This window comes from Capra hircus, chromosome 19 (assembly GCF_001704415.2).
Source record: "Capra hircus breed San Clemente chromosome 19, ASM170441v1, whole genome shotgun sequence".
In the NCBI taxonomy this organism is placed as follows: domain Eukaryota; kingdom Metazoa; phylum Chordata; class Mammalia; order Artiodactyla; family Bovidae; genus Capra; species Capra hircus.
The window spans coordinates 22,102,003-22,362,084 of NC_030826.1; the positions used below are offsets into that span (position 1 = coordinate 22,102,003).

Below are 260,082 nucleotides of genomic sequence, written 5' to 3' on the forward strand. Positions count from 1 at the left end.
GGAGCGTTCATTCATTCAACAGATACACGATGAGCCACAGCAGGTGTCGGGTGCTGTTTCAGGCCCCAGAGGTCATACCTGCCTTCCTTTTGCCTCGTGGTTAGAATGGATCTTTGCGGGGGTTTGGGGACTTGGAGCTGCTTAGGAAACAGACAATGATGTTTGTTACTCAGAAACAGCAAAGGGCCGTCGAGATGGGTTCCACGGCGAGCACAGCCATCCGGAGGGGCCCTGGCCTAAGCGGTGATCTCAGGCGGGTCCTCCCGCCCGCGGCCTCGGGTCCCGGCCCGGCCGGGGCGGGGTGGGGCGGGCCGGGGGCCGGGTTCCCGCGGCCGCCGCCAGAGGGCAGCCGGGGAGCGCGCCGGAGGCCGGCCGGACCCCGGTAAGTCTGGCTCCCGGGGGGCCGCCCCTCTTTCGGGGCCCGGTCTGGGAGCGCCGGGGCGTCTGTGTGTCTCGGTGGCGGGGACCGCGGGGGACCACGGGGGCGCGCGGGGCGGCCCCGGAGCGGCAGGCGGGCGCCGGGAGCTGTGGCGCGCGGGCCAGGGGCGCGTGCAGGGCCCGAGCCGCGCTCCTTCCCACCCTCCCTCCCGCCTGCCTGGCCGGGAGCCCAGGGCTGGTCTCGAGCGGCCCGGGTCAGTGCCTGGGCCCGGCCCGGTCCCCGGAGCGCCTGGTGCTCGGCGACCTGGCCACAGCCTGCCTGGGGCCCTCGGGGGTCCCGTCGGCGCCCGCGCTAGTGGGTGGGTGGGGGCGCCGGGCGGGGCGGGGCGGCCGAGCTCCGGGGAGCGAGCGAGAGGGCGGTCGAAGGCGGCGGCCGACGGCAGGCGGCGCTGGGGCTAGCGCTCCGGGCGAGTCAACAAGTGCCGTGTTTACCGAGCGCCTGCGGGACGCGCACGTGGGCGGGAGGGGCCCCGGGGTCGCCGGCACCTCCCGACCTAGCGGGGACGACGCGCACCACCCGTCTGCGCTCGGCCTCGCCTTTGGTGAGGGTCCCACGCTCCCGATGATGGGCGTGGGCACCTGGGTGGGCCTGGGCCCTGACCATTGGCACTTTCACCCTCGGTTAGGTGGTCAGGAGTGAGAATCTGATGGCATTTGGTGCCCAGGAGGGCGGGATGGAGGTAGCTGTCACTGGCCAGACAAGATTTCTCACCCTGCGCACCTTTCACCCTGAAAATCCTGTCCAGGGTTTTTTTCCGGTCTCCCCAAAACCCTGCTCCCAGCAGTCGGGCCCACCTCTGATTTTCTCAGGGTTAAGGTTTGAAGGAAGTGTAGAAATCCATCCGGGGGGCCTCCCTGCCTTCAGGATGAAGGCTCTGTACTCACAGGGATGCCCTGTGACACCTGTGCTGTGAGGTAGAAGCCCCCTTTCGTGGGCTGCAGCCAGGGCTCTGCTGGGAAGTCTGGAATTTTGTCCCCTGCCTACTGCTCAGAAGGCTGAGAACCTGATTATCCCGCGTGTGCCTGTCTGTGACACCCACACCCCTGGAGGTGGCCCTGGGGAGAGGTGTGAGGTGGAAATGCCTCCTTTGTGAGTTCAGGGGCCCAGGGGGTGAGCGGGTCTGGGGGAACCCTCGATCCCCGGCGTTTGGAGGTCTGGGACTTCAGAGTGTCCCTGGACGCCCTGGTAGGAGCTTTGGGGGGGCCAGGGCTGCAGTCCAGTCTCTGCCTCTCAACGTGCCCGCCCCTCAACACACCTGGAGAGACTGTGGCTGTCTGCACGTGCCCCTCCATCCTCCTGCTTCTGACACCCACTTGGCCTCCCATCTCTTGTGGGGGGAGGGAGGGAACAGAAGCACCAGAGCCATAAGCTTGGTTTCTCTTTCTCTCACTGCCGCATTTTCCCGACAAGCGCTCTGTACCTGCTGCCTGCCTCTTGGCGCTACGCCTCCCCTCTTAATCCTGCTGCCCAGCTGCTGGCCCCACCACGTTGCTAAAGCTGCTTCCTTGGAAGCCAGCTTGTTTCCAAACACTGATTTCTTCTTCCCTCTTGGCCTGATCCCGCTGCCATTGCTTCTGCCCGGGAGGTGGGTTGCTGTGCGCACGTGCCCTGTCTGCAGCCTTCTCTGCTGTCATTTCTCTCCTGGTTTTGTTCTTCTTTCTCCATCATTCCTTCTCCTCTTCTGAGGCCCCTTCCCTCTTTGCTGGGATGTTTTGAGAGGCCCATGTTTATCTTCTCAGAGAACTCGCTTTGGAAGCTGTCAGGGAATTCCCCTCACCCCCAGATTCTAGTCCTTGGCCTAGCTCCTGGAATGCCCAATGACACCTGAAGATCACCGTGTCCTCCTGACTCCCCAGCAGTGGGTTTCCTGACCCTCTGTCATACCCTCTTTTCCCTGAAGTGCCTTGCCTCTCCTGCCCTTTTGTACCCAGGCTTCTGCTCCAGGCCTCGAAAGTCTCAGGCCAGAGTTCAGAGGCCCCTTTGGCTGATCTGATGCCAGAATCCTTTCCACCTCCCACAGTCCATCTGGCATGTCACCTGTAGCCTGATTCCTCCTGGATGACTGCTGCCTTACCCTGCCTTCATTCTCCCCTGGGAAATCTTCAGAGGTTTCCGGCCTCCTCTTGCACAGAGATCAGCTCTTTCACCTCCTGTGGTTCCCAGTCATGTGGCTTCACCGCCGCAAACCAATTTCCAGTCCCCAGACTGCTTCCCTCCCTACCATGGTCAGCCCTCTCCGCCTTAGTCTGGAGGACGCAGCTCAGAAGCTGTTTTCCTGGGAAAGCTTTGCCTCTCTCAACCCCACCGGGGTCTCCTCTCCTGGCCTTCCCACTCCACCATGCCCACGAGACCCCAGCTGTCTGTCTGCTGATCACAGGTCCCTTTGTGTCCCTGAAGCCTGTTGCCTTCCTCCAGGATCCCCAGGACCGTGTACCCAGTTGACTCAATAAACGAATTCCTCCCCTTAATCTCCAAGGACATCTCCGGCCATCCTTCAGTTGTTGTTTACTCGCTATATTGTGTCCAACTTCTTTGCGACCCCAAGGACTGTAGCCGCCAGGCTCCTTTGTCCATGGGATTTTCCAGGTAAGAATACTGGAGTAGGTTGTCATTTCTTTCTCCAGGGATGGAACCCGAGTCTCCTGCATTGCAGGTGGATTCTTTACCACTGAGCCACTGATTCATATCCCACCTCTCTCCTGGACTGTTCGAGTCTCCTGGATTCCCACTGGCCTGCATTCTCGCTGGTCTTGCAGATGGATTCATTACAGTTTGTGCCACCCCATTTAACACTTTGTTTTCTGCTATTAGCCTCCAGTTGTATCATGGGTGTAGGAGATGCTTTTCCAGTGCTTATTCATAGCAGCTGTTTGTTGAGTGGTCAGTATATACCAGACGTGTGCTGATCTTTCCAAGAGATTCCTCGAGTGTGTAATCTGTGCAACCCCCAGAGGTATAGGCGCTAGGATTCTGGTTTTCATTCTGCCCATGAGGACGCAAACCCAGTGAGGTCCAGGGACTGGCCCAAGCCACACACTTGAGGGTAGGCAGAACAGAGGTTAGAACTCAAGTCTGACTTGCAAGACTGTTTGATACTGGGGTTTGCTATTTATCTAGGAAAGCATACGCTTCAGGCCAGGGAGCACCTGGCCCAGGACATCCTGATGGTGTGGTTAGCTGGTTGCTTGGGACTTTGCTGGACCCCAGGAAAGGACTTTGTAATAGAACAGATGCCTAATGGTGGGACCAGTGCCTAAAGGAGGCTGTGACAACTGCCCCCAGAGGCCTTTGAAACAGACTGTGTATATGTTTGTGAATGTGTGTCTTGTCTGTGTGTCTCAGGTAAGAGTTGTGGAACACAGAACCCCAAGGAGCCCTCAGGTCATTTCTGTTCCTTTGGACGCCTTTAAGTGCTTTTTTTATTCGGTAAACAGAAATCAACCCCACCCCCAACAGAACCACCTTCAACAAAGTTTCCTTAGGAGCTGTCCTTCCCTTTCCTCCACAGGTCACTGTCATATGAAAATGAGTTCCTGATGTGAATACAGTTGCCATGGCAACCAGTAATGGGAGACCCCGAGTCTCTTGCTCCTAGGTCTCTGTGCCGTATGCTTCTAGGGGCTTTTTCCATCGTTGTCATCTAAAATTATGAAATATTCCACTTGACTCTCCTTTTGCGTGGACATTTAGAACATTTTTTTTTTTTTTCAAACAGTGATTTCTGGGCACCTTTAATGGCCCAGCACCTTGTCACCAGGCTGCTTGACACACCATTAAGAGTGACCCCCGGATGGTGCCTCTGGTTTAGGTCACAGTTTGAATGAAATTTAGTGCCTTGTGGGTAAAAGGACAGTGACTGTGGCCTGCACGCATCCTTGATGGCTGGAGAGGCAGAGGGAAACAGCATGGTCTGGTGTCGGGAGGGCTTATTAGAGCAGTTTTTGGTTTTTTTTTTTTAATTGTGCCTCACGCAGCATGCAGGATCTTAGTTCCCTGACCAGGGATAGAACTCATGCCCCCTGCATGGGGAATTTAGAGTCCTAACCCCTCTACCGCCAGGGGATTAGTGAGGGCTTTTGGTACAACTCCATTCCAGTTGGAAGTGGTGAGACTGTTTGTCTTCAGTTAGTGTCTCCTCTTATGTAAGAGCTCCTCAGCTATCCTGGCAGGGGGTCACCCAGATTAGGGTACCTTGGGGTGCCAAGAAAGACAGGGTACCTTTGACTGTAATCATAGCTATTACCTTTGATGGGCACTTATTTTGTGCAGACCTTGTTTCTTTATTTGATCTTCAACCAAATAAAGGTAGAAGTACTATTGTTTCCCCCATTGTACAGGTAAGAAAAATGCACAGGGAGGTTAAGTGCTTGCCCAAGGAAGCACAGCAAGTAGGTGACAGAGCTGGGCTTTAGTACTAGGAAGTCTGACACCTGTGGCCAAACCTCTTCACTTGGTGCCACATTGATGGCAGACAGACTGCGTTTAAAGAAGGAAAGGGTGAATTGGAGAGGCAGAGCACGTTGGCTTTCTCAAGATTTGATTTAAAGCAGTCGTTTTCAACTTCTTAGGTCTCGTGAGAGGCAGAAGGCTGCAGTGAAAAGTCATGTTCTAGAACGTTCACAGCAGCTCTATTTGTAATTGCCACAAAACTGGCAATCACCCGGTGTCCATAGGCAGTAGCGTGGACAAATAGAACACTGAATAGACGATAGAACGCTGTACCACAGAACAGTCTGCAGCCACACAAAACAACACGGAAGAGTCACGCAGACACTGTTGAGCAAAGACCCCAAACAGAAAAAGAGCACAGCCCGTAGGTAGGATCCCATTTACCCCATGTGCAAAGAAGGCAGGGTGGCTATAAGGTTTGGAAGTCAGGCTGGTAGTTCCCAGGGGCACAGGAAGGGTTAGAGGCTGGTGATGTGCTGCTTCTGTGTCTGGGTGTTGGTCACATACTGTTCATCTTTTCGAGATTCACCAATTTGTTGTGTGTACTTGTGTGTTTGCGTGTGTCTATGATACTTTAATAAAATTTACCAAAACAGAAAAAGGCAGCAGTGACCCTCAACCCAAGACAGGAATACTGACCCTCCAGTCCCTCCTAGGGGCCACACCCTTGACACTGGACCTGGAATCTTGGGTTTCTTTTGAGAGGTGGGAGGTGATACGAGGATGGGCACCCAGGTTCTGGGGATGTGGGAGCAGGACCAGGGGCCCCTCTGGCTTTCTCCTGTCCCCCTCTCTTTCACTGGGTTTGGGGAGAGCTTGCTAAGCTAGGAGGTGGCTCGCTGAGTTCTTGCCAAGTTCATGAAGTGGCCTGGCAGTAAGGGAAGTGAAGTGAATCCCCTGCTGGCCAGGGTCTGTTGTTTGGCCTGGAGAAAGAGAAGAATCTGGCTGGTGCTGCAGTCCTCTGCACGGACATCCTCACTGCTCCAACAGCCATGCGCTGCTTGCAGAACATCAGCATTTCAAGGACTGCGCCAGCCTGGAAAGTGAGCGGCATTCACTGGGCAATGAGCTCCTCCTTCCGCATGGCAGTTATATGCTGCTAAAAATACTGGAGCACCTTATGTAAGACCGCAGTCACGGAGGTAGGACCTTATGTAAAAGCACTTCGTCTATCGTGGACAATGAATCAGTCAGGTGTTGTGGTGACCGTGGTGGGGGTCATCACGGAGTTGGTGGTTGGCTTGCCTGGTGAGGAGGGTGAACAACTGTCAATACCCATGCCTGCCTGACTCACTCCTGCCTGACTCACTCAGCTGCACTCACACCTAATTTATGTGTTGATACTTTTTTTTTTAAACATCTTGACGCATTTTCATCTTTGGGCTTGGCCCATCCAAGAAGAAGGGGAAGAGAGCAACAGAGGATGAGATGGTTGGATAACATCACTGACTGAATGGACATAAGTTTGAGCAAACTCTGGGAGAATAGTGAAGAACAAGGAAGGCTGGTGTACTGCAGTCCATGAAATCGCAAAGAGTCAGACACGACTTAGTGACCAAACAACAACATCCAAGTGGCTGAGTTGATACCAGGGTTTGTACAGTTTCTTCTTGCTCAGCCCTCATCCACTTTCATTTACTGGTAGAGCATCCTTTGATTCACAGAAGCTTGGAAGGGCCTCTTCCCCGTTTGAGAGTCCTCTCCACGAGAAGCCAGGAAGGTGGCCTTTGGCTTCTGTGCTGTCAATGACCGTGGCAGCCCATCTCATGGCTGGATGGTGATTTGAATAGTTAAAGATCAGTGGAGCAAAATCAAGTGCAGAATGTGCCAGGTAGGCTGAAACACTGAGCTGAAACTGACAGGACATTTCACGGGGATCCGGTTTTTAAAACCTTGGGATCTAAGGCTTGGGCAGCAATTAGGCAGGCCCTGCTAGAGTGAAACAGCATCTGCCCTACATCACAGGGATTTTCCTTCTCAGGATCTGCCCTAAAGGAAGCCTGGTGTGTGTGCACAGGTGGAAAGTTCTAGGATGGCCTTGGTGGCGGTTTGCAGTCTGAGGTGAAAAACTGTATGCGTTTGAACGTTTGCTGGTGGTGGAATAGCTTCAGCTACATCCGCTCACATTTTCACATCTGGGAGTCTTATGCAGCTTTGAGAAAGAATTAGTGGGGTCTTCCTATAACAATAATGATGAATCTCTAAGATTATAAGGTGAAGAAAGTGAATTTCAAAGTGATAAGCACATTGTGATGCCTCTTATAGAAATGTTTTCACATAGTCGGCTGTACTTTCTATGAATACAAATCGTGATGGCACAGCAGGTAAACAATCTGGAGACACAGAGACATGAGTTCCATCCCTGGGTCGGGAAGATCCCGCTGGAGGAGGAAATGGCAACCCACTCCGGTATTCTTGCCTGGAAAATTCCATGGACCGAGAAGCCTGGTGGGCTCTATAGTCCATGGGGTCACAAAGGGTCAAACTTGACTGAGCACACACAAGTATCACAAGTAAATATATATAACATATACCTACATGTAAAAGCATATTAAAAGGTCTAGAAAAAGGCACTCCAAACTTACAATAGCTATTATCCACAGGGAAGGGCACCAGCATTTGGGGTGTGTATGTGTGTGTGTGTGTGTGTATATGTGTATGTGTTGGGGGGGGGTGATCAAAGAGAAATATCACCTTCTCTGTGAAATTTAAACTTTTAAAAATAATTTCATTGATGTATAATTTATATATCTGAAGTCATTCATTTTAAGTATACAATCTATTTTAAAATTTTTAAAGGAAAAGTAACTATATGATTAAAAATTAATGTCTAATTTACCCCCTCCTCCTGATCTAAGAAGTCTTCATTCATCCCTGAGTCCTGGGTGGACCGTGACACAAAGTTCACTGTTCAGTGTTTTGCATTTTGTGGCAGCTCAAAGAGAGAGAAATTCTTCCCTCTTTTGAGTTGAGATCTGCCTCTTTGTCATTCTGGGTCTGGGTCTGTCTCTTTGGAGCCATCTCAAATAAATCTTCCCTTTTCCATTGCTGTTCAGTTGCTAAGTTGTGTCTGACTCTTTGGAACCCCATGGACTGCAGCGCACGAGGCTTCCCTGTCCTTCACCATCTCCCAGAGCTTAGTCAAACTCACGTTCATTGAGTCAGTGATGCCATCCAACCATCTCGTCTTCTGTCGCCCCCTTCCCCTTTTGCCCTCAATCTTTCCCTGCATCAGGGTCTTTTCCAATGAGTCGGCTCTTCGCATCAGGTAACCAAAGTATTGGAGCTTCAACCACTTTCCACGGGGCAGAATTTTCACTGGTGCAAGATTCTCATCATGCCTGCCTCCTCTGGGGAGAAGGACTTGCCTCTGTTTGGGGTTCCTGGTGATCACACTCTAGGATGTGCAGGACACCTGGCTCACCAACCATCCTCCTAACATTTTGCAGAACTAGACCCTCTGTCTCAGATACTGCTTGACCACGTTGTGACACTTTAAAAACAACAGGCATTTTGTTGAGTCTTAGAAGGAATTCATATTCATTATAGAAAATCTAGAAAACATACAAAAGTACAAAGAAGAATATGAACATCTGTGATTCCCAGCCTTGAGAGATAAACATGTTAAATGTTTAAAAATTGAGATCATTCTGTATCAATGATTTTCTAACCTATATTTTATTTAACACTTACCCATATGAATAGTGACTGTCATCTATGTAACACATTTTCTTCTCAATCCAGTGTTTGTTTTTCTATTGTTACTATTAAACATAGATAAGTTTCTGATGTTTATGTGGTATTGTGGACTGAATGTGTTCTTCTGAAATGCATATGTTGAGGCCCTAATTCCAATGTGATAGTATAGGGGATGGGGTGTTTGCGAGGTATTTAGGGTTAGATAAGGCCATGAGGGTGGGGCCCTCATGATGGAATTAGTGCCCTCATAAGAAGAGATGGCCGAGAGCTCTCTCTTTCTCTCTCTGTCCTGACACATGTCCTGAGGAAAGGCCACGTGGACACATAGCAGGAAGGCAGCTGTCTCTAGGCCAGGAAGAGAACCCTCACCAGAAACTGAATTGCCTGGCACCTTGACCTTGAACTGTGAGAAATAAAGGTCTGTTCTGTAAGCTGCCCCGTTTATGATATTTTGTTTTCATAGCCCCAGCAGATTGATGCACGTGGTTAGTCCTTTTATGATTTCTTCCCTTGCGTTTGGATTTGAAATGTCTCCCCCACCCCAAGCTCAGATAAATATTCACCTATATTTTCTTCTAGTTCTTTATATAATGTCAGCTTTTCCATTTAGCTCTCTCTTTTACGTTCAACTCTAATTCTACCAAAATTTATTTTGGTTTAGGTATAAAAGCCTGATTTTATTTCTTCTCAAATTGTGCACCAGTTCTTTTGGTTCAGTTGCTTTTCCTACCACTTGCATTTGAAATTTAAACTTAAGGGACTTCCTTGGTGGTCCAGTGGTTAAGACTCCATGCTTTCAATGCAGAGGGCATGGGTTCAATCTCTAGTCAGGGAACTAAGATCCCACATGCTGTGTGACACTGCTAAAAAAATTTTTTTTTATTTCTTTGGACTATTCAGTTGACCCTTGAACATGTGTTTGAACTCCGTGGGTCTACTTATTCATGGATTTTTTTTCACTAAAGAAGTACTATCATACTACATAACCCATGGTTGGTTCAATCTGTGGATGCAGAACCATGGATATCAAGAGCTGACTGTAAAGTTATATGGCAATTTTCAAAAGCATAGGGGTTGATGCCCCTGACACCACCCTCCACTATATTCAAGGTCAGCTGCACATTATAACCATGTTATTCAAAATTCAAAAAGGCAAACATGAGAGTCTCCCTCCCCTCTTTCCCCTTAGCCTCCCAGGTCCAATAACCTGTGTTACTAGGTTAATAGACTTTGGTCTTGGTTGCTAGATTTCCTTCCTCTTTCCCCCAACTGACTCTAAATGTTAGCTTTATTATTGTGCACAAAATATGAACTAGGTTTTCTCTTTTTTCATTAACTGACCTCTTTTTCTTCCACTATCATGGGTTTTTTTTTTGAGGGGGGGTGTGGGATGTGCCTCATGGCATGTAGGATCTTAGTTGCCAGACCAAGAATTGAACTTGCACCCCTTGCATTGGAAACTCAGAGTGCTAACCACTGCACCACCAGGGAAGTCCCACTATCACATTTTTCAAATTATGACTTTACATAGTTAGCCCCTGGTAGTGCAGATTCTTTCTCAATGTTTCCTTGATTATATTTGCACATTTATTCATTCTTTTCTATGAAATTTATAATCATTTTATTGCTCTTCTGCACATACCATTAGAATCTAATTTAGAATGATATTAAATTTATGAAATAATAATGATAGTTTTCCTCTCTAGAAATACAGTCTGTCCCATATTGATTGATGTCTTCCTGTCCTTCTCTCTTTTTTTATAGCACTCACTAAAGTTTTATAGATTTTTTTATGAGGGTTGTGAACATTTCTTGTTAAGTTTGTTCCTAGGAGTTGTATGTTTCTTGTTGCTAGGGAAATATGATCATTCCCCCCCACCCCAGTCTTTAACTGGAAATTATTGGACTATAAGAAAATATTTGATTGAAAAACCGTTGTGAAATAGATCTATATGCATATAAAACATATATGTACAGTTTAAAGAATAATAAAGCAGGCGGCTTTCCAGGTGGCTCAGTGGTAAAGAGTCTGCCTGCCAATTCGTGAGCCGTGAGTTTGATCCCTGGGTCAGGAAGATCTCCTGGAGAAGGAAATGGCAACTCACTCCAGTATTCTAGCCTGGCAAATCCCATGGACAGAGGAGCCTGGTGGACTGCAGTCCATGGGGTCACAAGGAGTCAACAACAACAATAAAGCAGGCATGTGCCCAGCTAATGGAAGAAACAGTATCAACAGCCCTTTGGAAATTGCTTTTATGACTTTCTTCACATGTGACCTCCGCTCTCCTCATCCCCAGGGGATACACTAACCTGAATTCTCTCTTATCATTATTAGCTTGCTATTCTCTATTGCTTTCCCATGTAGGTTTATGTCTTTAAACAGTATGTTTCCAAAGTTTGTATGCTTTTCACCTTTTATAAATGGAATCATGCTGCATTCCATTTTTTAATTGATCCGTGTGTGTGTTCTTGAGGTTCATGCTGTTATGAGCAGTTACGGTTCATTCCTTTTTCTTTTCTTTTAACTGCTGCTGTAAAGTGATCCAGTTTTTATCCCCCTCCACTTATTGATGGACATTTGCGTTGTCTCCACTTTTCCTTGCTGTTAGCACGATTCTTTTCAGTGTGTTTCTCTAGGATGTATAGAGCAGAATCACAAGGTCGTAGGCTGTATGTTATCTTCTCCTTTCTTGCTTCTCTCTCCAGCCCTGGACCAGAGGGCATGTTGCTCTACATCCTCATCGTATTTAGTATCATCCACACTCTTAGCTCTTGCCACTCTGTTAAGAGGGAGCCAGTATCTCACTGCAGTTTAAATTGTTATTTTGATGATTACTGCTCAGATGGAATGTGTTTATGGGCTACGTGTTGCCTCATTTACACACCCATACTTTTCTTTACCCATTTTTTTCCTATTAGGCTATTGTCAATTCTGATACTAATCCTTTGTTTATTATGTGGTGCAAATACTTGTCTTGGTGTGTGGGTGGCTTAGTCACCATCTTAATAGCATCTTTTGATGGATAAAACTGTCAAATACTTCAGCAAGCTTATCATTAACTGGATTTCAGTATTTGTTTATGTTTCTTTTCTTTGGTGGTAAAATGTGCATAACAATGAAATACACAAATCTTATGTGTTTTATCAGAAGAGCTCAGATAAAAGCATATCCCCATGCAACCCAGACCCCTTTCGAGACAGAGAACATGACCATCACCCTAGAAAGTTCCCTCGTGCCTCTTCCCAGGCAATCCTTTCCCAGCTTCCTTATAATCAACCATTCTAATTTTTTTGCCAGATCAGTTTTGCCCATGCTAGCACTTCATATCTGTTGCCTGGAAAATCCCACGGATGGAGGAGCCTGGTAGGCTGCAGTCCATGAGGTTGCTAAGAGTCGGACACGACTGAGCGACTTCACTTTCACGCATTGGAGAAGGAAATGGCAACCTGCTCCAGTGTTCTTGCCTGGAGAATCCCAGGGACAGGGGAGCCTGGTGGGCTGCCGTCTCTGGGGTCACACAGAGTCAGATGCGACTGAAGCGACTTAGCAGCAGCAGCAGCAGAACTTCATATAAATGGAATCACATGTATGTACTCTTGTCAAAGGCTTCCTTCACTCTGACTTGACATAATGTTTTAGGATTCTTCCCTGTTGTTGTGTGTGTATCGATTGTTGTTCAGTTGCTAAGTCATGTCTGACTCTGATCCCATGGACCGCAGCCCACCAGGCTCCTCTACCTTCCACTATCTCCCAGATTTTGCTCATATTCATGTTCATTGAGTCAGTGATGCTATCTAACCATCTCATCCTCTGTTTCCCCCTTCTCTTTTTGCCTTCCATCTTTCCCAGCATCAGGGGCTTTTCCAATGAGTTGGCTCTTGTGTGTATCAGTAGTTGCTTCTCTTTTTTTTTTTTCAGTTGCTTCCTTTTTATCACTAAGCAGTACTCCACTATCTGAATATGCACTATTTGCTTATCCATTTACCTGTTCATAAAGCCTTGGACTGTTTTTAGTTTTAGGCTATTATAAATGGACTGGCCATAAGTATTCTTGCTGATTTATGTTTTCAATTTTATGTATTATTTCTCTTCCATGTTTTACTTGTATTGGGGTGGAATTGCTGGTTAGGTGTAACTTTGTGCCTTATTGAGGTGTAAGATCCATACAGGGGCTTTCCCTGGTGGTCCAGTAGTTAAGACTTCGCTTTCCAGTGCAGAGGGTGCTAGTTCGATCCCTGGTTGGGGAGCTGAAATCCAACATGCCTCTCAGACAAAAAACCGAAACATGAAACAGAAACAATATTGTAACAAGTTCACTAAAGACTTTAAAAATGGTCCACATTAAAAAAAAATCTTAAGCTCTGTTCAGAAAACAGCATAAACTCTAAATATATTGCTTGTCTAGTTTCTTACAAAGCAAACACAGCTAGGTAGCCATCACCCAGGTCAAGGGGTGGGATGTTGACCCAAGCTGGGCTATTCTGCTGGATCATTCTTTCTGGGATCTGAAATCTAAGCAGAGTGAAGCAGGAAGGGAAAGGATATTGGAGCCTCTTATTCTCACGGAAGCAGCTGATTAGACCTTGAGGCTCAGACCCTATAGCAGCCAAGGTTCTTGTCCTCTTCCATGTCAGGATCTTTAGCCTTCCCATTATTACCCAGCTATGAGGTATCCCGTCAGTAAATCCCTTTCTCCTTAAGTCAGCCACACCTGGTTTCTGTTGCTTGCAATCCAAGAATCCTGTTTTGTGCCGTGTGCCCCACAGAGAGCACCAAAAATGTGGTGGAACGTGTCTGTCCTATTGCTAAAACTCAGAGGAGAAGCTGTCTTTAACCAACCCTTAAATTTTCTAAAGAATTTTATGTATTTATTTATTGGCTGTCTGGGTCTGCGTAGCTGTGAGGGCTTCTCTCTAGTTGCAGGGAGCAAGGGCTACTCCAGTTTCAGTGCATGGCTTCTCATTCTGGTGGCTTCTCTGGTTGCAGAGAAGGCTCTAGGGTGTGTGGGCTTCAGCAGTTACTATGCACTCAGTAGTTGTGGCTCCGAGGCTCTGTGGTGCCCAGGCTTAGCTGCTCCAAGGCACATGGAATCTTCCCAGGCCAGGGATCAAACCTGTGTCTCTTGCACTGGCAGGTGGATTCTTTATATTGAGCCACCCAGGAAGCCCAATCCTTGAATTTTTCCATGACCCCATTTGAACCCATAATTCCTGGGCTAACGTGACAAGGTGCCCTCTCAAACAAGTAGTCACTTGACCTCTAACTTTTAAAAGTGTGAGGCAAATCTGCTTCAAACCTTTGGGCTGGGTGAAGGTGGTTTTTTTTTTTTCCCCCCACAACCTTAAATTTAGTTCCCAGTTTTGAAACAATTTTCTCTTGGTCCCCAGTGGAAAGTTAATAGAGAATGCTGGCTTAATGTAGGTGAAATGTAGGAGTGTCTATTATTTTGCGAACTTCATTTTTGGAAACCAGTGTATTTCTCTTCGATGTAGAGGGCGGGTTGAGGGGGGTTAGATGAGGGAGTGTTTGGTACTGTAATCAGAAAACAAGGTCTAGACCCCGAGTTCTTTTGCACCATCCCGCAGGGACCCTTCGCCTAAGAAAGCTCGACTTCGAAATTATTCTGCTTTAAGTGGAGCCTCATTTACAAGTAAGAGAGAAATGAATTGTCTTCTGGTTTCTTTTTTTAATGTCATCGAATCACATGGATTAGTGACAGAGAACGACCCAATTTCAACTGGTCTAAGCATTGTCGGCGCTTGTCCTCGTTAAGGTCAGGGTCTGGGCAGGTGTTTGATCAGGGGACGGTGCCATGAGTTAGATTCGCCAAGAAAAGGTCAGAGATGAATGCAAAATTCTAACTCCAAATGGTGGGAGATCAGCCCAGGCCACATCTTAGAGCAGCCACTGAGCTGCTGTCCGGGTTTCCCAGGGTTCATTCCTTTGCTTCTCTTGAGAGTATGTTCCTGCGGTGACCTCTGTCTGCCGGTTCTAATCCTGCTGGTTGTTTTCCTCGTTTGCAGAAGTCACTGCTTAGGGGCTGATGACCCCAACCTGGACTCGAAGACCTTTCTCCTACTTCCTGGGCTTGGTAGGACCTTCCACTTTCTACTTGAGCATGGCAGAAAGTGGACGCAGTTCTTGACCACGTGATCTCTGCATTGGCAGAGTTCTGCGGAGCAGGTTACTAGCTGCTTTGAGCATCTTGCTTGGCCAGAGCTGCAGGTGACTGTGGATGTCGTGGTGGCTCTGCTAAAGTCATTTTTGCAGGTTGAGAGCCTTATGAGGGCACCACACGGAGCAGGGTTTCCATTTGTGGCGACTTTCTCACACATGGCCGGATAGCATCTGGTTTTAGTGTTATCAGTTCATGACAGCCATTTTCCAGCAGGTGGAAGAGATGCTCCCCCACCAAGGGGAACCTCTTCTTGCTTCCTGTAAAAGGACCCTGAGGGCTGGGAGGCAGGTTTGGGTGTCATGTGGTAAACTGGGTCACCCCTGACAGGGTGATGGGGGGTAATTTAGTGGAGGGGGAATCTGGGGAGTGAGAGGTCCCTGTATGGAGTCTAAAATGCCTATACAGGGACTTCCCTGGTAGTCCAGTGGCTAAGGCTCTGCGCTCCCAAAGCAGAGGGCCTGGGTTCCATCCCTGGTCAGGGATCTAGATCCCGCATGCCATAACCAAGACCCAGCACAGCCAAATAAATATATAAATATATATTTAAAGATGAAGACTTAAAACCAATAGCCTTCTTCCACTTTAAGAAACTATGGGGAAAAAAGAGCAAACTAAATCTAAAGCAAGCTGAAGGAAAGAAGTAATAAAGATTAGAGCACAAAATAAGGAAATAGAGAAAAGACCACATATTATGTGATTCCGTTTATATGAAATGTCCAGAATACGCAAGCCTATAGAGACAGTAGATTGGTGGCGCCCCGGGGCTGAGGAGGGGGAGGGATGGGGAAAGACTGCTGATGGCACAGCAGTAATGAAAACGTTCTAGAATGAGATGGTGGTAATGGTTGTATAACTGTGAATATTCTAAAACTGCTGAATTGTGCATTTTAATAGGGTGAAGTTTATAGTAAATAAGTAATATTGCAATAATGATGTTAATAAAAAAAATCAAAACAGAGGTAATTGGGTAAAAGGGGGTTGGGGAGAGGCAGAATTAGGGGAAGCATTCTCCAGGGAGGAGTATCAGGGTGTCTGCAACCCCAAGGGGAAAGAGTGTAATGTGTTACAGAGGCCTCGGGTGGGCTGGGCTGGCGTGGGCAGTCTTCAGTTTTATCATCAGAATAGTAGAAAGTCACTGAGGGGTTTCCATGGATGGTTTCTCTTCCCTGGGCATTTCCACCTGGGGAAAATGGCCCCTCCGTGCACTCCTAAATTTGCATCTTATTATTCCAGAGAGCAGTTGAATTGAGACTTCACTCTCTTAGCCAATTTCCTAGCTTCTCAAAGAAGGGACCTCAATATGCCAGTTTGGGCTGAGGGCACCTTTAGAAAACTCAGCTGGTGGTTTCCCTAATGGTTCCAAATGGCTGGCATTTCGAAGAGCTCTTTGTGACTATGTGATGCAGACAGATTGGAGAGGGCCAGAAGTGGATTTAGGAGGCATCTGCGGCAGCCCGAGTGAGAAGAACCTGCCCATCAGGGAGGTTATAGTTCAAGGTCACCCCACTAGATGGAGCCAGACCTGAGTCCCTCTGGTACTGCAACCTCTTCTCTCATCGGCCACTAATTTGCATCCCTCCCCCCAGGTAGTCTTATGGAGAAGGCAATGGCACCCCACTCCAGTACTCTTGCCTGGAGAATCCCAGGGACGGGGGAGCCTGGTGGGGTGCCGTCTATGGGGTCTCACAGAGCCTGACACGACTGAAGCGACTTAGCAGCAACAGCAGGTAGTCTTAAGGGCTTCCCTGCTGGCTCAGATGGTAAAGAATCTGCCCGCAATGCAGGAGACCCGGGTTTGATTTCTGGTCTGGAAGTTTCCCTGGAGGAGGGCATGGCAACCTACTCCCGTATCCTTGCCTGGAGAATTCCATGACAGAGAATTCCTGGCACGCAACAGCCCATGGGGGGCAGAGTCAGACATAACCAAGTGACCACACTTTCGTATGTTCTTAATCAGCCCAGAGAGTGGCTGAGATCTCCATGCTTAACGAGCTGGGGGAAGGGAAATGGGCATTGTATTAATCAGGCTAAATAGGACTTGTGGCTCACTAGGGCTGGCCTCGCTGCAAACAGTGGAAATGGGCATTTGTTGCCAGGACACTGGAATGTCTCACAGAAGCCCAGGCCCCGGGCAGGGCTGGATCGAGCACACGGATCAGAGGAAGGCCCAGAAGCCCTCTCTCTGCTTTGTGTTTGCTCAGCTGCTATTTCAGCTCTCCTCTCTGGCTCTCACTGCAGACCAGCTTTCTCTTTCCCGGGCATTTCCACCTGGGGAGCATGACCCCTCCATCAGCTCCATTCATTTGCCTCTTATTGTTCCAGAGAGCAGTTGAGTTGAGACTTCAGTCTCTCAGCCACTTTCCTTGATTCTCAAGGAAGGGACCTCTAATATACCAGCTTGGACTGAGTGTACCCCTGGAAAAGTCACCAATCCCTGTGTAAACTCGGGGATTCTGGAGTCCACAGTGAAGCCAGGGGAAGAAGGGGCATCTGATGGGATGCAAGTGGCCTATGGCAAGGGTCCCTCCACCCCAACTTTGGAGAACACCCTGCCGAGGATGGAGCTGCTCCTAAACTGCCCGAGACCTTATTTTGTCATTCAAATTTATTTGTCAACAGCCCTCTAACTGTCCACCTCCCCTCCCCCTGGGCCTTTACTTTCAATTCTTCACCAGGCAGGGAACATTCCAGAATTTAGAATTAGTCTTCCTGCCTTTGTCAATTCTGTCCACTTCCCCAGAAAAGCAAGGTCTAGCTCACGCCCTGCTGAAAAGCTTGTTGAAAAGGAACCCAGTTATTATCATTGTCTCATTTTCACCTGCTGTTTGAAACTCAGCGGTGCTGATTCAGGTGCCTGGAAACCCTGGTGATTGTGAAATAAATGGGCCTCTGATTGGGGACAGGAGGGGACAGGAAACGGTGAGGTCCAGCAGGAGGCAGGTGTGAGGGTCAGCTGCCAATCACGCCCCCAACCCCACGGCTTCCAGCCTCAGCTCACTGCTTTCAGGAGGCCTGCAGGTGATGTGTGCTATGCCGTCTGCCCTTTGTGCCAGGGATGCTGTGGTCGCAAGAGGGAGGGGGGCACTGGGAGCCCTTCATGCCTCGGCCCATTTCCAGGGCTAAGAAGGGGGTTGATCCTGGATGGGGCTTTTTTCTCTTGCTGTGAGGAGCAGGGAATTGAAGTCCTTTACTCCGGAGCTCTCTCAGACATCAGAGTGGGAGGCAGGGAAGGATCCTGCCTGCAGATGTGGGTTCCAACGGCTCATTTCTCTTTGAATTCCTTGCAGCACTTCTAGGAGCTGTGCGGCTGGCCCTCTTCTGACTTACGGCCGTGCGCTGACTGCCTGGCGTGTTGTTTCCGATGCTGATAATGATGCTGGCGGCATGCACACGGCTGGTGCCTTACCTCTCATTAGCAGTCATGAACCTCCATATTTAATTTCTGTTATAATCTAGTGAGGGAAGTAGGGCAGATTGTTTTATATGCATTTAATAGCTGATAAACCTTCAGGCTGGCCGGGCATGGGATGAAGTGGACGTGTGAGGAACTTGTCCCCCTCACAGCCACACAGCTGGTCAGAGCTGGGATTGAAAGCCTGTCTTCCAATCTTAGATCCTGGACTCTGTTCACCACAGAGTGGAACGATCTTCTCACTTCTCTCAGGCACAGACAGTGGCTTATTCTTCCTGGTTTTCCTGTCTGTCATCCATCCATCTGTCCATTTACGCCTCCATCTTTTTCTGTAAAGGAATTGAGATTCTAACAAAAACATATATTTCTCTATATACCTTGAATATATAAGAAACTAGAGAAATGTATATTTATAATAAAAAGCTAAAGTAGATACTTAATGCCAGAGCTATGTGTGGATATTTTTTTATATTTGTTTGTATATGTGTTTTTGTTGTTGTTTAGTTGCTAAGTTGTGTCTGACTCTTTTGTGAGCCCCTGGATTCTAACTAACCCCACCAGGCTCCTCTGTCCATGGGATTCTCCAGGCAAGAATACTGGAGTGGTTGCCATGCCCTCCTCCAGGGGATCTTCCCGACCCAGGGATCATACCCATGTCTCTTACATCTCCTGCATTGGCAGGAGGATTCTTTACCACTGTGTCACCTGGGAAGCCCATGTAATTAATTAATAGGAACCCATAAAAATAAGGTCAGGAGAAACCTAAATTTACTGGAAGGTCACAACCGGGGCAAGAGTTAGGCTATATATTCAGGCCATTGAGCTGTGCATGGTTTACTATGGTTGAACCACAGATTTAACTCTGAGCTAATGAGCGATCAAAGAAAGGGGGAAAATTGTATTATTTACACGGTTCATGGGGTCCATAAGGAGCAGGAGACCAGATGCTGAGGGCTTTGCCAGGCAGTTGGATTTGGAGGAAATTTCTTGCCTGGGTGGTCATCTGCCAGCTCCTGAGGGGCAAGGGAAATGCGTGGCATAAGAACTGATACTCTCTGTTCCTCCTGTCATGCCAGACACCACTATTCAATCACCACCCTTTCCCACTGAGGCCAGAGAGAGCCTTGCAGTCCTTCATGCATGGTGTTCCAGGCGGCCGTTACCGGCGATGTGCAGCTGGCATATAGGATGAAACCGTGTGCTATTCCAGCTCTGGGGGCGGTGGTGGTATTGGGAGTCACTGAGCAGTTCTGAATGGAGAGCCACAGGAAGTTGTGGCAAGCATCTGTGCAGGAGTGGACACCGTGTCTTATTGTCCATTGGAGGTGTGTTTGCCATAAACTGCGTCCAGATGTCAGTTAGTGGGATCCATCAAGGTGATGATGGGTGCTGAGTGTGTTTGCTTAGTACATGCAGTACATTCTCGCTCCTTCCTGCTCCTGGGTAAGTGACTTACTCAGGATTCCTGATTGCAAATGGCAAAGACCCAACTCAGACTAGTTTCACTGAAAAGGGGACTTGGTGGACCTGGCAAGTTGGGGATCAAAGGACTGATTCAGGCATGGCTGGATCCAGCAGTTGCTAACACCATCAGGATTATCTACCTCCATCTCTCGGCTGTGCTTGGCTTTATTCTCAGGATGTTTCCAAGTGGCTGCAAGATAGCATTGGCTATCCCAGGCCAGCATCATTCTCACAGCTTGCTCTCACAGGGAAAGAGTATTTCTCAGTAACTCTGGTGAGAGCTCAGGGAAGACTCTGTATGGCTGGGCCTAGGTCACCTGCCAGCCCTGACCCTGTGACTGTGCCCTGGGGGTAGGAATGTTCTAGTCATCAAGCCCACTTTCACCCTGAGGAAGAGGAGGGAGGGACCATTTCTCCCTCCCAGAAGGACTGGGCACGATTTCCTTGGCACTGAGGAGGAGTCCTTCGCAGAGAGGACTGCTGGGAGGACAGAATGTGTAACACGTCCCGTGGAAGACCAGTAGAGGCCTTGGCACGTGGGCACACAGCCACCTGAAGGCAGCTTTTAGGGTGCCATCTGCGCTTTTTACTCCTAAGTGGAGATGTACGCTCAGGCTGTTCCCTTCCTGGGGTCTGTTCCATCCTGGACTTGCAAACTCAGCCGGCCTTTCTGTGCAGCGGGCTTCTGAGAGCACGTGGGAACCAACCTCTCTCCACGTGTCTGTCCCAGAGGTCGCCTCCAGCCCCTGACACCACGTTTCAGCTCTCTTTGACCTCTGGTCCCTGTGGGCACACACCTGGCTCTGGGGTCTGCACTTGGCTCCCATCGCTATGGAGGTCTGAGTCTCTTATCCGGACCCGTGACTCAGCCTGACTGTGGCGTCACCTGCAGTCTCCAGCCTGTGGTCCTGCCAGGAGGAGGGCAGAGCGGCCAGGCTGGCCCTGGTGGAGGAGGTCCACTCCCCTGTCGCTTCTCCTCAAGTCAGAGCTTCCACTCGGGATGAAGGGCCAGCTGGTCTCCGGCACACCTGGGTGTTTAGTGCTGCTTTCCACAGACTCAGACTCGCATCGCACTCTCCTGCGTGATACGACCGGGCTCACACATTAGCACTTCTCAACGTTTTTAGCTACAGAATCTTTTCTTCAAAGGCTATCTTCCCTGAAAATCCGTTATAGGAACGTGACAAGAGCGGAGTTGCTCTGGCCTAGGTTGGAGTGTGCCCCCTTCATCCACCTCCCCATCGTTCCACGGATAGGCACAGAGCCCCGGAGAGACACAGGGCATCCACTAGGACTCCTTGGAACGCATTTGGAGAATCTTCATGGTGATGTCCATCCCTCCCGCCTAGCAGCGCCTGCTTTTGTTCCCCATGGGGGATTAGCTGCTAGATGTGGTGTTTTCCTTCTTTCTCACCACCTTTCTTCCTGTCATTAGCTTGTTTGCACTCTGAAAAGTCAACAAGGGGATCCTTGTCACCTTCCTTGGCCCTACAGGCAGGTGTCAGCTCCTCCCTGCATGACCTTTGCCCTCCTCGAGCTGCACGTGGGAGGCCGTGGCTTTGCAGTCATTGGTCACGTTATCTGGCCCTCTGCTACACCTGGATGGATATCCCACCCCCAGCAGCTGAAGTTTCAGGAAGTCATGAGATGCTGACGCCCATCTATGACCACTGCCTGGAATGAATAGTTTGAATACCTTTCCGTAAAATGTGCCCTTTTGAAAACAATAATGTCCTTAAAACTTGTAAAAGTGGCGAGACTTTAAAAAATAAAAGGAATGCAAACGTTCCCAAGAGAGGCCTCCCTCTAAGAGAAAGTGTCCTTCATCTGTTCAGCTTTCTTGTTTAGTTGCTAAGTCGTGCCCAACTCTTTTGCCACCCCATGCACTGTAGCCCCCCCAGCTTCCTCTGTTCAGCTTTAGAAAATGTCATTAGGAGGAACTTGGTCACCCATGGATTGGCTTCAGCTGGGCGTCGGTCCACCCAGAGAATCCAGGCCTCGGTTTGGCTCCAGCTGGGCCTTCCCCGGCTGCCACTTATTGACTTAAGTCCCAGTGATTCAGATCTTCATCAGGGTCGCCCCTGACAACGCATGGAGGGGCGGAGAGGGGAGCTGCCTCCTTCTAGACGCCAGCAGGGCCAGGCCCAGGCCAAGACCCCTCGGTTCCTGGTAGGTGTTTTGGGATCTTTGGCAATGAGGGGATGGGAAGATTTCATTTTTTCTGGAGGAAAGGCTTTTCCTAGAACTTTGCTAACTCCCGGGAAGGGTGTGTCTGTGCTGGGAGAGCAGTGTTAATGGTTGACTTGCTTTTCTCTGGGTTACTCTAAGGCCTGTGGCTTCCCAGGGAGAGGGGGCAGGGATCAGGGAAGGGAGGAGCACCCCTGCACCCCCTTGACAGTTGCTACGCTTTCCGGACCATCTTGTAGGCCGGCAGAGGTTAGGGGTGGATGGAGGAGGAGCAGCAGATGGGCCCAGAGCCAGGGGGAGAAAAGGGCCCCATTACTACAACTGAACAAACTGGAACTTTCTGTTTGTTAAATGTTTTTTATTGCACGTGAAGGCACTGGAAGAGGGGCTAGACATCTAGTCTCCAGATGACTGAGAGACAGGACCAGGAAAACCAAGAGCTATGCAGGAGATGTAAGAGGTGTGGGTTTGATCCCTGGGTCTGGAAGATCTCCTGGAGAAGGAAATGGCAATCCACTCCAGTGTTCTTGCCTGGGGAAATCCTATGGACAGAGGAGCCTGCGGGCTACAGTCCATGGGGTCGCAAAAGAGTCGGGTCATGACTGAGCACGCACGCATACAGTAATATTAAGTATTTTATGCAGATGAGCACTTTAAACATTTTAATGATTAGGTATTTATCTTCGTGTGCATTAGACCATGACTTTTTGTTTTAAAGTTCCCTTCTATTTATAGCAAATGATATGGTGTTCTCTTTGTGGTGGAGTTTGCTTTAAAAATAAACTTAAGTAAAAGAGTGAGTTGACTTAAAGGGAAATATAAGTAAAGAGTAGTATGGATGGCAGGTGGCATGGGGATGCCTGAGGTTTGGGAACAGTGTGCTGGAGGCATTCAGAGGCTCAGAAAGGAAAGGGCTCCTGGAAGAGTCAGCTGGTGTCTGGGAGGGGCAGGATCTAGCAAGGTGGAGGTGGGAGAGGGTGTATCTTACGAGCAGGTGTGCAAATGTGTGTGTGCAAATCTTTTTTTTAATTTAATTTTTTAATTGGAGGGCAGTTGCTTTATAGTGTTGTTAGTTTCTGCTGTACAGCAACGTGAATCCACTCAAAGTATACCTATATCCCCTCCCTCCTGAGCCTCCCTCCCACCCCCAGTGTGTGCACATCTTGGTACCCATTTTAGTTGCGACATATGGAGAAGGAAATGGCAACCCACTCCAGTATTCTTGCCTGAAAAATCCCGTGGATAGAGGAGCCTGGCAGGCTACAGTCCAAAGGGCGGCGGAGCATCAGACACGACTGAGCTACTGAGCCCAGCACAGGGCACATGAGTCCTGTAGGGACTGGAGTTTGGGCTTGGACTCTATTGTGGAGGATCTTGAATCCCAGGATATGGACTCCAGACTTGAGCAGTGCGAGCCATTGAAGGTGCTGGAGTGGGGGCAGCGACTCATGACTGTCCTTAAAGGGACTCATTTATTTGTCATGGGTGCCAGGACTGAGGCAGGATGACCAGTCAGGGGCCTAAGGGGAAACTGTGTAAGACGCCGACCTAGAGCCATGGCTGAGGACCAGAAGCTCAGCCACCAGCCCATCTCCTGCTGGCGCTGGCTGGCTGCCTAGAGACATTGGAGAGAGGCAGGTCTGGGTTGATGAGCCAACTCTGGGTCTCTTGAGAGTTCCTTGGACATCAAGGAGATCCAGCCAGTCCATCCTAAAGGAAATCAGTCCTGACTATTCACTGGAAGGACTGATGCTGAGGCTAAAAGTCCAATACTTCGGCCACCTGATGCAAAGAAATGACTCATTTAAAAAGACCCTGAAGCTGGGAATGATTGAAGGTGGGAGGAGAAGGGGATGACAGAGGATGAGATGGATGGCATCACCGACTCAACTGGACATGAGTTTGAGTAAGCTCTGGGAGTTGGTGATGGACAGGGAGGCGTGCTGCGGTCCATGGGGTCGCAACGAGTCAGACATGACTGAGAGACTGAACTGAACTGAGGGGAGGTGGTGGGAGCCGGGCAGGGGCGTGGATCAGAAGTTGTGTGTGGAGGCCCGAAAGGGAGGTGCCTGTCTCCCCAAGCTGGGCCCAGTGGCCCATTCCTGGGATCTCCTGGCTGAGTGTGGAATGTTCTGGGGGAAGCGGGTGGGTCTGCTGCAGGAAGCTCCGCTCTGAGTCAGAGCACCGGTTCCTGCAGAAAGAGGAAGCACTCGGTTCCCTGCCCTGCAGTTTGGTCAGGACAGCCTGGCTAACAGACACGGGCTAAGGTTTCATTCATCAGCTGAGCCTGTGGTCATCAGGGTCACAGATTTTCGTTGGTGGTGTTGTTTAATTGTTCCATTTGTTTCTTCTAGTTCAGAGAATATCCCCAGGAGTTCAGAAGCAGGCTTGATTTAAAAACGAGGTTTTGTTTTTTTCCCTTTGAGGGCCATCTCTGGGCCAGGCACTCTGTCTAGAACTGTTACTCTGTTCACCCTGGACAAGACCTGCTAGGGAAAGAAAGTGTCATGACCTGCATTGTACAGAGGATGAAACAAGGGGTAGGGAAACGTGGCTACTCCCAAATTATACAACAGGTTCAGCGCAGAGCCTGGTTCCAAACTCACACGCTGGGACTGTCAGTGGGAGTAAGACTGTCACCAGCTATATCACCTGGGAGAAGGAGCTCACCGTCTGTGCTTCCATCTGGTGTGGGGCCGCTCCCTGTAGTGTGCTGGGGTGCATCTGTAAAATGGGGGTGCTGGGTACCCCCAGCGTGGCTTCAGGGAATGCGTGAGTTATGATACAGCCAAGGTGCGTGTGAGTGTTCCCCGCTCTTAATGCTGTTGTGATATGAAACTAGAGTTGCAATTCTGAACATCAGTTTTATCGGGAGACATTTTGGGGGAGGGTATTACTTAGGGTTGGGGAGAAGCATTGTTTGTTCAATTAATTTTGACTGTGCCGAGTCTTTGTTGTGCTCGGGCTTCTCGTCACAGAAGCTTCTCTGGTTGCGGAGCCTGGGCTCTAGAGTGAGGCTAGTTGCAGCTCTAGTTGCCGCTCTCGGGCTTAGTTGAGCCTCGGCTCGTGGGATCTTCCCGGACCAGGGGTCGAATCTGTGTCCCCTGCCTCAACAGGTGGATTCTGAACCACAGGAATACTAGGGAAGTCCAGAAGGGTTGTTTTAATTTTAAAAGAATTAATTCACATGGTGTAAAATGGGAAATCTTGAACTTGGAGACCCTGCCTTTGGCCTGGCTATTTCTGGCCGCACTCCCCTTTCCTAGATGCCGGGGGAGGTGCAGGTAAGGAGGAGTGAAATCTGTGTTTGCTTTCCGCTGTTATTAGCCTCACTTAAAGGAAATGGCAACCCACTCCAGTGTTCTTGCCTAGAGAATCCCAAGGACGGGGGAATCTGGTGGGCTGCCCTCTATGGGGTCACACAGAGTCGGACACGACTGAAGCGACTTAGCAGCAGCAGCAGCAGGTGAAAGCCTGAGAACAAAGTTGGGCTTCCTTGGTGGCTCAGGCTGTAAAGGGTCCGCCTACAAAGCAGGAAACACCAGTTTGATCCCTGGGTTGGGAAGATCCCCTGGAGCAGGGAATGGCAACTCACCCCAGTATTCTTGCCTGGAAAATCCCATGGACAGAGGAACCTGGTGGCCTACAGTCCATGAGGTCACAAAGAGTCAGACACAACTGGGCATCTAAGCATGCACCTGGCTGTTTTCACAGCTTCCCAGGAAGCCCCAGGTCTCTGATCTCAACCTGCCCTAAATTATTACCCAGGAGCTGTGTCCTAATTGCCTATGAAGCCCCAAACACAGGGTGCAATGCATTGGCTGGGAATCAAACCTGGGCCTCCCGAGTGGCAGGGGAGAATTCTACCACTGAACCACCAATACACGCATGATAAAAGGCAATGGCACCCTACTCCAGTACTCTTGCCTGGAAAATCCCCTGGACAGAGGAGCCTGGTAGGCTGCAGTCCATCAGGTCGCTAAGAGTCGGACACGACTGAGTGACTTCACTTTGACTTTTCACTTTCATGCATTGGAGAAGGAAATGGCAACCCACTCCAGTGTTCTTGCCTGGAGAATCCCAGGGACGGAGGAGCCTGGTGGGCTGCCGTCTATGGGTTCTCACAGAGTTGGACACGACTGAAGTGACTTAGCAGCAGTGATACATTATTGTAAACTAAAGCCCATAGTTGTCTTTAGGGGGTCACTCTTGGTATACATTCTATGAGTTATGACGAATGTATAATGACGTGTCCACCGTGACCACATCATTACAGAATTACAGTTTCACAGTCCTAAAAATCCCGTGTCCCCCCATTCATCCTTCCCTTGCTCCCCTGAACTTCTGATCTCTTTACTGCTACTGTAGTTTATCTTTTTCAGAACATCATACCTTTCAGATTGGCTTCTTTCCCTTAGCAATATGCACTTAAGCTTCCTCCATGTCTTTTCGTTGCTTGGTAGCTTTTTTATTTTTCTATCTATTAAATTTTTTTCACTTTTGTTGCTGAGTTTTATTTTATTTTTATTTTTTTGCTGAGTTTTATTCCACTGTCTGGATATAGCACAGTTTATTTACCCATTCACCTACTGAAGGACATCTTGGTTGCTTTCATGTTTTGACAATAATGAATAAATCTGGTATAAACCTCAGTATGCCATATTTGTATGTATGTAGATGTAGGTCTCTAATTCTTTGGGTAAACCCCAAGGAGTGTAACTGTTGGATCATATAATAAGAGTACGTTTAGTTTTGTAAGATACTGCTTTTCAGTGGCTGGACCATTTTGCATGAATGAGAGTGCCTATTGCCCAGCATCCTTGTCAGCATCTGGTGTTGTCAGTGTGCTGAATTTTGGCCATTTAATAGGTGTGCAGTGGTATCGCGTTATCTTAATTTGCAATTGCTCAATGACATATCACATAGATATGGCTTATTTGCCATCTTGCCTATCTTCCTCGGTGAGGTATCTGTTTAGGTTTCTTGCCTATTTTTAACTGGGTTGTTTGCCTTCTTATTTCTTTTCAATATTGTTTTCCCTATTTAGAATATTATTCATTGTCTCTACTTACTTGAAAGGATAATGAAAGATTGTGTGGGTGAGGGTGACTGGCATAGGAAGGTGAAAGTGTTAGTCACTCAGTCATATCCGATTCTTTGCAACCCCATGGGTTGTTGCCTGCCAGGCTCTTCTGTCCCTGGGATTTCTCAGGCAAGAATACAGAAGTGGCACTTCTTTCTCCAGGGGAACTTCCTAATCCAGGGATTGAACCCAGGTCTCCTGAATTGCCAGCAGATACTTCATTGTCTTAAGGCCCCAAAACGCACATACTTCTGTTAAGTGCTGAGAACTTGGGATATCCTTGAGATCAAGAAATTGAGCTTGGAGTTCAAATCCTGGGCCCTGTCACTTACACGCTGTGTGACTTTGGGTACATCATGTACCTCCCTGAGCCTCAGTTTGCTCACCTGTAAAATGGAGATGTTAAAACCTGCTGTGAAAAATAGAGAAGATGATTCTATAAAGTACTTGGCACCCAGCTGGAGAAATAGTAAACGCTCAATTAGTGGTGGGTCTTCTCATAGATGATGAGCAGAAATACCTTTTGCTTCTCCTGTGTGACATTTTGGCTTTCCCTTGTGTCCTCATTTTTGAGACCTCAGAACCCACTAGAATTCCCCTTGCGCTTACAGGGAACAGTTGGGATGGGGGGAGCCAGCCATGTCCCGCAGGTACCCGTTTCTCACCCCAGCCCTTCCCATCCTCCTCTCCCTTCCCGGGTGGGAGCCCCAGACTCATCCTGCTCACCTTTCTCGGTCACTCCTTCCACCCGCCATGCCCCCTGGGCTCCTGTTTCTCCAGCCTGGCTATATATGTCGGCACCCCCGCTACTCCCTGTTCTGACTTCTCTGAGGATGGATTCTAGGCCTGTTTTGTTTTGTTTGTTTGTTTTTTTTTAAAGGGAGATCCTGCTGGTGCTAGTGAGGAAAAGGCAGAGAGGCAGGAAAGTGACCAGGTTGGTGGGGTCCTCCCAACAGTGACTCTAGACTGGCCCATTCCTGGCTCCTTTAGAGATGGGCCCTGGGATCGGTTTCTGAGGCCGCCTCACCAACATGGGCCCTACCCTTTTCAGGAAAGCCACATGCCCTTTCCCCTCTTGCTGGCTTCTCTTCCCTGTTGATATATACTTTGCTCACCAGGCATCTGCCCTGCCCAGAAAGGATCTCCTCTGGGTGTTTCCTGCAGTACTGAATGAAAGGCCCAGAAACCATCCACATACACGCAGGCTACTGGGAGACAGGGCCATGCCTTCTAAGGTTCTTTGTAGAGCAGTCAGGTAGGCACCAGGACTGACCACAAGCAGAGGGCGAGTTCTGCAAAACTGCTCCCTCCCACTGGGGAAGCCGCAGTTCAGCGTGTATGCTCATAGAGGGGAGTAGTGATAGAATATTATTACAATACATTATTCTATTAGTAACTGACCTCCTGGGCCATTGAGAGAGTAAAATGAATTAATACGTGTCAAATGCTCAGAGCAGAACTCTCACATTCAGGGTTAAACAAGGGTGTCGGCTGATACTGCCATCGTCTGCTCAGACCCTTTCTCCAAGGCGCCCCCCTCTCACTCCCCTTACCCATCTCATAGCTACAACCTGCTTCAGTTCCCTCAGGGGAGCTTAGGGGATTGAAGGGACATTTTGGAATGTCCTTAACCCTAAGGCATGTCCTGTTTATTCAGTTCAGTACAACAGCATTCATTGATGCTTCCTACCTGTGCTCTTCTGGGTATTGGGAATTTCAGGCAAATAGTACTGATGGTGGTAGCTGGTGATGGTGATAGTGATGGTGGTGATGGTGATGGTGCTGATGGTGGTGATGGTGGTGATGGTGGTGATGGTGGTGATGGTGGTGATGGTGGTGATGGTAACCGTGATGATAGTGATGGTGGTGATGGTGCTGGTGATGGTGGTGATGATAACTGTGATGATAGTGATGGTGGTGATGGTGCTGGTGATGGTGGTGATGGTGCTGGTGATGGTGGTGATGGTGCTGATGGTGGTGATGGTGGTGATGGCAGTGGTGATGGTGATGGTGGTGATGGTAACCGTGATGATAGTGATGGTGGTGGTGATGATGACGGTGGTGGCAGCCGCCCTTCACTGAGACTGCACAGTATTTTGGGTTCTATCTATGTGTGTTACCTGTACCATTTAAATCAGAGTTTTTCAAATTGGTGCTTTGACATTTTTGGCTGGCAAATTTTATGTTATTGCGGGGTAGGGTGCTCTGCTGTGCCTTGTAAGGTGTTTAGCAGCATCCTGACCTCTCCCCACTATCCATCTGGCCCCCGGGTACCTCCTGGGGGAACAAAATCACCCTGATTCAGAACCACTGATCTAATTTACTCTTCCCCACAGGCCAGGAGGCAGCTACTCATTTTACCAATGAGGCAACTAAGGCCTAGAGAGATGAAGGAAGCTGCCAAGGTCACTGAGCTAATAATTCACACAGAGCCAGAAGGCAGATCCCAGATATCTGCCCCAAAGAACAGACTCGGAAGGAGTCTGCCCTTTATGTTTTGGCAGAAGAAGAGAATTCATCAGCCATTGGCCGGGCCACCTGGGGTACGTGACCAGGTTGGGGCCTGCTCGGTCAGCCCGGGTACCCATTGCCAGATTCATTTGAAGCTAATAAAACCTGTGGCTGCTGCCCACTTTCTGACTTGGTTTGAAACCAAAGACTGAATGTATTTATGTGGAGACTATCTGCAGGCCCCTGGCCTTGGTCACGACACTGCTTCTCCTTCCTCCAGACAGAGCCCTGTCGCCTGCAGACACCCGTGGGGAGAAGGAACAGGCGTGGGTGTGTTTTTCTGCAGAGGGGCCTCCTAGGTGCATTCTCCCACTGAGGGTGTGAATCTGGTTTGTGGTTTGCATGCCCCAAATATTCTTTTGTAATTTTACTTTTATTTAATCACAGTTTATCATGAAAAATTAAAAATATATAGCAAAGTTGAAAGAAGTTTGTGGTGTCCACCTGTATGCCCACAGCTTTAGATTCTACTATTAATATTTAACTGCACTTGTTTCCCTTGTGCAGACCCCAGGTCAGCGTCATCTTTGGCTGGCGGGTATATGAACACACTGTAAATTCTCCCTGAGGAGAATACACTGATAATATAAATAGTGGTGATAAGACAAAATGCTCCCTAGGTTAACGGGGGAGGTCAAGTGTCATGGATGACTCAACTCACTGTTAAAGCAAAACTACAACTATACTCCAATAAAAATTAATTTTTAAAAAGATAAAATGTTTAAAAATGAATAAAGCAAAAGTAATGAGAACAAGGCACTAAGTAGATTGGAAAGTTATTTAGTTAAAAATGTCGTCTAGTATTTAGTCCATGCCATCTTAAGGTATAGAAATAATACAGGTTCAACAGTTTCATTCCTTTTTTTATTTTTTATTTGTGGCTGTGATCTGGAGCATGCAGGCTCTTAGTTCCCTGACCAGGGATTGAACCCAGGCCCTCGGCAGTAAAAGCGCTGAGTCCTAACCCCTGGGCCACCGGGAAGTCCCCAAGTGCCATAGTTTCAAGCAATAGAAGCCATACAAACTGCCTGACACAGAGAAGGCCACAGGTGTGAAATTCTAGATTATGTCTTCTCTTCCTTTTGCGGAGTCATCCTTTGTCTCAGAAATAAGAAAGACCTTGGCAGACATCTAACCCCTTCCTCCATAACTCCTGCTCCCTCCAGCCCACACCTCATATGGGGAAGTGGGGGCCCCCACAGTCACCCCTTGAGTCCCTTCTCACCTGCCCCGGTGGGCTTTGGGCTGGGAGGGGGTGTGGGCAGCATCCCCTGAGGCCGCAGCGTGTCACATGTCCCTTGGCATGTATGATTCTGAATAACAGATACCTTTAAACAAGCTCATTTTTATTTTATTTATCTGGCCGCACAGGATGTGGGATCCTAGTTCCCTGACCAGGAATTGAACCCATGTCCCCTACATTGGAAGCACATATTTTTTAATCACTGGACCACCAGGGAAGTCCTGAACTTGTTGTTTTATAATTGTGAAACAAATTAAAGCTTTTTATTTTGAGATTATTTAGGTTTCCATAAATGTCGAAAGAATGGTTCACAGAGTTCCTGCCTACCCCTCACCCTGCTTGCCTTGTTAATATCTCATATAACAATGTAACTGCTCCTAAGTTTGTTTTTTTAAATATTTTTTTATATATTTGCTGTACTGGGTCTTAGCTGTAACATGTGGAATCTAGTTCCCTGACCAGGGATCAAACCCAGGCCCCCTGCATTGGGAGCATGGAGTCTTAGCCACTGGACCACCTGGGAAGTCCTCTGTTTTTCCTTATCATTTATGACCTTCACATTTCAGAAGAGTTCTGGTCAGTTGTTATGTAGAGCATCTCTCCATGAGTGACTGAACTGAACTGATATTTTCTCATGTTTACATTGCAGTTATGTGTTTTGGGCAGGAATACCACCAAAATGATGATGTATCTTTCTCAGTACATGGTATCAGGAGGGCCTTGATGTCCCTATGTCTTATCACATATTAGTCTTGATGACTTGGATAAGGTAGTATCTGCAAGGTGTCTCTCCTGTAAAGTTGCTATTTTTTTAACTTTGTAATTTTAGTATCCGTCCATGAATCTGGCCTGCAACAGTTATTACTGGGGTGCTTTAATGCTGATTCTTCTGTTTCTTTCATTCCCTCTGTACCAGGCAGACCACACATATATTTCAGGTTCAGTTCCAGACCACCGGGATAGAGCAAATGTCAAAGGGAGTCACACATTTTTTGGTTTCCCAGTGCTTATAAAAGTTATGTTCACATAATACTATAGCTATAAAGTGTGCAATAGCATTGTGTCTAAGAAACAATGTAACAACCTGAGTAAAGTCAAGCCACTCAGTTGTGTCCGACTCTTTGTGACCCCATGGACTGTAGCCCACCAGGCTCCTGTGTCCGTGGAATTCTCCAGGCAAGAATACTGGAGTGTGTTGCCATTCTATTCCCCAGGGGATCTTCCTAACCCAGGGAATGAACCCAGGTCTCCTGCATTGCAGGCAGATTCTTTACTGTCTGAGCTACTAGGGAAGCCCATGACAACATACATGTCTTAAATACTCTATTGCTGAAAGATGCAAACTGTCATCTGAGCCTTCAGTAAGTTGTAATCTTTTTGCAAAAATAACATCAAAGATCACTGATTGTAGACCAGGTAGCAATGATAAAAGTAATGAACATTTTGAAATACTGCAAGAATCACCAAAATGTAACACAGTCTCAAAAAGTGAGCAGATGCTGTTAGAAAAATGACCCCAGTAGAAAATGACCTCAGTGCAAGTTTGCCACAAACCTTCAGTTTGCTAAAAAACACTATTATCTGCAAAGCACAATTAAATGTGGTATGCCTGTATTTATTAACCGGTACCAGAAGGCAGTGGCACCCCACTCCAGTACTCTTGCCTGGAAAATCCCATGGATGGAGGAGCCTGGTGGGCTGCAGTCCATGGGGTCGCGAAGAGTTGGACATGAATGAGCGACTTCACTTTCACTTTTCACTCTCATGCATTGGAGAAGGAAATGGCAACCCACTCCAGTGTTCTTGCCTGGAGAATCCCAGGGATGGGGGAGCCTGGTGGGCTGCCGTCTCTGGGGTTGCACAGAGTCGGACACGACTGAAGCGACTCAGCAGCAGCAGCAGCAGTAGTAGCAGCCCTTCTGTAAGAGAGAATTGTCCACCTCCCCTATTAATTTGTTTCTTCAATTTTTATATCATATTTATTTTATGGGTTATAATCCAGTACTGTTGTTATTTTCGTTGTTGGAAAAAGTGTTCCAGCTTTTGGGACTTCCCTGGCAGTCCAGTGGTTAAGACTTGGCCTTCTGATTCAGAGGGTGTGGGTTCAGTCCCTGGTTGGGAGCTAAGATCCCACATGCCTCTGGCCAAAAAACAAATCATGAAACAGAAGCAATATTGTAACAAATTTAATAAAGACTTTAAAAACGGTCCACAGTAAAAAAAAAAAAACCTTTAAAAAAACAAAAACAGTTCCAACTCTAGCTGTTGAGAGTTCATTATGGAAGTTTTACTGTGAAAGTTTTCAACCCTTACAGAAAAGCTGGACAAACAGGACAAAGAAACCTCTCCACTTAGATTCAGTCATTCTTAGCATTTGACCGTGTTTGCTTCCTCTCTCTTTCTCTTCCCTGCCCCTCTCCCACAGTGTTTTCACAAATGCACCATCTGTTGTTTTCATATTGAGGTTAATTTGTAGTTAATCTGTCCCCAGGCCATCAGGGGGTGACGGTAAAATGTAAGTGGCCAGTTCGTTGTCCCCTGGAGACTGTGTACCTGGTTGCCCTGTCCAGACCCCCCAGTTTGTGCTTCGCTGTGCTCCATGCTTTGTTTTATAGCAGCTCTATTGAGATGTAATTCATATACCATAGAGGTCACCCATAAAAAGTATACAACTCTGTGGGGTTTGGTATATTCACGGATATAAGCAGCCGTCACCACAGCCAGTTTTAGAACATTTCCATCTCCCCAAAGAGAGAGATGGGAATCTCATATCCTTTAGCTATTACCTGTCTTCCTCCCCCATAAGCTCTAGGCAGCTATTATTATTATTTTGGCTGTGCCACACAGCACGTGAGATCTTAGTTCCCCAACCAGGGATCGAACCCACGCCCCCTGCAGTGGAAGTGCAGAGTCTTAACCGCTGGACCACTGAGGAAACACCAGCCCTAGACAACCACTAAATCTATTTAGAGACTCTATAGATGGGTCTATTCTGGACATTTCACATAAAAGCAGTCCTATGCTATGCTGTCTTTTGTGGCCTGGCTTCTTTTAACACGATGTTTTCAAGGCTTATCCATGTTGTTGCATGAATCAGCACTTTGTTCTTTTTTATGGCCAGAAAGTTATGACCAACCTAGACAGCATTTTAAAAAGCAGAGATATTACTTTGCCAACAAAGGTCCGTCTAGTCAAGGCTATGGTTTTTCCAGTGGTCATGTATGGATGTGAGAGTTGGACTGTGAAGAAAGCTGAGCCCCAAAGAATTGATGCTTTTGAACTGTGGTGTTGGAGAAGACTCTTGAGAGTACCTTGGACTGCAAGGAGATCCAACCAGTCCATTCTGAAGGAGATCAGCCCTGGGATTTCTTTGGAGGGAATGACGCTGAGGCTGAAACTCCAATACTTTGGCCACCTCATGCGAAGAGTTGACTCATTGGAAAAGACCCTGATGCTGGGAGGGATTGGGGGCAGGAGAAGGGGACGACAGAGGATGAGATGGCTGGATGGCATCATCACCGACTCGATGCACATGAGTTTGGGTGAACTCTGGGAGTTGGTGATGGACAGGGAGGCCTGGCGTGCTGCGATTCATGGGGTTGCAAAGAGTCGGACACGACTGAGTGACTGAACTGAATAGTCCACTGTTGGTTACACCACCTATCATTTACCAGTTGATGGACATTTGGGTGGTTTCTACCTGTTAGCTGATGTGGATAGATCTTCTCTGAAGAAGATCTACTGTTTTTGCTTCGAAATGTATTTTCAGTTCTTTTGGATTAGGATTGTAATTCTATATTTATTTTTTTTGAGGAACTACTGAACTGTTTTCCACTATTGTGGCACCATTTTACATTTGTGCCAGCAGTGAATGAGGGTTCCCATTTCTCTGCATCCTTGCTAACACACATTAATTTCTGTCCTTAAAATGATAGCCATCCTAATGGGCGTGAAGAGGCACCTCACTGTGGTTTGGGCTTGCCTGTCTCTGATGGCTGGTAACGTGGAGTGTCTTTCCATGGGCTTTTAGGCGTGTGCACTTCTCCTTTCGAGAAATGTCTGTTCAAATCCTTTGTCGCTGCTGTTCAGTCACTAAGTCGTGTTCGACACTTTGCAACCCCGTGGACAGAGCCAGCCAGGCTCCTTCATCCATGGTGTTTCCCAGGCAAGAGTACTGGAGAGGGTTGCCATGTCCTTCTCCAGGGGATCTCCCTGGACCAGGGAGCAAATCCATATCTCCAGCATTGGCAGGCAGATTCCTTACTGTTGAGCCACCAGGGAGGCCCCATTTAAGTCTTTTACCCATTTATTAGTTGAGTTGTCTTTTTGTTGTTGAGTCGGAGGTGGTCTTATCTGTTCTGGATACTAGACCCTTATCAGATATGTGATATGCAAATATCTTTTTCCATTCTGTGACTTACCTTTTCACCTTCTTTTTTAACATTTTATGAATCATTTATGTATATATTTCACTGTAAATGGACATTTGCAACCATTTCGTGTTTGCGTGCAGTAAGACAATTTAACAATAAATGTACCTATCTTTTGTTGTACAAGTGAACCCATTTTTGAGGGAGAAGATAGTTCCAAGACCAGGGTGGGAGCTTTTTTAGCATCCTTGCCTTCCAAAATTACATTGTCACATGTTCAGCTTTAAAGATTTGCACCTATAAGAATAAGATGGCTTGTGCTTGTGGGCCTGGGTCGCAAGGTACAGGCATTGAAGCCACCCATTTTATTCAAAATCTTGAAAGGCAGTGTTTATTAATAGACATTTTTTCTTTTTCTCTCAAACATCCAAGGTAGACCTGAGCCATAAAAATCAGGGAGGTTATACATGGAAAGCAATAGTAATTCTGCTGTTTATGAAATTTAATAAAAGGTTTATATGGTAAGCATTTGTTCTTTTAATATTTTTTCTATAAATATACCATGAAAATATTGCATTTGGGATTAGGGTTAGTTCTTTGGTGCACAGAGTGTTTTAATGTCAGTAACATCCCCTTTATTTATTTATTTTCTTTTGTTGGTTATGCTTTTGGTATGAAGTGATATCTCATTGTGGTTTGGGTTTGCATTCTTTTATATTTATTTATCTGTCCTGGGTCTTAGCTGTAGCACACAGGATCTTCAGTCTTTGTTGTGATATGTGGGATACCTAGTGTGGATGTCGGATCTAGTTCCCTGGTCAGGGATCAAACCCAGGCCCTCTGTATTGTGAGTGTGGAGTCTTAGCCCTTGAACCACCACAGAGGTCCCTGGATTTACATTCTAATATCTAAGAAACCACTGCCAAATCTAAGGTCGCGAAGTTTTGCCCGTCTGTTATCTTCTCAGTGCTTTAAAACTTTTAGCTCTTACATTTAGGTCTTTGATGCATTTAGAGTAACATTTTTAAATGGTATGAGGTAATGGTCCACCTTCATTCTTTTGCATGTGACTGTTCCGTTGTCATCGCAGTTTACTGAAAAGACTCTTCTGCCCCCACTGAGTGGTCTTGTACACTCCTGTCAAACAATCAGCTGATCACAGATGTATGGGTTTATTTGTGGACTCTCGGTTCTATTCTGGCACACGTGCTTCGAGTGTCATCTGGGCACAAGGTCTGTCCTGCTCTCGGGGAGTGTTTTGTACAGTAGGAGAGGTCAGAAGCTTTCACAAGCCACCAGAAACTGGGAAGTGCTGGGAAGAGGTAAAAAATGTGGAGATGCCAAGGAGGGAATCAGTGCTTCAGGCTAGGGCAATAGATGTGGATTGGGGAGCAGCAGGGGGCTGTTTAGAGGAGGTCTGGGCTTAAGCGTCTAACAGGGTATGATGCCAAGTGTTTCTGTTTGTCTGGAGACAGACTTGGCAAGGTGGCATAGAGCCTATAGATGGCCTGGCACTCCCAAGTGGGGATAATAGGCTTGATTTGCAAATGTCTGAGGAGAGCCTGGCTTTTGCAGGGCCCCTCTGGTGGCAGGGTAGGCTGAGTCAGGTGGGTGAGCCAGGAGTCAGGGTAACCACTTAGGATCCTAGGATGACTGAGGTCTGGGTGAGCTCCTGGGTCAGGCAATGGAATTGGTAGAGAACAAGGGGTCCTGTCTGAGACCTGTGGCTTCATGTCACTCTGCCCTGTGGGTATAGGCGGGGCATACCAGCCCTGGAGACCCTGCTGCCCATTTCCTGGGCCTCACACCTCTAGTCCCAGCTGCTGGCTGCCTGCTCCAGGAAATTCACACCAGCCTGCCTCCTCTGCAGTACCTGCAGCTCTGCTCCAGGTAACCCCGAGCTTTCTCCTGTTTGGCCAATTCCTACAGGTCTCAATTTCCATGAACTCCTAGCACACTCCTAAGGGCTGAGAGCACAGAAGAGGCTTGGAGAGTGTGCCCTGCCTTAGGTGCCACATGCTGCAGCTGGGACTCCTTGGGGACAGAGAGGGTGACAAAGTGCCAGGGGCCAGCTGCATGGCCTTGAGCGAGTGGCTGCACCTTTCAATCATCAGTCAAACCTCTTCTCTGAAAGTGGATGATGATATGCCATCCCTTTGGGACTGTGATGAGTTTCACTTGGCCAGCCTGTGGCCAGCACCTGGCAAGTGGGTAGCGCCCTGTGCAGTCCTATGCTTTCCCTCCCAGTTTGGTAGCTCAGGGCCAGACTGAACACGAGCAGGGACATTTTGACTTGTGGGCTCCTCATTAAAACCTCCAAAACTACTGGCAAAATGTCGGCGCTTCTGTTTGGTCTTTTCCCTGCTCATCTTCTCTGAGCCTAGCCACCTGCTGGGGGTGGTCCCCTTTCTCACTCTCAGATGCCTACCCTCCGCCTTGCTTGAGTCTTCAGCAGTCATTGCCAGGGTCTTTCGTGATGGACACCCCCACTTCTTTGCAGTCTTAGCCTCCACCAGGGGAACTAAGGAGTGTGCAGAGAAATTAATAGCTGGCACCTGGGCAGTGCGTACTTTACCTTGGAGCTGGAACAGGGAACCAACTATTTGTGTTTCCATGAACAAGAGGGGACAGCTGGCTACAGATAGCAGCTGGGTCAGCAGGGGTTGCCTTGGCTGCTGGCTTTAAGCAAACAGCCAGGGCCAGGGTCCCTTCCCCACCTCTGGGAAAGAGGGCGGAAGAAGACTGAAGGACCTGGTGGAGCCCTGAGGAGAGTCGCCTGAGAGCCGGGGTCCTGGCAGGGCTGTCAGAGGCCGCTGCTCCTGGGACCTGAGTGCGCAGAGGACCACCCTGTCGGCACACCTGAGGCTGGGGTGAGAAGGGGTGGGCCTCTTCCTTCCAGAGGCATCTCTGCCTCATGGAGAGGTTTCTCTTGGGCTCTTCCAACAAGCACCTTTGGGTGTGAGCTGAAATCAGATTTCCTTTGCAGAAATTCTGTTTGCCTGAGATTTTCCACACAAATTGAATAGATGCAAGCAGGCTTGTTTTTCTGCATTACGAAACGAATAGCATTTACACTCCTCCCCATGCATCCCAAGCCAGGTGCCTGGTAACACCTGAGACAGACAACTTGGGCATTTTCTGAGCAGAATCCCCCGAGCCACAGACAGCTGCTTACCCTGAAGGCTTGATTTTATCCTGGTAACCTTTGAGCTAAGTTTCCATTTCATCTGCTGTTCTTTGCTTTTTGTGCCATTGATTTATTTTTTGACCATCTGGTGAATCCTATGGAATGTTTCTCAAAATAACGGCTCTCAGTGCACGAACAGTGTTACAGAAGAAGCCAATTGTATTGACATTATTATCAGAATATATATTTTTTTAACAAAACAAGGTTCTCATATAGTAACTTATGTGCTTCTTTTTTTGAATCATTAAGTAAACAGCCTTGTTGTTTAGTTACTAAGTCATGTCTGACTCTTTGCAACCCCATGGACTGTAGCCTGCCAGGCTCCTCTGTCCGTGGCATTTCCCAGGCAAGAATACTGGAGTGGGTTGCCACTCTTTTCTGCAAGTAAACAGCCTTGCCATAGGTCTAGTAACTATTGTAATTTTTAAAATCACCACGACATATGATATTTTTATTTGCTTTTATTAATTGCTAAATCTGTCAGGAGATGGCATGATTATCAGAAGAACTGGTAACAATATTTTTTTATTTGAAATAGCTTTCTTTTATTGAGAAAATTTCAACCAATAAGAAGCCAGTTTTCTTACCTCAAGTTAATTATTTTCTAATTCCAGTTATTAAATGTTAAAAAAATATTCATGTCAATTTCAGGATCATAAAAATTTAGCTTTTACATATTAGTCTATTGTCTCTAGTATAATGTACATCTGAATGTAATAACTATCCTAATTTTAAAGTAGTGATGAGCATGAGTAACACTGAGGTATCTGCAGGTCTGTACTGGGATATGAAAATATCTGTGATTTTGCTGATGACCAAGACCCTGGAACTTTCCATATGACTGTGGTGTGTTGCCTGTATTCATGATGAATAGGTCATTTCAGTTACAGGTTAATGAAAATACAGTTTATTCCCGTCCAAGTTCACTGGTCCCCTGTTAAGAACTCCCAAGACAAGCAGTGACCCAAGGAGATTGTTTTCCCAAATCCACTTTTCGCAGCAACCATGACAACCCCCGGGGCTTCCCAGGTGGCGCTAGTGGTAGAGAACCCACGTGCCAGTGCAGGAGACGTAAGAGACATGGTTCTACCCCTGGGTCGGGAAGATCCCCTGGAGGAGGACATAGCAACCCACTCCAGTATTCTTGCCTGGAGAATCCTATGGACAGAGGAGCCTGGCGGGCTATAGTCCATCGGTTCACAAACAGTCGGACGTGATGGAGGGAACTTAGCATGCACTCAGGCACACACATGATAACCCCCTGTCTTAGATGTATTAATAGATCCCTCTCCCAGTCCTGAGCACCCCAGGACCTCCAGGGTGGGGGGTAAAGGCTATTTTGAATATCTGTATATTCACAGGGTCCACTATCTCTGCTATCCCCACTCTCAAAGTAGGACTCTGGCCTTTCTCTTCCCTAAGTATCATGGGTTGAATAGTGTCCCCAGGGGTACATATTGAGGAACTTCCCTGGAGGTCCAGTGATTGAGAACTTGAGCTCCAATGCAGGGGGTACAGATCTGATCCCAAGTCAGGGAATTAGGATTCCACATGCTGCAGGGCAGCCAAGCCCTTGTGCTGCACCTACTGAGCCTGTGAACCCTGGACCCCATTTGCCGCAACTAGAGAGAGGCCTGTGTGCCGCAACCAAAACCCGATGCAGCCAAATGAATAAATAATTTTTTAAAAGGGGGTATGAAGAAGTCCTAATGCTCAGAACCTCAGAATGTGAATTAATTTGAAAATGGGGCATTGCTGATGTAATTAATTAAGGTCATATTGGAATCTCCTGTGGTCTTTTTCGGAGAAGGCGATCACACCCCACTCCAGTACTCTTGCCTGGAAAATCCCATGGACGGAGGAGCCAGGTAGGCTGCAGTCCATGGGGTTGCAGAGTCAGACATGACTGAGTGACTTCACTTTGACTTTTCACTTTCATGCCTTGGAGAAGGAAATGGCCCCACTCCAGTGTTCTTGCCTGGAGAGTCCCAGGGACGGGGGAGCCTGGTGGGCTGCCCACTATGGGGTCGCACAGGGTTGGACACGACTGAAGCGACTTAGCAGCAGCATGGTCTTTTTATTTTTTGGCCTTGCTACACGGCTTATGAGGTTTTAGTTCCCTGACCTAGGATTGAACCTGGGCACTTGGCAGTGAGAGTCCCAACCACAGGACTGTCAGGAAATTCCTGGTCTTAATTCAACATGAAATGCAGGGAGATGGGCACATGGAGACACAGAGAGAAGAATGCCACGTGAAGATGAAGACCGCGGTTGGAGTGATATAGCGACCAACCAAGGAGCACCCAGCGTCGCCAGCAAACGGCAGAGGCTACAGCAGATGCTTCATAGACAGAGTCTCCTCTGGGTCCTTCGGGGGGAGCTTGGCCCTGCTGACATCTTGGTTTTGGACTCCAGGCTCTAGGACTGTTGTAAGGCTCCCAACTCGTGGTACTTGGTTATAGCAGCCCTCAGAAGTAATTCCGCCTGGTCCCCTGGGGACCAGAGCACTGCTTTGGGCCCTGTGAGGCTTCCCTCCTTCCTGTGTATTCCAGGATGAGTCCTGCCCCAGGAGTCTGGTTGCCCTCGAGTCTCCTGCCATCAGCTCTGTGATCGTCTTCAGCTTGGACCTCCACCTGCTCTGTTTCAGGCGTCTTAGAAACAACAGAAGTGAGCTATGCCTCTGGGGACAGGTAGGCAGAGCCTGTGGCTGTTAAAATTGGAGGGCTGGTGGCTGAAGTGAGAGGAGCAAGGAGCAGGGCGTTTTGCATCTCATTTTGGTTGGAGGCTGCAAGTATCGTCTTAGCCTGGAAATGAGAAATCAGGGAGACAAAGAGACGGGCAGGGATTTGGGTCCACTGCAGTGGACGTTTGGGGTGAGGATTTACTTCCCTGGGGAGAAGACCCCTGCAGCAGTAAGTGGGGCCTTCTTGGGGGTATGGGGAGCTGCCCCCTGCTCACCCTGCAGTCGGCTGAGATGTGTCACGTGCCTGCTGCAGAGTCGGCACTCAGAGCTTGTTTGCTGAATGAATGAATGAGGGCAGTGAAGGCAGAAGCAGCGCTGCTTGTCTGTCTGAGGCCGACAGCGCGCTCAGTCTTGTGGCTCAAGGGGGATGTGGGGATGTGCCCTGGGGCATCTAGGCCCAGAGCACAGACAGGAAAGGTTGCAGGAATCTAAAGACCCCACCAGAAGTAAAGGACCCCCTCCACCCCATCCAGGACACAGAGTGGACTGAAATGCTGAGGGGAGGCAAATGGGGTCGATTCCAAATTCCCAGAGGATTGATATGGGGCTTCTGCAGGTTGCCAGTGTGCATAGGGAAGGTGGGTCACGGGACAAGTTCCAGAAACAAAGCTGAGCAGCCAGGACACATCCCAGTTCCCAGTGACAAGAGTGTGGGCCTCGTGGGAGAGATGAGGTGGCAGGTGATACTGGAAGGGTCATTTGGGCCAGTTCGTGGGTGGCCTTGGCGAAGCCTGGGTTTTTCTCTTGGGCAAAAGGGAGCCATTGAAGGTTTTAAGAGCAAGGGACTTGCATGGTCTGACCTATGCTTTAAGGATGACCTCTCTGACTGCAAGTGAAGGGGGCATAGTGAGCCCCTGGAGGTCCAAAGGCCAACTGAGAAGCTCCTGCCAGAGCCTGGGCAAAGACAGGGGAGAATCAATGAATGGGTGGGGTGGGAGCAAAGTCACCCAAGGAAGCAGAGCTGGTGGGGTGCCCGATGACAGGGTGAATCCTGGGGACCTTTGTCAGGCAGTAGCTTCCCCGGGGCTCCTCATCTCCTGCGTCCTCTCCACCCTTGCCTCGTGCATAATCAGCCCACAGAGAGCTTCCCTCCGGTTTCAGACAGGGCTTTGAGGCTCCCTGTCTGCGTCTTTCATCCTCCGAGTGCGGTGTGACAGGTGGAGGAAATGTTGATGTCTCAGCTCACCTTATCTTGCTTCTATTATCATGTTTCCCGTATCATAGTAACAGAGCAGATGTCAGGGCCTGTTGCTAAGGGTTCCCTGGAATATTAATACCTGGGTGTAGAACTGCAGGCTCTTAGGCAGTGTCTTTGGTGCCTCGGGAAGCAGCGGCTGGGTGGCAAGTATTCTTTTATATTCATCCCTGCTTTTCTTTCCCCTTCTCAAGCCCTCATCTCCTCCCCCGACCCCCTGATCCAGGCCCAGCTAGTTGTCTACATGGCAGACTCAGCAGCAGCCATGAATAGGCAGCCACCCTCCCCTCCCGCACCCAGGGCAGGCATGACTGAAGGATCACGACAGGAGGCTGAACACGGGCTCGGACCCTTCCTCTGGCAGCTGTCCAGGCATCAGCTCAGATTTGGCCTTGGGGTGACCCCCTCCCCCTCTTCCAGCCCTGCACAGGCTACCTGAGAAGGTTCCGGGCCCTCCCCCAGCCCCACTCTGGCACATGGGAGAGGGCAGAATGGGTTTTATTTGCTTCTTATGCCCCCTGTCTTGCCTCTCTCATCTGGCCCTTTGACCTTTCCGCTGCTCACAGTTTGCAAGTCCAACTCCAAACAGCTCTGGGAGGTTGGGCTCCTCGGGATATTGAGATCAGGGTTGGGATTTTGTTTACCAAATGCCATTTGTGTCAGTTATCAATTGCCATGGTAATGCTACATAACATCCATCCCCTAACTGAATAGTTTACTACTTTAAAAATATTTATGTATTTGGCTGCACGAAGTCTTAGCTGCAGCACTTGGGAGCTTCGATCTGCATTGTGGCATTCAAGATCCTTAACTGCGGCATGTAGGATCAAGGCTTCCCTGACCAGAGATCGAACTCGGGCCACCTGCATCGGGAGCACAGTGTCTTAGCCACTGGACCATCAGGGAAATTCCTACATTTCTTTATTGCTTCCGAGTCTATGGGTTGTCTGCTGCTCTTGGCTGGGCCTCATGTCTCCTTTCTCGTGGTTCAGCTACCCCCAGAAGTCCCCTGCATCTGTGTGGAAAGATGCACTTCTGTTCTCTCTCAGTGGCTGTTTGGACCCGGCATCCTGCCCTTGCTGGTGACTTGTGTTTGCCTTTATACGTGGTGCCCCTGCCTAGACCCTGCGGCTCGTTTCCTGACCCTTCCTCTCTCTTTCCCATTCTTTTCCCCATATCATGTCTGTTTCTTCCACGAGATCAGACCCTACAGCTCCATGAAAGCTTATCCAGCCTGGGGCAGCAGACAGGGCTCAGTTGTATTAGCGAAAGTTTCCCTGAAATAAACCAAGGAGGCAGAAACGGCAGGGTCTGAAGGCGGGAGAGAGCGCCATGCCAGGAGAAGCCGTGAGGAGCCATTCTGTAATTTCTTGTTTCTGTGGCCCCTGGGTGGGGTGGAGCCCCAGTGGGCGTGTGTGATGCTTCCCGAGGGGCAGGTGGTTTTGCCCTCTGGTGTCTTTTTCAGAATCTCAGAGACAGCTGCAGGCTAGAAAGGTTTTCAGCGCTGTGTTAAAGAGGTTGTAAGATTTGGAAGGCTGGGTCAACGGGCAGCGTTTTCCTGGGTTAGTAATGATGTGGGCTGCTCTCTGGAGTTACAGGCATGCGTTTTCATTTCATCCTCTCTGTGTGCCTGTGTGGAGGCGGAGACCCTGGCTCTTTGTAGAAGGAACCCGGCTAGCGAGTTGTGACTGGACCACAGGTCACCCAGGCTCCCAGGCTGGTGCTGCTTCACCAGATTCTAAGCCCGCAAAGTCCATTAAGAGGGAGAAGCCGCCTTTTAAGTGACCCTGAATGCTTGCAGAGAAGAGGTTTTTGTTTTTAGTGATTGTACTATACACATTATTCTTTTTTCAGTTTTTTTTTTGATGTGGACCATTTTCAAAGTCTATATTGAACTTGCTACAATATTGCTTTCTCTCCATGATTTTTGGTCCTTTGGCCATGAGACCTGCAGGATCCCATCTCCTCAACCAGGGATCGAACCCCCAAATCGGAAGTTGAAATCTCAACCACTGGAGCCCCAGGGAAGTCCCTGTACACGTAATTAAAAGCAGTTTATTAGAGATTTACAGATTCTTCCATCTCTGAGTTCTGAGCTTGAAAAGACCACCGGGACACGACTGCTTGCAGCAGAATTTTTGTGTGTGAATGACTCTGGTGATGTGCTTTGGTGATACATTAAAAAAAAAGTACACATCTTTTCCCCTTGGGGAATTTATCCTAAGAAAATAATCAGAAACGGGCTCAAAGATTTATCTCCCAGGATATCCATTTAGGGCTGAATACAATAGGACAGGGCTGGGAACAATCCATGTGCCTCCCCCAACAGGAAAATGGGAAAAATAAATCCAGAATACTAAGTTGCCATGAAGAATCATGTTTCTGAGGACTTTTAATAATGTGAGAAAGCACAGTGTGATAAGAAAGCAAACAGCATAGGTAGAAGAACCCAATTTTATTTAAAAATCTGTGCACAACTGTCCAGGAAGACATGGGATGATCTTACATGAAGACGGGAAGTCTTCATCTAAGGGTGGGTGATGAGTGTGTTTAGGGTGCATATCCTACAGTGCCCAGGAGAGGCCACGGGAGCTTGCAGTTTTTAAAAATTAATTTATTTTTGGCTATGCTGGGTTTTCATTGCAATGCATGTCCTCCCACCTTCCTCCTCCACCTCCTCCTCCTTGGGGCCCCTGCTGGAAGGGCAGCGAGCCCAGGAGTGTATTGGATGATGGCAAACACACAGCTTGGCAGAAGAGCCCCGGGTCAAGGGGGTGCAGAAAGCCGGGGGACATGGGCCGGCTGGTGGGCAGGGAGCTGGCAGCAGGCTCAGGATGCTTAGATTCGGAGAACCGAAGCTGACTCTGTTGGCAGTTTCCTAAGCTGTGTTTCCACGCACTGCCTTCCTCTCCCACCACCTGTGCTGAGATTGTTCCACGTGGGCCAGGGACAGCTGTGCCTTCCAAGGTGCCAGCCACAGCCCAGGGCGGACCCTGCAGTCCCTGAACAGGGCCTCAGCTCCCAGTCGGAGCCACTGCTGTGGTCATGCTCAGCCACAAATTTACCACCGGCCGGTGCCCACGGCCCCAGGCTCTGGGAGGGACATCCCGCATCTCCCTGGATCTCTCTGTGGTGTTTGGCTCAGTGGGCTCCTCTTCCTCAAAGCTCCAGGAGCAGGAAGGGTGGGGGACCCAGAACGCCTCTTCCTTCCTGCCCTAGGAACCAGGCTGGGGTGGGGGCCCAGATCCTCCCACCAGATTGAAGCAGTGACCAATCTCCCTCCCAGGACCCTTCTTCAGTCCCTACCTGCTCCTTGGCAGGTGAGAATGCACTGGACCACCCAGAGTGGTCCCTCCAGCCTGTCGGTCTCTGCTCCCCCTGGGGAAAAGATGGGGAAACTGAGACCTGGGGAGAAATAACTGATTGTTCCTAGTCTTGCAGTAAGTTTGCATAAAAGTCAGACTTTCTCAGGTCTTTTCTCTCCAAGTTGGATCATCCTCACTGCCACCAAACCCTTCCCTTTATACTTACTGCACAAGGTGACTTGAGGCAGAGAAGGTATATTAATTAAGGGTTAGCAGACCCACATGGGTGTGACCTTTTCTCAGTCTCTCAGCCTGGTTCTTTTCTCTTCTGCCAAACAGAAAAAATAATGATTAGATCGAGAAAGAATAAAACAGTAGCCTGTGGGTGGTTGCAGAGTTATTTGGACTCAAGTTAAAAAAAAAAGAAAAGAAAAGGAATTAGATGTCAGATGGGTCAGTTGTTGTTCAGTCGCTCAGTCGTGTCCAACTCTCTGCAGCCCCATTGACTGCAGCAGGCCAGACCTCCCTGTCCTTCTCCATCTCTCGGAGCTGCTCAAACTCACATCCATCAAGTCAGTGATGCCATCCAACCATCTCATCCTCTGTCATACCCTTCTCCTCCTGCCTTCAATCTTTCCCAGCATCACGGTCTTTTCTAAAGAGTCAGCTCTTCCCATCAGGTGGCAAAGTATTGGAGTTTTCGCTTCAGCATCAGTCCTTTCAATGAATATTCAGGACTGATTGCCTTTAGGATTGACTGGTTTGAATTCCTTGTAGTCCAAGGGACTCTCAAGAGTCTTCTCCAACACCACAGTTCAAAAGCATCAATTCTTCGGCACTTAGCCTTCTTTATGGTCCAGCTCTCACATCTGTACGTGACTACTGGAAAAGCCATAGCTTTGACTAGACGGACATTTGTCGGCAGAGTAACGTCTCTGCTTTTTAGTATGCTGTCTAGGTTGGTCATAGCTTTTCTTTGGACAGAGAGATGTTAGTTTGGGGGTTCTCTTGCCAGTGATCCTCAAACTCTAGAGCCCTAGGAAATGACCCAAAAGGGACAAAAGAGATTTATTCCCTAGAGGCTTATTTGGAGGTGATGTGTTTGGGGCTGTGAGGAGCTGCTGTCTCTTGGAAGTCCTCACCTGTCCCGCCATAAAGAAGGTGGCATTTCAAGCATGAGAACACAGGATCCCTTTTTTCTTCCCGCCTCCTCCCCGCTCCTCAGCTCCACTCCCTTTTGATTCAGAAGCATCTGCAGAAGATGGAATAATTCCCACCTTGACGTTCTCTGACTTGTTCCTCCCTCTGGGATCACCACTGGTGCGTCCCTGCTTTCGTGGGGTTGCCTGGCAGAGCAGAGGGGCCACCTCCACACTGTGTACCTAGCAGCAGCAGTGGGCAGGAAGTCTCGGAGCCGGAGGTCTAGTCCTGAAAGCAGTGGCCTGGGACGTGTGGTGCCCCCTGCAGGCCTTGGCAAGAATGGCAGTGCCTGTGAGGTGATAGTAATGTAGTCGTTCAGTCCGGTCTGAACTGCAGCCCACCAGGCTCCCCTGTCCATGGGATTCTCCAGGCACGAATACTGGAGTGGGTAGCCATTCCCTTCTCCAGGGGATCTTCCTGACCCAGGGATCAAACCCGGGTAGCCTGCATTGTAGGCAGAATCTGTGAGGAAATGGACTGCCAGTTAGCCCCAGGCTCAGCCTGTCCCGATCAGGGAGATCCCATCACTTCCATTTCTCGATGCTCCCAGAATATTTTTAAAGAACAATAATAAGGAAACAGGGCTACTGAGTTACAGTATGTTTTCTAATGTTTGCTTGGAACAGAATAAGGCGTTTCACACCCATGCAGCCGTGTGACTGCACTTTTCACAAGATAACAGAACTTTAAAACAACAGCAACAAAACAAACCATAGCTAGAAGTGGGGCTGGTTTAAAGTTGCTTGATGAGCATGTCGTTTCTGACCCCACGGGTGTTTTCCTGGACTGGATGTGAGCCTCATTTGGGAGAAGGTCAAGACTTTAAATGGGAGGTGGTACCAACAACCCTCCCAGCATTGGATCCGGCCTGAGGTCTCCCCAGGGAGCTCCCTGAACAGCTCTTCGGGGTCTCTCTCTCAAGGCGGCTGGCAATGGGGAGTGGGTGCCTGGGTCACCTGGGATAGAGAGACCGCTGGGGTCAAGGTCGTGGGCTTGGTCCCTGTGGGGGTCAGTTAACAGCAATCTACATGCCGCCCCCTGCTGGTCATCACAGAAATGGGTGACATTGGTCTAGAACAACAGCTCTCAAACCACAGTCCAGTGATTTCTGCGGGGGTCCCAGTGCCTTTCAGGGGGTCCCCAAGGTCAAAAATATTTCCTTCTTCATCATCATCACAGTATACTTGGTCAAATTCTCTCAGATATACAGATGAAAAGTTCATTGACCTGTGATCCAAATGCCACATTGGAACTAATCTTTAAAGATAACTGTCATCTGTTGAGTTTGGGTGCAGAATGAAAGAAGAATGTCCGCAATTATCTAGGAAGGCTAGTAAAACACTCCACCCTGTTCCAACTATAGGACATATCCGTGAGAGTCTGGATGTCCTTCATGTGCTTTAACAAAACTACGTACCACGAAACATTGATTGAAATCTCAGACATCAAACTGTGTGTTGTTAAGCCAAACATTACATAGATTTGTTAAAATGCAAAACAATCCCGTTATGCTCACTAAATGCTTTTGTTTTGAAAATACAGCTTTTATATATGTGAGCATCTCGTGGGTTTATGATTTTTAGATGACTTAACAATTTAAATTTTTTCAGTGTTCATTTCTAATCTGGTAAATAGCAGTAGATATAGCCCATACCATTTGGAGTTCTCAAGAATTTTTTTTATCAGTTTAGTGAGATGTAGTTCACATACCATAAATTTCTGACATTCAAAGTGTACAAGATAGTGGTTTTAGTGAATTCACATATCTGTGCAAGCATCCTGCATGCATGCTAAGTCACTTCAGTTGTGTCCGACTCTTTGTGACCCCATGGACTGTAGCCCACCAGGCTCCTCTGTCCATGGGATTCTCCAGGCGAGTATACTGGAGTGGGTTGCCATGCCCTCCCTCCAGGGTATCTTCCTGACCCAGGGATGGAACCTGCATCTGTTAACCTCTCCTGCATTGGCAGGCAAGTTCTTAACCCCTTAGGCCAGCTGGGGAGCCCATACCACCATCACCGCTGTCTAATTCCAAAACACTTCCATCATCCGAAAAAGGACCCTGAGCCCATTAGCAGCCACTCCCATTCTTCCCTCCCCGCCACCCCCAGCCCCTGGCAACCACTAATCTGCCTTCTGTCTCTATGGGTTGGCCTGTTCTGGACATTTCACATAAACAGAACCATACAATATGTGGTCTTTTGTAACCGGCTTCTTTCACTTAGCATGTTTTCAAGGCTCATCCGTGTTCTCCTCCAGTCCATTTATGGCCAAACAATATCCCATTATGCAGATATACCACAGTTTATCCATTCATCAACTGATGGACATTCGAGTTGTTTCTACCTTTGGCATTTATGAATAGGGCTGCTGTGAATATTCGTGTAAAAGTTTGTGTATGGACATACGTTTTCAGTCCTCTTGGGTTTATACCTCAAAGCCCTTTCTGGGTCATATGGTAATAACTGTATGTTACACGTAAAGAACTGCCGGACTGATTTTCAAGAGTGTAAAGGAGTCCTGTGTTTGAGAACCACTGGTCTGGAGGGAATGAGACCAGGGGAGTGTGGCTAACTCTGTACCGCCCCTCATCTTTGCCCTAGAATTAGGATTCCCTCAAACTCAGCTTTCTCTCTCTTTCCCTCTTTACTATCTCCCCAACACATATCCTTTCTAAAAAATTATTTATTTATTTGGCTGAGCTGGGTCTTAGGTGGGACACGTGGGATCTTCAGTCTTCCTTTTGGCGTGTGAGATCTTTAGTGGAGGCATGTAGGGCCAGGGATCGAACCCAGGCCCCCTGCATTGGGAGCACAGAGTTTTAGCCCCTGAACCACCAGGGAAGTCCCGTCACAACACATATCCTTGGTGATAAGGAGAAAGCCAGCTCAGTTCAACTGCACAAGTGAAACTACCAGCAAGCTCTGGAGCAGGGCCCCCTTCCTTCAGGATTTCCGAGGGGCCCATGTTCATTGTGGTCCCAGGGCAGTAAAGTGGGGTTGGTACCTGGAGGGTGCAGACGCCCTTGGGGCTTCCCTGCTGAGTTGAAAACTTCGCTTTGATGTCCTGTCGGTCAAGTCCAACCTTGTTGCTTAGCTGCATGAGCCGCCTAGCTACCCCTCCCAGAATCAGGAGTCTCTGAAAGAGGAACCTTGAGGAAATAGCACTTAGCTGGAGGGGTGATTCTGCTGATGAGAGTCCAAACGTCACTGGGGACGGCATGGGGCGGCAGCAGAGGGGGAAAGGTTGGCAGGACCGGTGTTTGGTGTCTGAGGGACCTCGTCTGCCACGCGCACCCCAGCCAATGACGTGCTCTTTCTTTTTCCCTCTTTCTTCTCTCAGATGTGACTCCCCAGCCTGGCTGGCCACTCCAAACCATGGCTGACACCATCTTCGGTAGTGGCTGTGATCAGTGGGTTTGCCCCAATGACCGGCAGCTCGCCCTGCGAGCCAAGTAAGTACTTCTCAGGCTTGGCCGGGCCCCTCCCCTCCCTCCTCTTCCAACTCCCCTCCTTTCTTTGACAAAATTCAATGCCAGGGCTTCACAAGGAGCAATTTGAAGACAGGTGCCCATCTTAGCGCAACAGTAAAGAATCTGCCTGCAGTGCAGGAGACCCAGGTTCGATCCCTGGGTCAGGAAGGTCCCCTGGAGAAGGAAATGGCAACCCACTCCAGTACTCTTGTCTGGGAAACCCTATGGACAGAGGAGCCTGGCGGGCTGCAGTCCAGGGAGTGCAAAGAGTCGGACACAACTGAACGACTAAACAACAAGCAAAAAATGCCTGTCTAATGCACACCACGCTCCTGGCCTTGAGCTGGGCACCTAACAGCCATTCACTCATTCCGTCATATGGAATGGATTCCCATGTCTCAGATGAGACGTGAGACTGAGGTCCTCACTGGTGTCACCCAGCTTGTGAGTGGCCGGTCTCCCCTAGGTCCATCTGACTCTCATGCCTGTGTTCTTTGGAACACAGTAGACTTCAGGGAGCCAGACCATTTCCTTTGCCCTCTCTGTGAAGAGTAGAAATCCCCTGTCACTGAGCTTCAGACCCTGCGTCCCAAGCAGTGGGGAGCCTTTGATCTCTGGATGCCCACTTCATAGTTGAGCGCCTGGCCCCAGCAGACAGGAAAGACCAAAGAAAGGCTTGTCAAATTTATGAAGAGCTGCCCTCTGGACTGGAGCACACAGCCAGCCTCGAAGCGTCCCAGCTCTCAGCCGTGCCTAGGTCAGTGTTTCCCTGCCTGCGGTTTGCCCCGTTTTCCTGTTACCTCTCAACCTGGTGATCCCCTCAGCTGCACGTAAATCAGCCCGTCTCCACCCACTGTCCTCACTGCTCCATAGCTGGACACCAGGGGCCCCCAGATGCCTTTTCGGCATCTGGGTCTCCTCCTGTCCCTCCAGGGGAGTCGGGGGTCCCAGGGATCAGATAAACCCAAGAGTGCCGCTCCATCTGTCAAATCTGTGCCGAATACAGGAGCCTGCATTTCCCCAACTGGGACCAAGTTCAAGACATTTGCAATTAGATATTGTAAGCCTGCAGGGGACAGAGCTGAAACATCAAAGGATAGAAAAATTAATCCGGAATGCCCAAGATGAGTGGAGTCCTGCGTGATTTGCAGGACTCTTTGCACCACAGTTAATTTGTCCCACTCACCAGGGTGGCTCAGCTCTTTTAGCCCCCAAGCGGCCCCTGCAGTGGAGAGACCAGGGATGAAACCATCCTCTCTTCGCCTCTCCTCTGACACCTGGCGAGACGATGCGTCCTCCACGGCTGGATGTGAGGCGCTGGGGAGAGCTGCACTGTTGTAGGAGGGGCCGGCGTGACCCCTGGTGATCCCGCCAGCCTCCCCTTCAGTTCTCCCGGACCTTGTCTTCCGCTTAGCAGCAGCCGGAAGCTGTCGTAGCACCTCTTAGAAGAGCAGATGCTTTTATCTCTCTCCGGGGTGTGCTGCCTTGTAATGCCAGGCTCCTTGTAATGCTGGGCTCCTTAAAGGACAGTGTTACAAACCCCCGCAGCCAGGTACTGTGCCTCTGGGAGGCTGGGGCAAGTTATCTTCTTTGGCTCCAGCTTAGAATCTGTTCTCCCATCTTCCAGCTGCCATCACACATTTTCTAAATCCCTGCTATGTGCCAGGACTATTGGACTGCAGTGAACAAGACCAGTATGGTGCCTTGTCTTCAGGCACTGATGGGGAGCAGGGAGCGTGATACACACTATTGCTTGTGTGCAGCTGCTTTGTCGGTAGAAACAGGCAGTCAGGCAGAGTGTGGTGCTAATCTAGGATCTGGGGGAGGTCTCCCTGAGAGTGTGATGCTTATGTTGAAGCCTGGAGGAAGGGTAAATACTAGCTGAAAATATGGGGGAAGCACATCTAGGCAGAAGGAACAGCAAGTGCAAAGGTCCTGGGGTAGAAGGGACATGGCCTGCAGAGGCCTGGCAGGAGGTCAGGGTGGCTTGAATGCAGAGTGAGGGGCTGAATGGCATGCAAGGAAGATGGAGAGGTGGGCAGAGGCCAGATGGGGCAGGGCACAGCCCTCAGGACTCCCATTCTAAGGGGGAGACACAAGGACCTACCTTTCCTCGTAATAACGTTTAAGCCTCATGGTGGAGCTATGCCCAGGCCGTAGGGAACTCCAAGAATGGGCTCTCCTTAACCCATTTTGGAGGGATCAAGGAAAAGCCTCCTATAAAGACCATATCTAGAAGATGTCCTATAAAAGAAAGGGAGTGAGCCAGTGGAAGTGAGGCTTAGGGAGAGGGCGGGCACCCCAGGAGGAGGGCACAGCTTGAGCAAAGGCCTGGAGACAGTACACAGCCTGGAACACAAGCGAGGCAGGAGCAGCTGTTGGTGCTGTCCCCTGTGCGAGGCCCCATAGTCGGGGGGCGTGCTGCTAGGCACTGGGCGCCGCCAAGGGTTCTTGCTCGGGGTTTGCAGTTCCGTGTACATCTGGCAGCCCTGAGTCAGCCTCCTTTGTCTATGGGGAGGGGTCCCCTGGGGCAGCCTGGCATGGCTCTCAGCAGCTACCAGATGTGAGCGACCCAGGCCAGGAAGCCTTCTGACCTCGGACTTGCCTTTGCAAAGGCATCTAACTGCCTCCTGCCGCTTCCCTCCTCTGAGAGATGGGGAGGCCTGCCTGGCAGGATGCCAGGGGTCCGGTGGGGAGGCGGCCTGCAGAGCCCTGGGCCGGGCCTCACCACTGCTCCTCCTGTGTTGCTGTGACCCTCCTGCCCCGAATCCCTCTGGTTTTCAAAATGCTCCATGAATCCCCTTCTATCCTCAGCATCTTGTTTTTTTTTTTTAATCTATATGTAATTTTATTTATCTATTTTTATTCTTGGCTGTGTGTGGTCTTGGTTGCCGTGTGGGCTTTTCTCCAGTTTTGGCAAGGAGGGGCCACTCTCTGGTTGTGGTGTACAGGCTTTTTCGTTGCAGCGGCTTTTCTTGTTGCAGAGGACAGGCTCTCAAGCATGGGGCTTCAGGAACTGTGGCTCCCAGGCTCTAGAGCACAGGCTCAGTAGTTGTGGCGCACGGGCTTGGTTGCTCCACAGCATGTGGCATCTTCCCAGAGCCAGGATGGAACCCATGTCTCCTGCACTGCCAGGCAGATTCTTTACCACTGAGCCACCAGGGAAGCCGTCAGTGTTTGTAACCCAGTCGATGGTCTTTCCTGTCCATCTTGCTTTCTTCCAAGACTCAGATCCAGGTGCTCAGTCTCCTCTTGATTGTCTTCCCTCGAAACCTCTTGTGCTATGGCCTTTTGTACCTTCCATGCCCCGCCCCCGGCCAGATGCTAAGGGCGTGCTGCCGTCTTCGTGGGGCCCAGGAGCTGGTGGGTGGCCGAGACAGCGTTTGGGGACTGGCATGCGCCCGACACACAGACCGTGCCCACAGGGCCTTGGTGGGGGTGGTGGGGGTGCCGGCTTGTACTGGGGCTGGACTTGTGTGCTGTGCTCTCTCCAGGCTGCACACCGGCTGGTCTGTGCACACCTTCCAGACAGAGAAGCAGAGGAAGAGCCAGTGCCTCAGCCCGGCCGAGGTGGAGGCCATCCTGCAGGTCATCCAGAGGGCCGAGCGCCTCGACACCCTGGAGCAGCAGAGGGTCGGGTAAGGGCTGCTCCTGAGAGCGGGCAGAAGTGGGGCCTGGAGAGGGAGGCAGGGCAGTCAGTGCCAGATCAGCGGGCTGGGAGTCTGGCACCCTGGGTCCTCGTGCCAGCTTGTCTCTGGGAGAGGGTCAAATCGGCCTGAACACCCTGGAACTGGAGTAGGTTCATAACCCAGCCTGTCTGAGCCTCAGTATACCCCTCTGTAAAATGGGGATAGCAGCCTGGGCCCTAGACTATGGGGAGGATGAATGAGTGCAGCAAGACACACTAGGGTCTGTTCAACTCTGCGCACAGGAGGGTCACTGTGGTTCGGCCAGGGCAAGGATTTAGCAGAGGCTGAACCCTGGGTTCTCCCATCAGCGACCATTAGGAGCCGCTCTCCAGCTTATCTAAGCTCTCTTGGCCTCCGGCGTCTGGAGCCGACTCCTACACAGTCTTCAGTTTTGTTGTGTCTTTTTATTTGTTTAATTGCAAAAGCAATTCATGTTTCCTAGACAGTCTGAAAAACACAGGCCACGCAAGCAGGAAGACATAAATGCTGGGCACCGACGGGAATTGATTTGATTCTGGTCTCCTTGTTCTTTCTCTGTTTATCTTCTTCTATGAAATATACGGAAAAACCAGACATTGTAGAAATGCAGAGTTCTAGAAAGTGAAAGCGCCGGCGCAGAGACCACTGCTGCCCAGTTCATCGTGTGTGCCTTGCTTCATACAGGCGTATTACTACTGTTTCATTCCAGAGAGCGTTTGCAGCAGATGTCTAGTGCTCTTTCCCCCCTCCACCCCTGGCTGGGGCACCACCGCCTCTCAGACCTAGCCTGAGGGTCCAGCAAGGCTCGGAATGCCTCAGAGGTGCAGGTGCTGATGACTGACAGGCCAGCGCCACACCCTTCGGGCTCCCCCAGGAAGGCGTGCCCGGGGCCGGTGGGCGTGTTCCCTGTGGGCTCCCCTAAGCTGTGAGAAGCGTTTGCACCCCACCCCCTGACCCCCATCATCTGGGCTGTCTTCCCCCTGCTGCTCACGTTGTCTGGCTGTGTCGCAAGCACTGGGTTTGGCTGAGGCGAGAATGACCCAGGAGGCAGGAAATCATCTCAGAAAGAGGAAGTGTGTCCTGCGTGTTTCCACTGATAGGAGGTCCCCCGAGAACAAGCAGGTCAGGCCCGGGTTGAAGCTGAGTTTATTCCCAGGACCCTGGAGGTCCCTGGAGGAGGGACAGCGACCACTGTGGGAGTCCGGAGTGTCTGCTGACTTCTGGGGGCAGAAGCAGCCTCAGTGCCCAGTCTGCCCTCCCTTGGCCCCCAGGCAGGGCCTGATCACCCCAGGGGAGACAGTGGAGTTGCCATGAGATGGGGGCCTGGGTGTGGCCTCAGCTCTACCTCTGAGGAGCTGTGCCATCCTGGCAGGTGACATCACACCTCGCAGCCTCAGTCTTCTCATCTTTAAAATGGGGGGTGGGGGACAGCATCCTCCTTGTGGGAGCATTGTGAGGTTTACAGGAGACAGTGTACCCACACACTGTCCTCCATGTATTTAAGAATTTTCGCTGAGGGAAGGAATTCCCTAGTGGCCCCTGGTTAAGGCTCTGAGCTTCCTCTGCAGGGGGCCTGGGTTCGATCCCTGGTTGGGGAATGAAGATCCTGCATGGAGCAGCCACAAAAATAATAATAATTTTTGCTGAGAATCCACTGGATACTGGAGACACAGCGGCCAATGGAAAAGAAGTGGCTGCCTATTGTGGGCGTGACAGTGTTGTGTGAGAGGTTGTCACAAAACAGGGGTCACAGTGGGCCGAGGGGCTGTGTAATCTGGCCCCTCCCGGCCCCCTCCTGCCTCCTTTGTCCCAGGCAGTACAGTACCCCCCAGCCCCCAGCCCCCTTGCTGCTCCAGTGCTCCAGGGCCTTGCTCTTGTACTTTTTGCCCCTCTGCACGGGTGCTCCACCAGCTCTTCACATGTTTGGTCCTTGTCATCCTTCCCCTCTCAGTTCCGATGTCCTCAGAGAGGCCTTCACTAACCACCACCCACCGTGTCCTGCCCCCTCCCACCCCCGCTTATTTTATTCCATAGCCTCTCCCCTCTCTGAAGTCACTGTGCTTGTTCTCTATATTCTCTTATTTATTTGGCTATGCTGGGTCTTAGTTGCGGCCCTTGGGATCTTCAGTTGCAGCACGTGGGCTCCAGTTTCCTGACCAGGGTTCGAACCCAGGCCCCCTGAATGGGGAGGGAGAAGTCTTAGCCAGTGGACTGCCAGGGAAGTCCGTCACTTTGCTTGTTTATAGACTTTCTGTCATTCTTAAACGTAAATTCCATGAGAACAGAGACTGTGTCCCTCTCTGTCTTCTTTGCTACAATATTCCTAGTGTCTGGCATACTATAGGCACCCAGTTCACGGTGGGTAAGTGAATGAATGATTCGGAATTAGCCAGGGGAAGGAGTGTGCAGGGAAAACGCCGAAGGTGAGGGAATGGTGTGGGGGCCCCGGGGCTGCCGGGCAGGCGGCCGTCAGGTTGGAGAAGAAGCCCGCACCATCTGACCCCGTGTCCTGTGCCACAGGCGGCTGGTGGAGCGGCTGGAGACCATGAGGCGCAATGTGATGGGGAATGGCCTCTCCCAGTGTCTGCTCTGCGGGGAGGTGCTGGGCTTCCTCGGCAGCTCCTCCGTGTTCTGCAAAGACTGCAGGAAGGTAAGGCCCTGCTCTGGCTTCCCAGCCAGGACCAGCCCTGCCAATTCGTGGCTCTGCGTCCTGACTCCCAGGAGAGTGTATGTTTGCGCATACACGTGTGCAGGCCTCCCCGGTGGCTCAGCAGTAAAGAACCCGCCTGCCCATGTGGGAGACGCAGGTTCGATCCCTGGGTTAGGAAGTTCCCCTAGAGAAGGAAATGGCCAGTCACTCCAGTGTTCTTGCCTGGGAAGTTCCATGGACAGGGAAGCCTGGCAGGCTACAGTCCATGGGGTCGCAGAGTCAGATATGACTTAGTGACTAAACGATGCACGTGTGCACACATGGTACCCTATGCTTCATGGCGAGAAGGATTGGGTTCGGAAGGTCGCATGGCTAGGCTTCTAGTGCCAGCTCTGGGGAGTGGACCTCTGGGCCTCACAGGACTGTATGAATTCAGCTCTCCTGGTAGCTGTGTGACTGACTCCAGAAAGCTTATTTACTATGTCGAGCCTCACTTATAAAATAGGGACAATGATAACATATACCTTAGAGAGTCGTGAGGATTAGATAGTATATGCAAAGCTCTTAAAACCTTGTCTGGCACATAAGTACTTAGTAAACGTTATTAGTTGTTTTAAATGAACGCGATTTTCCTCTTGATCCCTGGCAACTCAAATGAGTAGCAAGGCCAAATGGATTTTTCTCCTTTTCTTGTACTCCACTGATCATTCTAAATTATGCCATATATAAAACTGTTTCATATTGAGTCCACGACTTCTTGAAATAACTTTATAAAAATTTCATGTATTTATTTTTAGCTGTGCCGGGCCTTCATGGCTGCGCGGGCTCTCTTCAGTTGCGGCGAGCAGGGGCTGCTCCCCAGCGGTGGCTTCTCTCTGTGGCGGCTTCTCTTGTTGAGGAGCACGGGCTCTAGGGCCCTGGAGCCTCCACGGCTGTGGCACGTGGGCTCAGCAGTTGCGGCTCCCGGGCTCTAGAGCGCAGGCTCAGCAGCTATGGAGCCTGGCTTTGGCTGTTCTGTAACAAGTGGGATCTTCCCAACCAGGGATAGAACAAGTGTGTCCTGCGCTGGCAGGCAGATTCTTTACCACTGAGCCACCAGGGAAGCACCTTAACATAACTCTTTGTTTTTCCTGGCATTTCTAATTGCCTTTCTTTCCTTATTGACCGAAGAATAATGTGCCTCCTAATCCTCAAGGTTTCTTAGCATCTGGATTTTATTCTCTATTGCACGAAGCCTACTTTTTCTTTCCCCTGCCAGAATCTCTTCTGGACTCTTATTCCTGCTCTAGCCTTTAGCCGTCATCGCACAGCTGTCATCATGGGACCTTGCTTTACTGCCCTCCCAGGTTAGAAGCGCTGGTCCCAAGATACCATGCCTTTTTCTTGTTTTCTTTTCCACTCCGGTTTTACTAGAACCCATCCTCAAGTAACTTCCATGTGCTAGACATTATTTTAAGCCTGGAGTTATTTTGGTAAACAAGACAGATAAAGAACCTTCTCTCTTGAGAGTACGTGGGTGAGGGAACCAAAAGCAAGTCATGATCAGATAGATAAGATTTCAGGAAGAAATAAATCCTGGGAAGAAGTAACAGGGGAGAGAAGATTGGGGGTGCAGCAGGGCATTAATAATGGTTGAAAGGACTGTAAAATATGGGAACATCAAAGAAATAAACACGGACTCGGCAACACAGAGGCCATTGGCAATCTTGACAAGGGCATTTTCAGTGATGTTCAAAAGCTGGATGAGAGAACCAAGGTGCAAAGAAGTTAATGCACCAAATGAATGGATGGGAAAGCCGGAATTTCAGCTAAACCGCTTCTCCCCTGTTCTGTCACATGTGGTGAACTGGGCTGAGGAATGTGGATTAACTGGTGAGAGGCACAAGAACAGTGGAGGAGCAGCAGGGGCCTGAGTGTCGGGAGGGGTGGGCACTGCTGAGCTGCTCCTGCATAAGCCTCCATAGATCTGGGCCAGATAAATGCCAACGGGGTGATGGACACAGGGACTCGGGAGTGTCTTGCTCCAGCACCTGGGCAGGTTCTTTTATGTGAGTTCCGCCTGTTTCCTTCTTCTGCCCCTCAACCCCACAATTGCTGTAAATGTCTGGGTTTGTGGGACCATGAAGAGGGGATCAGAGCCTTGTCTCCATCCCCTGGAAAAGTCTGGGGCCTCTGCCCCAGAGGTGAGCCACTGACCCTGATTGCTGATGGGTTAATGCCAGCTGCTCCCTACAGAGCCATTTCCTTGGCAACAGCAGGGATCCCAGGGGAGGACCTCAGTGGATGAGGGGGTAGGGCAATGCTCTTTCACAGATACTGCCACCATCCCAATCCCAGGCTACCCTGGAGCGCTGGGCTGGTCCAGAGGATGTTTCCAGCTGAAATTGTTCTTATTTTGTGGCAGGCTGAGGACTTGGTCCTGGCTTGGGTGGTGAGAGGAAGAGTCTGCTGAGCTTCTAGGGGGGCTTGTTCTTGGATGACTAGGAGGAGAGGGTGGCAGCTGGGGCCACCACTGAATGAGGGGCATTTGGGGGATGGTCTTGAACCATCCATGAGAAGACTGTGCCATTCATTCAGGCATTCATTTTCCCTTTATGCAAGTAGTGGAGGGCCTGCAAGGTGCTAGAAGTGCCATGAGCAAGATAAAGTCATGGAGCTTGTTTGCCAGGGGTGGGAGAAGACAGACAATAAACAAACAAATGTAACGTCAGGTAGATTGGGGACCCTAGTCAATAAAAACAAGGTGATGCTGTAGAGCATGCCTGGGTGCTCAGGGAAGGCCTCCCTGTGAGCTCAGACCTTACCATGAGCAGGAGCCAGCCCCACGAAGACCCAGGTGGAAGGGTGTTGCAGGCAGGGGGATTAGCAAGCATGAAAGTCCTGAGGCAGAAACCAGCCGGGCATGTTCAGTGAACTAATGACGGCATCTGGGGCAGAGGGAGGGAGAGCTGGGCACAGCTGATCACACGGAGCTTTGTAAGTCAAAGTCAGGAGTTGAGGTTTGATGATAACTTTCATGGGATGCCAGTGGAGCATTTTAAGCAAGGATGTAACATGATCTGTTTTTTGTTTTTTTTTTAAGAAAAATACTTATTTTATCTGTTTGGCTACACCAGGTCTTAGTTACCTCATGCAGGATCTTTAGCTGTGGCGTGTGTGATCTAGTTCCCCGACCAGGGATCGAACCCGAACCCCCTCCACTGGGAATGGGAAGTCTTAACCATGGGACCACCAGGAAAGTCCCTGTTTTATGTGTTTAAGAAACTCACCAGCTGCTGTCTGGTGAATGTGTTGCAGGGGGATGTGGAGTGAAAAGAGGAGATGAGTTAGGTGTCAGTGGCTGTCATTGGGAGATGCTGAGGTTGGGGACAAGGTAACATAGGGAGGGGGGCCATATGCTAAGAGAATCAGCCTTTTCAGTTTGTATCGTAAGCAAATAGGAAGGGATTAGAGGGGGTGATTAAGGGTCTTAGGAAGGAAAGAGGGTCCTAGAGTGCAAGTGAGTCAGGGTGAGACGTCACTTGGCCCTGCACAGTGAGAGGTCACAGGTCTCCGGGGCTGGCAGTAAGTGCTGCTCCCCAGCAGATGGACCTGAGTTGTGGTCCCGGCTCGGCCACAGTGCAATGGCCCTGTGCAAGTCACGTAACCTTTGTTCCTTCACCTATAAATGGGGTGATAGAACTACATCACCACTGAGCATGGGTGAGCGTGAGAAGTAGATGAGCTAATGCATTGGAAGTCCTTAATGTCAGGGCCACTGGAAACTCAGTAAAGGGTCCCTGTCGTTGTGATCGTCGCTATGATTATTTTTAAGCATTTATTTGACTGTGCTGGGTCCTGGTTGAGGCATGTGGGGGCTTCTTTGGCTGTGGCATGCGATATCTTTATTTGCGGTTCTTGAACTCCTCGTTGCAGCATGTGCGATCTAGTTCCCCAATCAGGGATCGAACCCAGACCCCCTGCACTGAGATCACCAGGGAAGTCCTGTACCACTGTTATGATTAATTCACCTTGAGGCTAGCTGTTCAGACTGCCCTACTGCTGCTACTGCTAAGTCGCTTCAGTCGTGTCCAACTCTGTGGGACCCCATAGATGGCAGCCTACTGGGCTCCCCCGTCCCTGGGATTCTCCAGGCAAGAATACTGGAGTGGGCTGCCATTTCCTTCTCCAATGCATGAAAGTGAAAGGTGAAAGTGAAGTCGCTCAGTAGTGCCGACCTCTTAGCAACCCTGTGGACTGCAGCCTAGCAGGCTCCTCCGTCCATAGGATTTTCCAGGCAAGAGTGCTGGAGTGGGGTGCCATTGCCTTCTCCAAATTCTGGGTTAGGGGAATCCAAAAGGAGAAGGGTCAAGGATGGCCACTTCCCTCAGGTCCTCGTGGTCAAGGTGGGCAGATGCTGACAATGGCTAGGACCAGGGTTTCCAGGCCTGAGAACAATTAGGAGGGCTGCCTAGAGGAGCTGGCTTCTGAAGGTTGGGCAGGCTTCTGAGAGGCTGAAAGCAGAGCGAAGGGCATTCCAGGGAGGGGAGAATAGCAGAGCAGAGGAACCTGGCTGGAAATGGGCCAGGCAAGTGCCTAACCATGAGGATGCAGGCCTTTAAGGCAGGGAGGGCACCCTGGGCCATGTTGCCAGGTGGTGGTCCCTGAGGAGCTGAGTCCCTGGAGAATCAAGAGGGAGGCCCAGACTTAGCCACATGGTCCTTGTACAGGGGTTCTGTAGTGTCTGGGAGGGGAGGACAATGTCATCTCTTCACTCTTGCAACAAATATTTATTGTCATATAGATATATACTGGTGCAGGCATTGGGTGATACAGTGTAAAGACACACAGATGCTTGCCCTCTGGACTGGAAGTATTAAATAATTATGGGTAATTAATTACAGTTGGGCTTAGGGTTACTGAGGCAGCCCTGGGGGTGCTAAGAGAGCTCTAATAAGGCACTGCCCTAATTAGGGGTGTCAGGAGCCCTCTGGTTAGAGTTTACCAATTTCTGGGGTGCCTCCCTATTTATTTCTCTCTCCCCTCCACACCTTTTGCAATGGCCTGTAGCATGGCTCCCAGGCGGGCAGGCTGCAGAGAAGGGATGCTGGGGAGATCTCTGTCATGGACTGTCCAGATCCATGTCTCAGGTGCTCCTGGCCACACAGAGCCTTCCCCCGCAAGAGCCCTGGCCTCAAGCTAACAAGAGTGTGGATGGAATCCACGGTGCTGGTCCTCAGAGCAGAGTCCCCCTCTAATTGGGCTTGCATGCCCAGGCTGCTTGCTCTCATTATCAGAAGGCTGTGGTGCGAAGGGAGAGGGGCAGCTGGTTAATTAGAGGACTGGCACTCTTAATTGCTTAGGATCTGAGCCCGCCGGCTTTCAGTTTAATTGAGAGTCTGGCTTCACCAGTGGTGGGGAGGCTGGGCAGGGCTGCTGAATAGCCCGCCCGAGCCCAGGATGGCATTGTCACCGTGCAAGGAAAGCAATCAGATTTTTCTCTGGTCTCAGCTAAAATGTGTTCCACAGTGTGGGAACTGAGGAGCCTGCACATGAAATGATTGTCTCAGTAACATGTGCTGAGTTCTGGGGGAAAAGAATGAGGCAGTCCCGTGCTTTGTTCAAAGTCTTTAGGGGACACCCAGTTTGGGGTGGGGAGCAGGCAATCCCTGCCCAGGATGGGGGCGCTGGAGGAAAGGGGCCAGGCCAGAACTTGATCCCTGCCCCCACCCTACTTAAGGCTCTGAGGAGGGATATCCTGCTGAGGTCAGCGCAGACCCCGCCACAGGCAGTAACCCTGGGGCCACTAATCCTATCCCAAGGGCCGCGCCCTCATGAACTCTCATTGAACTCTCTTTGAATGCTCATTGCCTCCCAAAGGCCCACCTCCAAATGCCATCACACTGAGGGGTAGAACTTTAATAACTGGTCTATTTATTTTGGCTCCGCTAGGTCTTTGGTGCTGCCTTCGGGCTTTCTCCAGTTGCCACGAAGGGGGGCTACTCTCCAGCAGCAGTGCACAGGCTTCTCGTCGCAGTGGCTTCTCTTGTTTGGAGCGTGGGCTTTAGGGTTCACAGGCTTCCGTAATTTCAGTGCACAGGCTCAGTAGCTGTGCTGCATGGGCTTAGCTGCCCCTTGGCGTGTGGGATCTTTCTGGACCAGGGATCAAACCCACGTCCCCTGTATTGGCAGGCAGATTCTTAACCACTGGACCACTAGGGAAGCCCCCAATACACGAATTTTGAGGGGACACAAGCACTTGGTCCACAGCACCTAGTGAATAGGAATGCTGCCCGTGGAGGCAGTGTGTTTAACAAGCAGCACTCCTGGGGGTTCTGATCCTCCTTGAGTTGGAAACCCCCTGCTCTGAGGTCACAGCCGCAGGCCTGGCTTAGGGCAGTGGTGAAGGACCTTCAGTGACTGCCTCCTCTCTGCTCGTCTTGCTCCCCACGCCCTCCCCTGCACCACAGCCCTCCAACCTCAGCTTAAGAGTCTCCTGCACCCTCCCTCAGACCATCCTCACTCTGGCAAACAGTGGCCACGGAGACCACTGTCTGACCACGTGATGTCCTTTGGAGTTCATAAAGCTCTTTCACAGAAGTCATCCTTTTTGGTCCTTAAGACACAGCCGTAGGGAAGCAGGGGAGATGAGGCTGTTCCAGTCACAGATGGAGAACAGGGGCTCGGTTCAGTGGTGTGGCCTGCTTGGGCACCCTGGCCAGGTAGTGGGGAGCTGGGTCCCTGGGGTGAGTCATTCTGCCACGCTGCCGCTCCATTCTTTCAGATGGAAGCCTTCACATGTCACATTTTCCCTTCCTAGGAGAAGCAGAACACAGGAGGAGACGAAACATCATACTCGATAGTTAAATATTAAAAACCTTCCTCATAAAGTCAGGAATAAGACAAGTTCTATGTATATTTATCACCACTTCTGTTCAACATTGTGCTGGAAGCCAAAGCAGGGCAATCACGCTCGAAAAAGAAATGTGTGATGTACGGACTGGAGAATAGCTAGGACTGTCGTTATCACGAAAGCATGATCATATAACTAGAAAATCTGAAAGACTCTAAATACAAAAGGTTGCTGTTGGTGAATTTAGCATGTGGTTGTATCGAGTTTAATATATATACAAAAAAGTCTGTACAAGCATACTTCAGAGATGCTGTGGGTTTGGTTCCAGACCACTGCAATAAAGCAAATATTGCCGTAAAGCAACAAATTTGTTGGTATCGTAGTTCATATAAAAGTCATATTTACACTTTACTGGGGTCTATTATTTTTAATATTTATTTACTTGGCTGCACTGGGTCTTAGTCGCGACATGTGGGATCTTCAATCTTTGCTGCAGCATGTAGAATCTTTTTAGTTGTGGTATGTGGGATCTAATTCCCTGACCAGGGCTTGAACCTGAGCCCCTTGCACTGGGAGGACAGTCTTAGCTACTGGACCGCCCTGGAAGTGCCTACTGTAGTGTATTATGTGTCTGTTATTAGTCTATTATGTAGTCTAAATGTATGCAATAGCATTATGTCTTTAAAAAAAAAAAAAGTACATGCCTTAATTTCAGAGCTTCCCAGGTGGCTTAGATGGTGAAGAATCCACCCGCAATGCAGAAGATCCCCTGGAGAAGGGAATGGCTACCCACTCCAGTATTCTTGCCTGGAGAATCCCATGACAGGAGAGCCTGGCAGGCTACAGTCCATGGGGTCGCAAAGAGTCAGGCGTGACTGAGCGACTCACCCTCTCTTTAATTTTAAAACGCTTTATTTCTGAAAAAGGCTGACCATCACCTGAGCCTTTCATCCAATGGTAATCTTTTTGCTGGTGGCTTCTTGCCTCAGTCTTGCTCCCCTTGCCCTCCCCATGCTGACTGTGATCAGGGTGGTGGTTGCTAAACTTTGGGGCAACAGCGACAATTCCCTGACATAAGACAACAGTGAATTTTGCCACAATGATTGATTCTTCCTTTCATGAACACTTGCTCTGTAGCATGGAATGCTGTTTGATAGTATTTTACCCATCATAGAACTTCTAAAATTGGAGTCAATCCTCTCAAACCCTGCCACTGCTTCATCAACTAAGTTTATGTTATAACCTAAATCCTTTGTTGTGATTTCAGTAGTATTTACAGTATCTTCACTGGAGTAGATTCCATCTCAAGAAACCACTTCCTTTGCTCAGCTGTAAGAAACAAGTCCTTACCTGTTCAAGTTTTATCATGAGACTTCAGCAATTCAGGCCCATCTTCAGGCTCCACTTCTGGTTCTCTTGCTCTTTCCACCACATCTGCACTGAAGTCTTGAACCCCTCAGAGTCACCCATGAGGACTGGAATCAACTTATTCCAAACTCCTGTTCATGTTGAAACTCTCACCTCTTCCCATGAATCATGGATGTTCTTAGTGACATCTCGAATGCTGAATCCTTTACAGAAAGTTTTCAATTGGTTTTGCCCAGGTCCACCAGAGGAATCACTGTTGATGGCAGCTATAGCCTGGGGAAATGTATTTGTGGTTGTTTTTTTTAATATTTATTTGACTGCACCAGGTCTTAGTAGCAGCACATGGGATCTTTAGTTGTGGCACATGGGACCTAGCTGTCTGAGCAGGGATCAAATCCAGGCCCCCTGCACTGGGAACGCAGAGTCTTAGCCACTGGACCACCAGGGGAGTCCTTAAAAATTATGTATTTTTTAATTTGTGTTAAGACAAACAAATGTTAAAATTTACCATTTTAATCATTTTTAAATGTACAGTTCAGGAACATCAAGTACATTCACATTGTTGTGTAACCATCACCACCATCATCTCCAGAACTTTCTCATCTTGCAAAACTGAAACTCTATACCCATTAAGTGATAACTCCCCATTCCCACCCACCCCAGCCCCTGGCACCCCAATTCTTTCTGTTCTGTGTGCTTGACAATTCTAGATACCTCATATAAATGAATCGGGCAGTGTTTGTCTTTTTGTGACTGGCTCCTGTCACTTAGCACAATGTCACCAGGGTCTGTCCACTTGGTAGCACATATGAGAACTTCCTTTTTCAGTCCAGTTCAGTTCAGTCGCGTCTGACTCTTTGTGACCCCATGAACCGCAGCACACCAGGCCTCCCTGTCCATCACCAACTCCCAGAGTTCACCCAAACTCATGTCCATTGAGTTGGTGATGCCATCCAACCATCTCATCCTCTGTCGTCCCCTTCTCCTGCCTTCAATCTTTCCCAGCATCAGGGTCTTTTCAAATGAGTCAACTCTTCACATTAGATGGCTGAAGTATTAGAGTTTCAGCTTCAACATCTGTCCTTCCAATGAATATTCAGGACAGATTTCCTTTAGGATGGACTGGTTGGATCTCCTTGCTATACAAGGGACTCTCAAGAGTCTTCTCCAACACCACAGTTCAAAAGCATCAATTCTTCTGCACTCAGCTTTCTTTGTAGTCCAACTCTCACATCCATACATGACTACTGGAAAAAACCATAGCCTTGACTAGACAGACCTTTGTTGACAAAGTAATGTCTCTGCTTTTTAATATGCTGTCTAGGTTGGTCATAACTTTGCTTCCAAGGAGTAAGCGTCTTTTAATTTCATGGCTGCAGTCACCATCTGCAGTGATTTTGGAGCCCCCCGAAATAAAGTTAGCCATTGTTTCCACTGTTTCTCCATCTATTTGCCATGAAGTGATGGGACCGGATGCCATGGTCTTAGTTTTTTAAGGTTAAATAATAATATTGTAACATCCTTTTTTCAGGTTAAATATTGATATTGTATTTGTAGCACATTTGGCTGACCCATTCATCTGTCAGTGGACGCTTGGGTTGCTTCCACATTTTAGCTCTCATGAATGGTTGGTGCTCCTATGAATTTGTTGTTGCTGTTGTTCAGTCGCTTGGTCCTGTCCAGCTCTTTGCGACCCCACAGACTGCCACGCACCAGGCTTCCCTGTCCTTCACTGTCTGCCACTGTTTGCTCCAACTCATATCCATTGAGTCAGTGATGCCGTCCAACCATCTCTTCCCTTCTCCTCCTGCCCTCCTGTGAATATGGGTATGCAAATATCTCTTTGAGACTCTACTTTCAATTCTTATGGGTATATACCCATCAGTGGAATTGCTGGATCGTGGGATAATTTTGTTTAATTTTCTGAGGACCCGTCAGACTGTTTTAAACTGGCAGGGGCATCATTTTACGTTGTACCAACAGGGCATGAGGGTTGGGGGGGGCGTTTTCCCCCAGGGCCTCCCTCCTGTGTGAGGGTGCAGTGGAAGTCATCCAAGCCCCCTGTCCCCTGCTCTGTCTCCTGCCCTCAGCGCCTCTGTCCCTCAGGTGAGGCCCTAAAGGCAGAAGCCTTGAGCCATTTCATCTGAGCTGCCTCCAAATTGGCCCCACCATGCCCTTTCCCCTCCCCGACCTGACTCAGATGTTAGGAGACGTGTGTTTGTGCCTCATTACAATGATGGATTTTTCATTCAGCCACTGATGGTTCCTAAATTCCCGGAAAAAGTCACTTAATTCGTCTGCCCCGAGGGCCCGCTCTGGCTGCTTGGCACGAATTGACTTGGCTGCCGTCGCGGGGATCGGAGGCTTGGACCAGACAGCACATGGCATCATGGAACATCTGCTCACCCAGGAGTCTGATGAACAGAACGTCTCCATCAGGGCACACTTCTTTCCCCCTGCTCTGGAGCCCATGCCCTGGCCTTTCATCCCCAAACGTAGCTTCTTCTTTGCCACTTGGTGCAGCTCAGAGCCCATTCGAATATCAGCCCAAATATCAAAGGTCAGCCAGGTTTGATGCAGACTTTCAGCTCAGGGTCGTCAGGACAAAGGCAGTGGTTCAGTTCAGTTCAGTCGTTCAGTCATGTCTGATTCTGTGTGACCCCATGGACTGCAGCACACCAGGCCTCCTTGTCCATCAACTCCCAGAGCTTACTCAAACTCATGTCCATTGAGTTGGTGATGCCATCCAACCATCTCATCCTCTGTTGTCCCCTTCTCTTTCTGCCTTCAATCTTTCCCAGCATCAGGGTCTTTTCCAGTGAGTCAGTTCTTCGCGTCAGGTGGCCAAAGTATTGGAGTTTCAGTTTCAGAGTCAGTCCTTCCAATGAATATTCAGGACTGATTTCCTTTAGGATGGACTGGTTGGACCTCCTTGCAGTCCAAGGGACACTCAAGAGTCTTCTCCAACACCACAGTTCAAAAGTATCAATTCTTCAGCACTCAGCTTTCTTTAGCTGAGCAGCGGGGGAGTTGCTGAAGGCCAGGCTGAGCTCTTGGTGGCAAGACCCAGAGTGTCCTGGAGAGAGAGCAGCCGGGACCCTGCTCACTTAGCGCACCTTTTAGCCAGGCCCTCAGGAGCTCACCACTGATGGCAGATAACGCAACTCGGCATGACAAGTGCTGTAGACACAGATATTGTGGGGGGGAGGGTCCCAGAGTGGAGGGCTGTGGGGGGTGCTGGCACCTGAGAAGTACAGGGGGTTGCAAAGTGGAGCTCACTTTGAGCTGAGCCTGGAGGGTGGCTACCCAGGTCCTGGGGGCGGGGGACATTTCAGGAGGAAGTACAGGGACTGGTTGGCATTTGGCAGACCTGGTGGTTGTGGGGAAGGGGGGACAAAGGAGGGGGTGATGGCGAGACGCAGCCTGAGGGAGGGAGAGAATGAAGTGACAGTCACCAAGGGGCCCCGTGTGCCAGGCTTTTGGCCGCAGAGCATCAAACGCTGCCGAGCAGGAGGTGACAGCCGCCGGGTAGGTCTCTGGGGAGCTTATGTCCAGAGGTGGATTTGTCGTGGGTTGGAAAGAGCCTGTCAGATGTGGAATTATCCAATTAGCAATAATAAAGCCCTGAATTCAGGCAGGAACAACTAAGATGGGGACTCAGCGGACAGTTAAGAAGGACTTCCCTGGCGGTCCAGTGGTTAAAAATCTGCCTCGCCATGCAGGGGATGCAGGTTCGATCCCTGGTTAGGGAACTAAGATCCCACATGCCGCAGAGCAGCTAAACACGCACACTAGAACTACCGAGCCTACGCACCTCAGCTAGAGAATCTTGTTCTATGCCACAGCGCACGATCCTGCAACTAAGACCCAACACAGCCAAATAAGTAAATAAGGGGGAAAAAAGACAGCCAAGGGTTAGAAATAACAAAAGCTGCCAGTGACTGAGAGTTCACTCTGGGCCAGGCCCTAACAGGTCACGATCCTGCAGTTTCTGGCCTTTTACAAAAAACGTGGCCACCCTGACCTGGTCCCTTAGCCCCCACCCTGGGCACTGGACCACACAGAAGTGAAAGGGGGTGTGGCTTCCTTCCTCACCTCTTCCCCACACCCGTTCGTTACCTGTTGAGTTTGCCAGGTGGGAAGATCCAGGGTCAGTTGCTTGGGTTCCAAAGTATTGAAGGACTTAGTGAGATGGCGTTTCCTTTATTTCCTTATTGGCTTCCTTTTTCTGGAATTTTGAAAAGTAATTTATACTATTGCATAAAGATTAAGAGCCCTGGATTCGGGATGCCTGGGTTCTCCTCCTGGCTTGGGCAAGCCACCTCACTTCTCTGCCTTAGTTTTCTCACCTATGTGATAAGGTGGTATGGATTGAATTGAGTGAAATACATGGTAAGGTCTTAGAAACAGTGGCTGGCACCAAGTAATTGCACAGTAATTATAAAAATTGAATAATACAGAGCATGCTGCTGCTTGCTAAGTCGCTTCAGTCGTGTCCGACTCTGTGCGACCCCATAGATGGCAGCCCACCGGGCTCCCCCATCCCTGGGATTCTCCAGGCAAGAATACTAGAGTGGGTTGCCATTTCCTTCTCCAATGCATGAAAGTGAAAAGTGAAAGTGAAGTCGCTCAGTCGTGTCGGACTCTTAGCGACCCCATGGACTGTAGCCCACCAGGCTCCTCTGTCCATTAATACAGAGCATATAAAATATTAACCCCTGCCTTACCTCTGACCTTAGCAGCTTGCACATTTGTCCTTCTGTATCTCTCCACATGCAGGCAAATGTACACAGGTATGTGTACATACATGTTTGTTAATGGGACCGTAATATACTCCTTACTCTTTAATTCTCTTTTTTCATCTTTTTTAACTTAATAACATATCAAAGACCTCCTCTCCAGGTCTATGTATGGAAATCTAATTCCATTCTTGGCTGGGTAATGTTAGGGAGTTTTTGCCCTTTTCCTGTAGCTGCTGCTTTTTCAGGCTCTTCACACACTTCAGGGGGCAGGACTGGGGTGGGGACCCTGGGCCTGGGCCCACCTTCTCTTGCTGCAGACACGCCCTCATCCTGTTAGACCTGGCTTCTCCCCTCATCTGCATCTCTCCCAGGGCCGCAGCCTCTGCATTTTGGCTTCAGCTGTTTCCCTTTGCTCAGCACTCCCCCCAGACACAATATCCCACCCGTGTCTGAGGTCCACTGAGGGCATGGGTCCCTGTGTACATCAGAGGACAAACATAGCTGGTGGGGTTGGGGGACGCAGTGTCACCTAAACTCATACCTGCCTGCAGCACCCTCGCCCTAGTGAGTGGCCCGGAAGTTAGGAGTGCAGGAGAGCTCAGCTCTGGGCTCCCACTGTGACCTTGGGTCAAAATCCCTTCCTGCTCTGCGCCTCTCGCCTCTCGTGCTCCCTGTGAAAGGAAGTAGTTGGAGGGATTAGAGGCAAGGGTCTCCGGGGCTATCCACCAGTGTCCTCCCAGGAAACTCAGGTCATCCCAGTCCTTGCAGGGCCACTACCCCCAAACCTGCTCCCCTGGGATTTCCGCCCCTCCCCCCCACCAGATCAAGGAGCAGCAGCAGCAGCTGCAACTGTGATTTGGAAGCTCATCTCTCTCCAGAACACAGCTCGATTTGTTGTTATTTTAAAGCCCTGGTGGGTTGGCTTCCCAATTCACTTTGGCTCAGGCTGTGATGGAGCCTGTGTCCTCTCAGGAGGAGGAAGCCGGGGTGGGGGTGGGGATGTGCTCTTGAGAGCTCCCTCTGCCTCTGATGATGCCATAAGCCCCTCACAACCCCCTGAAGGTCCATAGGCAAAAAAAAATGGCAGTGGTTATACCCATTTTCCAGATGGAGAAACTGAGGCTCAGGGGGATACCGTGCTCCTGTTGGCACAGCCAGAGCCTCACAGTTCCTCCTCCCTCTTGCTTTAGAACTTTGCTCACATGCCGTTTAGGAAGTAGAGAGAGCCAGGGACTTCCCTGGCATCCAGTGGTTAAGACTCTGCACTCCCAGTGCCGGGGTATGGGTTCGAGCCTTGGTCAGAGAACTAAGAGAGAGAGAAGGTGCTGTCTGGTGCTTGCCCATGGGCTGTGAAGGCCATTGGCTAAGTGCCCCCAATACTGGGGCAGGGATGGCAACCCCAACACTGGGGCTCACCATTCACGGTCTAGTGTGGTATCCCAGGCCCCCCGCTGGACTCCCTGAGATGGCTGAGCAGCAGCTAGACACATGTGAGATGTTTGAGGTTGTTGAGTCATCAGCTGGCTTGGGTGAGGCCAGCCCCTCACTGAGTGGGCAGAGTCTCTGTAGGCCTGGGTTAGGGTTGGGGACACCAGCCAGGCTTCCCCCCTGAGACCTCTGTCCAGCACCCCCCGACATCCCTTGCCGCCTCCCTCAGTGGCTCTTCTCCCTGGGTCTGGTCAGTATATTGTCCGTCAAGAGTGCACCGGCAGCAGGAAGCCGTGCTGGGAAATCTGTTTAGCGGCTGTTACCAGGAACAGTAATCTGGTGCAGCCTCCCGTCCTCTGTTGCGGTAAATAACAGATAATGACATTTCCAGTCCGAGCTGTGGCCGGTGCCGCCCACGTGGCCCTCACCTCGCCGGCTGTGCCCCACAAGCTGCCACCCTTCACGGGGCCAGCGATTCTTCATCGCTCTTAAATTGCCCCTGTTTCTTCCTGCTGCGTCGCTTCCTGCACAGCTGTTTGCTGTTCACTGACCTTAACTGGAGGTGGATTTAGCCTGTCCTCCTGTTTCCCCATGGGGACATCAGGTCACGGCTCCTGCGGATGGCGGGGCGTTGGGGAGCTGGCTCCTCACCCAGGGTGCCCTTTAGGCTGGGCATCCAAACCTGGAAAGAGCCAGGCCTTTGTCAGAGAGGCTTTTGAGCTCTCTTTCTTCCAAACCCTTTCCTCACCCTTGTCATCCTGCCTTCCACAGGAGGAATGACTCCCCCAGGTTGCAGATGGAGGAACTGAGGCTGAGAGGGGTCGTGACCTGCCAAGCCTTTCAGAGTGTGTAGTTCTGCCCAAGAGCCACATCTGCCTGGCTGAGTTTCCAGGTGCAGACAGGAGTGTAGCCTGGGCGCCCCCGCAGGGCATGAGGCCTGAGCACCAGGGTGCCATTGCGGGGCCTCCCCACCCCGTTTCCTGACCGCCTACAGTGGAGTCTCATCTGTTTTCTAGCTCCTTCTTGGTCTTGCTCAGGTGTGGGTTTTTTTTTCCCCTCCTGCTGAAGTCTTCGGTGGCTCCCTAGTACCTTTAGAATAAAGTCTAACCACCTCCCTGTGGTATCCAGGGCCCTCAGTCCATTCATTCCCTGAGCACAAGCTGCCAACTTCAGCAGCATAAGCAACCCACCCAGGCTGGGAGTTCCAAGACCTGAGGATCAGATGTAACTCTACCTGGCCCAGACCTGTCGCCGCGCTCCCTGGAGCTCTGCTCCTGTGCATCACCAGGGTCCTTAATTGATCATTAGTGCTGTTGCTCCTGGAATGTTAAGAAGCCCTAGGGTATTTGTTGAGGCTGCTCTATTTTTCGAATATGTTTATATACATATATATATATATCTCAGTTCCAATGACAGGCAGTTCCAATGACAGTTCCAAAGACCGGCTTCGAAGATATTTAATGCGTCCCAGGCCCTGGAGGTACACAGAAGGGAGAGGGTATTTTCACATAAAGCCATCTTTTGATAAAGATTTTTTTTTTCAATGTGAACCATTTTTAAAGTCTTCATTGAATTTGTTACAATACTGCTTCTGTTTTACGTTTTGGTTTTTTGGCATGAGGGATCCTAGGTCTCTGACCAGTAATTGAACCCACACCCCCTGATGGTGTTGTCCTAACCACTGGACTGCCAGGGAAGTCTGAAACCTAACTTTTTGAGAGTCATGATGATTCCGGAGAGCCAGAGGAAAGGTGCTGACCCCTGGGACAGGTGGAGTTGCCGAGGGGCTGAACGTCCACGCAGGGCTGGTGCAAAGCCAGGGAACCTCCTGACTTTAGCTTGGGGTATCTGTGCTAACTTGGCTTCTGGTGGTCCCTGGACTGGCCCTCTCCAGCCTCCCTGAGACTTCCCCACTCCCCACCCTGTTCTCTTTGGCCCAGCAACTCAAGTGTGTTGTCTGGCTGGCCGTCTGGATCTGGCCTGGCCCTGTGGTTCTGCCCTGGGGCCCCTCCTGCTCCCCGGGTCCTGGCCCCCCACGAAGACCCTTCCTCCTTCTTATGCTCTCCCCCTCGTCTAGCTCCCTCAGAACTCAAACATTCACGTCTCCTTTAGCCTAAAAAAACATTTATAGAGCACACAGTGTGCCAAGCAGCAATCCGGGTTTCCCAGTGACCTCAGGGGTCAGGCCAAGCCTCAGCTCTCCTGAAACACCTGTCCCAGGGATGGCGAAACCAAGAGTAGACACACTTGGATTAACATTGAAAGATCACTGGTCTGCACGGCCTCTCACTTCCCTCGAGTGCCCCAGCTTCAGCCAGCACCACGTGCTGTCCCGCCCTCATCTCTGTCCCCTGCCTTCCTCCCAAGCTCTGGTCTTGGGTGTCAACTGGGGCCAGACAGCTCTTCCAAGAAGTCCCCTCACACTGCAAGTATCAATGAGTTCAAAGCTAAATATCGTGGCAGCCGCTCGTCCCCACTCTGCTGACATCACCACCATCCATCCTGTTGGCCAACTGGCAGCCTTGGATAAGCCAGCATCCTTCCTTTTCCTCACCTTCCAAACCCAGCTAGGATAGGAAGTCCCATAGGCATCTGGGAATGTTCTGAAAAAGGAGCCTCTGCTGAGAATATGGAGGACAAATTGACCATGAGTGACTGAATCTGTATTTTCAGCCAAGGCCCTTTTTCTGAAACTCAGATCTGATCATGTCCCTCACCTCCTTAAAAGCCAATATCAGCCCCCAGATGTCTGCAGAATCTCAGTCCTACAGCACGTGGTGCTTGTCAGTCAGACCCTCCTTCCCTTCCTAGCCAGCTGCAAGCCAGGTGGCTGCTTAACTTGGGGATTTAAGCATGAACAACAATGTCCTATTTCTAAAGGGGGCACAGTCATGGAAGAGACAATTTTCAGTATGATGCTCCCCTAGAAATGCCAACCCATGTTAGGAGTGCACAGGAGAGAGCAACTTGTACTTCCCCTGGGGAAAAATCAAGGTAGCAGTCGTGGAGGAGGAGACGTTTGGGTTGTTCCTGAAGGATGCATAGGAGTTCACTAGCCATGAGGCAGAGCCTAGGTGAAAGCATAGCGGCAAGGAAGTACCTAGAGTGTCAGGAGCAGGCAGTGAGGCATTGTGGGCTGGTGTGGTGGGCTTGGTGAGGCTGGAGAGTTAGGCAGGGGCCAGGGAGGAAGGCTCTCGCATACGTGTGCATCCATCCTTGTGTCTCTGTGCCTCCAGCCTGTGAGCCTCACCGTGTTCTCCACCTAGTCCAGGAGCAGGACTTCAGGGAGTATTTGCTGAATGCTCTTGACGTCATTGACTCAACCTGCAGCTAAAGTGGCTGCCCACCGAATTCTAGAGGGAGGGATGGTGAAGGTTCACTGGAGGCCCCTGCCTGCCTTCTCGTGGATATAACAAGCATTCCAAAACCAGGGCTGAGACTTCAGTGTCTTTGGAGACGCCTCCCACTGGCTGGTCACAGGTCCTAGGGCTACGGAATTTGGGAGCTAGGATCTACTTGGCACACTTGGCCAGGGGCTCCCTGCCTGGCCCTCCCTCCTAGGTGCATCTTTGTGGCAGCCCCAGAGGCGCTTAGCTGGGGGGCTGCAAGAGGAACGGGGCATTTTCAGGACACTGGGTATGAGGGCGGAAAACCAAAATGATCAGGCCTCTCCCTTGGCTGCGGCCCCCGTAACAGAGCCTGGGCCAGGTGGCTACCAGGCGGCAGACACGCCTCTGGGTGAGCGATTGTCTGTGGGAGGCCCCAGCCCAAAGCTTCAGGAAAACTGTGGTTGATTATGCAACCAGGGTCGGGCTGGGGGAGGCTGGAGCTGGCTGTGTCTGGGGTCTTTAATGCAGTGAGTTTGTGTTCCCAGGATGGCCAGGGTCTGTCTCAGCCATGTGTCTTGAGACCACTACTGTCCATAGGAGAACTCCATCCACTTCTCTGTCAGTGAGCGGGAGTAAGATCCCAGCCCAGCCTTCTACTAACTCCCCTTGTGTGACCCCGGACAGCTTACCTGGGCCGTCACTATTGAGAGACTTGTCCATATGAAGCACTCCCGCTGTGCCCAGCACACAGCCCACATTATATAAGCTCCTGCTTTTATGATTATGGACCTGGGTCCCCATCCCGGCCCTGCCACCTCCTGGTGACATGAACTTAGCCAAGCCACCCAAGAGTTCTGGGCCTCTGATTCATCATCTAAGACATCCAGATCATAAAACCCCCCTCAGAGGGCTGTTGTGAACATAAACAAGATTAAATGTGATAATGGTAATGGGTGTTGAGCGCTGAGCCGGGTGCCAGGCGTAGAGTAAGTGCTCAATAAACGGCGACTATTATCGTTATTATGAGTCGTAACTCTAAGTAACCATGCAGTGGGGAGCAACGGGACATGAGCCCGCTTCCTCCACCACCTGGGCCCTCCTCTGCGCTGAGTCCCTCCCCGCCAGCATGGGTCGGAGAGCTGCAGGCCGCCAGTATGATGCAGTGGTCCTGGGAGACCATGGGTCCAGGGATTCGGATGGAGCCATGCGGTCCTGTGGCTGAGAGGCTGGAGCACTCGAAGAGCTCAGTGGGGGCCTGAGTCAGTTCCAGGAGCAAGGGCTTTCTTTAGGGCTGGAAGGAGCTAACCAGGGGCCAGGAGCCTAGTGCTTGAGCTTAAGGAAAGCTCGGTGTGGGTCAGGGAGCCCTCTGGATACAGTGGGCTTCATCTACCCTAGAGCTTCCTCCTTCAGCAGGTTGGCCCAGGAACGGGGCCCTGGGGTGCACACCAAGCCCGGGAGATTTTATGAGGGTTGTGTCTGAGAACTCCTGATAGAACCGTTCACTGATTCCTTTTCTTTTTTTTTAATTGAAGTATTGTCAATTTGCAATGTTTCAGGTGTACAGCAAAGTAATTCTGTTATACATGCATATATATCGTTATTCTTTTTCAGATTCTTTTCGATTATAGGTTATTATAAGATATTGAATATAGTTCCCTGTGCTACACAGTAGGTCCTTGTCATCTATTTATTTTTATTTTATTTATTTATTTGGCTGTTCCAGGTCTTAGTTGCAGCATATGAGATCTTAGTTCCCCTACCACAGATTGAACCCAGGCCCCCTGCCTTGGGAGCAAGGAGTCTTAGGGACCACCAGGGAGGTCCCTATCTATTTTATATACAGCAGTGTGTATCTGTTAATCCCAGACTCCTAACATATCCCTCCCCGCCCCCTTCCTCTTTGGTAACCTGAAGTTTGTTTTCTATGTCTAACGCACACTGATTTCCATCCTCACACACCCCTGGGGAGAGTCAGTGCTGCCACCTGTCCCCACAGAAGACCCCGTGAGACCCAAGATCCCCTTAGAGGTAGAGAGGGACAAGTGTGGAGTCCCCACCCGGCCGCCTGACCAGGGTCTTTAGAGCACCTTTGTTCAGCCTTTCAAAACCCAGGCTCTCTTTATGTGGAAACCGTCTACCTTTTTAAATGCTGTTTGAAATTTCAAAGCATTTTATGTTTGAAAAAAGTGAGCAGGACGCTCTTGGAAACATGCAGGGAGGCGTGCACCCCAGCCTGGGGGGTCTACATTGACCCCTGCCTGAGACAGGCCAGCTCTGGGAACCATCCCTGGCAGTCCCCTCCAGCCCTTCGTCCTTTCCGCGTGTTGTGTGTAATTCATTTCCACTCTGTGTGCCTGCATCAGCCGGCTTCAGTCCCAGCAGGACTCAGAGCTGCTCTGCTCATGCAGGCCAGCCTTTGTGTGTCTCTTCCCCAGAAGGGGCTGTGTGCCCATGTGTCCTGCAGGATGCCTGCTGAAGGAAGGAGTGAATTCCTCGAGACCCATGTCTCATACGGTCTCCCTTTGATCATATGTTATTAGATCTTCCGGTTTTTAAAACCTCCCTCTCAGTTTCAGAGTGAATAACTGTCTCCACTCCTTTGCCCAAACTCTTTGCAGCCAGGGCTGCCTCTGCTTGCCCTCCTGTCACCCACCCTGCATGCCTGGGGTGCACGCTGGGGCCCATCGAGACAGTTCAAGTCCTTGCTTCTCACGTTTGCCTGGAAAAGAGGCAAGAATCAAGCATGGAGTCTCCGTTTTGAGAGGCGATGCTGAGGACAGCCAGGACCAGGAAGAATTAATGGGGGCAGGTGGGGGTGGAGAGGCAGTGGTCCCCCCATTTCCTGGCAGCTTCATCCCGCCTGAGGCACCCCAGCCCCCATCAGACACACAGTGGGGCGCAAGCATAGAGATGATCTAAAAGCACATCTTAGGTATGATTTCTTAGTCTGTGCTCATGAGTGTTCATCTCGAGCTCCTTCCATCTCCTTTTAAAACCTCTCCGCTCAGGATGTGGTGCTGACTGCAGCAAGTGGCAGGCGGGCAGAAGGCGGTATTTTGGAAGTGAGTCCTGAATTCTGCAGTGCTGCCTTTAGCTGGGAGGGGTGGCTGGCGGCTGGGGCTGCCCAGGGTTGGGATTAGCAGGTGGTCCCCAAGTAGCATCAGTGGCTCATCTGGTGGTGAGCTGGGGAGGGCCCACTCAGAGGAGGCAGCACAGGGAGGAGGCCCGGCCCTGTGTGGGTTAGGGCACCTGCCACCCGCAGCCGGGATGCAGGACGGCTGCTTATCCCTGGCACAGGACTGGGGTGGAAAGCAGAGACTTGTCTTCCTTCTGAAACTCTTCTGATCGCCTCCTGGCTTCTGTCTCAGGCCAAGCAGCAGGTGGCTGGCATTCTTAGGACTGTGCATCTTAGGGCTCTAGTGACTCAGTATTTGTAGCAGTCAGGGTTTGGGTCAGCCTGCCCTCTGCCCCACTGGCCCCCAGGCTGTGTCCCAGTGACCAGAGGGGGGGCCTGGCGCTATACCCTCTCCCAGTTGAGGCTTGACCAAATCTGGAGTTCTGGAGAAGGGGCCAGGGCCCAGGGAACCAGCCTTGCCTCCATTTGAGCTGCCAGGGAGGAAGGAAAGCTTGGATAAGTCTTGTCTGGGCTGAGACCTAGGGCTCAAACAGCATGGGATTCACATCCCAGTTTCCTGTGGTCAAGTTACTTAGCCTTAAGCCTCAGATCCCGAGTTTATAAAACAGGGACAATGACACCCACTTCCTAGGGTGGTTGTGAAAATGAAATGAGATTCTACAGAAAACACCTACCTTGATGCTTGGTGTAGCAACCAGGCTCAATAAAGTATATACGTATTTATCAGATGTATTGGGTTGGCCAAAACGTTCATTCAGACTTGTCTATAACATCTTACAGAAAAACCCAAACAAACTTTTTGGCCAACCCAATACATCAGTATCTAGTTAAATCATTTGGCAACAGGCCCCAGGTTTCAGATACCAAGTCTTTCTGTGGCAAGGAGGCTACATGTAGCCCCTGCACTCCCAGCCCTCCAGGACTGGAGATATACCTTGAAGCCTGACCGATGTCTCGGAGTTGAGTAGGGCTGAGGCTGTGATCAGAGGGGTTGCTGACCCACTGGCACCAGCTGCGAGGTCTGGGTGTTGGAGGCAGTTGTGCACATGATTTCAGCTTCTTTAATCCATCCTGACCCACAAAAATCCAGATCTGGTCAAAAACTGAAGTTGAGGCAAGTGATTTCAGGAAACTTTTAGTATAAGCTTCCTTTAAATAGGAATTCTGCTTCCCCATTCAAAATAGATTTTGATGTAGCACAATTCAATGTACCTTTTGGCCTATTCCTTCCGGGTATTTTTCTGTGCAGGTATTGACTTCTAGATGGCTACAAACACATATACATTTATATGGGCGAGACACACACTAGACTTTCTGTTTATAACTTGCTTTCAAACCTTCATGAATTGTGAATGTTGTTCCGTGTCAGTAAATACACGGTTCCATTGTGACCATTTTCACTTCTTTCATTTATATCATCATTTTTGTTGCAGAGTACCTTTCTCCAAAAGGCAATCGGATTTTTCTTGCTGTTGAAAATTCAGATTCTAGCTTTGGGGACACGGTGGGTAACATGAAGTGCACACGCGTGAGCTGACTTCTTGTCGTTGTTCCTGCCTGTGCTGTGATGGTTGTCTGGATGTAGCCATTTCTTTCCTGGGCTTTCCTCAGGGGGGCGGTGGGGATGGGGGAGCGACCACTCTGGGAACATCACTGCTGCCCGGTTCCTAGGGAGAGACCGTCTCGGTGACAAGCTTCCGTTGGCTGAAACTCTTGGGCAAGTCCTTTCCCAGATGAGTTTGGCTCATTTATTCAGTCCTCTGCTCAACGGGACCCTCCGTGGGGACAAAGGGCCGTGCCTCGTTCATCCTCCTCATTCCTAGAACATCGCCTTCCATCCAGTTGTTGAGTCAATGCTTATTGAATTGAAGCACCAAATAGTTTCAAATTGACCACCTTCATTATTCATTTCTGCACAGTGTGCGTTTTTCCACCCTCCTTGTATGGAACATTTGCGCACAATTTCATCTTTCTCTGGTTGGCTGAGCGTCGGGAACACCGCTCTCTCTGTGATGGATGTTGATGTCGTGGTGAAGCCTTCAGGCTGCTGGGTACCAAGTGCTCTTGGAAGGGTGCAAACCTTTTCATTCCCTCCTACACGCAGGCACCGTGCCCGCTCCCTTCTTTTTTTTTTAAAATTAATTAATTTATTTTTACATATGTCTCCTCCCTCTTGAACCAGTCTCTCACCCCATCCAACCCCTCTAGGTTGTCACAGAGTACTGGGTAGAGCTTCCTGTGTTATACAGCAGCTTCCCATTAGCTGCCTATTTTATATATGGACAGAGGAGCCTGGCAGTCACGAAAGAGGTGGACACAATTTAGGGACTAAATAACAATGCGACAATATATGTGTTTGGACGCTGCTCTTTCAACTCATCCCACCTCTCCTTCCCGCCCTGGGTCCGCAGGTCTGTTCTCTACGTCCACATCTCTGATCCTGCCGTGCAAAATGAGGCACCTGTTCCCTTCTAGTTGGTGGCAGCTTGGGGACCCTGCCTTGGGCTTCCCTGATAGCTCAGTTGGTAAAGAATCCACCTGCAGTTCAGGAGATCCCCGATTCAATTCCTGGGTCAGGAAGATCCCCTGGAGAAGGGATAGGCTACCCACTCCAGTATTCTGGGCTTCCCTTGTGGCTCAGCTGGTAAAGAATCTGCCTGCAACGCATGAGACCTGGGTTCGATCCCTGGGTTGGGAAGATCCCCTGGAGAAGGGAAAGGCTACCCACTCCAGTATTCTGGCCTGGAGAATTCTGTGGACCGTGTAGCTCATGGGGTCACAAAGAGTTGGACACAACTGAGTGACTTTCACTTTCACTTCTCATGTGGGGACCCGCCATGAAGAATGGGGGCTCTGCGTGGAATGAGTCAGGGGCTCCCAGTGAGGACGAGAAGGCCGGCCTGGAAGTGAGGTGCCCGAGCTCTGTGGTCTCCCAGACCTTGTCGCACCTTTGACTCTGGCCGGCAGTGTGGGAAGGTGAAGGTGATGATGTTGGATGAAGGGCAGGGTTCCAGGGAGTCTTGGGGCAACCGAAGTAGCCTGGATTATGGGGATGCTGAGGAGGGCGCTCCATAGACCTTGGACCCAGTCTGCACTCACAGGTGACCTGCAGGATAACCCCTTGGAGGGGGGTGCAGTCAGGAGTGGTCACAAGGAGGGCAGGGCATACATTCCTGCCCCTACTCTTAGTAAAGGACCAATGGTGTCATTTCCTCTGTGGGCAAGCCTGGCTTCATGCTCTACACTTAGAGTGAGGCCAACCAGCAGCAGTCCCAACCCCTCCCCCCACCCCAACACTCCACCCTGAAGGAGGCTGTTCCTGGTCTGGTCTCCCATTCCACCACCAGTCAGCATCACTCAGTATGGACCAGGCATTCCTTGCCCCCAGCTGCCAAGTGAGTATTTCCTGTCTCTGTGTGTCTCTTCCCCCAAGCTGGTCAGCACATTCCAGGAGGGACCCCCTCTTGCCTTCTCAGGTGTAATATTAAAAGTAGCTCTTCTTGGGGGACTTCCCTGGTGGTCCAGTGGCTAAGACTCCGTACTCCCTGTGCAGGGGCCCGGGTTCAATTCCTAGTCAGAGAACAAAATCCCACATGCCAAAACTAAAACCCAGCACAGCCAAATAAATACATTCATTAGATTTTTGTTTTAGTAGCTCTTTTTTGCTCCTTCATTTATTCTACAACAATTCATGATGCTGCTACTGGCACCAGGGAGATGAAGAGAAACAGGCTTGGCCTCTGTCCTCCAGGAGCTCACAGCCTGGTAGGGGAAGTGACTGTAGTTACATAGCCATGAGGATGAGGATAAGATCTCGGTGGAGGAGAAGAGGCAAGAGCCTGGTAGGAAAGCTCCAGCTGGGTAAGAAGTCAGACAAGGCTTCCTAGAAGGAGCTGTGCTTTTGCCGAGGTCTGAAGGATGAGTAGGCTGATAAGGAGAGAGTATGACCAAGTACATCCCAGATGGAGCAAGCAGCGTGTACCAAGGTTCGGTGCAGGAAAAGCAGATAGAGGACCAGGGCCTGAAGTCAGGTCAGCATGGCTGGGGCTTGAGAGTAGAGGGCCAAGTGGTGGAGCAGGGGGAGAGGGGTGTGAGCTGAGGCCACAAGGAGGTAGGTGTGGATGGGGAGGGTGGTGGAGGGGGGCGGGCAGTTTGAGTGAGATTTAGAGTTCTCGGAGATGGATTATTTAGGTGGGTATGAGGGAGAGTGGGGATCAAGGGTGATTCTGGGTTTGGGCCTACATGATTGATGGGTGTGGTATCCTTTACTGAGACAGCCATGTAGGACTCTGGTTACTGCCTGGCTTCCTACCGTGTGCTGTGCTGATGAGCACTTTTGTGAATCAGCTCCCTTGATCCTCCCAGCGGTGGCATGCACCTGCTTGTTACCACCATTTTCAAGACAAGGAAACAAAGCCCAGAGGTGAGTGACAAGTCTAAGGTTGCCTCTAAATGGCAGACTGTGTGCTCTGCTGCCCCAGAGCCTGTATCTTGTGGCCAGACCCTGAGCCACCCCACTTTCCCTGAGCGTGTGCTGGGCTGGCATGCACCTTTGCAAAAGGAACACGTGGAGCATCTGAATTAGGCCCAGAAGGTGGACTTGGTTTGTCTAAGGCTCAGATGCAGTTTCCAGCTGCAGAAAGCATGAGACAATCAACCCCTAGAAGCTGGCACTCACTCACCCAGGGCAATTCCGCTCAGTGGAAGCCCACTCAGCAGAAAGCTAGTGGCTTCCCCCAGGCCTGGCTGTCCTTGACATGACTGTGCAGTGTTCCCTTTGCACTGAGTTGATGTGGCCGGCTCACACTCCCTCATCTACACAGAGTAATGGGAATGAGCAAGAAAAACAGCCAAGTGGCTTCAGCACCTTGTTCCTCTCTTTACCCCAGGGAGGAGGGGCCCATGTGTGTTTCCTGAGGCCCAGCTTATGGGGGGCCCTGTCCTCAAGGTAGAAGGGTTGGGGTGAACTTTGGGAAGGGCAACAAGAGGCGGCTCTAGGCAGGGACGGAGATCTCCAAACCAGGTCAGGGCTGGTGACTTGGAGCTCCAGGCGGACAGTCTGTGGGCTCCCAGAGAGGCTGAGCCCCAGCCTGGCACAGATCCCAGCCCAGGCCTGGCACAGGGGTGGCTGGGCCCCATAGCACCCAGGGGACCCTTCCCAGACACACTGCACTGCCAGGACCCCAAGCCTGAGATCCTTGTGAGAGCCAGGCCCAGTCAGACTGGGGTGGACTGTCCTACCAACCCGGAGGGAGCTGAGCTTGGAGCAAGTTACAGTGTATTTGGAAAAATCAAAGAAAAGTGATGTCTCATACCTGAGCATCGAATGGAGGCCAGTGCAGACATGCCCCCCCCCCACCATGATGTATCATAGCTTCCCTCCTGCCACGAACTGGCTCCCCACCTCCTGAGGCTCAGCTCCCCCATCAGGCGGTGACAACATGCTCAGGAAAGCCAAGCTGGTGACATTTCCCTCTCGGCAGACAGGTGTGCTCCTTGCTCATTTGGCAGCCTGCAGAAAAGGCCAAGCCAGGGATCCAGCCTTCCCTTAGGGGGAGGGGGAGGGGAGAGAGCTCCCCACCCTGCAGGGACCGGGCAGCTTCCAGGCGGCAGAAAGACTGATTGATTAGCTGGTGTGACTGTTTTGTAAGGAGGACACACTGTCCCCTAATCAGACTCTGCCGGGTTAGCCGGGACGAGGTCTCAGCCCCCACCAAGCCCCCCTCTGCCTCCTGGTGCGTTTCATCTGGCTTTTCCCACTGCTGCTTGTGGCTGTGCATTTGGAGGAAGCAAAATACTTATTTAGAAGTGATGAGCTTAAGCAATTCTGTAGAAGGAAAAACGCCGCAGAAACTAGGTTCTGGCTACTTATGTGTCCGGAGGCTGTTATATAACAGCTTGAGAGGCAGACCTGAGTCTGTTACTTGCTGTGTGAACGGGAGGACTTTCTCAAACTACTCCCTGCAAGATGGGCCCACTTCTTATGTATACTGGGGTGGCTGGGATGGTTAAATGAAGGGGCTTGGCATCAGGGAAGTGCCTAAGCGGGCACTGGTATTTCTCACTACATCATCGCCTCACCTTGTCAGGCACACAGGTGAGTTTTCTGCATGGTTATAGCCATGTATATGTTCTCTTTGTTGAATAACATCATTCCCGCCTGCACTTCCAGGGGGCGACGCAGCCTGCCTGTGAAGGCTGTATCCTACTTGGTTGTGTTTGCTCCGCCTCTGGTACTGGGCGTTTGGGTTGTTTCCAGTTCCTTGGTGTTGAACGTGATGCAGCTGTGACTCTCAGCAAGCTTATTTCTTTGCTGTGATCCCAACAGGATGTGCTTGTTGGGGGTGAATTTCTATCGCGGCCATCCAAGGATGGGTATACATCCTTGGTGCCCCACAGCCAGCTGCTGGATTCAGATGATGTGTCCTTTGGGTTATTTCCCCTTGGGGCCTGAAGCCAAAACCGTCCCCTCGGAAGATGACGAGGGCTCCTGGGTTATAGTTTTCCCAGCCCCTCGGCCGGGGAGGAAGGGACTGAGTATTTACCTTCCTGTGTCCTCTCTCTTGTAGAAAGTCTGCACCAAATGCGGGATCGAGGCCTCTCCCGGCCAGAAACGGCCCCTCTGGTTGTGTAAGATCTGCAGTGAACAGAGAGAGGTAGGGCACCCGGGGCAGTGGGGCGGGGGAGGGACCGGCCAGGTCAGGGCGGGGCACCGTGGCACTGGGGGAGGTTCATGGCTGGTTGCTTAGAGGGGCTTCGCAGGAGGTCAAGGAGGGTGGCCGACCCAGGGCAGCCACGGGCGAGAGTGGGGAGGGGCAGTCTGCTGGCTTGGCGCATAGAGGCCACAGTGGGCCCGAGTTCTGCTCTGCCTGGGGTCCTTGGTTTCCTCAGGGAGCCCCTCGCACTGAGTGTAGGTGCAGGTGACGTTTTGTGGGGGGCTGTATTTATTGTAACAGAAATGGCTGCTCCGGTTGAAGGTTTACTCTGGGCCTGGCACCACGCGAAGTTCTTACATGTAGGAATTCATTTCATCCCTATACAACGCCATGTGTGTGCTCAGTTGCCTCAGTCGTGTCTGACTCTTTGCGATTCTGTGGGCTGTAGCCCGCCAGGATCCTCGTCCATGGGATTCTCCAGGCAAGAATACTGGAGTGGGTTGCCACGCCCTCCTCCAAGGGATCTTCCCAACCCAGGGATCGAACCCAAGTCCCTTGCATTTGCAGGCAGGTTCCCAGCACTACCTGGGAAGCCCCCATATAACCCCACAGACGAGTGCTATTATCATCCCCTTTTATTGATGGAGAAATGCGAATGCAGGAGGTTAAGTATCTTGTGGTCACCGAGCTAGTTAGTGGGTCTAACACCGTGGTCTTGTGATGACGCTGCCCCCAGAATCCCTTCTGGTTCTAAGTTTCCATCATTCTAGTTCTGATCCCATTTTAAGGGAAGAAATCAAGGCTCAGTGAGGACTCTGAGGTGAAAACAGATGGGGAGGCTCGAACCTACGTCTCCTAACCCCCACACCCAGGACTTTCCTCCCTACACCAGGATCGAAAGTGGGGCCAGAACAGTGGAGGACATTGTCGGGCTGCTCCTGGGGAAGGTCACAGGTCGGAAATTTCAGGAACAAGAGGAGTCAGGTGGAGGGAGAATGCTCCAGGCTATCCCAATGTGGATTTACATTTTTACTTCTCTGCTCGGTGATTAATATGCGCCTTTCATCCGAGGATCCGTAAAATGTCTTTAGTTACAGAAAGTCCTCAGCCGTGACATCCTTGAATCTTGCTGCCCTGCCATCTGAGTGTCCTGGAAACCCTGCCAGATACTTTTCTGAGCCCCTCCATGCATCCTCTGTAGTTCCCAACTGTGCTTTCTCATTTATCTCTTTATCTTTCTGTTTTTGATTTTTGGTCACACCTTGCAGCATGCCAGATCTTAGTTCCCCGACCAGGGATTGAACTCATGCCCCCTGCAGTGGAAGTGCAGACTCTTAACCACTGAACCACTAGGGAAGTCCTCTATTTATCTTTTCTGAGATAGTTGTTGGTAAATTCTTCAGAACAGGCTTTTAGCTCACTAACTCTTTGCTGTCTGTCTTTCTCATGATAGAGTGTTTTAGAATTGAGGTTTGTCCACTCATCTTGAGAGGGAGTCAGTTTCTCTCTCTTTCTCCCCCTGCTCATCACCTCCACCCAGCTCTCCTTGCCAAGTGATTTCGAGTTGCCTCCACCTAGGTCCTAGGTCCCTCAGTGCAGGGCCAGCTCTCTTGGGTTAGTGATGAGCTGTGTGTCTGCAGTAATAATGAGATTATCCCTGAAGTCCAACATCAAAACCATAAGCAGTCTGGCCAGGCCCTGGCTATGTGTGTACTTCTTCCAGCCTATATCAGTGTTCACATCTGTATGTCAGCTTTACTCTTAGGAGAGGGGCGGAGCAGCACCTCTGCTTCTTGCAGCCTCCAAGTGGAGAATGACCAGCCTCCATTCTCAGGAACTCTAGCTCTGGTCCCCCACCTCCCACAGGACGCTTTCAGTCCCCATACCCTTGGAGAATGAGTCTTCCAGCTGCTTCCATCTGCCTCTGGACCCTGAGCCCAGCAGGCTGTGCCTTTAGCCCCTCAAAATCGTAAATATTGGGAGTTTCTGATCCATCAAAATGTAGATCTTGTTTTTGAGCACAGTTGAGTTGGACATGACTGAGCCACTGAACTGACTGACTGAGCTTCTTTGTTGGAATCTTCATATATCACTGGCTGCATCTTTGAAATAGGGAAGATAGCAGGCAGGGCCTCTAGATGTGAACTAACTTTCTGCACTCTATTGCCTGGAAGTCCTTGATTTCTCCTGTGGAGACGATAATACCTATTTCATTGGAGATACTGTGAGAATTTGGGAACACCATTAACAGTACACCAAGTATCTGGAATGTCCAGCCTAGAATAGGTACTCTGTCAATATTAGAGGCCCTCCTCTCTCACCCAGCTGGAAAATCCCCCTTTGAATTTGAGGTCTTTCTGGTCTTCAAGGGGTCCCTTTTAAGATGCAGGCGTCCCCCCTAAAGAGGGGATATATGTGTATATATGTATAGCTGATTCATTTTGCCGTGCAGTAGAAACTAAAACAACATTGTAAAGCAACTATACTCCAATAAAAATTTTTTTTTAAAGATGAAGGCATTCACAAGATAGGAAAATTTTCGAAAACAGTATCTTGTGGGAGACACCTGAGCAGGATGAAAAGACACAACTGAGGTGTGGGAGGACAGAGATGAAAGAATTGTCAAGGGAAGGGAGGAGGAGTGAAAGATAAGATGAATTCAGCAAATGTAATAATTTAGTGGAGGGCTTGGTGTGGGAGCAGCTGCCCCCGTCCAGCCCCATTGCGAGTGCCCCTCAACTCATTAATAGTCCTGAGCTACCACGGGCAGTGTCCACTACCAGCCTGCCCTAATCTCCAGAGCACTCCAACGCCCAGAAAGGTCTAAAATAGCTTAGGATGAATTTTCTTATCTTTCCTACGGCAAAGAATATGAGGCTATGCACTATGCTATCAGTTTGCCCTTGAATTTCTAGAGGCTGATAAAATGGAGCAAGATCAAGGATGCTGTATTCCCCCCTCCGCGTGACCAGTGGTTTAGGAGGTGTGGATGGGCCCTGAAGGTCTGTGTGTCTGAGTCTGGGTGCCTGTGCGCACCAGATCCAGATGCTGCATTTTCCTGCCTCCTTGTAGGGTGGGACAGTGACAGAGTAATTGGTTTCCTAATGCTTTTTTTCCACAGAAAAATATCTAATCACAACAAAGAGATAGCTAAATAGAAAAAGCATTTGAAATGTCATTTTCAGTGCCACACAGAGCTGGTTCTGAATCTGTGATAAAAATGTGGAGTTCTATCCTACAGGAAAAAAAAAAAAAAAAAAAAAAAAAAACACATCCTAATGGAAGAACTTGCATTTTTTGCTAGAAGCTCTCTTACCACTCGGCCCCAGCACTCTTATCTTCTTTTCCATTTGACTTTTCCCTTCTGTCATCTTTGTCTGCAATTGTAAGTATTTTTTCTGGAGTGAGTTGAATGCTGGTTACATGTCCCTGGGGCGTCCAGTTGGCACCGCTACCTGTTGTGTGCACCTCAGTGATGCAGCAGTATCAGCTTCGGCCCCTTTGCTCTGGAGGAGTTTACAGTCTCATGCGTTTATTCATTTGGGTACTCAGAGCGTATTCACTGAGCATCTTCTGTGTGCCGGGCAAAAGAGATGGAGACCACACGTGCAATAGAGTCAATTCTGCCACGTCACAGATGATGGAAATGTACTCAGGGGAAGGGGGCGATGGGAGTAGCTGCTGTTATATGCAGGAGTTGAGGAAGGGCTTACTGATAAAATGGACTTTTGAGCCGAGGTCTGAAATGCACTCTGTGGCTGTGTGGACAGAAAGCATTCCAAGCAGAGTGTACTACAAGTGCAAAGGCCCTGAGGCAGGTGTGTCCTTGGTAGGTTTGAGGAGCAGCTAGGAGAACTGTGACTGGCGTAGAGTCAGAGTCGGGAGAGGAGCTCAGAGTTGTGGCCGGGGTCCCAGATCGTATTGGTCCTTGTAGACCTTTGGGAAGACTGGCTTTTACTCTGAGTGAAATGGGGAGCCTTCGGAGGTCTGGAGTAGAGGAAAGGCATGACCTGGCTGCTGGGTTGAGAATAAGTTATAGACTGTAATGTTAGAGCTAGTATCATGATATTTCATCTTTCTTATTTAACATTACCCCAGATATTTCAGTTCTTCTCTTGTGACCCTTAGAAGTTTTCACTTTTAAAAATATATACATTTTACTCTGATTTCAAGATTAATATGGATCATTGACAGTCACAATGTGTAGAAAGAATAAGAAATATAGGCACCCCCAAAATTCATAATCTTACCATCCAGAGGCAATTACTGTTAATGTTTTGGCATAATTGCTTTCTTTTTTCTGTGTCTTTTTTTTCTCTGTATAGTTGAACCTCTGTTTTAACATTTTAACGTAAGCACTTCTCAGTGTAATCAATAATTCTTTGTAACTGTTCTGTCATATGGATATTCTGCTAATTTAGGCCATCTGAGTTATTTCCCTTTTTCCTTCTCACTGCTAATTGCTTTATATATCTGTGTACTTAGCTCTTTGCCCACATTTGAGATTCTGTCCTCAGAAAGGATACTTAGAAGGGACAAATAAACACCAGTACTCACAGTCCCCCTTTTAAATTGTATGTATGTATTTTTGGCTGTGTGGCTGTCGCTGTGCATGGGGTTTCTCTAGCTGGGGCGAGTGGGGACTGCTCTCTGGTTGTGCTGCGTGGGCTTCCCATCGTAGTGGCCTCTCTCGTTGTGGAGCACAGGCCTCAGGAGTTGCAGTAGACGGGCTCAGTAGTGGCGCACAGCCTTAGTTGCTCCAAGGCTTGTGGGATCTTCCTGGACCAGGGATCGAACTCATGTCCCCTGCACTGGCAGGCAGATTCTTAACCACTGGACCACCGGGGAAGTCCTCACTCTTTTCCTGAGATATTGCTTTTGATTTATAGTTTGCTGGTCTGTGCAATCTTCAGTAATGACATGTGGACAGTGTATTTTCTGAGTCTTTTGCTAGTCTAATGATAGCTGTTGCTTTCATATGAAAAAAGACAATGGCTTGACTGACAATGCAATTAATGACCGTCTTTCCCACTCAAGATTCTGTGAGTTTGCTGTCTGTTGTCTAACTGATCGCATGAGCAAAGAGCCACCATGAGGGAGGGAGGCAAATGCAGCAACTAGGAGAGCTGGTGCTCAAGGACCTAGAAAGAACAGTGAGACTGTCAGAGAAACGTTTGAATTTTTAATTTACTGTTCATTTTTTTAACTGCACCATGCAGCTTATGGGATCTTCGTCCCCCGATCAGGGATCGAACCTGTGCCCCCTACAGATGAAATGCAGAGTCCTAACCACTGGACCACCAGGGAAGTCCAAATAAGTTTTTAAGTTGGGTAAAAGAGACAAGAGAAGCAATAGAAATCAACTTGAACCAATAAGACATTTGAAAAATGAGCAAGCAAATTTGGGGAAAAAAAAAAAAAAACCAAATGAACCATTTTCCTTTCTAAAAATGAAAAATGTTATTAATGAACTTGAAAACTCAATCAAATGATACTTTGGTAATTTTTTAGACCAGTAAACCTTGTCATTCCCATTAACAGCCACAGATGTTTCCTTATCATTTGCTTCTTATTAATTGTTTTTTTTTTTTTCAAAATTTTTGATCCCTGGTTGGCACTCCCAACAGCTAGGAGTCCCTGGCCCCTGATTTCCACTCTACTAACTGCCATGAAGATGATGTTTTTGTGACCACATTAAACTACAGTCTTTACCTAATTAAATCAGCTGCTTATATAAGCATTCAGCCAGGCAGCTGCCTGTCCCACCTCATTGCCATTCCCTCTGTGAACGGGCATGTTCCTTGGTCACTTTCATGGTTTCCTTGTTGATAAATGAATAAACTCTGATATATGTTCAAGATTTAAAGACACAGGAAAGGGACTGAGACAGCCCTGAATAGACTGTTTCATTTGTTTTCATATTTGGCTGTGCCGGGTCTTAGTTGGGGCACTTGGAGCCGTCAGTCTTCATTGTAGCATTAGGGATCTTGAGTTGTGAAATGTGGGGTTTAGTTCCTTGTGAGTGAAAGTGTTAGTCACTCAGTTGTGTCCGACTCTTTGCAACCCCATGGACTGCAGCCCACTAGGCTCCTCTGCCATGGAATTCTCCAGGCAAGAATCCTAAAGTGGGTAGCCTTTCCCTTCTCCAGGGGATCTTCCCCACCCAGAGATTGAACCTGGGTCTCCTGCATTGCAGGCGTATTCTTTACTGTCTGAGCCACCAGGGAAGTTCCCTGACCAGGGATCAAACCTGGGCTTCTGAATTGGGAGCAGTCCAGTCTTAGCCACTGGGACCACCAGGGACATCCCCAGTGGACCTGTTAACTAACACATCAGACACCCCTGAGGAACCCCAAGAGGGACCTTGAGACCCAGAAAACAGTTTCCAGGATGCAGTAGTGTACGTGACTGGATGCAGGGAAGACAGTTTCCAGGCGCAGGCAGATACATGCCCTGAAGTCAAAGCTCGGACAGGAAGCGGCAGGCAGACAAGATCTGATGCTCAGCATGAAGTAGTTTCAAAGTCAAGAACGGAGACGTGAGGGAGAAGTCTAAAGCCAGGCTTATGCTTTTATTCCCTTTTTAATAACTGGTATATTATTTATGTCTGTATTTGGAAATTAATAATTTTATCTGACTAGGCCTAGGTCATTTTCATTGATTTTTGTCTAGGACGAACGTATTTGGGTCTTCGATTCAGGAAAGCTTTTCAATTATGTTTTGGCTTCCTGCTTTGTTCCGAAACTCTTCTGCTTTCTTTTGGGGAGCACCTTTTAAAAGTTTGTTGTTTTTACTTCTTTGGCCCTGCTGGATGTTCACTGCTGTATGCAGGGTCTTTAGTTGCAGCATGTGGGATCTTGGAAGGTCCCCCTGGGAGCACTGTTAATTTGAAGAGTACATTTCCACTCTCTGTCGTCTGTATTCATTATTTTCAAGTTCTTTTTATTTTTCTCTTCATCCTGAAAAACCATAAAGCTTTTCACATCATTGACTCTTTGTTTTTGGTCTGAGTTTGATGGTTTCCTGTGTTTGGTCTTGGTGGTTGCACCTGTGCCTTCAACCCCCTTCTGATGCTGTGAGCTCTGCAGGCCCAGGGTTTACCTGAGGCAGCGCGAGCACCGTCCACAGCCCCTCTCCTTTGTCTGGGATTCTGCTCCTCCTCTGAGGCACTTTCACTCCTCCTCTGAGGCACTTTCACTCTGCTGGGACCTGGCCCTCTGTCCATCAGAACTAGGGAGGACTTGGAAAACTGCAGGCAGTTGGTTTGGCTCTCCCCTGCTGCTGCTAAGTCACTTCAGTCCTGTCTGACCCTCTGCCACCTCATAGAAGGCAGCCCACCAGGCTCCCCCATCCCTGGGATTCTTCCCACAACTGAGCTTTACTTGAAGAAAATATACCTTCCCAGATGCAACTCACCATTGCCACTCCCACCTAGTTACTTTCTGGGAATCTGTGTCCCATCCATAAAGACAGAATTGGAGGAGGGAGGGCACCGGAAACTCGTAGGCATACTACACCAGGAAGGCCACCTAGGGGCAGACCTGATCCTGCACCCTGACCCCTGCCAAGCAGACAAAGGTGGCCGGTGACACCCGTTTCATCCATCCCACTTGCCTGTCTTCAGAGGGGAGCCTGACTGTAGGCTGACCGTCAGATCGCTTCTGTGCTGGTATCTGTGTGCCCTTGATTCACTTGCTTTCTCGGGTGTGTTAGTGCAAGCTGGAGAGGGACTGCATGGGAGCTTCTAACATGACGCTGCAAGCCAGAAATTTATGTCATTGACTGTTTAGCCTCTAATCCAATTCATTAAAAAAAAAATGACTCATTCAAAATGGTACTGTAATCAGGGGGAAAGTTAATTGGAGTCTAGATTCTCCAGGAATCTAGAAACCATTCCTCTAGCCTCTAAAATGTCTGCCTTTGGAGTCAGAAGACTCCTATGAGGATGCAGGCATGCTCTGAGGGGGATGAGCTAGAAAGGGGAGAAGAGCAATTTATAAGTAATGGGAAGCTGATTAGTACAATTAGAGCATTCCTCTCCACTCAGCGTCCGTCCGCTGTGCTTTCCCTGTTTCATTCCGCATCCTGATTATAACTCATCAGAGGCCGGGCTGCACCAACACTCACTGTGTTTCCCCGCAGTGCTTTGCATATAAAAGGTGCTCAGAGGGTTTGTTGATTGAAAGACATGTGCAAAAGAGCAAAGCTGGCTCCTTGTTTTGGAGCACCTTAGGACCTTTCCCCAGCAGGGTTTTTTGATTTCCCTGAAGTCTTATCACAGAGGACCCTGGCTGGGGTCCCACAGGGCCCCCTGATGCTAAGTATGTATCTCATCCTCTGGCCCCTCTCTCCTACTTGTTGATTGACTAGAAGGAGGAACGTGGCTTCACATGGTGGTTTTTCAATCGTCTCAACCCACCCTGCCTGGAGGGTGACCAGTAGACAGTTAAGGCCCTGGCGGGGAGGGTCCATCTTGGCACAATCCTTCAGGAGGCTGGGAGGATCAGGGGCTTCCAGGCCCTGTGCCAGCGCCCGTGGGAAGCAGCCTTGCCAGCCGAGCCCAGCAGCCTCGTGGCACCTGGCTCCCAGGCGGGCGGCCCGTGCTCACTACAGGCTGCCATCTGCTTCCCCACGCTGCTTGTCTTCTGGCCCTGCTGTTACTTGCAGTTTGGATTTTAGCTGCAAACAACTTTGCCAGAGAACCCCTCCGGAGGCCCGTGAGTGTGCTCAGGGGTGGGTGGCTGGCGCTGGGGTGAGCGGGGGTGGCTGCCTGAGCGCCCCACCATCTGCGTCTGGCTCACCCTGCGCTGCTGGCACTGTGGCCCCAGGGGACCCGGATGGTCACACTTCCTCAGTGTATTGGTCACCTCCCACATGCCTCGGCTCTGCCAAGTGGAACTGCTATCACTGCAGGTCCCTGGCCTCCCACGCAAGCAGAAGCAGCAGGGGGAGGAGGGTCCTGGGACCCCCGATTTCCCCTTCTTCCTCTGGGGAGGCAGAGTGGTCTCCCACCCTCTCCCTGCTCCTTCTCAGGGTGCCTACCTGAGCCTGTGTCCACGCACTGGAGGAAAACCTGAGTGCTCTGAGATGCTGTCTGATCCAAGAGGGAACACGCTTTCTCACTATTGCGCTCTAGTCTGCTGAGCCCAATGTCCTACCTGGGAGTCTAATCTGGTTTTGAGTAGCAACATGAACTCCGCACCCACCTCAGGCCGGTCAGTATCTCACTTCATCTGATCACTGGACAGATGTATTCCTGATGTATTCACTCTTGTCTCATGTGACAGATGGGGAGACTGAGGCTTAGATAAAGTAGCTCACTTCCCCAAAGACACTCGGTAGTAATTAACAGAGCCAGGGGTTGAAGCCAATGTTGTCATTCAGTTGCTCAGTCATGTCCCCTTTCTGCAACCCCGTGAACTGTAGCACACCAGACTTCCCTGTCCTTCACTATATCCCTGAGTTTGCTCAGACTCATGTCCATTGAGTCAGTGATGCTGTCCAACCATCCCATCCTCTGTTGCCCCCTTCTCCTCCTGCCTTCAATCTTTCCCAGCATCCAGTGAGTCAGTTCTCCGCATCAGGTGGCCAAGTATTGGAGCTTCAGCTTCAACATCAGTCCTTCCAATCAATATTCAGGACTGATTTCCTTTGGGATTGACTGGTTTGATATCCTTGCTGTTCAAGGGACTCCCAAGAGTCTTCTCCAGCACCACAGTTCAAAAGCATCAGTTCTTCAGTGCTCAGCCTTCTTTATGGTTTAAAGTCTCACATCCATTCATGACTACTGGAAAAACCATAGCTTTGACTATAGAGATCTTTGTTGGCAAAGTGATGTCTCTGCTTTTTAACATGCTGTCTGGTTTGTCGTAGCTTTTCTTCCGAGGAGAAAGTGTCTTTTAATTTCGTGGCTGCCTCTAAAACTCCTTCTAACAACTCTACTGTCTATCCATTCATTCACTCATTCATTCATACAGTAGTCGTTGACTATTTCCTATGTGCTAGGCACTGTTTTAGGCCCTTGGAAAATAGTGATGAACAAATCAGCCAAACATCTCTGCCTTGGGTTTACATTTTAGCAGGGACTGGGGGAGGAGAGAAGGAACAGAAGATAAACATAGCCACAGTAATAGCTAAGCAAATTACATATATATGTTAGAAGCTACATGGGAAGAAGAGTAGAACAGGGCAAAGAGATCCAGAGTGTGGCATGTAGGAAAGGGAAGAGGTAGCTATGTTGAAAGCAAACCAGCTACCATGACACACCCATAAAGGTGGCTAATACGTGTGTGTGCGATTTAAAATTTTATTTACTTATTTATTTGGCTGTGTCAGGTCTTAGTTGTAACATGCAGGATCTAGTTTGCTGACCAGGGATTGAACTCAGATCCGCTGCATTGAGAATGCAGAGTCTTAGCCACTGGACTGCCAGGGAAGTCCCAGGATAGCTAATGTTTAACAGCAGGAAATAATAAGTGTTGGCAAGGATGTGGAGAAATTTGAAACCTTGTGCATTGATTGTGGGAAATTAAAATAGCACAGCCATGGTGGAAAACTGTATGGTGGCTCCTGAAAAAATTAATGACCTAGCAATTCTGCTTCAAGATGAACACCCTAAAGAGCTGAAAGCAGAGACTCAAGCAGATGCTGTGCATCCCAGTAGCCTAAAGGTGGGAGCAACCCAAGCATCTACCGTGGGGTGGACAGATAAACAAAGTGTGGCCTATGCTAATTATTATTCATATAATTGAGCCTTAGAAAGGAATGGAGTCCTAATACATGCTACAGCATGGAAGAACCTTGACGATATTACGCTAATTGAAATAAGCTGGACACACAAGAACACATATTGTAGTATTTACATTTATTTGGGGTTTGTAGAATAGTCTCATTCATAGAGATAGAAAATAGAAGGGTGGTTGCCAGGCAGGTGGGGAGAAATGAGGGTTATTGCTTAGCAGACACAGAGTTCAGAGAAGGCAATGGCAACCCACTCCAGTGTTCTTGCCTGGAGAATCCCAGGGACGGGGGAGCCTGGTGGGCTGCCGTCTATGGGGTCACACAGAGTCGGACACGACTGAAGTGACTTAGCAGCAGCAGCAGCAGCAATAGACACAGAGTTTCAGTTTGGGAGGGTGACAAAGGTCTGGAGATGGGACGTGGGGACACACGACGGTATAGTTACAGGTGGTGTCCCTGGACTGTACACGGAAAAATGGTCAGAAAGGCAAATTTTATGTTATTGTATATTTCATTGTGGAAAAAACAGCGGTAGGGAGACTAGCTAGGGTGGGCTTCTTTGAAGAGGAGCTGCTGCTGCTGCTAAGTCACTTCAGTCGTGTCCGACTCTGTGCGACCCCATAGATGGCAGCCCACCAGGCTCCCCTGTCCCTGGGATTCTCCAGGCAAGAACACTGGAGTGAGTTGCCATTTCCTTCTCCAATGCATGAAAGTGAAAAGTGAAAGGGAAGTCGCTCAGTCGTGTCCAACTCTTTGAGACCCCGTGAACTGCAGCCTACCAGCCTCCTCTGTCCATGGGATTATCCAGACAAGAGTACTGGAGTGGGGTGCCGTTGCCTTCTCCATTGAGGAGGAGAGATGGGAGCAAAGACGAAGGAGGTGTAGCAGGGAGGCTGGTGACTCTCAGGAGAAGAAACAGCCCAGGATGGGGCCACCGCCAGTGCCCGTGTGTTCCCAGAACAACACGGAGCCAGCTCCCCACCTTCCACATGGAGGCTCCTGGGTTCCCCTGAGGCAAGTGTGGGAGGGGTTGGTCCACAGAGGCTCTTTGGCCTGGGGAAGTGGAAAAGGGAGATGACATGGTGCAACAGGAAGCCTTCAGCCCATCAGGAACAGCGCCAGCAGGTCCTAGCGTTTGTCTGTCCCACCACTGGATGCCCCTCCCACTTAGCAACGCACGTGCTCAGCGGTCCACAAGGGTGCGAACCCTGTGGCCTGTGTGACCAAGCTTGAGAATAAGGAGGCCTGGCTCAGCTTCATTGTCCCTGTCCTCAGTTGATGTGGCACCATCCTGACACCAGAACCTACTTGTCCTCTCCTCCTCTGTTGAGTCCGCATGACCTGGCTTACGCTGCTATGACACCCTCCTCTGCATGGCTCTAGGGAGGGAGGTGAAAAGCTAGGGAGAAATCTGAATGTGGTCATTTTCTTGCATGGATCTGGATAGAAATTTGGATAATCAGATTTTCAAGCCCGTTTTTCAGATGCCAAACAATGTTGGCTGGCGCGATTTCCCCAGCCAGCTGTCTGGTACATGCGGACCGGGAAGTGAGGCTCCATTCTTTAGGAGCTATTTATTAAGCTCCTAGGCAGTGCCCAACCCTGAAATACACACCCATTCCCTCTCCTGAGGAAGTAACTCAAGACACGTGTCTCCTGCAGGGCCAAAAAATTCTTCTGTGAAAAACAAGAGCCAAGAGAACTGGCCTTTGTTGGGGTCCTTGTCTGGGCCAGACGTGGGGCCCTGGGTCTTCACTCTTCCAGCTAAATGGAAGCCCTGGCACCTTATGTGAAGGCCCAAGGTGGCAGAGTAGAGCATGCAGAGCCTGGGCTGACAGGCTTCTGCCACTGGACAGGCTTCCTCCTCCTGATTTTTACTGCCCTCAGGAGTCAGCCTTTCTGTTCCAGGATGGCCCTTGGGCTGGAGGGAGACAGGACAGGTGAATGGAGGTTTCCCCCTCAGTGGCCAACACAGTGATCCCCTCTGTCTGGGGAACCCCTGGGTCCCTGTCCTACTTCTCCTTGCCCTGACTTTGTAAGTTGTTACATCCCAGCCTGAGCTAACACACCCACAGCCGAAGCCCAGCCTGGCCCTGACTCTTATCTAACTACTTACCTCCCTGAACCTGGTTTTGAGCCCCAGTACCTGGTTGTTCTCTTGACCCTTGAACTTTGCCCTCTGCTCTCCGTCCCCCTCACCATCAACCAGAGTGTCGTGTCATGGTCATGGACCCACTCCCAATGTCCCCTGTTTGCAAACTAAATCAGAGAGGTCTGTTTGGTAGGTGACCTGGCTGGTTCATCTCAGTGTTGCCCCTGGCACCTCTTCATGTCATCTACGTGTGATGCTCAGCCTCACCCCCCACCCCTACCTGTACAGCCTGGAGAAACCCTCACACCCCAGGGAAATGTGTCCAAGAATGCATAGCAGCATCTGCTATAATAGCCAAAAACTGGAAACCACCCCAATGTCCTTTCATGGTGGAATAGATATATTCCAAAGGATGAATTAAAAACCCAACAGGCTGGGACTTCCCTGGTGGCCCAGTGGTTAAGACTCCATGCTCCCTATGCAGGGGGCCTGGGTTCGATCCCTGGTCAGTGAACTAGTTCCCACATGCCAAAATGAAGAGTTTGGATGCCACAATTAAAAAAAAAAAAATCCTGCATCCCACAGTTAAAGATCCCACATGCTGCAACTAAGACCTGAAGTGAACTGAAGGTCACTCAGTCGTGTCCGACTCTTTGAAACTCCATGCACTATACAGTCCATGAAATTCTCCAGGCCAAAATACTGGAGTGGGTAGCCTTTCCCTTCTCCAGGGGATCTTCCCAACCCGGGGATCGAACCCAGGTCTCCGGCATTGTGGGCAGATTCTTTCCCAGCTGAGCTACGCACAGCCAAAGAAAAAATAAATATTAAAAAGAAAAACAATGAGCAAAGGAAAAAATATACAAATGATTCAAAAATATGTTGTTCAAAAACAGGTAACAGTAAATGTGTTACTTATAAATGCACACTAAGGACTTCGCTGGCTGTTCGCAAAGGGTCGGACACGACTGAGCGACTGAACTGAACTGTCTGTTCATGGGTTAAGAATCTGCCTGCCAATGCAGGGAACACAGGTTCAATCCCTGGTCCCGGAAGATTCCACATGCAGAAGGGCACCTAAGCCCGTGCACCACAACTACTGAGCCCGCTTGCTGCAACTGCTGAAGCCCACGCACCTAGAGTCTGTGCTGTGCTACAGGAGAGCCCACCACCGTGAGAAGCCTGCACGCCACGTGGAAGAGTAGGCCCTGCTTGCAGCAGCCAGAGAGAGCCTGCTCGTCACAGTGAAGACCCGGTGCGGCCAAAAACAAATAAATAAAAAGAAACTTTACATAAGCAGGTTTTTTAAATAGAAAAGCAAAAGATTGCTTCACACGCGATTCCAGATGGTGGTTACTTCTGGAAGCAAAGCAGGGATGGCCTATAGGGCTTTCTCAGGTCCGGTCATATTTAATTTCTTAATGAGTTCACAGGCGTTTACGTGAATGTGGTCCTTTGAAACATACTGTGTTTTCATACACTTTGGTATGTATGCTAGATTTCACAGGCACACACCCAAAAGTTAATGAGAGATCACCAAAAATCAGACCCAAAACAGCTTGAATCAGTGATATGGAGAAAAGCCTTTAAAATCTCCCGGGGAGTGGGAGGAGGGGATAAAACAAAAAAACAAAGAGCTAAAAACAATAACAGAGACAATGAGGAATCTGGAAGACAGAGAAGATGATGGAACCTCAGAATATAGGTTTTCCCCAAGATGGAACAAGACCGATTGGAAATGAAGCAGTAATCAAATCCATAACCGAGAAAGGTGTCTGTGATTTCAGACCACACACCCATGAAGACCCATGAGCCCTACCGTGTAACGGTCAGCCCAGAAACCGTTTCGTGTTGGCTTCAGAATCTGTTTCTGAGACTGTGTTTACATGCAGGCATGTTTGTTGTTCTGGGAATTGAATCAAAATCCCGGAGCTCCTCTGAAAAGACCTGGTTGAGTATAATTGGCCTGTCCAGTTTTCTGATTCCAGCCCTATTCATTTCCCATGCACAGCCCACTCCATCTGGGAACAGAGGCTGGCTTTGGAGCCAAACACCACCGTGGCTCGCTTGCCCTCTCTCAGATCTGTGCTGGAACAGGGAAGATAGTTAAATATTTGGTATTCAAAGGGATTTCATGCTGCATGCAAATGAAGAGTAAAAGGAAGTGGGTGGACAATGTTGGCAAAGCAAGTAATTAAGAGCAGTTGTGGAAGGGATTGCCCTGGTGGTCCAGTGGCTAAGAACCCACCTTGCTATGCGGGGGCCTCGGGTTTGATCCCTGGTCCTGGAAGACTTCACATGCCGCAGGGCGCCTAAGCCTGTGAACCACAATGAAAGACCCCGCATGACGCAGCTAAGGCGGGTGCAGTCAAATAAATATTAAGATCATGGCCTCTGGTGCCATCACTTCATGGCAAGTAGAAGGGAAAAAAGTGGAAGCAGTGACAGATTTTATTTCCTTGGGCTCCAAAATCACTGTGGACAGTGATTGCAGCCATGAAATTCCAAGACGCTTGTTCCTTGGAAGAAAAGCTATGACAAACCTAGACAGCATATTAAAAAGCAGAGATATCACTTTGCCGACAGAGATCCATCTAGTCAAAGCTATGATTTTTCCAGTAGTCATGTATGAATGTGAGAGTTGGACCATAAAGAACCCTGAGCACCAAAGAATTGATGTTTTCAAATTGTGGCACTGGAGAAGATTCTTGAGAGTCCCTTGAATTGTGGGGAGATCAAACTAGTCAGTCCTAAAGGAAACCAACCCCAAATATTCATTAGAAGGACTGATGCTGAAGCTCCAATACTTTGGCCACCTGATATGAAAACCAGACTCACTGGAAGAGATCCTGATGCTGGGAAAGACTGAGAGCAGGAGGAGAAGGGGGCGACAAAGGGTGAGATGATTGGATGGCATCACTGGCTCCATGGACATGAATCTGAGCAAACTCTGGGAGATAGTGAAGGACAGGGGAGCCTGGCGTACTGCAGTCAAAGGGGTCACGGAGTCGGACACGACTTAGCAGCTGAGCAAAAGCAGCAGAGCAGTAGTGAAAGCGTCATTCTTCTCTGTGGATTTGTTACACTTGCAAGACCATCCTAGACCAAGGAGAACACCGTCTCTCTGGAACCAGAAAGAGAAGGAAGACGGGGGGCTCTGTTCTCGGAGACATCTAGGGACCTTTCCATGCTTTCCATGCTGCTGATGATCTGGGAGATGCAGGGCTGGGCGGGGGAGGGGAGGTGCCCCTGGGGGCCGGGGGAGAGGGTGAGGCCAGAGCTGAAGGTTGGCCTGCCTGTCCCAGACTTTCTGACTCCGGGGCACTTGCTCCACAACCATCACGAGCCCTTATTGGATGCCACCTCCCTCTGGAGCTGCCAAACCTTGCCTCCACGAACCCCTCCCCGGGGGTTAACGGCAGCCACCGCATTTCCTCCAGTTCTGAAATAATCTAACTAAGGTGTTTAAATCATCTGTCAAGAAAACAGATAGCACTCACAGAATATGTCTTCTTGCTGCTTTTTTTTTTTTTCTTTTCCGCTAGGCTAGCAATTCCTTGCCACCCAGGCTGACCTGGTTGCTCAAAACCCACTTGAAATGAAGGGGAAATTTGCTCAGGCCCTGGGGAGGGCTCCTACTCCAGGGCTGAGTGAGGAGCTGCTCATGGGGGTGAGGAGGTAGAAGAAGGGGCAGGTGTGTGCTCTCTGGCTTTGCTGGAGCTTAATTTCTCCGGGTGAGGCTCAGGCCTGGCCCCTGTAGGCAGAGCCTGAAAGGCAACTAACAATACTCAGGAAGGCGGGGTTGTACTTTCCTGGCAGGAGGAGCTTGTTCACTCTAAGTGGGGGCCTAGGGTGGGTTGGGGGATGGTGGGGACTTTCTCACTGGCTCACCAGCACACACATATATGCACGTGCACGCGCACACACACACATACACACACACCCCTGATATGTTTTCAGGCGTTAATCTTTAAATTGCAAATATGCAAATACTCCTGGGAGAGGCCTCCCTTAGCTTTCCCCTACACCTCAGTTGTTAGTTAGCACTTTACTTGGCTGCACCAGGTCTTAGTTGTGGCGTGTGGGATCTAGTTCCCTGACCAGGCATCCAACCCAGGGCCCTTGCATTGGAAGTGCAGAGTCTTAGCCACTGGACCACCAGCAAAGTCCCTGGAGCTTATTTTAATTCATCTGTTGGTCAAATGAATGAGACTTTTGAGCCATTTTTAGGCAGATTGGACGCATCTCTGTTTTTGATTTTTGCCAATAGGATTCACACACCTTTGGGGGATGAGAAGCATAGCCCTTTTCTGATTATAGAGGCGGGAGGAGACATCATCCTTGGCACATAGAATAGCAGTGATGCCGTTTCCATGGGCTGCCTCTGGTTATACACGTGTAACATGGGCTTGCAACCTGATCCTGCCCCTCACTCCTCACCCTAAATAAACCTACACAGTCACATCCATGACATATAAATGCCAAGTCACCATCCCGCTTGAACAGGGTAGCAGTAAAGGTAGTTGTTTGGGCTTCCCAAGTGGCTAAGTGGTAAAGTATCCACTTGCCAGTGCAGGCGTCGATCCCTGGGTCAGGAAGATCCCCTGGAGAAGGAAATGACAACCCACTCCAGTATTTTTGCTTGGAGAATCCCATGGACAGAGGAGCCTGGCAGGCTACAGTCCACAGGGTCGGAAAGAGTCGGATACAACTTAACAACTAAACAACAAAGCTAGCTGTAAAGTCGGGTGGTCTTAACCTGGTTTGACTGGGCAGATAGCGTTTCTGGCATAAAATAATACTGAAAACACATGCGCACATTACCTTAGCACATCTCGTGTGCCTTGCTCGATAACAGTTTGTCGTCCTCAGCAGTGACCATGGCTTTCCAAAATCAGCTTGTCACCACTGAAACCTGGTCAGAGGGCGCTGCCCAGCAGTCTTGAGAGCAGCGTCTCTTCCAACTAATAGCATGGTGCCCCAGGCCCTTCCTGTTTTCCAAGGGATCCAGTTCTCCCTGCCTTTATGCTGGGAAGCCCTGAAGTGAAGTGAAAGTCACTCAGTCGTGTCCTACTCTTTGCGACCCCATGGACTATACAGCCCATGGGATTCTCCAGGCCAGAATACTGGAGTGGGTAGCCTTTCCCTTCTCTAGGGGATCTTCCCAACCCAGGGATCGAACCCAGGTCTCCTGCATTGCAGGCGGATTCTATACCAACTGAGCCACAAGGGAAGCCCAAGAATACTGGAGTGGGTAGCCTATCCCTTCTCCAGCAGATCTTCCTGACCCAGGAATTGAACCAGCATCTCCTGCATTGCAGGCAGATTCTTTACCACCTGAGGCTGTCAGGGAAGCCCTGGTTCCCTTTAAAACGCTGCCCAGTGCTTTCTCATTGTCAGAATTCTGACTCCTGGAGGTGAGGTGGGAGCAGTGACATTGGAGAGGAAGCTTGTCTTTCTGCAGGGGTAGAAAGGTCAGTGTTGAGAACTCATATTGGTGTTTTCAAACTAACCATAACTTGACAAAGCCTTCCCATCTTGCTCCGCTACAAAAATTTTAATTACTGCTTTCCTTTTCTATCAGCTTTTCTCCCTTAAGCACATCCAGATTCAATATATCAGCCATAGAGTGTTCTGACTCCCCATGTGTCCATCTGCCAAGCAGCCCAGGGATTTAATAACATTGACATCCAATTACCAATCTGTTACACTTCAATTTAAATCAAAGTAATACCTGCCTGTGCTTTTTTAAAAATCCAGTTGTGCTGATGGGCTTATGCTGGAGAAAGGCAGGGGCCAGACAGTCACCTCCCTCACCCAGCCCATCACATACAGACCACTTGCGTTAGTTCACGAGCCGGCTCCTGCCATGACTTTTTAAACAAAATAATGTTGTTGTTCTTTTATTTTTTTTTAAACATTCTCCTTTTATTTATTTATTTATTTTTCTTTTGGCCAAGCCGCACAGCTTGTGGGATCTTTCCCAACCAGGGATCGAACCAGTGCCTTCTGTATTGGGATCACGGAGTCTGCACCATCAGGGAAGTCCCCCCTTTTTGATAATTTATGATACCTGGACCATCCAAAGGAAAATGTTCCTAGTATCATGATCAAATGATTTGTTTTTAACGCTTCATGTCTTAACACCATGTCACGTTTTGAGTTACCGCATATTTGGACCATGACTTTCTGGTATGATTTTTCTTTTTTCCTGGAGTTTTTTTTTAACCTTTTTTCTCACTGATAAAAGAATAATGAAACTCTGTGTCTTTTTATGCAGCCTCTTGACTTTCCCTTCCCTTTTCCTGTTAGAAACCCCGCCAGACCCTTTTCTAGCTCCAGCCTGTGCTAGGTACTGAGTGCCGTCTGCATGGCATTTCCCTCTGACTCACTTCCTAAGTTGAAGACACTGTTCCAGGGCTTTATCTTCCTCTTCCTTGTTTTTCCCTTGTGTTTTGCTGGAGCCCATCCCGAAGTACCCCAGTTCGATTCCTGGGTCAGGAAGATCCGCTGGAGAAGGGATAGGCTACCCACTCCAGTATTCGTGGGCTTCCCTTGTGGCTCAGCTGGTAACGAATCCACCTGCTATACGGGAGACCCGGGTTCGATCCCTGGGTTGGGAAGATCCCCTGGAGAAGGGAAAGACTACCCACTCCAGTATTTTGGCCTGGAGAATGCCATGGACTGCATAGTCCATGGGGTCGCAAAGAGTCGGACACAACTGAGCAACTTTCACTTTCAATATAAAATAAAAAGAAAATTCCATCATGAGAGCCCCAACTTTGTGACCTCATCTGAACCCAATTACCTCCCAAAGGTCCTCATCCCTAAATATCATCACTTTGGAGGTTACGGCTTCAACATGTGAATTTGGGAATAGGGCACAGTTCAGCCCATAGCACCCTCTAAGATTCCATGCGTCTCATAAGTAACCTGGGTTACTTAAAGCCTTGAAATTTGGACACGCGTTCAGGAGTCTCAGCTGATGTGTATCTGTTAGGCGTCTTGCGTGTGATAGCAGGTGCTGGCTGACCTGGGGGGCCCCTGCCGGGGGGCATTTTCAATCTGGTGAAAGAAACAGGAGAATAGGCATTCCCGACAGTGTGAGCACTGCGGTGAGAGACCTGCACGGTGCTATGGAAGCTCCTGGATAAAAGCAATTTCCTCAAGGCTGGATTTCATTACCCCAGCCCAGGGAAGGAGGAAGGATCTGCTTGTAAAAAGGTCTGGAAGCATGAGACAGCTTATGTGTGGTCCAGGAGTGGGCATGGCTGTGTCGGCTGACCCCCGGGTGTGAGGGAGAGGGGAGGCTGGAAACTAGGCTGGGGGTGAAGGGGGCCGCTGAGGTCTGGGGTCTTACTGGCCTTGCCGTAGAGTCTAGGTTGCCTTTTAGAGCTCCTGAGAGGTCAGCGGGTGTGTGTGTGTGTGTGTGTGTGTGTGTGTGTGTGTGTGTGTGTGTGTGTGTGTGTGTGTGTGTGTGTGTGTGTGTGTGTGTGTGTGTGTGTGGTGTGTGTGTGTGTGTGTGTGTGTGTGTGTGTGTGTGTGTGTGTGTGTGTGGGTGTGTGTGTGTGTGTGTGTGTGTGTGTGTGTGTGTGTGTGTGTGTGTGTGTGTGTGTGTGTGTGTGTGTGTGTGTGTGTGTGTGTAATGGGGTAGGGAGAATGTGTATGTGTGTGCACACGTGCGTGTGTGCGTGTATGTTTTTGTTCAGGTAATAGGGTAGGGAGGGCTGTGCTGTCTCCCTGCCAGGGTGGGTTGACCCTTTGAGAACCACCCAATACTGGGCCATTTCACGTGGCTTTTCAAGACTGAAGCTTGTTAAGCAAACAACATGGTCTCCCTGAAGGCAGAGTCCCACGCTCTGTCCCCTGGGGACAGTTCCTTTGCTTTGCCTTCTTGGTTTGTTCATTCAGTCCCTCAGTCAGCACAGGTCCCTGCTGGGTCCAGGGAATGGGTGGGGGCGATGTGATGGTTCCAGCACAGCCCGCTCTAGAAGAGCCTGAGCTCCTGAGCTGGATGAGGGGCTATGGCAGCAGAGGCACCCTGATTCTGCACAGAACGTCCCAGAAGGCTCCCATGGCGAAGCGTCCCTGCCTCTTGGAGCCGAGGATGAAGGGCACTCCAAGTGGAAGGAACGTCATGTCAAAGGCCACAGACGATCCGTGGGGTGACGGGCAGAGAGCATGGACACCCCACCTGAGTTCACATAGGCGCACTCTTGAGTTGTGTGGGAGGCGGGGAGAGGCGGTAACACAGGGAAGACAGAGCAGTGGACAGGGTCAGAGGTTTTAGGCCGCCCTGCCCTCTCATCTTCCCCCAGGCCGTTCCACCCCCACCCCCACTCCCACCCCCTCAACCCCCGCCACCCCCGCGCCTGCCCTCCTGTCCAACACGGTCTGTCAATTACCACCTTCTCCAGCCAGAGCCCTTTAGGAAATGCCTGTGATGAGCGATTGTTATCATGGTAATTAAAATTCCCTGGGAACAGCTTGGCTAATATCCACCAGTATCTGCAGTCAGCTTGCCGTGAGCTGAAATCGGAATGAACGCCTCGAAGAAGAGCTCCGAGTGCTGAGCAGCGCGCGGGGAGGAGTTAAGGCTGAGGCCACCCACCCCCACCCCCGCCTCCTGCAGTGCCACGGGGGCCGTGAGGGTCTTTCCCCATTAAATGGCGTTCCCAAGGCTGGGTGTTTTGCTGCCTTTATCACAGTGAACCACACGTGAGGAACAGAGCAGGACTCTGGAGAATCTCACGGCTTCTCTAGAAAGCAAAGGTTTGCCCCATCTGAAGCCTGGTGGTTGGGGGTTACTTTCCATGGAGCTCTCTTCCCAGCACTGTTCTTGGGGAGGGGGTCAAGTTTTGATGCTTGACTGTGGGTGATGGGCTTGGATGCACAGAGCAGAAATCACGTGATGAAAAGCTACTGCGGTGTGTTTTGCGGGGGAGGGCGGTGGGCGGGGCAGTGAGGAAAGAGAAAGTGTGAGGACAGGCATGGGCTGGTGTGGGGGGAGGGGAGGTGGCTGATCAGAACTGGGATCCCCCACCCCTTCCCAGTCCAGCTCTCCCACGCAGAAGGCATTTTCCAAAACTCGGACAGGGTCTTGAATGCCCCTGTGCATCATGTCCCTCGCATGCCAGGTGATGTGCCTGTGTGCTCTCCCCTGACCCCCCACCCTCTACCTCCCCCCACCCCGCCTCCCGCCTGGAGTTAGCAGAAAGTGCTGCCCCTCTAGCTGGTCCCGGATCCTCAGCCAGTGTGTCTCATCTCTGCCCATCTCAGTAGTATCCAGCCTTCCACTGGGACTGCAGCAGAAACAGAAAGACTGAAGCCCAGTGAACTGAGCTCACGTGCCCACTAGACCCCAGGGAGGCACTGCAGGCCTGGCAGACCGGTAGGGCCATGGCCCCTGCTGAACATAAATATTGGGGTGAATTGTATGAAATTGGCAAGGGTTTTTATAGGTCAAAAATAGTTGAATACAAAAAAAATAGGTTGAATAGCAACAGTTTCATGCAATTCAATCTAATATTTTGGAGCCTATGCTCTTTATCCTGTTTTCCAAAAGAATTTGACTGATGAATGTTTTTAAGTGGGTGATAGGGTGGATCATCGCAACAGGAAGTGAGGCTGATGGTGTGGGGCCCGCTGGCTGTGATGTTCCAGGGCAGGCAGGGGCAGCTGGGGCTGTGGGTCTCCCTGGTACTTGAGGAAAGACTGGGAACACATGGCTGCCTTGTGCCCTGGAGGTCACGAGTCAGGAAGGCGCACCGGCACGTCCTGCTAGGCACTCCCTGTTTATTCCTCTTAAATATGAAGTGGCAAAGCCCCTTGATTAATTACAAGAACTTGGATGAAACCCTCAGGCCACATCCCCAGGAAGGCGCCAGACCTTCTGGATTGGGACAAGCTCCAGCGAGCAACCCATGCCTGCTAATTCAGTCGTTCAGCCAGTGTTAATGGAGCACCTAGTGTGTGTCAGATGTGTTCTAGGAGCTTGAAGATCAACAGTGAGCAGAGGTACCCTGGGCCTCCCCACTGAGTGTTAGACTTTTGTGGGAGAGACAGATAAAAATAAAGGTCCAGCCAAGGGACTTACCTGGCTGTCCAAGACTTTGTGCTTCCAGTGCAGAGGACACAGCTTTGATCCCTGATCGGGGATCAAACTAAGATTCCCACATGCCTCATGGTATAGACAAAATGTTAAATAAATAAATAAAGGACTTGCCAAAAGGTGGAAGCAACCCAGTATCCAATGATGGATGAGTGGATAAAGAAAATGTGATATGTACATAAAACAATATTATTCAGCCTCAGAAAGGAAGGAAGTCCCACACTGATGAACCCTAAGGGCATCGCGCTCAGTGAAATAAGCCAAATACTGTATACACTTCAAAAAGACAAATACTGTATGATTCCACTTAATTCCTAGAAAGTAGAACAGTGGTCATCAGGCCCAGAGGAAGAAAGGAATGGGGATTTGTTTCACGGGTAAAGTTTTAGTTTTACAAGGTAGAAAGAGTTTTGGAGATGGGCTACCCAACAGTGTGAATGTCTTTAACTTACTGAACTGTATACTTAGAAATGGTTTAGAGGGTAAATTTAGAGCATAGTGTGGGGTCCTGCTCCTCTGGGGAACTGACTTTTCTTCCTGGAGAGCAGGCTGACAATACGTGTCATCTTAATGAACACACATCCTTTGACCCAGCAGTTCATCTCCTGGGAATACTTCCTCAGGCAGTATCCGAAGCCTGTCTCTTGGTGGGTGTGTCAGGGTGTTGGTTGCAGTGCTGTTCAGAAGCGTGAAAAATAGGAAACAATTTAAACATTCATCCAATGGTGGGGCGGAGGGTGATTTAATTAAGTTTAATAAATCCAAACCATAGTTTGATATAGAGACCATTACAGTATTTATTAACACAGAACAACTGCTATGATATATAGTTAAGTCTCATAGAATAGCATCTATGTGATTTATTCTCCCAAAAAAGGAAGGAAGGAAGGAAGGGGGAGGAGACTGAATTGGGTATATGCCCAGGGAAGGGTGTAAGACAATTCACAGTCCAGTGTTGAGCAGGGCTCTATCTGCTTGGCTGTCTTCATTATGCTCTCTTGTTATTGTCCTAATTTTGCACACGCTGTGCCGTGTTTAGCTGATAAGTCATGTCCGACTCTCTGCAACCCAATGGACTGTAGCCTGCCAGGTTCCTCTGTCCATGGGATTCTCTGGGCAAGAGTACTGGAGTGGGTTGCAGGAAGATCCCCTTTTCCAGGGGATCTTCCCAACCCAGGGATAGAACCCAGGTCTCCCTCACTGAAGGCAGACTCTTTACCAGCTGAGCTACCAGTGAGTGAGTGAGTGAAAGTCGCGTAGTCGTGTCTGACTCTGCAACCCCATGGACTATGCAGTCCATGGAATTCTCCAGGCCAGAATCCTGGAGTGGGTAGCCTTTCCCTTCTCCAGGGGACCTTCCCAATCCAGAGATTGAAGCTGAAGCCAGGTCTCCCACATTGCAGGTGGATTCTTTACCAGCTGAGCCACAAGGGAAGCCCAAGAATACTGGGGTGGGTAGCCTATCCTTTCTGCAGCAGATCTTCCTGTCCCAGGAATCAAACCAGGCTCTCCTGCATTGCAGGAGGATTCTTTACCAATTGAGCTATGAGGGAAGACCCTAATTTTGCTTGCTCTGTATGTATTTCTCAGGAATAATGTAAATAAAAAAGACAAAGCAGCCACCATGGCTGTTTAGGGAGGCAGTGCAATGCAGGTCCTAAGCCTGCCCAGACCCCACCAGTCACAGAGGGTTTGCCTCACTTGGTCTCCCTGAGGCTCACACATGTGGAGGCAGTAGGTTGGGTGCCAGGGGAGGGCAGGTAATGCCAGCACTGTTGGATGCCCAGGCCTCCGCTTAGCAGAGGGAGGCCAGGTAAGCCCCTTGCCAGCTTCCACATGGCCTTTTGGGCTTGGGCACCTGGTCTCAGGAGCCACGCAGCAGCTCTGCAGGAACAGGGTGGCGCTGACAGTGACTGCTTGTGTTTGTCTCCTCTCCCTCTTTGGCACTTCCGCACCCTCTAAGCATCCAGACCCTTGGTGTCCATGACACTGATGAATGACCTACTGAGGATTTATCTCTCACAACCACAATTTAGAGAGCCCCTGCCGCACATCTTTAGACTGTTGAGATGAGACTCTAGGACCTCTGGTGTGAAGTAGAGGCCAACAGAATGGTGAACTGGAGTTGAGCAAGTTGCTTAATTTGTCCAAACCTCAGTTTTCTCATCTGGAAAATGGGGATAATAATAGAATGTCCTCAAGGAGCCGGTATCACTGGATGCCTCTGGGAATGGGGGAGGAGACATTTTGATTTCACGCTTTGTGAACTTTAGATCTTGTGCATACATTACCGATTCAAAGAAATAAATACATATTGTAGGAGGGCTGCGAGAGGATCAGAGTTTTCTGAGGTGGCTCCATGAAGCATTCATCCCACTAGATGGGTTCTGTATTATTCAAGTGTAGTGTTAGTCACTCAGTTATGTCTGACTCTCTGTGACCCCCTGGACTGTAGCCCACCAGGCTCCTCCGTCCATGGGATTTTCTAGACAAAAATACTGGAGTGGGTTGCCATTTCCTCCTCCTGGGGATCTTCCTGACCCAGGGATCGAACCCCAGTCTCCTGCATTGCAGGCGTATTCTTTACCGTCTGAGGCACCAAGGAACAGAACATAACACTATTATGTTATTCAAGAGCCACACCCAGAAACAGGCCCTTCTGCACAGGGAAGCTGGAAGGGAGGGCTGAGTGACTCATGCCTGGGACAGGGTTTGGGCTCCATAGTCCGGTGTCTGTCACTCTGGAGCATCAGGAGGTGACTGCCATCTACTTGGAAAAACAGGCGCACGTCAATCCACGAGTGAACAGGAAGTGCGGTACCATGAAGTTAAGGTTTTGGAGACCCGTCACCAGGACTGAGTGTCTGTAGGAAACTTGCTGGGTAGGCTCCACGTGGGAAGCACTACGTCTCCTTTTGCCCTGTTGGAGATCGTTGTGCACGTTTTGCGTGTTAAGGCTCTGAGGAGTCCTGCAGCAGCAGCTCGGTTTAATTGAGTGCTTCCCGCTGTGCAGTGTGTGGTGCGTGATCAGGGGCTCTTCTCTATTTTGTTTGTCTGTTTGTTTGTTTTTGGCCCAGCCCCTGCTAACGCCCCGCAGAAGCAGGGTGGTGCAGAGGGTCAGGGGGTGGGAAATGCTGTCCTCCAGAGAACGAGGTCTTCTGGTTCTTTAAAAATTATTATTTATTTTTGACTGCGCCAGGTTAACAATGCTGTGAACGGGCTTTCTCTAGTTATGGCGCACGGGGGCTCCTCCCCAGTTCCAGGCCTCGGGCTTCTCTTTCTCTTGTTATGGAGCACAGGCTCTAGTAGTTATGGCGAGTGGGCTTAGTTGTCCCACGGCATGTGGGATCTTACTGGACCAGGGATCGAACCCATGTCCCCTGCATTGGCAGGCGGATTCTCAACCACCGGACCACCAGGGAAGTCCTGGTCTTCTGATGTGAGATTGTCCCCCTTGATCCCCTGTTTGCGCGTGCATCAGATGAGAGGAGGAGGGTGACCATGAGGGTCATGGGCACCATGTCTATCGAGCGGCTGCTCTGTGCCCGGCCCCGGCTTGTGGGGATTTACATTCACACGTGAGCCTGACCCTCTTGGCCGCCCTGGGAGCCAGCGCTGCTCCTGCCTCCCACCTGCCGAAGATGAAACTGGTGGGGGGGCGGTCAATGCATCCAGATCTTCGGGCTATGGGGCGACAAATCCAGGATTCAAACCCAGCATGGCTGCTCTGACCCCCTCCAAGGTTCCTCTTCTCCGAAAAAGTCGGGGCCTTCCTTCACACACTCCTACTCTTCTTACAAATACCCTGAAGGCATTTCCTTCATCACGAAAGAGATTACGGAGCACTTGACGTTTTCTGAAGCAGATGTTAAGGGTTCCGCGACCTCACTGCAGTCTCCGCTCTGAATTCTAATCTGTGGCTCACTCTGAGCTCCGGCCCGTCTGTGCCCTGTACAGGGATGACCGCCTCCCAAGAAGCTCTCCAAAACCACAGCCCACACCAGGCTGTGGCCAGCCCGGCTCTTCCTCACGCCTCTTGTGTCTCTGCCCAGAATCTCAAGGGGAAGGGGCGGGCAGGAGGGAGGCAATGGCTTCTTGCGCACCGTCTGGGAGGGAGGGCTGGCTCGGGGGGGTAGGGGGCGCATAGCACAGGGAAGGGTGCTCTGTATCCTGTGCTCTGAGCCGATGTCTCCCCCCACCAGGTGTGGAAGAGGTCGGGGGCCTGGTTCTACAAAGGGATCCCCAAGTTCATCCTGCCCTTGAAGACCCCCGGCCAGGCTGATCACCCCTCCTTCCGACCGTTGCCTGTGGAGCCAGCAGAGCAAGAGCCCAGAAGCACTGAGATCAGCCGCGTCTATACATGGGCCCGAGGGAGAGGTAAGGCCCCCACCGCCCCTCTCCCCGGACGGCAGCCAACATTCGGCTCATCGACCAGCCGAGCGCGGCCTTGGGCGCCGGCCAGCGCCTGCCACACCCCCACGCAGCTCACACTGGTCTGCGTCCCTCTCTGTGCCCTCAGCTCAATCTGCACCACATGGGCAGCTGGACCTCAGCAGGGTGCTTGCTTCCAGTGGGAGGGGCCTCTGCGGGCCGTGTCACAGCCAAGCGCGAATTTGGGGGCAGGGCTGCTGTGAACAGTGCTTGTGGGTGTGTGAAGAAATGTGATGTCAGTTGAGGTTTCTTACAAAGAATGAAAATGTATCTTTCTAAGGCAGATGTGTACCATCTCTTCTCATCACTTGTCTTATGTGTCAGAGAAAGGGGCACCTGGCTTCCCTGGTCCTGAAACGCAAAGAGATAGTGTGCCAGGGCCCCTTGGTGTTTGTGGTGGCCAGCTGATGCAGGTGTGCCCTAAGTGGCCAGCATCAGAAGGGGAATGGCCGCCATCGCGGGTCTTGGCAGCAGTGCCAGGCGTGGTGGATGGCTCTCCACTGCTTGCATGACGTTGCACTGTTTGCAGATTCATTTTCAAAGCTCTTGGTCTCACAACAGGCTCCAGAAGTGGACAGGGCAGCAATTTTGTAGCCCTATTTTATAGATGAGTAGCCTGAGGCCCAGAGAAGGGGAGGGATTGTCTGAGTTGGGTGTGGGAAAGTTGGGAACAGAAGGTGAGGTCCTGCCCTTGGGGCTCTGGCTCCTTGTGCCTGGAAGTGCCCAAGTTCTAGCCCAAGACTCAGAGTCTAAGGTCCTGCAGGAGACACGGTGGCCAGAGGGATGAGGGCTTATCCTGACCCTGGGGGGCGATGGACCCAAGTTAGTGGGCCTGGCAGCTGCTTTTGAGTGGCTCTCGAACATCTCTGTCTTTGGATTATGACGTGGCATTTGTCTTCATATCGTTTGGACTTTGATTGTCTTGTTACAAAAGTAAGACGTGTTTATTATACAATTTTGAGAGTTGTCAAATGGTATAATTTACAAGGTAAAAATCCCCTGGAGGTCAGCCCTTCCAGACATAATCAGCATTAACAGCTCAGCCTCGGTTCTCCAGACATTTTTTTATCAGCATCACTTGGCTTTTTGCAGTGCGCCCTCCTGGCTAATTCTCCTGGACTGTTTGCATTTTTAATTCCCATGAGTTGGCCTTCCCTGCCATCACTGCCCATTGCCGCCACATATGAGTCTTGATGGGGACCATGGCGAGTGCAGGTGGGGCCTGGGCAGGCAGGGGGCAGTGGGCAGAGAGGAGTTCCTTTTCCACCCCCAGCGCTGGGGCTTTCTCCTGCCCCAGCCCAGGTGGGTGTGTCTGTGTGACCGAGGAAAGAGACAAGGCTGTGGAGAGTGCAGGCCCGGAGTGTTGCTTCCCACAGATTGAGGAGGAGAGGCCTTGAGACCTTACCCCAAACGGCACTCTCTGCCCTGTCTGCTCCAGCCCTGGTGTGGCACATACGTGCACATGTGCACACACAAGCAAACACACACATCCCTGGGGAAGGGCAAGACCTTCTCTTGTCTTCTCCTCAGCCACACAGACACACAGATGGCCTTTTAATTATGTGGGCGAGGAGGCCAGCAGCCCACACACTTGGATCTGGCATCCCTTATTAACTGAGTTTGCAGCAAAGCCAGGCCAGGCAACATGGAGGTCACCTGTCTACTCCAGTATGAACTTGGCCTCCCTCTACAGACCAGGTAAGAAACCCCCCAGGCTCCCTGACCATAAGGGTATAGGAAAGTGGCCACCTGCAGCCCCATTGTCAGTGATGCTGGGTGCCAGGCAGCGGGCTGGGGCCAGAGCTGCAGTCTGTGGTCCAGATTGGAGCCTGCCTGCTAAGTCTGGCCTTCGTAGCACCCTGGCTTCCTTGTCCTTCACCATCTCCCAGAGTATGCTCAGATTCATGTCCATTGAGTCCATGATGCCATCCAACTGTCTCATCCTCTGTCGATCCCTTTTCCTTTTGCCCTCAGACTTTCCCAGCATCAGGGTCTTTGACTCTTTGCATCAGGTGGCCAAAGTATTGGAGCTTCAGCTTCAGTAACAGTCCTTCCAATGAATATTCAGGGTTGCTTTCCTTTAGGATTGACTGGTTTGATCTCCTTGCTCTCTAAGGGACTCTCAAGAATCTTCTCCAGCACCACAGTTTGAAAGCGTCAATTCTTTGGAGACACGTGGAGTCAGTGAAAACCACCTTGCCCTGCTGAGGCAGCCCTCTTCTGGGGCTCTTGTCTCTGGGGTCCCCAAAGACAGCATCCCCTCCAGCCCCATAGTCCCTGATGTGGAGGTGGCACCAGCTCCCTCTCTCTGACCCTCCCTCCCTAACACTCTCTTCTGTCTGTCTCTCTCTCTGCTTTGGGGCTGGTGCACTTATGTCTCCCCCCCACTGGTGCACTTCACTTGGAGGAGAAAGGCGAATCGATAGACAGAAGCCATGGACTTTGCAGTCCACAGAGCAATCAGGTGAAATGTATTGATGTTTCTGAGGCAGCTTCGTTTTCTTCCTCCTTCAAATTTTCTTTGTTAATTTTTAAATACATGAGCAGACCTGATATATTTTTAACAAGTGTAAACAATTCAAAAGTCAATGAAAAATTAAAATCTGTTCTGCCTGCCATCATCTCCAAACCCCTTTCTCCCTGTGCTACCACCATATACTTGCTATAGGGTTATTTTTTGTTTTGTTTTTAACGATAAAAATAGGCTCTTACCCATAACTCTGCAAGCTGGTTTTTTTCTCACTTAAAAGAATATCATGGGCATCCCTCCAGGTCAATAGATATAGATTTTACTGTATCCTTTTTAATGGCTGCATAAAATCCTATCATATTATATATTGTGATTTAATTATTCACCTATTGATGGGCATTCAGATGATTTCTGGCGTTTTGCCTCTGTAAGCAATACTGAAACGTCCTTATGTGTATATGATGCTTCTATTTCCATGGGGCAGGTACTCCAAAACAAATTGTGTGTTTTAATTTTCAACAGACATTACCAGATTATATTCTGAAAATGATAGCCTTTTGTGCCCATTTATACCTGAATCCTTGCCTGCCATAAAATATTATTGGTGTTTATCATTTTGCCCAATATACTAGATGAAAAATGATATTGCATTTTTAAAATTTCTACATTTGACTATCTCTTCGTATCTTTATAATTTATTGATATTTAAGCTTCCCTTTTTTTAATTGGCTGTTTAAACTCACCGCTCATTTTTTATTATGTTGTTTATTTCCTCTTACTGATTTGTATTAATAGATGTTCCTTAGGGATATTAAATGAGTTGCAAATATTTTTCTCCTTGACTTTACATTTTGTTTGACTTTAGCCTTATAGCATTTTGCCATTTTTTTCATTCTTTTTTTTACATTTATTTTTAATTGGAGGATAGTTGCTTTGCAATGTTCCTGCCTTACATTGACATGAATCAGCCATGTCCCCTCCCTCTTCAGCGTCCCTCCCACCTCCCTCCCCATCCCACCCCTCTAGGCTGGCGCAGAGTACTGGGTGGTGCTCCCTTCCTCAGAGGGTGAGTTCCTGCTGGCTGTCTTTGTATATGGTCGTGTAGATGCTGCAATACTACTCTCTCAGTTCACCCCACCCTCTCCTTCCTCTGCTGAGTCCACAAGTTTGCTCTCTGTGTCTGCATTTCTATTGCCCCCCTACAAATAGGTTCATCAGCACCATTTTTCTAGATTCCATATATATTGTATTTTACCATTTAAAACCAATTTCTTTTCATTTTTGTGAAGTTAAGTATGTCTTTTTGTTTTGTGGCTCTAGCTTATTTTTAAATGTCTTTCTCCCTAAGTTTCAAAAAAATTGCTAAATAAACAGTTTAAATAATGTGAGAATAAAAAGATATACTTAAATATGACAAAACTTACCCAAAAAGCAGAAATGTAGCACCAAGTATCACATTAACTGATAAAGCACAGAAGCCATGTTCTATCAAAGAACAAGTCAAAAATACCTCCATCATCACCATCATTCAACAGTATTTTGTAGTATTTAACTAAAGTAATAAGGCAAGAAAATAAAATTACTTGTTACTATTGGAAAAGAAAAAATTCTCAGGAATTCCCTGGTGGTCCAGTGGTTAGGACGCCTCAGTTCCACTGCACAGAGCTTGGGTTCAGTCCTGGTTGGGGAACTAAGATCCTGCAAGCTACAGGGTGCAGCCAAAAGAGAAAAAATTATCTTATTTGTAGATGATGTAATTGTATGCAAGAAAACCAAGGTAATCTACAAAAACAACCCACTGGCATTAATGAGACAACTGGAAAGTGACAGGACAGGAAGTAAATCAGTAGTTTACACCAGACTACTGTGCAGCTGTTGGTGTGAACCATTTGCTGCAAAAAATCAACCGTTTTAAACTATACTTATTAGAAGTAGAAATGGAAAAATCCATTCATAGTTGCAACAAAAAATTGTAAAATGTCAAGAAACGAATTTTTAAAGACTACAACTCAAACACAGAGAAAATTACGGAATCTTATCGAAGGCCATAGGGTGGAATATCACTAAACCCTAGAAAAGAATGAGATAATGACATCTGCAGCAATATGGATGGACTTAGAGATTAGCATTCTAAATGAAGTCAAACAAATATCCTGCAAGTTCCCTTATATGTAGAATCTAAAAATGGTACAAGTAAACTTATTTACAAACCAGAAATGGACTCACAGACATAGAAAACAAACTTAGACTCTCAGACATAAAAAACAAACTTACGGTTACCAAAGGGGAAAAGGTGGGGAGGGATAATGTGGGGATTTGGGTTTAACAAATACACACTGCTAGCTCTTACCGCCTTTTCCGGGCAACTGCCATCTCCCTGGTCCACCTGGCACTTTCCTGTGCCCTGTCCGCCTTACTAAAGCCAGCAGGTGCCTTCCCCACCCCCCCACCCCCAAGGCTCTGGTGGCCAACAGGACCTTTTGCTTGCAGTCCCTCAGGACTTATTTGCATACTTTAAAACCTGCTGCCTGCAGGTGTGCCTTCCAATCAGCCTGATCTAGGTGCTCACTAATCCTCTCCATTGGAGTGGTCTTGGCACACCTCCAAACACTGGGAGCTACTGAAAATAAAATAAGCTCCTTGGACAATCACAAGGCTTGCGAGGGAAGCAAGAGGTAGGACTGGGTTGGCACTGGTGTTCGTCTGCTACCTGGGGCCAGTCCTTCAAGATAAATAGATAAACAAGGACCTACTGTATAGCACAGTTGTAACAACCTATAATGGAAAAGAATCTGAAAAAGTATATATAATCACTTTGCTATACACCTGAAACATTGTAAGTCAGCTATACTTCAATTTTTTAAAGAGTTACTATAACCAAAAGGTAGATTACTATAATCAAGAGAAACGGTATGATATTGTTACCAGAATAAACAGAATATCTATTTTATATAGATAAGTGGATCAGAATAGAAAAATAACAGAGCTAAGGATGTATGGAAGCTGAAGATAGGGAGCTTTTCATTTCAGTGGGAAAATAACTGGTTTATTTAACAAGCAGGGCGAGCATAATTAGATTCCCATCCCATTCTGTGTGTACCCAGAAACACAGTGCAGACAGATTAAAGGTCTAAATGTTAAAAATAACACAAAGGATGTGTCAGAGAAAGATATGAAGGGTTTCTTTCCTCTGCGTTAAACTCAGAGCTGGTAGAGCGCTGGTGCCTCAGGACAGGTGGGCTGACTCCCTGAGTTTGCTACACTCTCCCTCCTCCGGACACGGGGTGTTGATTTTAGTCAAGGACTTGCCTGCAGAACCCCTTGGCGAGCCCCATACAGGCTTACTCGTAGCAGGACGTTCATCCTTTCTCCAGGATGGGATGAGAAACAGTGTGTCCTGAGTTCCCCCTGTGACTGGCCCTGGGTCTGACCTGGCTGCCTCTGGGGACAGAGCTCCACCCTCCCACCCGATCAATCCAGCTGGGGTGTGGGCAACACACTACTTTCCCTTGGTAGGTCATTGCTCCAAGTTTATGGCAGCAATAAAATACAGTCAGTTTTTGTGCATCCCAGGTCCCTTTGTTCCTCTGTGAAATATAATATGTAAATGGTAGAAATGGTACAGTGGGCTCTTGGGTCTTAATCCCTTTAGAGCTGGGCCACATCTTTTGAAGGCTTATTTCCTTTCAACTGGATTCTCACTTTGGAGCAATGTATAGAAAGATATTTTCTGGGAATGGGGATATTAATCTGGCATATTTGGGAAATGAGGGATTACTTTCTTTTTTTTTCTTGTATACTGGAAAGCTTAGAGGAAGCAGCTGAGGCTTTGGTTCAGCAGCTCAGTTATGTCAGGACAGATGTCTTTGTAATTCTTGCTCTTTCCCTTGTGTTCTTTCCCACAAGATGGTTGCTACAGTTCCAGCCATCACTATAAAGAAAAGAAAAAAAGAGGCTAGAAAATTAAGCTTTTTGCTTCTGCAACCTTGCATCATAATAGAAGTAGGCTGGTACCTGTGCTGGAGGAGCCTGATTCCCTGTTGATGGAGAGCTGAACTGATCTGGCTGAAGTCATTAAGTCTGGCAGTTTTTCTCAGACAGGATTTTGTATGTCTCTACCTCCAGTATTCCAGGTGGTAAAGCGTCTGCCTACAATGCAGGAGACCCGGGTTCGATCCCTGGGTTGGGAAGATCCCCTGGAGAAGGCAATAGCAACCCACTCCAGTATTCTTGCCTGGAAAATCCCATGGATGGAGGAGCCTGGTAGGCTACAGTTCATGGGGCCGCAAAGAGTTGGACACGACTGAACGACTTCACTTTCACTTTCATCTCCAGTGCTGAGAATACTTAATGTGATGGGGCTTTTTGTCTTCATCCCCCAGTGTGTGACTAGGAGACAGCACTGCCCTGCGTCTGCTCTGTGGTTGCCCTGCCCACCTTTCCCAGCAGTTACTGAACACCTGAGATGGGGTGGGGCTGGAGCTGAAGCCCCACATAAGTAAGTGTTCGTCACTTAATCGCGTCTGACTCTTTGAGACCTCATGGACTATAGCCCACCAGGCTCCTCTGTCCATGGGATTCTCCAGGCAAGAATACCGAGTGGGTTGCTAGGCCCTCCTCCAGGGGATTTTCCCAACCCAGGAACCCAAGTCTTTTGCTTTGGAGGCAAAATCTTTACCCTCTGAGACACCAGGGAAGCCAAGTCTCCAGTCCATACAGCACTTGCTCTGAGGGTTTTTTGGGATGTGTGTGCTTCTCCAAGATGGGGGTTGGCGAGCTGAGGCCCTAGGGCACCAACCCCTGGATCAGTGAGATTCTGCTGTGTTTGCCTCTCCTGGGGCCAGGGCCCCATCACCTAAAGTTTTCATAACTCCCCTGTGGCCTGGCCAGATCAGGGTGGCCTTTCTACTCTGCCTGCCTCCCTAAACCCCGGAAAGCCCCAGCTGAGCCGACAGGTACCTGAGCTCCCAGTAGCCATGAGGCAAACTCATTTTCCCCTCCCTGCTGAGGCCTGGGTCACAATCCCTCCCAGGACCCTCCGCGAGAGCCCTCCCACCCCCTCCCCATCATTCCCCTGAGCAGAGTACAGCCTTTCTGGATGGAATTGAACAGAATAACACATGGGTTCCCTTCAAGGTCTATTCTGGAAAAGTACATTGAGTTTCAGATTTGTTCCAGTTGGGTAGTTTTAAGAAAAATCAGAGTTTCCTTATCACTTCATTGGTTTGCTAGATTTTAAACAAATTTTTTTAGAATTCTAAACTGTGTTCTGTGTTTGCGGTCCAGTGAAAGCAAGCTTTGGGGTTGTTTGGGTTGAGTGGTCTGATTCAGCTCAACCACAAATGTTTTGCCTGGGGCCACCCTTCCTGAATGACCCCTCAACCAATCTTTCCGCCCTCTCACTGCCATCTCCTGTCCGCCTGGAGAAGCCAAGTCAGGGGTGCTGTGTTGGCCTCAGCCAGGGCTCCTTGCCTCACGGCCATTATCTCCTCTGATGCTCCGAACAGCCAGTGGGGCAGTTATGGACGTGAAACTGACTCTGAGTGGTGGATGAGGAGGGGGACATCTGCCCAAGGCCACTCGGGCTCCAGGCTCCTAAGTCCCGGCCCACGCTCCTGCCACACGCGCTGGCTTTCCGCTCCTGGACTTGGTTCGAGGGTTTTGGGCTGCTGAGAACAGAGACAACAAAGGACAGCTCAAGTCAGGGGTTGCTGCCAGGCTGCTGAGGAAGGCCTTCCGGAAGCAGGGGTGGACAGGAAGGTCTTTCCAGGCCTGTGGTGCTAGAGCTCAGGGTAGCAGCTGCCTCTGCTGCTCAGGGAACACTGAGATCAGCTCCATGCCCCAGCCTCTGCTCGCCCAGCAGTTGGACACGACTGCAAGTCTGCACACCCTGCAGTCTCAGCCTCTGCTCCCACTCTCAGGACCCCGTGTCCACACTCGGGGAGGATGTGATCGGCCCAGCTCCCTTCTGCTCAGGCTGCTCCTTATGCATCTAGCCTGCATCCCGTCAGATGTTATAGATGGTGTGGCCAGTGAGGCCCAATTTGAGGCTGTTTTCCCCACAAGCAGAGCTGGAACAGAGCAGGGGGAAATTACTCTCTGTTGCTCAATAGCCACTGAACCACAGAGTTGGGTGTTTTGTATCTTACAGGATAGTGAGCTCTTTGTCACTGGGAGCATTCAAACAGAGGCTGGATATTTTACTAGGGATACTACAGCTCAGACACTAGGAGAAGCTTACTGTAGGCTTGTTACTACGTATCCAGAGCTAGGCCCCCATGTTGTGACCAGGACTGGGGGAATGGAGACATTCTATGGCCCAAGATCGAGGCAGCCACTCAGCTTTGAACTTGAGACCTCTGTCTCGTTAACTCAGAGCTGTAGCCGGCTGAGCTAATAAACAGTTTCGTGGCAGCCGTTTTTCCATCAAACGCATATGCTGTTTCCTGACTTCTTAACGCAGCATGCTATTTATACCAGTAGATCCATTCATTCTTAATGAGCCACGGTTGTGGATTGTAAACTGTTTTATTTTCAGACAGGATTGCTCACTGCCCAGAGCCAGTTGTTGCTATGCTGCCTTCCTTCTTTCTCTGTTCCTGAGAAATTAGCATTTTGGAAGCTCCTTGGGGGCGCTTAGCTGCCCTCTCCCCACCCCTCAGTCATCGCCAGTGTTTCCTCAGCAGATTCAGGACTTGCTGTTTCTGTCACATCAGCCTGGACGTGGTGCATGGACTCCTTAAAGCCTTCAGGGCAGCTGGGAATGCGTGTTGTGTGCAGGGAGGTGGGGGAGGCAGGCTGGCCGAGGCTCAGAGAAGCAGGCAGAGCAGAGAGGGAGGGCTTCTGTACTTGGAGGCGAGGTGCCGTCTGTCCTGGGAGGCTTGGACATTTGCTGGTATTGTAGGTCGCAAACTGGTGGAACAGTGACTCCCCCTGACTCACTGCTTTAAATTTATCAACAACATTTTTTAAAAGGTGGAGAATTCTCATGAAAAGAATATAGAGTTCTGGCTTCTTTTTTTGAAAAGTAGAAGGTCTGGCCATACTGCCCTTCCCTGGATAAACTGGACAGGCTAAATGGCAGTTCCTCCCTTCACACAGACCCTACAGTCTCTGGTTTGCCACAGTCTCCACCCCTCCCTATTGTCTCTCGTGCTTTTTTTTTTCTTAGATATTTGGTACTGTTATTTTGTGTTTTGATTGCTGCACTGGGTCTTCTTTGCTGCATGTGGGTTTTCTAATTAGAGAGAGCGGCACGTGGGCTTCCCACTGTGGTGGCCCCTCTTGTTGCAGGGCACAGGCCCTAGGCATGCGGGCTCAGGAGTTGCAGCTCGCTGCTTCTAGGGCAGGCGGGTGGGCGGGCTCCAGGAGCTGTGGCGCACGGGCTTAGTGGTTTCAGCTCCCAGGCTCTAGAGCACAGGCTCAGTAGTTGTGGCGCACAGACTTAGTTGCTCTGCAGCATGTGGAATCTTCCTGGACTAGGAATCGAACCTGTGTCCCCTGCGTTGGCAGGCAGATTCTTATCCTCTGTGCCACCAGGGAAGCCCATCTCTCACGCTCTTTGATCATCGCCCTCGCTGGGCTAATCTGAAGAAAGTGAAATTGCTTTTGTTTCTACATCCCTATGAAAGTGAGAGAATAGAAGTTAGACCCGTTGCCAAAAAAAGTGGGCACACGTCTCCGTAGGAGTGGAGAGTTCTCACATCCAGCCCGCCTCACTCACTGCCCCTTCACCTGACCAGAGGAAGGCAGGAGCCTGACCAGGTCATATCTGTGGGTCCCTCCTTCTGATCGGACTCTGCAAATCCTGCCCACAGTGGTTCTGTGCTTTCTGTGGAGGGGACCCACCACTTTCGCCCCCAGGGCCTCATCAATAAGAACTTTAGAGGTCAGGCCTTGCAGAGCCCGGGGTTTTTGTGAGGGGAGGGGTGAGGCAGTTTGTTTTGTTTTCCCTGCTCAGTCATGTCTGACTCCTTTTCAACCCCATGGACTGTAGCTCACCAGGCTCCTCTGTCCATGGGATTCTCCAGGCAAGAATACTGGAGTGGGTTGCCATGCCCTTCTCCAGGGGATCTTCCAGACCCAGGGATCATGTTGTTCTTTAATTTGGCTGCGTCTCATCTTAGTTGTGGCACACGGGATCTCTGATCTTCCTTGCAACGTGAGAAATCGTGATTCCAGCACATGGAATGCAGGTCCCCACCCAGGGATCCAAACCGGGCCCCCTGCATTGGGAGCACAGAGTCTTAACCGCTGGACCACCAGGGAAGTCCTGAGCTCCTGTGTCTTAACGGGGACCCCTGGGTCAGAAAACTTGGCTTTTTTGGAAGTCCTTCCTCCCTGGGCCTCGGTTTCCCTATGCATAGGATGGGGCGAAGGGGTCTGGGACAGAGAGTCTGTGCTCTTCCAGCTTTCCTATGTCACCGTCCTAAATCCAGGGGGATGAGACTCTGTGCAGAGATTTCTGGTAGGTGGTACACCAGCTCTCAGACTATATATTTAAGCTGTCTCTACCAGAAAGACCAGCCCCATCTCAGCAACGGCCACACAGACTCACACACACACATGCACACACACACGTGCATACACACACGGGCGTAGCCACACACACAGTCCTGCTATGTGCGGCCCGTGAAATCCCGTCACACTCGCCCAGCACCCCCTCCCTCCCCGCCACCCCAACCCTGCGCTCCGCGCTCCTGGTGAACAGTCGCTAAGTGCCTGTGAACTTCCCTCGCGGTCCTGTGCCCAGCATCGCACCGCGCTCCTGGTAAACAGTCGCTAAGTGCCTGTGAACTTCCCTCGCGGTCCTGTGCCCAGCATCGTCTCTCCTGCTTCATCATCACCTTCCCTGTCTCCTTCGTTTTACACCCTGCATGGGTTCTAGCATCCTGGGGAGTTGGAAGTGCCTGGGGTTTTTTCATGTATGAAGATAATAAAAACCACCAGATAATACGCGGACAGATATAAGCTAGAAAGAGCTGTTCAGAAAGGAGAGAAAAGAGAGGCTCCTTTGAATAATCTGAGAAGGGCGCTGTGTGTCCAGCCTGGCCCCATTGACCCAGGTCTTCATGGTGTAGGTCTGTGGTTTGGGTCCAGAAAGTAAAAAGGCCTGGCTGGACAGTGCTGTGTGTGGCTTCCACTAGGCGTTTGGGGACAGGTATACCACCCATGCCATCGGGGCAGGAGAAGCGGGGAGTGGCGCTGAGTCTCCTGAGCCCGCTGAGGACCTTGCTGGGGCGAACACAGACAGTTGGCGTTCTGGGCGGCCATGGTTCCTCCAGGCTCAGATGAGGGCCTGGGTGCCGCGGGCCTGTGGGTGAGAGAAGCAGGTCTCAGGCCTCAGCTGCCGTGGACTGCAGCCCATGCTGGGTTTTGTGTATTCTGTGATCAGTGCCCCACCCCCTAAATACCTGTACTGGAGGCACTACTGTTGTCCCATTTCACAGAAGAGGAAACCAAGGCTTGGAGCGGTCAGATAACTTGCCTTGTAGCCTTGGCATGGGCAGAATAAGAAATCCCCATGGTGTTCAGGAAACTCTGCCCTTCTCCTAAGTCTCGGGGAAACAGAGGCCCTCGCCTCATTTTACACGGCTGTGTTTTGAAAGATAAGCCTATGTGTTACTAATGTATCTTGACCTTCAGAGTCCTTGGTGAAGCCAAACGCTAGCTCGGTGCAGGGCCACCCCCAGAACAGGAGCCCTGGGCAGCCAGGACCCACCATTGTTCCCACTGCTGCACCCCACCCCGGCCCCTGCAGCCCTCTGGCCTGTCCTGGGTGTCCTCGCTGGCTGGGGGCTTGATTCCCCAAGAGCAGGAGGCCCTCATTAGCCACACCACAGAGGTCAGGGGCATGGGTGTCGTTTCTAATTTGTCCGAATCCAATGACAGCCTCAGCTGATTGGATGACTCCAGCTGCAAGGTGAAGCCTTGGGATTCCTTGCCGCCCCCCAACCCCACAATCCCCATCTGAGCTGAATTGGGAGAGCAAGGCCCAGCCCCACTCCAGGCAGCCTGGCTCTAGCTAAGCAGATGTCCTCAGCAGCTGCTGCTGCTATCGTATAATAGTCACGAAGTCATGCCCGACTCTTGCGAATCCATGGACTGTAGCCCGCCAGGCTCCTCTGTCCATGGGATTCTCCAGGCAAGAATACTGGAGTGGGTTGCCATTTCTTTCTCCAGGGATTTTCCCAGCCCAGAAATCGCACCCACATGTCCTGCTGGGCGGGCAGATTCTTTACCGCTGAGCCACCTGGGAAGCCCTGGATGGCCACAGAAGTCTTGCCAAGTGCAGTAGAGCGCTCCCCTCTCCAGCTGCTCACCTGTCTTGCCGTGTGAACCTACAACTTAATTCTACTCGCTCTAGTTTTCTTGGCCTTTGGGGACCTGGGTGAAGAGAATAAATCTGGGCCCGCCTGCCTCATCTGACTCCAATAAAGCCCTCGGAGATAACAGGGCTGGCTGTGCTCGGCTCCTCCATCCTCTCCCCGGATCTCCTGTCCATCACGGGGTGGAGGCCAGCCCCACGAATGGGGCTGGTTGATTCCTACTCACTAGTCCAGCCTCGGCAGCAGAGGCAAAGAATGTCTGTCTGCCCAGTGATCTTCATACAGGAAAAAAGGGCTGGACTGCCCCTGCTTGAGTTGCCCCTGGCGTCCATATGGAGTCTGGGCAAAGCTGACAGCCCTTCCTGCCGGGAGCCAGTGTGAGGAAGCCCGCCCGTGACAAGGTCATGAGGAAGGAAGCTGACATACGCAAGGCGTGCTCAGACTTCAGGGACCCCTCTGGAAATTCCTAAGCATGTACCCCAACAAAAATCTGCCGGCTTTTGTGCTCTGCTTTTCCACTCTTCTGACATTTTCTGGAAAAAGTCAATTCAGGGCTTTAGTCTTCTGCATTTGAAAGAGTGTTTCAATCCAAAAACCCTCTGATGGCTTTCTAGCCTGCCTGCAAGACTCCTACAGCTGCACATGTGATTGTTTGAGGCCTCCTGACCGCAGGAGGCACAGGAAGCTTAGAACATCCTAGGAATGTAGGAGCTTCCGAGGAGTCAAAATCTTTAGAATAGGACTGATTAAAAGTTTCATTTTTTGGGTCAATGCTTGCTGCCAAATTTTCATATCCTTTATTTTTAGATATAGTTGGTATATAGAAAAACAAGTAGTAGACCTGGTATTAGCAACATTAGATCTTTGAGTTAAGTACCTTCTTTGTTATATCCCACTGCACCTTTGTTCTATATAGATGTAACTTTAATGCGTTAAGGAGATGCAGATTAAAGAAAAACACTTCAGGGGAAACAAAATTAACATTCATTAAGGAAGAGAGCCAAAAAGTGTTAACAAGCCTCTTGGCCAGAAGATAATGTAAATCACCTGAGACCTTTTGTATACAAAATGATGTATAGAAAGAGTCTGGGCTGCGAACGCTACATAATTTTGTGTTACCCATTGATCTCCATGTTTTATCAAAAGTATAAAAGGCCTTCTGAACAATAAAGGAGGGAGCCAGGGGCCAGGGGCCGGGGGCCAGTTTCTCGAACTAGTCTCTCGGCCTGGTTTCTTGGGACTCTGGCTCCCCCCATGTCTTTCTCTCTCTTTCTTCTTCTCTCCCTTTCCTTCTCTCTGCTCTTTACTTTAACTTCAGGCTGAATCTCCACCTGGGGCGCGGAGGCTCGCCAGGTCTACTTACTTGCCCTGGCTGTTAAGACCCGCGCGAAAGGGAGCTTAAGGCGAGGCACCCTTAGATATTCAAGCGGGCGCCGGTGGCCCTACGTAGATGGTGCAAATTCCTTGTCTGGAATTGTATTGGCCTTCCGCGTAAACCAAGCTATTCAGCCCTCTTCCTCCACTTAATCTTCTTACTACACTATAGTTTCCTAATCTAATCTTACATTAATAAATAAACAAGTCTTTCCACGCCAATGCCGTCCACCCTTCGAATTCCCTGGATCCACCGGGGCTGGACCCCGGCACCTTCCCACACCCAGGATGAGATCAGATGCCATGGGCCTTGCAGGGGCTGAGATTCTAGGATGAGGGAACCTGAGGGACGCACTCTGAGGCCAGACTCTGAGGGGATGTGCCCGACAGAGACCCAGAGACAGGTGGACAGAGAGGTGGAGTAACGGGAGAGCGAGAGACACCAACCAAAATGGGAAGAGGGACCAAGAGACCAACGCAGAGAGACTTAGAACAGTGGGGATACAAAGGCCCACAACAGAGGCAAAGGCAGAGAGACTTTTTTAAACCATCAGCAAGAGAGGCACAAAGAGATGAAGTCAGAGACACAGAGAGACATCAAGAAGGACAGAGAGAGAGCGCTGACGTCGTGGAGTGGATGAGGCACATTTCATATCCCACAGAGGAGCCAGCAGGAGGTGCACGCCCGCTTTGCTGCATCTCTGCCATAAATCAGAAGCAATAACCTGCCAGAGGGGAGTACTGCAGACCACACCCAGACCAGCCCCTCGTCCCCTAAGTGCCTGAGTCTGGAACCTTCCTCTTGAGCCTGTCCTGGCCGCAAAGATGCCCACCACCTGGCCTTTGCCTTTCCTGTCCTCTGTCAGGATGCCTGGCACACCCCAGTCCCAGCATCTCTACCTGCCAAAATCATGCTCATCTTTAAATTCCACCTCTTCCAGGAAGCTCTCCCTGATTTCTTCTTTCCCTGACCACTCTCCACCCCCGCTACAGAGTAGTGGTATTGTGTTCTCTCTGGCAGAATCTGTTCTTAGCTTCCATCTGTCCATTCCCCTCTTCTCTCTGGAGCGCTTCCAGCCAGGACAGGACCATAGGATGTCAGTGCTGGCAACCACATTTCTATCAATCGGAGAGGATTCTTCTTCTTTATCTGGTGCCTCCTGTCTCTCTGCAAGCCCCAAAGAGGGAGTTAATTAAAATCAATGGCAATGAATAAACAAGCAGGAGAAACCCTCCACTCCCCACTCTCAATTCCTGGCCTGGTCTGGGCCATCTCTGCTGAGATCCCGGGGGCAGCCTAGAAGGGGAACCAAGGAAGGCGGTCCCACAGCCTCACCCTCCCTCTGTGGTAGTCCTGCAACTATCCCACCTCAGAGGGGAGGAAATGAAGCCCAGGGTGGTCAGGCAGCTGGCAAGGGAGGGTCATCTGGATCTCCAGACTCCAGGCCAGGAGGGAGGCAGACTCTGAGGCTCTCTGACTCCACTCAGCCCCTCCTTAGGACAGGCCCCCTGGGCTTGAGGCTATTTTTCTTTCTTCCTTTCAGATCCCTGCTCTCTAGGGCCCTGAGGGAAGTTTCCGAAGCAAAGGGAGAACCTATCCTTGGGTCCCGGGTTTGGAAGAAGAGAAGGTTTTGCATGAACAGTACGCTCCCCTCCCCAGAGCCCGCTCATCCCGTGTCCATGGCAACCGGCCTCCGACAGCCCCCCTCCATTAGTCCATCCCTGGCTCCGGCTGAGGCCACTATCTCCTGTCGCCTGGCTTGTCCCACCCAAGTGTCCTTTGGGGAGGGGAGGCACCTGCTTGGTTGAACACCCAGCCCCAGCTGGCTGGCCATTACCTCGCTGACCATCATCCGTCCTGCCGTCTCCGTGGGGTGCCATGTCCTCTCCTGGGGAGGATTTTTCAGAAAGCAGTCAACACGTATTTACTGAGTGCCCGCTTGGCCCAGGGCCCAGCACTGGGGGCTGAGGGAAGGAGGCAGACGCCGATTAAGATGTGGCCCTGCCATGAAGGGGTTTCTGGTAGAAATGGGCAAGTCAAGGCAGGCATCTGTGGGAAACACAGTGCAATGCCGGCGCAGGGGGGCGAGGGGAGTGGGGGTGGGGAGTGTGAGAAGGACCAGCAGGTATAGGGAGAGCAGGGTTGGGGGCTGTCTTCCATCCTTGGGCGAGAGAAACGTTCCAACACAGGCACAATTTGGGTCAGTTCCTAGAGGATGAATTGGAATCTCATTTTGAAAAATATTTATAGGCTTGTATAGTTTTTTTTAATATTTATTTATTTATTTGGCTGTGCTGGGTCTTAATTGCAGGACTGGAATCGTTAGTTGCAGCATATGGGATCTTGGAACAAACGCCAGGAGATAGTGAAGGACAGGGAAGCCTGGAGTGCTGCTGTCCATGGGGTTGCAAAGAGTCGGGCGCGAATGAGCGAATTTGGCTGCCCCAGGTCTTAGTTGCGGCTTGCCAACTCTTGGTTGTGGCATGTGAGATCTAGTTCCCTGACCAGGGGTTGAAGCCAGACCCCCTGCGCTGGGAGCGAGGCGTCTTAGCCACTGGACCCCCAGGGAAGTCCCTCAAATAGCTTTTTAAACTTGCAGTGCATTACATCCTACTTGATCTTATTTTACTGTTATTGTTATTGTCTCCATTGTACAGATGAGAAGATTGAGGTTCAGAGAGATTACGGTATTTGTCCAGAAGTGTCCAAAGCAGAGCCAGTATTCAACCCTAGATGTTGGGAGTGAACTAGGTGTTTTTCTCACCCACGTGGCAGCTCCTGCCTGATGGGAAAAGGCATGTTGAAGGGACTGAGGATGAACTGGCCTGCCTTCAGGGGGCCAGAGCCCTTGGGATAAGCCCAGACCAAGGGACTCCCTGCATCCTGAGTGAGGAAGAAAGAGTAGAGATTCCAGCCACAGATAGTCCTGGGTTCCAATCCAGCTCAGCCTCCAGACAGACTCTGAAGCCTTCAATGTCTCATGAAGCACGACTTGGAAATCTGAGTTCCCCTAGAAAATGAGAGTCCACCCCTGTGAGGTTGGCCTGGGCATCAAACATGCTGGGTCCAGAGGCCATCCCCATGCCACATGGTGTGAGCCATGAGTTCAGGATGCCCCCCAAATAAAATAGTTCATTTATCAAGCATCTGCCATGTGCCAGACACTGTCTGTGTTATTTCTGCTAATGCTCACAACAACCCAGGGGGGGATCCATCATTGCCCCCTTTCATAGGTGAGCCTGCCAAGCACAAAGGTGAAGGAACTGGCCCGAAGTCACACAGCTGGCAAGTGGCAGAGCCAGGACACTGTCTGACTCAGAGCCAGTGCCTCTTCACCACCCCCACACCACCCTCCTGCTGCCGCCAAACAGAGCCCCAGACGTGGGAGGCATCTTGGTGGGATTTTGGGCTGCGAGCCTGGCCCCACTTGCGGGTGGCACAGCCATCACCTGTCCCCGTGGGGACATCTTTTTGACTCTTCTCTGCAGCCGCGCCAGCCTGGTGGGCTGGGTAAGGCTAATTGGGGATGTCTCTGCATTCCCCGGGGCCTTATCTTTCCTTTACAATAAAAGTTGGGGTTTTTTTTTGTTTTTAGCATGCAAAATTTTCCACCATCTGCTTTGCCTTGGCAGAATGTTTGCTGAAAATATCTCTTCCTCTCTAATTCCCATAATTTCTGGGGGCTTTGGGAGCCTCCAAGCAGAGCAGCAGCAACTCACAAGGGCCTCCCAAGCTCACAGGCTGCTGGTTGTCCTTGTGCCAGGCAGGCGGATGTCATGTAGCCCAGAAATCACATCCCCCCGTCTCTCAGCCAGAGAGGGGCACTGGGATCTCTCCACTGATGGATCAAAGCTGACCTGAAGTTGAATCCTAGAATTCAAGACCCAGAGTGTCTAGGCTGTCTAGGTTGGCCTGTTTTTGTGTGTGGTGAAGCCCTGAGAGGTACCCCCAGGGTCACAAAGAGAGAGGGTGGCAGATCAGAGCCAGGAAATGGGTTCACTAAATCCTAGTGCAGGGCTATGAGGTCACGTAGCCAGCATCCTGCCTGTACCCTGGACCATTGCAGGCAAGGTTTCTCCACAAGCCAGCAGCTGCCACACATGTTCTTTGCAGCAGTTGGAAAGACTTTCCGAAAGGGAAGACTTCCCCCCACCTTCATGTACCAAAACTCTTGAGTTTCCATGGTGACAATCAAATTGCAAATCCATCCAAGAGGAAAAAAAAATACCCAGAGAAGTGAGCATGGCTGGCGCTGGTGCTGTCCGCTGCTGAGGATGAGAGCCAGGCAGAATGGGGCAGCCCTGCTGGGGCATGATGGGAAAATCTCAGGGATGCCAGGTCCCCAAGCAAGTGGTCCAGGGGCCCAGGCCACTGCAGCAGGGGGGCCTCCTCCCTGCCTCCTGGCAGAGTTCCAGTGAATCCACTTAGTGACACCTTCTTTTTGAGGAAGCTATCAAGACAGTCTTCTCCCTGGTGTTTTCCCATTTTCAACCTGAAAAATCAAGCGTGGGCAGAATACAAGCACTTGTCACCAACCAGGCCATCCTAGACTCAGCCTTTGGGGAATTAGAGGTAAAAAATCAGCCTTCAGACACACAGAGTGTTTTGAGGATGGAGGAGCAAGGGCCAAAAGATTTATGAGCCTAAAAGCTTTGTTAATAGACCTGGAAGATTTACGATTGCAGCTGTCGTGTAGAGAGAAAGGTGGCAACAGCAATCGAACGGCAAATTAACCAAGGTTTGGGTTTTACAGCGACATTTGGAGGGGGAGGAGGAAGAAAAACTTCTCCCTTTGCTGCTGGAGGAGAACTGGGGTAAATGGCGTTTGCATTGGGCAGTGTCCAGGGATGTTCTCCACATTGTCTCTTCAGCATCTTTCTTTCCCAATGACAGTAAGTGCCAAGGCCAGGTGTCAACACTGCTGACTTCCTTGGGCTATTCCTTTCGAGTGAGGTTTATTAGAGTGGATTAGAAACAGGATTGGGTTTGCATCACAGAGACCTCTAAGCTGAGGCTTGGCCCCCTGCTTGAAATCCCAGACACAATGAACAACAATGCTTGAGCCAAGGGAGATGCATTCAAAAGGAATGCGGCCTCGCTGGCTGCTTCTCTGCTCTGCGACACCTTTGTGAGCTTAGTTGTCATCTAGGGCTGTTCTCCCGCTTCCACAGCTATGGCCCTTGGGGTTCTATAAAAGGAGACAAAGAACAAGCCCACTGACTGTCACTTGGGGAGGTTTATTTTTTCTAAACCTTGCACAGCATAGGCACCATATGGGAACCAGGCAACATGGTGCCCGAGCCCCACCTCCAGGGCTGGGGCTTTGGACAAGACCTACCCCTCCCAGCAAAACACGCTCTTGCAACATAGCTCAGCAGTACTCTTGCAACTTAAGCCCACTCTCAACCCAACACTGTGACCAGGTGCCACAGATGATAGGACAGGGAGTGAAGGAATGGGGTGAATGGGCTGGCCACCATAACCCGGAGTCTTGGAAGCTCTTGGTATGTCATGCCCTGCAGCATCTGCTTATTGGCACCAAAGGATCCAGGTATTATTTCCATACCATGAAGCCCCATGTCATGTCCCGCTATCCCCTGCTGCCCCAGCCTCATATTTCCCACTCCACCCTAGAATTACAAAGATCCAGCATATCCAGCATGGGGCAGACAGAACATTCCAAGTCAGGAAGAAGGAGTGAAGGTGAAGGTGAAGTCGCTCAGTCGTGTCCGACTCTTTGCGACCTCACAGGCTGTAGCTTACCAGGCTCCTCCGTCCATGGGATTTTCCAGGCAAGAGTACTGGAGTAAGCATCTCTACCAGGGAGATGAGAAAACCAATGTGGAGATCAGTCACTGTGTTCTCCTCAGGGACTTCCCACTGCCTAACAGGCTGCTGGACACCCTCCTGCTGGGGGCAGGGGCAGAATATTCCAGATCCCTTTGCATCTGCCCCAAAGGAGAGATGCTTGCTCACTCCTGCCCCCTCACACTCCGTTTGTCTGGGGACCCACAAGGTTGGCGGTTAGTCAGTCAGTGCATGAGTCAAAAAATACGTAAATGCTTGTAAAACGAATGCCCATAAAATCAGATCTCAGTGGATTCTTAATCAAAGAAACTCAGTCTGGGACCTAAAAAGCAATTGCAAAATAAGTCAGGCCTTTACTTACGTTTCTCAAATACAACGAATGGGGCAGGCGTGTGGATCCCAACCCCTCCAAGTCTCCATCTCCTTTTGATTCTAGATCTGGAAAGCCCAAAAAGCCAAAGCAGAACTCTGCCTCGAGGGTGAGGAGAGAAAGAAGCACAGCAGAAAGAGCAAAACCCGTAAGCAGGCAGAGGAAGGCAAAGCTGGAAACAAACCGTTAGCACCCCTCTTGCCCCACCCCCAGGATCAGGTCTGTGGGAGAAGCACGCTAGGCTCAGTCATGATGTGATTTGGCCCCTGCCTTCAGGAACCTCCAAGTCTGCTGGGGGAAAACACACACACAACACTTAAAGCAGAAAGTTTGGTTGCTGCAAGTGTAGCAAAATACACAGCATGTTCGGCCAACCAGATGGAGACCATAGAGGGCTTCCTGGGGGAGGCGGTACCCAAACTAAGCCAGGAGGAGAAGGGTGGGCAGGGAATTCTGGGGAGAGGAAAGCCAGTCCCTGCAGGAGGTGCTGACAGTTTGGCAGGAGCTCCAGGTGGCCTGGGGCCAGAGGAGCCTCAGGCAGGAGAGCCGGTTGTACAGTTGTGGGGGATGAAGCTGAAGAAGTAGAGGAGGGTGGGAGTTTGGGCTCTTGCTTTGCTGTGTCTTTAAAGTGAAAGTGTCAGTCACTCAGTCGTGTCTGACTCTTTGCGACCCCATGAACTGTAGCCCACCAGGCTCCTCTGTCCATGGGATTCTCCAGGCAAGAATACTGGAGTGGGTTGCATTCCCTTCTCCAGGGGATCTTTCTGACCCAGGGATTGAACTGGGGTCTCCTGCATTACAGGCAGATTCTTTACTGTTGGAGCCACTTAAGCTCAGCTTCAGTTTAAAGAAATGGAATCTGGGAATCACAGGCAATGCAGTATAGATGCAGTTTAGACATGAAAGACCATGTGGGCTGATCTCAAAGAAGCACCCAAGCCCTACATCAAAAGATTGGCGAGTAGATGCACATTTCTAAGCTGAAAATGAAACTAGAGTGTTTAATGTATGAATAGATCCTGTATTACGACTCCCACTGTTGACTAACCAGCCAAATATGGTCCCATTTAGTCCAGAAAAGAGGGTTTCTACCGCAGTGGGTGTTCACCATGGGAGCTCCCCCTCCCCTCCCCTCTCCTGAGATTCCAGCCCCACCAGCCTGGCTCCCTTCTGCGTTCACAAGACCCCACTGGGAGTTACTGGATGAGCTGGGATGAGAGCCCAGACCTGCTGGCTCCGAGTTCAGTCCTCCCAGTGGAATCAGAGTGGTTATAAACACAGTCTGTGGAGCCAGCCCACCAGAGAAAGCATCTCATTGTGGTCAAGGGCCTCAGTTTCCTTGCCTGGGAAATGGGGACAATGCTATTTCCTATCTTGCAGAGTTGTTGCGAAGCTTCTGCTAGTTAGCGAATGTCAGGGGCCTGGAGCCCTCTGTCAGGTCAGCGAGGACTGGAATTATTCCTGCGGGGCATCACTGGATGCCTTTAAGCATTGCCAAGTGCATGCTTCAGAGTAGTTGGGCCTGCACCAAAGCGGATAATCGGCTCCTCCCAGCGAGAGGCTTCTGATCCAGCCCCAGGGAGGGGGTGACGTGTGGAGATGGGCTGCCCTGGCACTCACCTCTTTGCCTGGCAGAAAGGAGTCCCCTGCCAGCCCCATGTTCCAAACACCAGGACCGGCAGAGATCCCATGCCATCTCGTCTTAGCAGGAGGAGGAGGCCTGCCCTGGTCCCCTCTGTCGGACACACCTGCTGGCAGTGGCCAGTTGGGGGTGAGTGGGGGGTGACCTCCTGTGCTGGTGTCTCTTTTCCAGTGGTTTCCAGCGACAGTGACAGCGACTCTGATCTCAGCTCCTCCAGCCTGGATGACAGACTCCCGCCCGCTGGGGTCAGGGACCCGAAAGGCAACAAACCCTGGGGCGAGTCAGGTAAGTGACTGACTTAGCTGACAGGAAGTGAAGGGAGCAGCACTGTTTGCTTCCCAAGCCCCGAGGCCGGTGGCTCTCCTCCTCCTGTGGCCTCTGCTTCCCAGCAGCTCCTCGGTGGGGGTTGGTGGAATGGTTCTAGATCCAGGAGGCAAAGTGGGCCTTTGGCTGGGACGACTGGGAGCTACAGGGTTGGCACCACTCAAGAACAGACGGAAAAGGGAGTTCCTGGTGCCCTAGTGGTTAGGATTCTGGGCTTTCACTGTGGTGGGTTCAATCCCTGGTCGGGGAACTGGGATCCCGCAAACTGCACACAGCAGCCAAAAGTAAAAAACCACCACGAACAGACGGAAGGGAGGCTCAGGTGTACACGCAGAGAAGGCCTGGGGGCACATTTTCCTTCCCACGCATGAAGGGCCTTCCCAGGAATGGGACCAGCTTCATTCACAGTTACTCCAGAGGTTAGAACTGGGATATTTGCAAGATGTTTCCGGAGGCCAATTTTTAGTACATAAGAAGAAAGCTTTTCAATAACTGCCCCAAGCTGAAAAGAAATGGAAAGCTGGGTGATCTCCTGCCAGAACTGATATGGAAGGCATTCCTGCAGGGGTGGCCATCTGCACTCGTTAAGACATGCCAAATGCCTGGCACACATACTTTTACTTCTGCGCCTGTGCCCATGGCAGACATTACTAGTTGATCATGATACTCTCTCCCAAAGAGCCTGACATAGGCCTTAGAATCCTTCTCCATGGAGTTTTCCAAGTGATCAGTGTCAGTAGGCAGGGCTGATGCATGGGGTTTAAATTGTCCCTGGACCAGATGACCTCCTAGTCCCCTTTAAGCTGAAGATTCTCTCTTAGGAAAATGTGGAGCACACTCACCTGCCAGCCTTGGTTTCCGGGGCAGGCTGTATACTTCCGTCCCTCTCCACACCACCATAGCCTTCTCCCTTTCTCTTCATACCAACTCTCAGCTGTGACCAAGCGGGTCCAGGAGACAGAAAGACAGAGTGGAGTCTTGCGGACCCCGTTTCTGCTCTCTCAGCAGGCGGGGACTAACAACTGTGTCTGAATGAGGATTCCTTAGTTACTAAAGGCAGCAGTGAATGTCCCTCTTGTGTTAACAGATATACACACACTTCCCCTGCCACATGCTCCTTCTCCGAGGGCATTGTCCATTTTCATGTGGGTAACTACTTGTTCCTTAGTTAAATGACCCAAGGGCCCACTCAGTTGTCCTTGTAAGATTGTGGGCCAGTCAGCAGTGGCCAGAGGGTGGGGCTCCCACTAGACCATGGCAACCATGTGAATAGGGGAAAAGGCAGTGGCTGTTCTCGGGAGGAGGGGCTCTGGCGGACAGTCGCATAGATACAGGTCACAATTCCAAATGAGGAGACTAGATCAGCTCCCTTGTCCAGGCTGAGTTCTTCCCTGTCTCGGTTCAAGGCCCAAAGGGCCCAACCCAGAGCCAATCATGGGGTCTTCTTGCAGGTGGCAGTGTGGAGTCACTGAAGATGGGGCCCACCCGCCCAGCCAGCTGCCTCTCGGGGAGCCAGAGCAGCCTGGCCAGTGAGACCGGGACAGGCTCTGCCAACCCACAGGGGGGCCCCCGCACCCTGGCCGGACCCAAAGGGCCCCGGTGAGTACTAAGCCACCTTCCAACCCCCCACCTCCTCTCCGTCTGCCCCCCACCTCTGTGGCCTGCTCCCCTCTGTGTAGCCTGCCTCGTCCTCATCTGTGCTCCAACGCTGGGGAGCACTAGGGGATGTTTTCAATTCCCCCCTGTTCACTGAGCACTGCGCCAGGTGCTGGGGGAACCCAGGTGAGCCAGACCCATCCCCACCCACAATGAACAAAGGGAGGGACCCAGATCTCAAGGCTGACCATCTCTGTCTGTTCTCAGTAACACTGGTTGTTAGCATCCTCAGTTTTATCAAATGTAATCTTTCCAAGTATTTCACCATCCCTGTAAGAGTCACAGTAACTCCACCCTTAGAACACCTACTATCCAACAGAGGGTGTGCCCAGCCTGGGCCGGGTGTGGTGGGGGACAGTTTCTGAGACCTCCAGAAACTTACCGCATAACTGAAGAAGCTGAATCAGCTTGCCCCAAACAGAGCCCAGGCCAGAGCAGTCCCAGATCCTAAGAAGGGTGAAATCAGGACCTGTGGAGCCCTGCCCACCCTGTACATCCAAGGGCAACTTTCATTCTCTCGGCCAAGAAGTCGGGGCTTATTGTCCCCATTTGATGGGTGTGGGAGCCAAGGGCAAGAATCCAAGCTCCCACCTGCCTCAGCTGGCCTGAGACCATCATGCAGTCTGGAGATAAGGGGGTCCTCACTCTCAAGTGGGAGAAAAGCATGCAGGTGCAGGATTGGCCCCTGGCCTCCTTCCAGAAAGAAGCCGCAGCTGGACTGAGCGCCTCCGCAGCCAGAGGATCCACAGGCGCACCCTGTGTGGGTCAACAGAGCAGCTGATGCCCCTGCTGTGCACGGGGGCGACTGAGGGAGCCTGGTGGGGTGGGGTCACCCACCAGGAAACCCCGTGGGAGCCCTCATCCACTCTTCCTTCACCCCCCTCCCCTTCCTGCATTCCCCCTCATTGTGAGCATGAGAAAGAGAGGCAGACTGTGACATGGAGGGGGCAGGTCTCGGGGGAAGGCACCGCAGACATGGTTTGGGTCCTCTCCCATCTCCTAGCCTCCTGCAGCCCCCCACAGAGGGCAGTTTAGAATCCAGCAGGCCCAAGCTCTAGCCCCAGCTCTGCCATCCACACCCATGGGAACTTGGGCAAACCGTCAGGTCGAACCACATGCAACTGTATTTTTGTAGATCAAAAGTAGTTAAATATTGGCAGTTGCATAGGGTTCGATCTAATATCTGATCTCTCGGCACCCAGTTGCATTATCACTAAAGTGGGGACCACGTCATGTCCCTCCCGGGTTGTGGGCAGGGTAAGTGCCAGGGTTCACGTGGAGTACCTACCTGCACAGGTCTCCAGGACATGTCTAGTGGCTGCCCAATGATCTATGTGCCGTGTGGCCCAGCACATGGACAGGGTTCCAGGGCTTAAGTTTTACTTGGACAGGACTGGCCTGGAAGGTCTTCTCTTCTGACATCCATTTTTTTTAATTTTTATTTTTTAAGTTGTTTTTTTTTAATGTGGACCATTTTTATATTGAACTTGTTACAATATTGCTTCCGTTGTTTATGGTTTGATTTTTTGGGGGGGAGGCCATAAGGCATGTGAGATCTTAGCTCCCCAACCAAGGATGGAACCTGCACCTCCTGCTTTGGAAGGCAAAGTCTTAACCACTGGGCAACCAGGGAGGTCCCTCTCATGTCCATTTGCTCCTGCTGGCATCCCAGGATCACCTGTGTTGATTAGCCCGGGGTTGATGGCCACACTGGAGCACAGGGAGTGGGCGACTTGCCGGCAATGACTCGGCAGGGCTGAGTCAGTAGAGCAGGGCTGGCCCAGGGCTCAGCCCCTAGCCCTCCCCAGCACTCCCCCGCTTAGTTTCAGAGAGGGTGGCTGCTTCAGGTGCAGGTCGCTCCAGCAAGGAATCTACCTTCCTGCATTCCATTCCCAAAGTTCACACTGTCCCTGGGGCGGGACTCTGCTTCTGCTCACTGTACTGTGGCCTTTCTTTTCTCTCTCTCAAAGGTAAAAGGCACACCTGGGCCAGCCCCCGCTGCTGACGTGGCCTCCAACGGTCCCCTCCACCTGCCCTGGACAGAGGTGTGCTTGGTGCACGGGGCAGACTTTCCAGTGGAAGAGCTTGAGAGAGGGGGGGAGAGAGAGAGCTGGAGCCAGACCCCTCCCGGTTCCTTCCTGACCAGTCCTGGAGCCCTTGGCCACCAGCCCTGTCGGACATGACCTCTAACTCAACAAACCAGTGTTTGGGGGGCTGAGTCTGCTCCCCCGACCCAGTGCCTTTCTGCACCCCTTCTTTCCTGGGAGCGCCCCCACCCCTGCCCCAGCCACTCCATTCCACCTTGACCTTTATTTATTGCCCTTCCCTCTCCCCAGCCTACTCCCGTGTTCATTTTAAGTTTGCTGTCGTCTTGGTTGGACTGGAAGGGCCTCCAGACCCACCCGTGGGGCCTTCCCATGTGCACTGCTGTCTCAGAGGTGGGGCTTTCTCCATATTTGTATTCATGGAGGAAGACATCCAGGCCTGAGGGTGACCCTTCCCCAAAGAGCATGGCCCCCAGAGAGGAGCCCAGTGGAGGTGGGAGGAGAGGTCCACCCTCCACTTCCCCTCTTGCTGCAGCCCCCAGACATGGATACAGTCACCTCCCTCCTGACCCAGGATCTGCTCTTGAAATTGGCTCTCTGTTAGGTCTCTCAGAAGCCCTCCCCCTGGGCTGGTGGGGCTGGAAAGGATTCTGGGGAACACTGAATTCGTTCACCAAAGAGCAGCCTTCAGCTGAGTTCCCTGCTGGGGCGCAAAGCTCCCCAAGCCATTAATTCACTCCTCTTCAGTAGGCTCGGTTTGGCAGAAAAGCACTTAATTCAGGGTGCAGGCGATGCTTCTGGAAAACCCTTCCTGTAGGAGAGAGAACGTGCCCGCGCGTGTGTGGTGCCCATACCCTCCCATCCTTCCTGCCTGTCCCATGATTGGTCCTTAAAAGGCCTTCCTCTCCAGGCTCTCAGACCCCTGCTATGAGCTCTTTTGCCCTTGTCGCTGGCAGACAGTTTAAAAAAAAAGTCCTGTTTCCCTGTGACAAGTTATGCTTCAGAATAAAAACAATAAAGATTAGATTTGCATTGAGCCAGTGTGTTGATCAAAAGGCCACAATCACTTGTGTGTCTGAAATGCATAAGTAGAGAAACGGATGGGGAAAAAAAAAAATGGTACAGTGGTTGCTGGAACACTTGCTAAACTTCAGTAAAAGGAATAAACTAGATCTGCATGGGTTAGAAGGACTCACAAACCTAATATTGAAAAATAAGGCCATTGATAGAATAAAAAGTATATGTATAAATAATCAAAATGAGTTATATTAACTTGTACGTACATGTGTAAAAATGTTTGTAAAATGGACAAGGACTTCTAGTTAAACACAATGGACTAAACACATTTGTATGTTCTCTGCCTCTTGAACCCCACCAAAATGACCTAAAGAAATGAAAAGGGCATGAACTACAAAGACGGCTTTACCTGTCTCCTGAGAAACCTGTATGCAGGTCAAGAAACAACGGTTAGAATCAGACATGCAACCACAGACTGGTTCAAGATCAGGAAAGGGGTATGTCCAGGCTGTATATCGTCATCCTGTTTACTTATATGCAGTACCTCGTGTGAAATACAGGTTGGATGAATCACAAGCTGGAATCGAGATTGCTGGGAGAGATATCAGCAACCTCAGATATCCAGATTATACCACTCTAATGGCAGAAAGTGAAGACGAATTAAAGACCCTCTTGATGAAGATGAAAGAGGACAGTGAAAAGGCTGGCTTACAACTCAGCATTCAATAAACTAAGATCATGGCATCTGGTCCTATCACTTCATGGCAAATAGAAAGGGGAAAAAGTGGAGACAGTGACAGATTTTATTTTCTTGGGCTCCAAAATCACTATGGACAGTGACTGCAGCCATGAAATTAAAAGACACCTACTCCTTGGAAGGAACGCTCTCACAAACCTAGACAGCCATATTAAAAAGCCGAGATGTCACTTTGCCGACAAAAGGCCATTTAGTCAAAGCTGTGGTTTTTCCAGTAGTCATGTACAGATGTGAGAGTTGTATCATAAAGAAGGCTGAGCACTGAAGAATTGATGCTTTCAAACTGTGGTGCTGGAGAAGACTCTTGAGAGTCCCTTGGACAGCAAAGAGATCAAACCAGTCAATCCTAAAGGAAATCAACCCTGAATATTCATTGGAAGGGCTGATGCTGATGCTGAAGCTCCAGTCCTTTGGCCACCTGATGCAAAGAGCCAACTCGTTGGAAAAGACCCTGATTCTGGGAAAGATTGAAGGCAGGAGGAAAAGGGAGCGGCAGAGGATGAGATGGTTGATGGCATCACTGACTCAATGGCATGAGTTTGAGCAAGCTCCAGGGTATGGTGAAGGACAGGGGAGCCTGGCGTGCTGCAGTGTGCGGGGTCACAAAGAGTCGGACATGACTAAGCGACTGAAGAACAAAGGCAGCAGTAGGTAAGAGAGCTCTAAACCCTGGAAGATGGAAGAGTAAAACTTGTTTAGTGCCAGCTTCTCCCACCCCCTGAAATGTCTACAAGGGAGAAAGCCAACTAGTAACAAGCCAGTTAGCTCCACAAAATCCTCCAAATGCTTCGAACATGGAGGGACCAGGTATCCCTAAAATGGAAGTTCAAGATGGATGTGAAAATAGCATCGATTGGAAGAAGTGGTTAGACCCAAGCCCGGATGGCATGTGACCGCCCTTCTCTGCCCCTGGTAGAAGATGGTTTACAGCTGGCCAAGGCTGAGCTAGAAGGATTCTGGCTTGGGAACCCCAAGCCCAGCCAAAGGCTGGGGTGAGGTGATGGTTAATGGGGGAGACCATCACCCCCCTCCCTCGGCCAACAGCTGGGCCTGTTCCCCACAGAGCCAGCCCCCAAACAGGACATTATTGAGTTTCTCTCTGGAAAGCCAAGTAAAGAGAAAAGATCGACAGATCCTGAAATTGACAATTTCCCAGTCTCTACCCTGCATTCCCAAGCCCTGCCAAATGCACAGAGCCACCTGTTAGCTTTCCTGTGTTGCAGTCATAGTGACAACAGCCGGGAGTACCAGCAATTGACTAAAACCAACAGCCAAAGATACAGAGACTCCAATACACCGAAGAAAGGGGTCAGAGGACATTCCTCTGAAAGTATTTGTCCATGAGACAGGAAGAAAGTGTCATTTTTTAAAAGGAAGTGTTAAAGCTCTTGAATATTAAAAATATATATATAGCATAAATTTTAAAATGCACTATAAGGGATGGAAATATGGGAGAGAACCTTCTAGACAGTAAAACACTGAAACAAAGAGATGTTAAAATAGGGAGAAAAATCCAAGACAGTTGGACCACCAAAAGATCAGATCCATGCAGAAGGTCTAATTTCCAACCAATAAGAATTGCAAGCCCAGAAACAGAAAAGAGAAAATTGAGGAAGAAATGATGCAAGAATATTTCCCAGAACTGAAGGAAAAGAACTTCCATAGGGCAAGAGCCTGCCAAGTGCAGGGCACAGCGACTTAAAACCACAGCTGTGTGGCCAGCCGCCAGCCTCGTGAGCCGCCGAGGGGCGATCCCTGTAGATGAAGATGCTCCTGGCCTGCAGCTGCAGTGCAGTTCCCCGAAGTCTTGCTAAAACAGAATCTCACCCACCAGGTCTGGGTCAGGACCTGAGCATGCCTGTCTATCAAGTTCTGTTATGATGCCGACGCTGCTGGCTGGAAGACTGTGCTGTGGTCCAGGGCAGTGGAGTCACCTGACGAGCTTGACACACACTCGTGCTGGACACACCCCCAGAGACTCTGGTCTAATCAATTTGGGGCCCAGCCTTGATATCAGGACTTTGTAAAGCTCCCCTGTTGACCCTATGTGCTGGCAGAACTGAGAATCATTGCCCTATAGAAAAACTCTTCTCTGTGAATTCCAAAAGATGTCCATGGGATGTCTAGAGCAGTACCGTTTTACTAGCTAAAAACTGGAAACAACCTCAATACCATCCACAGAAGAAAAGATCCATAAACTGTGAGATAGTCAAACGTGCCCCGCTCAGTAGAGCTGAGTCTCACAAACAATGCTGAGCAAAGAAACAGATGGCAGAAAAAAATAAATACGTTATGACACCATCTATGTGGAGATTTTAAAACATGCAAAAATGTTATGCATTAACATATATTTTATGCAGTGGAAGAATAAACGCATAGGAAGGATAAACAACAGATTTCAAGATACATCTTGAGAGGAAGAGGCATAAGGAGTGGTTTCAACTTTACTGATAATGTTTCCTTCATCTCAGTGATAGACTGATGGGTTTGTAATATTTATAATATTTCATTATATGTTATATTTGTGGTGTTTATATATGTCTGAAGTCTTTCCGAATAAAAACTGTAGGAAACATGGGGATTCCCTGGAAGTCCAGTGGTTAGGACACCATGCTACCAGTACAGGAAGTGCAGGTTAAGTCTCTAATTGAGGAACTAAGATCCTGCATGTGGCGAGGAGTGCAGGAAAAAAAATACTTTAGGGAACTCTAGCAAGCCTTTTTCCTTTTTTTGACTGCACCATGTTGTGTGTGGGGGGTTCTTAGTTCCCTGACCAGGGATTGAACCTGTGCTCCCTGCATTGGAACACAAAGTCTTAACCACTGGACTTCTAGGCAAGCCCCCCTAGACCAAGCCTTATCATGAAATTTCAGGACACCAGGTAAAAAAATCCAAATGGAAAAAAAATCCTAAAACCTTCCAAAGAGGAAAAAAAAAAATAACAGGTCAAATACCAAGAGCCAGGGATTACAATGGCTTTGAAATTCTCAAATCAAATTTTGAAGCCAGAACACAGTGAAGAAGTATCTTCTGAATTCTGGCAGGAAATGATTTCTAATCTGGATTTATATCCACCCAAATCTCAATGACAGTAGAATGAAAATATTTTCAGACTTGTGAGGATTCTCTCTCTCTTTTTTTTTTTAAATTTAGCTCCCATACATTCTTTCCCAGGCAGCTACCACAGGATGTGCTCCAACCAAACAAGGGAGAAAACCAGGAAGGAGGATATGGAGACTCAGGAAACTGGAGCTGACACAGGAGAGGGGCAAAGAGAGTCCCCAGGATACTAGCAACAGCTGTGGTCAGGGGCCAAGGCCAAGCCAGCAATGAGGACAGATAAGGCACACAAGGACGTACAAACAGCAAGCATCCCTGTGTTAGCCTGAAAACAATGTCGTGATAGTCTGTGTCGTGATATATAATATGCAAAACTGAAAGATCAAGAGATAGAATCAGCAGGAGATTTCAGTGCGAAGGCAAACACCAGCGGAGATGGCTAAAAGCTCTAAGAGTTACCAAGAGAGGTACTTGGGAGTGGGAGTAGGGGATTGTTGCCCTATGTTATAAAGTTTGCAGGACAATTTTTTTTTTTTTTAATTTATTTGGCTGTGCTAGGTCTTAGTTGCAGCATGTGGGACCTGGTTCCCTGACTAAGGATCGAACCTGGCCCCCCTCCCCGTTGGGAATACAGAATCTTAGCCACTGGACACACCAGGGAAGTCCCCAAGGATAATTTTTAAATTATGTTTATGGAGGCTGCAGGGGTTGGGCCCCTCTCCTGGACTGGTTCTGGTCTGGGCACGGGGTTCTAGTAGGAGCTGAGTGTGGTGGCTTGCGCTACATCAGGTCTGAGGTGTCTAAGGGGATGTTGGTCCCCTTAGATATTACATTTCTAACAATGGAATTTTTAATGGAAAAATACGTATCAAATGGGATAAACCCATTGTGAGAGCCCTGAGGCCATAGCAGGTAAGTAAATAAGAAGGCGATGAAGACCTGCTTGGCAGAGAAAATACAGCCCCCAAAGGTCCCTATGTACAAATATCCAGTCTGTAAGGAGCTGTTGCCTCTGGCTCTCAGCTCTCAGGAACCTCCATGCTGGGACCAACACCCCCTTAGACCCCTCAGACCTGATGTAGCACAAGCCACCACACTCAGTTCCCGCTAGAACCCCATGCCCAGACCAGACCCAGTGCAGGAGAGGGACCCAACCCCTGCAACCTCCAGGCTGAATCCCAGATGTGTTTCCTAGAGGATTGATAGGGTCCTGAAGAAGTTTTATCATGTATTAACCCAGAAGCCCTCAGCTTTAGGGCAGACATGGATGCTGAACCCCCTACCAGGGTCTGGGAGCTGCCAGGAGTCAAGGGTTCTTTGTGGGCTGTTTGGGAACCTAGAAATCCTTCCTTTATAAAAATGAAAGGATTGCTTTCCGAGTCTTCAAGCAGCCAACTCACAAGTCAACCTTTGGACATGAGACTCTTATGGCTAGGGATGGAGGGAGTTCTATGCTATCTGTAAAAATTACAGAGTGCAGAAGTGACTTGACTTGTCCCAAATATCAGACAGCCCAAGCAGCTCCTAAAGAACTACAGGTGGAAAGTCCGTGCGCTTTGGACACTGGGTTCAAAGCCCAGCCCTACTACTTAGTTGCTGAAATTATGGGCACTGCTCTGTCTCTACTTGCTGATCTGCAAAATGGGGTAACACTTCCTTCCTGGGACTGTTGCGGAACTTAAAAACCTGAGAGCACATGTGAAACTCCTACCACTGCTGTTGGTCATGACTCCCATAGGATCCAGATGTGGCGCTTGCCTCAGGAGTCTTTTAGATGATGTAAGGAGGTAAGTTCGGTGCTTGCATTGACCCTGAGGCCCAGCAGATGGTCTTTTCTTCCCCTTGGGGAACAAGAGTTCATCCACCCAATATTGACTGGCAGCTACTGGGCTGTGAAGGGCAGTGTCAGAGGCTGAGGTTCAGTGGTGGACAAAACAGACATGGCCCCCACCCTCCTGCAGCATTGGAATCACCCGGTGGCCTTGTTAGAGGTCCCTGGACCGCATCCCAGAGCTTCACTCAGAGGTCCAGGGAGGGGCTGAGAACGGGCGTTTTTAAGTTCCCAGATGATGCTGACACTCCCCGCGGGGAGGCCAACTTTGAGACCCATGAATCTAGCGGAACCCATTTACCTGTGTCTCCTTGGACTGACACCCCTAGACCGACCCAGGCAAGGGAGCAGGGAGTGAATGATGATGACCCGTTGGCAGACAAAACTCAGAGCCCCTTTGGAGAAGGAGACAAGCCTGGAACTGAGTCCTGCTGCTGTGTCCCGCCCCCAGGCAGAGGCCCCTCCCCTAGCTGTTCCTTAGCCCTGGAGCAAAGAGCATCCACCGGCTCAGCAGGTGAGAGTCACTTCCACCCACAGAGGGTGAGGGCTGGCATCTTTCCCAAGTGAGAAAACACCCACTTTCTGGTGTTGCCAGAAGCCTGCAATCTCTTTTTCTGCCTCTCCAGCGAAATGTCTCTGGCATGTTCTGAGTGCTGAGTGCTGGGGAGCAGCAGGCAGCAAAGAGGAAAGTTGCCCGGCCTTAGGTACCCCAGGCAGTGCCCTCCCTTTCTTTCCTCACTGCCCCCGCCTCCTCACACCATTTTGTTTGCTGACAACAAGGAGAGCCCTCAATTCCACTGAGCTGGGGACAGGAGAGACGAAGCATTTTGCTGTGTAATAGCCATCATGGCCACCATCTGTTGAGTCAGGCACCTGCTGCAAGCTTTAGGGATCCTCACCCACCTATACGACAGATGCTTCTAATGTTCCCATTTTGCAGAAGAGGAAACTGAGGCCCAGGGTCATTGAGATGCCTGTATTTGAATGCAGGGCAGGCAGATGCCAAAGACCATGCTGCAGGGGTAGGGGGGGAGGGTGGGTGTTGGTGAGAACAAGTTGGGATTCTGATGGGAAGGGAGCGCAATACAGGCAGAGAAAGGAAGGCACAGATCGAAACATCTAGATGAATAGGGTAAAGTCAGCCCTTGTCCCACTGGGGTATTTTCCCGCTAATAAACAGATGAGAACAAAGCCCAGTCAGTACTCAGAGATTTTTGCCTCCGTGCTGGACACGGCCTTGTGCCCCCAGCCCAATGAGGTTGAGAACACCCCACGCTCTCTTCAGCCTTCCCTCATCGGGACACCCTGAATCGGTCCCGTGAAGCAGCTATCTTTTCAGGCCATGCATTTAGCTGAGAGGGTTTCCAGGAGCTTCCATCAACCAAGTAGCCTCTCAGCACTTTTGGAGTCAGAGCCTGTCTATTTGGACTGACCTATAACTCCTCCCCGGGGCTGTGGGAGCCACACCTTGAACATGACCCCTGAACTCCAGGACCAGCAATTCCACAGCCCCCAGCTCATCTCAGCTGTCAACCCCCCACAACTGTCTTGTCTTCCCGCTCCACCCACCCCTCTTTCCTTTTTTCTCTATTTTTTGTTATTGTGGTGAAATACACATCACGTAAACGTTAACCATTTTTAAGTGTGCAGTTCAGTGATACTTAAGTACGTTCACATGGTTGTACAGTCATCACCACCATCACCTCCAAGACTTTTTCATCGTTCCAGAGGAGAATTCTGCGCCAGTTACAGGCTAACTCCCCATTCCTTCCCTCCCCACCCCCAGCACCCTCTTACCACTTTCTGTCTGTGTGAACTTGAACTCTAGGTACCTCACGTAAGTGGAATCAATCATACACTGTTTGTTCTTATGTGTCTGGTTTATGTCCCTTCATGGTTTCTGGATCCGTCCATCTGGTCGCCTGTGTCAGAATTTAGTCTCATCTCACGGTTGAATAATATTCCACTGGGCAGCTAGATCTCGTAGTTTATCCACTCACCCGATTCCCCTGTTGATGGGCAGTTAGGTTATTTCCGCCTTTTGACTATTGTGAGGAAGGCTGCTGAGTGCAGGGATACGTGCCGTACATACGGCAGACACACAAGGATCAGTTCGAGACCCTGCTTTCCATTCTTTTGGGAGTACACCCGGAGCGGGGTTGCTGGATTGTGTAGTGTCCTGCATGTTGCTTTTAAGGGCTCATCACTCTCCCATGGCAGCTGCACCATCTTGTACACCCCCTAGCAGGGCCGGAGGCTCTGCTGTCCTCCTCGCCTCTCCGTCCCCTGCGGCTCGTGGCACAGGGAGTGGCAGTCACCCTGGGGCCTCAACTGCTTCCTCGGTGGTTGGAACTGCACTGGCCTCAGCGCTGGTCTTGGGGGCACATGTGAAACCTATGCAGTCACTCAGGGCCCCAAGCTCAGTTTCATGCTCTGCTGTCCCTGTCTCAAAATTCTCGATTATGTTGAACAGGGAGCCCTGCGTTTTCATTTTGCACTGGGCCCTGCAAATTCTATAGCGGGCCCTGGCTGGCCTGGCTGCTGTTTCTGGGTGCAGACCCTATAGTATGGCCAGATCCACAGTCAAGGCCTGACAGGTAGGATCCTCACTTTCTCCTGGCCTTGCTGCCGGCCCACGTATGAGACGGGAGAACTGGACTCAACAAGTCTTCTAATTGTGTTCCCCAGAGGTCCTGGGGGTGGAGACGTGGAAGTCCCAGGGGACAGGAGTGGGGCCCATATCATCCCCGCCCTTACTGCCAACCTGGGGGCTCCCTCGGACCCGTTCTCTCTATTTGGCTCTGCAGCAGGAAGAAAGCCACTGGAAACCAACCAATTTGTCTGGACCCGCCACCCCAGGCCACCCTGGCCCTGCACTCTGCCCCTAGGGAGGGAGAAGAAGCCTCTGGCATAAGGAGACCAGGTAGAGGGCCCCATGGTAGGAGAGGTATCGCGGGCACAAGCCCAAAAAGCCCTGGAAGCAGCCCTTGCCAGAGAGATAGACACCACACACATACACACACACACACAACCCCATGCAGACACAGAAAGATCCAACTGTTTACAAAACACATGGGACCAGTCGGTTCAATTGTTCATCTCAAGGGCCAGCCAAGGCTCTTCTGCACACGGGAGGGACGAGATTAAAGGAAAACCTGACATGGGCCTTACCCAGGCCATTTGGGGAGAAAGGCCCTGCCAGGCAGACATTGGCAGGGCCCCCGGCAAGACTGTCGCCTGCAGAGAAGGGCCTCGAGGCTCTAGTGTCCTCATCTGTCCCTTCCCCAGCAGCTGGCCAGGACTCTGACCTGCAAGTGCCTAGCCCCACCCCCCAGGCTGCCTTGTGGTGAAACCCAGGGAGAGAGTGGGCGAGGGGGGTTGGGCAGGGGGAGGGGAGAGGCAGGTGGGGGCTGGAAGAACCCTGGGAGACCCAGACAAGCTGCCCCCTCGGCCTCACGAAGACAGGCAGGGCTCTGAGCTCTTTGATGCAGACCGCAGGATGTCTGCAGCCGCTTCAGTGCCAATTACCAGGGAAATAATTCAGCGGGCTCACCCCCTGCCTCTCAGCAGACACTCTTTGGGGACATTTTAAATCTGACTGTACCTGCTGAGCAGCTGACAAGTGAAGCCTCTCCCTGCCCATTGCCGGCTCCTCCACCTCTCTGCCCAAGCTCTTTAATGGGGAAAAGGGGGACCAAAAGCTGGGGCTTGTCATCCCTGCCCGCCACCACCCCACCCCCACACCGCCCTAGGCAGGGCCTGCTCTGATCAGAACCCAGCTGAGCTGGGCTCCCTAGAGTCCGTTCCCCTCTTCCCTGCCCCCAGCTCCTTAAAGGCAGGGTCATGTCTTATTCATCTTTGAGTCCCTGGTGAGCTGTCAAGAAATATTGTGGGGTGGAGAGATGGGTAAACGGGGAGGTGGATAAGTGGGTGGACAGGGTGGAGGGCCGGGGGAAGAGAGGGAAGGATGGATGGAGGAAGGGAAAGAAGAAGGGAGGGCTGGAGAGAGGGGGTGTGGACCGGAGGAGTGCTGGGCAGACGGATGGAAACATAAGTGAATGGTTATTATCTGTGGACCAGGGTATTGAAAGACATGAGGATAGAAGGATGGACTGCTGTCCACTGAGAGAGGATGGATGGGTGGAAGGATGGGTGGATGGATGGATGGATGGGTGGATTGGTGGGAGGGTGGGTTGATGGATGGGTGGGTGGGTGGATGGATGGATGGATGGGTGGGTGTGTGGATGGATGGATGGGTGTGTGGATGGATGGTTGGTAGGTAGATGGATGGATGGATGGATGGGTGGGAGGATGGATGGGTGGCTGGGTGGGTGGGTGGGTGGATGGATGGATGGATGGGTGGGTGGGTGGGAGGATGGATGGATGGATGGATGGATGGGTGGGTGGGTGGATGGATGGATGGGTGGGAGGGTGGATGGATGGATGGATGGATGGGTGGGTGGGTGGATGGATGGATGGGTGGGAGGGTGGATGGATGGATGGATGGATGGGTGGGTGGGTGGGAGGATGGATGGATGGATGGGTGGATGGATGGATGGATGGGTGAGTGGGTGAGTGGGTAGGTGGATGGATGGATGGGTGGATGGATGGGTGGGTGGGTGGGTGGATGGATGGATGGATGGGTGGATGGATGGATGGATGGATGGATGGGTGGGTGGGTGGGTGGGTGGGTGGCTGGGTGGGTGGGTGGATGGATGGATGGATAAATGGATGGATGGATGAATAAATGGATGGATGGATGAATAAATGGATGGATAGATAGATGGGTGGAAGGATGGGTAGAGGGTGGATAAATGGATGGATGGATGGATGGGTAGATGGGTGGATAAATGGATGGATGGATAGATGGGTGGATGGATGGATGGATGAATGGATGGGGGGATGGGTGGGTGGATGGGTGGATGGATGGATGGGTGGATGGGTGGATGGATGGATGGATGGATAGATGGATGGATGGGTAGATGGATGGGTGGGTGGATGGATGGGTGGGTGGATGGATGGATAGACGGATGGATGGGTGGATGGATGGATGGATGAATGGATCGGGGGATGGGTGGGTGGATGGGTGGGTGGATGGATGGGTGGGTGGATGGATGGATAGACGGATGGATGGGTGGATGGATGGATGGATGAATGGATGGGGGGATGGGTGGGTGGATGGGTGGATGGATGGGTGGATGGATGGATGGGGGGATGGATGGGTGGATGGGTGGGCAGATGGGTGGATGGGTGGATGAATGGATGGATGGATAGAAACACTCCCAAGTCTAGGGTCCTTCTGTTCCCCATCCTTAGGGAAAGGCCAGCAAATCAGGAAACTACACTTTCCACAAGCTGTGGGTCCCTGCTAGGGGCTCACCCAATTCAAAGCAGCTGTTAGGCTCCGGGAGAAGAGCTGATGTTGAGACAAACCCAGGCTGCTAAGGACCCAGTCTTTGGGGCCTCCATGAGTACCCTACCTGGGCACCCGGCCTCCAGGTCCCAGTGCACCTGCTGTCTAAGGGGGTCGCGGAGGGGGCGGTTGGGTAGGAGTAGCAAGTCCTCACTCTCCTGACCCTGCTCCCTCCAGAGCGTGTGGGTACAGACAGGGTCGCCTTGTCTGCGGGAGCCTGTTTCCCTGTTGAAGGGTGAACCAGCTAGCCTCTCAATGGTGTCACCTGGGAGGGAGGCCGCCCTCAACAGGAGCAGCTCTGCTGCAGGGGCTGGAGCACAGGCGGGAGCACCATCTCGGAAAGAGCCAGGGAGGGACAGCCTGTGGAACCATGAACAGATCCCCGGTGGGCACCCTGCACAGCCAAGAAGAGATCCCCACTGCAGCCTTTCCCCACTCTGAAGCCCTTCCCAGTCCACACTGATTGTGTAGCCCAGTTCCATGTGCAGCCTCCTTATGTGATCTGAATGGTTGGCCCCACCTTTCCTCTTGGGGGAAGGAACTGTCTTTGCTTAGGAAAATACTTTTTAAGGCTGATAGTGGCTGTTCCTGAGAACATAGTCTAACCAGGACCCACGGCCACAAAAAAGATAGGAATGAACAGGAATTTGGAAGAAGGGAGAGAGGTCAGAGAGTGACGCCAGAGAGATGGGATGAGGTTGGGGATCTCTGAGTGAGGCCACCACTGCCCCTCTCCATGGCCACATGCCCCACCATGGGGGCAGAAGGACTGGCCTGGCTTGTTCCCTGCCATGCTGTTTGCTCTGGGGTGATAGAAGCCATGCCCACCCCACCCAGCACACCCGCACACCTTGTAGAGATGGATTTGCAGGAAGAAAGGGTTGAATTTCACAACTGAATCTCTGTGGTTCAGAATCTTAGTATGGACATGATAACTACCCCACAGCTTGGATTCTACTCGGCCAAAGCAAAATCCCCAAGCCAGAGGTGAGATAAACACTCCAGGCTTTGCAGAAACCTGAGCAAAGGCTTCAGCCATTCCCAGGGCACCTAAGTGGACTTTGAAGTCTCCCCTTCTGAATCTGGGGAGCATGGAGACTACAACCAGGGTGACCACCCACCCCAGTGTCTCCACAACTATGGGGTTTCCCAGGGTGCAGGACTTTTAAAAAATTACTTACTTGGATTTGGTTGTGCTGGATCTTCATTGTCGCCCACAGGCTTTGTCTAGTTGTGGTGAGCGAGGGCTCCTCTTCATTGTGGTTCACAGGCTTCTCTTGTTGCAAAGCACAGGCCCCAGGCCATGTGGACTTCAGTAGCTGCAGCACACAGGCTTAGTAGTTGCAGCTCTCAGGGTCTAGAGCGCAGGCTCCCAGGCTTCGTTGCTCTGCAGTATGTGGAATCTTCTCGGACCAGGGACTGAACCTGCATCCCCTTCATTGGCAGGCAGATTCTTATTCACTGAACCACCAGGGTAGTCCAGGATGTAGGACTTTCAGTGCTAAAGGTGGGAAAGGTGCTGGGCACACTGGGAAGTGTTGCTGCTGCTGCTGCTGCTGCTGCTGCTGCTGCTGCTGCTGCTGCTGCTAAGTCATCTCAGTCGTGTCCGACTCTGTGTGACCCCATAGATGGCAGCCCACCAGGCTCCTGTCCCTGGGATTCTCCAGGCAAGAATACTAGAGTGGGTTGCCATTTCCTTCTCCAGTGCATGAAAGTGAAAAGTGAAAGTGAAGTCGCTCAGTCGTGTCCGACTCTTCGTGACCCCATGGACTATAGCCTACCAGGCTCCTCCGTCCATGGGATTTCCCAGGCAAGGAGTACTGGAGTGGGGTGCCATTGCCTTCTCTGTGGGAAGGGTTGCTTCCCCTTAAACATCTGGGTCCCTTGGGCCATGCTGGATTCTAGACTCAGTCTCTCACATACTTCCCACCACCCTGTTAGTTCTCACAGCACTGGGAGGCAGACACATTCCTCCCACTTTGAAGATAAGGAAACTGAGTTTGGGAGAGGTTAAAGCCACTTACATGAAATAACACAGCTAGCAAGGGGCAGAATGAGGATTTGAAACCCAATCCCCGTTCTTAAGCCTGTACTCGTCTACCTGGTCCCCTAAGGATGCTCAACTTGTTGAAAACTGCAATCAGCATCCTCAAGTAGCCTTACGCTGTGCCCTGGTGTCAAGTCCCCTTGGTTTCTGGAACCACTCCCTCCCTCTCGGCCCGCTTCCTGCCAATGGCTTTGCCTTCCATGGGCCCCCGGCTGTGGGTCCCAGCAGGCCTTTGCCACACTCTCCATCAGCCCAGCAGAGCCCTGTGGGACTTCACCACACAGCCTCCTCTGAAATCAGAGGAAACAAAAATGTCCTCTCCTTCCTGCCCTGGATTTTATCAGCCCCTCCTCCCCACTGTGTTCCATGCCCTGAACCTCCCTCATCCGCTTCTAGGACTGAAAGCAGCATTTTCCACCCAGCCCAGGGATTTCCACACTGGGAATTCAAACAGCGCAGCGTGGAATAGGCTCAAACAGAGTCAGCTAATGGAAATAACAAGATGATAAATTATTCCACGGACAGAGCGATTTTTCCTTATACCCTGCTTGACTCAGAAAACAGTGTGATCGCAGTAGAAATTGGAGGTGTCAGAGCTGGTGTCTGGGGAAAGAGAAATGAAAGCATTCTGCTTGCTGCTATCCATGCAGCCCCCCGGGGGTGAGAGAGAGTATGAGGTTAATCCCAGGCCAGGAGCACAGCTGGCCCAGAGCAGGCATGTCCTCCCTGGAAGCTCCAGGACTTGCCACCAGCTGGCTGAAGAGTCAAAGGCTCGAAGCCCAGGCCCTGGAGTCAGACAGAGCTGAGTTCTCTTTTCAGCTCTGGCATCTGCTGTGTGACCTTAGACAAGTAACTTAACCTCTCTGAGACTCAGTCTCCCAGAGATAACAAGAGTGAGGATTACAAGTAAGGCCTGGCACTTGCTCTTGATTGATGCCTTGTTCGTGATGATGGCCAATGCCCTGACTTGCCCTCCTCTCTCTGGATATGCCCACTCCATGTAATCAGTGGGTAAACAGAATAGCTCCCAGGCTTCAGATGTAAGCTCCGGCAGGGGAGGCCAGGAACTGCCGTTGAACACACCACCCTGGGACCATCTGGGGTACCAGGCCCATGCCACGAGGAGGCAGCTCCCCAAGGTAAGCCCCAGCCCCTGCCCAGCACTGCTAATTCCGGGACTGAGGGTTGGGGGGTGCCGTCTGACCCTCACCTCCCACCCAGCCCAGGCACTCAGCTTACAGTGTCCTCCACTCTCCCCAAAGCTTCCAGACAACTGACGTTCACCCTCTCCCTTGTCAGTGTTCTTGTTTTGGTGTATGCCTCGCCTTTTAGCCACTTTTCTAAAACCTTTCTGAGGTGTATTTAGGGACATCCCTTTTCTTCCAGATCAACATGTCAGCAAGCATCTTGTAAACTTCGCTTGATTACTCCAGGTGCTATGGACATGACGTGATCCCTGGGTCCCCAGCACTAAATGGCCCCCATGTATATTGAGCTGAGTTCAGTTCAGTTCAGTTCAGTTGCTCAGTGTCCAACTCTTTGTGACCCCACGAACCGCAGCACACCAGGCCTCCCTGTCCAGCGCCAACTCCCGGAGTTCACTCAAACTCATGTCCATTGAGTTGGTGATGCCATCCAACCATCTTATCCTCTGTCGTCCCCTTCTCCTGCCCTCAATCTTTCCTAGCATCAGGGTCTTTTCAAATGAGTCAGCTCTTCTCATCAGGTGACCAAAGTATAGGAGTTTCAGCCTCATCAGTCCTTCCAATGAACACCCAAGATGATCTCCTTTAGGATGGACTGATTGGATCGCCTCACAGGCCAAGGGACTCTCAAGAGTCTTCTCCAACACCACAGTTCAAAAGCATCAGTTCTTCAGTGCTCAGCTTTCTTTATAGTCCAACTTTCACATTCAGACATGACTACTGGAAAAACCATAGCCTTGACTAAACGGACTTTGTTGACAAAGTAATATCTCGGCTTTTTAATATGCTGTCTAGGTTGGTCATAACTTTTCTTCCAAGGAGTAAGCGTCTTTTAATTTCATGGCTGCAGTCACCATCTGCAGTGATTTTGGAGACCCCAGAAATAAAATCAGCCACTGTTTCCCCATCTATTTGCCATGAAATGATGGGACCAGGTGTCATGATCTTAGTTTTCTGAATGTTGAGCTTTAAGCCAACTTTTTCACTCTCCTCTTTCACTTTCATCAAGAGGCTCTTTAGTTCTTCTTCACTTTCTGCCATAAGGGTGGTGTCATCTGCATATCTGAGGTTATTGATATTTCTCCCAGAAATCTTGATTCCAGCTTGTGCTTCTTCCAGCCCAGCGTTTCTCATGATGTACTCTGCATGTAAGTTAAATAAGCAGGGTGACAATATACAGCCTTGAGGTACTCCTTTTCCTATTTGGAACCAGTCTGTTGTTCCATGTCCAGTTCTAACTGTTGCTTCCTGACCTGCATACAGGTTTCTCAAGAGGCAGGTCAGGTGGTTTGGTATTCCCATCTCTTTCAGAATTTTCCACAGTTTATTGTGAGTCACACAGTCAAAGGCTTTGGCATACCCTGCCCTAAATGTTATTGTCAACAGACCTGCCCCCAGAAGCCCTCCTGGCCTCCCTTCCAACCTCCTTCCCGCTGCCCCTGGGGGCAATGTGTTAGCCAGTGGAAGGTAGATAAACAAACTTTATCAAACTGTTGGTCTTCATTTCCATTAAGGCCAAAGCTTGGACTCTGAACTAAGCTCTGTTCTAAAGACTTTTTTTTTTTTTTTTTTTTTTACTGTTCAGAGGCTTTTGATTCCTTCACTTCCCAGAAACTGGCTGAGGTCCCAGGTTGAAGTTGCCTTGAAGTTTGACTATTAAATAAGAAAAAAGGTTTTCCTCTATTTTGTTAACGCAATCCAGAGTTTGAGCTGGTATCATAAAGATTTCAAACATCCTGGATAGGACTTCTTCAACTGGATTGTTTTGGTAAATACAAGTATGAAACTGGAGGGCACCCATACAGGAGGAAAAGTCCCAACTCTGGGCTGAGATGGGCCAAGTGGTGGGTACCCCTAAATGGCCCAAATTTTAGGGGGTCCAGAAACCAAACCTCCCCCAGATGTGGGGGCTGGCATTAAACTGCTCACATCTGTGTCTTGCCAAATAAGAATATAAAATCATAACCATCCTATGAGAGCATTCTTATTTCAGAAAAGAAAGGAAAAAGGATCAAGAAAAAGCCCATCTTTTTTGAATTAAGAGAATTTAATTTTGTGAAAAAGTAACTAGATTGTCCTCTGTTTTTCCCATTTGGCTGCATCTGGGTAAAAATCCCCATCACTTACCAGCTTTTGCAAATCACCAGGCAGGCCCAAGGCTCAGGGGCTGGATGCTACAACACTGGACATGGGCTGGGTATTTCCCCGTGCCAAGGGGAGCAGACTCACAGCCCGGACTGGTTAGCTACTGGATCCTGCAGAAGGCCCCCGTGCCTCAGTTTCCCCATCTGTGAAATCGTAGTCGTCACCATGCACACCTTGTGGAGCGTGGAGACCATGGTTCTGGCACACAGCACACACTCATTCAGTGTTTGCTCTTGTGTTTTGAATGCGATGTCCACGCCCCTCGCGGGTCTGTATAGGTTCACGTGAGTCCAGGGACGGGAATGATCCTTGGGGACAGGAAGCATCCAGGCCAGTGAGCAGAGTCATGGTACATTGGGCTCCTGGCAACACAGGAGCCAAGCTGGCCCTGTGGCTCCAACAGCCCTGTGAAGTCCCCAGAGATCACACACAGCTCGGTTTCCCTGGAGCTGAGACTTTATTTAGCAAAGGCCCTCAGCATGCCGGAGGCCCCGCCCCTAGCAGGGAGGGGCCCTGCCCCTAATGGAGCATTTCCTGGGTCCTGACCCTGGCAGAAGGGCCACCGAGGGACCCAGCAAGGCGGAATCCCCCCACTCCCAACACGCACACACACACTGACATTCTCTTCATTCTTAGCACAGTGAGCACAGGGAACTTTTGAACACTGACCCTGATGTGCACCTGGGTGGATGTACACCCAGCTAGATGTGCACCCATGGGTGTGTGCTGCTGTGTGTACCACTCTGCGCACGTGCGGCTGTATCAGTGTGTTTGTAGGTACATGCATGAGCCTAGAAGAATTTAGGAGATGGTTCTGACATCTCTCCTTTTCTACTCAGCCTCCCCCTCCCTTTCGCCCTTTTCTGTAATGAAAAGAGAAAACAGCAGAGGGGAACAGAACAGGGGACAGAGGTAGGAGTCCCAGAGACCTGGGTCTGAACCCCAAGCTGTGCAGGTCCCCACGCCAAGGATGCGGAGCAAGTCACCCAGGGCCTCTGAGCTGCAGCGTCTCCTCTGTGAGAGGAAGTGTTCGCCCGACAGAGCTGATAGCAGGAAAGATTCAGGGCATCCAGCGGGATTCAGGGCACCTGGGGAGTGAGGCTGTTTGCAGGCTCTTGGGTCAGGCGGCTAGATCCCCAGCCTCTTCCATCAGTTTCTAGCAGAGGGACCTTGGGCAGCTTCTCACCCTCTCTGAACTCGCCCTACAAGGTTCTGCAGGGGTTCAAAGAGTAACATAGGTAACATAACGTGGCATGGCACGTAGTAGGAGCTTTATAGAGGGCAGTTATGAAAATGTGCATCAAAAAGCATTTAGAGAAAAAGAGAGAAAACAAAGCATTTCAGACTTTTTTGGAGGAATGGAAATATGTTCCACAATTGGACTGTGTGGATGGTTGCACAACTCTGTAAATTTACTCAAAACCATTAAATCGTATGCTAGAAACAGTGGAATTTTATAGCGTATAAATTATACCTCAATAAAGCTATTTTGGGGTAAAGTATTTAGAGTTGAGTGGAAAAGCAAGTTACAGAATAATACAGGCAGTATTGATACCACTTGTGAAAAGTTCTAAGCTACATAAAACAGTATTTTTCTAATATAAGTATGCATAGTAAAAATATCAAACAGAGCCTGGAATGATGTATCATAACTATGTTTGCTCGCTGGGTGGATGCAAATCAGGAAGGGAAATTTTTATCTGTAATGTTTTATTGTATTTATATATTTAAATGACCGGGAAACCTAGGCACTGGTGTCATAAAACTCAGAGTATGTAGGGGGCAGGGGAAGCCGGGAATGAGAGACACACATCATGGGTGGGTGGGGGGTGGTCATAACTTCCTGCTTCATGACTTCTGTGATGAAATGGTGGTGATTATGCTGGTGTTTGCTTTATGGCTATTCATTACACTGTGCATCTATATTTTGTGCAGTTTTCTATGTTACAGTTCAGATTTTTTAAGCTAAAAAAAAAACCTCTCTAGAAAAAGGATGAAAGTGTTCACTTTGATGGTTGTGTTTGGTGGTTGGCTATGTCAACCTCTACACCCTTGTGTACTGAAATTCAAAATAAGTCAGAAGAAATAATGACCTGCTTTGCAGCATGGGGTGAAAGCTATATAAGGTAATTTTGATCATACACTGAAGCGCCTGGGGGACAGGAAGTGGAGGGGCATTGTCCTTCCTCCTCAGTCAGGGTGGCCCTGGCATTGCCTTGGCGGTCCCCAATCCCCATAGGAGCAGCTGGGCTTGAAGCAGCCCCCTTCACCTGCTCCCTGGGCTCCCAGACAGAGCACAGGCAGACGGTGGAGGAGCCACAGACAGCGTCCCTCATTTACCAGGCTCTCCACGCCTCTGGCTGATGGATGACCCTCCAGGCTCCCTCCCGCCTCCTTCTGGACATGGCTGTCTCCAAGGCCACCGCGGCCCAGGGTGGGAGCTTGTGTGGGGCCAGGGAGGAGCCAGCCGGCTGGCAAGGCCTCAGCTCCCTCCTACCACCGCTGCTCCACCTGTAACCCCAAGGTTCTCCCCAACAGCCCAGCCTCGCGGGGGCTTCTAGTTGGCCTGGCTGCCAATGCGCTTCATTTTTCCCTTCAGTCACTGAGAACTGAGTGCCCACCCGCCGTGGGCCACGCACTGTGCTGGGTCCTTGCCTCCAGGGAGCTCACAGACCATGAACAATAAGCAGGACCTGAACTAACTGTCTTGTTCGGATTGTCAGTCCTCTCGAGGAGATGGCCTGGAGCTGAGATCTGAAAGGTAAGCATCCGCCCCCACCATGAGATGATGTGGTACAAGCATATTTTGGGGGCATTGCTGGCCAGTGCAAAGGCCCTGAGGCAGACCCAGGCTTGCCTCAGTGGGCCTGGGCAGGGGAGGGCAGGATGAAGGAAAGGAATTGGATTCCTCTTCAGGACTAAGTGCCCTCTGCCAAAGCCTGGGAAGGGGACGTGGTACAGTCATCAGGGCCACCAGAACCCGCCTGGGGAGCAGCCCCAGGAAAACCCCACTGGCATATTTGGGTTATGCTTTAAGCCCTGACCTAGAGTTTGCACCCACAGGACCCCAGATAGCAGGAAAGGGTAGAACCACCCTCCTTGCCCCCCAGAAAGAGGCAGGCACAGAGCCACGGGCCCTGCCTCAGCATTACTGAGTGACCTTGTACAAGTAGGGTCACCTCTCTGGGCCCCGGTTTCCACGTTAACAAAGATTGGCTGTGTTGTGGAAGGCCACCTACCCCCAGCTTCAGAACTCCAGGTTTGCAGGTGATTCCGGGCTCCACCCTGGACCTGCAGCCTAGGCTCCCAGGGGGGTAAGTCCTAGGAAACTCCGCAGGACTCTGGGGGCTCGCCAACTGTGACCCCATAGCTGAGGGCCACAAAGACAAAGCCATCCCTCCGGGTCCGCAAGAAACTGGAACAAAAGACACAGGAGTGAGCTGAGCGCTCGAATGGGCACAGACGCGGCCACGAGGGGGCATCGCGGAAAGAACACCTGGCCTCAGAGGAACCACGCCTGAGCGTGTGGGCAACACAGGTGTGTGCCGTGCCTGGAGGCGGGGAGGTGAGGGCGACAGGCGGAGAGCTGCCCGGCAGGGCAGATGGTGTGTTTGGGCACCAGGTTGGCAGTGGGACGGGAGGCTGGATGAGCTGTGAGCACCCTTCACTGCCTGGGAGTCTGACTCTAAATGCAGGCGCTCACATACTCACCCAGGAGGCAGGGACGTCTGCAGGTGAGGAGCCTCCAGGGTGTGGGGGCCTCCACCCCAGGCCCCTGGAGGGGCCTTTGCACTGGAGTTCCAGCCAGCTCAGCCACCAGCCATTCTGCCTGGACCCCTTCCTCCACAGCCCTGCTGACCTAACTCTCAGCCTCCTTCCCGTTTCAGGACTGAGGTCCAGGCCTTGCGTCCTGTGCTGGTTGGTTGCTAAGGACCTGCAGCTGGGGGCTCATGACCCAGCCGTGGAGCAGGGGAGATGGGTCTGCCTCGCTGCTAGCCTGACTCAGATGCTGGGCTCTCTGAGGAGCTAGGAGGTGTCTCTGGGGGAGTGTGGCCCCCTGGGCCTGTCGGTGGCTTGTGAGGTGAGAACTAGCCCAGAGCTGGTGGATGCCGGGCAAACCTCAGCCAGGCTCCAGCCCCAACACACCTGCAAGGAGCCGAGTTCTGCCATCTTCAGCGTCAACGTGTGCAGTAAACTTGGCCTCTTTGTGGGGGTTGGGGGAACAGTAAATTCACAGCCTGAGTGGTGACAGGGCTGAACACATGGAGCCTAATGGCCTGGGCTCAAGTGTTAGTGAGCCTCTTTCTGGTTATGAGACCCTGAGCAATTAACTTAACCTCATTTACTAATGAAAATGATTTTATTGTAATAGTTATGTTTATTTCAATATGCAACAGAGAAATATAACCAGCACATCAGTTCCCATTACAGCGATTATGGTTAGGACAAAGCTAATCTGAGTCTTTAAAGCATTCTTAATGCAAGTTGATTTATTTATGTAATTTATTTTTGGTTGCACTGGATCTTCATTGGCGCACAAGGGCTTTCTCTAGTTGGGGCGAGAGGGGGCTACTCTGTTAGGACACACGGGCTTTTCATCGTGGTGTCTTCTCTTGTTGCGAAGCACCGGCCCGACACCGCGGGTTTCAGTAGTTGCGGCTTGTGGACTCAGCAATTGTGGGAAATGGGCTCCGCTGGCCCTCGGCATGTGGAGTCTTCCCTGACCAGGGATCAGCCCTGTGTGCCCTGCTTTAGCAGGCAGATTCCCAGTCACTGGATCACCAGAGCAGTCCCTGCAAGTTGATTTAAAGTAAATAATAACACAGGTCCCGGTTGAGAAGCTGGTTCATAAGTGATGGAGGTCGGAGAATGCCAGGTAAGGGGGTGTCACCCGCCTGGCTGTGTTTTGGGCTTTTGCTGGGGGTTTGGGAACTTCAGAGGGTCCAGGGCAGGTGGAGATGCAGGGACTAGCAGATGAGAGTGTCAGCAGTAGGGGAGCCTGAAGGGTGCTGCCGGAAGTCTTCCTTCTCTGATGTCTGATCCCCCCACCCAGCCTGGGCTGCAGTGTGATCTCGGATGTAGCATGGCCACAGGGCACAGCGGGCCCCAGAGTGTGGCCTTGGGCAGTGGTGGCTGACGTGAAGCCTTGGGGACGGTGGCTGCTGGGGAAGGGGTATGGGCCAGGGCTGTCGTGTTGGTGGGCAGAGGCATCAGGAACCGTGAGAAAGACACGGATCGGATGGTGGGTGTGTTGGTGAGGGCTGGAGCACAGCCTGTCGGTAGAGCATCACAGGGATCCGGGGGGACTCCACTGGCAAGGGGTGGAGGAGGGCCAGGCTGGGCAACATGGTGCGAGAGTCCCAGGTCACCAGAGGTCATGTTTACAGAGAGGCAGGGATCTGTGAGCCCCAGGGAGAGGGTGCATGGGACTGGGGAACTTCAGAGCTTCAGGGGACACCCAGGTCACCAGGTCGATGGGACCTGAGTCTTGGTGGGGAGCGAGGAAGTGCTCGGTCAAGGTGAGGCCTCAGGAGCTGGCATCTCTGCCTCTGAAGGGTCTCTGGGACTCACAGTTCCCCTCTGGTGAAGACCCCTGCCCACTGGACCCAGGCTCCCAGCTCCCACCATCCCCACTGTGGAGCCAGAATTAAGATTTATCTTTCAGGGGCCAGAAATTCAGAAAGCAGCAAAGTTTTAAATAATTATTGTTTTTAAAGGATAAAATGAAATTTGTTTTCATCATAGGCTTATTATTTTCCTATTCTTTTATAGTAGTAAAATATAAAACTTGCCACTTTAACCATTTTTAAGCATATATTTCAGTGGGTTAAGTGCATTCAGAATGTCGTACAACCATCACCATTATGCATTCTCTGACCTTCCTCATCATCCCAAAGAGAAACTGTACTCATTAAATAATACCCCTCACGCTCCATCCCCAAGCCCCTGGTAACTCCTAGTCTACCTTCTGTCTCTATGAATTTCTGTTTTTCATCTATGCAGTATAAATGCATAGAGCAGAAAAATTTCCCTGACCCCTAGTTCCCTTCACAGATGAATTATTTTTATCTATTTCCTGTTTATTCTTTCAGAGGAATCTTATGCTTATATAAATACTTGCACGTATATATACCTTTTTATTTATATACAAAGGGAACATACTGTTTTATGCCTCTTTTTTATTAAACAATGTATCTGCGATGAAAAGATTTTTAGTGCATCAGGATATCAATATATCTTCCATATTAGTGCACACAGAGCTGCCTTGTTCTTTGTGTGTGTGTGCACACATGTGTGTGCTCTCCTGTGTCTGACTCTGCAAACCCATGGACTGAAGCACTCCAGGCTCCTCTGTCCATGGAATTTCCCAGGCAAGAATACTGGAGTGTGTTGCCATTTCCTGCTCCAGGGGATCTTTCCAACCCAGGGATCGAACCCTCAAGTCTCCTGCGTTGGCAGGCGGATTCTCTGCTACCACCCCACCTGGGAAGCGCTTTGTCGTTTTTGTTGCTCAGTTGTTCAGTCATGTCCACCCTTTGCGACCCCCTGGACTGCAGCATGCCAGGCTTCCCTGTCCTTCACCATCTTCCAGAGTTTGCTTAAACACATGTTGCATCGAGTCGGCGATGCGATCCAACCATCTCATTCTCTGTTGCCCCCTTCTCCTTAATGGTTACATAATAATATTCCAGTGTAAAGGTGAATCATACTGCGTTTACCCTACCCCTTAATAGAAATGCTTCAATTTTCAATTCGCTACATTTATCTATTGTCAGTTTATGCCTATTTTAGTGAAAAAAAAAATGCCACAGCACCTAACTAACAGGAAGAACAAATTAAACATCATGAAATGCCCTTTCATACCAATTAGAGCAGCAAAAACTCAAGTCAGGTGACATCAAGTGTTGATTTGGATGTGGAAGAACTGGAACTCTCAGATAGAGCTGATAGGAATGGAAATGGTCATAACCACTATGAGAGCTGTTTGGCATTACCTAATCAAGCTAGAGATACATCTGTCCTTCAGCCCAGTGATTCTGTCTCCAGGAGGTTGCAAAGAAACTCTCCCATGTAGGCCAGCAGACAGGACTATCCATGGCAACAGGTACAGAATAATAAAGTGTGGGAATCGTCCTAAATGTCCAGTGATAGGACATAGGAGAAACAAAGTGTGGTGGAGTATTATACAACAATGAAAACAAACTCTAGTTATATGCATCAGCAGGACTAGATCTCACAAACAATGGTAAGTGGAAAAAAAAGTAGTTGTTTGAGGATGTGTAAGTATGATACCATTTATATGAAGCTTTAAGATGTATAAGACAATATCACATATTATTTGTGGATACATACATAGTAACATAAAGGTAAATGCCTGCTGGATCATGGAAAAAGGAAGAAAGTTCCAGAAAAACGTCTATTTCTGCTTTATTGACTATGCCAAAGCCTTTGACTGTGTGGATCACAAAAAACTGTGGAAAATTCTGAAAGAGATGGGAATACCAGACCACTTGACCTGCCTCTTGAGAAACCTGTATGCAGATCAGGAAGCAACAATTAGAACCGGAAATGGAACAACAGACTGGTTCCAAATAGGAAAAGGAGTATGTCAAGGCTGTATATTGTCACCCTGCTTATTTAACTTATATGCAGAGTACATCATGAGAAACACTGGGCTGGAAGAAGCACAAGCTGGAATCAAGATTTCTGGGAGAAATATCAGTAACCTCAGATATGCAGATGACACCACACTTATGGCAGAAAATGAAGAGGAACTAAAAAAAGCCTCTTGATGAAAGTGAAAGAGGAGAGTGAAAAAGTTGGCTTAAAGCTCAACATTCAGAAAACAAAGATCATGGCATCTGGTCCCATCACTTCATGGCAAATAGATGGGGAAACAGTGGAAACAGTGTCAGACTTTATTTTGGGGGGCTCCAAAATCACTGCAGATGGCGACTGCAGCCATGAAATTAAAAGACACTTACTCCTTGGAAGGAAAGTTATGACCAACCTAGATAGCAAATTAAAAAGCAGAGACATTACTTTGTCAACAAAGGTCCGTCTAGTCAAAGCTATGGTTTTTCCAGTGGTCACGTATGGATGTGAGAGTTGGATTGTAAAGAAAGCTGAGCTCCGAAGAATTGATGCTTTTTAACTGTGGTGTTGGAGAAGACTCTTGAGAGTCCCTTGGACTGCAAGGAGATCCAATCAGTCCATTCTAAAGGAGATCAGTCCTGAGTGCATCACCGATTCAATACACGTGAGTTTGGGTGAACTCCGGGAGTTGGTGATGGACAGGGAGGCCTGGCGTGCTGCAATTCATGGGGTCGCAAAGAGTCGGACGCAACTAAGTGACTGAACTGAACTGAAATGCATAGATTCATAATTATCAAATTCAAGACAGTGATTGCCCCTGAGGAGAGCGATGGGATGAAGGAAGGAATACCGCAGGATTTCAGATGCATCTGTAATTTTTTAAATGGTGGCGAGATAGATGTAACACAAAAATCTGCCATTTTAATCACTTTTGGTTGTACCAATATTGTGCAACTATCTCCGGTCCCTATTTCTTAAACTTTTTCTTCATCACTCAAAGCAGAAACTCTTGCCCCTTAAGCTCCCTTTTCCCCTCCCCTCAAACCCTGGTGACCTCTAACCTACTTTCTGTCCCTATAAATTTGCCTATTCGGCACATTTCCTATAAGGAAAGTCCTACAATATTTGTGTCCGCCTTATTTCACTTAACGTGTTTCCAAAGTTCATGCAGGTTGTAGCACAGAGCAGAATTCATTCCTTTTTAGGGCTGAATAAGATCCCATTGAGGGCTTCCCTGATAGCTGAGTTGGTAAAGAATCCACCTGCAGTGCAGGAGACCCCAGTTCGATTCCTGAGTTGGGAAGATCCACTGGAGAAGGGATAGGCTACCCACTCCAGTGTTCTTGGGCTTCCCTGGTGGCTCAGCTGGTAAAGAATCTGCCTGCAACGCATGAGACCTGGGTTTGATCCCTGGGTTGGGAAGATCCCCTGGAGAAGTATCCTGGCCTAGAGAATTCCATGGGGAATTCTAGCTGATGGGGTCGCAAAGAGTCGGACAGGACTGAGCGACTCGCTAAGATCCCGTTGTATGGATACGCCACATATCCATCTCTGTTCATCTGTGGATGGGCGTGGGGCTCGCTTCCCTTTTGGCTGCAATCAGCATCAGTGTGCGAGTATCTTCTGGAGACTCCGCTTTCAGTCCTTTTGGGCCCATACCTAGGAGTGGAATTGCTAGGTCATATGGTAATTCTCCGTTTAGCTTTTCAAGAAACCTGCAAGATTTTTGTTTATAGGCCAGTGGGTCTCTATGTAATACTCTAGGCCTTTTCTGTATGACCGAAATATTTTATAAATCTAAAAAAGTAGAATGAGTTAAAATTGGAAGCCACCATTTGCGTCGTTAGTATCTTCTACACCGCATCATAATTCAGAGCTATTTGAGGGAACATTTGTGGCTGTTGGCTCTCAGTTTCACAATTGGCAGTTACAGCTCCTGCCCATTCATATCACTGAAATGTTCAGCCCACTCCAGAAGACACTCGAACAAGCCCCTGGGCTCCAGAGGTCCCCAGGCCTCACAGGGTCGGGGCTGGTGGCACTGCCTCATCCTTGCTGTCACTGAGTCACAGGTTACACTCCACCCCACCCCCGTCCTCCTGCAGGTTATTCCTGGATCTTCCCCTAGGGATTCAGCATTATCCCTCCCTGACTTCTGATCTCTGGGCAGAGGCAGGCTGATCCTGGGCTAAGCCTCTCCTACCAGGTGAGCCTCTCTCACCTTGGGCTCTTCTGACTCCGGCAGCCCAGACCGCAGCCTGCGTGGAACCGAGCAGAGAGCCATAGTCCCTGCGCTCAGCCCCTGGGGGTGAGTCCTTGGTCGGCCTGGGGTGACCTTGAGCCAGGTCCTCCATCTCTAGGCTCAGGAAGCGGGTGGAGTTGGGGGTGGGGGGGTGCTCACAGACCTGTGGTCTGCAAACCACTAAACAGGTGTCCCAGGCGGGAGAGGAGACAAGCATCTCTTTGAGCCATTTAGCCCATCGTGACAGCTCCAAGAGCATTTGACATCTGCAAAATAACATCATTAGGTAAGTGTTAACTTTTTCCCACTGGCAGGCCCAGGGCTAGTAAATGTACTGTGACGACTATAATGTGTTTATGAAATGTGAATAAGAAATTATCAGAAAGAGCTGCATTTTTAATATTGCCTAATACATCCAGTTGGCCTCACAGCAGCCACCGGCTGTATGGCAGCGGCTTCCATTAACTTACTGTGCTGGCTCTCCACATGATTGCTGGGCCAAGGCCCCAGCAGGGGCTGAGGAGGAGGCCAGGGACAGCAGACAGCTCCCATGTCCCTTCCTGATTCACTCTCTGTCCTCTGGAATCTAAAGAAAAGTGGAGCCTCGTTCACCATCCAGGCCACTGCAGAAAGCAGCCTGGGGCTTGTCACAGGGTAAGGGTACAATAAATATTTGTTAAAGTGCAAATTTCTAAAGAAATGAATGGACAAGGGCCCCTGGAAGGCCCCTCTCCATCAAACAGGAAATGCTTGGAAGTGCTCCATCAGCTTCTCCTTTGTGTTAAAATTTCCTGTCAATTCAGACAAGTTTCTATCAGCACAGCATGCCCTGAGCTCCTCTAGTGATCAGGGAAGGAGGAGTCTGGGGTACAGTGAGGCCAGGGGCAGGAAGGGCCCTTCCTCCCAGAGCACAGTGACGCCAGGCAGAGACGCCAACCCAGGACGTCCCACCAAGCACAGGGTAGAGGTCATTGCCTTCAAATGCCTCTCACCTACTGGAAGGAAAGGTTTTAATTGTTCATTTTCAGCCAAGAAAGAAGTCATAGTGCCTGATGTGGGATGTTTCAGGCTCCCTATTGGGACTTCTAGAGAAGGAAATGGCAACCCACTCCAGTATGCTCACCTGGGAAATCCCACAGACAGAGGAGCCTGGCGGGCTACAGTCCATGGAGTTGCAAAAGAGTCGGACACGACTTAATGACTAAATAACAACAACATTGGGACTTTGCCAGAGTGCTCGCAAAATTCCAACCCTCCCCGCCAAGAGTGGCACATTGAACAGTGCAGGGATGGCAAAACAGGTGAGAATACTAAACCGTTTGCCCCTTCTAACCCAGCGATTCTCATACAAATAATTGTGCATAAAAATAACCCAGGGGTGATTATTAAAACACACCCTGAGTCTTCACACACATATCTGAGTCCGTGGGTGTGAGGCAAGGGCCAGGAATCTGTATTATTAACAAGCATCCCAGGGTACCTGCATCCATCCTTTGAGGAACTCACTTCTACCTAGTTGGACTGGGGCCTTTGTAGTCTGTTAGAGAGGGGAGGGGGCAGCTCAGAAGCCTGTTGGGAGAAGCAGGTGGTGGAGAATCAGGAGTACACGGTTCCATGGACTTCCCTGGTGGTCCACTGTTTAAGGCTCCATGCTTCCACTGCAGGGGACCCAGGTTTGATCCCTGGTCGGGGAGCTAAGATATCGCATGCCACAGTGTGAAAAAAAAAAAAAAAGAGTACAGGATTCCTGAGGGCTGTGACTCTGCCCACTTCACTTTGCCAAGGACAAGTCCAGCTGCCCGCCTGCATGGGGAATGGAAGGCAACCTGATTGATGGGGTCTGGGCACGTCCAGCTGTTTAAAGAGCCCCACACATGCCCGCCAGTGCCCCAGCCTTGGCAGGGGCCTGCACTTTTCAATGTACATTCCCAACGTCCTCATCTGGTCCTGACAGCAGACAGGAAAAGAGGGCAGCCAACTGCATTCCACTGGTAGAGAGACTGAGGCAGGCACAGGTTTGCACCAGGAAGGCAGGGCAAGAGAATGACAATGTTCTGAGTGCCTCTTACGTGCTAAGTGCTTTATCTGCAGTCCCACCTTCATTTCTCACAAGGTTGTTCCCCCTAACTTGCCCCAAATTAGACACAGTTAGGAGGAGGCTTTTGTTTATTTTTTGCTGTGCTGGGTCTTCGTGGGCTTTCTCTAGTTGTGGCAAGCGGGGACTGCTCTTCCTTGCGGTGCGTGGTCTCATGCCGTGGCTTCTCGAGCTGTGGAATGCGGGCTCAGTAGTTGTGGCTCACGGGCTCAGTGGACTCTTCCCCGACAAGGGATGGAACCCACGTGCCCTTCATTGGCAGGCGGATTCTTAACCACTGGACCACCAGGGAAGTCTCAGGCACTGTCTTGAACCCATCTGCCTATCTCCCCTGCCCAGACTCTTTCTAGAAACTAGACACCTGCCTGTATAACACCAATTCTGCTCCCTCCAGGGGGCCCTAACCCATGGCAGCTGGGCTCACAGCTGGGTGAACTGCTCACCTACCAGAGGTTAGCCCCCAATATGCCAGTGTTTCTCCTGTGGGTATCCTGGCATTCGCTGACTGGATGCTTTGGAGGCTGGGCTTCTTGCAGGCCCTCCCCAGAGCCAGCACCCACAGAGCCAGAACCAGGCACTGAACTTCCAGAAAGCCAAACCCACAGAAAGTCAAGAGGCCAGGAAGAAGTAGTCAGCCCCGCTCTCTCCCCTCTCCCAGGGAACACACGGGTAGACCCTGGCCATCAAAAGGGCACAGGGTCAGAGGTCAGGATACCCAGGCTCTTATTCCCAGTCACTCAACTTCCTGAAGACTCAGCTTCCCCATCTGTAACACGGTGACTGCACTCTCATGCCCCTCAAATGAATGAATTACATCTGTACTTTAATACCCCGTGCCATTACATAATCACTTAGTGATGCAACCACCTCTGGCACAGAAGTCACTCCATGCCTATTTAAGGACTAATCCCCTTAAGCATTCCCGGAAATGAGAAACCCACTCCCTGTGTTAGGCTTCTGGGCTCTCCTGTCCTTCCCTTGGCCTTGGATTCTTGGAGGGCTGAATTTCTCTCCCACCAAGATTCCAGATTGTCCTTTGGGAGCCCCCAGGCCGGTTCATTCCCACTGCAACCCCTAAGATCCTCGGCCACCTCTCTCTTTCCCTCCCCTTCCTTCTCAATTTGGGCAGCCCCCATCCAAGAAGCCACAGGAAGAGCTCTGGGGAGCCAGGTTTTACCTCTGTTTCCAGCACTTCTCTGTAGGGGTGAGAAGGGAGAGGCAGGGGTGGGGGCCATGGAAGCTTCAAAAAGAGTCAGGACACCTGGGTGCTGAGCCCAGTTCTGCCACCAGCCAGAGATCACCCAGGCAAGTCACGGTGTCTGAGCTTAAATTTCCTCACCTGCAAAGTGGGAACATTGTACTCTGCCTTTGTGGTGGGTGGCAGAAGGGATCAGTGAGGTGACAGCTGTGAAGGCTCTTGACAAAGCATGCCGTAGGTTTCCAGGGTGGGTGGGGACCTTGCCCATCCAGTTCAGAACTCGCCACGAAATAACTCATGGATCTCCATCACCTGCATCAGCAGCGAGTCTCCTCTCCCAAAGGAAGGGCAAAGAGAAAGCCGACACCTGGTGAGCATCTCTCATCTGCCATGCTCTTCGCCAGATGCAGCCTTCTCAGAATGCTGAGCGGCTGGAATTAGCCCCATTTCACAGCTGAGAAAACTGAGGTTCAGAAAGAGCTAATGATGTGCCAGAATGATGCAGCTGGAAGTGATGAAGGTGAGGCCACCTCTCTCTTCCCCCCCACACCGCCACAGGAGTTATGGTGGGGGCAGGGGTGCAGGCTTGAGACCCCTCATTTAGTCTTTCTGGAAGGGACCCAGCCAAGAAGATAAGCATATCTGATGTCAATGGAAACAAGAGAGAGTAAACAGGATTCTGTCTATGGCCAGGACTTTCTGGGGACACACCTGTATAAGCAGCAGCCATTCCCAACAGAACCGAATTCTCAGGAAATCAGGACAGAGGCAGGGGGCTGGGCATTTGTTTGGTTTTCTGACCATGTGGGAAGCCTGAGGCCTGGTGGCCAGCCACGCCCTGCCTCTCCACCTCTTCATCCTTCATCATGCGCTGGGGATGCCCAGGCCCCTGCCTGCCCTCATCCTCTCCCAGTCACCTCTTGTGGTCAAGGTCCTCACACACCTTGTCCTTCAAGCTACTCACTGACCAAGTGAGAGGCTGACTCCTGGTTAGGAGGAGTGTGCTTGTGTGTGACCTGAGAGGAAGGGTGAACAGACTGTGCCATCGGTGACCTTGGACAGCTGTGGATGTCTTGCTAATGTGAGAGCATCCTGTCTGGCACTCCTAGGAGTCAGGCTATGTGTCCTGCTAGGCTGGGGGCTGCGAGGTGCCCTGGGTCCCCTGATCACTTTGGGGGCGTGTCTGTATATCCTGTTAGGTGTGCTGCGGACAGGGGTGCCCTGAGTCTCTGACCGCCTCCACGAGTGCTGTTAGGGATGTGTGTGTATTGGTGGGGGGGTTGGTGGGGGGGTGTACAGTGCCACAGTAGCTTCATCCAACTCTCTATGGGTACGTGTGTCCTGCAGATGTGAGCAGTAGGTGCTTCCGCCCAGATCTGCACACGTTTCTGTGCTCTGGAAGTGTCCTTGCCCACCGGCGTGTGTCCTGTGTGAACGGAGCCCAGGAAGTGCGGGCACGCGCGGGAAAGTGCGGGTGTGCGTCCTGCGGGTCCCTGCTCGGCTCTGCGCCCGTCCTGCGCCGCGTGAGTGGAAGGCGCCGAGTGGCCCTGCCCGCCGAGTGCGCGCGCAGGGTCCCGGGCCGGCGTGCGCGCCGGTGTGAGTGCCAGTGAGTGCGGCGCCACTCGGCTCGCTCCGCTCCCCGCCGCCCGCACACTCGCACTGATCGGCGGCTGCCGGTGACGCGGGCTGGGCCCGCCCCCTGCCTGCCGGCCCCTGGCACTCACTCGCGCCGGCCGCCGCCGAGCAGGCAGCAGCCGCGTCAGGGCCGTCCGGGGGCGCCGCCGGCGATGCCCGCAGCCCCCGCCGCGCCCCGCCGGGCCTGCTGAGCCGCCCCCGGGCCGGGGCCGCGCCGGGTCGGGCCGGGCTGCGCCCGGGCGGAGCCGTGCTGCCTGCATGACCCTCCGGCGGCGCGGGGAGAAGGCGACCATCAGCATCCAAGAGCATATGGCCATCGACGTGTGCCCCGGCCCCATCCGGCCCATCAAGCAGATCTCCGACTACTTCCCCCGCTTCCCGCGGGGCCTGCCCCCGGACGCCGGGCCCCGCGCCGCGGCGCCCCCGGACACCCCCGCGCGCCCGGCGGCGGCCAGCGCTGGCCGCCGCAGCCCCTCCGACGGCGCCCGCGACGACGACGAGGATGTCGATCAGCTCTTTGGAGCCTACGGAGCCAGCCCCGGCCCCGGCCCGGCCCCCAGCCCTGGGCGGCCGCCCGCCAAGCCACTCGAGGAAGAGCCGGACGCCGACGGCTACGAGTCCGACGACTGCAGTAAGTCTCCCAACCCGCCCGCTTCTCGCCCCCTCCCCTGCGCGGCTGCTCGCGCTCCCGCCCTCGCCTCCTCTGCGGTCTCGGTTCCTCCGGCACACCCCCCGCCTGGTGGCAGTCCCCGGCCGCGCCGTGCACTCTCCGCGCGCCCAGCACACACAGCCCCTCCCCCGAGCAGGTCCGAGAGGTGGGAAGTTTGGGGGCGCCCCCTGGGGGTGTCCCATTTCCAGCGGCCGGCTCCCCGGAGCCCGCGCCGCGCCCCCTCTCGGCCCGCCCGCCGGGAGCCCTAGCGCGGGCGGCGGCTTTTGTTCCCTGGCAGGGCGGAGCTGCGCCCCGGGGAGACACCAGTTGCTGCCGGCCGCGCGATCGCTCCCAGCCCCGGAGCACGCGGCGTATCGGCCCCGCAGCCGAGGATCGGGCTGGGTGAGAGGCGGGGAGACCCCAGGGCCGGAGTCGGGCGGCCTCCCGGGTGGGCCCGGCGGCCGCAGAGCGTGGTGGCTTGACTGGCGCACGGGCCGAGGACCAGGGGACCGTGGGGCCCGCTTGTCCTTTGGAAAAACCTTGGTGGTTCCTCCTCCCACGTTCGTTGGTCTCGCCGCTGCGCTCGACCGGGCCGCCGACCTTCGTCCACCTGTTACACCCGCTTCCCCGGCCAGTAAGGGCCCCCATCCCCACCCCAGCCTCCTCCTGCGGGCATGAGCCCCGAGCCCCAGGGAACAGGCAAGCTCCGGGGCCCCCGGGGCCGAGGCCCGGCTGGCTGGTGCTCCTGGCGTCTTTCTGGGCTCCGAGGGTGGCCGCCCTGGCCTCCCCGCCCGCCCCGGGACTGGAGGGAAAACCGAGAACGCCGAGGTCGCCCTGCGGTGCCGGATGGATTTACGCGGGATGGGGCCGGGGACGCGGGCAGCGTTGCTCGCCAGGCCCCTGCCCGGCTGTAGCCCCTGCCGCGTCACTCTCAGAGCTAGAAAACCCGAGTCCAACGCCGGTTCTGCGGGAGGTGTGGACTTTTCTCGGGGCAGGGGTCGCTCGCCCACTTCGCCGAGGCTCGCCGGGTCCCATCCCCCACGCAGCGCAGCGAGGGCGGCTGCGCCTGGCTCGGGTGCCCACATGGGCCTCAGCCTGAGGGTCTGGAGTTTCCCCAACATAAAATGTGCCTCTGCAAACTGACAGTGGGGGTTACCAGCATCTCAGCGGGAAGCGGTGGAGCCAGACCTGTCGTCACCCTACCCGGGGAGGCCCGGGAGGAGAGTAGAGGGGAGGCCTGCCAGCCCTGGGTCAAGTCGGTTGGAGCCTGGCCTGTGATGGAAAGCTGCCGGCTCTGCACGCTCTTGGGCCTGGACCACAGCCTTCTGGCCAGAGCCTGGCATGTTGAGGCCCAGCCAGCCCAGGGGCATGAGGATGGGGAGCAGTCCTCTTCCTCCATTTTCCTGCCAGACTGGGGAAACTGGGTCGGGAGAGTTTATTGCCCTCCGGGCTGTGCCCTGGATCTTCCCCACCCCGAGTTCCTGGCACCCTGGGCCAGGTGCACCCCCTCACTTGCTGTGCCTCTGGGCATGCAGACCCAAGTCACCCCTTTGCATGCCCTGAATCTTCCCTGGCTCCAGAAGAAGGGGTAGGCCACTTTTTCCCATTTCCAGCATCTTTCCTGCTACACCAGGGGAGCAGGCAAGCAGGGCAGGGCTTCCACCTGAGCTTCAGGCTCTCCTGGTGCCACCCGGGCCCTCCAGAGAAATACAGCTAAGAGATGAGAAATCAGGCTGTTTCTTTTGGCTGTCCCTGAACCCACAGGCAAGAAGGGGACCAGAAAGGGCAAGACACGGGCCAGTTGCCCCACCTTCAGTCCATCAACTCAGCAGTCCTTCACAGAGCACTGTCTTCACAGCAGAGAGGGAACGGGGCTGGGGCCCTGGACCCAGAGCTCATTGTCCTAGCAGGAGACAGACGCACTTGGGGTCAGCAGTGTGGGGCAGTCAGACACAGCCTTGCCAGCCTGAAGCCGTGGGCTGGCCACACCCATGCCACCAGGGCACTCTGCTGCAGAGAGCCAAGGAGAAGGGTGTGTGACCGAGCCAGGGCCAGCTTGAGCCCCCTCATTCCCTTCAAGGGGCCACCGCCTTGGGCCCCATCAGTGGCCAAACATCCCACCTTGAGAGCACAGAAATCTAGGTTCTGGGGTTGGGGGGCCAGGTTCTAGGGTGGAACCATTCTCCACTCAGTAGCCCAGGCCTCACCTCCCTCTCAGCTCTGACAACCAGATCCCTACAATAAGCCTAAATGATTCAAGCCAGATGGTTCATTACGGCTTTAGCCAGGGTTATGCTATCTGCTGCCCTAATTATTGGATTATCTCCGTTCTAACAAAAAGAAATTAGGACGGTTGCTCCGTTGTCCAAGGCCGGGAGTGAAGTGCTGTTTACTTATTCAGCCTTTTTTCCCCTTCTCTTTAAAGCCCATCCTCGATTAAGTCACCGCAAGGCACAAGCACAAAATTGACAGGCTCCCCACTGATCTAATAGGGGAGCGTTAACAGGGAGAAGATGCAGAAATGTTACAGTTAGAGGTGTCCCTTGTGCCCGTGCCCTCCCAGTGACCCACAGAGCGGCCTGGCTAAGCTGGACTCCGCAGCTTGCTGCCCTTCCAATGGTCCTATGCCCCCCAACCTCCACACATGCTACTCCCCTGCCTGCGATGCCCTCCCACCCAGTCTCCACCTGTGGAAACTCAGGCCATCCTTCAAAGCCGTAATGACTAGAACGCTTTGGGGTTTCTAGGTAACAGAAAATTCAGAGTGCCTCAAACAGTGAGGACTGTTGAGGCCGTGTGGCACCGGCGCAGATTCACGCCCCTGCTCAGCAGCAGTATCAGTGGCAATGGTTCTGTGTTTCTCCACCCGACCACGTCCTTTTCCTCTTTTCTTTAAGTTTTATCTATTTTTTTGGCTGTGCTGAGTCTTCGCTGCTGCACGGGCTCTAGCTGTGGCGAGCGGGGGCTACTCTCTAGCTGCAGTGCACAGATTTCTCATTGCGGTGGCTTCTCTTATTGTGGAGCACAGACTCTAGGGAGCACCGGCTTCAGTAGCTGTGGTGCAAGGGTTAAGCCATATGGGATCTTCCCGCATCAGGGATCCAACCCGTGTCTCCTACGAAGGCTGGTGGATTCTGAGCCACCAGGGAAGTCCCACCTTTTCCACTTAGGCTGACCTCCCTCATATAACAGTAAGATCCTAAATTTGATGAGTCTCCACTCCCATGTCTCAGTTTAAAAGCGAGGAAACCTCTCCCTAGGAGATCTGTGAGCCAGAGTCGCATCTCATGGTCGTGCTTACACTGGCCCCTGCATGATTCATCCGGGGCTGAGTCAGGACCAATGGCCACAGCGGCCTTGAAGCAGTGTTGGAGAGGAGGAATCGCTGTTAGGCTGGCCCAGAAGGCCCTCAGCTGGAATCATTTCCCTGTCCCCGCTTGCTGTGATTCCCGTTCCTTAGGGGCCTGTCATATTCTACCTGGGCCGTATTTCCACACACTCAGCCTCTTAGGACCAACTAGGTGTCCGGCACTGTTGCCGAGCATGGAGTGCCTGAGACGCAATCTCTGCCACCAGGGAGTTCATGGAAACGGAGACACACAAATAACCCAGCAGTGACGAGTCAGGAACCCAAATGGGAAGCGCTAGCTTGCACGGAGCTCTCCCGCAAAGAGGGTACAACGGGAGGAGGGAGAAGGCAGGCTGGCCGAGTGGAGGGAGGAAGAGTCCAGTGGCTGGAGCAAGGGGAAAAGAGGACAATGAAGCCCAAGTGGTCATCACAGAGGGCCTGAGTGCCACACCACGGAGGTTGGCAGAGTCCAGGAGGCAGTGGAGAACCTTTGGACCGTGTAAAGTAGGGGAATTAATAGGTTTATATATATTTTGGGGGGTAGTTTAATTTTTTTAATTCATTTATTTTTGGCTGTGCTGGGTCTTTGTTGCTGCAGGCAGGCTTTCTCTAGTTGCCGCAAGTGGGGGCTGCTCTCTAGTCCCATGCATGGGCTTCTCATTGCAGAGGCATCTCTTGGTGCACAGGCTTCAGTAATTGTGACGCACGGGCTTAGTTGCCCTGCAGTATGTGGCATCTTCCCAGACCAGGGATTGAACCCGTGTCCCCTGCATTGCAGGCAGATTCCTAACTACTGGACCACCAGAGAAGCTCGTGAGCAGGTTTATAAAAGTCCTCGCCCTCTGCCTTGAGCACCTGGGAAGCAGGACCATAAGCTGTGCGCTCATTCCTCTTTGCTCCCCCTGCAGTGCCTGGTCAGTGCCTCAGTCTCCCCAACTAGGAAATCCTTTCAACTCAGACTTGATCATTTTTTGTGGTTCTTGCCATGGTTTTTTTTTTTTTTTTAAACTATTTGAGAGGATAACATTTTTCTTAAAAAGAGAAACAAAACCAGGGCCAATTGCCTATTCCCAAGGGTGTATGGGTGAGGAAAGTCCAGGTGCAAACCAAGGTCAAAATGATGCTGTCAGTCTCCATCAGCCAAGCAGAGGGATGTTCTGCCTTAGAGGAACTGACAGGAGCTGAGCTTGATTTTCTCTGAATTAGCCCCATTAAAGCTCTATAATTATCAACAAGCGGGTGACAACTCTCAGAGGCCCATTAGTGACCAAGCCTCATAATTTATCCAAGGATGTAAACTTTTGCCAGGATGTGTGATTTGAGTGGCTGGAGGGCAGGACCTTGTGGTTCACAGCGACAAGCACCTTCACCTGTCCTCAGGGCCCCCTTCACCTGCCACAAGCCCAGGTGGCCTTTCAACTCAGAGGCCCCTCTCGGGTGGCAGACCAGCCCTCCCCACACCCCAGGAGCAATTCTGTTTATCCCTCTTTTGTTTTTCTGTCCCATCCTCTCAAGAGTTCAGCTTAACAAAGTAGCAGACAGAAAATATTGGAAGCCACTGGGCTTTAAGGCAGGAAGGAGCAATCAGGACGGAAGTGAAGAGGCCTGGATTCTGCGTCCAGCTCTGCTGTGCCACCCTGGCCAGATCACCTCCCCTCTCGGAGCCTCATTGCTCCAAATAGGAAATAAAGAGCTCTCTAAGAGAGCTCCACCACCAGCAAGTCTCTAAAAATGGCAACTGAGCTTCTCTAAACTATTATTTCTTCTAAGACTTGCACTGGCATCTAAAGAAGTCCACCAATCCCGTCCTGGGGCAGCACCGGGCTTGCTGTTCCTTCCCGGGCAGTGATAACAGCTATCAGTTTTATTGAGCAGTGTCAGGGCCCCGCTTAAACACAGGTGTCTGTAAATCCAGTGGAAGGGACCCCTCTCCCTGCCTGGAGCTGAATTTCCCAGTGGGGGCTCTGTCGGCTGCCTTGTCCTTCTCTGGGATGAGGAACTGGGCAGAGATTGTGAACTGTGTGGATTTTGTGGTTGCTGTTCTTTTCTTTTAATTGTAGGATAATTGCTTTACAATTTTGTGTTGGAACTGTGTGTTTTAATACATGAGCATCACACCACATCTCTGCTCGAGTGAGCAGCCAGCTAACGAGTTAGTTTGGATAGACCAGCCTTGTGAATTGAACATCTGCTCACATTGCTGGTGTCAGAGGCGTGGTCCCTGCCCTCCAGAGGCTAATGTCTGGAGGCACAAGCCACAAGTTAGGCCTGAACAGAACAGTAGGCTGATTTACTGTCTTGCAAAGCCAAGAGCTTTAAAGGCTGTTACTGCAAAAGCCTGGAGAAGCCTGGGCCTGTGGCTGTTAGTTGTTGCAGGCGAGGTGATAGATCCCACCCTTAGAGCACCCTCACCTGCCCCACCGGCACGGAGGCAGCCTAGCAAGCAGGCAGCAATAGGCCAGATGTGTGCGTGCTCAGTCATGTCTGACTCTTTGCGACCCCATGGACTGCAACCCGCCCGGCTCTTCTGTCCATGGGATTCTCCAGGCAAGAATACTGGAGTGGATTGCCATTTCTTTCTCCAGTAAAATCTGCAGAGGTCAAACCTGCTTCTCCTGCATTGGCAGGTAAATTGTTAAATGCTGAGACACCTGGGAAACCCAATAGGCCAGAACTGCTGCTAAGTCGCTTCAGTCGTGTCCAACTCTGTGCGACCCCATAGACGGCAGCCCACCAGGCTCCCCTGTCCCTGGGATTCTCCAGACAAGAACACTGGAGTGGGTTGCCATTTCCTTCTCCAATGCATGAAAGTGAAAAGTGAAAGTGAAGTCGCTCAGTTGTGTCTGACTCTTTGCGACCCCGTGGACTGCAGCCTACCAGGCTCCTCTGTCCAAGGGATTTTCCAGGCAAGAGTACTGGAGTGGGGTGCCATAAAGCATGCTTCTCCGCTCGGGGAAAAGGACTCTTGACTCCACTTAAGGCCTGTTGACTTTGAGTTTAGACACAATTTTAACAACTATTCTCACCTGGTTTCATAGAAAAACCAAGTAACCAGTGACTAGAAGGCAGAGCTGCCTATGCGACCAGGAGCAAGTACTTTAACATAACAGGAGTTTCTAGCGGATCTCAAGAGAGGAGGCAGAAAAAAAGTCAAGAAAACCTCAAAAAGAGTGGCCACCCGGGATCGCCTGGTGAAGGACTCGTCTCACACACCCTTCAGTGCCTGGGCTGGGACTTGGACACAGGGCACAGTTAGCCGCAGTCATAGCAATGACTCAGGTTGTTCCGAAAAGTCTTAAGTGACCGTTTGTGTATTCTGCTCACAAGGGCTGGGAGGGGAGCGATCCAGTTCAGAACGAGTTCATTCCAGGAGGTGTCTCAGAGGGGCAAGTACGCTCATCTAGAAACATCACCTAAATGGATCTGCTTCTTCTATAATTATCTACTGAGTACTTTCCGCACCCCAGGCATGCCGTGAGGTGGATGCTGTTTTTCCATTTTGCAGATGAGGAAACTGAGGCACAGAGAGACTAGATATGCTAAGGTCACAGAGCAAGGAAGTGCAGAGCCAGGGTTTGAACCCAGGGTCAGACCTCAGAGGTCAGACACCCTACAGGTGCCCCCGACAGGCAACAACAGAGATGCTGAGCAGGGTGCCTGACCCTGTGTTAGGAACAGAGATGCAAGACAAAGAGTGGCCGGACTTGGCCAGCAGGCTGTGGTTTGCTCTCGACCCACACTGGGCAACCCTGGCCTCCCCCTAGCATAACTCCAACTACCCAGCACCCTGCCCTCTGGGTGGTCCTGTGGTTGAAATGGCCCTTCTCCCAGCCCCACTCTGCACTGGCCAACTCCTACTCATCTTGCATGGATCAAGTGAAGGGTCCCTTCCTCCAGGAAGCCTTCTCTGATGGCCCCAGTTCACATCAAGCTCAGGCCTCCTCCATCAATCCTGCCCCACTGGACTTTGTTGTGGCAAATCCTTCTCTTCTGTTCCTCCTGTTAAGCTGTGCTTTCCTTGGAACAGGAACCTACCTTTTGATATCTTCATTCGTGTGTGTGTGTGTGTGTGTGTGTACTCAGTCATGTCTGACTCTCTGATCCTGTGGACTGTAGCCTACCAGGATCCTCTGTCCATGGAATTTTACAGGCAAGAATACTGGAATGGGTTGCCCTTTCCTTCTCCAGGGGATCTTCCCAACCCAGGGATCGAACCCACGTCTCCTGCATTGGCAGGCAGATTCTTTACCACTGAGCCACCAGGAAAACCCCTCTTCATTCTTAGAGCCTAGCATGTTGTGAACACTTGGTAATGAGTGAATGAATGGGAAGCCAGTTGGCCAGCAAGCAGGGTCTGGGCTTCTAAAGACATCCTGTGAATGTGTGTCTCGCGAGGGAGACTTGCCCCCAAGGTCCGCCCTCAGCCACCACCCCCGCCTTTATACCAGAAGCCACAGCAGCATAAAGGTCACAGCTGCTGTGTGTGATGGTGCCTGAGGGCAGCAGCTGTATCCAGTCACTGCCACACCCTCTGCCCAGCCCTTGGGAATCCCTCTCTGCTTTTTCAGCGGCCACAGTGGCACCATGAGGGCCCAGCTCGCTCCTCACAGCCTGCCCAGGGCCCCTAAGGGCCTGGAGAGACCGGATGCCGCAGCCCCGAGTGCTGCTGGGGGGGCGGTGAGTGGACCAGCCGGTCGGCCAGGCCCAGGCCTGCAGCCCCCCGGAGCCTGACCCCTCTGCCTCCTCGCACAATCTGAGGACAGATCACAGGCCAAGGGGAGCCGAGGTGTGGAGCCTAGGCCGGCAGTTGCACCAGGACGACAGGAACCCCTTTAGCCGAGTGCCCGGCACACGTGCCGCACCCTGCACCAGCTGCAGGCCCCGAGGCATGACGCAGGGGTTCGGAGGCCACCACCTGGGTTTGACTCTTGGGCCACCGCTCACGGCATCTGGGGGTGATGGGCCTACCCTCCCTGAGCTCCTTCCCAGGGTGGGGGATGCTGGACAGGTAGTAGGTGCCCAGTCGGTGGCAGTCAGCATGGACACCGTGACACTTCGTCTGACTGCGCAGGGCTGGGTGCCGCTTCTCCCCTGTGTGGCCCCGGGGTGACCTGAGCCCTCCCTGTCCGCAGCCGCCCTGGGCACGCTGGACTTCAGCCTGCTCTACGACCAGGAGAACAACGCCCTGCACTGCACCATCGCCAAGGCCAAGGTAGGCCCACCGGCGGGCGCAGGGCGAGGAGGCAGTGCTCAGCCCAGTTACCCCCAAGACACTGCTGCCTCCCCTGCAGGGAGGCTTTTCAGGGAAAGAGCAGAACCGAGAAACCGGAGAGAATGAGAGGAGGAGGGTGGAAGGGTAGCATTTAGGGGCCTAAGGCCGCCAGAACTGGGGAGCTGTCAGGGAGGGAAGGGCAGGCAGGGTGCTGGCAGGCCTGTCCTGCGGGTGGGGAGGAGGGGTTGGACGTGGATGCCTCCGGCCCGAGGTTCCCAGCACCTGGGCCTCCCACCTCCCTGGGGAGGCTCTGGTCACATGGGCCTGAGCTTGCTCTCTGGGCGGGGGTGCCAGGTATCTGAGCCCCCCCAGGTATATGATCCCCTGTCCTGGGCTGGCTCCTGTCAGCTCTGGTCTTAGCCACGCTGTTCCCTTCGTCCCCACCGCATCGCTCCCGCTGGGAGGAAGGTGCCCAGGCTGATGTTCTCCCGCAAGGTAAGGGTGGCTGCGCCGCCTAGTAGAGCCTCCCAGTAGAGCCGTGGAAGGGCGTGGGCCTGGCTCCAAGCGAGGAGCCTCCGGCATTGCTGCCTGGGCCCAGCCCCACCACCAGCCCCCCAGCCTGCCAGCTTCTCTCCCCTCCTCCCACCCTACCTGTGGCTCTTGCCCGTCCAGAGGGGCCAGCCACCTGCTTCTGCCCCAGCTGTGTGCCTCCTGGCCTGGGCCACTGTGGTGGGGTGAGTAGTGTCCCCGGTGGACCCACGCCATCGCCTCCCCACCCTCTCCTCCAGGGGCCTCTCCGGCGGTGGCGTGCCAAGGTGGAGGGCAGGATGCGCGCCCGGGCAGACCCTTCCCCTCGCCCTCCACCAAGCTGTGTAGATAGAGGTTGTCCAGGCCTGGAGGCTGGGGAAGGGCAGTGGCTGCCAGGCTGCTCTGGCAGAGCCAGCCCTCCTCCCCCACCCATGCAGACACCGGCCCCCCCGTGCTGTGTGCCCCACTGTCTCTACCGAGCTCTCAAGGGGCTGTGTGTGTGTCCACTTAGGGTTGCTGCACTCAGGCATTGACCGGGGGGAGCCGTGGCAGCACCCAGTCTCCAGTTCACCCTCTGCTGGGCAGGAGGTGGTGCAGGTGTGGGAGGAGCTGGGGTGAGCGAGGATGTGGGGAGGGGCCCCAGGGTAGGAAGGCTGAGGCTGACAGGGGGAGCCCCTTGGGTGTCTCTCAGAGGACACCAGATGCTCCAGCAGTGGACCCTAGCTCGGCCACTCAGTCTGTAAGTGGGTAGAGTGGCCTCAGTTTGCTCATCTGTAAAACAGGGTTAATTGTCCCCCCGTGTGATTGTTGTGAGCAGTAAATGAGTGCTTAGTACCTAATGCTGTCCTGGAGGACAGGGCCTGGTGGCAGACACACCCACCCACAGCAGAACTGGGAAGTTCCAGCTGTGTGGGAAAGGGTAAGAGGTGTGTGTTGGGCAGGGTCGCTTCTGCCATGATATACACAGAGCCGCCCAGCCAAGCCTCATCCTGGAGTCAGCCCCACTTACTGGGCAGGACAGAGCTGGAGCCCAGGCAGCTCCGGGCCCAGCTCAGATGCTCTGCTCCACCCTGAGCCACTTCTCTGGCATCGTCAGAGGGCCTAGCACAGACCAGAAGGGGGCAAATGCCCTAGCAGCAGGCCCACAACAGCACTGCCTCCTTGACTCCCACAGCCACCCTGGGACATGGGGACTGTTAACCCCTTTTACAGATGATAAAACTGAGGCTCAGGAGGCAGAGGCCTCATCACTTACCCAACTGATAGGTGCCGGAGCTGGACCTGAACCGCCATCCTGGCGCTAAAACCTGTGGGCCCCTTCCTGGTAACCAGGCAGCGCTGGTTAGAAGTTGGAAGCCCCGACATCAGATCTCAGCCCCCACCTGCGGGCTCCTCTGAACAAAGGTGGGGAGTGGGGAGAAGGCCTCAGCTCCCCTGGGAGCTTGCAGTTCGTCTTTGGATGAGGTCATGGGGATGTCACCTCCACCCTGCGCATGTCACCACTCCCTCCCTGCATCCCTGTGAGCCATCCCAGGAAAGAGTTTCCAGAAAGAGGAGCAGGAATGAGGTCAGCTGGGCGCCTGTCTGTGGTTCCGTGGGCTCCCTGGCTGTGCACACTTGATGGTGGTCGAGAGTGAGTGAGGGGTGCCCTCTTGCAGAGGGACTCTGCACGGCCGGCCAGCTTGTGTAGCCTCCGGGGACACAGACAGGCAGAGCCCTGTGGCCAAGCCAGAGAGAAATGGAGCCTGGTCTCCAGGACACATAATGTTCTTCTGTGGCCGCAGAGGGAGGCATGTGGATGGGTAGACAGGGGCTCACGAGGACTTAGGGTCAGTGAGGAAAGTCGCAGGGCTTGGGGAGCAAGGGAAGATGGTTCAGGAAGAAGGAAGGATCTGACCACAGCAGGATAATGGGGGCCTCATTCAGAGAAAGTTGAGTCACCTGGCCTCCATGACAAGGAGACGACAACGAGAAAGAGGCCGATCTGACAAAGATGCCCTGGGTCATCTACACAGAATCAGACATTTGTGGGGGGTCGGGGCAGGAAATTGCACTGGTACTGAGCCATCCTTGCTCCCCCATCCTGGGGGTATGGGGCAGGGGTGCTTCTGTGAAGAGGGTCATGAGTGGACCCAGCCGGGAGGCCCAGGGACCTGCGGCCCCAGGTGCCGGGAGGCCCTGGCTGCTCTGTGTCCCCAGGCCCCCACTTACACCCTTCGCTGTTCTCTGCCCAGGGCCTGAAGCCAATGGACCACAACGGGCTGGCAGACCCGTACGTCAAGCTGCACCTGTTGCCAGGGGCCAGTAAGGTAAGGGGCCCTGCTCTGGGCCCGCTGACCAGCTGTGCCCGCCTGAGCCCAGGCTGGACTTAGGGCACCCAGGGAGCTCCCAGCTCCCACACCCACTCAGCCCCACACCCTCTAGGCCTCCCAGGGGACCTCTAGCCAGCACCACCTGCCTGCTGAGTTGGGGAAACTCCACCGGAGAATTTCCAGGCCAGCGTTTTATAAGAAACATCCTCAACTGGACATTAATAGTATGTGCAAACAAAGAGTTCTGTGACCAGGTAACTTCAGGAAACATTATTAAACTGGCTTCTTTACTGCAGGACTTATCAGAGCCTTTAATGCCCTGGTGGGCAGCTCTGTAATATTCCACAATGGGGATGGAATGGTCAGCATCTGCCCAGATTATTTGACTACAGAACACTTGTTCCCACACCAGATGATCTGACAAACAGACCAGGCCAATAGGTGCATCTGTGAGAGAAGAAAAGAAATTTTTTTCCTTAAATTAGCTATTAACAAAAGCATCAAGGTGGCCCTCAGCACTGGAAGACCAGAACTTGATTAGACTTCTTTCATGCAGCTTACAGTCGAGTGCAGTTTTCTTTGTAATTTCATGGGAAGAAAGGTCACATCGGTCCTTCCTTGGCCTTGGGAACCCACAGTCATCGCAAGGGGTGAGGTGGACAGACTCCGTGCCAGGGGCACTCAACGGGAGTCCAGCAGCTTTGCTTCTGAATAGAGAGCAAGGCAGAAATGGAGGGACAGGGGACACAGGACATGAGAGCTTAAGCAGCAGAGCCTGGTGGCTAGCGTTCTTATCCTGGCCTCTTTCTCAGAAGCCGTAGTTGAGGACTTCCTTCCTGGCCCGCGAGTGACCTCACAGGAAAACTCAGCAACTGGGGCGGGCCTCTGGGCAGAGGGCCTCCCCTGCCACTGCTCCGGACAATTGGGTGGCCCTGCCCCCAGGTGGCCACCCAGGCTGAGGAGCCACAGGCTGCTGAGGTCTGAGTTCCTTTAGGTCTGGACTGCACTGGTCCAGGGGAGTCACCCCGGAAGGGAAGGCAGGGCTGTGGGGAAAAGGACAGTGGCCCTTCTCCAACGCCTGGAGGAGCAGGCTCCCCCTTGCAGCCTTGCATCTTCATGCTGGGGGCCGGGCAGGGTGATCCCCAGGGCTGTCAGGGCTACACAGCCCCAGGAAGGGTCTCAGTGAGCGGGCGTCCCTAGACTCCTAGGACCTCAAATCAGCAGTACCTGCTGCTAAGTCCTAGGGGCCCGTCATAGGATTGACCCCTGAGTTAGGGCAGCATTCCATAGAGCACAGTCTCCTTATAGACAGGGGCCTGAAAAGTGAGCTGAGAGAGGTGGTCGTTATGCCCTGGAGCCCTGGCAGAGGGTATGGAACCCACTGGGCTCCACAGAGCTTACGCAAGTGGGGGAGCTGGGACTCAAACCCAGGGCTGTATGACCTCAGAGCCTGGGCTGGTGTGGCAGACATCAAAGGGAACTGGGCACAGAGGTCAGAGTCTGAAGGGGACAAGACAGGTAAGGAATCCAAGACCCGAGGTGTCCGGAAGCTCTGGGAAAGGAGGCAGGTGCCTTTGGGCCAGGCGAGGAGACTGCGGGAGAGGAGCCAGTCCCGCAGCAGACCTCCGGCAGCCCAGCCCACACCTCCCGCAGAGGCCTTCCCCCACCGCTCCTGGGCACGCCCCTAGGAGGCAGGCCCCTGCTGCTGTGTTTTCCGAGGACTGCGCTAACCGGTTACCACCAACTGGGTGGGTTACACCACCACCAAGCTCTTACCTTCCAGTTTTGCAGGGCGTGGGTCCCACTGGGCTAATATGGATTGGCAGCATGCCTGCCTTCCATCCTGGAGGCTCCAGGAGAGAAGCTGTTTCCCATTCCTCTCCAGCTTCCAGGGGCGCCCCTTTGGCCCAGCTGGCTCGTGGCCCCTTCCTCCGTCTTCAAAGCCGGTGGCACCTCTCTGACCTTCTGTCCTTGTCACACCTCCTGCCTCTCTCTTGCCTTTTTCTTCCACTTTTAAGGGCCTGGTGATGACATGGCCCACCTAGATCATCTGCCTGTTGTATACAGATTTTTTTTTTTTTGCAAGGCTAAGGAGTGGAGAGGGCCTGCACCATGGCATGTGGGATCTTAGTTCCCCGACCAGGGATTGAACTCATGTGCCCTGCAGTGGAAGCTCAGAGTCTTCATCACTGGACCGCCAGGGAAGTCCCTTTGCTGTTGTAAAGTCAGCCGATGAGCAACTTTCGCGCCGCCCCCCCCCCCCCCGCTTTGCTAGGTTCTGGGGGATTGGGACGTGTGTGGGGCCATTACACTGCACACTGCCCGCTGCCCTCCTTGATGCTCAGAGGCTCGTTTTTGCTCTCTCCAGGCGAATAAGCTCAGAACGAAAACTCTCCGAAACACTCTGAACCCCACGTGGAACGAGACTCTCACTTACTACGGGATCACAGATGAAGACATGATCCGAAAGACCCTGCGGTGGGTGAGGCCCCCCCGGCCACCGGCTCCCCCACCCCACCCAGCCTTGTCCACAGGGCTGGCCCTGCCCTCACACCCCCACCCACCGCTTGCAAACCCTCCCTGACTTTGGAAGCAAACTGAGAGGCCCCTTGCCCTCCAGGATCTCCGTGTGTGATGAGGACAAATTCCGCCACAACGAGTTCATCGGGGAGACCAGGGTGCCCCTGAAGAAGCTGAAGCCCAACCACACCAAGACGTTCAGCATCTGCCTGGAGAAGCAGCTGCCGGTGAGTCAGTCTCTGGAGCCATCCAGGGCCCACACTGCCATGAGCGCAAGGCCAGGAGCATTTTTTTTAATCTATTTATTTTTTGCCATGCTGGGTCTTCATTGCTGTGTGAGGGCTTTCTCTAGTTGCAGCGATAGGCGGCTACTCTGTGGCAGCGCACAGGCTTCTCATTGCAGTAGCTTCTCTTGTTGCAGAGCTCAGTAGTTGTGATGCCTGGGCTTAGAGGTCACACAGCATGTGGAATCTTCCTGGACCAGGGATGGAACCTGTGTGCCCGGCATTGGCAGGTGGATTTTAACCATTGGGCACCAGGCAAGCCCCCAAGAGCATTCATTGAGCACCTACTCTGTGCCTGGCATAGCTGCAAGTGCTGGGGAGACAGATTAATCTCCCTGCCCTCATGAAGCCTGGACAAGAGCCAGACCAAAAATGAGATAGACCACCCAAACAGATAGAACATTCGGCAGGGATCAGGGCCGAGAAGGAAAGCATGAGAGGGGTCGATGGGTTAGATGGGTGCTCTGGGAAGGCTCACCTGGCAAGCAGGGAATATCCCAGGCAGAGGGAGCTGCAGGTGCAAAGCCTTCATGGAAAAGTGTTCAGCCTGTGGGAGGCACAGGCAAGAGGCCAACTGAGTGGGGTGGAGGGAGCAGGGGGCAAGGGGTCCTGGGAGCTGAGAGCTGGAGTTGGGGTTGGGGAGACTGAGAGGACTCCAGCTTTATCTCTGAGTGAGATGGACCACAGGAGTGTGCTAGGCGGGGGCCAAGCTGTCTGAAGATATTTTAACAGGCTCTCAGGGAGAAGGAGTGGAGGGCCAGGGTGGGGAAACCAAAAGTGCAGAGGCAGGAACGGGAATAGGACGTGGGCAGGGCAGCAGAGGAGCCAGGGAGAAGGGCTGAAGATCAGCATCCTTAGGTGTGGGGCCTGGGAGGACGAAGGGTCATTCACTGGGACGCGGGGGACTGTGGGAGGAGCGGCTGGGGATGCTCGGACCTCAACTGGAATGTGTTAGGCATGAGGTGATTGTGAGATACCCAGAGGAGACAGAAAATAATTCTTTCCTAGAAATTGCAATTGTTTGAATGTGTCAGAACTGATTTTGCCCCCGGCCGTCTCCAGCAGCTGAGCCCTCCCAGTCTCTTGGCAATGTTCCCCTCCCCACTCCCTGTCCCTCTCCCCTCCCCTTGCCTGCCTTCACCCAGTTCAAAAGGACTGGGAGGGATTGGCCAGGAGGTCCCAGGTCTGGGGCCCTAAGAAACCTGGGAAGTCCCACAGAGGACACAGTTCCCTCTGCCCAGGACACTTCCCCACCAGAAGCCTGGGCAATGGGAAAGCTCTAGAGGACAGAGCCCAAGGGTCATCCCCTGAGTGCTTGTACCCATCTCGGGCCCTGCTCAGCGCAGCCTGGCCTGGTCAAGGCCGGGAACAACAGACCCGAGGTCAGATCCCAGCTCTGTATTTTTGCATAACTTGAATAAATTGTACTCTGTGGTCACATTCTCTCCCACTCCTAGGCATGTGTGCGATGGAGATAACCTTTTAAGTGTTATTATTAGTCACTAACCGCAGCTGACCCAGTTTCTCCAAATGATCTATGTCACTTATAAAAGGCAACATCAACTCCTGCTGGAGTTGTGTTCCTGTTTTGATCCCTGATATAAACAATCACCTGTGTGGTGTTAAATGTGAATTGTGTATGAGCAGTGTGTGTGCAAGAGTGTGGAATGCATGCATGAGCACCTGTTTCATGCACAGGGGATGTGTTTGAGAGTGTACATGCTTGTGCCTGGGGCGTGATCAAGGCCTTGCTGAGCCTCGCTTGAATTTGCCAGGATCTCGTGACGTTCAGAGACCCACAGTTGACAAGGGTGCAATTTGGGATAATCACTCGGCAGTAAAGATTCACTTTGATGGTACCTCATAGATTTTAGAGAGCCTTGTAAACCTTATTCATTGTTCGTAAATACTGAGAAATGTCCCAGTTCAATGGTCTTTATGCGAAACCATCCAAAGTATATCCCACTGTTAAAAAAAAAAAAAAAACAGCTGAAAATATCCCGGCTCATTATACTGTTTAATTTTCACACATCACACAACTGGCACAAGAGTCGTGGTTTAGTGAGGTTGTCACACTCGAAGCCCGAGGCCTGAGTGACAGGTGGTTGAATCTCACCTGCCCCCTCGGACCCATGGGTACCGACTGGCTGAGTACTGTGTGAAGTGGCCAAGGCTGCGTTTGCACTCAGGGGGAATGCAGTGATCAGCTGGCCCTGGGTATGTAGTGGGGGAAGCAGTCCTTCCTTCACCCCACAGGATTCCCATCTCCAGAGAGGTGCAAGCATGGCCCCGGCCCACGAGGGGCCACGTGAGGTGCTGCTTTAGTGCCAGGCAGAGGATAGCCACGCCCAGAGATGGAGTGTGAGACGAGCCTGGCAGAGATGCCAGGAAGGGGCCCTCGGAGGTCACTGGGCTCAGGCTGGCTGGACAGAAGGTAGAGGACAGGGGTTCTGGGTGAGCACCAGGTGGAAATGGGAGGTCTCAGGATGCTGAGTGGGGTGGGGAGAGGCCACACAGTGAGACCTAGACTTGAGGTCTAACTCCAGGGGCAGGTGCTGGGCCCTGCCCCACCCACCTCCTAGCTGCCCCTGGGGTTGGACTGTTTTCCCAGATTCTCCCAACGGGGCCCTCCTACAGCCTGAGGCTCCAGGAAGCACGATCCAGGGGCCAGGGTCCCAGTGAACCACGCCCCACACACACCAGCACCTACTGGGCTCCATGTGGCCTGGGCCTGTGGCTGCGGGAGGGGCGGGCAAGGACAGCCGAGTGACGGCTCTCCCGCTCCACAGGTGGACAAGACGGAAGACAAGTCCCTAGAGGAGCGGGGCCGCATCCTCGTCTCCCTCAAGTACAGCTCGCAGAAGCAAGGCCTGCTGGTCGGCATAGTGCGCTGTGCCCACCTGGCCGCCATGGACGCCAATGGCTACTCAGACCCCTACGTGAAAATGTGAGTGTGCGGCCCGCTCCTTCCCACCTTCTCACTCCTCGGTACCGGGAGGTGCAGGGGCCGCGAGTAGGCTGCGCAGCAAGTGGTTGTGTGAAGCACAGGGGGCGCTGTGCTCACAAGGGTCTCCCGTGCTCCCTGGGTTGAATCTAGCCAAACCCCTTTCTCAGATGAGGAAACCGTTGCCCACAGAAGCTGAGTGGCTGCCCAACCCGTGCAGAAAGAGCAGTTCTCTCCCGATGGCTGGTTCAGGTCTCTCTGTGACTGTGGGGCCCAGGAGGGGCTGTGAGCAGGTTGGAGGAAGGGACAGGAGGCTGGGAGATACAGTGAAGGGGCTCCGTCAGGACTTAGGGCTGAGCACACTTGGGCACAGGCGCAGGTAAGGTTCCCTCAGCCCTGCCAGATGGGGCTCGTGGTGGTGCTGGGGAGATACTGATGCAGGGGCCCCAGAGCCGTGGATCTGGGTCAGGACAGGCTGTGATCAGAACCCAGAGAGGAGCTGGTGGCCGTTCAGAGAGGGATGAAGCAGGTGGTTGGTGGGCACCATCTGAGCTTTGGGGCTCTCCACTAGCAAAAGATGGATCTGAGTCTGACTTCACTGTTGTTTGAGGCTATCTTGAAGGTTAGAACTTGGGGAGGAATTTGGCTCAGCCGAAAGGAGATGTTTCTGCTCAGGGAGAGGGACAGAGTTACGACATAAGAAGCAGGGATGGTCCTAAGGAGGCTCAGGTGACAGAGGCCAGCATAAAGACCGACTGGTTTCCCATTTAAGAAACAGTGAATTGGGCCCCAAGCTCGACCATTGGCACAACTGACTTCCAGTGGCTCACAGACCACCGGGAGAGGACATGCTGTCCTCGCTCAGAAGACAGGCTTTTAAAACCAGTGGAGGGAAAGTAAGCGACTCTGGGTAAGCTGGGAAGATGTGTACACTCTGTGGCCGCATCACTTCCCTGCCAGGTCCGTGGGGTCCAGGGGCCCAGGCCCCGGTGGAAAGCTGCTTTTGCTGCCATTGCTTGAGATAGCCATAAGCTGGAGACAGCCCAGTGCTCATCAGCAGAGGGAGAGATGCATGGAATGTGGCGTCTGCATGCAGAGGAGTACTATGCAGTCGAAGTGAATAAATGAGGACTGGGTGGATTAACGTGGACAGCTATGCCAAGCGTGCCAAGCCCAGAGCAGACTGTAGAGGGGAGCACGCAGCGTGACCCTGTAGGGATGGTCTCTGGGAAGGGAGGACGTGCGTCCACTTGTATCTGTGATGTTAGTTTCCCTAGGGAAGAAAATAGGATCTGAAGCCAGGGTGGTGTCAAGTTTTTAAGTCGGCTCAGTGCCTACCTGCCAAGTTGATAGGAATTCCAGAGTCTCAGGCTGGGTTATCTGGAAAGCAGGGTCTCACCGGTTACAGCGGAAGGGCCAGCCACCCGCTAGGGCCAGGGCGAGGCAGCTCTGGTGGGGCCTGTCCACCGCACCTGGGCCACACCGCCCCCCTCCCCCACCCCAGCCACAGGCGTGAGAGTCACTGGGCCACTGCAGCCACGTGCCACCCTCCAGCCACGGGCTGGGTCAGGGTGGCCTTTCAGAGGGCAGCTCTTCGGGTGGCCCCATGGATCAGAGGGAGGTTCCCAGTGGCCTATAAACACCTCCATCTGATTCAAGTTCCCTGGGTGACATGCAAGGGGTGGCCACTCAGGGCTCCCATCTCTGAAAGGCCTCTTCACGGACCATAGGCCTCCTCCTTGCTAAGAGTAGGGGAGATGCAGGCCCAGGCTTGAGATTCTGAGCAGAGCACCCGGGGCCCCAGGGAAGAGCCAGGTAGAGGATGTTGAAGGGCAGAGCTAGATGGAACAAGGCCTTTTGTCAACATCCTTATTTTTTATGAACTTCATCCCAGATGACAGCTGCTTCAGTCTCCCCAGGCTAGAAGCTGACCCCAAGTCCAGTCTTAAGTCCAGTCTTCCGGGGCTGGTGATGGTTAACAGTCATCACACGTCCTGAGTAACTGCTGGGTGCCAGGGGTGGGCTAGGTCTCATGGAACTTTCTACGCGGTCCTTCTGTTACCTTCTCCACCCCCCACCCAGGGGTGCTGAGGAAACACGGAGCAGCTTGCCCTGCTGCCCTGGGCCGCCCCTTCCTTCTCTAGCCCTCTGGTGTCTTCTAGAGGCCTCAGGCGAGCAGCAGTCACTGTGCAGAAGAGACGCAAGGCAGCAATGGTAGGGGACTCCAGCAGCCAGGGCAGGAGGGCGTCCTGATAGGGAGGGAGGGGAAGCAGCCACCGATGGGCCCCTGGAGCACCCCGGCTGTGCTCCTCACCCACACAGGCCGCCCTCCCTCCGGGAGACAGCATACACAAAGGCCTGGGGGCAGGACGGGGGACGACCCCTAGCTGGGGTCGCATGAGGGTCTCTAGATGGGCATCGGCTGTGCAGTGTTGAGGGCGTGGGGAGCCCAGGACAGCTTCCCTTCAGGGGCTTCCACAGGCAGGGCTGGGAGACGCTCCCACAGTCCAGGACCCCCATCCCTCCTCCTTGCCCCCAAACCAAACAGGCAAAGAAAGATGAATCAAGAAACACATGGAAGCTTGTAAGGAGCTGAAGAAATTCACCATCTCTGGGTGGGGGTTTATGGGAACCCCCACTTGTTTAAAAATTCATCTTTATTGAGGCTTAACTTATACCCAGGAGGTTTCTCCCTTTTGCTGTGGGACTGATGTATACAGTCTCATAACCACCACCGTAGATACCATGGCCCCAGAAAGGTGCCCCAGGCAACTGCTGATTTGTTTTCGGTCACAGTAGTTTTGCCTTTTCCAGACTGTCTTCTAACAGCAACTCCACTGCTTCCACACGACCTAGCGCTCCGGAGAGCCCGCCACGCGGCACGTGAGCCCGGGGTGCAGTCTGTAGGTCTGTGCTGCCGAATACTCCCCTGTCAGATCACTTCCTCTTGAAGTGCACCAGGGTGGGGTTGCTTCCAGTTATTGATGGCTATATAAAGCCGCTAAAGAACCGGATTTTGTGCAGACCTATGTCTTCATTTCTCTCCCCACCCCCAGCTTTTGTCAGTACGTATTTTCCAGTGTCTCTGTAATGACTTACGTAATAACTATCAACTTTTTTTTTTAAGTGTACAGAAAAGCCACAGTGAGATACCACTTTCTATGTTTGCTGATCCCACCCGGTGCTGGGCACCAGGAAGCTGGGGGTGGGTGAGAGAGATTCTAGTGTCGGCGCAGGGACAGGGTGGGAAGCTTTGCAAACGAGAGAGCCTGGCTTCTGAGCACCAGCCCTGTGCTGGGCAGCTGTGTGACCTTGGGTAAGTCCCTCCACCTCTCTGAGCCCCAGATGAAGACCGCTGCTCTGCAAGCAGGGATTTCTTTTCTCTGCAGGAAGCACTGTTGCCCAAAAGACCTTTTTCCTCCCCAAAGTTTCAGTGAGGCAGCAGCGACACACCCCAGGGACTAGGTTAAAAACCGCTGTTATGCACTTAAAGATGCATTTTATAGCATGCAAATTCTATCTCCATAATCTGCTATTAAACACAGAAAAGCTCTAGCAAGGGACCAACTCTAAAAATGTTTTTCTGGCGGGAAATGTGAACTTTGTGAAAATTAAAACTTCCAGAAATTAGGAAAATCCCCTTTCCTCGGGGAACAGAGGGGGCTCTGTGATGTCAGGAACAGGCTGTGAACAGAGGTCCAGGTGATGAATGACCCACTTGCTTCTCTCACTACACTGACCACTCACCTGCGCCATGTCTGGTCATCACGAATGAACAGAAGTCTCTCCCCCGGGAGAAAGTGCTTCCAAGCCCTGGGGGCTCCATATGTTCTCACAGCCTCGTCTCACCCTCTGCCTATCCGTTGGTTATAATTCCAGATACCTGAAGCCAGATGTGGACAAGAAATCCAAACACAAGACAGCGGTAAAGAAGAAAACCCTGAACCCAGAGTTCAACGAGGTATGAGGGGCTGGTGAAGCTGTGGAAAAGCCACTTACTCTCCCCTGGGGGGACTGAGTTTTCCAGGGGCCACTGTGGGAGCTGGAGGGTGGGAAGGGGCCCACAGGAGAGCCCCCAGCCATGAGGTCGGGGAGTCGTGGGAGAAGTGAGGCCAGGCTGAACCAGGTTGAGGTTCAAATGGAAGCAAGGGGAGGCCTGCAAACCTCGTCAGAGGATGGAGCTGATAGGACTGTAGCCATGGGGAATGTGGGGCCTCAGGACCCCAGGAAGGTGGGTGCAGCTGGTGAGGAGCTCAGAGGAGCGAGATGAGGGAGAGGAGCCTGAGTGACTCAGGTCCTCAGGCCGAGGAGGTGCTGCCAGGGGGTCGTCAGATGTGGAAGGGTCCTGGAAGCTGACAGGAAAGAGGGTTCCACCAAGAAGGGAGTAGTCAGCAGAATCAGACCCAAGAGTGGCCCAGGCCGCCTGGTGTGCACTGACCTGGCGATAAGGAGCCTCTCAGGGATCTTGAGAAAGGCAGCTTCAGTGACCAAGGGACAGGCGGTCGGAGGGAAAGGGGCCCCTGAGGACCTCAGCCAGGCTCTCAGAAGTGGGTGAGATTGGCGAGAATCCATCACAGCAATTACTGCACACTGACCACCAGCCGACTTCCAGGCCCTGTGGCATTGGCCTAACACTCCCCTTCTGGCCACCAGGAATTCTGTTATGAGATTAAGCATGGGGACCTGGCCAAGAAGACCCTGGAGATCACCGTCTGGGATTACGACATTGGAAAATCCAACGATTTCATTGGTGAGAGGCCATGATGGGAATGCTGTTCAGCAACATGCCAGTCCTAGGGCAGAGTCCTGAATTAGGCCAGAGCCACGTTGCAGCCTGACCCTGTGTGACAGAGAAAGAACAGGCCCAGAGAGGGAAAGAGGCCTGGCAGGGGTCACACAGCAGTGTGTGGTAGAGCAGGGGAAAGGGTGGATGATGGTCAGCCCTCTTAGGCTGGACTCTGAGTCCTTGCGGCCCCAGATTCCTGGTGGGCTGGGTGGCTGTGCACAGTGGAGCTGCCCCCAAGTACTGCTCTGGTCCTGGGGAAAGGCAAGGCAGGATAGGATCCTTGGGCCCTGATTGGGGGAGTGGGGGGCAGTAAGAGGGTCTAAGCGTGTGGTGGTCAGAGCAATGTCCACCCTCTAAGCAGGTAGGTAGGATAGATAGTCTGGCCTTGCCACACAGTCTGGGAGGGTGTTGGGGGCACTGTTCCTGAGGGACCCTGAGAGTCATAGGTCAAGTATCCCGGCGGCCCCGGGCTCCCCTCTGCAGGTGGCGTGGTTCTGGGCATCAATGCCAAGGGAGAGCGCCTGAAGCACTGGTTTGACTGCCTGAAGAACAAGGACAAGAGGATAGAGCGCTGGCACACACTCACCAACGAGCTCCCGGGGGCCGTGCTCAGCGACTGACCCGCCCCGCCTGTCCGCCACCTGGCCCAGCGCAGGCCTGGCCCTGGGCTTCCTCGGCTGCTGCTCAGGGCCTCGGCCCCCACATCGGGGGAGATCCAGGACACCTGCTCGGACACAGCCACTGCAGCCCCTCCGAGGGATGGTGGGGGCGGTGAGCTGGGCCTGCTTTCCGCCCCCTGAGGCCCAAGAGGGCTGGGTGGAAGAAGAGGACCTCAGTACCCACCCGGAGGAAGTAGATGGGGCCATCCAGAGGACAAGGACCCTACAGAGGTCAGCAGTGAGTTGGAGGGGACCCCAGGCTGAGAGGGGCAGTGGGGAAGGAGATTTTGGGTAGGACAGGACTCTGAAGAAAGTCCATTCCCTAAAGGAGGTTCTGACTTCAGCTCTGGCATGACTGGGTGGGTAGAAAAAGTTCACCTGAGAGCCAGGATCTGCTGAAGATCCTGGCGCTCCTCATGAACATGGGCAAAGGGCAAGCGCTTCACTCAGTGATTCTGCAGGCCCCTGGGGAAGAAAGAGACCCAGAGCCTGCCCTCAGGGAGGTCCCCGTCTAGTTATGGAGCTAAAAACAACCCCTTACAACAGGGGTTTAAGGAATGCCAAGGCCAGCCTGACCCACCTACACATTCTGTGGACTCCGCTGAGAGGGCTTCCTGCAGGAAGTGATATTTCAGCAAGACCTTGAAGACTGAGTGGAGATTCTAGGCAGACAAAGGAGGAAGGGCACTGGAAACAGTGTCCAAGGCCTGGAGAGGAAAGATGATTTGGGCCGGGGAGAAACTGTCTGGACCCAGGGTCTCTCTCGGGAGGATGAGGGGAGAGGCAGGGTTTGTTAGGAGTGGGGCAGGGGCACCCAGCCCTCCCCCATCCCACCCCTAGCTGCCAGGCCAACTGGGCTTGTAGCCATGGGAGGAGTGGCTTAAACTGATGTTGATGCAGGGTCAAGTTCAGTTCTCAGACCCAGCTCTCCGACCTTTGATCTTTCTCCTCCTGAGGAACCTGGAGGATGGGTCCTGCTTCTCGTTGTTCCCAGCTTACGCATCAGGTCAGCTGTGGTCAGGAAGAGTCACTTTTCGCATGAAAAAAAACCAAAAGGCCTCCTTGTCCTCACCCTCCGCTCCCTGCCTTCCTCCACCCTCCCCATTCCAGGCTCTTCCTTCGGGTTCAGGGTTGGAAAGCAGGGAGCCCCCCGCAACTGCCTCTGCATCCATTCCCTACTGAGATCCCTCTCAGTACTCAGCAGCATCCAGGGCCTTGTTTCTGGGAACAGCTGGCTTTGTCCTCCAGGAGCTGAGAGCCACTCTGCAGCCTGGGTCAGGGTCTCCAGGAAGGGATTGAGGGCATCAAGACTCTGGGGCCCAGGCCTGAAGCCCCCACCTCTTCCTGCTGACTAAGGGGCCTTCAGGAACCCTGGATGAACAAATGCAGAAACCAGGAATTTCTGTGTTCAGCCCATCCCTGTGCTAATGGAAAACAGAGCCCAGAGAGGGAAAGTGATCTGCCTGAGGCCTTTCAGGTTCCCTGCCCCACCCCCGGCCCAGCGCTCTGACACCACACCCACAGCAACCCTAGTACAGGGCTCACAGGGTGCTGGGCTGGACCCTCTGCTGCAGACACAAAGCACATCACCATCTGAGGCCCGGGGGCAGGTGATGATATGAATCTCACCAAGTGCCCATCAGCCTGTTTTCATTTTCCAGGGAAAACAGGACTCCAGCCCCCACACAGTACCTGGCAACCTTGGCTGATCACGGAGTCTTGCTTTTGCCTCTCTGAGAAGGCTTTGTGCGTGGTGAGGGTTTTTACAGGCACCGTCTTGATGAATCCTCACAGGCCTGGGAGATGGGTTTAACTGCCATCTCCATTTGACAGATGAAGAAGCAGATTCAGAGAGGCAGAGTCTGATTTTGAGGAGCCTTGTGTCTGGGTTAACTCTGGCTGTCTTCTTAGCATTACCTTTGGTGGGGGGTGGGGGGGGGTTCTCTCATTCAGAGAGGAGCTTCACAGAGAGATGCCCTATAAACACATGGAAATGCTGAATGGCCAAGTTAGAAGAATACTAGAGCCTCACCCAGTACAACTTCCTTGTTAGACACATGGGGAAACCAAGGACCCACAAGTAGAAGGGGCATATTCAGGACGCACTTGGGATAAGAACCTGGGACGCCGGGCACCTAGGCCAAGGTCTTCCAACGTCCTAGGCTGTGCAAGTGCAGACTTGGTCCTGAAAAAATGGTCCCTGATGACCACAGGGACAGTCAGGCTGGAGGTGGGGCTTCAGGACAGCTAGCTCAGGCCAAGGATTGGGGTCTTGGGCAGGAGGCCTTCCAGGGAGACAGAACCTTCCTAGGACCCTGGATCTGTTCTGGACCCCTTACAGTTTGTATCTCTGTTAGACAAAAAGTGCTTTGAGAAGCTGCGGTATCAGCTCTGCCTTTGACCCCAAACTGGCTTTCCTCTGCTATATCAACCCCACAAAAACAGGTAATTTGACGCCAAAAAAAAGTCATTCCGAAGTCAGCTGTCAATAACTAGGGGTCACTGGATGGGGCATCCATCTCCACCCCCACCTTCCTACCTAGTCTCCGCCCCGCCCACCACTACTAGCCAATCCCCGACGGGCCCGTCTTCCAACTCTGAGGCGGTAACCTCCTGACCTCTAGTGGCGAGAGCAAGGAACTGCATCTCCCGGCCCGCGCATGTCCCTTTGTTCTTTCTCCAACCGACAGAACCTCCCGATGCATGGACTCTGGCCGTCTTCGACGCAGACTCGTGCACTGCTTACCGCCGTTTTGCTATCATGTGGCGCCTGCAGAAACGGTTCTGAAACTGCAGCCCCCACACACAACTTTTGTACTTTCGTCCGACTTACCCGAAGGTGTCCTTTTTAAGTCTTATTTGTTAATATTTATAATGACATATAATCCAAAGTAAATGGAAACATTCATTGCGACCATATGAGCTTGGGAGACTCATCTTAATGGATCTGAATAGGTGGGCAGGAAAGAACGAGATTCTGGTAACAGGGACTTATTCTGCGCATTGTCTCATTTACTCTGCGCCAAGAACCCACTGGAGGTACATGCCCACATTACAAACGGGGAAGATTTTTGTGTACAATCACACCTGGTAAGTGACAGAACCAGGAGTCGACTCATGCCTCCCAAGACGACTTCTGCTAACCCTAAAGCATTAGGCCAACCGCTGTCGGATGTGAACTCTAAAGCCAGCCACCGGTCTAGGAACCCGGGGCAGATTCGCAGCAAGATGGTCAATGAACAGTAAATGTATGTTAAAAGATGGGGGAAAAAAGGCGGGGGCATAAAGGAGTCGTGTGGGCAGGGGAGGTTGGGCTTAAATAGGAAAGGTGAGCTGGACTTCCAGAGGAGGCAACTTTTGAGCTTAAACTTGGAGGAGGTGAAGTGTTCCAAGTGGAGGGACCAGCCAGTGCCCCCAGAGATGGGGGCAGGCTTGGTTTGATAGGAATTGTAAGACCAGTGGGAGTGGGGCAGGGTGGGGCAAGGGAAGAGAGGTAGATGGGAGCAGATGAGACAGGGGACTGGATCAAGGAGGACTTGCATCCTCGTGAGATGCGAGCTAAAGCCGGCTCACCTGTAAACCTGTGGTCTGCGATGATCAGGTCCAGTTTGGAGGTCCCTTTGGTGGTGGCATGCCATCAGATCCAGGGCTCAAGATGAGTATCCAGAGCAGTGGTGGCTGGGTCCTAACAAGAGCCATGTGAAGCATGGATTTTGGTCATTGCCTGTCTTAGCAACCACCTCTGTACCGGCCTAATTTTCCAGGCCTCCTGTCCATTCTCTGAAGTACCTGATACCTTCCCAGGGCATTCCTTTTCTGCTTACATTAACCAGAGTCAGATCCCATTATTTTCAACAAAGAAACCTGCCTGGTGCCTTGATGCAGTCTGATCATCTAAGTCTCAAGCATCACCCTTTGTGAGGCTTGCCTTGACAACCCCAGTCACTTTCCCCTGCATCACCCTGCTTTCTTTTCTTCACGGCACTTACCACCAAAGTTGCCTTGTGTATTTGCTCGGGCCTTTCTCCCCTCACTAACCTTCATGAGAATAGAGGCCCCCATCTGTCTCATTCACCCCAGTAACCCCAGAACAGGACTGAGCCCAGAGCAGACCTCTAATTAAAGTATTTGCTGAATGAATGGATGAAAGCTGCCACATGGACACTGTTCAAAAGGAGCTAAATCCATGTGTCTGGAGCAGGTGGTTGTGATGATGTTGGGTCCAAACCCAGGTGAGTATGCATAAGACTCCTGTTTAGCTCCACAGACTTCTGGGGTACAGATGACAAAGGGCACCAGGTACCAATGTTCTCTGAGTAGAGAAAGGGAGAGAATGAGAGAAGCAAAGCAGAAAGGAAGAATGGGAGGAGGGTAGAATAAGAGGATATGGAGCTCACCTCCCCCCACATCAAAAATACATCTACATGTGGAATAAACCTCACCAGAAACTAACAGGAAACTGGCAGGACTCCTATACAACCAAGGCTGCAAGAAGAGTCCCACATAGTCAGGAAGGCTGGGAAGAAAAGCACTGGGTCAGGACCGGTGCCCTTGGAAGGGGACTAAGAGGAACAGTGAGATGGCACAAGTGGATACTCACCTTGGGGAGTGGGCAGGTTGGATCACTGACTGGGCGTCCCAGTCCTCGGGTCTTTGGCAGAGGATGCAAGAGCCTGCGGTTGCACAGAGAATGACTGGGACAGATAGTAGGCTGGAGAGGCCTAGACTCCACTGGTGACGAGTGGGCAGTGCTGGCTCACCACCAGACAGGGCAGAAAGAGGTCTGCCCTAGTAACTGCCACCTTGCCACAGCCCCTGACTCGAGCTGAGCGAACACCCTGGCCCTACTCACTCCACACCACAGCCTGGCACTGAATCTCAGGGAGCCAGATCCTGGGAAGAGATTTGATGGAGGGACACAGAGGCGGCCAGGGGACCTGGGCCACTGTAGGCACTTATTCAAACAGCACTGTAGAAGCAGCCCAGACTTCTGATGACGTCGCAGCCACTTCAGTCCTTGCAGCCACAACACCAAGATTGCCAAGCCGGCCCCACCCACTCCGTGCCACAGCCGTACACTAGAGCTGAGACCACAGCCAGGTTAAAGACGTCGCTGATCAGGTTTAGAGCAGGACTGCAGATGCTTACACACACAGCCACTGACTGTAGGCACACCGACCCTACTTACTTCAGCACTCCTGTCCTTTGGGGGAGAGGTTGCAGGGTGGGGAGAAGGAAAAACACACACTTGAAGGGAACAGAGCCAGCTCCAGCCCGACCCTCAGGGCTTTCGCTCCAGCAGCCTGAGAGCAGGCAAGAAGTCTCTCCTCACACCTGCAGTCTCTGGCTCCTCCAACACCAGCCATACCCGCTATCAAGGTGACAGTTGTCAGCACATCCTAAGGAAAGACGGGTTGGCATTCACATCAAGTTCAGCCCTCACACCAAAGACAGCACACACTGTCCATACGGATGCTCCCACATAAAAACACCCCTTCAAGACCACAAAAAGTAACTGTTCCACCTAAATCCATAAAGACAGAGAAAGTTAAGTAAAACGAAAAGGCAGAGGAACTACTCTCAATCTAAAGAGCAAGAGAAAATCTTTTTTTAAAATTTTAATTGGAGGCTAATTACTTTAAATATTGTGGTGGTTTTTGCCATACATTCATTTGAATCAACCATGGGTGCATATGTGTTCCCCATTCTGAACCCCCCTCCCATCTCCCTCCCTATCCCATCCCCCAGGGTCATCCCAGTGCACCGGCCCTGAGCATCCTGTCTCATGCATTGAACCTGGCCTGGCGATCTGTTTCACGTATGATAACATACATGTTTCAATGCTATTCTCTCAAATCCCACCCTCACCTTCTCCCAGAGTCCAAGAGTCTGTTCTTTACATCTGTGTCTCTTTCACTGTCTTGCATATAGGGTCATCGTTATCTTTCTAAATTCCATATATATGAAGAGAAAATCCTTGAAGAAATAATGGAACAGAGATAATCAGTCTATAGACAATGAATACAAAAGGTCAGTAATAAAAATGCTAACTGAATTAAGAGAGTAGATCCAAGCACAGATCAGTTTAACAAGGGACTAGAATTACAATAAAGACCCAATCAAAAATTGATAATGCAGTCACTGACATAAAAAAACACTCTAGAAGCAATGAATAGCAGACACTGATACTTGTGCAATTTATGACACAGAAGAATGCGTAAGTGGTCTGGAACACAGAATAATTTACCCAACCAGAACAGAAGAAAGAAAGGGGTCGGGGGGGAGGGAAAGAAAGAAAAAACAACATACAAGATCTATGGGATAATATAAACTGTGCCAATATTCACATTATAGGGATTCCAGAAAAAGAGAAAGGCATCAAAACTGTGCTTGAAGAAATTATGGCTGAAAACTTCCTAAACCTAAAGGAAACAGATTCCCAGGTACAGGAAGCACGGAGAATCCCAAACAAGACGACTCCAAACCAGCCCACACAAGGCATAAAGGGAGCAAGGAAAAAAGTCATATACAGAGGAATCCCACAAAGCCATCAGATCATTTCTCGGGCAGAAACTTCACAGGCCAAAAGGAAGTGGCATAATATAGTCAAAATCTTAAAAGAGAAAATCCTGCAACGTAGGGTACTCGACCCAGCAAGATTTTCATTTAGAATAGAAGGAAAGAATTTCTCCAACAAGCAAAAACTAAAAGAATTCATTAATACTAAACCTACCCTAAAGAAATTTGTTGTTTTCTCTAAATGGAAAAGAAGAATCTACAGGAAAGGAAAAATCCCAATAGGAAGAGCAAACATAGAGTAAGGATGAGATAGCACTTAAATCATCCAGTACTTAAATTTTTTAAAAAACTGTAAAAGCAACTACAATAAACAGTAAAAGGATAAGCATAGAGAGGTAAAATGATATCAAAAACACAAAATGGAGTAAAAAAATGTAGATCTTTTAGAACGTGTTTGAACTTAAATGATTATCAGTTTAAAACAAATATAATTACAGGTTAACATACATTAACCCCATGGTAACCACAAATCAAAAACCTACAGTAGATATACAAAATCAAAAATAAAGGAACACAAGCATGCTACAAAATAAAATCATGAAACCACAATGGGAGAAAAGAAGAATAAAGAAACAGAAGAACTACAAAGACAACTGGAAGACAAGTAACAAAATGGCAGGAAGTACATGCCTATCAAAAATTACTTTAAAGGTCAGTGTACTGGGAATTCCCTGGTGGTCCAGTGGTTAGAACTCAGTGCTTTGACTGCCACGGCCCAGGTTCAATCCTTGGTTGGAGAACTAAGATCCCACAAGCTGCACCACTCACCCAAAATAACAGAAAAAAAAAGAAAAAAGTCAATGGATGAAATGCTGCAATCAAAAAATGTGTGGTGACCGAATGAATAAAATGTGAGATCTTGCAATACACTGTCCACAACAGGCTCACTTCGGGGCTAAAGACACAGACTGACAGTGGGGGGATGGAAAAAGTTATTTCATACAAATAGAAGCAACAAAAAAGCTGAGGTAGCAATACTGGTATCAGACCAAATCATTTAAAACAAAGGCTATAACAAGACCAAGAACATTATATAATGAAAAAGGGATGAATACAAGAGGAGGAGATTATACTCATTTAACATATATGCACCCAATACAGGAACACTTAATATATAAAGCAAATACTAACAGATATAAAGAGAGAAAGTGGCAATAATAATAGGAGACATGAACACACTACTGGCAACAGTGGACAGACCATGCAGGCAAAAAAAAAAAAAATCAATAAGGCAACACAAGTCTTAAATGACACAATAAACCACTCTGAAAAACTTAAAGCATGTCCTCTAAATTCAGGGACTAGACAAGGATGGCCACTCTCACCACTTCTATTTAACATAGTATTACAAATCCTACCCTCAGCGATCAGACTAGGAAAAAAAGTAAAAGGTTTCCAAGTTGGAAGAGGCAAAACTGTCACTACTTGCAGATGACATGATACTCATTATAAAAAGAACCCTATAAGTCTCCACCTAAAAAAGTTAGAATAAATGAATTCAGCAAGGTTGCTAGATACAAGAATACTACATAGACATCTGTGCATGTGGAATCGAAAAAATAGTACAAATAAATGTATATGCAAAACAAAAACAGAGAAAACCTGTGGTTACCAAGGCAGGGAGAGAAGGGAGAGGGACAAATCAGGAGTATGGGATTAACAGGTACAAACTGCTATATATAAAATAGATAAGCAGTATCTTATATATACTGCATAGCACAGGGAATGAAATGCATTATTGTATGATAATCTATAATGGAATATAATCTGCAAAACCACCAAGCTACTACCCTGTGCATCTGAAACACAATACTGTAAATCAACTGGATTTCAACTAAGAAAAAGAGTGAAAGGAGAAAAAAGAAAGCAAGAGGGCTAAGGGGAGTCAAGGAGGGGAAGGGTTGCGAAATAGGCCCTTGAAGGGCCAAGAAGGCAGGCAGGGGTCAGGAAGGCCAGCTCCACTGCACATTCAGAGGCCCAGGGGAGGTGGCAGCCCAGGATGGGCAGAAAATGTGGATTTCCATGTTATCCAGTGGCCAGGAAGAGTGCTCTAAGGGGCTGAGGAGGAATCTAGAAATAAATCACACCAGGAGGGACATGCCCACACATCCAGGGCCAGCAGCAATGGACAAAGGGAAGCAGACTCACAGGTGTGCAGCCAGGTTTGCAGTAAACAACCTGATCACTAAGATCCACTGGGGCATGAACAGGCCACTGCGCTAGGCTCTTTATGGGACTATTAACAGGCCATCTCCCGGCCAGGAAAACGCCACAGAACAAATCTGGATATGGGAAGGTGGGGCACTAACTGGCAAGACTGACAAAAGGCTCAGAGGCTGTGAAAGGATCCTGGGTTCTGAAGGGCAGGGACAGGTGAGGGGCAGGACGTAGGTTGACATGGTCTCCCGGAAGTGGGACCATCTTCCATGGACACTGAAACCTACATAAGGATACTCTGAAACAGTCCCCCAGCTCTCTAGCACCAGCAGAGGTTACGGTGGACTCTGCTCTCTCCCTCAGTATTTCACCATAATAAAGGCAGCAGCCCCACACATCTGCCCCCCATAAGTCCTGAGTACACAAGAGGGGGCAAGAGAACTATTTGGAGGCAGGCAGTTAGTTCCTGTGCTATTTGAGTGTGAAGGGAGTCCTTGGGACTTCCTTGGAGATCCAGCAGTTAAGACTGCACACTTCCACTGCAGGGGGGCACAGATTCAATCCCTGGTCAGGAAGTAACAACCCATAAACTGTGTGGCATGGCCAAAAAAAAAAAAAGGCAGAGGGGGTTCCATAAGGACTCTAGTACCAGAATTACAGTATCAGCAGCAATAACACATATAGAGATCTCAGTAAGATATGCAGACTGCTCTGCATGTTATACTCATCTAATCCCCGTAATTACGTCTTGATCCTCATCTTAGACAGGAAAACTGAGGAACAGAAGACAATGCTCAGACAATTAAGGGGTAGATGTCAGGTTCACTGATCCTGTTATTTTCCTTCTGACTCTATTAAGCCCACTCAGTGAATTTTTATTTGATAACTTTTTTTTTTTTTTTGGCTATGCTGTGCATATTGCAGGGTTTAAGTTCCCTGAGAATTTCCTAGCCATTTAAAAAACAGACAAACCAAAATTAGTTATTGAGCTTCCAACCTCTCGAGATTTAGAAGTGCAACCGCTCTTGTCCTCTTCTCTCCTTTGAATCGAATACTTTTTAAATTTCACTCATCTCCAGACTTTTAGCTATACCTCTTTGCATTGTTTTTACATGATGCTTGCCCTAAGTATTACCATATTATGCTGTGCTATGCTTAGTCGCTCAGTCATCTCTGACTGTTTTGAGACCCCATGGACTGTAGCCCACCAGCCTCCTCTGGTCCACGAGGATTCTCCAGGCAAGAATACTGGAGTAGGTTGCCACGCCCTCCTCCAACATTATCTTCTCAACCCAGGGATCAAACCAGGTCTCCCACATTGCAGGTGGATTCTTTACCATCTGAGCCACCAGGAAAGCCCAAGAATACTGGAGTGGATAGCCTCTCTCTTCTCCAGGGGTTCTTCCTGACCCAGGAATCAAACTGGGGGTATCCTGCATTGCAGGAAGATTCTTTGCCAGCTGAGCTACCAGGGAAGTCCAAGTATTTAATTCATTATATTAATACACCAGAAGAAAACCCACACGATCATTTAAATAGAAGAAAAGGTACCTGACAAATAAAAACATTTATGACAAAAACTCTCGGCGAATGAGGAAGGTAATTTAACTCCTCAAACTGATAAAGAGCAGCTAAGAAAAGCTTGCAGCTAGTCATATTTAATGGTGTAAGAATGCTTTTCTCCGTAAGACCAGAAACAATATAAATGTCTGCTCTTACCATTTCTATTCAACATTGTGCTGGAGGTTCCAGCCAGTTCAATCAGGAAGATAAAGCAGGAGAAAAAAACTTTCTATTAAGACAATATAATTGTCTATGAAGAAAATCCGATGAGTTATAGGAAAACAACAAAATACCACTAAACTAAATGAGTTTAGCAAGGCTGCAGTATGCAAAATCAATTCACAAATATCAATCTTATTTCTACATACTAGCAATGAGCAGTCAAAAACTGGATTTTAAAAAGCGTACAAAAACAAAAAACTCATACTTAGGAACAAATACTACAAAAGATGTGAAAGACTTGTACACTGAACAGTACAAAACACCGCTGGAATTTCAAAAGCTGAGAGTCTTCTTCACGGATCAGAAGGTTCAGTATTATTAGAACAGACACCTCATTGAAGAAAACACACAGATGGCAAATAAGCATGTAAAAAGATGCTCAACATTAGTCATTAGGAAAACAGAAATCAAAAACACCTATTAGAATAGAAAAATTAAAGAGTAAGCCAGCACTACAGTTCAATGGATAATTAAAAGGAAACCTTCAACCTTTGGAGGTTGAAGGCTGTATTGATTGTCTTGATTATGATGGTTTTATATGTGCATAATATCCCCAAACTTCTCAAACTGTATAGTTTATATACTTAAGTCAAATAGAGCTGCTTTTTTATGGGAAAAAGCTCTCTTTCAAAGTTTCCTAAAGACAGTCCAATACACATATAGAATATTTTCCTATTTTTATTTGGGATATTATTTTCTATTCTATTCTCATTAACACTGTATGTAAACAAGTTCCTATATTAGCATAAATGTTTTAACTTCACTTTTTAAAAAAAAACAGCAACATAGTACACACAGAAAGGCCACACAATTCAAGCCACACTGATGGGTGTTTAGGTTATTTCTAATTTGCTATTATAATGCCTAAGTGAACATATTTTGCATATATTTGTAAATAAGGATACACACACAAGCAAAGGGTGCATTCATTTAATACTTTTTGTCCAGTCTCAGGATCTACATAAATCTGTTAGAATTAATGTTAGTTTAGCAAGGTAATAAAATACAAGGTCAATATATAGGCAGCAACATCTGGAAAATCAAAAAGATTAAATACGACTTAAAATAACATGAAAAGAAATCAATGCCTAGAAATAAGTCCAATAAAAGATATCAGACCTCTACACAGAAAATCACAAAACATGGAAATTTCCTGGTGGTCCAGTGGTTAGAACTTGGAGCTTTCACTGCCAGGGCTTGGGTTCTATTTCCGACGGAGGAATCAAGACCTTGCAAGCTGTGTGGCACAATTAAAACAAAATACAACCCACAAAACACAGGAAAAAAATAAAAGATCTAAATAAATGGAATAGACTGTGTTCATGGATTAAAGAACGTAATTGTGTGAAGATTGTGTGAATTCTCCCAATTTACAGATTCAATAAAATCCTCATCAACATACCAGCAGGTGGTTGTTGCTGTTCTACTACTGAAATTATCAAGTTGATTCCAAGGTGTATATGGAAATGCCAAGAGCCAAGAATAACCAATACAATCTTAAACAACAAAAAATGGAGGACTGACATTACCTGATACTGAATTCTTTTATACCTACAGTGTTTCACAGGCACTAGGAAAAGACCAATGGAACAATAAATGTTGCTGGATCAGTTAAATATCCACATGAAAAATGTTTAACGCCTTATTACCATGCACAAAATAGACTCTAGATGCTAGATCTAGATACGACAGGTCAAAGATTGCTTCTAGAAAAACAAGTTTAACAATCTTGAAGTAGTATATATTAAATAGGACACATAAAGCATTTACATTACAGAAAAACACAGATATATTGGACTGCATTAAAATTAAGAACTGCTCAAGACGTCATTCAGTTCAGTTCAGTCGCTCAGTCGTGTCCGACTCTTTGCGACTGTGATCCCATGAATCGCAGCACGCCAGGCCTCCCTGTCCATCACCATCTCCCGGAGTTCACCCAAACTCACGTCCATCGAGTCAGTGATGCCATCCAGCCATCTCATCCTCTGTCGTCCCCTTCTCCTCCTGCCCCCAATCCCTCCCAGCATCTGAGTCTTTTCCAATGAGTCAATTCTTTGCATGAGGTGGCCAAAGTACTGGAGTTTCAGCTTTAGCATCATTCCTTCCAAAGAACACCCAGGGCTGATCTCCTTTAAAATGGACTGGTTGGATCTCCTTGCAGTCCAAGGGACTCTCAAGAGTCTTCTCCAACACCACAGTTCAAAAGCATCAATTCTTCAGCGCTCAGCTTTCTTTATAGTCCAACTCTCACATCCACACTTGACCACTGGAAAAACCATAGCCTTGACCAGACGGACCTTTGTTGGCAAAGTAATATCTCTGCTTTTGAACATGCTATCTAGGTTGGTCATAACTTTTCTTCCAAGGAGAAAGTATCTTTTAATTTCATGGCTAAAGTCACCATCTGCAGTGATTTTGGAGCCCAAAAAAATGAAGTCTGGCACTGTTTCCCCATCTATTTGCCATGAAGTGATGGGACCAGATGCCATGATCTTAGTTTTCTGAATGTTGAGCATTAAGATACTAAAAAAGCAGGGCACAAAAAGGGAGATAACGATAGTAACTATGAACACACACACTAAATATATAGATATTTCCCCAAAAAATTTAAAGATGCCCTACAAATCAATGACAACAACCTACAGAAAAATAGGCAAAGATATCCAAATGTCCATAATCACATTAAAAAGTACTCAGTCTCATTAGTCATCAGGAAAATAGAAATTAAACCCGGATATCCACCAGACGGCTACAACTAAAGTGACTATACCAAATGCCAGGGAAGATTTAGAGCAACTGAGAGTCTCATACACTGCTGTAAAGCAGTAGTGTACTGTCAAAACAGTACAACCACTTTGGAAAACTGTTTTGTACTATCTACGAGGCTGAAGCTATGGTTTTTCCAGTAGTCATGTACGGATGTGAGTTTAGACTATAAAGAAAGCTGAGCACCAAAGAACCAATGTTTTGGAAGTGGTGTTGGAAAAGACTCCTGAGAGTCCCTTGGACTGCAACGAGATCAAACCAGTCAATCCTAAAGGAAATAAATCCTGAATATTCATTGGAAGGACTGATGCGAAGAACTGACTCATTGGAAAAGACCAAACGCTGACACTGGGAAGATTCAAAGCAGAAGGGGGACAGGTTGGATGGCATCACTGACTCGAAAAACACTTGAGTTTGAGGAAGCTCTGGGAGTTGGTGATTAACAGGGAAGCCTGGTGTGCTGCAATCCATGGGGTTGCAGAGTCGGACACGACTGAGTGACTGAACAGATGAGGCTGAACACATACATTCTCTATGACCCAGCAATTCCATTTTAAGATATTTATGCAACATTAATTCATACACATACATATCAAAAGACATGCACAAAAATCCATAGCAACATTATTTGTACCACCTCAAAACTGAAAACGCCATAGAATAGGTAATGGTATACTAATGTAACAGAATACTATCATACATGGCCATGAAAATACACTATTACAGGCAATAATATGTACTCACCCGACAAACCTAATGTTGGGGGGGGAAATAAGCCATTTCATTTATATATGTCTACCATTTACATTTGTTTCAAAACCAGGAAAAGTTGATCAATAACAATGATCCAGATACTGGTTCTATTTGTGGGGATAAGGGGGTAAATTAAGGAACGGGCATGAAGCAGTCCTTTATGTTGGTCCTGTTGTCATTAAACAGTGTGTTCCCTTTGTAAAATTAAAATTCTAACATGTATCCTCACAATGAAGTATTCTACAAATCTGATCTTTGCTAACTATACTCTTAGTCAAGGTGAAATTGGCATCTCTTGTTTTGGCTTACATTTCCTTAGTGATCAATGAATGATGTTAAATGGAAAAAAAAGTTTTTAAAAATTCCTAAAATTCTGCTAAAAGCAAATTCTGAGGGAATTCAGCTATTACTGTGGTCTGTTAAGGCTACAAATGAACCACTAAGTAACGGAAAAGAAGCCTTAGGTGCTAAAACAAGGCCTACCCCAACTCTATAGCACCAGAATTCTAAATGGAGGAGTGTCTTAGTGGAAGACTCACAAACCATACAGGACGGAAGCACAAGAGCTGAGCCTTTCAGCACAACTGAAAAAAGTGGTCACTGATAGCTTTAGACAGAGGAGTGCTCCTGGACATGACTCACAATGTATGGGTTATACAAGCACACATCCTTAACATCAACTGTGTGAGAAACAAATGCCTAAAACCCAGGAACTTTTTCTTAAAAAAAAAAAAAAAAAACAGAAAACTTAGGTTATCTGGAAAACTCAGTCACAGCACTGCAGCAACCTGATGACCCACAATCACTACTTATTATCTATTTGGACTATGGCTCTACTTGTCCAAGCTAACTTATTTTAAATTGGAAGAATGGCTCCACTTATATAAAAAACAAAACAAAACAAAAAAAACCCCTAATTTTTAAATTTCTAAATTAAGCTACTAGGAAAAAATTAATCTAGTCATTAACACTACAGCTTAATTTCTACTATAGCTTTTCAAAAAGGCATGTATCAGTTGCAAACCATATACTGATCTCAGAAATTAAAGTGTATTTCAATAAAACATTAATAGCCTAAAAGAAAAAGAATACTTAAGGGTTATGAGCATGGGCTCTTCAGTCATACAAACGCAACTCTGAATTCTGTTTGACTACTACTATCTGTTTTCCTGTTGGCAAAATGCAGATGGAAAACTCACCTGACTAAGGACCTATGCACTACCTAATTAGGTAGTAGTACCTACTACCTAATGACAGTGCCTTGAACACAGCTGATACTCACTCTTAGCTGTTAGCTATCAGTTATCAATCACAAGTCTAGGATCCCAAAGAAATGACAGCTACAAGATGACAGCGTTTAATTTTGCTGATCTGGGTTGGATCCATTATCACCACTTCCTCTAAAAGCTCACAATTCCTTTTCACTAGTGGCGTGGGCGACAGGGGGAAGGGGCAAGACAGGGGTAGGGAATTTAGAGGTACAACCTATATATGTATATGTGCTACGCTAAGTCGCTTCAGTTGTGTCCGACCCTGTGCGACCCTATGGACAGGAGCCCACCAGGCTCCTCTGTCCATGGGATTCTCCAGGCAAGAACACTGGAGTGGGTTGTCATTTCCTTCTCCAATATATATAGTCAACACTAAAACTACAGATGGGAGTATAACCTGTGACTATGTTGCACATCTGAAATTCACATTATAAATCAACTATACCTCAAAACAAAAACAAAAAACCACTCCAGTGGGGAAGAAGAAAATTTTAAATTCAAAGAAAAGCAATTCCCTAGTGAAGCTTTCCAGAACCTTACCAGGGAACCCAGCGAACATGTTAAAAATTTCAAAGATTCTTTATTGCAAAATTTTCAGCGTGCTCACCCCTCTGTCTTAGTATCAATACCATAGCAGCTAATTGGGTATTTTTGCTTTTTATAACTCACAAACAGCATTCATCTGGAGCAAGAGTGGCAGTGTTTATACTACTCCATCAAGACGCCCTTACAACAACCTAACTTAAAATTCATTCTAGTCTAACTAGAATGCAACAAAACTAGATTTTCTTTTCTGGCCACCCATCTCAATACCCAAGCAGGGGTATAAACCCATTTACTGTTACTACTAAGATTTCAGAAAACCTCTGGGTTTAAAACTTCATTTTTAAACCAAAAAATCATAATTAAAAGATTAATCACATTCAAGTTTGTAACGGTCAAGTTCCTATTTAAATCAACTGATCCTCACAGATTACTAAGAACTGAAAAACAACACTGCACCTTCCCAGACCAGACACAGGAAGTGGCATGACACTGTCACACTTCTGCAGTCTCCACACTTGACTGCCTTCCAGTCTTTGACAGGATCTTTCTGAAGACCGATAACCAAACAAAAGTCTCCTTCTGATGTCTCTTCATTGTTTTCTTTGGATGGCAAGCTCTTTTTTCTCCATACCTAGACTGTTACGTCACTGAAAATGCTCACAGCATCCTGAATTTGCTGAATACATATAACGAAGTCTACATAGGCAACCAAGGAACTCTTACACTTAGCAAATTCATGCTGACAACTCAACTGAACCAGACTATTTTGTAAAAAAATTACCTATTGGTTCATGTGAACTCTTCCAAGTCCAGGCATCCACACATTAGTGTGGGAGCAGCCTGCAAAACCCTGATTAGCAGCTTCTTTAAAAATTTGCAGGAAGGGTTTTACAAATTCCTCTAGTGTTGGACTGAAATGCAGCATACAGTTGGCAAAAATACTGCTGGAAAAAGAACAAATCATCTGATTAGCTCTTGGAGGTAGCTCCAGAGAGTATAATTTGTATGTGATCACCTCCAACTATCTGATAGAAAAACTCACAAAAATGACTGTTCATTCTACATACTTATTTTAATAGGAACTACTAGTACATCACTCATCTATTAATTTCCCAAGTCTTAACGACAAAGAACTTAAGTCCAAGAAACACTTTTGGTAGATCTCATTTAGCAATGAGTTGAGCACAGTGAAGCTGGTACTCTCATGTCGCTGACGTGGCTATAATGTGGAATAACTTGAGGGAAGATACTGGGTTGGCCAAAAGGCCCATTCGGTAAAAATAAGACATATTTTCACCAATAACTTTACTGATCAATGTAGTCACTAACAGAATCAATGTTTTGGCCAACCCAATACTATTTACCAATTGCAAAGTTGTTTTCTAACACAGGGAATCTAGAACTGTATCACAGATACTGCACAGGCAACTATTTAAGCAGACCATTAACAAAAACATTTACTGCAGCAGCATTTACAAATGCAAAGCTGGAAATAAGCTCAATGTTCAAGAGTAGTCAACTCCACCCCCACCCCCGCCAAATCAGGAGTACATCAATGAGACAGTCAAATGAGATCGACCTCAATGCCTGACATAAAATGTTAAGTATCTGTACACACTGTTGCATAAATTCTCTCAAAGATATTACTTACATCGAGTGTTTCTAATAAAGAGGACCACTGTACTACTATTTCACCATGTGTACGTGTACTACTGAGAATCTATTTAATTCTTCTCTATTCCCGCCACTCATTGGGGCAGGCAGAGAGTAACCCCAGCCTTCAGTTGTACAACTCCAAAAATCGCATGTTAGATGATCCTTAAGTAATTTGGTATTATAAGCAAACACTGGCACTTTAATGATTAAAATAAACATCACATTGTTACCTGATTTAGAAGACAGGATACTTGCACTATTTATACTCCCTGTTCTTCAGAACCAGGTTACATACAGGTAATTTTCCCCCCAGAAACATACATCATTTTTGGGAAGCAAGTGATTTGTGGAAGAAAAAAAAAAAACGAGATCTTCTTCACATTCAGGCAAAAACTATAATCAATGTATTTAGACTAGAGATTTTATTGTAGAAGGAAAAAGGATAGAGGCACAATAATGTTTGGCATTTTTAATTTAGGTTTGTTTTATTTAAGTTTAATGTTAATCCATGCTGTGTTTCAGTAAGAACAATACAGATTCTGTATCTGTGGCTCCAGTCAGATATCCAGTAGTACAAATTAGCTTCAAGTTACACATACTGAACAAAAGAGGTTGAGCGAGCGAAGGAGGGGAGGGGCGGGGCCCAGGGGGAGAGGGGAGGAGAAGAAACAAAGAATTGAACACGCATGCAGGCTTTTCCATACCACCTTCAACGCTAACCTGCTTCAGAGGGAGAGTAAAAGTAGGCAAGAATGAGCAGCCACGGATTGTTGAACTGTTACCAGCACCACGCTTTTCAGCAACATTTCAGCAGAGTTTGAAACACTTTTTTACAGCAAAACCATTACAACAAACTCTCCAAAAAACCTTTTTACCACCTCAAGCTAACATCCAATTAAGTTTAAACATTGGTATAAAATTCAATTTAAACAATCAGAAAAAGGGAAAATGATACCACATACACCAGTATAGTGTGATTAACCTTTCTCTTAGATGCTTGCATCTTGTAAAATTCTAATGGCTTTCGAATGTAATTTCCGTTTCTAATGGTGATCTTGCCACATCTGGCAGGAGACAATACAGTAATGCTGAAAAAGCCTCTATGCAGTCCTGTTAGTGTTCTTAAAGAACCTAAAAGCTGGGACCAGTAAAATCCACAGAAATTCACTCTTGCCTTTAAGAACTTTTGAAAACTGTTTAAAAAAAAAAAAAAAAAAACCAACAGGGCAGGAACCTAAATTCTGAGACCAAATGTAAAAGTCAGATTTGGTGGTTCTCAGTGACAATGGGGGATTTCCAAGAGGGATGGGATGGGAAGGTCTAGGGTGGTCAGAGATGGTTTCTCTTGTTGGCTTTTATGTCTCACTGATTTTCATCTTCCACATCCTGCAGCGCTTCTTTATTCTGCTCTTCACCTGCAAAGAAGAATGACAATTAATTTATAACCTACTAAACTAGGTTGCTGTCGGGACAGACAAAGGTATCATTCCAAGCATAAGACTCCTTATATTTAATACAACTGGTATAAACACAGACAGGCAAAGGACTTCTACCATCCTTGACACCTTAGATGCCTAAGCCAAGAGGTGCTGCTGGATCATGGTCCTGAATGATCAACAGGATGAAAAAAAAAATTGATGCATAGTAAAAGTCAATGTTTTTATGCTAAAAAAGCTCTTAAGTAGACAGCCAAGGTAACCACATTATTAAAATGATTTTCAAGCTTTCATGTATATCTTGAGTCAAAATACTCTTTCTCAATAACCTCACCTCTTCAAGAACCAAGAGTATTTTATAAATTTTTGCAAAATCTAATTGATCTGAAGGTTCATGAGAACTGAGCAGTAAAATGATTCAAAGGAGTTGGAGGATTCTGCTTTTGTAAATGAATATTTTACACACTTTGTATCTTGGACAATTGCACCAAACCATAAACCAAATCTCTCACTCCAGAGTGGAACAGCATGCTCAAAGTAAACCAGACCACTGAGGTTATTAAAGAAGGGCATTTGGACCAGTTCTCTCATGCCACTTTTCTCTCCCCTTTGAACATGATTATTAATTAGCCTGAGGAATTTCAACTGCACTATGACATGCAATCGAAAGCCAGCCTATTCACCAGTCATCTACCTATTAATAAGCATAAGACAGCCATAATAAGGAAGCATGCAGGCTTCTGCCAAAAAATAAACAGATAAAAGTTATTTTGTGCTGTAATAAACCATTAAGTCCTAAGTAGTTACTAGTTTGATCAAAATAAATGAAAAATCAATTAACTAATCCAACAATCACGATACTTCAGATAATTCATCCATTCATACTGCTTGTTAAATTACTTATTCAGAATGGAAAAATGACACAGACCAGCTCCCTACAGACATAAAGCAAAACTCTGAGGAACACTTTTAAATGGTCTTGTCTTAAAGACCTTGATACTATAAATGCTGTCATTGCAGTAAGAGTAAAGATAGTTTTAGTCATTTCAACATTTTTTTTGTGATAAAAATGTTTGCAATTTATTGTTTTAAAAAAGTATTTAAGATTTTTTGACTCACATTTACAAAGACATGCAAAGAAAAGACAAAAACAACCATTTACTGAGGGAAGAAATGATGGACCACCCAATTGTTCTCCCAATGAACAATAATGTATTCAAACTTAAGAAATGATAAGAACATTCACACTCATTTTCAACAGCAATACACTGCCAAAATACGGTTAACATACATCAATAGAGCACACTCAATTTACTTATAAGCAACCACTAGATTTGCCAAAAGTTCCAAGTAACTCTGGCGTAAAAACATTGTCAAAGAAGTCACACTCAACCAGAAGTAGACAGGGGTAGCAGATCATAAATGTCTTAAAAGGTTTTGCATCCTGGGATGTATAACAGGCAGTTTTTTAAGCAACAAGATGATGATATGCAGGCATGATTAGTGAAGAACCAAAACTAAAAGCAGAATTCACTGTGCCATGATGATGACTTACAAAGTAGAGTTTTTAGGAAAGGAAGAGTTGGATTTTCCTTTAGGAATCTATATTGTAAGGAGAAAGGGAGGGAGAACAATCATATGAAAGCAACATTACAAGAAAAATAAACCAAGAGCAGGACAAAGGAAAACACCAATGATTTAGGGGAATCAGATTTCAGAATCTTACTTTGTATGAACTTCACTCTAAGAAATAATCTGTTCCTTTTTAAGAGGATGAAATATCCTCTTAAAAGGTATACAGAAGGGGGAAAACATTTCCTCAGATATGTATTTCCTTGCCCAGTTTCTGGATTGGGAAGGGAGAAGGGAACAAGCAGAGATTCCTCTCTATGAACATGTGTATTAAACAGTCCTCTGATCATAGGTTCAAAGAAAAAGGACTGAAATTGCTTGATGAGAAAAAGTAGTGCTCCCTTTAAAGAATTATGTTTGAACAGACCCAGACAGACATTAACATTCTGCAGGCAAAAAGAATACAAGCATGTATAAGTAAAGGTTTGTGAACAACATAAATTTCATAGATTTCTTTGTTTAGAAACCCTCAATTCAAATGGTTTTTTACACCACTTTTCACATTTAAAGTAAAAAAGGAGAAAACAATCTAAATAATCCTTAAACTAAGTGCAAGTAACATCCTAACTTCATAACCCAAATTCTTCTACATTCAGCATTGATTCTAAATCACAAAACCAACTTAACATGTAATACCTTACACCTTTTAGCAAAACTGGCAAATAATTTTCTATTATCAACAATTTGTAATTTCAGACAGCTTGTTTATTTTGCTAAGATTTCAACAGACCACTTGAATTTTTCAAGATAAACTGTTTCATAATTCCAAATATTTTGTAACACACCTCTTAAAAGGAAAATTAATCTGTCTCAATGAAATTTAATTAATTGGTCGATCTATGAAACCATAAGGAATTGATGCAACTGAATTTCACTAGTTTAAGTGTTTAAGATTAAAGAGAAATCTACCCTAAAGTGTAATTAAACATTTTGTACAAAGAACATTCCCAACTATGAAAACATAGTAAGTTTAAAGATATTTTATTTTTAAATAATCCATTTAATAAAACATGCTTGATAACCAAGAAAAAGAGTATCTTTGATTCTGTATAAATGGAATCACAATCTACCTTAATCGATTCTTGGTTATGAGTGATAACAGAAAATCAGACTTTTTTATTTTTGGAATCTAGCAACTTTATAAAAGGTGACATCTGTACCAAATAATGTGTCCAAAAAAAACACCCGCTTTTCAAAATCACCTTTGTTGTTGTTGGTATTTTTCACCCTGAAAAAACATCCCGAGAGATCAAAGAGGTATAGCTTACTTTAGGTCAATACCGCTTACCAAACTCTCCACATGCTTTTTCCTTTTATCCCCTCAAACAGGCAGAGAGATATTAGTCTTCTCTGAGCTGGGGGTGACTATGAAGAGTCCACAGCTATCTGGCCATTCTTCTTAGTAGTTATTGTTAGAATACAATAGAATTTAAAGCTGGAAGGAACCCCAGTCATTAGTTCAGAGATGGTTTAGTTGGTTTTGAGTCCCACAGACTGATAGTGGTTGCCTGCAGTGCTGTGCTGACGAAAAGTAAACTGTAACTCCATCTGGCTTTGTTGGTGAAGTGCGCAAGTAAGTCACATGCACCACAAATCTCAAGCCAAAGCTAGTCAAGTTCTAAATAGTTCACAGAGCTACTGCATTTTAGCAGCAGAGTCCCCTAACTCTCACTGACCGTAAGATAAGATAATTCTAAAATCTGACTCTGTCCTTTCAGTGCCAATCTACATTCCCTGACATCCATTTTCAGAGACATCTTTAAAAAGTTATGTTTCCAAATACAATATATGTTGGTCTGACCAAGAGAAACTACATCTAGCCTCAAGGAATACAAAACATGTTTCAGTTTGGGCAATACACTTTTAAAGGATCTGTAACTAAAAATGACAAATGTTGTTTCCACTCCCTGTATCACCAGAGCCAGTTACAAACACTCTTATAATTATCATGTCACACTAGTTTGTGTCCATCTCCCCGTCCAGTTCCCCCACCCTTTCAATGATCTATCATGGGTAAAAACAACTCTTTAGAAATGAGTAGAATAAAATATTCTTTAAAATCAAGAAATGTGACAAATTTGGTCCTTTACATCTGGAATAATCATTAAGCACCTACCCTACTCCCAACCACAAGATTAAATTTTATAAAATGCTCTAGTAACTATTTACAACTGCAACATTAGAAAACAAAGAGACTATATCAGATCTCTTAAATAAGGATCTATATGAGCAGGGTGTTTCATCTGTTGTACAGAATACAGAGGGAAATTAGTCTTTTTTTAGATAAAAGATTTCCACACAGAAAAGATACCATAAATATCTACTTATAACCATCTAAGTTTTAAAATGAGGATTGCCACTCAGCCAAAACAGTGACAACAACAGTAAAATATAATTAACCTTAGATCCCTAAAATTGAATCTGAGGAATGGTAATATGAACTGCTTCCTCTCCATCTTTCAAAACTGATAGAACAGAAAACTAAGTTTAGCCCATGTTATGACAGGTAAATCTTTAAATCTTTGATTATTAACAAAACAGGCCTTTTACATTATTATCTTACAGACCAAAATGTAAGGCTGTACTTTGATACCATTTCCTGTAAAGGTAGTAATTAAAATTTGATAGTTTGGGGGGTAGGCTGAGTCTAAGTTATAGCATAATGTAAAGAAATCCCAATTTTCTATGAGTAAATAGATCCAACAACGGAAAGAGACACATTTTAACTTCAGTCTCCTTACCATCACCCTGCATGTCTGAAGTCCATAGTGTCAGATTATCACGTAACAACTGCATGATAAGTGTAGAGTCCTTATAGCTTTCTTCACTCAGCGTGTCCAGTTCTGCAATTGCATCATCAAAAGCTGCTTTTGCCAACCTATAAGAATTCACATAATGTATTATGAAAAAAAAGTCTGAAATAAATTAAATCCAAAAACAGATTCTAGAAATGACATAGTTAAATCTCAGTCATTTCTTTAGTTATCACTACTAGACACTATTAGACACTGAATGCTTGGCACTGCAATGCTTTAGGCACTGAAAACAGGTGTCACTAATGAAACTCCTTTTTAAATTTTGTAATCCAGCAACTGTGCAACTAGTGAAACTTTTGTTGGAGTTCCACTTATTACTATGCTTCTGACAAGCAGACCCAATCCCATCCAAGCCACCATCAAAATATATGCATGTGAAAGGTATTTCCAAATTCTAGTCACTTTAACTTTATTTAATAAAGTTTTAATGCAAAAAGAAAATATTCTGGGACAGTATCTCACAATTTAATCCAATAAAATTTAAGGTTAACACAGCAAGAAAGAAAAAAACCCCACAAAAATGAGATCATATAAGCCATTTACTACAGTTAAGAAACAAAATTCACCTTTACTTTTTGAGTACTGTGTACTATGTACATCAAGTGATGCTGGGAACAGGTAGGAAAAAGAGCAAAGAGACATAATATGAGTCCACAATGAACTTTTTAAAAACACCTAAAATAGAGGGAGTGACATAAATAGCTACTATAACATAAAAATGAAGTGCCAACCTAGAAAAGTACTTCAGGGACCCAAGAGGGTAAGCAAATTAGGAAGTCATATTTGAACAATCTTAATGGGTAGAAAGAGCACAAATGGCATACTTCACATTAAAGCAGAAGCACGGAAAGGACTTAGGTTGAAGCTGTGTGTTCAACGGCTAGACTAGAGAATGGCAATCAAAGAGTCAACCAATACTATCCCTGAACAGCCATAGCTTCTTCAGTTAAGATACATTACCTGCTTGGACTCACTCAACTAGCCATTTAGAAAGTTTTTAGATGAATTAATATTGATTTTTCATTCACAAGAATCCACCTGACAGCTGGAAAATCTCTTCTTTCAGGGAATATCTGATTCCTACATACCCAAGAACACCGAAGTTACTTTGTAACGCGTACTCCTATTGTATGATTTATCTAAAATAGGCAAATTCATAGACAGAAAGAGATTATCAGAAAATCAGACAGAGGTGGATATCGTGTTATTGTTTAGTGGCAAATTTGTTTCAGGTGATAAAAAAGTTTTAGAAATAGATGCAACAGACGATATTGTGGGTGTATTTAATGTCTACCCACTCCAGGACTCTTGCCTGGAGAATCCCATGGACAAAGGAAACTGGCGGGCTTCCCTGGTGGCTTAGTGGTAAAGAATCTGCCTGCAGTGCAGGAGGAGACCTGGGTTCAATCCCTGGGTTGTGAAGATGCCCTGGAATAGGATATGACAACCCATTCCAGTATTCTTGCCTGGAAAATTCCATCAACAGAGGAGCTACTGTCCAAGGGGTCAGAGTCGGACATGACTGAGCACACATGCACACCCACTTAATGTCACTGAACTGCACATTGAAACACAGAATGATAAACTTCATGCCATGTATACTTAAATAAAAAACCATGCACATATATTCCTTAAATTTATGTATCAAAATTGGGAATAACCTGAAGTATAAATGGGGTAACACTTTTAAATATATCAATAAGATGGCAAACTTTACAACAGAAAATACAACACAGTATGCATACTAACAGCGTTTAACTATATTGAACAGGAGACAAAGACTGAAAGCTAATATACAAAAATAAAGAAAATTCTATTATGAAAATCCCTCGTTCCTTACTCTTACTCTGTAACAAGATTCTTTTCACTCTACCAATCAAATTTTTCCTCATCGCATAATTATCCTAACTACTATCCTAGTGAACTGAAATAGGTCTATCTTTGTATCATCCAAAACAGTTGTGTTAAGAGCCAAAATTCTTCATTACAGGGCCAAGTCAAGGAAAGCAGCCCCAGGGAACAAGACAGAAAAACAAGTAGCTATTTTTTGGGGGGGGTAACCTTTTTCATTTTCACAGTCAAGAGTTTTTTTTTTCTCTTTAGAGACTTACCTGCAGGCACGGTCGGGGGAATTAAGAATTTCATAGTAGAATACAGAAAAATTGAGAGCAAGACCTAAGCGAATGGGATGTGTTGGTGGAAGTTCTGTCATTGCAATATCACTAGCAGCTTTATAAGCCACTAGGCTGTTCTCCGCAGCCTCCTTCCTGTCATTTCCTGTGGCAAATTCAGCCAGATACCTGTGGTAGTCCCCTTTCCTAAAGCAAAACAAAACAACAACAAAAACACAGCATTTAAAGTTGTTAAAAATTTTTCTCTATTACATAAAATCAAGTTGTGATAAAAAACATGAAACAACAGATGTATATATTTCAATAATTCAAAAACTTTCAGGAATGACTCAAATTTCACATTTCCAAGTATAAGCAAAATCCTAGAGAAATTAACTGAAAACGTTAAAAAAAAATCAACAAATTTTATCACTCGATAGACCGGAATTAAACATAGAAAGTGGCTACAAAGAACAGCACAACAATTTGTTAATGAAATGGAAAAAAAAAAAACTATATAAAATGTTAAGACTGAACTGTGTAAGGCATTGCTTACAGCTAGTGGGTATCCCCCACACAAACAAATGAATATATAAATAGGTTAACATAAAATTTAGTACATTTTTTACAGCTATTGTCTGACTATCTTAAATGCAGTAATACTGACTGTTCTTAGCAGTGAATTTGCAAATGAGTATTCAAAAACTAAGTCTTGAGAATCATTCCTCTTAACTATCCTTCCAACATTAAATAGAATGCTGAAAAATCTATATGAAAAATCGATGATTCTAAGACAGCTAAAATTTAATCTGATTTATTTAATCTGATTATCTTCCCTTCTAGTATAGAACCTACATTTTATAATAGAAAACCTTGGACTCGCCAGTGTTAGCTGCTGGAATGAGGTGTTTGTCCAGTACATCCAGAATGTCACAACAGATTAACTTTAGCTCAGTCTCAACCTGAAAAATAAAAAAAGTCAAAAATTATTTAAGAAATTACACAAATTATCACATTCTATCTCTGGTTTTAGAGTAGAGAACCATATTAAAGAGAACATATATATCCCTCTCCAAACCTCCTTTTCCACTCTTGATACAAAAGCAGAGAAAACCTGTCTCCGGTTATGTAAAGTATTTCTTCCTACATGCCATTAGTTAAGTGATTGGGCGGGGTGGGGGTGCGCGACAACTCACAGTTCAGCTATAGAAGACTGTGATTACTATTTACTGAATGCAACATATTAACTAGCTTTTTTTAAAAAACTAGCTTTTGTCTCCACTTACATAGGAAAACAAAGATCACCATATTTGACCAAAGATAACTAACTTAAAGAACTTAGAAGCAGAGTGAAAACCTGAACCCAAGTAGGCTGCATGGCTTGGCTCACAGTTTCTAAGGGATGGAATAAAAACTTAAAGCCAGGCATTCTGCCTCCGCAACTCACATTCCTTAACCACTATTATAGTGAAAGTGAAGTCGCTCAGTCGTGTTCAACTCTTTGCGACCCCATGGACTGTAGCCTACCAGGCTTCTCCGTCCATGGGATTTTCCAGGCAAGAATACTGGAGTGGGTTACCATTTCCTTCTCCAGGGGATCTTCCCGACCCAGGGATGGAACCCGGGTCTCCCGCACTGGAGGCAGACGCTTTAACCTCTGAGCCACCAGGGAAGCCCAACCACTATTATGCTAAACTGTAAATCACCTTACTGATAGATCCATAACCAGCTACGACATCAACAGCCCACAGACTGAAGTAAACACTGCCACTCATTTCAATTCGTTTATCATGCCAAAAACACATACTACCTCTTAACACACATACACATTCTTCTCTCAATTTTGTTACTACAATGTCTTCCCTGGTGGCTCCAACGGTAAAGAATCTGCCTGCAATGCAAGAGTCCCAGGTTTGATCCCTGGGTCGGGAAGATGCCCTGGAGAAGGGACTGAAATCCACTCCAGTATTCCTGCCTGGAGAATTCTGTGGACAGAGGAGCCTTAAGGGCCACAGTCGATGGGGTCACAAAGGGACACAGCTGAGTGAATAATACTTTCACTCTTTCACAATGACATTGTTTAACCTTTCCAAATTCATTTTGTGCCCTCTTCCACCTTCTTTCCATTGTAAATAATTCTCCCACTAATCTTCTATAATCTTATTGATTCTAAGTAAAACCAGCTCTCTCCTGAAAAAACTACCTTCTTTATGGCTTTTCAAGTAGAGATAGATCGCTCTAAGAGGAGGATGATTTCTGAATTCAGGCTCTTAAGTCCTCACTGACTCAGGATGACTGTTTTAATACTCCAAACCCTTCCTCCCTTGGAAGCTCCTCCACTATGTTTTAAAATGTCAATTTCTGTCATCAATAGATCTCTGCAGGCCCTTCACCCACATTCACTAGTATCTACAGCTTACCTCTCCAATTCCTGGTATCATACACCAAGGCATTATCATGTTCCTTTCAATGTAGTTCTTGATCTCAACTCCATGACCTTTATTTGTGCACTCTTAACTGTGCTATTCTAGCCTGGAATTTTTAAGTTCCAATATTTTACTACTGGATTACAACTTCTTTTTTTAGTTCCTTTACTCCTGTTATTTATACTTAAGAGACACATCAAGACCTCCAGTCTCTTTTCTTTCATCTTCTCCCAATTTATCAGTTCCTCTCTTTGCTTCCTGCTTCCTTTCCTTCTTACCCCAAATCCCACAATCTAGCACACAGACTTCTCCCTTCAGCACTCTCAACCTCCTCATTTCCTCATCCCTCTGAAACACCAACCTGAATACCGACAATCCATAGTCTTCGTTCCAATGTGTTTGAAGGTAATGGTCACACTGGTACCAGCTCACCACTTTCTATGTGATCCCAGGTATGTTAATCACTCAGAACACCCGTTTTTATCTAGGAACTAGAATAATATCTACCCTTTACAGGGTCATTTAAAGATTAAATACAGTAACTTGCACACATATTTTCTAATTTAGAAATATCTCACGTAAGTCAGCAAATGCTCTTTCCCCTTTCCCTCTATCCACCAAATTCACTCCATGCTAACTTTGTGAGTTTTTTTAATTTCTCCCACTGTATTTTTTTGTTTGTTTTCCACTGTACTTTTAAAAGTGTGTTTAGAATCAGTTTCTCAACACTCAACAGTGGGGGGGCTACTCTATGCCTAATAGGATGCTTAGCAGTAACCTCATCTCTACCCACTGAAGTTGTGAAAACCAATAATGTCTCTACCAAATGTCCTCTGAGGAGCAAAGTCACTTCTGGTTTGAGAACCAGTGCACTAGATTAAACTTTCTTGACCAAAAGCCACAGCAAGAAAAACATTACACATCAGTGTAAACCCACATATAATATCTGAGACAATAAATTTACCAATACCTGACACCCTCTGATATTTTCTATTATATTATAAAAACTGACTAGACCTATCTTCCATAAGGATATTAACTGTCTCATTTTTGTACCCATATTACCTATCAACTGATGTACATAACAGGCACATGAATATTGGTTAAGCTGTCCAGAATGGTAATTTCAAGTTACCCAATGAAGTATTTCGTAGTCACCACAATAGAAATAATGATTACATTAGTTGTCTACTTGTGTGGTGCTCTCTGCAGCTTTCAGGAAAAAAAAAAAGTCTTCTCTCTCCTAAAATACTGTTTAGCCTCTAATTCTCAACCCAGATGAGTAAAAGATGTAAATCCAGTAAAATATAAAATATACACTACACAGGTATACAACAATGTGTGTAGTAGGCTAAGGTCTAAACAGTCTAACACCTCAGACATCAATCTTTGAGCTTCCCTGACAGCTCAGTCAGTAAAGAATCTGCCTGCAATGCAAGAGACCTGGGTTCGATTCCTGGGTTGGGAAGATTCCCTGGAGAAGGAAATGGCAATCCAGTCCAGTATTCTTGCTTGGAAAATCCCATAGACAGAGGAGCTTGGTGGGCTACAGTCCATGGGGTCGCAAAGAGTCAGACATGACTTAGCAACTAAACCACAGGATGTGACAAGATAGGTCTAGGATATGCAGGCCACCCAGTAACTCAGACAGTAAAGAATCTGCCTGCAATAGAGGAGACCCAGGTTCAATCCCTGGGTTGGGAAGATCATCTGGAGAAGCAAATGGCAACCCACTCCAGTATTCTAGCCTGGAGAAGCCCATGGACAGAGGAGTCTGGTGGGCTACAGTCCATGGGGTCACAAAGGAGTCAGACACAACTGAGCGACTCTAACACTAGGATGTAACAATCTCACCATTTGCCGATATTCCCGAATCATTTTTAGTTTGTCTTCTCCTCCCTTGTTTTCTTCTTTCTGTTCAATGCTGCTGATTATTCTCCAGGAAGCTCTTCTAGCTCCAATCACATTTTTATATGCAACAGATAGGAGGTTTCTTTCTTCAACTGTCAACTCCACATCCATCCCTGCTACTTTCTTCATTGACTCCACCATTTCTATAAGTGAAAAGAAAAATCAGACCTTAGAAACTAAGTTTTGTTAAAACATCCCTATCACAGTAAATCTTTTTTTCTGTCCAGCTAATGTAAAACAAAAGACACATTTTTTAGCAAAATATTGCTTCCACAATCATCAAACTAGCATGAGCAAAAAAACTAAAAAACATGTAAAAGACAAAGTAAATTAAGAGCTCAGAACAAGAGGATCTAGAATATAAATTGTATGGAACCAAAATGACTTCATATAGTACCAAGTATAATTTAGTATGGCTTGGAGGCATCTCTCTCATGTAAGTAAGACAATTAGGCATGTACACCTAACCCATTTCCTAGTAAAAGTAATTCAGCTGGCCATTTAGGACAAAAGTTTTAAATTTACAGGCTCTAAAATGCATTTTTCAAAAAAAGTGATAGAAAATGCATTTTCTGTCAAATTATTTCCTAACTAAATAATACTAAATTCCTACCCCTCCCAAAAAAAAGTCATGGGAGGAAAGGGCATTCATTTATATAGCAAACATATAGTGAGCATTTTCGTTAGTCACAAACTTATCTTTGGATTTTCCAATCCTTCCTCCTTTAGAAGGGGACTGTCCACCACCTATGAATTCACTCATTTGGGTGGTTTTTACTTGTTACCACTAGATGGCGAGCAAACAAAGGGGCCCAGATAAACATTGGGAGATCTTGAGTACAGGGGAAAAAAATGTAATAAAATGCATGTGAATGCAAAGGAAGAACCAAAATCCCCTCAAGAAACACTAACTGAACAAATATATTAATGAAGGGACTTCCCTGGTGGTCCACTGGCTAAGACTCTGTGCTCCCAATGCAGGGGGCCCGGGTTTGATCCTTCATCAGGGAACTAAGATCTGACACGGGCAAAGAAATAAATACAAAGAATTGCAAAGAATTAAACAAATATATTAATTAAAACTATGGTTTTGAAAATGATTAAATGTCGTTACCACCATGTGACTCTCCAACTTTACAGACTAAGAACTTTTGGTAATGAGACACAAGGATCTGCATTTTACAAACATCCTTAGCATACATTCTATGCATAAGAAACACATAATAAGTATATGATGAAGATGGTGACTTTATGAAACACTGCTTAATGATATGCTAAATTATGTGTAATCCCACAAAATGATGTTTTCAAAAATTGTATTTCCAGGAAGTATATCAGGGAGTTAATACAGTAAGTTAATACAAATATTAAGATGGTATGATCTCTAGAAAACAGTGCAGTAGTTTCTTACACCATAAACTATACACGTGTCCAGAGCAACTTTATTTATCATATTCAAAAGGTGAAAACAACCCAAATGTCCATCCATACAATGGAATACTACTCAAGAATAAAAAACTACTGATACAAAAAAAAAAACTACTGATACAAGTAACAGCATGGATGAATTTAAAAAACACCATGCTAACTGAAAAAAGCCAGACCTAAATGGACTATGATTCCACTTAAATCGAGTTAGAGAAAAAACTGTAAAACTATAAAAGGAAGTGGCTATCAAGACATGGGGGTGAAGTGAGGGGCTGATGAGCAAAGGAGTACAAAGGAAATTTTGGGGAAATAGAATTGTTCTATGGTGGTTACACAACTGAACACATTTACTAAAACAGTTTTATGTGTAAACTGGGTATATTATAAAATCTTACTTCAATACCGCTGAATTTTTTAAGGCGATTCTGAAGCTTAAAAAAAAATACCAGAGCATATACGGTAATAAGACCATTAATTCATTTGTGGGAGCCTGAGAGCATTCATTTGAAACATCCAATTTTTTTTAACCACAGCCATGGAAAAATGACTGTGGCAGTGTTTAGGAGTTAAGGGGTATCATTTCAAGCTCACTGCCACACTAGTTCTCCAACAAAGCAATTTCAAAAGTAACCTAGGGCTAAGGTAAAGGTAAAAGCTAAGGTTACTAGGTAAGGAATCCACCTGCCAACGTAGGAGACACTGGTTAGACCCCGTGTGCTCCAACTATGGAGCCTGTGCTCTAGAGCCAGGGAGCCACAACTGCCAAGCTCTCTCACTGCAACTACTGAAGCCCAAGCACCCTAGAGCCCATGCTCTGCAACAAGGGAAGTCACCAAAATGAGAAGCGCAAGCACCACAAACTAGAGCAGCCCCTTCTCCCCGCAACTAGAGAAAAGCCTGTGTAGCAACAAAGATCCAGAACGGCCAAATATATATAAATTTTTTAATAAAATTAAATAAAAAGTAACCTAGCTACACCAACAAAGGACGATAATTCTTTTAAATTACAGAGCTTTACAACATTATATATGGAAAAACATTACTAAAATATCTAAAAATTGGGATTCCCCGGTTAACTCAGCAGTAAAGAACCCACCTGCAATGCAGGAGATGCAGGTTCAATCCCTGGGCTGGGAAGATTTCCCTGGAGAAGGAAATAGCAACCCACTCCAGTATTCTTGCCTGGAAAATCCAAAGGACAGAGGAGCCTGGTGGGCTACAGTCCATGAGTTCGCAGAGAGATGGACATGGCTGAGCAACTAAACAACTATATGTATCTATGCCACACTTTATTCACCCGTTCAGTTAATGTACTTTTGTACACTGACTTCCCACTTTTTAGCTATTATGAATAATGCTCCTATAAACATTCATGTAAGAATGCACACAAGTCTCTTGAATATATACTTAAAAACTGAAACTATAAATAGAGACAGCAAGTGAGGATGAGTCTAATATCTCCATAATCTCACCAACACTGGTTAGTTTCCTTTTTTTTTTTTAAAAGTCATCCTAGTGGGCATCAAGAGGTACCTCAGATTTTGATTTGCACTTCCTTAATGACTAATGATGCTGAGTATCTTTTCATATGCTAACTGGCTATTTGTACATGCTCTTTGGAAAATATCCTTTCAATGCTTTGTCAGTTTTTGAGTTACCTGTTTTTTAATTACTGAGTTTAAAAGCAGGGAATCCCTGGTGGTCCAGTGGTTAGGACTCCAAGCTCCCAATGCAGGGGACCTGGGCTCAATCCCTAGTTAGGGAACTAGATCCCACATGCTGCAACTTAAAAAAAAAAACAAAAACACAAAAAAAACCTACATGCCACAACTAAGACCCAGGGCAGTCAAATAAATTTAGTTACTTTTTAAAAGCCCAACACTACTCACAGCTCTTTGCCTTCAGAAATGTCTCCATTCCAGGAGGAATAAGACTAAGGGTAGCATGAATAAGAAGAGGAAAGAGCTTCATGATGCTGCTAGAAGTCTTACAACCAGTGCTTTGTATCAATTTGTGCAAATTATGACTATAGTGAAATTCTCGTAACACTGGTGTCATCTCCTTAACACCTTTTAACACTTAGCATCCGTTTAACACCAGCAATAGAAACATAATCCTAACTACAATACACCCCCACCAAACCATGTGAAAACCCTATTTATCCAAAATTCTAGACTAGTCACACCCTTAAAACCTCCAACAGCAAAGGATTAACACTTGTTGTATTCACATAAACTTCTCAAACACAATTAGCATTTCATGAAATCACCTTTGCAGCAACTATTTTTATCAATGAGATCTCAGCATTTCTTGCACGAAGGGAGGCTGTCAAATCTCTCTGCAGCAGATATGTTCACAATTTATGAACCAGAGAACAGCAATTTCATGATCAAATCACTATTTGTGGAGGCAGAGTTGGGTACATGAGGGGACTCTTGTACAATTCCTGGGACTCTCTGATAGTTGGAGGGACAATGGGTAGCTGACTGAAAATCCCCACTGTTACAGAAACCCTGAAATATGTAATCCTCACAACTCAAAGGACGTCTGAACCAAATACTAAGCTTGTTTTGTTCCAGGTCATTTCTCCTTCATTGAGTAACAGCCTAGTCCATTACACTGAACCAGCTTGCCTCTGTTTGTTACTGACTACCCTGCTATGTGCACTAAACCATTTCAGTTGTGTCCAGTTCTTTGCGACCCCATGGACTGTAGCCCTCCAGGTTCCTCTGTCCATGGGATTATCCCTGCAAGAATACTGGAATGGGTTGCCATTTCCTCCTCCAGGGGATCTTCCCAACCCTGGGATCGAACTCTTGTCTCTTATGTCTCCTGCCTTGCCAGGCGAGTTCTTTACCACTAGCACCTCCTGGGAAGCAGTAAATGCCTATACTACATTCAAATAATATTCCCAATTAACAAGTCTATGGAGAGACTCATAGTATTATATGATCTGATCTTGAATCCTGTACATGAAATGACTAAAGAAGACCAAAACTCTTTCATAATACAAAGTCAAGGCATCTGGGTATATTCTGAGAACTTGGTATACCGTATTCTAGAAGCCTTATGGATTCATCTGCTACAGATTATCCAGAAGAGGCACAAAGTATGTGAATGTGAAGGCTATAGACTTGTCTTTTATATGGAAAAGTGACAGGCTGGTGGGGAAAAAAAAAAAGGAGGGGGCAGGAAATAAACCCATCAAAGCAGTCTGTACCAGAGGATAGAAAAGTGTCATTTTAAATAATAACCAGATTTGATTTCCAATGAAGAGCACCTTAGGGTATAGGGTATCTTTACAGAAACAGTCAACAGGGGAAAAAGATCCAGCTCTTCCTTTTATCTATTTAAAAGACTAAGATGACCTACCACTTCACACCCCTTAGGATGGCCACTATTAAGAAACCAGAAAACAGGTGTTGGCAAGAATGTGGAGAAATTGGACCCCGTGTCCTATTAGTGGACATGTAAAATGGTACAGTTGCTGTGTAAACAAGTATGGTGGCTCCTTGAAAATTTCTGAATAGAATTACCACATGACCCAGCAATTCCCCCTTCATGGCAAATACTGAAAAGAACTGAAAGCAGGGTCTTAAAGGGATATATTTGGGTATTTTTATAGCAGCATTATTCACAATAGTTAAAACATGGATGCAACCAAGTGTCCATCAACGAATCCATCAATGAATTAATAGATAAGCAAAACATAGTATACACTTGCAACGGACTATTAAAAAGTAAGGAAATTCTGCAATATGCTACAACAGAGATGAACATTGAGAACAGTATGCTAAGTGAAAGAAACCAGTCACAAAAAGACAAATATTGTACAATTCCACTTATATGAGATACTTAAATTAGTCATAAAATATAATATTAGTTGCCAGAGGCTGAAGGGAGAAAGTGAAGTTACTGTTTAATGGATAGTTTCCACTTTACAAATGAAAAGAATTATAGGGGTGGATAGTAATGGCTACACAAAAATATGAATGTATTTATTTACCACCACTGAACTATACATTTAAAAATAATCAATATGGTAAATTTTGTTATTTTGTGTATTTTCTTTCTCTCTCACACATACACTAGCCCACACATACAATGAAGATAAACCAAGTAGCTCTGTCCCAAACTCTGTAGTCCCCCTTTCTCAATGAGAAGTAATCCAAATGACAGACATGATGATAATAGAATTTCAATTAACTGGGGAGTGGTGAAAAGAAACGCCTCCATAGACCCAACATGAGAATAAAGACAATAAATTTATTTCTAGCTTACATGAAGGCAAGCTTCCCAAATCACCATGTCAAATGAAAGAATGCAAAGTTATTTCAGGGGTGATGCAGATCATGGGGAAAGCCAGAGGGGAAAAAAGCAAGTACCTCTGCAAATTGTAAAACTGTAAAATTCACCTTGTTGTAATGATAAAAATTCACCTCAGTAAAAATCTCTCTAGACCAATTTTTAATTATCAGGCATGGCTGTTTGAAATCATTAGTCTGGGATCTATCAGAATGTATTTTGTATGTATATATCTGAACTAACAGAGGCATTTACGCCCCCAAGATACATTAATATTTCTATTACACAGAGTACTTTTTTTCAAAAGAGAAAGATCTATTGTTAAATTAAAAGTAGCAGTGTAGGATCTGTACTTTTCAATATAATGCCACCATTTCCCCCTATTTAGCTTTTTTACTTTACCACACAATGACTATTATCTTACAGACACTTTACAAAATAAAAATCTGAAATAAGGAGAAAACAATAAAGAGAATCTCCAACAGAAAAAGCCATTCTTTACTAAATGAGAACAGCAAGAGGGAGAGAATAAATATTTCAAGTAATTTCCAAATTGCTGAGAAAAAGTTTTGTTTTGTTTGGCTGTGCCGCATGGTGTTTGATCTTAGTTCCCCCACCAGGGATCAAACCTACATTCCTGCTGTGTTAACCACTGGACCGCAAAGAAGCCCCCAGTGTCAAACAGTTTAAACAGTTTAAAACATTCTCATCTTATGATTATCAGGGAAAGGTAGGATATATGAAGATAAATGGCTCTTGTACCATACACAGGAAAAAAATGTGTGTCATCTGGGCTAAAAGAGGGAAAGAGAACACCAGCAAAGGAAAATCTGACGTCTGTGTTAGGGGGAGGGAGAAGTTCCCAAATGAAAAAGCAGAAAACCAGACTTGTATCAGCAACAGTATTTAGAGAGTAACTAGACTGAGGACAAAGAAAGAACTAAAAAGCCTAAGATGAAAGAGCTCTAGTTGGCCAAAGAGCTTAATGTGATGAATGTCTCCCTTAAAATCTCAACTTAGTTCTGAAGAGATATGGTTTAGAAATTAAGGAATGAAAAGAAGGAACTCCACCACAGACTCAGTTTGCACAAAAGGGGGGAGTGTTATACCCTTTAATTATTCATTCACATTGAGGCATGCCAAGAATGCAAAATGCTCTTCATATGACAGCATGTACGTACTTAACGTAACAGCCAAAGGATGATTTTATTCATCTTTAGAGAATCTGGCATATAATCTTGAGACAGATCAGCCTCCCCTAAGACTTTGGAAAGCAGAGAGGCCTGGATGTAATCTATTTAATATCTCAAAACTGAAAGTACAAAGAGAAAGTCAACATGTTTTCACACGAACTGCAACTGATAATTCTGTATTCCCAAAGGATAGAACAGGTGTGCTTGGGAACCAAATTATTCTCCAAGTCTCAGAGCCTTGACACAACAAAGGTTTCCTTCTCACTCAAATGTTTGGGCGAGGCCACCATCTTTAAGCTGTACCATTTGATACTTCAGGCTTCACTTCAGCCTTGGAACTTCAGTCCAAGAAGCAAGGGGAGAAACAGAAGAAATCAGGAAAGGGTTCGTCACTGCTTCTATACAGTGTGACAGACAAAAATTTCTGCTCACGTTTCACTGGCCAAAACAACTCACATGACCTCACTGCTGAAGTACAAGAGGCTGGAAGAAGCGGGGAGGGCACACCACAGGGACTCAATATAGCTTTAAAGAAAAAGCCAATGAAACCACACTAAGATTTTTTAAAAACTGTCAAATCAGACATTACTTATAAAAGCATAGATATGCATTGGAATTACAGGCAATTAATTAATGCAGATAACAAATTTTGCCTATGGTTAATGACAACAGAGACAACAACTTAAAATTTCCCAAGTTAAATTGTTACTGTATTTGATAAAAAGAAGTTTCAAGTGTGTTGGGAAAAAAATTTCCAAGGTACTAAATCTAAGAGGAATTTACCATATACTGCAGATCTTTAAGTAAGAGTCACAGAAAATGACCAATTTACATAAGAAGCAGTCTTTACTCAGATACTTCTGATCTCATGAAACCAATGACAGTATTTCTATAGAGTTACCTTTGTGAGAGGTTTCCCTGGTGGTCCAGTGGTTAAGAATCATCTTGCAATGCAAGGGACACAGGTTCAATCCCTGGCCTGGGAAAATCCAACATGCTCAGAACCCACTAAGCTCGTGTGTCACAACTACTAAGTCCAGGTGCTACAACTACTGAAGCCTGTTTGCCCAGAGCCTGTGCTCCACAAAAGAAGCTACTACAATGAAAAGAGTAGCCCCCACTCTCCACAACTAAAGAAAGCTTGCATTCAGCAACAAAGACCCACCACAGCCAAAAACATAAATCTATTTTTTAAAGGAAGTTATTTATGTGAATGTCCAGGTATTATGCTGTTTTCAGATGATCTGATGGACTCATAACTTCTGTGAAGTTTCTATGATTCATTTCTTGGTAGCAATGACCATTAATATTTAGGAATATACAGACAGAGCTAAATTTTTTCTAAAACTATCCTTTTCCTGTGTCACAGTGACAAATATACTACTGGCACCAACAATTATGTACCATAGAGCATAGAAAAGAAATTTGACTTGGGTAATTTTAAGGACAGGTATTATCAGCTAACCATCAAACAAATTCAGTATTATCCCTAGGGAACATGGTTTTTGACAGAGCTATATTTTCATAAACCCATCAGATTAAGCTGGTTGCAAAATTTATTCTCAGGAAAAAAAAAAAAAAATATATATCCTCAGAAAGCAAAAGTGACTTATATTGGCAATTGAACATTAAAATCCCTGCTGAATTTGACAATTTAGTTTTACCACTAATAATTCAGCTACGTCACAAAGTCTGTGATACATCACTTTAAAAGGTTTTTTGCACTTTTATGTGTGCTTCCAAATCACTAAAGAGTTCTATGTGGTGCCAAAACACAACTTAAGATTTTACATTACTCAAAATAGTAACTCAGTCCACTGAAAAATTCTTAACTGGGAACTCCCTGGCAGTCCAGCGGTTAGGACTCCATGCTTTAACTGTCAAGGGGCTGGGTTTGATCTCTGGTTGGGAAACTAAGATCACAAACTACATGTTGCAGGAAAAAAAAATCTTTTTAATTCCAATAGTTAATGTGGAAAAGATCTAAAAACACAACAAGAAGCTAATGTGTGTAGTTTTAGGAGTCTTCTTCTATCACTGACATGTTCCTAGAGAAATAAAAAGCTACAGTAATCACTAGTTATCTTTCATTAAAACTGACCAAAATTATCGACAGTTATCTTACACGTATGAAGAAAAAAGTAATCTGAGTGAACAGTCTGGTCAAGATTTGGAAGCCAATCCTGGGATTTTTCTTTAAACAAAAGTTCAAATGGCTTAAAGCAGACAGAATTAAAAATGTGACATCTACAAGTTCATTTTGTGTTAAGTACCAAGAAACAAGCAGGATGCTGAAAACAAAATAGGGGGTCTGGGAATACTCTCAAAGGGGTCTTATTTTATTCTAGTTATCATTTTCAATATTCTTGTCATAGCTACATATAACTTTGACCTACGTCACTCAACCTTTATGAACCTGTTTCCTCACCTACAATTTGGAAGATAGCCACCACTTACTGGGTTATGAGGGTTAAAACGAGATTGCATCATTAACTCCCTGGCACCTAATAGGTAGGAACTCAGTAACATGTTAAAATCCTTTTCTTTGTTTGCCTCTTGTAAGATTTAAAAACAAAAAGGAATCCAGGAAGATGTAAGCACTTGGAGTGTTGACAAAGCACTTGACACAGTAATGAGCTAAATAAAGAACACAGAACTTAAGTCTTAACGGCATCTAGAATGGAGAATCCTTTCCAAATGGTTTTCAATTTACTTCACTCAGATCCACCAGAGGAATCACTATCTCCATAAACAATAAGACTTTAAACTTCAAATGACTCCTCAATCCATGGGCTGCAGAATGTATGTTGTGTCAGCAGGCATGAAAACACTGTTAATTTCAGACTGCATCTCCATCAGAGCTCTTGGGGGACCAGGTGCATTGTCAATGAGCAGCAATTATGTTGAAAGGAATCTTTTTCTTAAGCAGTAGGTCTCAACAGTGGGCTTAAAATATTCAATAAAGCATGTCGTAAATAGACATGCTAAACATCCAGACTTTTTTGTTCCATTTATAGAGTGCAGGCAGAGTAGATTTAGCATAATTTTTACAGGCCCTAGGATTTTCAGAAATCAAGAAATGAGCACTGGCTTCAACTTCAAATCACCAGCTGCATTTGTCCCTAATAAGCATATCAGCCTGTCCTTTGAAGTCAGGCACTGACTTCTCTCTCTTTCCAGTAGAAGGCTATGAGACATGTTTGACACTGGTCTTCAAAGTTCTTCCATGGTAATTCAGTAACAACTGCCCACAGAGGTAGTTAGCCTGATAATACATCTTTATTGGCTATCAGCTGGCCCTCAAGTTCCAACTGATGTTTCCTTCACCAACAAAGTAAATCACTGACTCCTAAATCTTTTGTTTCAGGGTCCACTTCTTGAGAAACTCAAACTAAGAAGCTGCAGTTGAAGAACATCATCTATAATCCTTGATACAGGAAGTGCAGTCTGCAGACAAGTAACATCAGACATCGGCTGGCTTATGAAAAAGCAGAATCCCATCCACCATCACAACCCTCTGGCTATCATCTCTACTTAAAGAAGACCTCTGGGTGATTTGTGTACCAATTAATGTAAAATTCAATGGTCTATAAGGATTACTCTTTCAAATTTGCAGAGACCTACTTTATGACTGCATAATGCATTTTTATAAATGTTTTATTTGTGCTTGAAAATAATGGGTATTTTCTTACAGCTGGGTATGTATTTTATGTCCTTTCATTCAAGCTTGTTAATTGTGTTCAAAGCTTCTACATTTGTTTTTGTCTGCCTGACTTACCATTTACTAAGAGATGTTTACTGAAACCTCCCAATACACTAATAGGTTTGTCAACTTCTTCCCATAGTTCTGTCAATTTTTACTATATACACTTTGGAGCATTACGTGCATTGTTTTATACTCTTGCTGAATTAAACTTTCTATCATTACAAAAAATACACACAGAACTTAAATCTAGTAAGTAAAGCCTCTCGTATAATCTGGCTTCATTTTTTTTTCTTTCTGGCCCAGACATTTCCATTGTTAGGTCTTATATGCTTCACCCCATATCGTACCTTTGATGATACATCTGAAGCAATCCCCCTCTCCCACCATCCAAATCTTATCCACCCCAATGAGTACCTCATCTATTAAAACTAGAAAACTAAAAGTGAAAGTAAAGTTGTGTCCGACTCTATGCAACCCTATGGACTGTAGCCCACCAGACTCCTTCATCTATAGAATTTTCCAGGCAAGAGTACTGGAGTGGGTTGCCATTTCCTTCTCCAGGACGAAAACTAAACTCCTAGTAAACTCCTTTATATTAGGTGTCATAAATTATTTTATCATTCACAAGGGCGAACATTCCTAAGAAATGTTAAATAAATACCTACTGATTAAAAAGTACAATGAAAGAAAAAAAAGTACAAGAATGGTATATAGGAGAAATCTTTAGGAATGACTGTGAAGAGGAAGAAGTGAACTCCTAATCCTATCAACTAATCAAAACATAGTATGAAAATACAGAGGCAGATACAGGGGAAAGTGACAGAAATCAATAAACTACATTAAATTATGGGGAAAAAATAGTCAGAGGTCCATCCATAAGGTATGCAGTGCCACTCAAAAATAAGAATTGACAATTTTTTTTAAAACTAGACAAAAAACTATGCAGTATTACCACAGAAATTTCTCATATTCTCAAACTCAGGGTATATATATACAATATGTATAATATAATACTTAATAATTAAATATTAATACAATTATAATCATTTATAATATTTAACTCTGGACAAATGGCTGAGAAAGCCTCTGAGAAGTGAGCTCTACAAAGTCATCTAGTCAAATCCAACTATATACCTGAAGTCTGTATTACAGCTAAGTACCCATCAAATGCCTTTAATTTTTAACTTTTTTAAATTATGAAAGTTCACGGGAGACTAGGAAAAAAGAGGACACGCTTACATATACTTCCATTATATATCAAATGCTGTAAGAAGCATTCTCAGTGACTCTAATTCAGCAACATGTTTGAAAAATGATCTCTTCCAGAGGTTCTCAACCCTGGCTGTACAGTAAAATCTCTTAGAAATGTTTCCTTCCATAAAGGTAGACTGACAAAGGTGAACAAATGAGAAATTTTAAAATTTTCATGTTAGACTGGTTGAAATGGTCCAATTTTTATTTTAAAAACTTTTTTTATATTCAAAATGTTTTGTTGAGGGAAAAAGGTACATGGCTGAATAACATACGTAATAACTTTTCAATGACAGAATGTAGCATATTATGTATATATACTATAAATACATGTTTTAGGAAACTTTTTACACATCTCTGAAACCCAGATTTTTCTTAATCAATAGTATGTCATGATGTAGTTAGCATCTTTATTACTTTATGGAAATAAAGTAATACATCTTTTACAGTTGTAAAAGATAAAGGAAGAAAGACCGTATTAACAGTATATATTAACTGTTGGAAAGAGGAAAAACTGACTTGACTTAGCAACTGGTCTAAACCCAAGGTCAAAAGACCCACCTGAAAAGCCATCAACCAAAAAAACACATGAAGAGAAACGTTGTATCATTAAGTTCCTAGAGCTTCCAAGCTTTAGTCTCATATCAAGAATTTATAAACAGTAGTATTTTTTCATGCTCAACACTGTTTAATTTCTTGATTCCTTGATTAAATAAAATACCATGCGAACATACTCAATGGCCATATGAAAAAGCTAGGGATTGACGAATTAAGCACTAATTAAGACTCCAAAGCTAGAAAGAAACAAAGGCTCTCACAATGGGTAATGAGAAAGGAGACACTTCTTTAAAATATAAAACAGTAAGAAAAATTCCAAATTAATAAATGGAATTCTACTGATTACACTTAAGGAATCATACTATATAATCTAATAAACCCAAACAGTTTCTTACAACTGAATTTTACTGTGCAGTGAAACACTGAGACCAATTCTTGTCTGGAAAGAACAATGAGGGTAGAGTCTGTCTAGATTCTCTTTATCCTTGACAACTAGCAAAAAAAAGATGAAATTCCATTAATGTTATTTGCGGGGAAATGCAGGATTTTATACACCTCTTCTCCAAAATGATCAAAATACCCAGAGTCCCTCTGTTGCATAGTTCCTAGAGAACTATGTGACAGAGCTGCATTGAAAGAACTGCAAATGCAACAAATCTGAATCCATTATCCTGAGGAAAAAACAGACCTAGAAAGGGGAAATAGGTAAAATCAGTTAAAGTAAAAAAAGCAAAACCAATCTGAGGGAAAATATTCACAGACACTCCCTCACTAATCCTGGTGCTTCCTTAAAAGTTGATGTCACTTGGGGTATATTGAGGCCTCACCTTGCAAGCCTTCCAACCACCACTCACACTATGCTAAATTATATAAAATAAATATAATTAAGTGAACCAGTAGCTCAGCTGATTGGAGTAAAACCGAAAGTTACAGACACAATCTCCAGCTGAAATTAATTTGTTTCATAGCTACTTTCGTCTCTCTCCACTAGAAAATATACTCAAACCTACATACTATACTCTTCTGTCTTCTTCCTATATGAAAGGTAACAGAATTAAGCCAAAAGACTGTTCAAAGCAACCTCTGAGTCATCAAATTAAAATGTAAAGAACAAAATAGAGCAGCTGGCTTGAACTAATGTTTACATACCTATAAATATGAAAGTGAGTGGAATATCAGCTTGGAAATGAAAAGACTAGCTGAATCTCAGTGATCCCCTACTGCTGTCACTTTTCCTAAAGTTCTTAATCTTTATCTGTAAAATGGGTAGTACCTTCTCTGCAGTGTTGTTTTTGAGGACTGAAATAATGGTAAGCACCTGCAATAGCTGCCAATAAATCACAGATGGTATTAATATAGAATTTCACTATCACAGTCTACAAAAATAATTTTTGAGGAAAACTTTTGTTAATACCACTTGACTCTAGTTAATTAATGAAGAAAAAATGTAGCTTTCTACAAAAGTCTTTGATATGGGACAGGAACCAGAGCCAGATATAATGATGACTTACAATTATACCAAACACCAGCGTTGTTATTTACTAACTCAAATTAACTCTTAATTACACATGCTAACAGAAGAGTAATTCTAAAAAGCATTTATATAGGGACTTTCTCGGTTGTCCAGTGGTTAAGAATCTGCCTTGCAATGCAGGGACACAGGTTTGATGCCCGGTTGGGGAACTAAAATTCCACACATGCCACAGAGCAACTATGCCCATATGCCTTAACAACTGAAGCCACAACTACAGTCCTCTCACTCTGACCAAAGGTCCCGCATGACACAAAGATCCCATCCTGAGTGCTGCAACTAAGACCTGTCTCGGCCAAATAAATATTTAAAAAAATAAAAGCATTTATCCATTCACAGCAAAATAACCCCCTTGAAAGGACTTTTTGTCTATTTTGTTTACTGATGAATCCCAAGTGCCTAGTACATACTCTGAATACTAAGGCTTTTCAAAACACAATAATCTTGACACTCGAATGTGTACCATTTTTCTTATTCACGCACCAGCCTAAACAGAGAAGCCTCTCACTCTAAAATTAATTTTTACCTTCTCTTAAAAAAAGAGTAAAAAACTTTTAGCCTTGGGAATTCCCCCTTCACTGCCAAGGGCCTAGATTTGATCCTTGGTTGGGGAACTAAGATCTGATAAGCCATGCAACCGGTCCAGTAAGAAAAAACTTCCCCTTTAAAAAATTTTAAACATTCCTAATTAGTTTCTGGTAGGTAGATAAACAAGACATCCTTTTACAACGATTTTACAATTTTGACTGCAGAAAGGTTCTCTCTCCCATTACTCTCAATATTGATGAAGGGGGAAAAAATCCCTCTTACTCTACTCAGATTTCTCCTCTCAGAATTTAAGAAGATAATCCCCTCAGGCATACATAACATGTCTATCTGTAGCAGAACCAAAAAGATGAGGTGAAGAGGAGGTACAAACAGAAAAGACTGGGGAAGTAAATGACCAAAGGTACACATGGGAGGGGAGGAAAAAAAGAGCTCAACGTCTAAATCTTTCCATAACTTCTGCAAAATTTCACACAAATCTTAACTTTCATAGTAATGTATTTTTATTTTATTTGGCTGCCCCGGGTCTTAGATGTACCACGTAGGATCTTTAGTTGTGGCATGTGGGATTTAGTTCCCTGGCCAGGAACTGAACCAATGCCCCAAGCATGGGAGCTCAGGGTCTTAACTACTGGACCACCAGGAAGTTCCCAGCGTTAACTGAGGGGGGGTGGGGGAGGGAGGAGTCTACTCTGCATCAAAAAAATTTTGTAATAATACCTTTTGACAAACTTATAGAAGCAAAATCATAACTGTCCTACGTGATATTTTCATAGTCAAAGGGCATATGTTTTGAAATTTTCATGGTAATCCTATCAAAATGTTTACTAATTTATAATTTAACCCATTATGGGCAAAGTAATTAATCACACAAACTCTTAAACAGGACACATTTCTACAACACAAAGGAAGTCACAACAGCCATTCAAAGTCCTACTGTATCTTCAAATAGCTAGCCACCAAGGATTTAGTAGTATTAATTCATAGCTTTCTTTTATCAGAACCCATTCACTGCCCAAGGCTTACACTAAGCCTTTAGAATCACTTCTCATGAAACTGGTAATAATTTTTCCTAGTCAGTAACCTGAGATTGTTAACATACAAATATTTTTAACCCTGATCTATTTTTTCTTTAAACTATGGAACCTTTCATCCCAAACCCATACACAATAGTTATTGTATTTGCTAGGTAGATCAGTATATCCTCCTGGATATTAACCTGAAATTAATATCAAAGAACTGCCAGGAAGTCCCTCTTACTTCCCTGGCAGTCCATTGGTAAGGGGCACAGGTTCCATCTTTGGTTGGGTAATGATCGCGCATGCATGATAGGGCCAAAAAAGAACTACATGTCAGCTCATAATGGCCAAATAGCTTTATAGCGCTTGAGAATAAATTTGGACAACCTTCATCTTCTGGATATGTAATTTTACAGAAGAATTAAGATTAAGGATTTTATTTTGAAAACCTTTATACAAATATAACTTAGACACCAAATCCATGAGAATACAGTTGCTAAGTATAACTCAAGAAAGGTTATTCTCTAATACATATGTATGTAGTTCTGCAGCAAAAACATTTACATCATCTCTGACAATGGGTAATACAAAGTCATCATAATTAATACTACTACCTTATAATTATACACTGTAGTGGTTCAAACCCCCACAAGTTCGTAACACCCTGTAAATCAGCAAGCAAGGTAGACACTATTAATTTCCATTCTACAGATGGAGAATTCAGAATGATTCCAAGGCCTCTGCACTATACCACATGTGCCAAAGTACGAAAGTCGTAATTCTCATAGTAATGTGTCTCCTTGAAATTTTACACAGTTTAACAAACACATTTCATACTGCTTTAGCTAGATAAAATCCTGCCCTAATCACAAATCAATAAACGATCTACCCAGCTACTGTAATGGACCACTGGAGGAGGGACAATAAATTCAAGATTAAATTTCAAAAAAGATAAATCAGCATAATGATCATGCTTTCTAAACTATTCAGGATCTGGTGTTCTAAACATAACAGTCATGACAAGACTCAGGTGAAGACTTTAAAAATGTTATTTGGGCGACTTCCCTGGTAGTCCAGTGGCTAAGGCTCTAAGCTCCCAATGCTGAGGGCCTGGGTTTGATCCCTGGCCAAGGAACCAGATTCCACATGTTGCAGCTAGGAGTTCGCATGCTGTAACTAAAGATCCCCTCTTCCACAACTAAGACCTAGTACAAACAAATAAATCATTTTTTAAAAAATGTTATTTGGAGGAGAAAGTTCTGAACATAAGACAGACGCTGCTGCTAACACCTAAGGCAAGTATTTTTATACACAAGTCTAGCTCAGAGTAGACATATATAAAACCAACACACTTGGCTTTGACACTATCAGTCAAATTGACTAGTTGGTATGCCAGCAAGCTCTATTTTCAGCAACTACCATATCCATGACTTTTCTAGCTCCTATTTGGGGGAAAGGGGACTGAGAGGAAGAAAGCTTTCACTTTGCCTTTCATTTGTCAAATGTTCTGCCAAATGATAACTTCACTGGAAAGAAAACCAATATTACAGAGGTTCAGATCTAAGATCTTGGCGGTAGAGGGATGGACAAAGCTTCAGGAACTTTCTCAATGAGACAACTAGCAGCGCAGCAAGAAATGGTCTTAAGTAGGATGATCATGGTATTCCCAAGTGGCTCAGTGGTAAAGAATGCACTTGCCAAGGCAGGAGACACAAGAGATCCGGAGTTCAATCCCTGGGTAGGGAAGAAATCCTGAAGGAGGAATTAGCAACCCATTCTAGTGTTCTGGCCAAGAAAATCCCATAGACAGATAAGCCTGATGGGTTACAGTCCCTAGTATACCAAAAGAGTTGGACACAACTGAGCGCACACATGCATGCATACACACACACATATACACAAATGCACACAGGATGGTCATAGGTCAAGTTTGCAGCTCCAGACAACCCATTTCAGCACAATTATGAATTTGCATCCCTTCATTCTCAAGGTATGTTGATTTGGATTATAAATTACGATGACCCTTTTATTATTATGGCAGTTGTTATCACAACTTGGTAAACTTATATGAACTTCTGAAACTGTTCCTAGGAATGTGACACGCATGAATATTTCATGAGCTCAAATAGTAAAAGTTATTTGAACCAAGTTGTCAGCTTCGATGTATCAGTATGTAACTGCATCAAACTGTTAACTGACCATTTCAAAACAGTAAATACAGAATTTTGTTTCTGTTTCCCACTACCCCTTAACAGATTCTGTTTGAGAGCTAACTAAGCTACTATTTGGAACATTTGTGAATCATTTGCCAACCTCTCTACCCTGAGATTTCTGACTGTGTCATTAATTTAAGGGTTGCATCCATTACGACTAGGGTGAGGGGCAGACACCTTTTAAAAGTACTTTATAGAAATGCATGGCACTAAGCTATATCCCAGTACAGACACTGTGATAAACCAGAAAATTTTTAATACCAACACTTAAATTACCTACAATCTCTCACTGTAGCTTCATTCACTGTGCCTTGTTTTTGAAAGAAAACAAAAGGTTACAATGGATATTAGTCAAGTCACAGATAACAAGACATATTATGTGAAGTAACTGCTTAAAAAAAAGAATACTCCCTTCCCCCACAAGGCATCACCTGATTTAGTTTCACATAGGTCTTTTGTGAGTGGCTCAGGAGAAATAAGAGTACTGGCTGGTCTAAAGGTCAGACAGACACTTTGCTATACACTTGCCAACTAGTCATGAGATATAGAAAAAAAATTTTTTTTTAATCACTAAATCTCAAAATTCTCTTTCGTGGACATAAAATATAAATAACATTACCTACATCAGTATTACATGAATTACAAAATTTAAAATTTTAACCTTTATCCTATACCTGTCATTAATGTTTAAATACACACACTTTACTGATATATAAGGCTGAAAACTTCTGCAAAATAGGCCTTACAGACCTTCAAAGGAAAAAATAGGTGCTTTCAGATCAACTTCTTAAAGTATTTGAAACTGATTTGTAAAATTAGATACATTAATTTACTATGATAAAATCTCACTTGCTTTATCAGGTTAAAGTCAAGAAATTTTTAAAATATTTCATACTTCCTTGACCAACCTATTAAATAACTATGAAAAGACTGCTTGTTTGTATGGGCTTTCAGTGGGTTTGCTTGTACTAAAATCCAAAATTCGCTCAGTTTGTGTTCTTCCTCATACTAGAATTTAAATTGAGACCTTTTCATACAAAGGTGAAGAGAGTGCCTAGAAATGCCCACAGTAAGAATTTACCCTATCACCATCTCAAACTGCAAAGATTCATAATTTCATTCTATCCCATAGTTTTGTAAACAAAATAGACTGAAATAATGTCCAACGTGCACAATACTGTACACAAACAAAACTACATATAGTGTACGTGCACAGAAGTATCACAAAAGAGCAACTACTTTAAATACAAAGACCAAAAGTAGGAGGAATTTTCTAACTGCATTATCCAACTCTGTTTATGATTAGGTAGGAAGAAAAAACATATTCAATAAAGTTAGTTGAAACAGCAACAACAAAATACTTTTAGTCAAAGGATTGATAATTAGCCTGTGCTTTTAATCTCATTACTAAGTTAATTTAGCCACCCTTTTTCCCTAACAAGCTGGACATTAAGGAGTTGATTGAAAAACTGCACCCCACCCCTCAGAATAAGTCAGAGATGGGGGTCTGGTGTCTTAAAAGGGGTGCTCTCAAGCACTCAGAATAGATGCACTCCTGGTATTGCAGTCACAGACTGAATCAAACCTAACCCATCAAAATGTTACCCCTACCTCATGTGGAGCTAATCATCACAGGAGAAGTGAGGAAAGGACAAAGCCAGCAACTACCCTACAACCCAAATGTAGCTTATGCGGACCCCTCTATTCTCAAAAAATGTAAAAAGTACTCATTCCCCCACCACTATCCCTCATATGGTTCATTTACATGATGCAAAGTTAAGACTTCAGTAATGCTAAAAGATGACCCGCTTAATATGGCTATGAATGATATAAAAACTGTCCCTGACACTACTGTTGTTATGTAACAGAAGGCTAGATTTAATCTTGAAAGTCGACCGTCTCAGCCCCAAACTTCTGTATTTTTTCTGTCTTCGATTTCAAACTGTCCTTTTCCTGAAGGCAGCTTAGTTCGTCCTCCAGTACCATTAAATAAGTCTCTATCAATCGATTCCAATTCTCCAAAAAGTGTAGTGTTAGGTTCAACATAATGTGCAAAATAAAAACAAAGTACTGCAGAAACAAGAAGAAAAGCCAGTATTTATACCCAACTCCTCCAAACCAAATCATCAAATGTATTTTTCACCTTCCCCATACTTGATAAATTTTTTGATAACTAAAACCACGGAATCATTTTTTGTTACCACAAACAAAACTGAATTATTACACCCAATTAAGGAATGGACACAGGTACAGACTGATTCCTAATGACTGTCTTCCTCTTCCTTTCCAATGAAGCCCTTCCAATTTTGTGCCCAAAAATCAAAGGAGTTCCACTACCTGGTAGATCTTATATCCCACCTGCCCCTCACACCACCTTTTGATCCTGAAGGACACCTCTAACATTTAATCAACGTTAAGGATGTGGCTCTACAGTCCTGTGTTGAATAAGCAATTAAGCCTTTGGTCAAAAACGCTCAATACTCAATTCCAAAATATGATTTCACACTGAACTGTCACTTACTTGGAAGCTACCCAAACAGTTTTTAAAACAAGTTCTTAAAAAAAAAAAGTGTAGTGTTAGGTTCAACATAATGTGCAAAATAAAAACATAAAGTACTGCAGAAACAAGAAGATCACCTTTCTGGTGATCACAGCAGTTTTACTCAGAGACTAAATCCCTACAGAAGAGAAAACATTCCAATATAATTTCGAGTTTCTTCCCAAGGACAGTGATAGATTAAGAGGTGAACTTGTTTGGGGCAAGAGGAGAAGAAAAAAACTTTCATTACAAGTACACCTACAGCTGTTTTGACTTTTAAATACCGAAATAAAGACAAATCTGACCTTGAGCTGTACTTCCCCATCATATCCCCCTACGACTCCTAACAAGAATCTTGTTCAATACAAAGAGCAATTTAAGGATTTATGAAACGAAATTTAGAGATCTTTACTAAATTTTGAGTTCGAGCTCTTTCCTCCTAATTTTCAAATTCCCGAATCCTAATGAATGACACACATGGACTAGCCCTGAGGCTATTCACGTGACCAAAGGCATTCAAGTAAAGTCCCCACGCCAGCATTTTGAAGTGGCTTAATTCAAGATCAATGACACCTGAATCCAGCCATATCTCATCCCACAACAGCATTAAAAACATAAAAACCATATATATGATTTTTTTGTTTTGATAATGCTAGTTTAACGGATGTGGAGTCAATTCAAGTAACCAGGTCCAAAATGGGGGGAGGGGGACCCAAGTCGGGAGGGGCAATTTAAAAAAGCAGCAGTTTGGGACTGACCGAACAGACACAAGGGCCATCTCAATAAAGTTCTGAAAAATGACTATGGCACCTTTAAAAACAAAGGAACAATGAAAGGAGAAAAATTGTTCAAATCTGTACATAAAACCGTTTATTAAAACTGGAGGGAACAAAACAGGATCTGCCGAGATCCCTTACGTTCTTAATAGAAAAACCCAAGTCGCTGCTGAGTACCTTGGGACTGGTAAAGATCCCCAACGAAGGAAGAACACACATTCTAAGCCAGGGGAGTCAACCGAAATAGCCACTAAACGTTATTTGAAAACACTTTATTTTTCACCAGGTCATTCCATTTGTCATAATGCTGCGTATGAACAGGAAAGTCACCATTTTTAAATACCGGTGGACTGAGGCACAGGCATGGGAAAGGCACCGAGAGCGAGCCAGGGGCTCCTTGTTTCCTGTTCCACGTTCTACAGTTTACGGAAAATGCTAACAGAAACTTCGAGCTCTCCGGGCTAAGTCTGAGGAGAAGGAGCGTGAGGGACGTTTCTCTAGAGCTCCCTAGAAAAAAGCGAGATTGAACGGGAAACCTAAAAAACGCCACTACAAGGTGTGCCGGCCTAAGGGAAGGAAATCCGATCGTAGCATCTCAGCTGGCCTCCGCCCAAGGATGAACTGCAGTGATTCCCACTCTCTCCCTCCTCCCCCGACCCCCGGCTAAGGCTGCCCCCCACCACAAGCCCGGAGAAGCCCTCGGCTCGTAAGGGTCCTCCTTTGTGAGACTCCACAGCCGCCGCCCCACATTGGGCCTCCGGGGAAAAGCCACCGCCCCCACCCGCCATATTTCCCTGAAAGGCGCCCGCGCTCCAGCTCCCGGTTGCCACTCTCCCCCATGTGGCGGGTGTTTCTTCCTTCATCACGCCACCCAATTGTTCACCACGTCCCAAAACCGGCCCAGAAGCTCCCCTGGGGATTGCTCGCCCGGAGACAGCACCCGCCATCTCCTCCCCCTCCCCCGCCCCAGGACTCGCCCTCCCCCCAGCCGCCATTTTACAACCAACTCCTCCACCCCATGGCCTTGGCCTCCTAACTCTCCTGTGTTTGCAGATGGGGACGCCCAAGGGGTCAAATTCCTGGGCCTGGAGCTTCCTACCGCTCTGGGAGCCCACAGGCTATTTCCTGCTTCCCGAATCCACGTCCCCGGGCCGGTCTCGGCGATGATGCCGCCATTTTGTCTCCCGCTCCCGGCCTCTGTGGGCGGCGGCAGAGGGTCCGAGAATTCCAGCCCCCCGTTGCCCCCCCAACTCACCGTCGTATCGCTCAGCCTGCTCGGCCAGCTTCGCCTGGTACACCAGATCCTCCCGATCATCCATAGCGGCAGCGGCTCCGGCAGGGTCTGCGCAACGGATGGAAGCGGATAGCGTCTCCGACTCTCAGCCTCTCGCTCCGCGTCCGGGCAGGAAAAATGGCGGCGCCTCAATCCGGGACTTCCGCCTGCGCACGCGGACAACTGCTCAGCTCTATGGCAACCGCTCCCTGGCAACTGGCGCGGGGGGCGGGTCCGGGTGCTCCGCGCCCGAGGACGTTGGAAACAGCTAGCCGCCCCTCCTCCGAGAGCTCAGCGGCCGCTTGAGGCGGGAACTGCTTCTGCGGGGAGGGAGAGCGCCCCGAGGGAACGAGGGAGGCCAGGTGAGGCCGGCCTGGACCGCTTCAGAAGACGGTGAGCGGCAGAGCCTGGACTGCGGGCAGAGAAACCAGAGGCTGTGAAGGTTTTTGTAATGACAAGCCATCCTCTCTGAAACTGACTCCTGTTTCCTCAGCCAAGCTCAGTCCTGGGCCTCATTCAGGGCCCTGCTGTAGCTGATAAGGGAAGGTCCAGTTTTCACACTTCACCTTCGCACTTTGCAGTCTTTTTCTGTTCCTCTCCCTTGGCCTTTTTTCCCCCATAGGCCCACCATGGGGTAGGAACAGAGAAGTTCTTAGAAAAGTCTGGTCGGGAGTCCAAGGTGCAGAAGAGTAGGGCCGAGATCAGAATGAGATCCAGAAGGCAGGAATGGGAAAGAATCCATTGGTCTGTACTGCTTCCCAGTGGATTCCTAGCACCTTGTACTGAATACAGTATGCGGTATGTTGCAATTGACTAAAGCTCAGGTAATCAGAACGTAAAATGTGTGGTAAGGTCTGCAATAAATGTAGAATAAGGAGACTTCCCTGGTGGTCCAGTGGCTAAGACTCCACACTTCCTGTGCAGGGACCCCGTGTTCCATCCCTAGTCAGGGACCTAGATCCCACATAGGACAATTAAGATCCGTGGCAGCCAAATATGTTAAAAAAAAATTTTTTTTAATTGTGGAATGAAAAGGTTGGAACTAAATTATGAAGAACCTTGGATGGCAAGCTGAAAGGTTTGCACTCCAGTGGGCACAAGGAAGCTATTTTTTGATGATTTTGCATGGAGGATGACACCGTCATAATTATTTTTTAAGATGATTATTAAATATTGTATAGCAGTGATTAAAGAACAGGATAAATTATCAGGCTATTACATTAATACCACTGAAAGGTCATAGATGATAGCAGTGAAAATGGGAAGGAAAGGACAAATAGGAATAGTACTTCAGAGGGAAACCACAGGAGTTTGTAGCTAATCAGATGTGAAGATATTAGGAAGGGAAAAATATTAAAATTAACCTTCTACCTTCCCACCCTGAGTCATTGGGATAAGAAGTGGCAGTACCATTAACCAAAAAATAAGAGACTTAGACTTCTCTGGTGGTACAGTGGATAAGAATCCACCCACTGATGCAGGGGACAAAGGTTCAATCCCTGGTCTAGGAAGATTCCACATGCTACGGAGCAACTAAGCTCATGAGCCACAACTACTGAGCCCACGCTTTAGAGCTCATGATATGCAAGGAGAGAAGGCACCACAATGTGAAGATGGTATATCAAAACAAAGAGTAGCCCCCTACTTGCCCCAACTAGAGAAAGGCCTCGAACAGCAATGAAGACCCAGCTCAACCAAAAAAAAAAAAAAAAAGGAATGCTAGGAAAATTTACTGATAGAATGCAGAGGAAGACAAGTTCCTTTTATTACATGTTGGTTCTGAGGTTTTCAAATATCACTCAAGTAGAAATAACAGGCATGGAATTGGAAAGGGGGACTGGCATTTCAAGCTGGAGGAAGGCTACAGATGGAAGCAGCTAGAGAATGTGTGGAGGAGGAACAGGACAAGCAAAACCTTGAAGAATGCTTGCTTTTAAGTGATAGAAGAAATCAGAAGCCAGCGAAGTTCAGCTCCTTAAGCACCTTCACTTTTGTCTTATAAAATGTCAACAGTAAATGATTAAGGGTCAAAAGATCTGGACTCTAGCCCTAATTCTATAACTAAATAGATATGTGACCATCAAAAAGTTATTTCCACCTCTGAGCTTTATATCAATCTACAAAGTTAACTGGAGACCTTATGTTAGGCTACAAAACAAGTCTTAACATTTAAAAGACTGAAACCATACAAAGTCTCATATTGAAACTAGAAATCAAAAAGAGAAGGAAAACCAGGAAAATTTCAAAGATGTACAGAAATTAAATAACATTCTGTTAACTAACTGATGGGCCGAAAAAGAAATCACAAGGAAAATTAGAAAATACCTTGAAATGAATAAAAATGAAAATACAATATACCAAAAAGTATGAAATGCAGCAAAAATTGTGCGAAGATGGAAATTTATAGCTGTAAATGTCTAACTTAGAAAGAAGGATCTATAAATGAAATGGGAGCACTGAACGTGAAATAGAAAAGTGAAACTAGATAAAAGTTAATCACATAGTCCAGTTGCTAGTTTATGTTTTCCAATTTCTTTTTATGTTGTCAAGCCTTTATCAAGTGAAGAAAAGCTTTTGTGTATATACATATATAAGTATTATGTAAAAAATACATATTTTAGAAAATTTATGTATTTTTGCCTAGCTAAAAAATTCAGGACATTTTTATTCCACTTGTCTCACCATAAATAGAATGCTAGATTTCTAATTTTAAAAATAGATATGCAACAAGCAACAAAGGATTACTGAATAGCACAGGGAACTATAGTCAGTATCTTGTAATAACCTATAATGGAAAATAATCTGAAAAATAATGTGTATAACTGGATCACTTTGCTGTGCACCTGAAACATTGTAAGTCAACAATACTTCAATAAAATAAAGAAAAAAAGATCTAAAAGAAATGAAAGATGTCACTTAATAGGTAGCCTGAGTCATTGGTCCTACATTCACATACTTCAAAGCTTTATTAAAAATATCTGGATCCCCATGAAGCCCTGCTGTACCCCAGTTTACCAGGAGATCTGGGTAGGAATGGAGTTGATGGGCTTCATCATTTATAAAATCAGGAGTACTGATAAAGCTTTGAAATCTTCTAGTTCAGCGCCTACTCATGGTCATCTTTAACCAGCTTTACTTGGAAAGAACATCAGTCTGGTTGTAGATTTTAGCAAGCTGCGTCAAATGGGAACCTGTGCTGTCCTGCCGGCATGAATAAAGGCACCTGTGAGATGCACACTGCCTGCACCCGTGTTCCTGCCTTAGCCCCGTGCCCATCGTGCTCTGAACACACCTTTGTGATGCAGCAGGTCTCACTGAGCCATCCCATCCTTAGGGAACCTGAGGGATTGAGAAGTAAATATCTCAATTAGCAGGCAGGAGTTAGGGATCAGATCCAGGCACTCTGGTGTTCAATAAATATGCTAAAGGTGGGGGATAAATGGGAATTTCGATTTGGAATTTATAGATACTACTATATGCAAAAACAAGGACCTACTGTATAGCACTGAGAACTATATTTAATATCTCGTAATAACCTATAATGGAAGAGTCTGAATATATATTAAAGTTATATATATATATATATAATTGCTTTGGCTTTGCTGTACAGCTGAAATATTGCACATCAATTATACTTCAGTTAAAAATATATTTGTTGCAACTTCCCTGGTGGTCCAGTGGTTAAGACTGCCTGCTCCCAATGCAGAGGGCATGGGCTCAATCCCTGGTCAGGTAACTAAGGTCCCGCATACCACACAGTGCAGCATATGTGCATGAAAGTGACCTAAATAAATGGAAGACAATCTGTGTTCCTGGATCAGAAGATAACCGTATTGTTCAGATAACATTACTACACAAAGTGATCTACAGGGTCAATGCAATCTCTATCAAAATCCCAATGGCATTTTTTGCAGAAATGAAGTGAAACAGCTGGATTTGCTGACCTTTAGAAATCTCTCCACGGGCTTCTCTGGTGGCTCAGTGATAGAGAACTCACCTACCAATTTAGGAGAAGCAAGTTCGATCCCTGGGTCAGGAAGATTGCCTGGAGAAAGAAATGTCAACCCACTTCAGTATTCTTGCTTGGGAAATCCCATGGGCAGAAGAGCCTGGTGGACTACAGTCCATGGGGTTGCAGAAGAGTTGGATACTACTTAGGACTATACAACAAGAAATCACTCCCAGACACGTCAGAGCAGCTAAGGTGATGGGCTCTTCTTCCTTGGGTTCCACAGCTCCGTATCACCTGTGCAATGGGAATAGATTACTCAACTTCTTGACACCTCAGTTTTATCCCCTGTAAAATGGCAATGGTATTTCCTTCACACTAATAAGAACCAAGTGGGAGATTGGAAGAAAGAAAAATGATACTCAATGAATGTTAGCTATATTTATTAATGTTTCTATGGTTCAACCTTGAGTGAGAACCAGAAGTTAGTGTCATAAAATACAAGTGAAAAGAGTTCAAAAATAAGGGGTGGTGGTAAAATGAAATTTTGCAAAGACATCAAGATTAGCACTGAGAAAAAGCCACTGGATATAGGAATGAGGTCATTACTGACCTTCATTCAAGAACAGTTTCAAAAGGGTGTTGGAAGCCAGACTGCATTTGGTTGAAGTACAAAGACAATAAAGTGGAAGCTGTAAGTGTAGGGTTCTCTTGAGAATAACTGTGAAAGGGTACAAGGTGATTATTTAATTGAGGTGATGACCCCAATAGGGGTGGCCAAATAACTGATTGAGTAGGTTCCAGGTTTGCAAAACTCACCCCACCTTACAAAGCCATCTGTGCTGCCAAGTTGACCACAGAACACGCCGAGATTAGGAGTAACATTTTTTTAACCACTGGGTCTTCTCCCTTGAACACTGTTTCCCACGACTGACTAAAGTCTATATGAAGGTGACACTTCCAAAACTGCTGAAAAGGCAGAAATCTTAAACCTTAGATCGATTCTCTGATCACACTGCCTGTTCTCTCAACTAACAGAACTAAAAGGGACAGAAACTGTTGACAGGGCAACAAAAATATAAAGAGAAACACTTCTGATATAGCACCTGGGATTATAAACAGATAAAAAAAAATCATGGTTCTCTACTGAGGGTGGCCCCCAAGGTATGGCACTGCACTTCTCACGCTGCTGTGGCGATGGGCACTCACCAACATCACCAGGTCAATCGATCACACCCCTAAATAGAAGTCTCCCAACTTTATTGAAAAGTCTGCTTTAATAGAAACAAGATCTGTGGTAGTGTACTAACCACCACAAGAAGGAAATGAGACGTTAAAAAATATGATTAGTCATTGCCTCCAGAAGCTTGAAGTTTAGCACTTCTTTTCTTTTTAAAGGTATGGTGTTTTTATTTGTAAAAATAAGTTACTTTTATTTTATACTTTTTTTACTTTAATTTTTACCATATACATACACACACACATATATATAATCTTTACATTTTGATATAATAAATAGAATCAACTTTACAGTTTAAATCCGATGAAAAATTCTCACAATATATGGTTAAGTATAAAAACCAAGAAATACAACCACATATTTAGTATTATTGCGTTAGTAAAAATACAGTCATACATGGAACAAAGATTAGAAAAATACATTAAAAGAATGCTAAAATAAACTTTGTTTAGGGATTACAGATGATTTATTTTTAGCTTATTTTCAAAACTTCTTGAATTATGTATTACTTTTACAGGCTAAAAAAGGTGAACTAAAAGAAATAAAAATAATTTACTGCTACAATATTGTTAGGCAGACTGCTTTTTCCCCTTAATATATCATGGCCATCTTTACAATAGTATCTATGAAGATACCTTATTCTTTTTAATAGCTTTATGATAGTCTCTTAAATCAGTGTTACATCATTTAACCAATCCTATATTGATTAACATTAAACCTCTTTAAAATATTTTGTTTCTACAAATAATACGCAAATCCCTATCTTTACACATATACAAGGATATTTCTAGAAGGGAAATAATTAAGTCAAAGAGTATGCACACTTTTTTGGTAAATTTTATACCGATTTATACAAACAGAAAAGGGTACAAAATTTAAGTGCACAACTGAATGATATTTCACCAAATGAAAGTAACTCACATAAACTGCATCCCATTCCAGAAGCAGAATATTGGTTAAGGCCCAGAAGTCTCCTGTGTATGCACACTTTTTATAATTTTTACAGTTGTTGTAAAATTGCTTTTCGAAAATGTTAAATGAATCTACACATACCCCAATAGTATTTGAGACTGCCTGGTTCTTACATCCTCTCCAACAGAGGATTTATCATACTTGAAATTTTTGATAGTTTGGTAGGTGAGATGAGAATTATGTCTCATTAACTTGCCTTTTTGGGGTTTTAATGAGGTGGAGGATTTTGTGTTTTTCTATAAATCGTCTATTACCTTGTTCATTTTTCTATTAGTTGTCTATTTCTTATTGTGTACAGGAATTCTTTATTTTATAGATGCTACCCCCTTTGGTTCTTTTATATGATGCAAATATTTTCTCATTGTCATTTGTCCTTTATGCTGACTTTTAAACTGAAGAAGTTTCAAACTTCAAACACTTTGCTGTCACATCCTTCAGTCTTTTTCCTTCTGGGCCTCTCAGTTTTGCATCATGCTTTAATGGTCTTCTAGACATTCAACAGAACAAAACTATCCACCTGTTCTTTCTTCCTGTTCTATTATAATTTTGCTTTTAACATTTAGATCTTTAATATATTTAAAATTGTTTGTGTTGGAAACGTCAGTTCAGTTCAGTCGCTCAGTTGTGTCCGACTCTTTGCGACCCCAGGAATCGCAGCACGCCAGGCCTCCCTGTCCATCACCAACTCCCGGAGTTCACTCAGACTCACGTCCATCAAGTCAGTGATGCCAGCCAGCCATCTCATCCTCTGTCGTCCCCTTCTCCTCCTGCCCCCAATCCCTCCCAGCATCAAAGTCTTTTCCAATGAGTCAACTCTTCGCATGAGATGGCCAAAGTACTGGAGTTTCAGCTTTAGCATCATTCCTTCCAAAGAAATCCCAGGGCTGATCTCCTTCAGAATGGACTGGTTGGATCTCCTTGCAGTCCAAGGGACTCTCAAGAGTCTTCTCCAACACCACAGTTCAAAAGCATCAATTCTTCAGCGCTCAGCCTTCTTCACAGTCCAACTCTCACATCCATACATGACTACTGGAAAAACCATAGCCTTGACTAGACAGACCTTAGTCGGCAAAGTCATGTCTCTGCTTTTGAATATGCTATCTAGGTTGGTCATAACTTTTCTTCCAAGAAGTAAGCGTCTTTTAATTTCATGGCTGCAGTCACCATCTGCAGTGATTTTGGAGCCCCCAAAAATAAAGTCTGGCACTGTTTCCACTGTTTCCCCATCTATTTGCCATGAAGTGATGGGACCGGATGCCATGATCTTAGTTTTCTGAATGTTGAGCTTTAAGCCAACTTTTTCACTCTCCACTTTCACTTTCATCAAGAAGTTTTTTTTAGTTCCTCTTCACTTTCTGCCATAAGGGTGGTATCATCTGCATATCTGAGGTTATTGATATTTCTCCTGGCAATCTTGATTCCAGCTTGTGTTTCTTCCAGTCCAGTGTTTCTCATGATATACTCTGCATATAAGTTAAATAAGCAGGGTGACAATATACAGCCTTGACGTACTCCTTTTCCTATTTGAAACCAGTCTGTTGTTCCATGTCCAGTTCTAACTGTTGCTTCCTGACCTGCATACAGATTTCTCAAGAGGCAGGTCAGGTGGTCTGGTACTCCCATCTCTTTCAGAATTTTCCACAGTTTATTGTGATCCACACAGTCAAAGGCTTTGGCATAATCAATAAAGCAGAAATAGATGTTTTTCTGGAACTCTCTTGCTTTTTTCATGATCCAGCGGGTGTTGGCAATTTGATCTCCTAAAAAAATCAAAAAACCTAATGCTATTATGTTTTGTTCATTATTTCTAAGATTGAGGGGCTTCCCTGGTGGTCCAGTGGTTAAGAGTCTGCCTTGCAATGCAGGGGACACTGGTTTGATCCCTGGTCTAGGAAGGTCCCACATGCCTCAGGGCAACTATTGAGCCCACATACTGCAACTACTGAAGCCTGCGCACCACAGAGTCCATGCTTTGCCACAAGAGAAACCACCACAATGAGAAACCCACTACAACTAGTGAGGAGCCCCCACTCTCCACAACTAGAGAAAGGCCTGCAGAGCAATGAAGACCCAGCACAGCCAAAAATAAATAAATATTAAAGTTGATTTGAAAATGCCGTCTTTACTATATGCCAAATTTTCTTATATCTGACTCTAAATGTATTTAGAGCTTGTTGATCCCTTGTTTCAAAGCTACTACTCATTGCAACAGCTCAAGAGCAGTGTTTTCATATCTGGTATGGTAAGTTTTCTCTACAAAATTTCACTTATTTTGTACTAGATGAACTGAAGAATTAACTTAAAAAGTTCTCCCAGGATTTACTTTGATTTTGATTGAGGTTGCCCTGAGTTTATAGATTAGGGGAGAATTAGAAATTTTTTCAACGAGTCTTCCCACTCAAGAATATATTTCTCCCACTTTTTTCAAGTCTCTTTTATACAATCTTTTTTTTCCTCATCATGATGTGTCTTATAGGATCTTAGTTCTCCCACCAGGGATCAAACCCTGCAGTGGAAGCTAAGAGTCCTAACCACTGGACCTCCAGGGAATTCCCTCTTTTAAATGATTTTATTTATATAGTTAGATTAATAGAGATTTATAGAGATCTTACAAATTTCTAGTTAAATTTATTTCCAAATATTTAGGAGGCTATTGGTATTGTAAATGATATCAATATTATCATTTAATGGGCATTATTGCTGAATTCCTGTTTTTAATGGGAGTATCTCTAGTATTTCACCATTAAGGGTGACCTGATAAATAGGTTTTTGAAAATCAAGTTAAAGAGATCCTTCTCCTTCTTGTATTTGTTTTAGCTGCCTTGGGTCTTTGTTGCTGCCTGCAGGCTTTCTACATCTGCGGTAAGCCTGGACTGCACTCTAGTTGCAATGCACGGGCTTCTCATTGCAGTGGCTTCTCTTGCTGCGGAGGACAGGCTCTAGGGTGCACGGGCTTCAGAAGTTGTGGCTCTCAGGCTTAGCAGTTGCGGTGCCTGGGCTCGGTTGCCTTACAGCATATGGAATCTTTCTGAACCAGGGCCTGAACCCGTGTCCCCTGTATCTGCCGGTGGATTCTTTTTTTTCTTTTGGCAGGCAGATTTTCAACCACTGGACCATGAGGGAAGTCCAGATCCTTCTACTTGTAATCTGGCAAGAGTTTACTTAAAATCAGGGTTGATTTTCACTGGATGCTTTTTCGGGCTCCATTTTTATACGTATATATTGAACCCACACCCCCTGCAAAGGAAGCACACTCTTAACCACTAGACTGCCAGGCAAGTCCCATCAGGCTCCATTTTCAGGAACTATGGTTTCTTCATTAATTAGTACATATAGCTAATTGTTTTAATAGATTTCCTAATATGGAACCATGGTTGCAATGCTGGAATAACTTCTCCTTAGTTATATACATGATAGGCAGCCAGTGCCTGGATTTCATGGGGACACGTGCAAGAGTTCTTTGGCAGGTTCTCCAGGGGTTACAAGCAAGTTTCTTCAGCCCAGCAACTTACTGCTCTGCCCATTTTGTCCTCAGGAAAATACCCATGATCTTACTAAATCAGAGTGTATGCCAAAATAGGAAAGTATGGTGGCTCCCCGGAACCTTCCCTCACTACTGCCGTCTGCTCAGTCCTCCAGTCCAGGGCCCAGAGAGGCGTGGGAACGTGAGCCATCCATCGCATCAGTATCCCTCTACTTCTATGGCTGATTCACGTCAAGATCCTGCTATTCTCCTGATCACTTGAAAAACCCGTCGCTTCCAAACCTCTCAAGAGTCCATACACAGGAATAAAAAAGGATTATTGTAAAAGTGGCTTGAGGCTAAGAGTATGTTAGAAGTTAGGTCTATACTTTATGCCATTCAGCAATTATTTTTTAAATTTAATAAAGTAGGTTTAAAGACCAGCTTATCAAAATGCTAGTATAAAATACAGTCAAATGTCTGTCAGATCTGAGGAAGAATGCTTTTTCAGCACTGAAAGGAAAAATTGACTATTTGAATAAACAGTAAATCCAATAAATAAAATATGCACAGGATATAACCTGATAATTCACATACGAGGAAGGTTCAAGGGGTAAAAACAAAATGGAAAGATTAATTTTTACTAGTAATCAAAAAAGTGATTGAGATATACTTTTTGACATTTTTAAATTCTTTAAGTGAAAAATTAAATTGGGGTAAAATACACGTAACAAAGTTAACATCTTAACCATTTTTAAGTATACAGTTCAGTAGTGTTCAGTGCATTCACAATGCTACTGGAGATATACTTAACAGCATACTAGATTATCTTTAAAATTCAATGGTGAGCCACACTTTCTAGTTTATTCTGTTAGCAGTGTCGAAAGTTGATAAATATCTTTTAGAAAGCAATATAATTATGGTGGTAACAGCCATCATCCAGTAGTCCTACTCCTGGGAATTTGTGCTAAAAATAATTCAATTGAACCAAAAGGCTATATTCATAAATATATCTGTGACTATAGCAAATTATCACAAGCTTTGTCATTTACAACACAGATTTACTCTTTTATGGTTCTGGTGGATAAGAAGCCCTAAAATCAGCAGGACTGTGTTCCTTCTAAAAGCTCAAAAAGAGAATCCACCTTTTGCCATTTCCAACTTCTATAGTCTACCTGCATCCCGCTTCCTCCATCTTTGGAGTGCTTCATTGCAACTTCTGATTCCATTGTTAAATCTCCTTTTTTTGATTCCTCTTGAGTCCCTCTTATGATTCCACTGGGCCCACCAAGATAATCCAGGGTAATTTCTCAGGTCAAGGTCTTTAATTTAATCACAACTGCAAAATCCCTTTTGTCATATACGGTAACAAATTCCAGGGATTAGGATGTAATCCTGACAAAACGTGGTCCACTGGAGAAGGGAATGGCAAACCACTTCAGTATTCTTGCCTTGAGAACCCCATGAACAGTATGAAAAGGCAAAAAAATTGGACACTGAAAGATGACCTCCCCTGGTCGGTAGGTACCCAATATGCTACTGGAGATCAGTGAAGAAATAACTCCAGAAAAAATGAAGAGACAGAGCCAAAGCAAAAACAACACCCAGCTGTGGATGTGACTGGTGATGGAAGTAAAGTTCAATGCTGTAAAGAGCAATACTGCAGAGGAACCTGAAATGTTAGGTACATGAATCAAGGTAAATTAGAAGTGGACAAACAGGAGATGGCAAGAATGAACATTGACATTTTAGGAATCAGTGAACTAAAATGGACTGGAATGGGTGAATTTAACTCAGATGACCATTGTATCTACTGTGGGCAAGAATACCTTAGAAGAAATGGAGTAGTCCTCATAGTCAACAAAACAGTCCAAAATGCAATACTTGGGTGCAGTCTCAAAAAGGACAGAATGATCTCTGTTCGTTTCCAAGCAAACCATTCATTATCACAGTAATCCAAGTCTATACCCCGACCAGTAATACCGAAGAAGCTGAAGTTGAACGGTTCTATGAAGACCTACAGGACCTTTTAGAAATAACACCAAAAAAAAATGTCCTTTTCATTATAGGGGACTGGAATACAAAAGTAGAAGTCAAGAGATACATGGAATAAAAGGCAAATTTAGCCTTGGAGTACAGAAGGAAGGAGGGAAAAGGCTAACAGAGGTTTGCCAACAGAACGCACTGATCATAGCAAACACCCTCCTCCAACAACACAAGAGAAGACTCTCCACATGGACATCATCATGGTCCATCACCATGGTCAATACTGAAATCAGATTGATTATAATCTTTGCAGCTGAAGATGGAAAAGCTCTATACAGTCAGCATAAATAAGACTGGGAGCTGACTGTGGCTCAGTAGAAGTGCAGAGTTTTATCCACTAGACCACCAGGGAAGTCCCTGGACCGTTTGTTTTATAGAATATCTCACATCCTGGATTTGTTTCTTCAGCTCTTTGTGGTGTTATTTAACTTGTTCCTCTATTCTTCCTATTTCCTGTAAACTAATAGCTGGATGAGAGTCAGGTTCAATTTTGGGGGGTTTGAATACCTCAGAGGTGGTGCTTGTTGTGAGCTTCCTGCCGTACCACATCAGAGACAATGTCCTGTTAGCTTTTAGTGATGCTCACACTGAAGAGACAATGTTTTTACAATGGTTTTACTAAGATATAATTTACATACCATAGAATCCACCCCCTTCAAGTATACTATTCAATAACTTTTATCTATTTACAGTTGTACCACCACTGCCACAATCTAATTTTAGAACATTTCCATCACATTAAAATGAAACTTTGAACCCATTTTGAGTCCATCTCCATTTCTACTCTCAGCCCCAGGCAATCATTAATCTATTTTCTGTCTCTGTAGATTTGCCTTTTATAGAAACAATCATATTTTGTGTGCTTCAGTGTTCTGATCTCTCTGTTAACTCTCAGCTGGTTTCTGAACTCAATTCAGACATGTGAACCTAAGTCTGTTTTTTCCTTGCTCCTGGTTCTCTCAATCCCTCATTCATTTTGATCCACTTGTAAGAACAAGTGCTTTCTTCATTTTCTTGCCTATTTCTAATGCAAGAAATTTCTTCATTTCTTCGTATTTCTATGCAATATTTCTCGTGCTTTCTTCATTTTCTTGCTTTGTGCATTTTGTGCCATCTCATGTACCCCAGTAACCATTTCTCTGCTACCTTAGGTTGAGTATCCAGGGCCCTATTAGCCCAGAGGGAAATTTTGTAAGACATAAAAAAGTAAGTGTCCTTTCCACATAGATGCAGCCCTAGGGGCTCACTGCTTAGCAAGCAAAATGTACCTTTGAATTTAAAATGGTGCTTCTTGCAGGCAGACAAAACCAAGTCAGGGACTGCAACTGTTTCTTAGCTACCACAGTACAGGCTGGATTTCAACTTCACTCCTTGCCTGGTGTGTCCGTGGGAAAGGAATCGCCTGCACATCTACACGCAGCAGCACTGTTGGTTAAGATGAGATATTCAGCTAGCTCTCCTTTGTAACAGTAAATAGAGGTTTACTCTTACCCATTCAACATATATTTGCTGAGTGCGTTCCATGTCCTAATCAGGTGAGATGCTACAGATAAAAGTTAATAAAGTGGACACAGTCCCTTTCCATATGAAGCTTCCTGTCACTCTTCATTCTCAGTGACATTTTTCCAAGTGCCTTTCTTCCCAAACAGTTCCCATAGCCCAGTTCCAAACACCTACTTTAGCAGTACTAAAAATCATGATTACACAGGCAGTGTTCAAATTACAAAATAAAATGAAGAAAAACTATGGACATTTGGGTATTGACTCACCCAGTGATGATGCTTCCTAGTAATGTGTGCTTCTTCACATATTTTAGTCAAATAGTTTCTTTGGGGTAGCTGTGCATATTCCAAAAATGGCCGGATTTGGTCATTCTTCCTATATCCACACCCCTTTGTAGTATGAACTTTACAATTTCTCCTATCAAGAAGAAGAATCTATTTTTTCACTCCTTGAATTTGAGCTGGCCTTGGGACTTGCTCTGATCAAGAGAAGGCAATGTTATAGACATTGTGTTGGTTCTAAGGCTAAGCCTTAAGAGGCCTTGTGTGATTCCATCTGTTCTCTTGGAACCCTGTCAATAGCCATGAGAACCAGTCCAGGCTACCCTGTTGAAGGATACAAGATCACAGGAAGCAGAGATTAAACTCTGCTGGCTGAGGGCCATTCAAGAACCAGCCAGCCCCCAGCCAATTGGAAGCTAGATATGTCAGTTAGATTAGCCCAGACCAGAACTGTCCAGCAGAACCAAACCGAAACTAAGCTGCAGAATTGTAAAATAAAGGATTGTTTTAATTCACTATGTACCGATGTGGTTTATCCTGCAGCAAAATCTAACTGACACTGTAACCTTAAATCCCTAGGAATATTACTACTCGCCGCTCCCACTTGACTTTTGATGATACCTAGCCCACCCATCCTGAGGTTCATTCTTTTGTTCAAAATACACACTCTGGGTATCTTGCTGTGTGTCAAGCAGAGCTGGGTGTTGGAAATATGAGATATCTTGGGTCTTGTGACAGATACATGCACAGGCAATTTCAATTCAGTGTGACAACTATAGGCATATATTGCCAAGAGAAGACATGGAACAGATAGATAAGCCAAATTAGAGTGTAATTAGTGTAACTGAAGGTGAGACAGATAAAGACTGTACAAAAGCCTTGAGGGCTGAGCAAGTGGATTGCTCAGGTAAAGAAAGGACACAGGATGCTTGGGGCTGGTGCACGGGGGATGATCCAAAGAGATGATATGGGGTGGGAGCTGGGTTCAGGATTGGGAACTCACGTACACCCGTGGCGGATTCATGTCAATGTATGGCAAAACAGTATTATAAAGTAAAATAAAGTAAAAATAAAAACTAAAAAAAAAAGAAAGGACACAAACGCAGCATGGCTAGAGCTCAGAGTAGAGAAGGGAAAGTGAGAGGAGAGGCTGGAGACAGGAGCAGGAACTAGAACATAGAGAGCTCTGTATCTTCTGTAGAGGGAATATCTGCTGAGGGAGAATATAATCTATTATAAATTACAGAAAGCTCACTAAGGCTGCAACAAACATAACAAAGAGGTTGGAGGGGCCAGAATTAGAGGCATTCTAGTGACGTTTTAGGTCATCCAGATGAGAAACACTGGCAGTCTGAACTAAGGCAGCAGCAGTGGGGAAGGAGATAAGTGGACTGATTTTAGATGGTCGGGAGTTAGGACTTAGCAAATGATTACAGATGGGATGAACTCTCCAGAGGAAGAATAAAAGATGGTCTTGGGGTTTTGGCTTAGCCAAATGGTGCCATTGAGACAGGGGATATGGATGAGGGGCTGATGGGGGAAGGGACAATGAATTCAGTTTGGAATATATTAAAGAGTTTGAGGTTCCTTCAAGATCTCCAAAAGGTGTTCACTAGGCAGTT

General features: G+C 48.2%; 3 protein-coding genes across 7 annotated transcripts; 2 read left to right on the top strand and 1 right to left on the bottom strand.

Moving 5' to 3' along the window:
• Nucleotides 327–138,375, top strand: RPH3AL (rabphilin 3A-like (without C2 domains)). 4 transcript variants are annotated; one of them, XM_018064379.1, is made up of 9 exons: nucleotides 327–382; nucleotides 50,009–50,120; nucleotides 53,633–53,776; nucleotides 56,327–56,456; nucleotides 83,861–83,947; nucleotides 111,093–111,267; nucleotides 133,486–133,599; nucleotides 135,090–135,237; nucleotides 137,265–138,374. In XM_018064379.1, the coding sequence occupies exons 2-9, from the start codon at nucleotides 50,044–50,046 to the stop codon at nucleotides 137,266–137,268; spliced, it is 879 nt and encodes a 292-aa protein (XP_017919868.1). In that variant the 5' UTR covers nucleotides 327–382; nucleotides 50,009–50,043; the 3' UTR covers nucleotides 137,269–138,374. The 4 variants fall into 4 exon arrangements, with proteins under 4 accessions (XP_017919868.1, XP_017919867.1, XP_017919866.1 ...); XM_018064378.1 differs by lacking the exon at nucleotides 327–382 and adding an exon at nucleotides 21,675–21,811; XM_018064377.1 differs by lacking the exon at nucleotides 327–382 and adding an exon at nucleotides 40,709–40,913.
• DOC2B (double C2 domain beta) lies at nucleotides 169,681–195,742 on the top strand. The gene is made up of 9 exons (XM_018064376.1): nucleotides 169,681–170,211; nucleotides 178,711–178,790; nucleotides 181,553–181,627; nucleotides 183,999–184,108; nucleotides 184,251–184,377; nucleotides 187,224–187,381; nucleotides 191,258–191,339; nucleotides 192,032–192,128; nucleotides 192,648–195,742. The coding sequence occupies exons 1-9, from the start codon at nucleotides 169,839–169,841 to the stop codon at nucleotides 192,782–192,784; spliced, it is 1,239 nt and encodes a 412-aa protein (XP_017919865.1). The 5' UTR covers nucleotides 169,681–169,838; the 3' UTR covers nucleotides 192,785–195,742.
• Nucleotides 210,740–245,197, bottom strand: YWHAE (tyrosine 3-monooxygenase/tryptophan 5-monooxygenase activation protein epsilon). Of its 2 annotated transcripts, XM_018064382.1 has the most exons (7): nucleotides 244,989–245,130; nucleotides 222,612–222,811; nucleotides 219,187–219,293; nucleotides 218,332–218,538; nucleotides 216,146–216,282; nucleotides 213,328–213,374; nucleotides 210,740–211,751 (listed from the first exon to the last, which is right to left on the bottom strand). In XM_018064382.1, the coding sequence occupies exons 1-6, from the start codon at nucleotides 245,050–245,052 to the stop codon at nucleotides 213,367–213,369; spliced, it is 723 nt and encodes a 240-aa protein (XP_017919871.1). In that variant the 5' UTR covers nucleotides 245,053–245,130; the 3' UTR covers nucleotides 210,740–211,751; nucleotides 213,328–213,366. The 2 variants fall into 2 exon arrangements, with proteins under 2 accessions (XP_017919871.1, XP_017919870.1); XM_018064381.1 differs by lacking the exon at nucleotides 213,328–213,374 and having other exon boundaries at nucleotides 210,796–211,751; nucleotides 244,989–245,197.

Bases quoted from the DNA above. Each gene is read 5' to 3' on its own strand.
- YWHAE (XM_018064381.1), bottom strand. From the start codon at position 245,052: ATGGATGATCGGGAGGATCTGGTGTACCAGGCGAAGCTGGCCGAGCAG. The intron at 222,812-244,988 runs GTGAGTTGGGGG...TTTCACTTATAG, and splicing joins GCAGGCTGAGCGATACGACG to AAATGGTGGAGTCAATGAAG. The intron at 211,752-216,145 runs GTAAGGAGACTG...TCTTCTTTGCAG, and splicing joins TTCAGACATGCAGGGTGATG to GTGAAGAGCAGAATAAAGAA.
- DOC2B (XM_018064376.1), top strand. From the start codon at position 169,839: ATGACCCTCCGGCGGCGCGGGGAGAAGGCGACCATCAGCATCCAAGAG. The intron at 178,791-181,552 runs GTAGGCCCACCG...TTCTCTGCCCAG, and splicing joins GCACCATCGCCAAGGCCAAG to GGCCTGAAGCCAATGGACCA. The intron at 181,628-183,998 runs GTAAGGGGCCCT...TGCTCTCTCCAG, and splicing joins TGTTGCCAGGGGCCAGTAAG to GCGAATAAGCTCAGAACGAA.
- RPH3AL (XM_018064377.1), top strand. The intron at 56,457-83,860 runs GTAAGGCCCTGC...TCTCTCTTGTAG, and splicing joins TCTGCAAAGACTGCAGGAAG to AAAGTCTGCACCAAATGCGG. The intron at 83,948-111,092 runs GTAGGGCACCCG...TCCCCCCACCAG, and splicing joins TCTGCAGTGAACAGAGAGAG to GTGTGGAAGAGGTCGGGGGC.